The sequence below is a fragment of the Drosophila teissieri genome, unplaced genomic scaffold (genome assembly GCF_016746235.2).
Source record: "Drosophila teissieri strain GT53w unplaced genomic scaffold, Prin_Dtei_1.1 Segkk10_quiver_pilon_scaf, whole genome shotgun sequence".
Taxonomy (NCBI): domain Eukaryota; kingdom Metazoa; phylum Arthropoda; class Insecta; order Diptera; family Drosophilidae; genus Drosophila; species Drosophila teissieri.
Window position 1 is genome coordinate 168,712 of NW_025224980.1, and position 206,428 is coordinate 375,139.

The 206,428-nt window shown below is 41.5% G+C and overlaps 1 protein-coding gene across 2 annotated transcripts; it reads left to right on the forward strand.

The window, feature by feature from the left end:
• The first annotated feature begins 52,486 nt into the window (after positions 1-52,486).
• Positions 52,487-185,799, forward strand: LOC122625460 (G protein-coupled receptor kinase 1). Of its 2 annotated transcripts, XM_043805544.1 has the most exons (15): positions 52,487-52,773; positions 78,789-78,865; positions 78,923-78,996; positions 79,051-79,152; positions 79,209-79,283; positions 107,823-107,884; positions 127,263-127,314; positions 144,808-144,999; positions 145,053-145,208; positions 145,261-145,587; positions 149,768-149,868; positions 150,239-150,457; positions 166,877-167,083; positions 185,300-185,462; positions 185,519-185,799. In XM_043805544.1, exons 1-15 carry the CDS (start codon positions 52,661-52,663, stop codon positions 185,699-185,701), a joined length of 2,103 nt encoding a protein of 700 aa, XP_043661479.1. In that variant the 5' UTR covers positions 52,487-52,660; the 3' UTR covers positions 185,702-185,799. The 2 variants fall into 2 exon arrangements, with proteins under 2 accessions (XP_043661479.1, XP_043661478.1); XM_043805543.1 differs by lacking the exons at positions 52,487-52,773; positions 78,789-78,865; positions 78,923-78,996; positions 107,823-107,884.
• The last annotated feature ends 20,629 nt before the right edge of the window (positions 185,800-206,428 follow it).

Consider the following 206,428-nt stretch of genomic DNA (forward strand, 5'->3'; position numbering starts at 1 on the left):
TATTTTTGGCCATATTTGGCGTGTTAGTCGACAATGTGTGGTATTTTCCCATATTGTCTGCTTGTTTCGGTTTGGGTCTTCTCCAATTAGTAGTTTACCATACATGTGGCTAAAGGCATACTCATGCCCTCCATCTCTTGTATGAGTGGCGCGGTATTGCCTTCTCGAGCTAGTTCATCTGCGATGGAGTTGCCTTCTATGTTCCTATGTCCGGGTACCCATATAAGGCTGATTACGAATTGTTGTGTCATCTCGTGTAAAGATGATCGGCAATTCGATACTGTTTTTGAGTGGCTTGAGATTGAGACAAACGATTTGATAGCTGCTTGGCTATCACTGAAGATGTTTACGTATAAGCCTTCCGGTTTTAGTGCTTTTAAATGCTGGGATAATAGTGTTGAACGGTGTTTGTACGTATTCCGTTGGAGTACAGTAGTCCGTCCTGGAGGGGACTATTTGGGTGTGTTTTAGGATACATGAGTGACCCGCTTCTTGTGGGTTCCACTATTTGGTATCTCTAAGCCTGATTGCCGCTACTGTGGCCTGTTCCATGCCAGCTAGTTCTGGGCTTGGGAGGTTGAGTATGGCGTTTAGGGCTTCGTTTGGGGTGGTGCGTAAAGCACTACTGATGCAAAGTGCCGCGGCTCTTTGCATCTTTGCTAGCATTTTTATGCTGGATTTCTTTTTCAGGGCCGGCCACCATACGATCTTATACAGTAGTATTGGTCTGACGATGGCCGTATATATCCAGTTTACTATATAGGGCGTCATGCCCCATTTAAGCCCTATTGCTTTCTTGCACGTGAAGAGTGCTATTGAAGCTTTTCTGTATCTGTCTGTGAGGTTCAGATTCCAGTTTAGTTTCCTGTCAAGTATTACGCCCAGGTACCTTGCGCTGCTACTGAAGGAAAGTCTTTGATTGCTGAGGATAGATGGGACTAATTCTGGTATATTATACTTCCTAGTGAAGAGAACCAGCTCGGTCTTTCAGGGGTTAATTCCTAATCTGTTATTTTTGGTCCAGTTGGACAAAACACTGAGCTTTTCGCTCATGAGATCGCATAGCGTTTGAGGGTACTTGCATGTGAAGATGATAGCAACGTCGTCCGCATAGGTAATTATCCTACAGCCCCCCCTTCCATGTCGCATAGTATCGAGTTGACTGCTATGTTCCATAGAAGTGGGGAGAGGACGCCTCCTTGCGGAGTGCCTCTGCTGACGTGCCTAGTGAGGGTTGACGCGCCTAGTGAAGACATAACCTTCCTGCATGTGAGCAGTTGGTTTATGAGTCCCACCAAGTGGCGGTCCACCCTAAGATCAGTCAGAGCTCCGGTAATATCTGTTGGGATGACGTTGTTAAAAGCTCCTTCTATATCCAGGAAAGCGCATATTCCTTTTGGGACAATGCTTTTTCTATCTTGGAGACGAGAGAGTGTAGTGCTGTCTCTGTCGATTTCCCTTTCTTGTAGGCGTGTTGCGTGTCTGTGATGAGACTTGGATTGAGAGTTGATCTCAGATGAAGGCCGATGATTCTTTCAAGGATCTTTAGTAGGAAGGATGACAGACTAATTGGTCTGAAATCCTTGGGGGTCGTGTGTGATGGTTTCCCTGCTTTGGGGATGAAGACAATTCGGGACCTTTTAAAAATGTCAGTTAAGGGCTATGTTTCCCGCATGCTGGATTTGTGCGGGTATGATTTTGTCTGGACCTGTAGATTTGTATGGTTTAAAACTGTGTATGGCCCAATGGCGGACCTTTGGGTCCAAACACAGTTTGATGCTTGCCAGTGTGGCGTTTGTATGTTGGGAGGTGAATGCGTTTTGGCTGTTTCCTGGGAAGTGAGTGTCTAGAAGTATCTCCAGAGATTCCTCACTCGAGCTGGTCCAGGAGCCGTCTGCTCTTTTAAGGTAGCCTAGGGTTGTGGCCGATTGGGAGAGGATTTTTCTAAGCTTGGCTGCTTCAGTTGTATTTTCCATTTCTGAGCAGAAAGAATGCCACGAGGATCGCTTTGCTTTCCTGATGGCTTTTTTGTAATTAGCCTGCCTTGGCCCTGTTAAAAAGGGTTCTGCAGTCCATTCGGAGGGGAGATAGTTCTGCTGACCACCAGGGAGGTTTTCTTTTTCTTTTGGGCTTGCTATTGGGGCAGGCCTTTTTTAGTGCATAGTTGCAGGCTTCGTTTAGACTAGAACTAGACTAGAAAACTGCTGGTCTTGGGGGGCTGGTTGTGAGGGTTGTTTCTATATACCTGTGGTCCGAGAAAGAGTGCTTATCTAGCACCATCCAGTGAGTTACTGTCTCTAATAGTGGTTTAGAGACGAGAGTTAGGTCTATTACCTCTTTACGGTTCTTAATGATAAAGGTGGGGTCATTACCATTATTGCATATGAAGAGATTTGAACTAAAGATAAAGTTAAAAAGAGACTCACCGCGGTCGTTTGTATCTGTACTTTCCCATTGTGTATGGTGGGCGTTAGCATCACAGCCTATTAGTAGGCCTATGTTTTGCTTTTCGCTGTCTTCTGCCAGTCTCCTTACCAGCTCATCTGGCGGTTCTTGCCTTTCGTAGGCTATGTACGATGACAGCACTCGGAAAGGAGATGGCTGACTCTCCACGGTGGCTGCCGCGTTATCTGCATCGCTGTAATTGTGGAGCAGAAAAATGCTAAGGTGCTTTTTGGCTAAGATGCAGGCCCTTACTTTCCTTTGCTGGGAGCTGTTAGAAGCTTATATTCCTTAGTCCCTAATCCTGAAACCTTTCCTCCCACTATCCAAGGTTCCTGGATCAGGACTATGTCGACTCCGTCCTCAGCCAGATGGAGTTGAAGAGCAGCGGAAGCTGCCTTACTGTGGTGGAGGTTTATCTGCAGAATCCTCACGAACATCTGCTGTGGGCATCTCCACCACGGTTGTGTCGGCTCCCTCCTCGTCCGATGTATCTAGGTCCGTCATTGGACCCATGTTCGCAAGGCTGCGGAGGATTGAGGCATCTGTCGAGTAGCCGTCCTCGGTTTCAGATGCCTCGATCTCGGATGCAATCTCCGCGATCACTCCTCCACCGCCTTCCTGATCCTCCTTGGCGGAGTCTGATTTATAGACCTTTATGGTCACTGAGCTGAAGCCGAAGTTAAGCTTCCCGAGAGCGGCCTTCATGGGAGCTAGGGACTCCTTGTTGAGGATGTGGATGGCCTGGTTTGTTGGCCCCTCAATCTCGTCGACCTTCACCACTCGCCAGTCAGAGGTGGGAAGGTGCGGGCTGCATCGCTGCACCTCACCATGCATCCTCACCATGCGGATCTGGTCCGGCGCCTTGATGGATGCCGGGATCCAGATCCTTGCACGGGGTCGGCAAGGTACGTCGGACCAGCTCAGCGCAACAAGTCCGGCGCCCTCATACACCTCCCCCAGCTCCCTTACTGCGGCTTTGTACAGCTCCGCAGAGCGTTCGTCGTCGCAGGCGATCACCTTGACGCTACCTTGAAACTATCCAACGCCTTTGCAGACGGGAGGGGGGCCAGGTTCTTTGGATAGGATTTCAAAACAGTTGGTGGCTACGGCTGCTTCCACCCATTTCCACTTGTTTCGTGGAATCCTGCTGCTCGGGTCGTTTCTGTCGACTACGCCCAGGAGAAAGCGGTTTTTCGCTTTGCCGAGGGGTCGGAGGGAACGTCCTGGACGCGCTCCCTCTTAGGTGGAGGTCGCTTTTTGACCTCTGTAGGCTTGGATGGCTTGGGGGCTTCCTTGCCGAAGTTTGGCAGTACGGATCTTTTTCAACCATTCCGCAGAAGGAGCCGTCTCCGATCTCTCATGGCTGCGTAGGATTTGCCCCGCAGATCGTTTCTCTGCGTAGGTGTGTTTGCCGTTGCAACCGGTGCCACTGAGTGCTTGCCGTTCTTGGCTGCGCCTGAAGGGGGCATCATGGCACTGGGGCCTGGAGATGTTCCAACGGCGACGGCGTTGGGCGGCTTACACTCAGTCGCCTCAGATTTGAGGCGGGGTTCACCCGAACCCGATCCTGTGGTGGTGGCCAGGCAGGTAGGCTCATTCGCCAGCTTCGCTGCCTTGAAATTAGTACGGCCAGACTCCGTCGTCACAGCCGTTTGAGTAGGTTTTTTGGGAGATCCTGACTCCTTTTTGTTTGTATTTTTGGACTCCATGTAGTTTCCACGAGTTGCGGAGAAAAAGAGGGTCCACCCGGGCGGAGATCCGCGACGCCCGGGTAAGGCTTCTTAGAACAGGGGGTCGCCAGGTGCCCTGAGCTCTCCGTTTGAGACTGACCTATTTTGTGACCCGGGCCCTCAGTCAGACTGACTCTCGGCACGGGTCGAGTGACACCTTAGTCCGGCCCGGGACGCCCGACTACCATTTGCCAGCATCCTCTGGCAGGGACATAACCTTGCCCGGGGACCTGTTTCCAGCCGCCCTCGCGTAGAGAGTATAGTCGCACTTCCGGGTGTATAGACAATTACGGCGCGTTTTTCTAGCAAGCTTGAAACTACACGTTAGACCCCTTGTCCATCACCCGACTGACGGCCGACCACCTCTGTAGCTATTAGCTATTTATTTTTATATTTGTTCCCATTCAATTCAATTCATTTTGGCGTATTTATTTATTTATTCATACTTAGTTATTCACATCTATTTATTTACTTATATATATTGCATAGGCAAATCTTTTTATTGACACTAGTTATTAAACATTTAATTAGTAAAAATAATGTCAACGAATGAGCGATTGGGGGCTAGGCACGACCACCATTTGAGGTTAAAGGGTCCTCCAATTGTCGACGAAGACGAAGTCTGGTCAACAGATATGGAGGGGGCGGCCGGATTATCGCGAATGTCGCTGACTGGGGGTCTTCCCAGAACGCCGGTAATTGGTGGCCAAGTTGCTCGGATTAGGGATAAACCGGCTCCTTGTCAGGATCACCGCTCGCCAAGGAATTTGGATCTTAAAACCATCTTCGAGGAAATGGTTTCGCCGCAGGTTCAGGACCAGTAGAGATAGAGTTCCGTACGGGACACCGCAGCGGAGTAGGCGGCAAACGCTGCGCTTGCGCAAGCGGCGAACACATACCGCGCATCGCAGGAGTCCGGAGTTGGCCAGTTGCTGAGTGAGTATATCCGAATCGTTTTTGTTGATTATAAAGTGGATTGCTTTATTTTAATTAGATTATTTATTAAGAGATTTATTTAGCTTTTGCTCCGTGCACTTCCATTCAATTTAACATTCTTAGAGCAAGTGGCATAATTATGTTTTTTAACATTACATTATTCGCGAACAGCTGATTCAATCTTATGCTAATTAACATTTCATATCAAGGCATAAACATTTATTCCAACACGCCTCTTAAATTTGATGTCTTGATTTTCTTTCATTACTTTAACTTTACAGCATCTCTATTTCTTAAAAATGTTTGTTTGTCTAACGGTTTGGTTAACATGTCTGCCATATTAGGTCTAGATTCTATCTTTTCAATGTCTATAATACCTTTTTCATAATTTTCGTTAACATAATGATACTGCACTTCAATTTGCTTCCAATTTTTTGTAAAGTTACCAAATTTAGCAATCGCTACTGCGCCTGACTTATCTTCATAAATCTTTATCGCTTTTTCGTTATTAATATTAAATATTTCACTTGTTTTTGACAAATAATATTTCTGTAACTGCTTCTGACATGCCAATGTACTCTGCAAACGTTGAACATTTTGTTACTCCGTGTTGTTTGTGTGTTTTCCAATATACTATATTTCCATACATTCTAATTGTAAATCGTGGATTTTTTATCAACAATACCTCCTGCATAATCTGAGTCTACCATACAATCTAGTAATTCATTATTTGTATTCTCTTCAAAAGTTCAATTCAGATCTCTTGTCTTATATAAATATTTTAATACTCTTATTGCGTATTTATACTGTGATGAATTGTAACAACTTTGATATCTGCTTAAGTAATTTACGGAATATCTGGTCTTGTACCTGCGCTTATATATAATAATTCACCTATCAAATTTCTGTATTTAATTTTCTCATCACATTCAGTTGCTTGATCTAATTATACCCGTTATTCGTAGAGTAAAAGGGTATACTAGATTCGTTGAAAAGTATGTAACAGGCATAAGGAAGCGTTTCCGACCATATAAAGTATATATATTCTTGATCAGGATCAGTAGCCGAGTCGATCTGGCCATGTCCGTCTGTCCGTATGATCGTCGAGATCTCAGGAACTACATAAGCTAGAAAGTTTAGATTAAGCATACAGACTCCAGGGACATAGACGCAGCGCAAGTTTGTCGATTTATGTTGCCACGCCCATAATTTTTGTATTAGTCTTGTAAATTTCTATCGATTTGCCAAAAAACTTTTTGCCACGCCCACTCTAACGCCCACAAACCGCCCAAAACTGCCACGCCCACACTTTTGAAAATTGTTTTAATATTTTTTAATTTTTGTATTAGACATGTAAATTTCTATCGATTTGCCAAAAAACTTTTTGCCACGCCCTGTTGCGTACACCCTTTTCGGGAGATCGTAAGACTTTAAAGATTCAAAACCGGAATCTAAAAGCAGGGGAAGGGGTACCATCCCCCGTTGACTCAGTTGGATTGCGACAAAGAAAATGCAAGTCGACAATAAACGAGTCTCCGATGACGCGGTCAGCTGCCGCAATAGATTGCAGAAAGTAAGGAAAGTCAGCACCAGTTCCGTGCACACTTCACCGAAGGGGGTATTGACTCCCCAAAATAGGGGAAAGTGAGACATATGATTCCTAGGTGGGAACACTAGATCAATAGATCAGAAAAAAGCTCTATGCCGGTATAAAAAGAACATGGCTCACCGATGAAAGGTCAGAGAGGTCCCCGGGTAAACATCCGTAGTCCGTCGGTACCCGGGGAAAGCATCCGTAGTCAATACCCAGAGGTAGTCATCCGTACATCAAATACCCGGGCAATTATCCTTCTGTCCATCAAGGGGAAGACACAGGGATAACTCCAGTCTCGAAGAAAAACGTCAAGGAGCAAGGACACTAGCATCCTTTAAAGGAAATAACAGGACTAACAAGGAACACACTTTGAAGGAAGACCATAGTTTCACGAAACTCTCAGGATGGGCGGCAAGGAGTCTAAGGCCTCCGACAACACAGCAAATGTGATAAACACCATGGAGGTTGTCGACCACAAACAGGAAATAGAAGGAGTACAACATACTCTGGAATTCATCGCTGCTATACTGATCTTCCTGGCTCTGTTAAAGATCGTAAAAATGTACAAGAGATCCGTACAGCGGAGGAGGGACCATCACCATGTCCTGGACAGGATTGCATCCGGTGTCATCGTATACTTTATTTTCATCGCTTAGAACTTCTTTGATGGCTCTTATCTTCTCGTCGCGTGCTTGCGCATCCTTCAAAGCAGTACTTATGCTATCTTCTTTTATGAGCATCACTGGATACCGGCTGAGAGCATCGACATGCTTCATTCTCACGCCAGATCGATGTTCAACTGTATAGTTATATTCTTGTAGAAAAAGAATCCAGCGAGCCACCCTGGTGCATAAGCTTTGTTTTTCTAAAGTTTTCGTAAAAGCGTTGCAGTCTGTTACTAGTTTAAAATGAATGCCTAACAAATACACCCTAAACTTAGTCAAAGCTTCCAACTCATAGCTGCTGTATTTACGCTGTGCATCTGTGGTCTTTTTTGACATAAAATACACAGGATGCAGTTGACCATCGTCGACGTTCATCTGTAATAAAACTGCTCCGAATCCATCAATAGACGCATCTGTATGCACTTCCGTCTCGTAAGTCTGATTATAAATACTTAAAACAGGGTTCTCAGTTAGTAACTTTTTCAAAATATTAACTGCATTCTCTTCGTCCAAATCAAATCTGAATCTAGTGTTTTTCTTTGTCAACTCAGTTAAAGGTCTAGCTATTCCTGCGTAATTTGGTATAAACTTTCTGAAATAGCCCGTCAGGCCCAAAAAACTTTCTAATTGCTTAATAGTTTGTGGCATCTTGAATTTGGATACAGCTTCGATTTTCTATGGTGAGGGGTAAATTTTGCGATTTTCTATAACATGGCCCAGAAATTGAATGCGCGTCTTCAGAAAATTGCATTTTTTCAAATTAAGCTGCAGACCATAATCTTTGCACGTTGCAATAACTTCCTTCAAGTTTTGTACAGCGTCTTGTTCCGTCTTAGCGGGGATAATAATATCATCTACATAGGGCAATGCGATTCCTCTGCGTGACAGATCCCGAAATATCGCATTAACGTGGCGCTGAAAAACGCCTGGCGAATTTGAAAATCCAAAGGGTACTTTCAAAAACTGATATTGTCCTCGGTGTGTCACAAATGACGTATATTTTCTGCTGGGTTCAGCAACTGGTACGTGGAAAAATCCGTTTTTCAAATCGATTGTACTGGATATTTTTGCCTCTTGCAGACGATCCAACTGGTCCTCAATGAGCGGTAATGGGAAATGGTCTTTAACAATTACTTTGTTAATTCTGCGATAATCTACACACAGCCTTACAGAACCGTCGTGCTTTTTTACAAGTACTATGGGACTTGTAAACTCGGATGTTGACTCTTCAATTATGTCATTCTCAAGCCACTCTTTAATCTGTTCGTCAACAATATGCATTTCCGAATAAAGCTAGTCTGCGTGGACGTGAGAAAATTGGCGCTTCATCATTTAGCACAATACGCATTTCTACATTTGTTGTTTTTGTTTTGACCGGTTCATAATTCGCAATTAGCTCACGCACCTCTTGCTTGGCATATTCGCTCGCAGCCTCGTTAATGTCAAACAACTCATTGTCCACTTCAACACAAATGTTTAGAAAATGTTGTTCATTATTTCTTTTATTTTTTCGCACTTGTAAGCCGTTACAGTTAAAACCAATCTCTGCTTGTAAACATAGCTGTTCTCCGATAATTAATTGCATATCAAGAAATTTGATTGGAACGACGTAAAAATCTAACAAATAATCCTCTTTATCAATCAGAATTCGTTGTTAAAATTGTCCAATTGGTTTTATTTTATTGGAGTCGCGGTCACTCCCGAATCCAATTAGAACGACATTGCAGCTTTCTAGCTTCTGCTTTCCAATATCACAATAAAAATCTTCCCGTATGATATTGAATTTACTACCCGCATCGAATAACGCCGAACACTTTTTATTTGGAATATAAACTTCTTTGCTGGTCAAATCGTTTTTTGAAATCAAACTGCAAGTGTTCGTGTTTAAAACATTTTTGTCAATATTTGCGCACTCTTTAGAAATATGTCCGTACTGATTACATTTGTAACACTTTCTGCCTTTTTCTTTATTCTGGCAGTTATTCAACACATGTCCTTTTTCACCACAGTTGTAGCATTTCAGCTCTTTTTTCGCGTCTTTGTTTACATTCTGATTTTTTCTGTCTTTCTCTTTCACAATGTTCTCATTGCGCTTCGATCTGTCTTTCTCACTCTGATTTTCCTTTGCTATCATTGTTCCGAAACACTTTAGTTTGTCTTTAAATTGACTCATATTTTTGGCACCATATAATATTGTTTTGTTTACACTTTTTTCGTCGATGCCGTCAATTAAATACTGTATGAAAGCGTCATCTGCAATTTTACCTCTAGAAGCAATATTTTTCATTCTATAAAAGTACTCGAAAACACACTCGTTGTTGCCACGTTTCGTTTGCGCGAGTTGCTCGTGAACTAGCTTGCTGCTGACACTTGACTTAAATTCGGATAGCAATGCTGCTTTGAGATAATTCCACGAATTTAGACCTCTCTCGCTCAACACAAACAATTTTGCAATTCCTTTAAGTGATTTTTTTGCAAACAGAAACTTCTGGAAGTCATTCCAATACATAAGCGTCGCTTGCTCTTCGTACTCTTCTATCCATACTTCGATTGGAATAGTGTTAGTGCCATCATAACTGCGTATGCTCTCTTCAACGTCGCGAAAACTGATCGCAAAGCGTGGCGTCGACATACTGTCGTTTTCAGTAAATACGTTGCGCCTGGTATTCATCTCGTCTACTCCTTGTACATTTTCATCACTTCTTTCGGCGTTCGTTGCTCTGTTCGGCGTCTGGAATACAACGTTTTGTGCTTCACTGTCTGTTTCATCATCTGTTTCATCGTCTGTTTCGTCGGCTTCGGTTGACGCCAGTAAACTGTTCTTCTTCAAGTTGCGGAAAATGTGTATATGCAAATCTTCGTCTCTGTACCCTATGCCTAGCACGTTACATATTGCCACAAGGTCAGCCTGCGTCAAATTATCTTCTGCGTATTCCTTCTTTGCACCATATCTCTGGTCATTTTCGGCAAAATCGAAACCAGTAAATTCCCGTAGTCTTTGGCGATTCTTTCTGTTTCCTTCACTCTCGAACACAAACTTATGCAGTGCAGCAATGCTCTCCTTCTTACTTGAGCGTAAACTAGCACTTATGAAATTATTTAAACACGCCATTATGGTAAAAAAAAATTGCGACTGTACTTTTTTGTTTTACACGTTCAACTTTTGTTTAATATCATTAATTTTGTTCACATTTGTTCATTCCCGTTCACATTTGCTCAATTCCGTTCACATTTGCTCAATCCCGGTCGAGCGCCCAAAATGTGGGGTTTTATTATTATAATATAAGTTTTATTTGAATTTTGTAACAAATTATATAGGACATTGAAATTAATCGTCACCGTCGTTGTATTGTTGTCGATCTCGTAGCCACACAGGCAAAACGCACAACTTCCTTCTTCTCCGAGCAAAAAACAACTCTCTCTCTACCACTGTCGTAAAGCACTTCGCCCTCGTTGATCGTCGTGCTTGCGAATTCGCCACCTCGCTAATTCGCCATCATCTTCATCTCGTCGTTGTTATCGTCGTTGTCGTTGTCGTTGTCTAGGGATCAGCTGTTTCATACTAGTGGGATTAGGGTAAACAGCCAAAAACCAATCCCACATATATGCATACTCCACTTAGTGTATTTTGTTTATTTTGTGTTTGTGTATATCTTATTATTGTTCGGTTATAATTAATTGGTGCACGGAAGTATATGTATAACTCCATCACTATATATATAGCAACACCCAGGTTCCAACGCGTCGAAATCTCATCGCTCCGGATAAAAATTGGGGTAAGTTTGACGGAACCCTGTTCCCAAGTTTTTTTATATTCATATATATACATATATTCTCGTGCTCATTTTATTTTTACACCATTAGCAAATATAAGTATATTTGTGTCAGGTTTAAAGAAAAATATCTTATTGTTAGCCTCTTCCAGGCAATTTATTTCATTAATAGGAGTTAAATATTTTGTGTTCCATATTGTTTTAAATTAATAAAAATTACTTTTTAGCGACGAGTATCCGCCTTGTTTTTGTTATGCAAAAACAAGAGCCCTCAGAGCGACGTTTGTAGTCGTGAATAGCCAACAATTTTTGTTGACGTGCGCACCTTTGCTTAGTGATGAATTCGATACTCCTCGCTAACAACAGTTATAGTACTTACTTATCATAAATTTTGTATGCTAGCTTTTTAATTCTTGTTTGTATTACATGGCACTAGCCAACAATCTATTACTCAATAAAATTATGCTATTATTGTAACTACAACAACATCGGATGCTCCTCCCTCGGTCTGAGTCCTTTCCCAGGACATAGGCACGAATACACCGACGTAACAGCCCTCTCTAACGCCCACAAGCCGCCAAAAAATGTCAGTGTTAAAGACTCTCCTTCGCACTTCACTAGCTGAGTAACGGGTATCAGATAGTCGGGGAACTCGACTATAGCGCTCTCTCTTGTTTTAAGTTTGTTTCCATTGGAGTTTCGTATAGCTTAGCATTTTCGAGATTATACTTAATTGCTAGTGATTCAATATGTGTATCTTTTTTGATTTAACGTAATTTTCTAACTTTCAGTACTATAATTAATTTCTATTCCAATATAACTGCCGATTTTTCCTAAATCTTTCATTGTAAATTTGTTCATTAAACAGTCTTTTATTTCAGTTATTATACCCGTTACTCGTAGAGTAAAAGGGTATACTAGATTCGTTGAAAAGTATGTAACAGGCAGAAGGAAGCGTTTCCGACCATATAAAGTATATATATTCTTGATCAGGATCAGTAGCCGAGTCGATCTGGCCATGTCCGTCTGTCCGTCCGTCTGTCCGTCTGTTCGTCCGTCTGTCCGTATGAACGTCGAGATCTTAGGAACTAAAAAAGCTAGAAAGTTGAGATTAAAGATACGGACTCCAGTGACATAGACGCAGCGCAAGTTTGTTGATTCATGTTGCCACACTTTTGAAAAATGTTCTGATATTTTTTCATTTTTGTATTAGTCTTCTAAATTTCTATCGATTTGCCAAAAATCTTTTTGCCACGCCCACTCTAACGCCCTCAAACCGAAAAAAACTGTCAGTGTTGAAGATTCTCCTTCGCACTTCCACTAGCTGAGTAACGGGTATCAGATAGTCGGGGAACTCGGCTATAGCTTTCTCTTTTGTTTTTGTTTTGTTCTCACTGCATATCAAAATGTCATCTACAAATACTACAATATATATTTCATCTTTATCCTTTCTTTTTACATATAACAATAATCGTAATTGCTTCTTATACAATTTATTTTGTCGAAATATTTATGCAAACACTCGTACCATGCTCTTGGGCTTTCTCTCAATTCATATAATGCCTTAATTAATTTATAAACTTTGTTTTCTCCTGTTTCGTAACCTTTCGGTTCATTTACATAAAATTCTGATTTTACATAGACATTGAAAAAGGCTGTTTCGACATCCATCTGATTTATATTTGATTTTTAATGTTTGCATTTTTCCTACTGGTGAATACGAGGGTCGTTTGATAAGTCCGTGACTTTTTGTATTTGCCGCGCACCTGCTCTAAATACAACACTGCTCCTGTCAGCAGTTATCGATTAACAGCTGACTGTAAAATTTTGAGAAAGCTGCGTTTTTTGGTTTGCGTTTTATAGGCATTGAAAGCAGACGATCTCGTGAATTTTTTTGTCCATCAGGACAATGCACGGGTGCACACGTGTGTAGTCAGCATGGAAAAATTTCATAAATTGGGCTACGAACTGCTACCCCATCCAGCATATTCTCCAGATTTAGCCCCCTGTGACTATTTTTTGTTTCCAAACATGAAGAAATGGCTCGGCGGTAAGAGATTCGGGTCAAATGAAGAGGTCATCACAGAAACAAACGACTATTTTGAGGGCCTTGAGAAAACCTATTATTTGGAAGGAATAAAAAAATTGGAAAAACGCTGGACTAAATGTATAGAGCTAAAAGGAGATTATGTTGAGAAATAAAACGCTTCTTTGACGAAAAAAATATATTTTATTCAAAAAGTCACGGACTTATCAAACGACCCTCGTATACATTTTGTAATCGTTCTCTTTGTTGGAAACCTCTTATTACTTGTCTAGCTTTGTATGTCCCATCACTTTTCTTTTTGTACACCCATTTAACATCTAAAATCTGTTTGTTTATCGGTTTTTCTACAATTTGGCATGAATTATTATAACCGTTACTCGTAGAGTAAAAGGGTATACTAGATTCGTTGAAAAGTATGTAACAGGCAGAAGGAAGCGTTTCCGACCATATAAAGTATATATATTCTTGATCAGGATCAATAGCCGAGTCGATCTGGCCATGTCTGTCTGTCTGTCCGTCCGTATGAACGTCGAGATCTCAGGAACTACAAAAGGTAGAAAGTTGAGATTAAGCATACTGACTCCTGAGACATAGACGCAGCGCAAGTTTGTCGATTCATGTTGCCACGCCCACTCTAACGCCCACAAACCGCGCAAAACTGCCACGCCCACACTTTTGAAAAATGTTTTGATATTTTTTCATTTTTGTATTAGTCTTATAAATTTCTAACGATTTGCCAAACAACTTTTTGCCACGCCCACTCTAACGCCCACAAACCGCCCAAAGCTGCTACGCCCACACTTTTGAAAAATGTTTTGATATTTTTTCATTTTTGTATTAGTCTTCTAAATTTCTATCGATTTGCCAAAAAACTTTTTGCCACGCCCACTCTAGCGCCCACAAACCGCCAAAAACTGTCAGTGCTAAAGACTCCTTTGCACTTTCACTAGCTGAGTAACGGGTATCAGATAGTCGGGGAACTCGACTATAGCGTTCTCTCTTGTTTTTATTTAAGCATTGTATTTCTGTGTTCATTGCTTTGAGCCATTCTGTTTTTTCATTTCTATTTATCTCCTCTTCGTACGTGTTTTGTACAATTGCATTTACATAATTGATATAAATAAAGTGTGTTACTGGGTTACCGTATAGATTGATTGGTCTTTTATTTCTATTTGATGTTCTCTGCACTGATAAATGTTCTTTGTTCTCCTGACCCTCGCTTTCATCGCTAGTTTTTGAATTAACTTCGGCCGTGTCATTTAATTCGTCTGTCTTAGCGTTATCTTTATCATCTTCTTCATTTTCATCTATTTCACTTTCATTATCATTCTGCTTGTTTTTCTCTAGGCAAATTAATTTTGTTTTCTCTTCCACAACTTGAAAATGTCTTGCGTTTATTACTCTATTTTTTAGTAAACTTTATATCCGTTTGTATTATATCCAACTAAAACTCCTAATTCTGATTTGTTACCCCATTTACTCTTTCTGCGTACTTCTGGAACTCTAACAAATACTCTACTTCCGTATATTTTTAAATTTTCTACAATTGGTTTTATACCAAATAAATATTTCGTATGGGCTTTTATTTACTGTTGTGTTTGCAATTGTTCGATTTTTTTAAATAAGGTACGGTGTTTATCACTTCTGGCTAATATCGCCTATGTATGTTTGCCTCTTTCATCAAGCACCTACCAATATCCATTGCCGATATGTTATATCTTTATGCTTCGCCGTTTAATTCGTGTACATACGGTGGACATGTAGTTAACTGAATTCCCTTATATTTTACAAAGTTTAATATTTCTCTATTGAAATATTCTTTACCGTTATCGCATTGAATTTGCTTTACTATTTTACTGAACTGATTTTCAACAAAATTTACATATTCTTTTAAGCAGCTCGCAGTTTCAGATTTAAATTTAATACAATATATTCTCGCGCAATTACTAAAACCTCAACGAATGTCAAAAAATATTTTTCCCCACAATAACCTGTTGTGCTGTGTGGTATGTTTAAGTCTGTATGTATTATCTCTAATGTTTCTTTAGTTTTCTTTCTATTGTTCTCGAATGGTTCGTTTAACATTTTACTTTGTATACAATTCGCACATTTCATTTCGGTATTCTCGATTTTATCTGGCAGACCATCTAGCATTTTATTCTTAATAATTCTATTCAAATATTGAAAATTTACGTGGCCTAGTGCCCTGTGCCATTTTTCTTTTTTAGTTAATGTAGTTACATTTCATTTGTTGTATTTTTTAGCATGAAGCTTTTTACATTATATAAACTATCAATTTTATTCGCAACTGTCAACAATTCTCTTTTTTCGTTATAGATTTTTGTATCATTATTTCTGGCTACATTTGACTGACTGTTCATTTATTTTCAGTTATCTTAGATATGCTTAGCAAATTTTGTTTTATGCCATTTACAAAGTATACATTTGTAATATCGATCAACTTTTCATTGTTGTATGTTCTAAAATATGTTTATTAATTTCCAATCTTTGTCGCTTGCAATTGATTGCCATCGGCTACTTTAACATCAATCGGATTTTTCAAATTAATACAGTTCTTAAAAAGTCTACAATCGTTTATAATGTGATCAGTGCATCCGCTATCTAATAACCAATTTACTGTAGTTTCGTTGCTACTTTCGCTGTTATTACAATTTATTATTTTTATACCCGTTACTCGTAGAGTAAAAGGGTATACTAGGTTCGTTGAAAAGTATGTAACAGGCAGAAGGAAGCGTTTCCGACCATATAAAGTATATATATTCTTGATCAGGATCAATAGCCGAGTCGATCTGGCCATGTCCGTCTGTCCGTCCGTCTGTCCCTCTGTCTGTCCGTATGAACGTTGAGATCTCAGGAACTACAAAAGGTAGAAAGTTGAGATTAAGCATACTGACTCCTGAGACATAGACGCAGCGCAAGTTTATCGATTCATGTTGCCACGCCCACTCTAACGCCCACAAACCGCGCCACGCCCACACTTTTGAAAAATGTTTTGATATTTTTTCATTTTTGTATTAGTCTACTAAATTTCTATCGATTTGCCACGCCCACTCTAGCGCCCACAAACCGCCAAAAACTGTCAGTGCTAAAGACTCCTTCGCACTTTCACTAGCTGAGTAACGGGTATCAGATAGTCGGGAACTCGACTATAGCGTTCTCTCTTGTTTCGTTTCTTATCATTCTTATTGTCCATGACTGTACGCCATTGTTGTTTTCTTGTTGTCTTCCTTGGTTCACGTCTCCTGAGTAATGTCCACGTCCAGTTCCAGGTCCTCGACCGTTTCTAGCCATTTGAAAGTTTCGGCCGTACGTGGAAGGAATGCCGTTCACTTGCATCACCAATCATGCTAGCCAGAAGTGGTAGATGACAATGAAAGATTTGTCGGGACGACTTGCCAGATGGTCGCTTCAGCTACAATGGTACCATTTTAGCATCGAACATCGCAAGGGAAGCGGGAACATTGTCGCCGATACCCTGTCACGATGCGTCGAGGAAGTCCTGGCAGCTCCAACAAAGTTATTGGGATTCGAAACGATCGAAATATCCGAGGTCCAAGAGTGGTCACTCATAAATATTCATCGTAGATGCGACGGCGGCGAACGTAGTAGATTTTCTGGTGAACGAAGTTTTTTACAAGTTCGGTTCCCTGACACGGTATATTCGGACAATGGTAAACAGTTGACATCTTAGACGTTTAAGGAGATGGTCGATGGGTGCCAATATACTCACCCCAAAACAACGCAGCCGAGAGGGTAAATCGGAATGTGCTGTCGGCAATCCGGAGCTTCTTGGACAAGGATCACAGCGAGTGGGATGCGCATCTGCCGGAGATCGAGGTGGCCATAAGGAATACTCAGCCACAGGAGAAGCACCATTCTTCATTCGGCCATCATATGTTTTTGAACGGAGCCAGTTACAAGCTAAGCAGACAGCTGAGATCTCTGTGCGACCAAAAAATGGCATGGTGAAGGGTAAACTTCGGATCATTGAAGCCAAAGTCCAGAAACATCTCGTAGGCGCCTATGAGATGAGTCGTCAGCGCTACGACAAACAAGCCCGCACACTGCATGCCACGCCAGGAGAGGAAGTCTTCCGTAGGAACTTCGTGCTAAGTGATTTCAGCTAAGCCTTCAACGCCGTGGTCGCCCGTAAGTTCTGAAAAGCGATGGTGGTCAGAGCCGTTGGGAATAATACGTACTTGCTGGAGGACCTACACGGACGCATGCTGTCCTCTGGACGCAAAGGACATCAGGTTGGGATCTGTAGAAGGAAATAACAAAGTATTACATGCCAAGGAACCGTAGAAATATACTTCACGTAAAGCGTGGGCGCCGCGTAAGGCACCGTTTGAACTCCTTGACTCTCTATTCTGATTCCGAATTGGGATATGGAATTAAAACAGATTATATTAAAAAGAAAAGTAAGACTAATTGAACTATAAATTTCTTCGCCAGGACTGCGGCTGTCTTTATTAATGCCCAGTAATTCTACTGGTTGCTTGGTAATGTTGGGCAAGCTTATCTAATATTGTCCAATTCCTATGCCCAAGGGCTATGGCGGATCCAGATTTCAATTGCCCTCAGCGCATAGATTTATTGATTGGCGCCAGTCTATTTTACGATCTGCTGCGCGTCGGTCAAGTCAGTCTCCTGCCGGGATTGCATAGACTCATTTAGGCTGGCTGAAAAAACCCAACTGGATCGTCTTGAGGTGCTGGTTTGGCGGTTTCGGGAGGTGGAGGAAAAAACAAAAGAAAAGCTTGAGATAAATTTGTAAAGCATTGCCTATGGGGAAATATTCTGTTCGAAGGGCAGCCCAGTTCAATTTAGATTTTTCGGGGGGTCTTACCAGCAAGTTTTGCAAAGATTCTTTTCACTTGAGAGAAAACTAGAGCATTGTCCAACCGTTTAGGCCCATTAAGGAGTACTTGCATATGGGACATATGTTAGCAGTTCTTGCAAGATTACAGTTCCTTTCCGCATTTTTTGCCTCATTAGTGCATCATCACTAAGCTTCGCGTCGTTTTTGATGGATCAGCGTCAATTTCTTCAGGGTACTTCTTAAACGATGTTCTGATGGCTGGTCCAGTAATTCAGCCAAAACTATTCCAGATTCTTCTTCGTTTTTGCTCGCATCTATTTGCAATCACAGGAGACAGCTAAATAATGTACTCGTCTGTGCATGTTCAAGCTGTAAACTGTAACGTATTTCTAGTGGGTGCTGATATTATTCGTAGTGACTTGGCGCCAGCTCCAAAGAAGAAGCCATCAACATAATTCATCAGACGTCCGCACTCTAAGGAAGTGGTGTTCAAATGCACCAGCCGTTTAAGAAGGACTTTCGGAAGATGTTAAGAACTCCTTTGAAGTTTGACGATGGCGGCGATTTTACAAAACCGCTAGGCCTCGTCTGGGATCCGGTGTCTGATCAGCTGTTGTTATTTTCAATCCTTAAATCAAGAGCAAGATCTGCCGACGTTCAGTTTCATCCGCAATCGCTTGATTATATTATCCTCTTGTCCTGGGACGAAAGACTTTCTTTGGCGTGAGATTTTGAATGGCAAGATATTTGCAGTAGTTTTGCACAAATTCGGCATGCTTCATTCCCACGATTGACCCTTTGACCAAGAATTACAGATTAAAGGTTTTTGCGATGAGAGTATTGAAGCTCATAGAGCATGTACGTCGTTCCTAGGGGTCAACTGCGCAGCAGACTGTTCCTTTGTTCAAAGTCTCGACTAGCTTCTTTGAATCCCCTAACCGTGACAAAACTTGAGCTTTGAGAGCTGAGGAAAATTCGACTGCTGGTACGACTCAACTGTAGTGCTTTCTTGAGTCTTGCTTGTCTTGCTTGTACAAAATTCGTACACTAATAGATTGAATGTTTCAAATATGTGTTCGACATTCCGGGCTACCTGTCACTGACATTCAAAGTGGGACTTCTCTGTTGCTGCGTCTGGTTCAGCGGGCTCATTTGTGGAATGACATTAAATCCTTGCAGACCAAAGGAGTAGTGCAGCCGTCTACTTCACTTGTCTCGCTGTCATCCTTCATTGACCTGTTGGACTTTTTGAGTAGATGGTCGAGTAGATGGTCTTTGTTGAATTTCAATAGCCGCCACCCCATCATCGTACAAAAGGATCACCCAGTTACTATGGGCATAATAAATCACGCTCACGCAACTGGTCCTCGCGCTCTTTTTAGCATAATACTTTAAATCGTAAAAAAATAGTAAAACAAAAGACCAAAAACAAAACAAGAGAGAACGCTACAGTCGAGTTCCCCGACTATCTGATACCCGTTACTCAGCTAGTGGAAGTGCGAAGGAGAAATTTCAGCACTGACTGTTGTTGGCGGTTTGTGGGCGTTAGAGTGGGCGTGGCAAAAAGTTTTTTGGCAAATCAATAAAAATTTTCAAGACTAATTGATAAATGAAAAAATATCAAAACATTTTTTAAAAATGTGGGCGTGGCAGCTTTGTGCGGTTTGTGGGCGCTAAAGTGGGCGTGGCAAAAAGTTGTTTGGCAAATCGATAGAAATTTACAAGACTAATACAAAAATGAAAAAATGTCAACACATTTTTCAATAGTGTGGGCGTGGCAGTTTTGGGCGGTTTGTGGGCGTTAGAGTGGGCGTGGCAACATGAATCGACAAACCTGCGCTGCTTCTATGTCCCTGGAGTCTGTATGCTTAATCTGAACTTTCTAGCTTTTGTAGTTCCTGAGATCTCGACGTTCATACGGACGGACAGACGGACATGGCCAGATCGATTCGGCTATTGATCCTGATCAAGAATATATATACTTTATATGGTCGGAAACGCTTCCTTCTGCCTGTTACATACTTTTCAACGAATCTAGTATACCCTTTTACTCTACGAGTAACGGGTATAAAAAGCAAATAAAAAGAATCACTATGAGAGCACGACACTCGCGCTTAGCGTCAACGCAAGCAAGACGATTTTACCTTTGCCTCCTCCGAAATACATTCGCGAAAAAAGGTTAAGTGCATTAGTGAAAAAAATAGCGACATTAATAGGAACATAGAAAAGGGAACATAATTGAAACAAAAGTTCAAACTCACACCGAGGCTAGCCATCGTCTTCTAACAAAATTCCTTTTATACATACCAGCTAAAAAGCACAAGGGGCCTACAGATTGTGCTCAAAGAGATGGTTTCCACCACTGAAATTGTAGAAGCACTCAAGGAAAATAACTTTATTGCATAACTTTATGTCATGAACATACTTAACAAAAATAAGGAACCACAACCAATGTTCAAAATCGAGTTGGAGCCAGAGAGAAAAAAAATGAAGTTAACCAAACTACAAGTGGCAGCTCCTACTGCATCGGCGTATCACAGCAATCGCCCAGTGCAGTGCCAAGAATATGGCCACACTAAGGCTTACTGCACACTAAAATCTAAGAACAAGGAAGACAGCTCTGTAAAATTGTGCAGCAACTGCGGTGGAAGTCACACAGCGAATTGGAGTGGCTGTGTAGTATATAAGGAACTAAAGAACCGTCTTGACAAACATGGGGAATCAACACGAGCTCAGGCCACTAACATCAGTCACACTCCGCCAAACTTGGGCCCCTCTTACACGGCACCCCTTCCTACACATCGTACCAATCCTACCGTTTCTTTCGCTAGGGCCTTAAAATTGGGAACCAAAGAAATTAACACAAAAGTCAACTACTACGCGGGAAGGACAGGAAATAACAAATTCGAACGAACAAACGCAGCATATATCAACTGGCATTGAAACGATGATGATCTCACCCCAGCCAACCCTATAAGAATTTATGATATTCTTGCAAACCACTTAGAGAGCTTATGCGAAACCAAAATATGATGACACGGCTTCTCGTGTCATTAAAATCCACATAATGTCTCTACTTACAATATCTAAAAATACAATATAAAAAAAAATATTGACGTCATGCTTCTCTCCGAAACAAATCTAACAGACAAGCACAACTTCCATATTCCAGGATACCTATTATCTAAAGATGTGTTTAGACATGATAAGTAGACAAACTATAAATATGTTCTATTTATGGGCTACAATAAACATGTCACGGGACAACATAGGTGGCAACTACAGAGAAGTACGATTGCAGTGGTCTATTGCCGAAGTGTTAAGAGATATGATCACGCGGGAGGTGATTAGCGCGGTCATAGGTCACAAATATAGATTTAAGATAAATCTCAGCTGCATCGACCAACGCAGACTGCAGCGTCTTACAAGCGCTGCATTATATAATTAGATGATAAGAACCTATGTATGAATGAATAAAAGGCGATGCCCTCGCAGTAGCGAGTCAGTTAGATTCAAACACCCGAATTGAACTCATTAAGTGTACGCATTAGTTTATAGTGTGAACATTTTGGTCCTTCGAGAAATTCTGTTGTTTTCCCCCACCAGTGGTAAGAAACACAGAAGAAAAAACCAGCGCCTTAAAGTAAAAAGAGCAAGGTCCTTCGAGAAATTCTGTTGTTTTTCCCCACCAGTGGTAAGAAACACAGAAGAAGAAACCAGCGCCTTAAAGTAAAAAGAGCAAGGTTTTTCGAGTGATTCTGTTGTTTCCCCCACCAGTGGTAAGAAACACAGAATAAAAGACCACGCCTTAAAGTACTAGGACTATAAGGTGAAACATTGTGTTCTTGCTTTTCTTTGGCTGATCAATCAGCTGTGAGTCGAGGCACAGCTAGGTCAACTGGGCGACCAATCAAAAAATCCTCCAACGGATCACGCCAAAGAATACAAGCAGAAAGTACAAGTCACAGTGATTGTTTTCCCAAGATGTTGTCGGAAAGATCTGTGAAATTGATGCAAGACCAAGGAGTGCTGCAGAACAAAATACTGCAAGCCATCAAGGACAAGGCATCTATACCAGCAATAGAAGCATTGGTAGACCAATTTACTACTAACAACAATGCACTGGTAAAATTGGGAGTTGGCGATCATCAATATTTTAATGATAAAATATTTATTAAAACTATGGATGCTGTCAAGGCCTACAAGGAGTCGCAATTAAAGGTAGAAACACTTGAAGAGATAAATATACCAAGTGGATCAAAATTATCAGATTCCGCATCAGCTCGGAGCTCCAGTCCAGTTGATAATCTGGTTCAACTGGTGGACAGAAGAGCGGACAGGGTGAGGCAACAGATAAGCCTAATATACGAAACCCTGGATAGTTCAAGTGAGATTGAACTAGTCAAGCAGCTGGCAATGATGAGAAGTCATTGGTCCAACGTGACGGACACACTGAAACTGCTTGAAAACAAGTATGACAGAACTGCCTTTGATCAAGATGAGGCAGACATTCTGCAATCTGATGTTTCCGCACTAGAGATGGTACTTCAGAGGAAGTTGGAACAGTTCAAAAGTTCCAACTACGACGTGCCAGAACTCCCAAAAGTGGACCTTCCAACGTTCAATGGAAATGCGAAGGAATGGTCAGCATTTTACGAGCTGTTCTCTGAACTAATAGACAGCAACGAGGAAGGCAGATTTGTGGAGTCAATTCCATTCCGCCAAGAGGCAAAGCTGGGGGACTCTCGCAAACAGGCAATGGCAAGGCTCATGCAAATGGAAAAGAAGTTTCAAAGAAACCCAAAGAACTGGGCTGCATACAACGAATTCATGAAAGAATACCTTAAGATGGGACATATGGAATCTGTAAAGACAACGGGCCAAGGTAAATACTATTTACCCCATCAAGCAATCATCAGGCTTGGAAGCTTAACTACGAAGCTACGAGTAGTTTTTGACGCATCCGCAAAAACGACAAATGGACTAAGCCTAAATGACGTTATTATAGCTGGTCCTAAGATTCAAAAGGATATATTCGATATTCTAATTAAATGGCGCAAGTGGCAATATGTTATGGTAGCTGACATTGAAAAAATGTATCGCCAAATAAAGGTTGCTAAGAAAGACCAAGAATACCAATATATCCTATGGAGAGATGATCTAAAATTGCCGATCAGTGAGTTTAAGTTAACAACCGTAACTTATGGCAGCACCTTTCTTAGCAGTCCGATGTCTACGAGAGCTGGCAGATCGGTTTTGCCAAGAGGATAGCGTCTTAGCAGAAACAATAAGAGACGACTTTTATATGGATACCTCATAACTGGTGGAGACACAGTCAACGAGTGCTATGAACGTCAAAGGAAATTGAGACAAGTGATGGAGAAGGCCGGCATGCATCTGCGAAAATGGGTTGCAAATGACGAACGTATTTTAGCCGACATTCAGGACGACGGTGCTACGGAGAAAATCTGCATTGAGGAGAATGAATCGATCAAAACCTTAGGACTTCAATGGGATCCGAAGAAGGATACATTTACGTTTTCGGCAGAAAACCCAATGCTAACACGCATAACAAAGCGGTTAGTGTTATCACAGTTGTCCAGAATTTTCGACCCACTAGGATGGTTGGCAGCGGTAACGATTCAAGGCAAATGTTTCATTCAGGAACTTTGGAAGTTACCGATGACTTGGGAATCCAACTTAGCAAACTGGTGGATGGAATATGCTAAAGGTCTATCAGATTTTGAAGAAATTAGCATTTCACGCTGGACTGGATGCTCCAAAGGTATTATGGAGCTACATGGATTCTGCGATGCATCAGAGAAAGCATATGCAGCGGCTGTGTATACAAAAGTAGGCGGCAGAGTTACCTTGCTAGCAGCAAAAAGCAAAGTAAATCCTATAAAAAACAGGAAAACAATTCCAAAGTTGGAATTATGTGCTGCGCATTTACTAGCAAAGTTATTAGAGAAAGTGCAGGCTATATGGAGCAACAAGACTACAACGCATGCATGGAGTGATTCGCAAATTACTATTGCTTGGATACAAAACAAGCGCAGCAAAGATAAGTTCGTCAGAACTAGAGTGGAAGATATCAATAAACTAATTCCCAATGTCAAATGGAATTACGTTAAATCGGAAGAAAATCCAGCAGACGTGGCTTCAAGAGGGATATCACCACAAAACCATCTTTTATCAAAGTATTCATCGATCGACAAACTTCTTAGAGTAATGGCGTATGTATTACGCTTCATAACAAAGCTGAGAGGAAAATCGCAACAGCCGTCACATCTTACGGTGGAGGAATTAAAGCTAGCGAAGATTGCTGTGATAAAGATACAACAACAGCTAGATTTTGGACACGAAGTCAGACTACTCAAAAACAAAAGACCTTTAGAACCAAAGAGTAAGTTGCAGGCGCTAAATCCGTTTTTGGATAGTGATGGCGTACTTCGAGTTGGTGGACGACTACAAAACGCAATGATACCGTATAATGTAAAACATCCAATTATACTGGATAAGTCACATTTGACTTGGTTAATTGTAAAGGATTCTCATAAAGAAACTCTGCATGGCGGAATTAACATTATGAGAACTTATATTCAGAGGGAGTTCTGGATATTTGGCATACAAAATTCCTTAAAGAAATATTTAAGGGAATGTATTGTATGCATACGATACAAGCAAGAGATGTCCAGTCAACTGATGGGAAATTTACCAGTTTATCGAGTAACAGCTGATTACTCGTTTCAAAATACTGGAATAGACTACGCCGGACCGTTCCAGATTCGCTGCTCAAAGGGAAGAGGTCAAAAAACGTATAAAGGATACATTTGTGTATTTGTTTGTATGGCAACAAAAGCAATACATTTGGAAGCTGTTAGCGACCTTTCGTCAGACAAATTCCTGGAGGCTCTTCGACGGTTCTTTGCAAGACGAGGCAAGAGTGAGAACATATACTCAGATAATGGAACAAACTTCGTAGGAGCTTCAAGAGTATTGGACAAAGAATTTGTAGCTGCCATTAAAAACAATAATGAGTTAGCACCTACACTAGAAAAAGAAGGCATCAAGTGGCACTTTATCCCCCCGGGAAGCCCCCACATGGGAGGTTTATGGGAAGCCGGTGTAAAATCAGTAAAGTATCACCTTAAACGAGTTATTGGTGAAAACAGCTTTACATATGAAGAATTTGCATCACTGCTATGTCAAATCGAAGCAGTACTAAACTCTCGCCCATTAGTCACTGTAAGGAGCGAAAACGAAGGTGAGGAAATATTAACGCCGGGTCATTTTCTGGTGGGAAGACCTCTAATTGGAGCTCCTGAACATCAGCTCTTTGGATAGATGGAAGCTTATTCAACGCATCAGAGGTGATTTTTGGAAGAAATGGAAAGAGGAGTATCTGGTGTCATTGCAACAGCGAACCAAATGGCGCCAGGTAAAGCCAAATCTGAAGGAGGGACAGTTGGTTCTTATAAAACATGAGAACACTCACCCTGCAAGATGGCCAATGGGAAGAATCATTAGTACGACTAAAGGACAAGATGATAAAGTCCGGGTAGTCACGGTTAAAACAAGCGATGGGGAAGTAAAAAGATCGCTAAACAAGATCTGTCAACTTCCTGTTAGCGAAGCAAAACCAGCTGGAGCTGCAACGCCATCTAGAACGGAGTCAATGCAGCTACGCAAGGACAAGAAGCTTAGGCAGCGAGTTCCAAAAGGCAAAAGGAATGGCACTGGAAGCATAGCTACTGTGCTATGCTGTTTATTGATGTTGCAAGCTACCACTGCGACAAAAAATTCGGAAGAAATTCCCAAAGAACTTGGGAAAATTTACGACATCGACGCAAAAGCTGCAGTTATGGTAAACAAAATTGGTAAAATTGAAGTCGCTACATCCAGTTGGCAATTATTGTTTTATTATGACATGCAAGCCTATTTTGATGTCATAAAACAATCAGAGGACTTCCTGGAAAAATCCCGCCTGGTTTGCAAAAAAATGGGAGACTTCAAGACGCGGCCGCGCACAATAATAAATAATAGATAATAAATAACAAACAATAAATAAAACATAATAAATAATTCATAATAAATACTAAATAATTCAATACAATAACATAATTCATAATAAACAAGTCATAATAAATAATACATAATAAATAATACCGAATACATAATACATAATAAATAATAAATAATACCGAATACATAATACATAATAAATAATAAATAATACCGAATACATGAGACATAATAAATAAAACATAATAAATAAGGCATAATACATAATAGATAAAAACATTACATAATGATCATCATAAACAAGGCCAGATTCAAACAAGGCGCGCAAGCGCGCCCAAATAACTAGAGGGGCACACTAATCCCGAAACCCGGCCACACTAAGTCGGGCAATTCGAGCATACGGACATACGGGCACACTAAGCCACGGGCTATATAAAGCGGGCGGCTGGCCTCAGAATAGTCAGTCAGTGGTCGGAGTCGACCAAGGTGGAAGTCAACAGCGAGCGGGAAAGCAGCAGGATCAGGACAGGATCGACGAGTGGTAACTATTGGAGAGTAAGATCAACCCCCTACGTATAATTCTCTGTGCTGACTTAAGGGTCCGAATTACGTATCTACGCTGACTTAAGGGTCCGTATAATTCTCTGTGCTGACTTAAGGGTCCGAATTACGTATCTACGCTGACTTAAGGGTCCGTATAATTCTCTGTGCTGACTTAAGGGTCCAAATTACGTATCTACGCTGACTTAAGGGTCCGTATAATTCTCTGTGCTGACTTAAGGGTCCAAATTACGTATCTACGCTGACTTAAGGGTCCGTATAATTCTCTGTGCTGACTTAAGGGTCCAAATTACGTATCTACGCTGACTTAAGGGTCCGTATAATTCTCTGTGCTGACTTAAGGGTCCGAATTACGTATCTACGCTGACTTAAGGGTCCGTATAATTCTCTACGCTGACTTAAGGGTCCAAATTACGTATCTACGCTGACTTAAGGGTCCGTATAATTCTCTGTGCTGACTTAAGGGTCCAAATTACGTATCTACGCTGACTTAAGGGTCCGTATAATTCTCTGTGCTGACTTAAGGGTCCAAATTACGTATCTACGCTGACTTAAGGGTCCGTATAATTCTCTGTGCTGACTTAAGGGTCCGAATTACGTATCTACGCTGACTTAAGGGTCCGTATAATTCTCTACGCTGACTTCAGGGTCCGTATAATTCTCTATGCTGACTTAAGGGTGTTACATATAATTCTCCACGCTGACTTAAGGGTCCGTATAATTCTCTACGCTGACTTCAGGGTCCGTATAATTCTCTATGCTAACGTAAGGGTCCTACATATAATTCTCTACGCTGACTTCAGGGTCCGTATAATTCTCTATGCTGACTTAAGGGTCCTACATATAATTCTCTACGCTGACTTAAGGGTCCTACTTATAATTCTCTACGCTGACTTAAGGGTCCGTACCCTTCTCTACGCTGACTTCAGGGTCCGTATAATTCTCTACGCTGACTTCAGGGTCCTACGTATAATTCTCTACGCTGACTTCAGGGTCCAACAACCTAGGCTTACGTTGATTCAAGGGTACTCGACTAAATTCGGAGCGGCCGCGTATGAAAGACCGCGTCCCCGGACGAAGACGCGAGGTACGAAGAGCCTCGCTGTGGAAGCCGGAACCTAGGCCGAGGGAGCCCGTACAGTTTTATATATAATTATTGTAACCTAGAAATTGAATGAATAAACTCTGCGTCTATATTTAAGCCTAGTTAAGGTTAACTCTGCGCATTATCACTGGGACTCGGGTCGGGAATTCCTCTCTAGCACCACTGTCCTGAAAGAAAGAAATTTCCTGGACGTCCCTGGCCAGCCCTGACTACCCGAGGCACGGCTGAACGTCACAGGTGGCGCCCGAACAGGCTAAAGTGGTGATTAGAGGAAACCGACGCCGGGAGAGTGATGTCTAGTTGGGTGTATATGGCAACAAAACCCGAACTAGCAGAATACGCGAGTGAATTCGGATTGGATCCGTCAGGGAAAAGCGAGGAGTTACGGAGAACATTGGCTGCTTTTTCGAAGAGGACAGACCACACAGAAGCGACAAAAAAGAAGCTGACACTGCTGGCGGAAAAGTATAAGAAGGAGAAAAGCCCCACCCGACATCCAGAGATCGTGATAACAGAGACAAACACAAGGATGGACGACGGGAAGGAAACAAAGATGGAAGGAAAAATGGAAACGGGAACAATCGATAGAGTGCGGAATTGGGGGATCAGATACCAGGGGACGACAAACCCGTTGGAATTCCTCGAGAAAATGGAGCAGTGGGCCACCGGATACGGACTACGGCACGATCAGCTGGTCCAAACAATGCCGTTTATACTGGAGGGAAGCGCCATAGATTGGTGGAACACGACACCAACAAAGATCGACTCATGGGTTCAATTGAGAACGGAACTGTTAGAGTACTTCTTACCACCGAGGCACGAGGAGCAGTTGCAAACCCAAATAGCACAGTTGAGACAGAGGGAGAACGAGCCAGTAAGAGAATACGCGATGAACCTGAGGAAGCTCATGAGGTTCACGAAACTGTCAGAAGCTGAAAAGCTGGATTGGGTATACAAGAACTGCAGGACCAAGCTAAAACTGTACACAAGGAGGAACGGATTCACAACGCTAACGGAGTTCCTTAAGCTAGCCGAGGAGGTGGAGGAAATTGAACAAACGGGAGCACAGACCGAACAAACAGGACCACAAGCACTAAGACCAGAGGTATGCATGAGATGCGGAGGAACCGGTCATACGGCCCGCACATGCGGCGACCCACCAAGGCTGTTCTGCTGGGCGTGCGGACGAAACGGAGTCAGGACAACGGAGTGTTGCCGAGCTAATGCGGGAAACGGAGGAGGCCTGGGCCAGTAAAGCTGGCAGCTCAGGCAAGAAGAATAGGTCCAGCAACAGGCGAGATGAGATGCGACGGCTACCAAATAGTAGCACAATTCGGAATAGGGTGTAGGAGTGCCAAGGAGCACCGGAGCAACGAGAAGCGCGATCAGTAGGAACATGTTTTAGGATCTAAGAGGAGAGGGACAGTGGATCAGGATAAACGCGGAAATATCGCTGGCGGACGGATCACGGCGGAAGGCGATCGGAGGATTTGGAGCAAGAGTGGAGTTCGGGGGTCGGAGATTTGAATTAACATTCATGATCCTACCGAACGTCGATGGCGGAATCCTACTAGGGATGGACTTTCTGGCAGGAGCAGGAAGTACACTGAGATGTGGCGGATTAGAATTGGAGATACGAGGGGTCGAAGACGAGAGGAGGAAGGAGGGGCGAAACAAAGGAGAGGCGACGACGCTACGAGAGCCGTCCGAAGAGGAAATCGACACATTCCTGGAGGAGAATAAGCGCATATTTGAAATCATGGAGGGAGTCAGCAACGCAGCAGTGCACAGGATATACCTCAAGGACGACAAACCTATTAAACAGAGGTGTTATCCACGAAATCCGAAACAACAGGCCATAATTGATGAGCAGGTAGACGAATTACTCAGCCTGGGCCTAATAGAACGATCACGAAGTCCATACAGCGCACCGGTGGTATTAGTAAGAAAAAAGAATAACGAATGGAGAATGTGCATCGACTACAGGCTGTTGAACGATAGGACAGAGAAGGATGCATACCCTGTGCCACGTATGAACTTTATCCTCGACCAACTGAGGGAGGCCAAATTTATAAGCACCATCGACTTGAAGTCAGGCTATTGGCAAATCCCAGTGGAAGAGAAAAGTAGACAATATACGGCGTTTACGGTACCAGGGCGAGGATTGTTCCAATGGACAGTAATGCCATTTGGACTAACCACAGCGCCAGCAACGTTCCAGAGAGCACTGGATAACATCATCGGACCAGAGATGGAGCCATTCGCCTTCGCGTACTTGGATGATATAATCGTGATAGGACGAACCAAGGAAGAGCATCTAGCAAAACTGAAAGAAGTATTCAGAAGATTGCAACGAGCGAACCTACGGATCAACCCAGACAAGTGCAAATTTTTCCAAAAGGAATTAAAATATCTGGGATACGTAGTAAGCGACCAGGGCATACGAACGGACCCCGAAAAGGTGGAAGCAATCAGGGATCTACCAGCCCCTAAGACCACTAAAGAGGTACACAGCTTTCTCGGGATGGCATCATGGTATAGGAGATTTATACCAAAATTTACGGAGCAAGCAGGACCGCTAAAGGAATTAATCCGAAAAGGGAGAAAATTCGAGTGGAACGAACGCCACCAGGAATCCTTCGACAGCCTAAAGGAGAGCCTGACAAAAGCACCGGTATTGGTATGCCCGGACTTCAGCAGGCAGTTCAAGTTGCAGACAGACGCCAGCGACGTGGGGATCGGAGCCGTACTGACCCAGGAAACAGAGGACGGTGAACACGTCATATCATTTGCCAGCCGGAAACTGAGTAAGGCAGAGCAAAACTACAGCGCAACGGAAAAGGAATGCTTGGCAATCCATTGGGGCATCGGAAAGTTTAAGATGTACCTGGAAGGATACCACTTCATAGTAGTTACGGACCATATGGCGCTTAGATGGCTAAACTCGATCAAGAGTCCGGCAGGAAGAATAGCACGATGGGCACTGGGACTCCAGCCATACCAGTTCGAGGTGCAATATCGGAAAGAGAAACTAAATGTAGTAGCAGACACACTGTCTAGAGCCCCACCGGCGGAACTAAAGGCGATCAGAAACACGGAAAGCTGGATAGACCGGAAGAATAGGGAGCTACAGGAGGACCCAGGAAACACAGAATACCGGAGAGAAGGAAAACGTCTGTATAAACTGAGCAAAGATAGATGGGACCAACACCCATGGAAACTGTGCGTGCCTGAAGAGGAGATACAACAGATCCTCGCAGAGAACCACTGCCAGGCGGAAGCAGGGCACATGGGAATGTTCAAAACGGCAAGAAGAATAAGAAACAAGTACTTCTGGCCCCAGTTAACAAAAGACGTGCGGAAGTTCGTGCGGAGCTGCGAGAGTTGCCAGCAGTACAAAGTGGAGCAACAAAAAGCAGCAGGGAAAATGCTGACCAGGGTCGCAGAAGCCCCCTGGGAAACAGTATGTGTCGACTTTGTAGGACCGTTACCACGGTCAAAACATGGGAACACGACACTACTCGTCATGGTGGATAAGTTCTCAAAATGGGTGGAGCTGGCAGCCATCAAACAGGCGACGGCAGACTCATTCCTACGGGTCTTTCGAGAAAGAATAGTGACACGGTATGGAGCTCCGAAAATACTGATATCAGACAATGGAGTTCAATTCACCGGACGCAAAACAAAGAAAGAGATGGAGAGATGGGGAATAAGACAGCAATTCACGGCCCCTTACACTCCGCAGGAGAACCCTACGGAAAGAACCAATAGGACCATAAAAACAATGATCGCCCAAATAACAGGCGAGGACCAGACAAACTGGGATGATAAAATACCAGAACTAATGCTGGCTTTCAATAGCAGCACGTCATAGTCCACAAAATACAGCCCGGCACAGATAGTGCTGGGAAAGGAACTACGAATACCCAACACAGTGTTCGACAAAGAAACGGAAGGGTCCGGGTTGAAAGAGGAAAGCATGGAGGAAAGGTGGAAACGGTTAGGAAACGTGAGGAAGGAAGCGGCAGGCCACATGGAAAAAGCAGCAGAACAGCAGAGACGGCACTACGACTTAAGAAAAAGGGAATGGAAACCATCGAGAGGAGAACTTGTGTGGTGCAGAACACACCACTTATCCAACGCAGCGGAAAAATTCAACGCAAAGCTAGCCCCAAAATACGACGGACCATGGAAAGTGGTAGGGTTTGTGTCCCCGGTAATACTGTCAGTCAAGGACCCGAAAACACGAAAGACAAAACGAGTATATATCGGAGACACCAAACCACACATAAGCACGGACAACCATCATAGAGGGTTCGAACAGGAGAACGATATATCAGATCAGGAAAGCGGGAAAAAGGAACTCAAAACGGCCCACCAACGGGCACACTAAAAAAGAGGGAAAAAGGAGAAGTGAAGGCAGGCACACTAAGGCAACTCCGGTGGCCTATATAAGCGGAGCCAGGATCGGACGAAGGCACAGAAGGCGATCGGCTGAGCAATGGATAAGTTCTAGACCAGCATCAAAAGGTATAAGGATAACCTCACCAAGGCAGCAGCAGCAACAAGCAGGACCAAGTTGATCGAGCCACCTGCCTGCGGTACAGTCCGGAAAAGGACGGCGCCACCAAAATTGGCACCTCCTCGGCGACCGACGAGGCACGACGCGGCGACTCCCAAGCAGACGGATACCGTCCAGGGAGGCCGAAGCGGCGCAGGCGATCACTCAGGACCCAAGGGACCACCAGCCCGGAGGGGGGCGAATCATCCCGCAAAGGCACCGACGCAGACGGAGATCGTCCAACCGGGCCTGAGCGGGGTGACCAACCACCCAACGGGAACCACTGGCGGAGCAGACCCGAGGGAGATGAGCCAGGAAGGAAGGGCCTAGGCGATGACGGGAAACGTCCGAATGGGCCGGACCAGAGTGGCGCACCTCCCGAGGGCTGGAGGGGAACACCCGAGGAGAAGCCGGGAGCCAGGCGAACGGCGGGCGCTGAATCAGCAAGCACAGGCCCGTACACCGACGACAGGCATGAGCAGGGTAGAAGCGGGCACTCCGCCAACCCGGAGGCCCGAAAAGACGAGAGCCGTGGAATCAGCGTCGCCAGACAGAGATATCCTAGAGCTCCACACAGAGACCACCAACGAGTTGGGGTGGACAGTGCCAACCGGAGCCGGGATATCGGAGGAAATACTGGCGAAGATAAGGGCGAACCAGGCGAACAAACCAAAAAGGACCCAACGGCGATGGATACAAAAAGACGGAGAAAGGTGGTGGCGCATCACATCCAACCGCGGAAATTATGTGACGGTGAAGCGTCACTTCCCAAAGGAGGGGGGAGTGTGACGCGGCCGCGCACAATAATAAATAATAGATAATAAATAACAAACAATAAATAAAACATAATAAATAATTCATAATAAATACTAAATAATACAATACAATAACATAATTCATAATAAACAAGTCATAATAAATAATACATAATAAATAATACCGAATACATAATACATAATAAATAATAAATAATACCGAATACATGAGACATAATAAATAAAACATAATAAATAAGGCATAATACATAATAGATAAAACCATAACATAATGATCATCATAAACAAGGCCAGATTCAAACAAGGCGCGCAAGCGCGCCCAAATAACTAGAGGGGCACACTAATCCCGAAACCCGGCCACACTAAGTCGGGCAATTCGAGCATACGGACATACGGGCACACTAAGCCACGGGCTATATAAAGCGGGCGGATGGCCTCAGAATAGTCAGTCAGTGGTCGGAGTCGACCAAGATGGAAGTCAACAGCGAGCGGGAAAGCAGCAGGATCAGGACAGGATCGACGAGTGGTAACTATTGGAGATTAAGATCAACCCCCTACGTATAATTCTCTGTGCTGACTTAAGGGTCCGAATTACGTATCTACGCTGACTTAAGGGTCCGTATAATTCTCTGTGCTGACTTAAGGGTCCGAATTACGTATCTACGCTGACTTAAGGGTCCGAATTACGTATCTACGCTGACTTAAGGGTCCGAATTACGTATCTACGCTGACTTAAGGGTCCGTATAATTCTCTGTGCTGACTTAAGGGTCCAAATTACGTATCTACGCTGACTTAAGGGTCCGTATAATTCTCTGTGCTGACTTAAGGGTCCAAATTACGTATCTACGCTGACTTAAGGGTCTGTATAATTCTCTGTGCTGACTTAAGGTTCCGAATTACGTATCTACGCTGACTTAAGGGTCCGTATAATTCTCTACGCTGACTTCAGGGTCCGTATAATTCTCTATGCTGACTTAAGGGTCCTACATATAATTCTCCACGCTGACTTAAGGGTCCGTATAATTCTCTACGCTGACTTCAGGGTCCGTATAATTCTCTATGCTGACGTAAGGGTCCTACATATAATTCTCTACGCTGACTTCAGGGTCCGTATAATTCTCTATGCTGACTTAAGGGTCCTACATATAATTCTCTACGCTGACTTAAGAGTCCTACATATAATTCTCTACGCTGACTTAAGGGTCCGTATACTTCTCTACGCTGACTTCAGGGTCCGTATAATTCTCTACGCTGACTTCAGGGTCCTACGTATAATTCTCTACGCTGACTTCAGGGTCCAACAACCTAGGCTTACGTTGATTCAAGGGTACTCGACTAAATTCGGAGCGGCCGCGTATGAAAGACCGCGTCCCCGGACGAAGACGCGAGGTACGAAGAGCCTCGCTGTGGAAGCCGGAACCTAGGCCGAGGGAGCCCGTACAGTTTTATATATAATTATTGTAACCTAGAAATTGAATGAATAAACTCTGCGTCTATATTTAAGCCTAGTTAAGGTTAACTCTGCGCATTATCACTGGGACTCGGGTCGGGAACTCCTCTCTAGCACCACTGTCCTGAAAGAAAGAAATTTCCTGGACGTCCCTGGCCAGCCCTGACTACCCGAGGCACGGCTGAACGTCACAGGTGGCGCCCGAACAGGCTAAAGTGGTGATTAGAGGAAACCGACGCAAGGAGAGTGATGTCTAGTTGGGTGTATATGGCAACAAAACCCGAACTAGCAGAATACGCGAGTGAATTCGGATTGGATCCGTCAGGGAAAAGCGAGGAGTTACGGAGAACATTGGCTGCTTTTTCGAAGAGGACAGACCACACAGAAGCGACAAAAAAGAAGCTGACACTGCTGGCGGAAAAGTATAAGAAGGAGAAAAGCCCCACCCGACATCCAGAGATCATGATAACAGAGACAATCACAAGGATGGACGACGGGAAGGAAACAAAGATGGAAGGAAAAATGGAAACGGGAACAATCGATAGAGTGCGGAATTGGGGGATCAGATACCAGGGGACGACAAACCCGCTGGAATTCCTCGAGAAAATGGAGCAGTGGGCCACCGGATACGGACTACGGCACGATCAGCTGGTCCAAACAATGCCGTTTATACTGGAGGGAAGCGCCATAGATTGGTGGAACACGACACCAACAAAGATCGACTCATGGGTTCAATTGAGAACGGAACTGTTAGAGTACTTCTTACCACCGAGGCACGAGGAGCAGTTGCAAACCCAAATAGCACAGTTGAGACAGAGGGATAACGAGCCAGTAAGAGAATACGCGATGAACCTGAGGAAGCTCATGAGGTTCACGAAACTGTCAGAAGCTGAAAAGCTGGATTGGGTATACAAGAACTGCAGGACCAAGCTAAAACTGTACACAAGGAGGAACGGATTCACAACGCTAACGGAGTTCCTTAAGCTAGCCGAGGAGGTGGAGGAAATTGAACAAACGGGAGCACAGACCGAACAAACAGGACCACAAGCACTAAGACCAGAGGTATGCATGAGATGCGGAGGAACCGGTCATACGGCCCGCACATGCGGCGACCCACCAAGGCTGTTCTGCTGGGCGTGCGGACGAAACGGAGTCAGGACAACGGAGTGTTGCCGAGCTAATGCGGGAAACGGAGGAGGCCTGGGCCAGTAAAGCTGGCAGCTCAGGCAAGAAGAATAGGTCCAGCAACAGGCGAGATGAGATGCGACGGCTACCAAATAGTAGCACAATTCGGAATAGGGTGTAGGAGTGCCAAGGAGCACCGGAGCAACGAGAAGCGCGATCAGTAGGAACATGTTTTAGGATCTAAGAGGAGAGGGACAGTGGATCAGGATAAACGCGGAAATATCGCTGGCGGACGGATCACGGCGGAAGGCGATCGGAGGATTTGGAGCAAGAGTGGAGTTCGGGGGTCGGAGATTTGAATTAACATTCATGATCCTACCGAACGTCGATGGCGGAATCCTACTAGGGATGGACTTTCTGGCAGGAGCAGGAAGTACACTGAGATGTGGCGGATTAGAATTGGAGATACGAGGGGTCGAAGACGAGAGGAGGAAGGAGGGGCGAAACAAAGGAGAGGCGACGACGCTACGAGAGCCGTCCGAAGAGGAAATCGACACATTCCTGGAGGAGAATAAGCGCATATTTGAAATCATGGAGGGAGTCAGCAACGCAGCAGTGCACAGGATATACCTCAAGGACGACAAACCTATTAAACAGAGGTGTTATCCACGAAATCCGAAACAACAGGCCATAATTGATGAGCAGGTAGACGAATTACTCAGCCTGGGCCTAATAGAACGATCACGAAGTCCATACAGCGCACCGGTGGTATTAGTAAGAAAAAAGAATAACGAATGGAGAATGTGCATCGACTACAGGCTGTTGAACGATAGGACAGAGAAGGATGCATACCCTGTGCCACGTATGAACTTTATCCTCGACCAACTGAGGGAGGCCAAATTTATAAGCACCATCGACTTGAAGTCAGGCTATTGGCAAATCCCAGTGGAAGAGAAAAGTAGACAATATACGGCGTTTACGGTACCAGGGCGAGGATTGTTCCAATGGACAGTAATGCCATTTGGACTAACCACAGCGCCAGCAACGTTCCAGAGAGCACTGGATAACATCATCGGACCAGAGATGGAGCCATTCGCCTTCGCGTACTTGGATGATATAATCGTGATAGGACGAACCAAGGAAGAGCATCTAGCAAAACTGAAAGAAGTATTCAGAAGATTGCAACGAGCGAACCTACGGATCAACCCAGACAAGTGCAAATTTTTCCAAAAGGAATTAAAATATCTGGGACACGTAGTAAGCGACCAGGGCATACGAACGGACCCCGAAAAGGTGGAAGCAATCAGGGATCTACCAGCCCCTAAGACCACTAAAGAGGTACACAGCTTTCTCGGGATGGCATCATGGTATAGGAGATTTATACCAAAATTTACGGAGCAAGCAGGACCGCTACAGGAATTAATCCGAAAAGGGAGAAAATTCGAGTGGAACGAACGCCACCAGGAATCCTTCGACAGCCTAAAGGAGAGCCTGACAAAAGCACCGGTATTGGTATGCCCGGATTTCAGCAGGCAGTTCAAGTTGCAGACAGACGCCAGCGACGTGGGGATCGGAGCCGTACTGACCCAGGAAACAGAGGACGGTGAACACGTCATATCATTTGCCAGCCGGAAACTGAGTAAGGCAGAGCAAAACTACAGCGCAACGGAAAAGGAATGCTTGGCAATCCATTGGGGCATCGGAAAGTTTAAGATGTACCTGGAAGGATACCACTTCATAGTAGTTACGGACCATATGGCGCTTAGATGGCTAAACTCTATCAAGAGTCCGGCAGGAAGAATAGCACGATGGGCACTGGGACTCCAGCCATACCAGTTCGAGGTGCAATATCGGAAAGGGAAACTAAATGTAGTAGCAGACACACTGTCTAGAGCCCCACCGGCGGAACTAAAGGCGATCAGAAACACGGAAAGCTGGATAGACCGGAAGAATAGGGAGCTACAGGAGGACCCAGGAAACACAGAATACCGGAGAGAAGGAAAACGTCTGTATAAACTGAGCAAAGATAGATGGGACCAACACCCATGGAAACTGTGCGTGCCTGAAGAGGAGATACAACAGATCCTCGCAGAGAACCACTGCCAGGCGGAAGCAGGGCACATGAGAATGTTCAAAACGGCAAGAAGAATAAGAAACAAGTACTTCTGGCCCCAGTTAACAAAAGACGTGCGGAAGTTCGTGCGGAGCTGCGAGAGTTGCCAGCAGTACAAAGTGGAGCAACAAAAAGCAGCAGGGAAAATGCTGACCAGGGTCGCAGAAGCCCCCTGGGAAACAGTATGTGTCGACTTTGTAGGACCGTTACCACGGTCAAAACATGGGAACACGACACTACTCGTCATGGTGGATAAGTTCTCAAAATGGGTGGAGCTGGCAGCCATCAAACAGGCGACGGCAGACTCATTCCTACGGGTCTTTCGAGAAAGAATAGTGACACGGTATGGAGCTCCGAAAATACTGATATCAGACAATGGAGTTCAATTCACCGGACGCAAAACAAAGAAAGAGATGGAGAGATGGGGAATAAGACAGCAATTCACGGCCCCTTACACTCCGCAGGAGAACCCTACGGAAAGAACCAATAGGACCATAAAAACAATGATCGCCCAAATAACAGGCGAGGACCAGACAAACTGGGATGATAAAATACCAGAACTAATGCTGGCTTTCAATAGCAGCACGTCATAGTCCACAAAATACAGCCCGGCACAGATAGTGCTGGGAAAGGAACTACGAATACCCAACACAGTGTTCGACAAAGAAACGGAAGGGTCCGGGTTGAAAGAGGAAAGCATGGAGGAAAGGTGGAAACGGTTAGGAAACGTGAGGAAGGAAGCGGCAGGCCACATGGAAAAAGCAGCAGAACAGCAGAGACGGCACTACGACTTAAGAAAAAGGGAATGGAAACCATCGAGAGGAGAACTTGTGTGGTGCAGAACACACCACTTATCCAACGCAGCGGAAAAATTCAACGCAAAGCTAGCCCCAAAATACGACGGACCATGGAAAGTGGTAGGGTTTGTGTCCCCGGTAATACTGTCAGTCAAGGACCCGAAAACACGAAAGACAAAACGAGTATATATCGGAGACACCAAACCACACATAAGCACGGACAACCATCATAGAGGGTTCGAACAGGAGAACGATATATCAGATCAGGAAAGCGGGAAAAAGGAACTCAAAACGGCCCACCAACGGGCACACTAAAAAAGAGGGAAAAAGGAGAAGTGAAGGCAGGCACACTAAGGCAACTCCGGTGGCCTATATAAGCGGAGCCAGGATCGTACGAAGGCACAGAAGGCGATCGGCTGAGCAATGGATAAGTTCTAGACCAGCATCAAAAGGTATAAGGATAACCTCACCAAGGCAGCAGCAGCAACAAGCAGGACCAAGTTGATCGAGCCACCTGCCTGCGGTACAGTCCGGAAAAGGACGGCGCCACCAAAATTGGCACCTCCTCGGCGACCGACGAGGCACGACGCGGCGACTCCCAAGCAGACGGATACCGTCCAGGGAGGCCGAAGCGGCGCAGGCGATCACTCAGGACCCAAGGGACCACCAGCCCGGAGGGGGGCGAATCATCCCGCAAAGGCACCGACGCAGACGGAGATCGTCCAACCGGGCCTGAGCGGGGTGACCAACCACCCAACGGGAACCACTGGCGGAGCAGACCCGAGGGAGATGAGCCAGGAAGGAAGGGCCTAGGCGATGACGGGAAACGTCCGAATGGGCCGGACCAGAGTGGCGCACCTCCCGAGGGCTGGAGGGGGACACCCGAGGAGAAGCCGGGAGCCAGGCGAACGGCGGGCGCTGAATCAGCAAGCACAGGCCCGGACACCGACGACAGGCATGAGCAGGGTAGAAGCGGGCACTCCGCCAACCCGGAGGCCCGAAAAGACGAGAGCCGTGGAATCAGCGTCGCCAGACAGAGATATCCTAGAGCTCCACACAGAGACCACCAATGAGTTGGGGTGGACAGTGCCAACCGGAGCCGGGATATCGGAGGAAATACTGGCGAAGATAAGGGCGAACCTGGCGAACAAACCAAAAAGGACCCAACGGCGATGGATACAAAAAGACGGAGAAAGGTGGTGGCGCATCACATCCAACCGCGGAAATTATGTGACGGTGAAGCGTCACTTCCCAAAGGAGGGGGGAGTGTGACGCGGCCGCGCACAATAATAAATAATAGATAATAAATAACAAACAATAAATAAAACATAATAAATAATTCATAATAAATACTAAATAATTCAATACAATAACATAATTCATAATAAACAAGTCATAATAAATAATACATAATAAATAATACCGAATACATAATACATAATAAATAATAAATAATACCGAATACATGAGACATAATAAATAAAACATAATAAATAAGGCATAATACATAATAGATAAAACCATAACATAATGATCATCATAAACAAGGCCAGATTCAAAAAAGGCGCGCAAGCGCGCCCAAATAACTAGAGGGGCACACTAATCCCGAAACCCGGCCACACTAAGTCGGGCAATTCGAGCATACGGACATACGGGCACACTAAGCCACGGGCTATATAAAGCGGGCGGATGGCCTCAGAATAGTCAGTCAGTGGTCGGAGTCGACCAAGATGGAAGTCAACAGCGAGCGGGAAAGCAGCAGGATCAGGACAGGATCGACGAGTGGTAACTATTGGAGATTAAGATCAACCCCATAGTATAATTCTCTGTGCTGACTTAAGGGTCCGAATTACGTATCTACGCTGACTTAAGGGTCCGTATAATTCTCTGTGCTGACTTAAGGGTCCGAATTACGTATCTACGCTGACTTAAGGGTCCGAATTACGTATCTACGCTGACTTAAGGGTCCGAATTACGTATCTACGCTGACTTAAGGGTCCGTATAATTCTCTGTGCTGACTTAAGGGTCCAAATTACGTATCTACGCTGACTTAAGGGTCCGTATAATTCTCTGTGCTGACTTAAGGGTCCAAATTACGTATCTACGCTGACTTAAGGGTCTGTATAATTCTCTGTGCTGACTTAAGGTTCCGAATTACGTATCTACGCTGACTTAAGGGTCCGTATAATTCTCTACGCTGACTTCAGGGTCCGTATAATTCTCTATGCTGACTTAAGGGTCCTACATATAATTCTCCACGCTGACTTAAGGGTCCGTATAATTCTCTACGCTGACTTCAGGGTCCGTATAATTCTCTATGCTGACGTAAGGGTCCTACATATAATTCTCTACGCTGACTTCAGGGTCCGTATAATTCTCTATGCTGACTTAAGGGTCCGTATAATTCTCTATGCTGACTTAAGGGTCCTACATATAATCCTCTACGCTGACTTAAGAGTCCTACATATAATTCTCTACGCTGACTTAAGGGTCCGTATACTTCTCTACGCTGACTTCAGGGTCCGTATAATTCTCTACGCTGACTTCAGGGTCCTACGTATAATTCTCTACGCTGACTTCAGGGTCCAACAACCTAGGCTTACGTTGATTCAAGGGTACTCGACTAAATTCGGAGCGGCCGCGTATGAAAGACCGCGTCCCCGGACGAAGACGCGAGGTACGAAGAGCCTCGCTGTGGAAGCCGGAACCTAGGCCGAGGGAGCCCGTACAGTTTTATATATAATTATTGTAACCTAGAAATTGAATGAATAAACTCTGCGTCTATATTTAAGCCTAGTTAAGGTTAACTCTGCGCATTATCACTGGGACTCGGGTCGGGAATTCCTCTCTAGCACCACTGTCCTGAAAGAAAGAAATTTCCTGGACGTCCCTGGCCAGCCCTGACTACCCGAGGCACGGCTGAACGTCACAACTACTGCGATTTCTTCGGCACGACAATAAGGACAAAAATTGACAACATAAAAGAAAAAGACAAAATACTACGGCACCGTACCAACCGAAAGAAAAGGTTTATACTGTTCTTTGATATCAGAAATGCAAATAGAATACAGGAAAATATGCAAACGATCATAAAAAACGAAAAACATCTAATAGAATATGTTGACAATCAGACCTCGGTCATCAATGCCACGGAAGAATTAGTAAGAGCAACTACGATAGAAGCAAACCGGAATTTGGGAAAACTGACCCAACAAGTCAATATTATTGCAGAAACCATGAAGGAGCACTTTATGGTATATAAGGTGTCAATTAAATTCCTTATGTTATCAAATCAAGTGCGAAACTGGATTGAAGAGGCAGAAAGCCTACAAGCAACAGCGATCTCAATGGTAACGGACATTGGTGAAGGAAGAATTCATCCTACACTAATTGCGCCTAACAAAATGCTGGAGGAGCTCGAAAAAGTTAAGCAAAAATTAGGACGAAAACAAATGCTACCGGGTGGAATTCAGTTATACAATTACCACTGATCTATAAACTGATGAAGGCACAAGCTATGTTGAAGGATAATGTCCTATTCATTGAAGCAAAATTGCCGATATACAACAATCAGGAAACGGATCTCTTTGAAGTAATCCCAATACCACTGTGGACAAACGGAACAAAGCTTATTCCGAAATTGAATTCTAAATATTTTGCGTTCAATACAGACATAAACGCGTATCACCTAATGTCTGAAATGGAAATTAACCAATGCAGACAAGAGGATTCGACAACATGGCTTTGCGAAAATAATTGGGCATGGAAAAACGCGGATGATCACTCTTGCGAAATATCTCCATTGAAACCAAGCAAGGCACACTCATGCGAAATGATGGAATTCCAAGGCAATTCGTTCATCAAAGAGATAAGTGGATCCAACCGTTGGCTATTTAGACTGTTTCGGAATACAACAGCTAATATAAGATGCAACGAACAGCATCAAGTTATAAGACTGCCCAATCAAGGCATTATACAACTACCTGCAGGATGCACAGCAATATTAGGGGATACAACAATTATTACTCCTCAAAAAGTAATTTCGACAGCGTCTGAAATGTCTATCTTTCCCAGTTTACGAATTATAGATGACAAAGAAACATGGAACGTGGTCCCGCTGAAGCACTTGATTGTCAACAACACTAATGAACTACAAAATCTTCAAATGCGCATCAAGACTCTGAAAAATAACAAAGTACACATTGATGACTTGATTTTCCACACGGCAAGCGGACACTCGGCTCTAGCGTTGACAACGATTATCATAATTATAATGGTCATTTATATCCGGAGGCAACGCATAAATGAGAGACAACTACTGGCCGTACACTTTCCCCCCCCGGAGAATGTCTAAAGATGTGTTTAGACATGATAAGTAGACAAACTATAAATATGTTCTATTTATGGGCTGCAATAAACATGTCACCGGACAACATAAGTGGCAACTACAAAGAAGTACGATTGCAGTGGTCTATCGCCGAAGTGTTAAGAGATATGATCACGCGGGAGGTGATTAGCGCGGTCATAGGTCACAAATATAGATTTAAGATAAGTCTCAGCTGCATCGACCAACGCAGACTGCAGCGTCTTACAAGCGCTGCATTATATAATTAGATGATAAGAACCTATGTAAGAATGAATAAAAGGCGATGCCCTCGCAGAAGCGAGTCAGTTAGATTCAAACAACAGAATTGAACTCATTAAGTGTACGCATTAGTTTATAGTGTGAACACCTATTCTACGCCACAAACCATCCAGACGGCAAAGCCCATAGCGGCACTAGCATACTTATCAGAGGTCGCATCAAACACCACCTTCATAACAGAACTGAAATGGACTACGTGCAATCCACTTCCATAAGCATGCAATCTAGCAACGGCCCCGTCACTCTAGCTGCAGTCTACTGCCCACCTCGTTTTGTAGTTTCTGAGGACCAATTCTTGGAATTTCAACGCACTCGGTAAACGATTTATAGCGGCGGGTGAACACAATGCCATGCACACGCACTGGGGATCACGCCTTTTGGCCCCAAAGGGCAAACAACTTTACAACGCGTTCATTAAGCCACGAAATAAGCTCGATTATGTGACTCCGGGTAGACCTACATACTGGCCAGCTGATCCAAATAAGTTTCCGGATCTCATAGACTTCTCATTAAAAAGAAAGATCCCAAGAAATAATATTACGGCCGGGTCACTTGCAGAACTATCATCTCCTATCGTGTCTCTTGAAACTGTTTGAAAAGGCATTTTTAAAACACATAGCTCCCTACTTAAGAAGGCGAAACACAATACCATCGCATCGATTTGGTTTTCGCAAATATCCGTCATCTTAGATGACGCACAAGCATTTGACCGAGTCTGGCTGGAAGGACTAATGTATAAGATAACAAAACTGCTTCGAATCTTATCTCTTAAAAAAAAAGAGTGTTCTCAATCAGGTGTAACAGTTCGACTTCACACGACCGCGTTATCAATGCTCCAGTCCCCCAAGGTGGTGTGCTGGGCCCCGTTCTTTACACCCTTTACACAGCAGACATGCCTACAAACTATCAGCTCACTTTACGTTTGCTGACAATACCGCAATACTCAGCGATCTCAAATGTCCAGCAAAGGCAACAGAAAAACATGACTGTCATCTTAAAACAGTGGAAAGATGGTTTGCCGACTGCCGCATTAAGATAAACGAGACCAAAAGCAGAAAGTAGACAAACCTGCCCACCATGTACCCTAAACAATACATTCATCCCACAATCAGTCATAGTAACATATCTTGGCGTTCACCTAGATACACGCCTCACCTGGCGGCGACATATAGAATCTAAGAGGACTTATATGAAGCTTAAAGCAGGCAATCTTCACTGGCTTATTAATTGCAACTCTCCGCTTAGTCTGGAAAACAAAGTACTTCTCTACAATACCGTGCTGAAACCCATCTGGACATACGGCTGTGAAATATGGGGAACAGCGTCAAAAACCAACATTGAAATTATTATAGCTCAGTCAGCGATTCTGCGAACTATCAGTGGGGCAGTCATAGCAGACTGAAGCGCAAAGATTCTCCAGCCCAGCAAAGAAATCCTAGGGCCGTCTCTAACTACTACAACTATTTAAAATTTTTTTATAAGAATTAGGTGCGCAATAAGGCTCCTGTAAAATGCCAATAAATCTGCGGTAGTTAATCCTTGACCTTTAGTATCAATTTCAGAAATTTTAATATTTAATGTTGGCCCGAGTATTCAATCTTACTGCAGCAGCGGTCGAATTGGCGCACTCCCACGCCTGGGGTAGTTGTGGATGACATGGTCCTCGTTAAGGATGAAAGGCCTTTAGCGATAGTCGTTGAGATGCTGCCTGGAAGAGAAGGTGTCGGCCGCTGTACTGAGGACAGCAACAGGATTGAACAAGAGGGCAGTGAATAAGTTTTGTCCCTTAAGGATGCTGTTGAAAGCAACGCTTCCAACAGCTAGCGTCAGCATGCAGGGTGTTTTAAAAATATACGATAAAATATATATAAATAAACGACAAATATATTATTATTTAATTTTGCTGAATTCAAATCTTGGATGTCAAAAATGACTCATTAATTAATTACAGAACTCCATTTCCATCCACTAAACACAATAATACAAAGAGTTCGGCATTTCAAATAAACACATTTTATATATATTGTTATATTAATTGATAAGCTATAACACTAGATTAAGAACACAGCGATTTATCACACAAACAACACATACACTTGAGATAGGTTTGTCATTGCAAAGGGATAGGCAGGAGACAGGACAAGGAGACAAGATATCAGAACAGGACTTGATAATGGAATTAACAGACACATGGGCAGAGAAGCTAGGGGTAGGGGCTCTGTATACCAAAGTTATGACGTTAACGAAGGCGCTGGTGAGTTTAAGTCGAGCGAAAACAATATACTGGTGAAAGAAGAAAAAATTAAATGGTATGAGGAGATGGTACTAAACGCCTTTGTTTCGGCTTTAAAGCGCTCGAATCGCAGGACAAGAGCACTAAGGAAATTCAAAAACAAGGTCAAGAGAAGGAAGAGCCCCAGAAGTTAGAAACCCCCAGGGAAACAGGTTTTTGGGCGCAATACCAGTGTGGTGAAAATAAACAACCTTCGTTTTCAATGCCGTTTACCATGCCGAATATGAATGGATGGCTGACGATTTATTGATTTCCATTGTTTTTAGAGAACATTTCTTGAGTTCGCTTGTTTTATCCGCAAAGCAAGACGAGTTTTCCGTTATGACGCGTTCTATGATTTTGTTATCAACCGGTGAACTGCATTGTGAAGTTTCAATTTTTTTTTTTTCGACAATACATTCATTTTTCTGAATTATGAATTTTCTGTCCTCGCGACACAGAATATCTCTTCTTAAAAGTACATTTTCGCTAAGCAAATTGTCTTCCACCATCAGCTTTTCAGTTTCGTACACAATTCCGCCAATTGAGATTTTTGCAAGAAGTTTCTGGGTGCAAACGAATTTTCCGTCATCAAAACCGTTTAATGTGACAGCACAACATTGTGATATGCCTACATCTTCAGCAAATGATTGCCGATTAAGCGTACGTGTACTTCCATGATCCACAAATGGATCCGTTGACTGATATTATTTTGCAAATGTCCGAATGGGTATTAGTATGGATTTTATTAATGTTTGGTTCCGCCTTTGGTTTTTCGGGACAACTGGCTGAGTTGCGTGTGGTACGATTGCAACGGGGCTTGCCCTGAGGTTCAGGACATTTCGAGGAATAATGTCCTACCTTTTGACAGTTATAGCACTTTACTGCAATTTCTATTTTGCGCTGGCAACACGATGCTCAAACACCAGTACATCTCCATCTATGACGGGAATGTATTTGGCGTGAGAAAAGTCGGTAATCCGTGCACTTGCTACTGCCAGGGCGATGAGCGTTATGAAGGCGAACCTGCAATCCAAACGTAGAATGAGACCACGGCGTATTTACTTAAATCTGGCTCCCTATTAAAGAATATGCTACCATATAGAATATGGTAGAATCTTATTTGTGGTTGTCCTTATGGACCACCCTCCCCTTAATAAGAACAGGCGTTCCCAGGTGTGCCTGCACTTTTTGTTCTGTGCACAATGGAGTTAGTTTGTTTCCTAACCTTTTATAGTGTGGAGGATCTCGACCGGTTTCTCCTGAGTGACAGAATTATTATATTCTATCGTTGCCCTCAAGACTAGTTCTGTCGTACCGCTGTTTTTTTTTTGGCTAACTTAAGACACCTGGCTATTTCTGTCAAGGTGCTGTGGAATCGTTCCACTTGACCGTTTGACAAGCTATGCAGCGGGGCCGCGTTCACAATGTCAATGTGGTAGCTGTTTTTAAGTAACGATGTGATAGTTTCCGAATTGAAGGCGGCTTCATTGTCGCAATATATTCTTTTTATTTTGGGGAACAAATTTACGAGTTGAAGCAGGGGCCCTGTGACGTCCACAATTGTTCTGGACAGCACTGGTTGCACTATTGCAAACTTCGAGAACTTGTCAACGCATGTTAAGAATTGCCTCTTATCATCAATGTGGAGCATTTCGCCGGTATAGCTTGGTATGTGTGTTTCGAGCTCCTTTTTCTTTGGGTGCCTGTCATATTTGGCTTTGGTACATATTTTGCAATTTGCAACCACTTCTTTTGTTAGGCTGCTCATTTTGGGGAATAGTAATAGTCTTGCTTGGTATTTTCCTGAGCCGCCCTGTGTGTTCTGTCGTGATAAATTCCAACTGCTATATTGATAACGTCTATCACAATATTCTTACAGTATCGAAACTGCGTAGCCGGGAAATGAGCAATTAAATCATGTTGAAAACCTGCCAGGGTGGGCAGATCGCAGTGTATCGCTTTTACGACTTCGGGGTTCACGACCTCCTTCAGTATTTCCAAAATGGTGCTTTTGTCGGCGAAATTGATTAAGTGACGAGTTTTACTGCGAAACAACACCAAGCTTCGCTTTAGTCGGAAACGTTCTTCTTCTATAAAAATTTGATTTCAGAAGCAGTTTACTGGTTGGTCTGTCGCTTCGACCGTGTTGGTCAGTGACAGTTCTCTGTGAATAGTCGCAACGTCTGACTGAGGTTCATTTTGTAGGGCAATAATGTTCTGCCTGGAAAGAGCGTCAGCCACATGGTTGTCTTTACCCGGATTTTTGCGTTATGATCATCCATAAACGCTTTCCACCTTTTTATCTGCGGATTTGGATTAGGTAGTATTGTAACTTGCCTAAAGCCCACACTATGGCCCACAATTTTCTTTCATTCATGACGTAGTGTGACTCGCTCTCTTTTAGGGTCCTAGAGATCATAGTGATGGGTCTTTTATCTTGTGATAGAACCGCACCAATACCGTTCGCGGAAGCATCCGTCGTTAGATCGAATGGCTTCTGCATCTCTCTGCAAATCACCGAACTCAATAGGAGTTTTCTTGGACATGTGCTTGCTGATAGAGACATTTTCTCTTTTCAACAAGCTTGTCAAAGGCCTCGCGATCGCCGCAAAGTCTTTAACGAAGCAACGGTAATAACTGGATAGGCCCAAAAATGACCTTAGCTCATACAAATTTGTAGGCTCTGGGTATTCCTTTATGGCCTTTACCTTTTCTCGGTCGGTTTTTGCACCTCCATTGGTGACAATAAATCCCAGATATTCAACGCTTTGCTTAAAAAAGGGCGTCTTCTCGTTGGATACCTTCATGTTGGCAACGCACAGGTTTTTAAAAACCCAATATATATGCCTAGCATGGTCGTCTTGATTTTCAGAAAAAATAATGACGTCATCTACATAAACATAGCACGATTTGCCAATTTGTTCCCGTAAGACGTCGTTGATCGCTCTTTGGAAGATGCTTCCCGCATTCTTCAACCCGAACGGTAATCGACAAACGAGATCTTCTCACGGTCATGCTCGGCCAAGTATATCTGGTGGTAGCTGGACTTCAAATCTAACGTTGTAAAGTACTTGGCTTTTTCTAAGTTTGCCAGTATCATGGGGATGTTTGGCATTGGGTACTTATCAGCAATGGTTTTTTCGTTAAGCTTCCTAAAGTCTATAACCAAACACTTATTTTTGTTCCCCAGCTCATCATGGCCTTTTTTGTCCACAACCCATGTTGGGTTGTTGTACGGTGACCTTGAGGTTTTAATAATGCCTTTCTGCAGTAAGTCTGCGATTTCTCGCTTAACAAACTCAGATACACCCATTGGGTGCGGGTTTAATTTGGAATATACCGGCTTATTATGCGAATTGTGGCAAACAGAAGTGTTAAACGGCAGTGCCTCGTTAGAGGCAGAAAATGCCTTAGATCTGTTTGCGATCATTTTTCGGAATTGAACTTTTACAGGTTCCGGTACGGCGATGTCATTTACGTTAGTAAGATTTACATTGTCGCAATAATGATGCCGCGCCCTCATATTCGCTGTCATTTTTATCGTCAGCCTGTTGCATAGTGTTCTGCAACCTCTGACGCCTTTGACCGGTCATACGTGCGGAGCCAAATCTTTTAGGGCCCCGAACACTTTCGGACTTGGTATTTGTAGGCTGACCGCTTCCAAAGGAAGTCAGCTGCCTATGTTGAGTCACGGTAGAGCCTATTTTCATAGGCTCAGGTAGCTGCCCGAGTTCAGGGCAGAACTATTTTGTTGGGGCCTATTCTGTTTTTTGTAAAAATGGGGGTTCTTCCCTTGGCCATCTTCGGCCCTGCTATGTTTTCCCTGCGGCTCCCTTGAGCGGTTTTGGTTCTTTCGGTGCTCATAGGTGAGTGCCTTGTCCTCCAAAGCCTTTGCATATGTAGCAGCAAAGGTAGTGCGCTCTATGGTAGCCTCGGATTCCCTAGCTAAAGCCAAAGCTGAGGACAAATCCTTGGCAAGACTATGGCCCTCAAGGGTTTCCTAAGGCCAGCAATAAATGCATGGAGAGCATCCTCTCTAACTTTATTATAAAACAGAATGGCACTGTCCGGTTCGTGTGTCATAACGATCTTATTCGTTATTAACGTCAACCGCTTTTCTACGTCGTCGAAGTATTGCATTAGGCTAAGTTCTCCATGCCTAACTGTTTCAAGTCCCTGTCTAAGGACACGCATCGACGTTAAGACCGTGTTATGCGCAACCAATAGCCCTCTTGCCGATCCCCTGATTTTATTTCTGATGATCGACACTGCCTGGTAGAGTGCCTCGCTACCGTGATATGGTTTGAAAATCTCGTATGCCGCCTGACACATAGTCATCTTGTTCTCCCGTAAAATCTGGCATGGTCTTAACGATGTCAAGCTTGACTTCACACCGAATGTTTGGCTCTACGGTTATTCTCTAGTTAACTTCTACATGTGGTGCTTCCACGCGCAAGTTTTGCATTTGTTGTTTCATCTCGTCCAATTGTGACTGGAACGCCTGCTTCAATCTAGCTTCCTGCTGGGCTAAAGCCTGGCTAACAGATCCAGATATAATTGCCTGTAACTGGGCAGCGTCTATGTCTGTACTGCTATCTATCGTAGTAGGACGAAAGCCTTCCGATTCTAAATCCCACTCGTCGTCACTATTACACTCGACCTTGATATCTCTATATGCACCTGCCCAACTCATTGACCATTGGTTGGCACCGCACACTTAATTCTTTCCGAGCACAGTTGATCGGTTTTCGCTATTTACGTGCGCGAGAAATAGAAGTCGACGAAAAAACTCTTCCCTCAAAAGAAAAGGTTTGCGCAAAGGAATAATTTTTTCTTGTTTATTATTTATTCCTTTGGGCAGCAATAGCTCACAATAACTTGGGGTATGATGTACAATTTACCCTTGGTATAAGTATGCAATGGAAAATGCCGAATTGAACTCACTTATCAAACTTACATGGTATGGTAGTTAAGAAGTAACTACCCTAGATACTAGGTTCTAAATAATCGTCGGGCGCCTATTAGCTTTTTCCTCCCGTCCGGATGTCTTCTGCGACTCCAGACGCTGGTGGTTCTCCTTCCAGAGTCCTCGGTGTCCGGCTGTTAAGCCAGAGAGTGGTGACTTCTTACGAAGATTGGGATGGAGGGCGTGACTTTGCCCCCTTGGTCGATCGTTGGCCTTTTGGCTCAGCGAGAATGTTCGTGCAGTAGCTGGAGTAGCTGTTCTTTATTGTTAAAGTACTAGCTTTAAACTGAATACGAAGAATCGAGAAAATATGTATTTACCCTAGCTCCAATGCTTCACGCCATAAACCCATGGTCGACAAGTCGACTCAGCATTTATGCAGCGCAATTCGGTACCCCGGATACTGGGGAACTCAGTTGGGGCGCATCAGCATTATTTGTATGAAGCTATTTAGTTACTAGGGCATTATAAACGTAAACTATGTGGCTGCTGACTCAAATATATTGAGCGCTCTATTAGTTGTTAACTTATATTTTGTTTTTCAACGTTGGGATCACGTTTGCTAGACATATTAAAATGATTATGCTTTATTTCGTTATGCGCTGGATAGGCAAGAATATCTCTTAACAGGTCGTTACAAAAATCGTAATTATTAATGCCGTTGATGCCGTGTGTTGATATTTCCGAATCGGTTAACTCACCCTTTTCACCAATAGCTAGCATTCTATAGAAACTGCAAATATTAGCCTTCGATCATCCCAACGATATGCGGTTGGAAAGGAGTTAACGCGTCTAATGAATTGCTGCGAGTCTAAGGACTTGATGGATGATGGGTTGAATTGCGGGAGAAGGGATATTTCCGTACGAACTATTCATGTTTTCAGATACCGTTGGGCCGCGGTTGTATAAGTAGTTTGGCGGAATCGGGGTATATGGATTTTCGTTATATATTTGACGTTGTTGCGAATGTGTATTGTATTGATTTAAGTCATAGTGTGGCTGTGAATATGTGCCGAAAGGTGCCGTTGTTGCGTTACAGTGTCCCAAATGAGCGTGAGGAATCGGAAAATTTATTTTTGGCTATGACATATTACAAATTATGACGAATTAACGAGATATGAACATGTTGCGGAAAAATCGAATGTTGCGAAAAGACTGCGACATTATCGTGTTACTGTGACGTGATTACGTTAACGTGCTGCTGAGACGTAGCAACATTATCGTGTTGCTGTGACGTAACGATATCATTCTGTTGCTGAGACGTAGTAACATTAGCGTGTGACGCACTCGATCGCGAAAAGACTTTGTTGAGACGTGTTAGGCATACGAATGTAACCATGTGCACTACACTCCATAATTTCGTTTGCGTTTTGAGCGTTTTCGATTGGTGATCGTTGGTTCACTCTCGCCTCCCTCGGCGCATTCCCTTTTTATATTTTCCAACACCGAATGTGTACATATGGAACTTATAAGGATGCCACCAGGTTGAGTTTTAATTGGAGTGTGACACACTTTTGAATAAACCCGATAGTTAAGCGGGAAACAGCTGTACATATATAGCAAAATACAATAATATAAAAACTAAAAAACATTGTTAATTAATAATTTCAAATATCACTCAAACACACCTGTGAACGAGGTAAAAACTAGTGATGAATGCAGCAAAACAAACAGAAAAATAACAACTTTTGTAACAATAATATATGTAAAAATATTTGCAACTAAGAAAATTCAATAAATTATATTTACTTATTCGACACTTATAATAATCGGTAGCTTAAGATATATAATATTCAGTATTTAAAGAAAAGTATTCAGTATTTCTTTGTTTATTGCGAATTCCGCCGCCCAAAGACCTCGAACAAAATTTGTACACTACAAAGGTTGTGTTTTTTTTAAAAGATTTTTTTATTTGTATGGAATTTAACAATACGGTTTAACAATAGGCCTTAAAACTATTAATTTCAAATGAAATTAACTTTTTGTGAGAAGAGGCTATAATTTAGCAGTGCTTACGGGGTGCACTTTATTTAAGTTCATTTATACGGTCACACTAGATATGACCGAAAAGTTCTTGAATATACATACTATTTATTTTTGTTGACAATAATGAAATTAATATAATCAATTTAAAAATGAGTCGTTTTAAAATCAGTATGTGGGAAAACGATCTATAAACAACTGTATATGATATTACACACGAAAGATAACCAATAAGCAAAGGCAATGGCTGATTTGGAAGCAGTTTTGGCTGATGTCAGCTATTTAATGGCAATGGAAAAGTCAAAATGTACTCCAGCTGCAAGGGCAAGCAAGAAATTAAATTTACCAGACCCGAGGTATTAATTTTGTATAATAAAGTAACAATTACATTTATATATACATTATACATACATTAACTTTAATGTATTCGTTTTATGTAGTTCGTTTTACCAATTGTTATTTGTTATAGATCGTATATATTTTCTATAGTTTTTTTAAAATATTATTTTTCCGAAATTGTTCAAATAAATCTTATCATTTAATTTTTATACGCTTGGTATTGCAAGTTACTTTAATATTTTTCTCACTTGGAAGTGAACAGTTTATACTTTGGGTCAAAGCCGAGTCAGATAGTGTCAGCTCAAACAAAATAAAGAAAAAACGCAAATTATTCTTAAACTGGACCATGAACGGTGAAACTAGAACTGATCGATGACCTTCAAAAAACATTTAGGAAAATTCTCAGCACAGTCGATGAACTTGTATTTGAATTAATTTGATTGAAAAATTTGAGGATATTCTCACTTCTAAATCTTTAGTTTGGGGGGAGATTTACGCGCCTCAAAAATGCATTCCTACTTAACCCTTGCTAAAGGAATTTATCTATTTAATTGCAGCCATCAGCAGCACCGTCAAAATTCTCTGGCTAAGTCAATTAATTAGATATTTATTTAGTATGTTTAATACGACATAGATCGTAGACCTGACCCCACAAAATAGAAAAGCTATGTAACTGAATTGGAAACCGTTCGCTCACTGAAAATTTCCGATAGCAACTATACCTTTTAATTTTTACAAAACAGATAATCGACTCACATTACTGATTTACTAAATTGCATTAAGGAGGGGAATAACTGAGACAGTGCAACGCTGCACAGTGGCGCATTAGGTACATATACTGAATTTTAAGCAAATTGTTGATGATAACGGATGTTGTCGTGGGATATTCGCCAGGTAATAGTTCAAAAAGGTTGAATACAAACAATAATTCAAATCGGTTCAGTATTTTAGAAGTTACACGTGTTCAAAGTTGAACCTTTTTTGGGTTGCAAAAAAATCAGGTATTTTTTGTAGAAAATTCGGACTTTGCGGTCGATTTTTAGGTAAAATATATAACCGACCGGCTTGGTTATGGTATCTATGGAAAGGGTCATCAAATCTCGGTTAAACCAAGGTTGAATAAATGTATAATATTCTTTGCACGTGCAGGAATACCTGTTTTACCGAAGTACTAATTTTCACCTATTTTTCAACTTTGATGGAAAACAAAGAATGGGATTCTACCGGATACTGGGTTTGGCGTATGAGGTGTTGTTCTTGAATATGTTCTTTATCATAATCAAAAGAGATCGGGTCCCACCCCGAATTTCCCAGGCAAAAGATACTTTCAACTCTGCGTAAAAAACGCTCGGCTTAGTGCAAGCGCAGTTGCTGCGCAGTACGAAATTGTATGGCGGGCATACATTTTTTCCTGTATTGGCGGCTTGTTTTTCAATCCCTGACTTTGTATTGATTTTAAATGAATGTATAATGATTAATTATTCTTCAAAAATATTAAATGAACTAACATTCAATGATTATTTTGAACAAAAAGGTAAAAATAGATGAAAAAATTTACAACATAAAAATTTTGTTCTTTAAAATTTATTTAATTCTTTGTTTTTAAAACATTAAATATGTACCATATTAGCATTTTCAGAGAAAACAAATGTAAAGTATTTGTCGAAATTGGATAAAAATTGAGAAAACTGCCTCCAAAAACATTAATTTTTGAGTATAAAATCTACTATTTATCACACCATATTGTATGACCCATTATTCGAAAGGTACTAATTACCTTTCATTTAAAAATAAAGTTATAAAAATATCTCAACTGGTTCAAGAGTTATGATTGTTATTCACCTAAAGTATCTAATGCGCCACTGTGCGCTGGTGTGGATGTCGATGAAAACGAACTTGATGAAATGATGAAAAAAAACGTTTTCAATTTCGAAAAATAAATCAGATAACGGTTAACCACCTTAAATATTTTCTGGGTCTCTGCAACTATTATAGATCTTTAATAAAAAACTGTGTCACAATAGGAACCTCTGTTACGAGATTTTTAAAGGCGAAAACGGAAGTCAAGGCAAATCAATAGAAAACAAGGGAGAATGATATAGTCGATTTCCCCGATTATCTGATACCCGTTACTCAGCTAGTGAAGGAACTGCGAAGGAGAAATTTAAGCACTGACAGTTTTTGGCAACAAGATTTTTGGCAAATCTAGAAAAATTTACAAGCGTAACAAATATGTGAAAAAATATCAAAACATTTTCAAAAGTGTGTGCGTGGTAACATGCATTAACAAACTTACGCTTTCGAACAGTCTCTGGAAACTGTATGCTTAATTTCAACTCTAGCTTTTGTAGTCTCTGAGATCTCGACGTTCATACGGACAGACGGACATGGCCAGATAGACTCGGCTATTGATCCTGATCAAGAATATACATACATATATATAAATTATATGGTCGGAAACGCTTTCCTAGTATACTCTTTTACTCTACGAGTAACGAGTATAAAAATCCAGCTGTAGTTCAACTTATCCCAATCATTTAATACACTAAACAAGATTTTAGCATCAGAGGACATAGTTCATGCAGACTGATTTTTTGTACTGTAAAATACGACAGTCGACCACAGTATTTTTGCACACGTATGCATTGTAAATTTGACAAAATTACCCTTTTTTTACGAGTTTATAGACTTTAAATCTATTATATTTTTGATCACCATGTAAAAAACTCTAATGTTCCATTTTCTAAACATGATAATAATTCGAGTACAGCATACAAATACTAATAGCTGAATATATGTAAATAATAATACATACAAAATTTCATAAATTACTTTATACAAGAATGGTTGTCGTTAGAGTATTCAGCTTGCGACGTGGGAAAAATATTCTAAGGCAGTGATTCTTAGGTGTGTATGTCGGCACGTCGTGCCTCAAGAAATCAATTTTGCAATAAACAGGTTGCATATTTGTATTTATTTTATAAATATGAATTTTTAAATATGTATTATTTTTTTATAGTATAAATATATTGTTTTTTATATGTATATATGTATTCCATTACCATAATAATTTGTTTTATAATTTTTTATTGCCTTTTAATTATTTAGTATATGTATTAGTACAAATTATTAGTATAAAAGAAAAAACATCGTAAGTATATTATCATGTAAACTTTTGAGTAGATATTATGTTGGATATATTGGTAAGGGATCCCGTTGCGATTAAAGCTAATCGTTGATTTTATAAGAAACCGAGCATATACAGAGGTGGTCAAAAGTATTTACACAACGAGCTTTATTTTCAATTGAAAATCATGTATTTCACAAAAGTATTTGTATTTCGTTGTGTAAATACTTTTGACCACCCCTGTAATCTTTATTTTCAATTGAAAATAAAGATCGATGTGTAAATACTTTTGACCACCCCTGTAAGCTCCATCAGAGCTTTCCATACATGAGAAAAACTACTCGATAGAATCGGACTTGGAAAAACTAAGGGCACTATCTGATATCATTTTTAATATCGGCAAAATACACATTTAAGTTTCTAAAAATATTTTTTAAAGTACTACAAATCAACTGTGCACATAAGAAATTTTATTGTAGAGAAATGCATTAAATGCACTAATGAAAATAGAGATTTCTCATTAAGTGCTTACTCAAATAATGATAATAATTTTGTGCATAAAATTAATTAATTATAAACGTTTTATTGACGACTGAAAATTAATCTATATATAAAAAAATATATAATATAATTATTAAAAAAGAAGAAAAATATATTTTGATATATATTACCCATATATACGACCCAATTACAATTTTAATGGCCTTCCTTTACATCAATCCCATTAGATCAAAACTGTTTTCTGTTCCAAAACCGTCTTCTCTACGCACACATCCACACATCCACACTTTCTCGCTTATTGTTTTTACCCACACAAGCAAGTGATTTCTTTTTATAGATTTATGTGAGCGATGACAGAAAAAGTGTCTGTATAGTGAAAACCAATGTATGGCCTTTACGCATTTTTTTATTCTAATGTCTTTGGTTTGATCGTACCCCGATTATAACAATCCATTTTATAGACTCTTCCGAACATGGCTATTGGCAGCTTTAAGAAGCTGATATAGGAAAAAATTAATTTTTAAATTTTGAAAACTAGAATCGGTTTTTTCGTTCCTCTTAAAACTAAATTTGTATTTTCAGTTTTGGGATCAGCGGAAGTAGGCATGCCTGCAAGTATAAATACATACATAATTACATACATATGTACATATGAACACATAGACCGCAATATCTTATATTTCTTTATTAATATATACATAGGGTTAATCATTCGATTAAAATTTATCAACTTTACTTAAATATTGATTAATTTTATGTAAAAATTTCAGAATATTCTTGACCTTGCGAGGGGTGTTGTGTTTCTGTAGCCAGATCCTAAGACTTGTGAATTGGAGGCACAACTTACTGAAAATACTTACATATATATGTTGGGTTAACGTTGTCGTTTTCGTTATTGTTCATTGTTTTCTCGATTTTAAGGACTAGCGTTGAAAAACCTCTATGACTGTAGATGGCAAATATTCACGTTTGCACTGCTCAGCCGTTCGTCTCAGACTCCCCGTTTGTAAGTCTTTTTGAAAGGCATTCGGCTTTCCTTTTACTTTCTCGCAGTGCGCACGAGTACACGCACGACATTCGTAACTTTATAACTGTAACTTTTACCCCATAGGCAACTCTACATATTAATGAGGGTTGTCGTAACGATTGTGTAACGATTGTGTATTTGGGTATTTCAAATAAACCATTTAATCTCCGACATATACAATTCCAGCTTTTAAATTTTAAAACTCGATTTTTCCGAACCCAACTCTTAGGGACTTTGCTGTCGCAGTAAAATTGCCCAATAACTTGCGTCTTCAGGTCAATCCGGGATGATGTATGGGCACCTAAAAATCTGAGAATTAAACATTCCACCGTATCCAATGTAATGAAGTGTTCCCAATTCCGAGTGATTTGGTTTTTGTTTAGCCAGGAAATCGTGGAACTGGTCATGGGCATGGACACATGTTCTTCGTTTAAGTGATTTTTATTCAATATTCTTAGAGTTACATATTTGGGACTTAACAGCTAGTGGTTTGCGGCTGCGCTGCTTGCAAAGCGTTGGCAGCAGGCGGCTTATACATAAGTATATATGCTCATACATAAGAGAGCGCGAGAGACTGTGGAATCTGCTGCCACTTGCACTATCAAATGCTCAGCTCTTAGAGCTGTACGTAACCACACTTACGTATTACTATGTTCAAATAGGTATTCGTTAAAACGATATATGCATACGTCACCAATAAAAATATGAATGCTCTAATAAAACGATGAAGGTCTTTAATTGATGACCATAGCGCAAATCGTTTTCTACAAACCAAGCATTACATTGTCGCCATCAAACGAAGTGCACAACTTTTAATTTGAAGATTCTCTAACGTAACAGGTCAATTGAATAGTCCCCGGCCTATGTTTCATCCATTATCACTAATCGACAAAAAAAACTTGGGTTTATTACGCTTGAATATCTTCAAACACTCCGATTATTGAATAAGTATATATATATATATAAATTAATTTGAGTTCGGGTGGCCACAGGGGGATCCCTCGCTGCAGTCTCCGATGATGTGCCGGTTGGCTGATGGTGTCCCTCGCACAGGGGAAGAGGGTGATAAATCCACTTGGAGATTTATGACGATTACGTTGGGAAGATGACTGTCTTCCTTAATGCAACTGGCCTAGGGACTCAGATTGCTATGATCAATATATAAAATTAACGACAGAATGCCGGAGTTGTTGGTTCATGAGCGATGGCTCTTTATTCTATGAATGTCCAAAACGAACTGACTTAAGGCTAACAAAATATGAAACTCATAGCGGCCACTCCAACGGGTAGTGTTTGCTGGCTATGCACGGGCTTCCGGTCAGACGCTGTGTCAGCAGTTTGGCCGGAGCGAGTCTTCGGACGATCGGTCATAGGCTTAACTTTAGTTAACTTGCACGGGCTTCCGGCCAGACGCTGTGTCAGCAGTTTGGCCGGAGCGAGTCTTCGGACGATCGGTCGTAGCCGTCGCCCGGTTAACTTTAGTTAACTACTCCCCCTCGGAATTAAGGCCGCCCTCGGCCGTCTGTAGTTCAGCGATAATCTGCCTAATTTGGCCTGAAGATTTTTTTGCCTCGGTGAAACGCCTAAAAATGAGCCCAATACAGATGAGTGCGCAGCATATTGCTCCTGCAATAGTTGCTACGAGACGTGTTCGATGGTTGTCAATCTCTTCCCTGAACTCCTTGATGAACTCCAAGTTTCGTTCACTCAGACGGTGAAGATACGGGAGGCTGAGGACATCTTGGGTGGCGGTGATGTTCAATAAGGGAAGACTTGCTGTCCCTGGAGCTCTCTTCTGGGTGTTATTGTGGTTGATGAAGAGTGTGTCATTTATAGTGGCCTGTTTGTCAAAGGTTATGAGGTGTGTGCCATGAGTCCAGATTTCTGTGCCGTTGTCCACTCGCACTTTGGCAGACCTATCGTTGATGATAATGATTCCTTCATCTACGTAGGTTATCGGATGCAGGTCACTTTCTTGTACTCGGCAGTGTGCTACCCCACCGGCGTGCAGTTCTTTGGCGCACGAATTCTCTGAAGCTAGGCGGCAGAATGTGGCTCTCGGTGATTCGGAGCAGTTTTTGATGGCGTAAACTTCTCCGCTGCATTCGGCTATGACATTGTCTATGATCTGCAACATCGTTCTACCATGGGCAACTGGGAAAATAGTGATCTTCTTGCAGGCTAATTTAATTTTGGGGAATTTAATGATAAAGTGTAAAATGTTATGGGACAAAAGATCTCCTATAGGTGTGTCGGTGGGTTCCTCAAGCCAAACTGTTTTTAAGTCTTCGTGATCTAAAATGTTCGGACTAACAATGTTAATCCTGGCTATTTATCGGGTATTTATCGGGCACTGTTCTTTCGTTGATCTTGCGGAAGTCGATAACTAGTCTCATTTTCCGGTTGCCATGGTCATCGGTCCCTTTTTTATCTGCAACCCATATCGGGTTGTTGTAAGGGGATACCGACTTCTGAATTATCCCGTTTTTAAGCAGATCTTCAATCTCTTTGTTGACGAAGTCCGCCGCCCCCATTGGGTACAGGTATAATTTTGCGTATATGGGCTCCTCACTAACTGTTCGGATGGTAGCTACCACCGATGTGTTATAGGTCAAAGCCTCGTTAGGGTTTGCAAGAGCCTTCTTCCTAGTCTTCAGCATTTCTAAGAACGCGTTTCTGACTAAGGGTGGCGCATCTGGGCAGTCCACTTCGGTAAAATTGACGTTGGGGCATGGGTGGAATTCAATTTTCTGTTCTCCATTGCCCCATCTGAGGTGGCCGGAGGCCAGACAAAGCGATGCCCCTGCCTGTTTAAGTAGGTCGAGGCCAATGATCGCGTCGAAGGAAGACAAATCAGGTAAAATGAAGAACGTGGCCTTCAAATCAAAAAGTGACACGAAGCATTTTTTCGTGATCGTGGTAACACCATGGAGTGAATGGATGGTGAATGGGGAATCGACGGGGCGAACGCCTTTTAAGCCTTTGTGAGGCCGGATCAAATTTTTTGACGCACCCGTGTCGATGAGGAACTTAATCTCTTTCCCCGCTACTCTTCGTCTGATGACGGGCAGCAGGGATTTTCCCCTAAAAAATTAATCACTTCTAAATCATATTCAGAAATGGTGTCGTCGTCGACTTTGTCCGCCGCGCTGGAGGCTGTGGTTCGTGCCCTCGGCCTGATCTACGCTCTGAGCGATGTGATTAACCCTCTGTCTCTTGTGAGGGCGTGAACGACCGGAGTGGGCGGGCTTCCCGTTTTGGTAGGCCTGTGCCTGAATGAGTTGTCTGAGGCTGAGGCTGAGGACATCTTGGGTGGCGGTGATGTTCAATAAGGGAAGACTTGCTGTCCCTGGAGCTCTCTTCTGGGTGTTATTGTGGTTGATGAAGAGTGTGTCATTTATAGTGGCCTGTTTGTCAAAGGTTATGAGGTGTGTGCCATGAGTCCAGATTTCTGTGCCGTTGTCCACTCGCACTTTGGCAGACCTATCGTTGATGATAATGATTCCTTCATCTACGTAGGTTATCGGATGCAGGTCACTTTCTTGTACTCGGCAGTGTGCTACCCCACCGGCGTGCAGTTCTTTGGCGCACGAATTCTCTGAAGCTAGGCGGCAGAATGTGGCTCTCGGTGATTCGGAGCAGTTTTTGATGGCGTAAACTTCTCCGCGGCATTCGGCTATGACATTGTCTATGATCTGCAACATCGTTCTACCATGGGCAACTGGGAAAATAGTGATCTTCTTGCAGGCTAATTTAATTTTGGGGAATTTAATGATAAAGTGTAAAATGTTATGGGACAAAAGATCTCCTATAGGTGTGTCGGTGGGTTCCTCAAGCCAAACTGTTTTTAAGTCTTCGTGATCTAAAATGTTCGGACTAACAATGTTAATCCTGGCTAGGGTTATTGCAAGCATTAAATTTTGAAATTCCGCCATCAACATGCGGTTTCTAGCAAGCAGTGTTTCATATAGGTGTCCAGTAAGTTGATTAATTTGATTTTGGGTTTTGGTGTTAATTTGGATCTGTCTATTGCTAGACTCGACTAATTTCATTTCGGAAAACCTGATTTTCTCTAAGTCGCTGGCATCTGGTGTCCCTGCTACAACCTTTAGCATAGATCCTAAGAAATCCAAGCTCCTAGCTACTCTGTGATGAACGCCCAACGACTCTAACAAGTCCTGGAGGTGGGCGGTATCCACGCTCAGAAGCTTCTTCATATGGGATAGCGGAAACATGTCTATCATGCTGGTTGTCTCCTCTATTACGCGCCCATATTCTGAGAGGTTTGTTGTGTGCGTGACGTAAGCAAACTCCTCCCATACTAGGATTTCGCCATCTACAACGGGGATGTACCTGGCCTGTGAATAATCGGTAACGTGGGCCGACGCCAAGGACAGGAGTATGCAAAATGTTGCTCCGATCCTGTGAAATTAAACTTTAGCTATTTTTATGCTTATAGAGGGTTTTCCCACCACCGATAAAATGAACCTAAAACAACTATGCCAGTGGCTATGAACCTATAGTAAAAAACAAAGTGCGCCAAGCGGCTTGAAGGTGTAATAACTAATGAATATAAAAAATAAAGTGCGCCAGATGGCTGGAAGGTGTGATAAAAAAAATAATATAAAAAATGAATATAAAAAAAATGAATAATAAAAAAACCATAAAGGACATTGTCGGTTATATCATTTAAGATTGTCCTTGTGGACCACCCTCCCCTTAATGAGGACCGTGGTCCCCAGGTCCGCTTCTACGGCTCTCTCCTCGCACAAGGGTGTGAGTTTATTTCCCAGCCTTCTATTGGATTTAACCAATACCTTCTCGCCGACTTCGAATACTCTGTGTTGTCGGGAGGCGTTTTCCCTGGTCCTGAGCGTGTTTTGTGCCTTAATGATTCTGTTCCGGACTTCCGTCTGTGGGTCATCTGGGTGCTCCTGCACGATGTCAACTGGTCGTTTGTCAACGACAGAGTGAATTGACTTATTATATTTGGCGGTTGCCAACAAAATAATTTCCACAGTATCGGTTATGCCCTTGTCGATTTTTAGGCAACGAGCAAGCTCCAAAAGGGTGCTATGAAAGCGCTCCACTTGCCCATTTGACACGCTATGGAGTGGCGGTGCATGGTCGAGATAGTATGCGAATTTAATGAAGGTTCATTATCGCAGTAAACTACTCTAGCCCTAGGGAAAAAATTCATAATCTGTAGTATGGCCGGTTTAAGGTCTTCGATTGTCCTAGAGTGGACATGTTGCACAATTGCGAACTTCGAAAACTTGTCAATGCAAGTGAGAAAATACTTTTTATCCGTAGAAAAAATGTCGATGTGCAGTAGTTCTCCCACATGAGAGGGGATCGGAGTCTCGCCTAGCTCATGTTTTTTTGGGTGCCTATCGTATTTGGCTTTCGCGCATGTTTTGCAGTTTGCTACGATTTCGGTAGCCAACTTGGTCATCTTCGGAAAGTAGTACTCGGAGAGTACCTGCTTAACGTTTTCTTGGGCCGACCTGTGGGCCCTATTGTGTTCTACGGTAAGAATTTCCCGTATGCAGGTCACAATGAATGGCGTTTACGCCCTTCGGAACGATTACATCTGCGAGTTTATCAATCAATGACTCTTTGCAGGGGAAGTTAATCGCATGCCGTATCTTGTTTCCAAAGAGGACGAAGCTGCGCTTTAACGGAAAGCGTGCCTCCTCCAGAGTTATCTGGTTCTGAAAGCAGTTTAGGGGCTTATCCGTCGTTTCGATAGTGTGCGTCAAGGAGAGCTCGCTGTGAATAGTGGCCACGCACGATTGAGCTTCTTGCTCCTCCATGACGTTAATTTGTTGCCGTGACAATGCATCGGCGACCAAGTTTTCATTGCCGGGTTTGTAGAAAATACGCGCCCCTGATTCATCAATGCGCGCATTCCACCTTTTAATCTTTGCATTCGGATTGGATTCCGATACTGCAAAGGTTAGCGGCTGGTGGTCGGTAAAGATGTTGATATCTTTAACCGCATATAGATAATGCCGTAGCTTGGCCAAAGCCCAGACTATGGCTAAGAGTTCCCTCTCGTTGCTGGCGTAGTTAACCTCCCTGTCTTTCAATGTCCTTGAGATCATTGTTATTGGGCGTCCCTCTTGGGACAATTCTGCGCCAATGCCATAGGCCGAGGCATCTGTCGTTAGATCAAATGCCTTTTTGTAGTCGGGGTACCTTAGCATCACGTCGTCGGATGCCAAGATGTTTCGTAGTTTCTGGAACGCTTGTTGCTGCGTCTCCGAGAACTGAACCGGAATGTTTCGTGACATCTGTCTACTAACTGTTCCGTTTTCCCCTTTTAGGATGTCTGATACAGGCCTTGCTATTGCCGCGAAGTCCTTAATAAAACATCTGTAGTAACTGGCTAGGCCTAGAAATGACCGTACCTCAAAAACACTTTTGGGTTCCGGAAATTCTTTTATAGCCTTAACCTTTTCTGGGTCTGTTGTAGCACCGTTACAAGTGACTATAAACCCAAGAAAGCTCACACTTTTCTTAGAAAAGCTGGACTTTTCTACCGATACCCTCATGTTCGCATCGTGCAGGTTCTTTAGAACCCAATCTACGTGCTTGATGTGAGAGTTTTCGTCTTCGGAGTAGATAATTACGTCGTCAACGTAAACATAGCAGAACTTGCCGATTTGTTCCCGTAGGATGTCGTCGATTGTCCTCTGAAAAATGCTGCCTGCATTTCTGAGGCCAAACGGTAGTCTGCGAAATTCGTATTTTCCCCCGTTCACAGAGAAAGAGGTTTTTTCCCTGTCGCGTTCTGCAAGAATGACTTGATGATAGCCAGACTTGAGGTCCAGCGTGGAGAAATACTTCGCATTGCCTAGGTTGCTCAATATCATGTTGATATTTGGCATGGGGTATTTATCGGGCACTGTTCTTTCGTTGATCTTGCGGAAGTCGATAACTAGTCTCATTTTCCGGTTGCCATGGTCATCGGTCCCTTTTTTATCTACAACCCATATCGGGTTGTTGTAAGGGGATACCGACTTCTGAATTATCCCGTTTTTAAGCAGATCTTCAATCTCTTTGTTGACGAAGTCCGCCGCCCCCATTGGGTACAGGTATAATTTTGCGTATATGGGCTCCTCACTAACTGTTCGGATGGTAGCTACCACCGATGTGTTATAGGTCAAAGCCTCGTTAGGGTTTGCAAAAGCCTTCTTCCTAGTCTTCAGCATTTCTAAGAACGCGTTTCTGACTAAGGGTGGCGCATCTGGGCAGTCCACTTCGGTAAAATTGACGTTGGGGCATGGGTGGAATTCAATTTTCTCTTCTCCATTGCCCCATCTGAGGTGGCCGGAGGCCAGACAAAGCGATGCCCCTGCCTGTTTAAGTAGGTCGAGGCCAATGATCGCGTCGAAGGAAGACAAATCAGGTAAAATGAAGAACGTGGCCTTCAAATCAAAAAGTGACACGAAGCATTTTTTCGTGATCGTGGTAACACCATGGAGTGAATGGATGGTGAATGGGGAATCGACGGGGCGAACGCCTTTTAAGCCTTTGTGAGGCCGGATCAAATTTTTTGACGCACCCGTGTCGATGAGGAACTTAATCTCTTTCCCCGCTACTCTTCGTCTGATGACGGGCAGCAGGGATTTTCCCCTAAAAATTCGGGCAAGCATTTTACGGCATCCAGATATATATCCAGATGATATCAATGGGTTGGTATACCTTGATTATAGGGGCTGCCGCTTGTATGGGTGCGATTTGCACCGCTGCAATTTGGTAGCCAACTGTTGTATAGTTTGGCGCATTTCTTCTTCTCTGCGCATGGCTTCACCGGCCGCTTCTGCCAAGGCATGATTAACGGCGGCCTGAATCACAACCCTAAGCTGATCTGGGTCCATGGTTCTAACTGAAGGGGGGTCAGCGGGTGCCCGTATTGGGGTGGAAGCGCGCGGGGGCCCTTCAATGTCGGAATCTGAGCCGCTAGTGTACCGTTTATTTTCCCTATATTGTGTAAACGGGGAGCTCATATGTGCTTAAGTTAAACTGCACTGGTATGCAATGCCAGCTGGCAATGCAAGAAGTACGCGGGGACGGGGCCGCCGCCTTAACAACTATGTATGAAGCTGTTCGAACCAAGCCGTCGCCTCGCGGAGCAGCGGCAAGGTAGGGGGTATGCGGGAGCTGAGCTTCCGCCACTATAAACAAAGAAGCGAAGAATAAATAATTGAAATACAAATGCATGCGCGGCCGTATCGGGTTCACAGCGGTGGAGTGGGGACAATAAAAGATACAAAGTGGACTGCGAAGCTAATACCAAGAATTTTTACTCGAGCGATGTGATATACAAAACCGAATTAAATGTCAAATAAAAATTCAAATCTGGTATATTAAATTGTGAGAGCCTTGGCTCTGATATTTAGCCCTCGCAATATGTTAATTGTCTCACCAAAAATATTTGCAGTGTAACAGCATATAATGTCTGTTGGGTGCACAATGCGAAAAAAATTTAACTGCTCGGCGAAATAGCAATGCGCCGTAACACAAACTGTGAGCGAATTAAATTAAATTAATTTTTTATACGCCGTATTTGCAACGGATTATGATGTTAATTAAATTTTTTTCGCAGTGAAAATATGTGATAATATTATAATATTTATTTATTAAACAATGGGGTTTCGGGTAAATCTCCTCCACCGGATAAAAAATTGGAATTAAACACCAAACACCTATTAGTCATCACATTCAATATTGAGATTTTTGAAAAACACTCTTCAGACTGGTTTATTTTAATATTTTAATGCTTGTCTGAACTATGGAATATGTATCGAAGACGTAAAGAGTTTGACCAGCGGGCCCACTTACATGTTTTGTAATTATTTTGTTTATTATGTATGATATGGGCGGGTGCGTGTTTCCCGCTAGTTGAGCGCCAATTAATTTGAGTTCGGGTGGCCACAGGGGGATCCCTCGCTGCAGTCTCCGATGATGTGCCGGTTGGCTGATGGTGTCCCTCGCACAGGGGAAGAGGGTGATAAATCCACTTGGAGATTTATGACGATTACGTTGGGAATATGACTGTCTTCCTTAATGCAACTGGCCTAGGGACTCAGATTGCTATGATCAATATATAAAATTAACGACAGAATGCCGGAGTTGTTGGTTCATGAGCGATAAAGAGCTTTATTCTATGAATGTCCAAAACGAACTGACTTAAGGCTAACAAAATATGAAACTCATAGCGGCCACTCCAACGGGTAGTGTTTGCCGGCTATGCACGGGCTTCCGGCCAGACGCTGTGTCAGCAGTTTGGCCGGAGCGAGTCTTCGGACGATCGGTCATAGGCGTCGCCCGGTTAACTTTAGTTAACTTGCACGGGCTTCCGGCCAGACGCTGTGTCAGCAGTTTGGCCGGAGCGAGTCTTCGGACGATCGGTCGTAGCCGTCGCCCGGTTAACTTTAGTTAACTTATATATGAAAGGACGCTTTTAGTAATGATAAATTGCTGAACTATATTTTCTTGTGTGTGGAAACGTAAAAAAAAAACAAGTAAAGAACGAACAAAACGGACAACGCAATTTGCTCTTTTCCAGCGGAACAATGCAAACGGCAACTGCAGACACAACCAAAATTAAAAGATTAAAGATTAAATGAAACAAAATGTTAAATGTTTCAAGGTGTGGGCGTGGTGTATGTTCTAGAGTGGGCGCGGCAAAATGTATTTTGGCCAATCGATAGAAAGTTACAAGACTAATAATAAAATTAAAAAAGTTTTAACGAACTTTTCAAAACAGTGGGCGTGGCAGTTTTGGGCTGTTTGTGAGTGTTAGAGTGTACGTGGGAACAAATTTTTGGCATATCGAAAGAAATTAACAAAGCTAATACAAAACTTGAAAAATATAAAAACAGTTCTCAAAAGTGTGGGTGCAGCAGTTTTTGACGATTTGTGGGCGTTAAAGTGGGCGTGGCCAAACAAGATAAAATAGCGATCACCCTTGCAGACGGGCATACAGCGGTGCTCGTGGGTGCAAGATTGTGCATGCAAACGATTGTGGTTGTGAGTACATAGGAAGGTAAACAGTCAAAGTTTTCGGAGAGGAGCGATCATTTTTGGAGAAGATAGTCAAGATAGCGGAGCGGGGAGGTTCAATACAAATAAGTAAGAGTTCTTACCCAAATCCAGTACTTTTGAGGTAAAGCTGGAAAATGAGATGAAGCAAATAAAGCCAAGAGAAGCTAGAGCATACTATAATTGGGGAGATATGGGACATTTTGCTAATTCACAGAAAAAGACGCGTTGCTCCAAATGCAATAAGTTTCATGCCACCGATGTAATGCTCTTGGGCGCATCCAATCAGGACAAGCTTTTCACACGTTTAATCCACATCAACGAGAAAGGCTATAACGCTTTCATTGATACTGGCAGCCGAGTCAGTATAATTCGCAAATTAATTGCGGACGAGATCGACGCAGATCGACAGGAGTGCTTTATGAAAATTGTGGGCATATGTCGAGGCTCACGTATCCTTACCGAAGCTATGGTAGTGGATATCGAAACCGCTGGAAAAATTATGACAGCCAAAGTTTACGTCGCCAACGAAAATCTGTTGCAGGAGGATTTGTTGATGGGACAAGATGTCATTACATGCGCTGAATTTTTGTGGAAATTCGAGCTAAGCGAGATAGAAGTCAAGAGAGCAGTTCATCAGCCGGTAACACGTTCAAACCTTCTTGTTAATTTTTAGAAAGAAGAAGAAGGAAACAAAGTATGCAGTTTGCAGACGTTTTTTCCACAGGTTTGGAAGGCATATGCTAGGCAAATCGTCCAGGCACAAATTGATGTTGAGGGTGGCCAAGTAGTTTCTCAAGCACCATACCGAGTCTCCGTACCGAATATTGTGGATAAGTTGCAGAAAGCGAAGCGTTTGGCATATTTTAGACTAGACCTGAATAGCGGATATTATTAGATTGAAATGGAACCAGAGAGCAGAAAATTCATCACCACGGATGGAGTATTTAAGTTTAAACGCCTTCCGTTTGGGGTAAAGAATGCACCTGCTGCATTCAACTCGCTGCATGCGACACTGCGAATTGACGTTGAATCTAGGCAAGTGTGAGCTGTATAAGCAGTCAATCACATTTCTAGGACATCAAATACACCCAGATGGAATCAGCCCCGGAGAAGCCAAAACTGATGCCATCGCAGACTTTGAAAATCCAAATAAGTCTCACTGGATATTTCCGGAAATTCGTACCCGGATATGCAATAATTGCATTGCAAATCCTCTTACGCAAAGACCAAAAGTGGGAGCAGCCACAGCCGATGTTTTTGAAAAATTGAAGATATGCCTCCCGTCAAAGCCTGTTGTAACTATCTATCGCAAGATGCTTAACATAAAGTACATAACAGTTATAAAGTTATTAGCCTGAGTTATAATGCAAAAATGACGAGCCACATCCAAGCCAGAGAAAAACCACAGAAAACGCTATAGCCGAGTTCCCCGACTATCTGATACACGTACTCAGCTATTGGAAGTGCGCCGGAGAGTCTTCATCACTGACAGTTTTTGGCGGTTTGTGGGCGTGGCAAAAAGTTTTTTGGAAAATCGATAGAAATTTACGAGACTAATACAAAAATGAAAAAATATCAAAACATTTTTCAAAGGTGTGGGCGTTAGAGTGGGCGTGGCAACAAGAATCAACAAACTCGCGCTGCGTCCATGTCTCTGGAGTCTGTATGTTTAATCTCAACTTTTTAGCTTTTGTAGTTCCTGAGATCTCGACGTTTATACGGACAGACGAATAGACAGACATGGCCAGATCGATTCGGCTACTGATTCTGATCAAGAATATATATACTTTATATGGTCGGAAACGCTTCCACTTTTCAGCGAATCTAGTATACCCTTTTAATCTACAAGTAACGGGTATAATTACCACAGTTACGAGCTAGAAGCCTTAGCCGTCGTAGAGTCGTTGGAACGATTTAAATACGCTTTATACGCGTTCATAGAGCAGGAACTCAGATGTGCCACGTTGACGCGTTAAGTAGAGAAGAATCACATGAGATGGAGATAGCATCCCTGAAGATTTTAAAAACTATCATAGATGAAGCTGACTGGTTGTTTGCCATACAACTACAAGATGAGAAAATCCAGAAAATAGTTGCTGATATGAAAGCCGAGAAGAATTTTAAAAATGACGAGTATGTGATCGAGCAAGATCGCCTGTCTCGCAATTATGACATCAAGATGCTTTGAGTTGTGCCGAAGCAGTCGAGATTCCATATCCTCCACGAATGCCACGATAAAGCCGGACACATGAGCACAGTTGGATTTTGAATCTGTTTTGGTTTCCCCGAATGCGTAATTTTGTAGAAAGCTATATAAAGTCCTGTGTCGGCTACGCAATGTATAAAATACCAGATGGACGCCAGGAAGGTCAGAACCACTACGATAACATCAAGCCGATTCCATTTTCCACCGTCCACATGGATCACCTGGGACCGTTTCCGAAAAGTTTAAAGCGAAATGAACATATTTTTGTCCTTGTCGACGCCTTCGCCAAAGTTCGAGCAGTAAAAAGTACCTACAAGAAGTCACCAGCTACGTTGGAATGCCAGATAGTATTATTACCGATCGAGTTACCGCATTCACATCCAAAGATTTTGAGCCAATGGTCATGCAGAAAGGACAAATCGAATTATTTTGTCAATGATTTTGCCTTCAAATGAAAGCAAGAAACGTCGGGACGAAATGCTGCGATCAATCCAGTGGAGCATCAATACCATGGTAAATAGCACTACTAAATGTTCCCCATTCCAGCTTCTATATGGTTATGAGCCCCGAGATGTCCTTAAAAACACGCTGACGATCGTGATCCAGAATCAATACCAAGATGACTGATGCCGAAATAGAGATGCTTCGAGCTGACGCTGCGACTACTGTTAGCGACCACAGAGCAGTTGCCAAGAAGAGATTCGATGCCATCTATTGCAAGCCCTGGAGACATTATCTTGGTCGAGAACGAGCCGTTTAGCACGGGCACGTCGCGTAAATTAGATCCGCGATACAAAGGACCTATTATTGTATCTAAAGTGCTGTCCAACGACCGATATCTAGTTAAAGTTATGCCACATGCACAACGAAAGCTAAGACACTGTATTCATCAGACAAGATGAAACGCTGAAGCGAAATTCCCCCCGATGAGCCAGATGAAGACGACGAAGAGGAAAACGACCTAGATCAATAATTACGCTAGGACGCTGTGAACGTCAGGAGAGGCCGAATGTAACAAGCGGGTTGTTGTCCAGGAATAATTTAAGCAAAACCCGATAGAGGGGAAAGAAGTGGTGCGTAGAAATGGAAAGTCTTTTTGGTTTGGTCTTGTTTCTCTATTCATATTGAAAGCAGCGAAGGCGCTACCAACTGAACGTTGAATCTGATCTGAAAATTCTTCCTTAGGTTCTAAGTAAGCCTGAGTCTCATTGATGCGCTGTTCACAGTTGGGCAGCGGAGAGGGAATATTACTTATGTATTACTTTCTTATGTATTACTCTGTTAAGAAAAAGAATGTTATGTGCGCTCACAAGTGGTCAGCATAAATGCTGATCCTGCATTTATGACGTATGTGCATAAATGGGTGATCAAATATCACATGCACTTGAAGTGGAATGCTTACATAAGCATTGCAACAAAGTGTTACAGTGTGTATATGTACTATTGGCTAGTACAGTGGGTATTCTATATGTTCGCATACTACAGGAGATTGAAAAGAAGCGCACACAGTGTTGTAAAAGGGAATGCCAATTTAGTGAATGTTACCCTCTTAGCCAACAATAAACACTCCACCAATCGAAAAGCCAGCCATCCTGTTATTCTACACATTTTATTTTTCAAACCATTCGGATGGAAAGGACTAAGAAGTCACCGGCATACTAATTCAATTCTACCTCTATATGCTCTCAATGCTAAAACGGTGCTTATATAATATTAATAATAAGCATATACATATATAATATGTATATATGTATATGTATATATATAACATAAATTTGTTAATAAAAAAAAAAATATTCAACATTTCACGTTTTCACGTTTTTGGGAGTTGAGAGAGAGCAATTATTACCGCAATATAGTGCCAAACCAATGTACGCAAAACCTTAACCCATCATGTTATTCTAATGTCTTTGGTTCAGTCGTACCCCGATTATAAAAATCTATTTGATAGACGCTTAGTGGCTGCTTAAAGAAGCTGATTTCGGAACAAACGGTTTTTTTATTACATTTTGAAAACTAGAATCGTTAATTTCGGTTCTCTTAAAACTAAATTTGTATTTTCAGTTTTAGGATCTGCAGACGTAGGCACGCCGTCGTTGCTCTTCTCGATCTCATTGTCGTCATTGTCGTTCTCTAGGGATCAGCTTTTTTATACTAGTGGGGTTTGGGTAAATAGGGAAAAAACAAATGTACACATAGACCGCGCTCTGTTATAAAGCTTTATCAATTTATACATAAGGTTAATCATTTGCTTAAAACTTATCAGCTTTACTTAATTGTTGTTTAATTAAATGTAAAAAAAATGTATTTCAGAATATACTTATGAGGGGTGTCGTGTTTCTGTTGCAAGAATTGAATTGGCAGCACAATTTACTGAAAATAAAACTTGAATTTTCCGAACTCAGCTCTTATGGACTTCGCTGTCGCAGTTTGTCGCGGATTGGCACTTAAAATAATAAGCATTTATACTGACTATCATTAGCGAAGATTACATTGTGGCCAATGCCCTCCTACGAACGAACTGCACAACTTTTAATTTGATGCTTCTCTAATGCACACTGTAGAGTTAGTAAATAAACCTGTTAATTGTTTAAGTAAACAGATATTCATCGAGGACACACACTTCCCATCTACGAAACCAGTATTACGCGAAATGCTGGCGATTGCAGTCGTGTTTTGATTGTGATCACATGCAACAACCAAAACAAGTGCACTCATTCCGAAACTTTAAAGCAAAAGCGGACAAGAACTAAAACAAAACAAAAAAAAGAGCTAAACATCGATATATCCATTAAGCGAAATCTAAGTCCTCCACGCTGACGCTGCTAACAGAAGTTCTAAAAGGCTTGCTATATGTGCGAACTGCTTCCAATCAAGGCACAGGAGCCAATAAAGACTAATCTGCCACCAATATTTGTACGTCAAAAACCTCAAGTTCTCTGGATAACAAACTAGCTGAAATCATTGGAGGAAGCAAATTCCGCGTTACACCAATTACTAAAGGCAACATACCTGAAAGGAAAGTGCAGGCCCAGAATGAGTATAGCCACCGACCAAGTACCTACACAAAGTTGGGAAGATTTATTATACCTATTAGTTGAAAAATGCCAAAGGATAGCGTGTTGTCATTAAAGAAAAAAAAACCTCAGTGACCTCATCCAAAATTATTGAGACACGAAAGGAAAACCTCAAAGCGAAACGGGGATCAACATTCTTAACAGGAAGATAGAGCCGTAGCCGCTCTTTAAAGTCAAACTGGAACCAACTGGTAAAAAAAATATCAAAAATGAAGTACATCCTATTTATAAACAACAGTCGTTACTGTACCGGAAAATAACCGTCGAAGAGCCACACTATCGCCGGCAGCCTACGTAGTGCACAAATTGTCAAGAATATAGAAACGCCAAATCGTACTGCTCCTTCAATTCATACAGACAAAATAAAACAATAAAATAATCAAAAATATAATAAATTAATAATATAACAAGAGAGACAGTCAAGTTTTATATAAGATACCCATTACTCAGAAAGTGGAAGTACCAACGAGATATTTTAACATTTTCTAGAATATTGGTAGAAATCGGAAAAAAAAAAATAAAATGAACAAAAAAAATTCGGCGTATTAGTTTTGGGTGCGTTAAGTAGCGGGCGTGGCAAGTAGTTGTTTGGCAAATCTAAAATTTTTACAAGACAAGACAATAAAATATACAAATATTACAACATTTTTCCAAAGTGTGGGCGTGACAGTTTAAACGGCTTGTGGGCGTTGGAGTGGGCAGAAAGCTTTTTGACAAATCGATAAAAATGTATACTTGTACGCTGTACGCTGTTAGATGCAGTTCAAGAGTTTGCACAATAGAAGCTGGATTGCCCCAAGGAAAGTGATATGGGCTCAATCCGATACACGGCCACGCTATACATGTATATACAATGTCTTGCAAATTGGCGCATACGAGTACTGGAAAAAAACGTTTTCTCTAAATATGCAAAGCCGTGAGCAACTCACAAGCTGATTAAGTAACGTACGTAGATATTAATCTGGACAAATGGCTCTCGTGGCCTAAACGATGCACCTGAAACTAAAAGAGAGAATATACTGGCTTGAAAACGTTTACTCTTCCCCACTTTACTTTACTTTTGTATATTCCTAACACCCAAATGAACTTTTGGAACCGAAAATTTGTTTGAAATGATGGTTATGCAAACGCTCAAAACTGATTAACAATATCCACAGACTCTTTTTAAAAATGGTTTTATTTTTATACATGCCATTATTTGTTTTGCCAATTTCTATCGTTATGTCAAAAACATTGTGGTCACCCCCGCCTAAAATGAAATGATTATCCAGCTTAGTAATAATTATTATAACCCATCAATTTGTTCGCGTCAACATAAATGATAAATAAGTTTAACTTTAAGATTTTATACAATTATTCCTTAAAGAGAAAATACTATAAATAAGAGTAAGTTAGGTTTTTTTTCTTTTGGGCCTCCCGGTACGTAATTTCTGGGACGATTTAAAGCATTAACACTTCAGGATTATACTTCCACAAATGATTCTTGTAATCATATTTGTTTTTAACTTCGTTTTTTAACACTTTCAATAAATTGGGGAAACCTACTTAAATAATACCAATACCTAAGGTCAACAACGGGTTTAGACCTATAGTCATGACGTCATACATCTCGAAATCTTATGAGCACATAATAGCTTCTTACTTTATTTTAGCCGACATTAAAAAAAAAATTATTGGTCCAATATTTTCTATTGTTTGTTTGGCCGGCTGTTCATTCTTGGCTGTAATTATCTCAGTATAATTATCATTTAAGTTTAATTTGCTTTATATTGTTACTGCTGTTATGACCAGAAACACCAACAACATAGCGATGAAACTAAGGGTGTGCTGCACGCCTAGGATTTCGTCCGTGTGGTCTATTACTTCCAAGTTGTTGATCACAAAATCTCTATGTCCCGAGACGCATCTCCCCGGAGAATGTCTTCTCTATTACATGCATGAGGTCTTTCATACTGGACTATTTTACTATTTCCTATTTTGGGAGTCAATGCCCTGAACTTTTCCATTTACTGGAGTAGAATTTGCCTGTGAACTATTATGGCCGCTGGATTGGCTATTTGAATCTAGTTTATTGTTGAACTGTATTAGTGAAAGTGCGAAGGAGAGACATCAGCACTAACAGTTTTTGGTGGTTTGTGGGCGTGGCAAATCGAAAAAAATTTACATGACTAAGAAAAATGTGAAAAAATATCAAAATATTTTTCAAAAGTGTGAGTGTGGCAGTTTTGGGCGGTTTGTGGGCGTTAGGGTGGGCGTGGCCAACCAACTTCACTGCGTCTATGTCTCTGGAGTCTGCATGTTTAATCTCAACTTTCTATCTTTTATAGTTCCTGAGATCTCGACGTTCATACACACGAACAGACGGACATGTTACATCCTGTTACATACATTTCAACGAATCTAGTATACCTTTTTACTCTACGAGTAACGGGTATAATTATGACATAACTTTTGACAGCACAAGGGCACTAATATGCCTACGTAATAAGTTAAACAGAATACTGTTACCATGAGAAGTCAAGCGTAAGGAGCAGCAGTGTATGCAAGTAGTACAAAATCAATTAAATTTCCGTCTGGTTGCTTTGTTCTAATTCACGAGCACTGAACTAACGCAAAGAGTGGGGAAGGATTTACGTTTGCCAAACGAAAGGGCAACAGGATATTTTTGGACGAATTCAATGGTAAAAAGCTGTCCTGGATAAATACATTAACAGCTTCAACATATATATTTCTTGTAAACCGAATAAAAAAAATTGAAGCAGTTTCAGACCGATCTCAATGGCGCCATGTATCATCAGAATGCAATCCAGCGGATGTTCTATCAAAATGACTTGCAGACATAATTAGTTGGCGAAAATTGGTAGAAAAAACGCTAAAGTAGGCGTCCAATCACGCATTCTGTAAGCAGTGGTCCATTAAAAATCTTCATGAGCTGCAAATGCGAAACAAATGGAAAAATATATCGCAAAAAGTTAAAAAATGACAACGAGTACCACTAAAAAAAGACTACTTGAAGGTGATGAATTAAGCAACATTATGGAGTGGTAAGGAAGACCCCGTACGAGTAGTAGATGTTAAAACTTCATTAGACATATTTAAACGACCAGTAACTAATTTAGCTAGCGCCGCTTTTAAAGAGAGCTATCCAGCTTACCGGTTACAAAAGGAATCCCAACACAAAAGAAGAAAGTTAAGTGTGCAATACTCCCAATTCGGTTGGCAAAAGGTCATAAAGGTCTGAAAGGTAAGCCATTCCCGGCAGCGTATATTACTACTTGACATAGTCGGAAATGAAAGGAACTCTATATTTGGCGAGCTTGATTCGAAATATGCGGCGGATATGATCAAGGTCATAATTTAATTCAGGTTGAATAAGAATAGTTAATGATGGTGTTTAAAAAACAATAATTTATTCTTAACTCTACTAAAAAAGCAAGTCAGCATGAGAAATCTAGAACAGCAGCCATACCTCTGCTATCAGCATTATACCCATTCATACGTGATCGACAAGAAGCTGTAATCGATTCATACTTAAGACCCCAATTATCGAAGTCAATTCCAATATGGATAAATTTAGTGGACTTACTAAGGACGAGTTTATGCAATGTGTAGTGCTACCCAATAATGAATACATATGTTTTAATCATCAAGCTGTAGGTTGGAACGTCGTTGTGAATTATAGTGCGAATATAGTTATTATTTGAAATTCCATGTGATGTTATACAATTGGCATACGATATAATATAAAGTTTGAGAGTAATAGATCCATTGTAATTGAAGCTGTGTGCAAATTTATACCGACTACAATACGCCTTGAGGAAACAGGTTTGTTATCACTCTTCGCAGTTTGCACTGCGCTCAACTTGAACATTAGTATCAGTACATTCACACTATCACTCGCACTATCCCTTAAGGCCACTTACATCCGTTTTGTAAAAACCTCTGCTGTGAAACAAATGAGAGAGATTACAACAAAATTGTCTGAATCGGACAAACTAAATCTTCTTCAAAAAAGGTTGGCGAAACTAAAGGAATCAGAGTGGTGAACTCAATAATAATATTTCACTATTTCCCTTATTTTGGGAGTCAATAGAATTTCCATGTGAACGTTTGGGGCGTATGACTGTCGAACTGCATTTTCTTCGTCCTTATAAAGAAGGGACATTAATCGATCCACGATGCGACTTGTGTTTTATGAAGTATGGCGAATTTCAAAAGTTTTCGAAGCAGATGGTATATGCTTTCCAGTGAATTTTCATGTAACGATGTGCTACAATCGACATAATTGTCAGGTCAAACAGAGTCGACGCATAGTGGCGCCTTAGATACTTTATAAACTTTACTAAATCATAACTCTTGAACCAGTTGAACAAGCCGCCAATACAGGAAAAAATGTATGCCCGCCATACAATTTCTTACTGCGCAGGGACAGGGACTGCGCTTGTAGCAGAATTTGCACTAAGCCGCGCGTTTTTTACGCTGAGTTGAACGTATCTTTTGCCTGGGAAATTCGGGGTGGGACGTCGAGGGACCCGATCTCTTGATTATGATAAAGAACATATTCAAGAACAACACCTCATACTCCAAACCTAGGGAATGGTAGGGAATCGATTTATTTTGTTCATCAAAGTTGAAAAATTTGTGAAAATTAGTACTTCGGTAAAACAGGTATTCCTGCACTTGCAAACAATATTATACATTTATTCTACCTTTTACCTAGATTTGATGACCCTTTCCATAGAGACAATAGCCAAGCCGGTCGGTTACATATTTTACCTAAAAATCAACCGCAAAGTCAAAATTTTCTATAAAAAACACCTGCTTCTTTTGCATCCCAGAAAAGGTTCAACTTTGAACACGTGTAACTTCTAAAATACTGAACCGATTTGAATCATTTTTTGGATTAATGACTTTTGATCTATTTCCTGTCGAATGTGACGATCCGTTGTCATCAAAATTTTTGTATAGCATCTTTATTATTTGCGCCATTGTGCGACGTCTACAAATAGAGAGTCCGTTGCGATATTCAATGGTATCTGCATTACTAAAATTATGGTGAAAAGATCTTTTCAAAACAAAATTACCTTGATTTATATCGACGTCCAAGACGATCGATATTCGAGAAACCAGTGCGGGAATGACAAAGAGCGAATAAATCATGCCGAGCTCGCTCGTCCCAGTGTGCTCCGCCGGTGGTGGTGGTATCAGAAGATTGTGTTGCAACTATCGCCAACTTATTTCATGATTTAAGTCGCACAATTCTACGTTGACTTTAACTAACGACGTTATGGATTTCAAGGTTAAAAACTCTCGACATGACGCACGGACTCATAATGGTACGAATTAACAAATGTGCCGTTTAGAATATAAAATTCTTCTGCAGTATTTGGCCGGTACGTCAATGCTACGTTAGAAGATCTCATCCAAAATGAATTTTTTTTTGAGGTCAAGTGGTAAATGAATTGGAATGCTAAAAAATACAGCCGCAACGTTATTTGAATTTAATCTTTTTTCGTCTCAAATTTATATGTAATTCATTTTATCTTTAAATTAGTTAAAGGTTTCAAAATCTTAAGTTAATGAAAATGGAATGAATCCTGAATTTATGAATACAGTAGAACAAACGCGGACCATGCTTGTTTAGAAAATGTTTCGCTTTAACTTTTGACTACCAGAAGTGAAAAGTTCTTGCGGTATTGAGCTAATCTGGTTCATTGGTCTGCTAAGTTCCAAGGCAATTAGTTATAAAAAGACTTCCCTCACCATAAATATTAACAGATATAGGTAGTAAACTGTAACTGGCGCAGCAGCTCGGCGGATCCCCTTTTCTATATAGCAGCGACGCGACGTGACAGTTTCGTTGTCGATAGCTTTGCGATTTCGAGAATACAGACATCGAAGCAGTAAACCTAACAAAGGCATTAATATATTACCCTATACTAAATAAAAATATACGAATTTTAAGTTGATATACTGTAGGCAATTTACTATTGTTTCTTCTAATTTGATTGTACTAATCAACCAATTTTTTATTTCAGTGTTAGAAGTGTTATGTATAAATATTTGGAAAAAGAAGGAGAACTGAATTTTCATAAAATATTTAATGAAGTTTTGGGTAAGTATGCATGTACATATGTAAAAATAATTTGTAACTATATAAAACTATTCGCAGGCTATTTATTGTTCAAAGACTTTTGTGAAAACGACTCGGATGAACCTATACAGCAACTTAAGTTTTTTGAACAGGTACGATACCTTTTTCTTATTGGAACTTGTATTAACTCTTTCATATTTATTTAGATAAAAATTTTTGAAAAAACAGAATGTTATGATGAGAGAAAAAAAATGGCAAGAGATATTTATGACAACTTTATAATGGAGGAAATGCTGTCGCACACCTATGCAAGTAACCAATAATAAAAATTGCTCAAATGTAATTTTTCAACTTATATTTATAGGAATACTCCAAACATGCTGTTGCGAGTGTCCAAAAATATTTATTAAAAAATGAGGTTCCGGTTGAGTTATTTGAAGTAAGCGTTTTATCAAAAAAAAAAAAACTTAATTACATCAAGCATATACAATAAAATAATTCCATGGGTGGTTTTTGTGTGACGTTCTTATGCTAACTTTTTTTTACTCTACGAGTAACGTGTATATTTACATTTTTGAATAATAATTATTTAACTAGTGGACACACCTCAATATATAACCATTACCATTTTTTTTCTAATTCTACTTGAATTTGGGTAAAATGGGCGAAGGCTGTGAGTAAACTGAAACCATATCGGATCCTGTTCTTTTAAATGGGGATCGGTTTAAGAAGAAATATAACTATCTGTTCCTGTTAATTTTGATAATTTTAAAGTACTAATTTTACAATATACATCCAGTTGTATGATAGTAGACATTCTTTCGTTTGACTGTGTACAGGCAAAGACATTAGAATAACAAGATGCGTAACGCCATACGATTTTTTTGCACACGATTTTTTTTGTGCTGGCTCTAGAGCTGGCTCCAGGCTCTCTCGAAATTTGATTCAAAAGCCAGAGAGCGAAGAGCTCTAGAGACAGCAGCTCTCTTGTACGCATACAGCGACAGCTGACCACTGTATTGGAGCACACGTATGAACATGCATTGTAAAAATGACAAAATATGCCCTTCTTTTTAGATGTTGTTAGACTTCAAATCAATATTATTTTTTATAAATTGCCACCTCGTAAAAACTATAGTTTTTCATGGCCTTAACATAACAATTATTCAAATTCAACATAGATATAATAATAGCGCTATCTATGCACATAATGATACATAATAATTTGCTAATATGACTTTTTATATTAAAATAATTGTCATTAGAGTATTTAGTGTGCGACGTGTGAGAAATATAAGAAGGCAATGATTCTTCGGTGATTATGTTCGCACTATGTGCTTCAAGAAATCCATTTTTCAATAAACAGTTTCCAGTTTTATAAATATTAATTTTTTTACTATGTATTATGAAATATTTATTTTTTAAAGTAATTTATTTTTTTGGAAATTCTTTATTTTAAATTACAGTAGTTATAATAATTTTCTTTGTATATGTTTTAATTATTTACTATAGTTATTTAGTCAAATTACTAGTATGAAAATTACCCATTTTCAGTATTTAAAATGCAAGTAAGATTCAGTTAAATTATTTTGTTATATTTTATTTTGATGTTTTTAAAAAGCGCGCCATTTTGGGTGGGAAAAAAAGGGCGTCAACTTTTTATACCCGTTAAGTTAGGTTAGTTTTTGCCGGGCGTCGTAGAGTAAAAGGGTATACTAGATTCGTTGAAAAGTATGTAACAGGCAGAAGGAAGCGTTTCCGACCATATAACTTGTAAATTTCTATCGATTTGCCAAAAAACTTTTTGCCACGCCCACTCTAACCAAAACTGTCAGTGCTGAAGACTCTCCTTCGCACTTCCACTAGCTGAGTAACGGGTATCAGATAGTCGGGGAACTCGACTATAGCGTTTTCTCTTGTTTGTTTTACTTTTTAATTTCTCTGAATCCGATTGCTTAAAGCTGACTATACTCTCTGACTATAGCTCCTAGATTTTTTTGACATTTTTGCTATATAAACGAAAACATTTTCAATTGAAGTATTTTTGTTGCATTAGTAAAGTACGAAAGTCTAAGCGCGAATAGTAATTGCGATAATTATTGATAATATAGGACCCCATTACAATTGTAACGGCCTCCCAGTGGTGTTCCCTGGGTACCGATTATTACATATTATTTATTATTAATTATCAACATAAATATAAGTATATAAACGGCAGCTGATTCGAGCGTCGATTTTAACCAATGAATAATCGAAATTGACCAATACATTATTCAAATTCGTTTCTTAGATCAAAATTGATTTCGGCCCGAAAATCTACTTCTAGCAAAAGCACGCACACATACACACTATCTCCTTTATTGTTTTTACTCACACAAGTAAGAAAATGCTATTTTTAGATTTTTACGCTCTCAATTTTAGGCGAGCGAAAAGAGAGCAATTTTGGTCGTTACCAAAATAGCGGCTGCATAGTGTAAAACCAATGTTTGGCCGTTACGCTTCTTTATATTATAATGCCTTTGGTACAGGTAATTGGAATTACCCTATTAACCACATAATGAACCATCCTTCTTCTTCCACAATCCGCCGTGACCGCAGTGCTGCCCATAGTCTGATATATCCATGGAAATCCCTTTCGATTTCTCTAATCGGCGTGGTTCCGGTGTAGAAGCCCGCCAAAGGTTAACCCTTGCGGTTCCGTGTGCAAATTCCGCCATTATGTTCACCTTTTCAGACTTTTTCTAACAGCACTTCCACAAGCTGCGTAACGGGTTTCAGATAGGCGGGGAACTCGATTTTCAAACGCCTTAGCCCTTAGAGCTCTTGCGACCCCACTCCGACCCATCTTCTGACGGTACCGTTTGCCGCCTTCGTCGGCGGCCACGTCCACGATATCGACTGCTAGTGACACCGCTGGCTACCGATCTCGATTGGCCGCGACTGTACAGTTGCACCTGATCGATCTCCCGTCTCTAAGGGGACTACCGTCTAACGTGTCCTCTAGCTCACTTCCCATATCCCGTCGGATAGCTCCACATCCGGGATCTCTATTCGGTCTCCTCCGGTTTTGCAGGAGATGGGAAGCGCATCGCCAAGGGTAATGCCAGTAGCTGGAGATAGGAATCCCTAATCCATTTCGCCCCTGGCTGTTCCCCGTCCGCGCACCCACATATTTTTTCCAAGGCTATTTTTGTATTTCAGCTGTCTTAGCTTTTTCAGAATATAAATTATCATAAGCATGGGTTATGCGTCCTTCACCATCTCGAATAGTGAGGCGAACGGTACATTTTTTGGAGTAGCTTGTTGATCGTGACGTTAATTTCGCCTTGAATAGCAGTGTTATTTGGATGGTGTCGTTGCTTAATTGGCGAATCAAGACTGCCACCAACAGTCCGTCGGGCGACATGCTTTGACTTGACTCCCTCGCACTTAGCACTGCGAAATCCATCCTCGTTCCTATATTTTTTTACACCACAGTACTATGGCGTCTATGATTTTGGGAAGGTACCGCCCGTTTGTTATTTGTACCTTCCTCATCGTCTTGGGCGCTCTTGTTCGATCCGCTTCCTTTGATTGTCAAACTTTTCAAACTCGTCGGCCAACGTCGACAGGGAATGAGGTCGGCAGCAATAGTACGGGTGACATTAGTTCATTATACGTTACAGAATCTCATTCTAGTTCTGCTCTGAGAACTCATCAGGGTTTGCTCTGAGAACTCATCGAATGCTGTTGGCTATGAATAATTTTTTAAGCATTTCTCTGGGTTTTATGTTATGACCGTATTTCATAGCTAATTACTTGACCTGATCCAGGAATTCTAAACGCTTCGCCGGCCAATAGCTGTGCGAACGTCATAACAGAAGTTCCATTATTTTTTGCGTATTCTGCCGGTGATGTCACGACTTTCACATCATACTTCTTGTTTCATTGTCCAGAAAAATCACGGTTGGAGCCCAGATGTAACTAACTGATTTCCTAAGCTCTATTCCAAGGATATTACAAAGTTAGAATATAACACTGTGTTACGAAATTATGCTCCTATTTAATTACATTGACGGGGAGCAAAAAATGTTTAAAATAGGATGCACATGCTACTTATGTCGTGTCACACCAAAATCTCTGGAGCAAGGATTTGGAGGTATAGTGCCTCCCAAATTTTTTACGCCAAGGACACGTAAACGAATCATTTGTTAGGCATATTTTCAAAAACGTCGGCAAGTGTAACACAATTGTTTCATTTAATTACGATTTCTTCCTTAATTACCTACTCCAACTATGTATTGAACTCCTTCATGTTACCATCATAATCAGGTATCTTCTTAATCTGTACAAGGAATTGTATTATGTGGTTTTCGGACAGCTGCAATTTTTGATGACTTCCAAATGGTTAAGCGTTTGTGGCTTATGCGCATAGACCAAGAACTTTACATAGTCCACAGAAAGTCGTCCATAGGTTTTAAATCACAAGATCTGGGAGGTCAATTCACAGGTCTAAAACGTGAAATTAGGCGATCATCAAACGTGTCTTTAAATAAATCGATTGTGGCTCGAGCTGTGTGACATGTTGCGGCGTCTTAATGGACATCATGGTTGTTAGCTCGGAGCACTTTTAATTCATTTAATAAAACCAATTGTGACGTTTTGAGAGAATGTTCAGTTTTATTTTAAAGTGGAATCGTTAATAAAAATAATAAATTCAACATTGAGTCAGTAACAGATGAAATATCGAAGGATCATTCCCTGAAACTAATACCACAATAAGGTAATCACAATCATGTAATCTGTGTCACCCTCGCGACGATTCATACTACGAACTGGCGCCCGAACAGTTCCATTTTCGCGAAAAGTGGGATTTTTAATTTTAAAAGTCGAATATAGTGGCCGAGGCACTTTCGCGAGTCGCAACATACGTCAATGCCTTCGAGTCCGGTTCCATAACCACCATACATAATGCCCTTCAGGACTTCCCACATTTAAGACCCCAATTATTGTCTTCCGTGACCAAATCATTTTTTCGGCAAATTCATTAGCTTAAACGGGATTCAAATTCCGGTATCAATCCTGCTGCCCACAAAATTTTAGACAATATAAGTTTCACATGAAGAAGAAATCTGCAATGTCATTGAAGAAAACATTGCAGAGCTCACAGTAACCCCGAAGAAGCTCGCATTGAACTCGTTGAGAAATAATTTTTCCCAAAGGATGGCATATATCATTCGTACTTAAACATCCTCCAGCCCTATCTTACAAGAGTTCGATAGATAACCCAAATAAACGTACGTTGCAGTCGACCCCTATTCCAAATTACCCCTTCGAAATATTTCTCTTCGGTGTTTTCACACTGGCAAAGCACTTAAGTTGCCTTGACAAATTTTTTAAATTTTCCAAACTTTTCCCCTTTAATCCACATCTGCAGTTTACCTTCGCGAGACATTACTGGACGTCGCACTCCACTACTTCACAGCTCCTAGATTGATAGTACAAGATAATGAAAGGGGCTTACTTAAAACCCTGAAAATTAAACACTTAGAAAAGTGAGGTCAACGGCCAGGTTGAAAAATTTCATTGTACTTTCATGAAAATTTACCGTTGTTTGAGAAGCGAATATTCCTCATCCAAAAACACAGAACATGTCCCGATTGTTGTCAAGAGATAAAACAACTCTATCTATTCGGTGACAAAGAAAGAACCTCCATATATTTTTTTGGCCCCACCTCTAGAATAAACTATCAGGGCTTGGCCAATTTAAGACAGAATACTCTAGAAGACATCCGAGGTCTGATCGAACACAAGCAAAACCCCACTAATGACAAGAGGAACAAAAATAGCAGCGATCCTATTTCCTACAAGCCAGGGGAAACCGTCAATAAACAGATATAAACAAAAGAAAACAAAGGTTGGAGAGGTTCAAAAGGACAGAAGTGTTACAGTTAAAACGAGATCGGGGAAAATCTTCCACAAGTCTCATTTAAAGCACTAGGCTGTTAAGTAATAAAAAGAAATAAAAACATTCAAGCAATTCTTGTGGTTCTCGCCTTGCAAGCCCACTTCAATCATCTACTGAGTCCTCGAGAAAAAGAACATAAAACAATAATCATAATTATAATAAACGAAGGCGCGTATGCTCTACGGTTAAATGTCACAACTCTTTAAAAAAAAGGCGAACCTCAAGCAAAGGGAAATGTGTCACAAACGTTCCACGATCTTCACAATTACAAAAACAAAACGACCCCAAAACACTTGTACTCCAAACAAAAAAAAACGCGACCTATAACACAAAATAGTAATTAAGACGAAAGTAATCTAAAAACAAAAAACACAACAACCTAAACACACAAAAATCTATAAAACACCAAAAACAAAATTTTTTATGTGGGCCCTTCTCATACTTTTTTAGTTTCAATGAGAATACAACAAACTAACGATCAAATAGCCAGCGAAGGAATAATAATCCCTGACACACGAATCATCGCCCTTATTGACCACTACCTGAGAATCGCTGCAGAGGGGGGATCACGCGCATGAATAGTGCAAGAAGATCACGGTCCATATATTGGCTAGGATCGGCATGGAAATGGCTTGCGGGATCGCCGGAAAAATCTGATTGGGATGCCATCTTAAATTCGGAAAACAACTTGGATGGAAACAACAAACAGATTTGAATTCAAAAAATTCAGTTTTATCAGCAAAGTTAACGCGATAAGTGGGGACTATCATGCAACAACGACTGTACCCTATAAGGCAAAAATAATAGCCGACCAAGTCAACGAGATCATGAGGGCCAACTAACAAAGACCGGCGTCATAAACCTGAATTTATTGGATCATGATGAAGTCTACACAATTCTGTCAGAAATTGACAGCCTTGCCTACCAAAATGTTGTTAAAGCTGCGTGCGGCTATCTTAGGACCAACGAGGAGGTAGTGGATCTCATCGAGGACATTACTATCTTCCTGACAAATCTTAACGGAACGGTTTCTACCTCGGCAAAAACCCAGAAAAAGCCTGAAAGGTTCCTACATCATCCAATTTGGCAACGAAACGGTCAGGACCGCTGACCCAAACTACAGCAGACATTCATCAACTCACCTAATGACGATGCCAGTCGTCTTAATTCACATTACTACCACCAGCTACGAATTATCATTAGAGTACATGCATAATTTTAGCTTGGAGAACATAAAGCAACAATCCAGCTTATCAGACAAAATGTTGGTATCCCTCTCTAAGGAAATAATCATAGCCCTGTTTATCATGAGCGCAAGGTACAGCATTTTAACCAAAGGCATCCCGAAACCCCCTGCAAATCCGGAACCGCAGTACATTCTCAAACTAATCCTACGGCCTAATGATTTGTGGCACACAGGCCTTGTGGTGGGGAGGGGTTTACACCGACCAAACACCCCCTTTGTGTTATTATACCCGTTACTCGTAGAGTATAAGGGTATACTAGATTCGTTGAAAAGTATGTAACAGGCATATAACCATATAAAGTATATATATATTCTTGATCAGAATCAGTAGCCGAGTCGATCTGGCCATGTCCGCCCGTCAGTCCGTATGAACGTCGATATCTACAAAAGCTAGAAAGTTGAGATTAAACATACAGACTCCAGAGACATAGACGCAGCGCAAGTTTGTTGATTCATGTTGCCACGCCCACTCTAACGCCCACAAACCGCCTAAAACTGCCACGCCCACACTTTTGAAAAATGTTTTGATATTTTTTCCTTTTTGTATTAGACTTGTAAATTTCTATCGATTTGCCAAAAATTTTTTGCCACGCCCACGCTAACGCCCACAGACCGTCCAGAACTGTCACGCCCACACTTTTGAAAATGTTGTTGATATATTTTCACATTTTTGTTGGTCTTGAAACTTTCTCTCGATTCCCAAAAAATCTTTTTGCCACGCCCACTCTAACGCCCACAAACCGCCAAAAACTGTCAGTGTGGAAATTTCTCCTTTGTACTTCCACCAGCTGAGTAACGGGTATCAGATAGTCGGCGAACTCGACTATAGCGTTCTCTCTTGTCTTAACGTAGAATCGTTAATAAAAATTATAAATTCAACATTGAATCTGCAAACGGAAGAAATCACCAACGATCTTTCCCTGAAACTAATAAAAAAATGAGGAATATCATGATCAGGTGAATATGTGTTGCTCTCGCGAAAATGCAATAAGTTTAACTTCTATATATATATGTATATGTCGCCAGTACGTTTCTCTGCACTTGGTTTGGGTGTTTTTTTGTCGAGTTCCCCGACTATCTGATACCCGTTACTGAGCTATTGGAAGTGCAAAAGAGAGACATCACGACTAAAAGTTTTTGGCGGTTTGTGGGCGTGGCAAAAGTCTTTCGCCCAATCGAGAGAAATTTATATGAAAAAAAAAAAGAAAAACTATCAAAACCTTCAAGTGTGGGCGTGACAGCTTTGAGTGGGCTGTGGGCGTGGCAAAAAAGATTTTCTACAGATCGATTGAAATGTACAATACTAATGAAAAAAGTGTGGTCGTGGCCGTTTGTGGGCGTTAGTGTGGGCGTGACCACATGGGTCAACGCACTTGCGCTGCGTCTTTGTCTCTTGAGTCCGTATGCTTAGTCTCAACTTTCTAGCTTTTGTAGTCTCAGCGATCTCGACGTTCATACGGACAGATGGACATGGCCAGATCGACTCGGCTATTGATCCTGATCAAGACTATATATACTTTATTATATGGTCGGAAACGATTTTTTCTGCCTATTACATACTTGTCAACGAATCTAGTATACCCTTTTACTCTACGAGTAACGGGTATAACTAGTTGTATTTGACTTAATTATACCCGTTACTCGTAGAGTAAAAAGTAAACTAGGTATCCCAATGCTGCCACAACCACACTTTTGAAAAATTTTTGTATATTTTTTATTTTTTTTATTAGTCTTGTAAATTTCTATCGCTTTGCCAAAAAAACCCGAACTAATTTGCAAAAAACCTTTTTGCCACGCCACTCTAACGCCCAATGCTGCCTCTGAAAAATGTTTTGATATTTTTTAATTTTTTATTAGTCTTGAAAATTTTTTCTCGATTTGCCAAAAAAACTTTTTGGCCCAAAGCTGCCACGCCCACACTTATGAAAAATGTTTTGATATTGTATTGTCTCGTCTAGGTCTTTCGGGTCACACAGGTCGAACGGCCGGAAGTTGCCTATTTGAAGTATTTAGCTTTGCTTTTTCCTTACTAGAGCAACACTATATACCTGCAGATCTTTTAACTGGTGACATCTTCTTCACTGGTCTTTTGAGGTATTTGGTGGCGTTCCAAAGATTATGTTCTTATGGCTCAAGATCGACCAGATATGCTTCCAGAGATTTACTTTTGAGGTTTAAAAGCATTCTGTTCAGGTCTTTGCATGCTCGATTGTGTGCAGTATTGTCTCTCCGGCTTCTGCTGATCTGCCAGATCCGCAGTCTTCTCCTCTCTCTTACAATAGTAGCTAAATCTGTTGACGAAAGGTAGTTATCTCTGCGGGCTATATGATTTGCCGCTCTAGTGACTTCAACCGTTGGTGCTGTAATGCTCGCTGCCAAATGGATCTTTCTGGTGAGACTCTCTACCGCATCATCAATTTTCTCCAGACTTTCGATTCCCGGCTGAGGATCTACATGTTTCTTATAAGCTTCACTGCGGATGAGGTCCTCATGTACGAACTTTTTAAGAGGATCTTGACTATGATATGATCCGAACACAGGTCGTAGCAGACAGAGGTGGAAATTTTGATAAGATCAATACCTTTGCTTACGGCAAATTCCAAAAGATCAGGAATCCTTGCGGGGGTCAGTTGGCCAGTAGCTGGGTTCTCTAGTTGAGTAGACACTGCAACCCATATCCCATTTTAAAAATATGCTTTCTTTGGGGTTAACAATCCTGAGTCCCACCATGTCTGCTTGGCGTTGAAGTGTTCGCCTATAATAAACTTGCGTCACAAGTTGTTCAGCTGCGGGGACAGATCGGGATAGTTTATTGTAAACCTTGGCGGCAAGTATGAGGCTGCTATACAAATTTGGCCTGACTCCGTCAACAAATGAATTCTGGCACTTTGAAACCAGTCCAGCTGCATAGGCTCCAGATCTTCATATTTTATACCACTCCTCACAAATACTGAGGCTCCTCCTCTAAGCCTGTCCGCGGGGAGCATTGCATTAATTACGTCATATCCAGGGAATTTTAAATGCGACCTGGTTTGTTTTGAGATAGTGCTCCATTTCGAGCTTGTTCCTCAAAAAGCCACTCGCATTCCAGATTACTAACGGAGTGTTTACGGACATTGTTTGTTTCTCTGGCAGGAAAGCATGGCCTTCATCATCTCCTTGAGCTGGCCGAATATGGTGCTCATCATCTGCTCTATGCACTTTATCAGCTTTTTTTTCCATTTGTCTCCCAAGCTCTAGGGGCTTGTTAATTGAACTGGTGGCTGTGGTTGCGTCAGCATAGCTGAAGCCAGTATGTGTGACGTTATGTATGATGCATTTTGTGGCTGGAATACTTCACTTTTATCTTTGGGCCAGCACTCTTATTGGCTTTTTGGCTTTAATGTAGACTCGACAGCCTTAATATGACACTGTGTGTGCACTGCACCAGGTCGTGAAACTTGCTGGGCTCTTCTACAGTGACCACAGCGTGGCACAGCCTGGTTACCTCGAACACCTTCTTGTTATTGGTAGCTGGTTTCAGATTAACAAAAAACAATGCCATTGCACAGTTGGTGGTTTTAGATACAGCATTCTTTAAGTCTCGGACAGTGTGTCCGAGAATTTTTAATTCCTCCGTTATGAGCCCAGCTGTCGTTGAGAACTGTAGTCCTTTAATTACAAAACGGAAGGCCCGATTCCCGTTAAGCTGGAACGTGCGGAAAGCCATATGGTTCTTTTCCATTTTTTCCACTATTTTGCGGTAGGTCAAACTATCTTTTGGCATGATACGGACACAACCTCCTCTAGTGTCCTTGCTTGGGAAGCTGTCAGCTGCGACTTCTTGGCGGACATCATTCAGCATCTTTACCCACGGAATTAAAATTGGGGAAGCTTTGGGGGCAGTCTTTTGTTCTTTAGATTCATCCATTTTCTCTTTGCCACGCTCAACAGGCAGTGTGGCAAATCGATTTGGTCCTAGGTCCTTGTTTCCTTGCAAGAGGAAAACAATGATTGATTTACGTTAAAATTAACTGTTACAACTGGTTTTATTTAATGCTGCCGGCTGCGTGGCCCTACATGCTCCCCCTGTTGGATGTCAGGCTTTCAACAGAGCCCTTAAGGGGCAGAACACACAGCTTGTTCTCTGCACGTCCTATCTCTCCTGATGATGTTTTCCTTTCGGCAACTCGGAAGACACCATCTCTGCAGGGTATCAGCTGAAGCACTCTGGCTAGGGGTAGATTTTCGTCCTTGACTGGAACAATATCGTTTACAGACAGACCAGGCTTTGGAGCTCGACACTTAGAACGCTGCTGAAGTAACGTTAGATACTCTTCCTTCGACTTAGACCAGAAGATTTGCTTCAATTAGGATACGCGCTGCCATGCATCCAAGTGGTTGTATTTGAGACTTTTTACGTCAGGTTAATCGAAGGAATTAGGAGGACCGTTTAAGAAATGTGCTGCGTTACGAATATCTAGATCAGCGGGGCTCTCTGAAAGTAAGGCTGCAGGTCTGGACATAATTACGGCTGATATATGACATAGAAGAGTCCTCAGTTCATCTTGTCAGGACTGAAGAACCCACAGCACGATAAAAATAGTGCTTGGCCGTTTTCGCCGCCGCTTCCCAAAGCCGAATTGCGAACGCAGGGGTATAAAATGCTAATCGATAGTTTCAGATAAAAAAAAATCAATCATCGACTTCTGGTGATCACTGCTAAGGAACAGCCGCTTTAGTTCCATTAATATTTTCGCCGACATTAGTGGCCACATTAGTGGCGTTGTCTGACCAAATGTTGGCCTCCACCTGGTGCATAACCTCCGACAAGTATTGAATATTTGAAAAAATCGATGGTGGTGCTTTTTTTTGTTTTCGCCTCATTTTAGACCTTGCCGCTCAAAAAAAATTATAAAAAATAAAGGTATGGACAATTCATTTTTTTATAATTTTCGGATGGGGAAAATAAATAGCAATATGCGAAAAATGGGTATTTCGTACTATCGGTAATGCAACCTTAATTTATTTGATCGAGAATAAAATACGTTATGGTGGTGCTATTATTTTTTTCGTAAGTGTAAAGCGCTTGAGACCGTAGAGAAATGCTACTGTGAAGAAATTTTTGAGTAGCTCCACATTCACAGCCTTGGTTGCGAAGCAAATAAATACATTTCCTGCCGCGCACTTGGGTCCTTGCTAGGATTGGGCCCTCCTGTTAAACGCTTCTGGACTCACCGGGCTAACGCCAGGGTCTGATCCTCACGCGGTAGCAATGTGTCTCAACCTAACCGTGCTTCGTCTTAACGGACCACAGCTACCTGTGTCTTAATTCACTTTCCTCGTCCAGAACGTCTCGACGTAGCGATCTTGCTAGCAAGGGGGCTAGCTGATTTCGTTGCTTCGCGTTTGTCACTTGACTGTTCTCCTTGACTGTTCAGCCACCTGCATTCAGCCTGCTTATATAGGCCTCATTTAACGGTTATTGCTTATTCCGACTCCCGGTTTCGCACTGCTGTTACTACGCGTTGATTCGTTGCGTAACAGGCAACAGGCAGGCCATCTTTGAGAAGTTGCCATCTACAATTGGTTGGAGTTTTAATTCCTCACATTCCTCCCTTTCTTCGGGAGACAATAAACTCGTTCTTGTCGTCTTTGTTGAATACTCCTAAGATCCTGTCGACGTTCTCAGCTCTGTCTTGGCCGATATCCTTTCAGCGCACTGTACCATTCCTTCTTTTGAATCTTGCCACTATCGAGTGCCGATCGACCGCCTTGTGTTCGAGGCGCCTCCGACCTATAAACATAATTTTTGCCGGTAAGTTTTATTATAAAAGAAAATGTTTCATCTTTGTTTATCTTTGTCTTTTTCATCCGTGCTCTTTCCTCGGGAGTATGTGGGTTCCTTGGGTTCGGTAAGTGCATTACTCCTCCGTACCCTGCTTACTGCTATCTGCTGTTGACTCTGGTGTGGCCAGACGAATAAAGACTCGTCTTGGGGCATGTTCGTGGGACGCAGTATTCCGGTTTGATCGCGGCGTCTCTCCTTTGACTCCGGCTTTAGCCTGACGCTGAAACGGTTGACTGGCTCCGTCCATTCTCGGGCTCCGTTATCGTACTGTTGGCTCTACTGCATACTCTCACGGTTTCCACCCGTCGGATCCGCATACTCGTTCTCGCCATCATCCTCCACCTGATCCTGTTGCTTTAGATCGCTGATGTGTACCGTGCGTTCCTTTCTGTCCTTCCGGTGGCGAATCTTACAGATCACTGGCGATCTGGCCGCTTTTGACAAATGGTGCCTTTTTGCTTACACTACGTCACCAATCCTTGGTTTCCATTGCCTTCTTCGCAGTTTGTAGTGTTTTGCCTGGTCTTGGGAAACGCTGTCCAGGCTTCTCCGCACTATTTGAAAGACCTCCTTCATCTCTGCGGTTCGCTCTGTCCGTCGGATTTTTCTTCGGGGTGTATGGTCCAAACTGCTGCTTTATCCCCATTTCGTTAAGGAACTTCTTGAGCGCCCGGCTCGTCAACTGCACGCCGTTGTCCGTAATCACCACCTTCGGTATTCCAAACCTCGCGACTATGCGTTCCCCAAACGCCTTCTGCAACGTTTCCGCCGTGGCTGTTTTCAAAACTCTGTCCATTTAGAAAACCTGTCGCTCAGCACCAACAACAGCGTGGAGGGTTGGAACCACACTTTCTTTTTTGCCCCTTTCATTTATGTATTGGGGTTTCTGTATTTAAGAATTGTTTTGGGTGTTCTGCTGGGTATGCAGCTAAATAGAAAACACGATCTACCGTGAACGTTGTTAAGTACAACTTGTTTAAAGCTGGGGTGCTGTTACGCCATTAATAAGTGTCTCCTCAGTCAAAAACTCGTCTGGTATTTAAGCCCCCCAAAAAAAAAAACAAATAATTAGCCGGAGCTGTTGGCCGTTGCCCAGACATGCTTACATCCGGCCAACATGCCTCCGTCTTCCACTGCTTAGGGAACTTTTACTGGGTTCCGTACGTGAACTGGACCACCTTTTCCTGGGGAGCTTTTACGTGGATCCGTACATGAACTGGCCTTCTTTTATCCTGGTGAACTTTTACGTGGTTCCATATGTTAACTGGCCCACCTTTTCCTGGGGAGCTTTTACGTGGTTCCATATGTGAACTGGCCCATCTTTTCCTAGGGAGCTTTTACTTGGTTCCATATGTAAACTGGTCCACCTAAGACAGTGTATGTCCGAAAAGCCACGCCCGCTAGTCGTCGGAAAATCAGTCTGTTTCACCGATATTTGCGGACTCCACAACCTGCTGCTATTTGACCGATACGTTCGGAATCCACAACAGTTTTCCTATTTCCCTGGCCACGTGCCTCACAAACGACATGGCTACTTGGTCTAGTACGCCGGCAGCGTGAACCAAAGAAACTAAAATCGTTCCCCACCAAAAATAAGTCATGGAAAGCCGTAAAGATTCAAGCCCCGCAAACGACCTGGCTCCTTAGCCTAGTACGTCGGCAGCGTCGATTTTACGTTTTCCGGGCAGTCCCCCCACCCCCTCTGTACTTGATCGTCAAATAAACGATATACCCGCACCGCTAAATGCGTTACCATTATATCTGCGCTTCTATCTTCTTTGGACTCAACCTTCTCGAACGACCTGGCTACTTGGGTTAATACGTTGGAAGCATGAGCCGCCCTCAAATTATATTTACGTTAATTACAAAAAACGACGATCGGCACTTAGTTGGTTGATATTATAACAAGGAAATCTCCCACATTTTTGATTTAAGGAATTTTTACAATTTAATTTTTCCAATGATAAAACAAAGGACTTACGATTTTAAAAGGATGATAAATAAAAATGATCTCAAAGTCATACCTCTATTCTGAACCATTTACTCGAGTTATCGGTTGCAGAAGTTGGGACCATTGGCACCAACTGCCAAGGATATGGCCCCACCAAAGCGTACTGCATCCTAAAATCGCTCTGCGTCGCTTGCAGCGATGCTTACGGTACAGCAAACAGTCCTAAGAACAAGAACGACAGTTTAATTAAATTATGCAACAACTGTAGCGAAAAACACACAGCCAATTGTCGAGGATGCATTGCCTACACGGAACTTGAGAGTCGTCTATACAAACGAGTGGCTTCGGTCGTGATCGTACCACACCAGCAATTCACAAATTATTGGAACCGACTACAACTAACATCCTTTCGTCTGTCAGATACCTAACAGTGCCAAATTTGTCCTTTGCAAGCGCACTAAAATCAGGGTCAAATCAGCAGACAACCCAATTCATCAAACAAACAATCACGAGAACTTTCAACAGCAGCCAATTGGCGTTGAACCGATTGTGCTTTCGATGCAGCAAAGCAGCATGAAAGCCTTTATGGCATTCATGCAAGCAACTATGCAAGAGCTTACGAGGAACCAAAACCTCCTTATTCAAATGCTCGTTTCTTCTAAAACAGGATAATCAGGCATGGTAATCGGTAATCGGTACCGGATGTAATCGTTATTTTTTTTCGAATTCGATGTGAGCAAATCTTTTAATTTCGTTTTTAGGTGCTCTGGTTTTCGCAAAATGTTCGGAATGTTTCGTTTCTTATCGCTTCTTTCTGCTCAAACAGCATAGTTTTTTAATTGCCTTTTATATTTGCCATTGTTTGTTTGGAAGTCAGGAGAAGGCTGAAATTGGAGGGCTTGAGAATATCTAGAGCTGCCACCTTTTTCACAGTTTTTATTCCGAAGGTCGCCATTCCTTTTTTACTGAACGTTGACCATTTAAGTAATTAAATTGAATAGCATTATTAACAAACAATACTTTTGGCCCTCCTTTAAACTAATTTATGAATTCTTTTATATTTTGTAAGTATATTTACCTGCCTTTTTCGTTTTACCAACAGTATGGCAACCTTCGCGATAGCATTTGGCGACGTACTTATTGACCTGTTGCCAAATCGAAAATTGTTGTTGGCGACGGCAACATTTTGTTTGTCGAATCTGAGGTAGGGTCAGAAATAAATTTTTCATAAAATAACTAAGAGGCAGAATGATCTTGTGGGGATGTGGAATTAAAATCAATAGACGGCTGAGTTGATTATTTTTTTTTAGTAAATAAGATCTGATTTGATATAAAAAAGGCATTTACTTTTCATTTCGGCCAGATAAAAGTGCCCGTTTTACAAATCAAAAAATTCTTACGAATTTACGAATCACCTCTATAAGCCTCCAACGCTATAACGGTGATCTCACTCTGGGTGTTGTCTATTGCCCACCCCGCTTCACAATATCTGAGGACGAATACACAACACTTTTCGACTCCCTCGGTGTTGCATCTGGCGATTTGAAAGCCAAGCACATGTACCGGGAATCTCGGATAGCGACCCCAAAATGAAAACAGCTGTAGATCGCAATCGCAAGCTTCCAGAGGATATCCCAATGAATGAATACAGCTGAGGCACTTCTAGAACTTTCATCTGATCACTGGTGCTCTTTCATCTTTTGTACCACCTGCAACACATCGAGCGGCCGTATAGGCTTACAAGCATCAGGACTAATTTGGAGAGGTACACAAAATATGTTTGTTTCCATACCGACTTTTCCAGCCCCTTGCTGCAAACGCAGCAAAAGCATCAACTTCACAAGGTGCACACTCATTCAGTATAAAGTTTACCATCACAAATCGAGATACTGAACTGCTTGTGATTGAAAAACGACGACTTCGATGGGAGGGGCTGGTGCAATGAGTAGACTAAAAGCAGCTTCTCGCAGACTTAAGAAAGAAGAAGCGGACGCACAACTACGTTACATAGAGAGTATTACGCCCACCAGCACAAAGAACTCATTGTTGAAAGCCCATAGGAATCTACAGGCACCAACAGAAACTGTTGTACTGGAGATCTGGAAGATTGTAATTTTCTACGTAAGCGTTGTTTTTCGTGAACGAGTTGCTCGATTTTTACGTTAGTCTTTTTCGAATTACGTTCGGTGTTTAGGTGTTGAAGTACGAGCTGCTGCCGTAAGAATCGATTCCAGTGTACCTGTGCAGCTCTCAATATCAGATTCAGTGTTGAGTTTTGGTTTTAGCTCAATGTGTGAACATATTTATTTTTATACCTGAGCCAGTTTATTTTATGTAAAGTCAATCTGTCAGGTGGGTTTACGTTTTCTTCGTACCGACAGAGGTGAAAAAATACAGGCGAGTGATCAGATGACAGGTCTGGCAGGCATTCCGCCCTAACCAGAGTGCCAGAAATATTTTTCGTAACTGCAAAGTCAGGCAGCTTATTGAGGTCCGATGGTCAGTATCTAGGACTCCCCGGAGAAATATGGTCAAGTTTGTTAGTGGCTTTTATTATAGTCTTGTAGAGCTGTTTTCCTTTTGGATTCACAAGGCGTGATGCCCAGCGAGTATGTTTAGCGCTGTAGTCGCCTGCTGCAATAAAGTGTAGCCCTAGTAGAAATGGAGCTAGCTCAAGTTTGCGCTGTGAGTCGCCATTGGCGTTCCACGTACCTTGCCGTAAGGTACCTTACGAATATTTTATATTTGATTAATTTATATTTTAGTAAAATGAAAACAAATTTTTTTCACAATAGTTGATATCAAAGGTTTGTTATGTCTACGATCCGGTTTCACTTATTTTTTACTTCAGAAAAAGATATTTTTACCTTATACTTAACATAATTATAAAAGTTACTCGTAAAGGAAAAAGGGATTTGTTGAAAAGTATGTAACAGGTAGACTGTTGTACTCTTCCGGAAACTGGGCTCGTAGTTACATGGATAGAGCCTTCGCTGATCATCTCAGAAAAGTATTTCACCAAATCCAGCCACTAATTCATTTACTCTCCCACACTTAACGGCATCTGACTTAGCGCCACAAGATCCCATAGAATTTCGGCGAAGCGAAATAACGAAAGTCATTAAAGAGCAACTAAAGACTGGAAAATCGCCTGGCTTCGACTTATTAACCCCAAAAATGACCATCGAGCTCCCAATGTGTGCAGTATTACAAATCTGCTTGCTCTTCAACGCAATTACCACAATTTTATACTTCCCTCAAAAGTGGAAGAAATTAGCCATAGTTATGATCCCTAAGCCCGGGAAAGACAAATCACAGCCATCATCATACAGGCCAATAAGCTTACTTACTTGTCTCTCCAAGTTATTTGAAAAAGTGCAGCTACTACGAATCATTCCCCACCTCAAAACACACAACACACTCCCATCGCACCAATTTGGTTTTCGGGCAAAACATGGAGCTATTGAGCAGGTTAAGGGCAAAATAATCAAACTACTGCCCCAAAACTTACATAAGCTTATAAAGTCTTATCTATACCAATGAGTGTTCGCGGTTAGATGCAGTTCAATCACTTCAAGCGATTGTACTATAGAAGCTGGAGTTCACCAAGGAAGTGTTCTGGGTACAATTCTATACTCCCTATACACAGCGGACATCCCAATAGAATACCAGCTAACAATATCCACATTCGCTGACGACACCGCAATTCATCTGCACAAGCGGCTCACCTGGCGGAAACACATAGAGGCCAAAACGACGCATCTGAGACTGAAACAAAGGATATACGCTGGCTTATAAAAGTTCGTTCTCCCCTACGCCTGAAGTACAAAGTCCTTTTGTATAACTCCGTTTTAAAACCCTTATGCACCTATGGCTCCGAACTATGGGGCAATGCATCGAGAAGCAACTTCAAAATATGGTATGGTATAGTATGTACCATACCCATATCGGTATGGGAACAAACCAATTTTTTTTGTAATCAGAAAGGGTTGTTTTTTCATTTGTAGTGCTTATAGACGTTACTCGTTGAGTAAAAGACTCGTTGAGTAAAAGACTCGTTGAGTAAAAGACTCGTTGACTAGATTTGATATTTTTACAGTTTTGTATTGGTCTTGTAAATTTCTATAGATTTGCCAAAAAATGTTTGCCACGTATACTTTAACGCCCACAAACCGCCCAAAACTACCACATCCACAGTTCTAAAAAAGGTGTTGAGATTTTTTCATTTTATTATTTGTTTTTCCAGTTGTTATCGATATGTTAAGAATTGTTTGCCACGCCCGTTTCTTATTCAATTGGTGTGATCGTTGAATCGACGTAGCTTGATTTATCACCAAGTTTATTGCGTTGTTGTGATTTCAGAGTATGATATATAGCGTCTTTTCTGACATGTAATATAGTCTTAATTACTTGCCTTAATGTGGCAGGCATCATTAGTTCTCCCGTACAGCTTCCTTCCTTCCTTCGCACTTTCACTAGCTGAGTACGGGTATCAGATAGTCGGGGAACTCGACTATAGTGTTCTCTCTTGTTTTACCTGGGACTCGCATTCATAATAAGTATGTCTCGAAATTTCTCCATATATGGCTTCCGCAAAGACCAGCGTGTTTGCCACACCCTCTCGGCACCATATTTTTTTGTTTTTTATATTACTTTGCTTTTCTTTTGGCAAAGAAAGCTTTATATGGTATTTTCTTTTGAGTTCCGTAATTGCAATGATGACAGGTGGAATATTTAAGTCTCTTTGGATGGTTTCAGTATGATGTCAATATTGCTGTTGCTCCATAGCTGTGAGCCATAACTACATATAGGTTTCAAAACGGAATTGCAGAGTAGTAGGAGTTGTAGTGGCCTAGGCTGAGGGGAGATCCAGCTTTGATGAGCCAGTGTAAGTTCTTGGCTTTAAGTAGAGTATGACCTTGTGGTCTAGGCTGAGGAGAGAGCCAGCGTTGATGAGCCAGTGTAAGTTGTTGGCTTGAAAGTTTAAGTTGAATTTTTTTGGCTTTAATGTGCTTGCGCCATGTGAGTCTTCTGTCGAGATGTACTCCCAGGTACGTTACCTCATTTGCTCTCGGGAGTGTTGTTCAGCAAAAGTGGTGGGCAATCTTGTCTGCTTAGCGTAAACGTTACGTGCTTGCATTTTTGCTCGTTTACTATTATTTGCTAGTCAGAGAGCCACTTTTTAATGTCTATGAGGTGCAATGCCAGCTGTGCTGTAGCTTGGATTGGGGACCTAGAACGGCTTAGGATAGCTGTGTCGTCGGCAAACGTGGATACCGTAAGGCGTCTATTTGTAGGAATGTCGGCTGTGGAACTAAGAATGCTGCCTTGGGGGACTCCATCCTCGATTCAGCGGAAATAAAAGTGTTGCACCGCACTGCAAAATTTAGAATTTTAGAAGTTTGTCAGTGCTTTCGGGTAGGGTTGTTTAACTTTAAACATTAGACTCTGTCGAATGCTTGGAATACGGCTGTACAGTGTTCTCGATTTTCAAAAGCAGTTCTTATTTTCGCTGTTATTAGATTCATCTGCTCAATGGTTCCGTGGCTTTCATGAAACCAAATTGATGAGCTGTGATTTTGTTGTGGGCGCTCAGATCAAGTTTATGCCGGATTAGCAGGCATTTTTCGACTAGTTTCGAATTGGTTGAGTTCGAGTTGGTCTGTAATATGAACAGACTGGAATCAGGCTTTGGAATCATTATGATGAGCGATCTCTTCCATCGTTGTGAGATTGTGGGATGGCATTGAAGAGCTGGGTTATGTATTGAAGTGCAGAATGTGGCAGCTCGATGATCATTGCCGGTGTTAAAAGGTCGCAGCCAGCGAATTTTTTCGGGCTGAGATTGTCTTTAATAATTTTGGTTATTTTTTTTCGACGAAATACAATTCAGGTGTGTTGCTGGTGGGAGTTAATGGGTGAGGATGGTAGCGCGAAAGTGCACTACGTGCCCAGCTGCCTGAGGGATTCCTTATCGGCAAAACGGTTTTAGTCGGTGGACGAAAAGTAGAGTGGGCTCTCCACAGCGACTTATGTTTTGTGCCTTTTGGAGAAAGTTGCTCTATGTATCGGCGCCGAACGTGTTTCTCCTCGTGTTTCAGAGCGTTGGCAAGTTTCCGTGTGGCTATTTTTAGCTTTTGTTTTGCAAATGGAGATCTGGAAGATTGTAATTTTCTACGTAAGCGTTGTTTTTCGTGAACGAGTTGCTCGATTTTTACGTTAGTCTTTTTCGAATTACGTTCGGTGTTTAGGTGTTGAAGTACGAGCTGCTGCCGTAAGAATCGATTCCAGTGTACCTGTGCAGCTCTCAATATCAGATTCAGTGTTGAGTTTTGGTTTTAGCTCAATGTGTGAACATATTTATTTTTATACCTGAGCCAGTTTATTTTATGTAAAGTCAATCTGTCAGGTGGGTTTACGTTTTCTTCGTACCGACAGAGGTGAAAAAATACAGGCGAGTGATCAGATGACAGGTCTGGCAGGCATTCCGCCCTAACCAGAGTGCCAGAAATATTTTTCGTAACTGCAAAGTCAGGCAGCTTATTGAGGTCCGATGGTCAGTATCTAGGACTCCCCGGAGAAATATGGTCAAGTTTGTTAGTGGCTTTTATTATAGTCTTGTAGAGCCGTTTTCCTTTTGGATTCACAAGGCGTGATGCCCAGCGAGTATGTTTAGCGCTGTAGTCGCCTGCTGCAATAAAGTGTAGCCCTAGTAGAAATGGAGCTAGCTCAAGTTTGCGCTGTGAGTCGCCATTGGCGTTCCACGTACCTTGCCGTAAGGTACCTTACGAATATTTTATATTTGATTAATTTATATTTTAGTAAAATGAAAACAAATTTTTTTCACAATAGTTGATATCAAAGGTTTGTTATGACTACGATCCGGTTTCACTTAATTTTTACTTCAGAAAAAGATATTTTTACCTTATACTTAACATAATTATAAAAGTTACTCGTAAAGGAAAAAGGGATTTGTTGAAAAGTATGTAACAGGTAGAAGGAAGCGTTTCCATGTCCGTCCGTCTGTCCTTATGAACGTCGAGAACTCAGGATCTAGAAGGTGATCTAGAAGGTTGAGATTAAGCATACAGATTCTAGAGACATAGACGCAGCGCAAGTTTGTTGACCCATGTTGTTACGCGCACTCTGACGCCCATAAACTACCTGTAGCAAGCAGCCACACTATCGTATACATACACACAGTCATTGTACATACAGTCCTAAATATACATACACTTAGTTTAAGCACAATAGGCGCGTCTCGCGTACTCGAATGTGTTAATCGTGCTTACGGACACTACTGTGTGTGTCCCGTTCGCACGATCAGCAACCGACACACTAATACATACCTGTAATAGGCTAAGAAGGAACGGATCGAGAGTATAAAGAACACTTCGTTTGTGACAAGAATAGAGAACGGACGCCTTTTATTAGCCTCCTACATACCCAAAACAGGAGTATGCATTTCGCAGTGCTAAGTGTGACGATCGAGTCAAAGCTTGTCGCGCGACAGACTGTCGGTGGCAGTCTTGAAAAGCCAATTAAGCAACGCCACCATCCAAATAACACTGCGATTCAAGGCCAAATCAACGTCCCGTTCGCCTCACTAATCGTGATGGTGATAAAAAAAGAGGTGACGCATAACCAATGCATATGATAAATTATATCCTGAAAAAGCTAAGGAAGGCGAAATACAACAATAGCCTGGAACAGCCAGGGGCGAAAGTTTTAGGCGTTTTGTGGGCGTTAAGTGACAACATGAATCGACTAACTTGCGCTGCGTCTATGTCTCTGGAGTCTGTATGCCTAATCTCAACTGTCTTGCTTTTATAGTTCACTAGGTTCGCTAGGACACGGTACAAATCCAATTTTGAGCAAAACTGCATTTAACTGCTCATTCCATTCTCGGCCGCTTTGCTTCAATCCGTACAGAGATTTGTGTAGCTTCAGCACTCGTTTCGGATATGGCTCATCGATAAATCCCTCTGGTTGACGCATGTAAACAGTATCATGTACATAGATCACTGTAGGCAGGCGCCACTGCCAGAGCGATGACAAGTTTGATAGACGAATAACGTGCCACAGAAGAGCACGTGTCCGTAAAATTAACGCCATATCGCTGAGCGCATCCCTTAGCAACTAGTCGAGATTTCAGTCGCTCTACCTGGCCCGTCTACCTGCCACGCTTTACTGCAAACCTCCATTTCGATCCGATGGCTTTCTGACCTTCTGGGAGGTCCACCAAAGTCCAGGTCGCATTGGCTTGAAGACTGTCTATCTCCTTCTGCATAGAAGCCTTCCATTCATCAGAATTATCCATTCCTATTGCCTCGTTTACACTCGTAGGAACGTGGACTTCTTCAGCATACATTGCAGTGACATAATTGTACTGCTTACGTGGCCGCCCAGGCAGGCCGGTGTACACTTTCTTTGGTCGCCCAGGACCTCTGCGTTCAGCTGGTTCAGGTTCATCAGGAGAAAGCTCTGCTCCTTCTTCAGCATAATTCTCGCCGACAGGTTCATCATTGTCTTGATTATTAGACAGGTTCTGGATTTCATCAAACACTTCCACTGAATTGGCTTTCTGCTTGTCAAGTTGAACGTTCGAAATACCTGAATCTTCATCGGTCCGAGCACAGTCACCATGGTCATTCTCACATGACTTCCCGAGCCACACATATGTTTCGCTTGCTAGGATTATACAGACGATTAGCTTTCGAAGTTTCAGAGTATCCTAACTAAGCATGTTCCTTTTAGAACGAACTTCTTTTACTGGGTTTTGTTCAGCACGACAGTCCTAGACCAAAAACCCTCAAGTGCGATACAGTTGGAGTCATTCCTGGTAAAGTAGACGTCTCGGCGCGATTGCGTAGATAGGCAGCAGTGTTAATAGCCTCTGCCCATAGCCAATCACCCACACCAGCTTGCAGCATCATACTTCTGGCCATTTCTACCAGAGTTCGGTTAGCACGTTCCGCCACACCATTTTGCTAAGGGTCGCTTGATACCATTTTCTGTCAAGAAAGACTGAAATGCATTACTTAAATACTCACTCCCGTTGTCGCTTCTCACGGCTTTAATCTTCTTGTTAGTCTGATTCTCTGCAAATGCTTTAAATTCTTTAAATTTTGCTAGAACTTCATCCCTCGTCTTCAGGAAACAGACAGACACATATCGAGACTTGTCATCTATGAATGTAGTAAAATAGTGTGCACCTCCCGTGGAAACAGCTTGCATAGGACCACATATATCGGACCACAATATCACATATATATCCAATTCAAGCACTTCGGTGGCACGACTTTCACTTGCTCTTAAACACTTCTTCACGCATATTTTGCTCTTTGCACACGTGATACATTGCAGTTCTTTTGTACCACTAAATTTTTGTTCTTTCAAACCATATATCATATCTTTATTGGTCATTTTACTCAAACAGTAGCAGTAAAACATGATTGTTTAGCACCATCTGTTTTGTGCTGTCTGTTTAGCATTTTCCCATGTGATGTTTATTTGGGTAAGTTCTTGTTGAGCGGTTCTTCTCCATGTTGCTCTTGGCCTTCCTATCCTCCTGCTTCCTTGGGGGTTCCAGTCCAGTGCCATCCTTACTATGCTACTAGGGTTTCTCCTGAGAGAGTGTCCTATCCACATCCATTTCTTCTTCCTTATTTGGGTGTGTATCGGGGGCTCGCCCGTAACGCGCCACATCTCTGTGTTGGCTATTCTGTTTGGCCAGAGAACCCCACATATGATTCTCAGGCATTTATTGCTGAATACCTGCAGCTTCTGCGTTATTTTCTTCGTTGCGAGCCATGTCTCACTTCCGTATAGTAGTATGGATAACACACACGCATTGTTTTTGCTACGTTTATCTCGAGTCCTACGCTGCTGGCTATCTTGACGAGGTTGTCACTTTTCCTCTGTATGTCGCCGAGTCTGTGAGAGATAAGACAGATGTCGTCTGCATAGTCCAAGTCCTCAAGGTGTCTAGTGAGGCTCCACGTTATTCCGAGCTTGGAGGAGCATATTTCGCTCATTAACTCGTCGACCACGTTGTTGAAGAGTAGAGGTGATAGCGGGTATCCTTGCCGAAATCCGGTCTTCGTCTGGAAAGGTGCACTTGTTTTCCCGTTGTGCAGTACCGCCAGGTTGGCATCGTCATATATCGATTTGATGATAGCGATGAGATTAGCAGGTACTCCTTTCCGTGCAAGTGATCGCCATATAGCTGCCCTTTCAACTGAGTCGAATGCCTTCTTGAAGTCGATGAACAGGAGGTAAAGCGGGGCTCTCCATTCCACGGTAATTATGCGTAGTGTGTTTGCCTGGTCTACGCAACTCCTGTGTGGTCTGAAGCCTGCCTGTTCGTCTCAGATTGTTGGCTCAATTTTTTCCTGGAGGCGATCGTTCAGTAGTGTAGCTAGGATTTTATAGCTAGTGTTGAGCAGTGTTATCCCTCTCCAGTTGTTGCAGTTGTCGCTAAGGTCGCCTTTTTTGGGGAGCTTCACGATGATTCCGCTTTTCCAGGAGTCAGGCACAGTCTCGCCTTCCCATATGCGTGCGAAATGTGGATGCAGCGTATCAGCCATCAGCCATCAGCTGAGGGTCAAACTTTATGCAGTTCGGCTGGTATGTTGTCCTCTCCTGCTGCCCTGTTGTGCTTCAGCTTCTTTATTGCATTCACAATCTATCTCTCTTACTTTTGGGGGTACAGAGGGTATCATGGTATTCCCACTTGGTGGCGCAATGCTTCTGTAGTCCGTGGCCACGTTTGGTGATGTGGTGTGGCTAATTCCCATGAAGTGTTGGCGCCACCACCGGATCTGTGCATCATCATTGGATAAGAGGTTGCGGCTGGTTCCGTCTGTGGTGGGTTCCGGCAATCCGTGCAATCTGCTGGTATAACGAGCGCATGTTGTTCTCGCCGGCTGTTCGTTCTGCGTCTGTCGCAAGTCTATCCAGTAGCGCACGCTTGTCCTTTCTGGCTGCGATATTCATCACGGTTCTGTGTGAGCTGGTCCGCCAGAGGCTTCAGATTGTTCCTCCTTCTAATCAGGTCCCAGGTCCTTTCAGATATCCAGTCTGCTCTTCGCGTTGTTGCAGCCCAATTATTTGCTCAGCTGTGGCCCTTAGCTGTCTGCAGGTGTGCTCCCATGGATGGTCTTCTTGGGGTTCCCGCAATGTGGACGTCATTCTCGTCTTCATAGTGGAGTCGCTGAGGAGGTGCAGATTCAGGGGGGGCGCTCGTCGGTGCTGGCTGTAATAAGTGTTCCTTGAGTAGTTGCGGTTCAACTTTATGTCAAGTTCTCCAATGACTAACTCATGATCACTGTCTCTACGTCCTTTTGTTCCGTACGTCCAGTAGTGAGTGTCTCCATTTCCTGCTAATGCAAATGTGGTCGATCTCGTTGCGCGTGTTTCCACTAGGAGATGTCCAGGAGTATTTGTGGACATATTTGTGTGGGAATATTGTGCCGCCGATTACCAGTTGTAATAGCTGGCAGAGTTCCACTAATCTCTCCCCGTTGTCATTGCGAGTCCCAGTTCCATGTTGGCCCATAACAGATCTTATTTCGGTGTTGTTGGGGTCTACTTTCGCATTAAAGTCACCCATGAGGATGTTGATGTCACCTTGCCTCGTCTTGTTGAGGGTTGCTGTGAGCGCAGTGTAGAAGTCGTCCTTGGTGTCATCGTTGGCGTCTTCCGTCGGGGCATAGCATTGTATGATATTTATATGTCTAGCTCTACATCTTAATCTGGCTGTCACGAGTCTATCAGAAATGGGTTCCCAGGAGTGCAGAGTCTTTTTTATGCGTTTGGACACGTAAAACCCCACTCCGTATCTGCTGCCTTTACTGTTGCCACTATGTAGGACGAGATTGCTATTTGATGTTGTTGTTTCCCCACTGCCACCCCACCTCATCTCGCTGATTCCGCCTATTGCAATGTGGAGTCTCTCCATCTCAGCCTCGAACTGTGCTAATCTAGATGGTTCTCTCAGAGTTCTAACGTTCCATTGTCCAATTCGTGTCCGTTTTGATATGCCTATGGTCGTCATCGAATTTGGGGGGCCGTATATGTTTAATTTTCTCGTATTTGTTTCGGTAATCGATTACGTTTTTCGACCGATCTGGTGATTGACCAGATGCGGCTTATCCCAGTGTTGGGGCTGCCACCTAACGTCATCGGGGAGTGGCGTCTACGGTGATGTTGCTAGTCGTAGAAAAGCGAACAGTCTGGTAACGCGTCAGGACCTGCTGGGTGTTGTTGCTGTTCGCAGAACACAGGGTGCACTTGGTAACTATGTGGGGGGACCCCGCTTTACTCCATATAGCGTGGAGAGGGGGTGAGGCGGTGGGGCAAGAGGAAGTTGCCGAAGATTGTTGCATTAGGCACTTGGATGGAATAATGCTTTCTAAAAATTAGAAAAGTAATTTTTGAGGGAAAAGATTGTGAGGCCATGCTCCCGTCATGGGTGGGGTTTGAACCCACGACCTCGTGTTTGACAGGTAGTTGCGCTATCCACTACACTACGAGACCTCCCGTGCGTTCTTTATGTTTTCTCATATTTTTAAAAAATGCCCTCTCAGAGCACATATGAGCAGTGGCTCCCGGGTCCAAACACCACATCTTTTTTTGGCATTTGTCTAGCTGAGCGAGAGATGATTTCGCGTTTGCGCTCGCACTCTCTTGCGATTTCTTCTTTGCCCAATAAGCAAATACGACGCGCTGGTCCCGTAGGTGTGTGTATTTCTCCCAGTTTTTACTATGCTTCCTTAGTGGTTTCACCATGCTTTATGTGGTTAATTTGCGATGTCTTAACACACAACATTATACTCGCAACGGTTTTTTTATCCTTTTAAATAGAGCCTTTTTCTCGGCACTATCATTTTCCTCTTTGACGACTCGATTACACGTGACTTTTCATAAGTCCGAATATATTAACACACTTCTCATGTGTACAGCCCACGACAACTCATTTTGTCAATCACAAATATTCACAATGACAATATCAAAAAGTCCAGAATATTCTACAAACTCAGAAATATTCACTTTTAAAGTTTTGCAGTTTATTTTATTCTCGATGGCCTGGGCCCATAACTTGTTTAATTTGAGTACTTTATTAGAACTAAGTAAAGTGGAAAACAATATGACTGCACACAGGCAGTTGAGAGTATACGAGTTAATATAAGAGAGCCTTGCTTCAGTACGACTCGAAGTTACAGAGTTGATCTTGTGCTAAGGGTCTCTTCGTTGTTTAACGATAGAAAGAGGTTGCGTTGCTCTTACAAATATAATATAGAAATTAAACGGGAATAGATAGTTACATTTTTCCTTGAACCGATCCCCATTTAAAAGAATAGGATCCGATATGGTTTCATTTTACTCACAGCCCTCGCCCATTCTACCCAAATCCGAATAGAAATTTTTAAAAATTTAAATGGTTATATATTGAGGCGTGTCCACTAGTTAATCAATTATATTTAAAAATGTAGAGTAAAATTGCAATAGGTAGAAAGAAGCGTTTCCAACTCTATAAAGTATGTTATATACGTTCTTCATTAGGATCACTGGACGTCGATCCTTCAATTTCTACTCTAACGCCCACTAACCGCCCAAAACTGCCACGCCCACACTTTGGAAATTTTTTTTGATATTTTTTATTAGTCTTGTAAATTTCTCTTGATTTGCCAAAGAACTTTTCGCCACGCGCACTCTAACGACCACAAATCGTAAAAAACTGTCAATGTGGAGTAACGGGTATCAGATAGTCGGGGAACTCGACTAAAGCGTTCTCTCTTGTTTTTAATTTCTAAAAAAGTTTGTTTATTTCTAAAAACTTGCGACCTATTTCATATTTTAAATATTTGTATAAAGGATATACATATAGGATTTTGTGCTGGGGCATTAACAAAATAATAAATTGCTTATATACATTATTAGGAATGAAAAAAATATATTTTCTTCTCGCTTATACCCGAAATGAATTGTTTATTATTACAGCCATATTTGGAAGAAATATTTACACAACTTAAAGGAAGGCCATTTAAAAAATTTTTAGAAAGGTAAGTTTTTAACGCATATGCCCAAATTTGTACTCTTGCTATGTGTATTTAGATTTTAGAAGTTTAAGCAAAAGTAAATCGACCGTTATAAATAAAAAGGAATGCCAATTTTCTCACCATTTGAATGCATAGGCGTCTTTATTAAATATTCATAAATATTTCCCAAATTTCTTCAGCTTATTTCATATATTTCTGTCACTATTGGAGTAGAGCCCGTTGGCTAATACGTCTGGGTCACCAATTGAGTCGCCTGACCGTGGTCTTGGTGGGGATCGTTAGCATCGATTGGCCGGTTGGCCGTAGTGCGCCTGTTCTGAAATATATAATATATTATATTATTTATATTTATTCTGCAAGTCCGAGTTTATCTCTTAAAGTTAGGAACCTTGCCGTTGGTAGAGGTTTCGTCAATATATCTGCCAGTTGTGAGTCTGTGAAAATATATTTTACAGAAATAAGTTTCTTTTCAATTTGTTCTCGGAAAAAATGATATTTAATATCTATGTGCTTTGTTCTCTTATGACATGTTGGATTATTGGCAATGCTAATACAACCCTGATTATCTTCATAAATGTGTATTGGTAAATCCAAGTCTATCTTCATTTCATTCATTAATGACTTAAGCCATAATGTTTCTCTAACGACTTCAAATAAGGCTATATATTGTGCTCCGGTAGATGAAGCAGCGACTGAATTTTGTTTCATGCTACACCAGGATATCAAACATGTTTCAAACATTTTATTAACTTCTTCTATCAGTCTCGCAGCCAATCTGAATCAACATATCCAACAAGTATGCAATCATAATTGATATTAATGTTAAGTTAGCAGTACCTTTCAAATACTTTAAAACTCTTTTCAGGCATTCCTGAATTTATTATTATTACTGTATCGACTCAAAATACTTATTGAAGTACTTAAGTCCGGTCGAGTACATAGCATGATGTACATTAAACATTTAATTAAATTTCAACATGCTGCATCATATGTTTCTTTGGACTGCATAACTTCATAATTCAGTGTGTTTGGTAGGGCTGTATTTACTGGATTACAGTTTTCCATATTGAATTTTTTATTTAAGATGACTGATTTAGACATAGTTGATCGTTATTTCTATCGATTTTAAAACCAATGAAATATCGGATTTCAAATAAATCCGTCATTCTAAATTTATTCTTTAAAACCTAAACTCTGACATTGTACTAGAGCAATTTGTAGCAATTATTATATCATCTACATATAACAATAAGTATATCTTTTTAGAAATTTATCCTTTATTTAAAATATATGTCGGGTTAACTTTGTCGTTTTCGTTATTGTTCATTATTTTCTCGATCTTAACTACTAGCGTTGAAAAACCTCTATGATTGTAAATGGCGAATATTCACGTTTGCACTGCTCAGCCGTTCGTCTCAGACTCCCCGTTCGTAAGTCTATTTAACAGGCATTCGGCTTTTCCTTTCACTTTCTCGAACACGCACGACAATCGTAAATTCTAGAACTCTAACTTTTACCGCTTAGACAACTCTACCTATTAACGACAACCCAATTAACTATTATGCGGGTATTTCAAATAAACCATTTAATCTCCGACATATACATACAAAAATCAACTCCTAGATTGTCTAAACCAACTTCCTTGAGTACATTTTCGAAAACTTCGAGCCAACACCTAGCAGTTTGTTTCAGACCATAAATAGCTATATTAAGCTTACAAACTGTGTTCTTATCATGTGTCAAACCCTGTGGAACTGTCATGTAACTTTCATCTTTTAAGATTCCATTTAAAAATGCTAATGTTTCATCATAATCAGTCAAATATTCTTGGGTGAATCCACGCGCAAGAAGCCTGGCTTTATATTTTACCAAATTACCAAATTCATTTTGTTTTATTGTAAGTGGGTATTTGCAATCTACTACGTTTTTGTTTTCAGGCCTTTGCACCAAGTTTCATTTTCAAAATGAGATCTTAACTCATCTTGCATGGCTTCTTCCCAAAGAGCCTTATCTCTATGAAATTTAATTTCTTCAAAACAATTGGGAATATCATTTAAATATGTTGGGGCATTCATTAAACATTTTTCTAACAACCTATAAAACCTTCTCTTTAATTCTATCACGGCGTCTGAGTTTTTCAATATTTTCACCAATTTTCAAAATTGAATCGGCATTCTCTAGATTTGTGGAGTTTTCATTACTCTGAACATCTAATTTTAAACCATCTATGTATCTATCAGATACATCATCAATTGAATATTTTGCATTTCAACCATTGGAAAAACAGACTCTTTACCATCTTTATTTATTTTTTCATATTCTTTTTCAGAATTGGAATCACTTTTCTCAACACCATCAAGTTGTGACACAGAGTCAGTTTTATGTTCAGATTTTTCTTTAACCATATTTATTTTATCCACCACAACATTTTTCTATTTTTAATCGAACTTGCGATTTCTTACTCTATTAGTTACGTATACTGTCGAACCGAATACCTTAAGATATTTCAAAACTGTCTTTTTATTATGCCTCATTTCATATGGATGGTGTTTTCTTTATATTTCCTAGCGCTCTACTTGGGCATCTGTTTATCAGATATGTTGCTGTTAAAACAGCGTCACCCCAAAAACTTTTACTAAGTTTAGCACCATTACCCACCGACCGAGCTTTTTCAGTTATGGTTCTTATCATGCGCTCTGAAACACCATTTAACTGTGGCGTGTGAGGAACCGTTAAATGAAAGCTGATTCCGTTTTCTGTACAAAACTCACGCATCTCATTAGATAGATATTCCCTGTCATTGTCAAAATATAGATTTACAACTTTAGAGTTGAAATGAGCTTCGCTCTTAGCAATGAAGTCCTTAAAAACAAAGAATACGTCAGACTTGAATGTTATCAAATATGTCACACAGAAATGTGTAAATTGGTCAATAAAAACTACATAATAATTTTTATTATCTATTGTAGAAGGTGTGATAGGACACACATCAGAATGAATTAAAAAAAAGGACACCTTGAGCGATGTCTTTTATAAGGTGATCTGAAGCCCCTGAATCTAGGATAAATACTACCTCGTTTTCTTTCAAGTGAGTTTTCTTTGAACTCAGCATAAAAGCAAACCCATGATCTTGCTTTGATGTTGTTGCTATTTGAGCATTTTTTTTCCAGGATTCTCATTGGTTTTATTTCCAGTCTGCCTTTTAAACAGAAAACAGTCCCTTTTTACATGGCCTAATTTACCACATTGAAAACATTTCTGTTTCACTTTAAACTGATTCTTAAAGGGTTTCTTAGAATTTTTAAAAACAAATTTTTTGTATTTTCTTTATAATCTTTATTTTTTATAGCCTGCAAAACGTTATGACTTGTGTCTTTGCTCATGCCCTTTATATTGATTTCTTAATCCAGAAGTGTTAAATTATTTTCAGACAAAGTCTCAATGGCCGTAATGATCCCATCATAAATATTTGGGAGAGTTAAAAGCAAATGTGAAATTTTATCCATCTCATGCTTAGGATAGCATGAGCTCCTGCTTAGCTCCAGCAGCTACTAGCTCTGTTATAAGATCGTCAAATAAGTTAAAGTGATCTACCACTATAGTGTCCTCTTTTAGTTTTAATGCAAATAACTGCTTTCTCAAAGAAAGCTGTGATGCCAAACTTTTACGCTCAAATTCTGAAAAAACTGAATTGCAGTATTTTCACCATTAGCAAACACAAGGAACCCATCATTTAAATAATCCATCCAAATTATTTTTAGCATTTCTTTGCTTCTTTTTCAACCCTTCTGTTATTTTAACTGGTTCAATGACTTTTAACAAGTCATTCTTTTCTAAAAGTGCCCTAACACGAAACTTCCAGATTGAATACTTCTCTTCATCAAAGGGTTTAATATTTCTTTTTAATTTTTCCATTTTAATTATTTTACCACTAATAAAAACTATTTATCACTTCTCACTTAAAGACGCTTATATGTATATTCCGCTAGTATCTGTGAATTTCCAGGGAATTTTGCACACTTCTACATTACTGGTCGAATTTTATATATTTTTATACCCGTTACTCGTAGAGTAAAAGGGTATACTAGATTCGTTGAAAAGTATGTAACAGGCAGAAAGAAGCGTTTCCGACCACATAAAGTATATATATTCTTGATCAGGATCAATAGCCTAGTCGATTTGGCCATGTCCGTCCGTCTGTCCGTCCGTATGAACGTCGAGATCTCAGGAACTATAAAAGCTAGAACTATAAAAGCTAACGCCTACAAACCGCCTAAAACTGCCACGCCCACACTTTTGAAAAAGGTTTTGATATTTTTTAATTTTTGTATTTGTCTTGTAAATTTCTATCGATTTGCCAAAAAACTTTTTGCCACGCCCACTCTAACGCCCACAAACCGCCCAAAGCTGCCACGCCCACACTTTTGAAAAATGTTTTGATATTTTTTCATTTTTATATTAGTCTAGTAAATTTCTATCGATTTGTCAAAAAACTTTTTGCCACGCCCACTCTAACGCCCACAAACCGCCAAAAACTGTCAGTGTTGAAGACTCTCCTGCGCACTTTCACCATCTGAGTAACGGGTATCAGATAGTCGGGGAACTCGACTATAGCGTTCTCTCTTGTTTTTTCTATAGATACCGTTCGTTTGGTTGTGAAATTGTTTTATATTTAAATGTTTTTATTATTTTACATCCAATAATTTTCAGATATTGTATGTTTTTCCAATTTTGTTCAATTGTACGAGGGTCGTTTGATAAGTCCGTGACTTTTTGTATTTGCCGCGCACCTGCTCTAAATACAACACTGCTCCTGTCAGCAGTTATCGATTAACAGCTGACTGTAAAATTTTGAGAAAGCTGCGTTTTTTGGTTTGCGTTTTATAGGCATTGAAAGCAGACGATCTCGTGAATTTTTTGTTCCATCAGGACAATGCACGGGTGCACACGTGTGTAGTCAGCATGGCAAAATTTCATAAATTGGGCTACGAACTGCTACCCCATCCAGCATATTCTCCAGATTTAGCCCCCTGTGACTATTTTTTGTTTCCAAACATGAAGAAATGGCTCGGCGGTAAGAGATTCGGGTCAAATGAAGAGGTCATCACAGAAACAAACGACTATTTTGAGGGCCTTGAGAAAACCTATTATTTGGAAGGAATAAAAAAATTGGAAAAACGCTGGACTAAATGTATAGAGCTAAAAGGAGATTATGTTGAGAAATAAAACGCTTCTTTGACGAAAAAAATATATTTTATTCAAAAAGTCACGGACTTATCAAACGACCCTCGTATTAATAAATGTAATTTGCAACAATTTCCAAGAATTTATTTCACCAGAGCGTTCAATTATTGAATGATATGTGTCTGGGCCCATAACCTATTGAAAATATAATAAAAAGGCAGCAGTCATGGAAGCCTACACCATTCAATAATTCAAAACACTTAATTTAGTTTAGTTTCAAATAATAATATCTTTTATTCTCTGTTTCCTTATATTTTTGTTCTGCACGCAGTTTGTATGCTTAGTCTCAACGTTCTAGCTTTTGTAGTTCATGAGAGCTCGACGTTCATACAGACGGACATGGCCAAATCGACTCGGCTACTGATCCTGATCAAGAATATATATACTTTATGTGGTCGGAAAGGCTTCCTTCTGCCTGTTACATACTTTTCAACGAATCTTGTATACTCTTTTACTCTACTAGTAACGGGTATAATAAAAACCCGAAATACGCCCAAAATTCATTTCAGTTTCCGTTCTTTTTTTACTTAAGATTTTCCAATCACTTTGCATCGATCAATCCTTCCTCAGTTACCAATTTTTCCTTTGAGCTGAACTGCTTGATTTTACTGCACTACTGCTTGCATATAGATTACATATCTACGTGTGTATAAGCTGAAGGCGAGTTTTCTGCGCAGATCACGGTACAAATCCAACAGGGCTCCTCCAAATTATCATATTTAACAGCTGCTCCGTTTCAATCCTATGCTTCCACCTCTTCATCGTCGCTGGTCGACTGTCTGGAAACTTTTCACGGTCTCTTAGGGTACAACAGTTGTTTTATTTAATTGCCACAAATAAAGAACAGACCCACGCCAAAAAAAATTGATGATTGCAGGTCAAAAATATTGTTCAATATGCATTCCATCAAACAAGAGTCCGGGTCAGCCTTGAAGAATCTTAAAAATAACATTCAAGGTTGTTTAACTGGCTTACAGCTCTTCGGCATTACGAATGAAAAGTGGGACCTAATTCTAGTTAACAAGGACAAGGGGTGATCCCTGATGTGGGATCCTGTATCCGGATACATATTTTGTGTTTAAAATAGTATAAGCAAGTAGTTTTACATCTTCAAACAAGAGACCAAAGACAAAAAAAAACTAATAAAAAGTCAGAACGACACTCGCGCTCAGCTTCAACGCAAGCAAAACGATCCCCGGCTCTCATACGTCTCCGCGACTTCTGCAAACAGCGAGCGGTCAATGACCACTAACCCGCTGAATTTGCCTGAGCCAACAGTGCAAGAAAGAGCGCGTTCTTGCTCTCCCTCACTACTAGCTTCGTCACAAATCCGCAATCTCTCCAAACACTTGCGAAATCTCTCTACGCTTACCTACGGTGACGAGTAATGTGACAACAACAACCACTGCAACTGCAATCACAACAACAACTGTATCGGTATCGTCGGCTCGCTCAAATTTGTCGACGCAAGCACTTGCTCGCCCTGAGTTAGTGTTCAAAACAAAAACACAACTTAACGGTTCTGCTGTGCTATCAGCAAACCAAAACATAAAGAAGAACGGCGGGTCGACAATACAGACTGGAATGGACCGCTACATAACCATAAAAAAAAACGCAGCCCTCAAAATAATAAAAATCAACAAACAGAAAATAAGTCTTAAATTACACGCAACAATGTTACTAATAAAACGCCAGCAAACACCAACAGATTTGAGCTTCTTGCAAATTCTACTGATGAATGTGTACAAACGGCAAAGTCATCCAAAGAGGACCAAAGAAGAAGGCTAAGCCTATTCCAATATGCATTCGCGAAAAAAGCTCTAGTGCATTAGTGAACATAATAGCCACATTAATAGAAAACTCATTATACGTAATGCCCCTTAAGAAAAGGGAACATAAATGAAACAAACCATATTCCTAGACGATGCGAAAAAAAATGTAATACATACCAGCTAAAAAGCGCAAGGGCCCTACAGGTTGATCTCAAAAGGATTGAGGCAACTGTTTCGACCACTGACGTTGTAGAAGCGCTCAAGGAAAACAACTTTAATGCAAAAATGGTCACGAACATACTTAACGAAAATAAGGAACCACAATCAATGCTGAAAATCGATTTGCAGCCAGATACTGAAAAAGAACTCCTACTGCATCGGCGTATCACAGTAGAAGAGCCACACATGCGCAATCGCCCAGTGCAGTGCACTAACTGCCAAGAATATGGCCACACTAAGGCTTACTGCACACTGAAATCTATTTGCGTAGTTTGTAGTGAAGCCCATATCACAGCGAACTGTCATAAGAACAAGGAAGACAGCGCTGAAAAAATGTGCAGCAACTGCGCTGGAAGTCACACAGCGAATTGGCGTTGCTGTGTAGTATAAGGAACTAAAGAACCGTCTTAGCAAATATGGAGAATCAACAAGAGCTCAGGCCACACACATCAGTCACACTCCGCCACAATCGGGCCCTTCTTACACTGCACCACCTTTTAAACATCGTACCAATCCTAGCGTTTCTTTCGCTAGTGCCTTAAAATCGGGAATTAAATCATTTTTCAACTCAGTCGGTAAGCGATTTATAGCGGCCGGTGATTACAATGCCAAGCACACGCACTGGGGACCAACTGGGCAAGGTATACGAAATATGTTTGTACTCACATGGAACCAACTCCAACAGTGTTTACCGATGAGGATGTAGAGCGCCTGACCGAATCTATGGAGGAAACACTTGTTTCTGCAGCCAAGGCCTCTACCCCCCCCAGACACACACAAAATGACAGATCATATCAAGACAACTCGCGAAATCGAACAGCTAGTACTTGAAAAACGAAGACTAAGAAGAGAATGGCAGAACCACAGATCCCCAAAGGCTAAGAAACAGCTAGAAATAGCAACACGTAGCACTTAAGCTTGAGGAAGCAAACGCTCAGCATCTATACATTGAACAACTATCGCCCACCAGCAAGAAGAACCCTTTGTGGAAAGCACACACAAATATTCAGCCACCAGCAGAAACAGTCGTTCCACTGCGAGGCCCCTCTGGAAGCTGGATACGCAGCGAAGAAGATAGAGCAAATGCATTCGCCGATCACATTCAGAACGTATTCCAACCAAATTCAGCTAGCAACCCATTTGTTCTGCCTGCAGTAATTAAAATCTTGCTACCAATAAATCCAATAACATTTAGCCAAAGTGAGATAGCATCTATCATAAAACTCTATCTCATCTATCGAAACTGTTTGAAAAGGCATTTTTAAAACACCTAGCTCCCTACTTATGAAGGCAAAACCCAATACCATCGCATCAATTTGGTGTTCGCAAAAATCATGGTTAATCGCATCACAAACAAAATTCGTACTGCCAAAAGCACACGAAAATCCTCTGGCGAAGTCGCTTACGCGTGTGTGTAGTCAGAGCGGACTGAAGCGCAAAGATTCTCCAGCCCAGCTAAGAAATTCAAGCGCCGTCTCTAACTAATACAATTATATGAAATTGTAATTAATCTAAGCTATATAATAAGATTTAAATAAATATGGTTAGTCTTACAATAAGAAAAGATCCAATAAATAGCGTTATTTATAAGTTACAAAAAAAAAAAAATTGAATTTCTTCTCATAGCTTGGTATCGGTTTCAGGAAATTTTACAATATAGATTAACATGCTGTTATGTGTATGGCTTCCTCAAAATTTTTGAAAAGGTATTTGATTCTGATATAATATTCTTTTAACTTCATTAATCTCGTGGTTATTTAAGGGTTGCTAATGTACTGCTAGTATCCCTTTGAGCGTCTCCTTCATATTTAAGGATGTTTATTAAATTTCTATTGGCCAGAGAGATTTCATGTATTTTGTTAGTGATAAGCCTATTAAGAATAACCTGGTTATTGTTGTTAGGTGACGCTGAATCTATTTATTCTTGAATTGTTTAAAAATCTCTGCTATCTGGGAATCCAGCCATCCATTGCCAAGCACTACCTATTAGATCTATATGCCTTTTCCTTATACTCCTGATTTTCAAGCTATTTAGTAGGCTTTTAGAAATATAAAGGGTAGACGTAAGTTTTTAATTTTATTGAGGCTGTGTGGTTACTTTACCTGCCAATGCTAGGCATTTAAACGGTCAGGCTGACTTTCGTATGGCACATCTTGCTACAACTTCGGTCGGTTACCCATAGAAGCGTTGGATAATTGGGCCAATGACTTTCCAGTTCCATGCTTTCGCCCAAGAGAGCTTAGGATATTGTGCACTTGCAGAGCTTCAATTGCCGCCTGACTGTATTATTTCCCATACTGACAGATTGCACAGATCAGGAAGACGCTACACCAGTTCGGTAGTCTATAGAAATGTTCGGTGTGAACGGTTGCAACTGCGTTCTGTGCACAGAGCCAAATTTCGGAGAACATTATTTCCCTGAAACCGTAACGAGTGGCTCTTTTCCGATCCGCCCACATATGTCTTTGATGTTTCGCAAGCCGTTACGCATAGTGGCATGGGCATGTAAAAATTCCTCTTCTGATGTGACACAACTGTTAATATCCAGTTCTATCGACGCAGAATCTAGATCTAGAACCCGTTACCAGCCACCATGGGTTACCAGGAGGACGGTCTTTGGTGGTTTCACGAGTAGGTTGCACCGCTTGGGCTGTTGCAGGGCCCCGCGCGTGGATACGTGCCGGACGGTCGAACGAAGCAGCCGCGAGAACTCTCCTGCGGAATCCAGCCGCTGGAGGTCATTGGAGACCTGTTTTCCTCAATCCTTCCGAGCTGGCGCCAGTGCTGGCGGAGAAAGTGGTGCTCTCACCACACATGACTTTCTGCTGTATCGTTGTCTCTTTGGCCCCCGCTGCCCCGCCACCAGGACCTATCAGCTGAAGCTGGGCCTCCTCAACACACAAGTGGCGCTTTTGTCGCTGCGCCAACGCGTGCGGCATACGGCTATGAGCTATATATGCGATCGCCGTGAGCAGGACGTAGCATACATCTCAGGGCTAGTGCCCTAAATTCTTGGCAGAAGGTAACGGAATCTGGGTGAATGTCACACCCACGGGGTAGAAAAATGTGTCGAGGGTCAAGGATCTGACCATCAGCCAGCCCCTCCGCCCACGTGGTACACCGATAATCGGGGCTCTGGCGACCGCGATGAAGAATTCCCAATTAAACACCCACCTGACGAAACCAGCCTGTCCTGAAATGGGAGGCCAAGACACACAGTTGGGCTGCAGAAACAAAAAAAAAACCCGCGTCTGTGCCTACAAGGCCGGCGTAATAGTCTGAGTCTGACCCGTAACGGCCGGCAGCATTACTTAACCTGACGGGAGGTATAAGTCCAAAGCGGTTGATGACAGCGGGACCACAGCGCACACCCGGCGTTCCGCACAATGCCACTTCAGCGGGAAAAAAGTCTCAGGCTAGGCATCAACAGCGATCGGCCGAGTCACGCAGGAAGAGACCGGCGAGGGAGAGGCCTGATGCGCTGGGCCACCAGCTGGGCTACCGTACAGCGAGGTGCTCTCACTGGTGACTAGAGGAGAGAATGACTGGCATCGGACGCTAGAGGCCGCACCCAGGTCCTTATAGCGAGCGACTTCAACGCATGGTCACAGAGCTGGGGCAGTGCACTCACCAACTCGAGTGGTACAGCGAGGTGCTCTCACTGGTCACTAGAGGAGAGAATGACTGGCATCGGACGCTAGAGGCTGCACCCAGGTCCTTATAGCGAGCGACTTCAACGTATGGTCACAGAGCTGGGGCAGTGCACTCACCAACTCAAGAGGTAGGATGGTGTTAGAGGCGTTCGCGTCGTTCAGGCACACGAAGTGGAGACTTTGCGAGGAATACACTGACAGTGACCACCTACCCATTACCAGCGGTCCAAGCCAGGAAGAAGTACTAAGAGAGCAGTTCCTACCCTCGGTGAGGGGAGAAGGCGCTGAACTGACGGCAGACGCACTGATGAGTCTGTGACGATCTGTCGGTGCTCGGATGGCTCAAGGATGGTCAGAAGTCGATATTTATCAGATTCAGGTGGGGTTGCTGGAAGAGAATCTGACCCGGGTCCCAGAGGAGAAGACGAGAGAATGATACAATAATTGGGTTTTTATTCGTAGGTAAGCAAAGTGTTCACATTCGCTTCAGGGTAGCTACAGTCCTCGCGGCGAGATCGGCGGCTGGTTGGCTCGGGCGCGTCTCGTCCCTGGGGGGCTGTACAGCTCAGCGATGGATACGGGTGGATGCCGGACTTCCGAGATGGCCCCTTAATAGTCGTCGGGTCACGTAGCCGCTAATCCTGCACTGCCTGTGAACGGGAGATAATTGGGAGCGACCGTCCGGACAAAGACATTATAATAACAAGATGCGTAACGGCCATACATTGGTTTTGCACTATGCAGCCACTTTTATGGTGACGACCAAAATTGCTCTCTTTTCGCTCGCCTAAAATTGAGAGCGTAAAAATCTAAAAATAGAAGTTTTTTTAATATTCGTTTGATAAAATCGCCGCTCGAATTAGATACCGTTTACATATTTATATTTATATTTATATTGATAATTATTAATATGTAATATATATAATATATTTCCGTACTTTACCAATGCAACAGAACGACTTTAATTGATTATAAATACAATTATACAGCAAAATTTAAAAAAATCGAGGAGCTCTACGTATAGTAAGCTTTAAGCAAACGTTTTATGAGAAAAAGAAAATGAATTAAAAGAAAAACCAAAACAAATTGGCGCCCTTTTCTTCCTACTCATAACTGCGCGCTTTTTTCAAAACAACAAAATAAAATATAAGAAAATAATTTAACTGAATCTTATTTGCATTTTAAATACTGAAAATGGATAATTTTCATACTAGTTAATTAGTCAAATTAGATAACTACAATAAATAATTAAAACGAATACAAAGTAAATTATTATAACTACTGTAATTTAAAACAAAGAATTTCCAAGAAAAGAAATTAGATTTCGAAAATAAATATTTCATACAAAAATTGCATTTAAAAAAATTAATATATATAAAATAAATAAAAAGATGGAATCTGTTTATTGAAAAATTGATTGAAGCACAAAGTGCGGACATAAGCTCCGAAGAATCATTGTCTTCTTATATGCACGCTGAATACTCTAATGACAATTATTCTAATATAAAGTCATATTTTAAAATTATTATGCATTATTTTGTACATAGATTGTGCTATTATTATTTCTGTTTTGAATTGGAATAATTGTTATGTTAAGGCAATTCAAGACTAGAGTTTTTAAGTGGTGTCAATTTATAAAAAATAATATAGATTTAAAGTCTAAGAACTTCTAAGATGAAGGGCATATTTGCATGTGCATACGTGTGCACCTATACAGTGGTCAGCTGTCGCTGTATGCGTACAAGAGAGCTGCTGGCTCTAGAGCTCTCCGCTCTCTGGCTTTTCGAGAGAGCCTGGAGCCAGCGCTAGAGCCAGCACCAAAAAATCGTGTGCAAAAAAATCGTATGGCGTTACGCATCTTGTTATTCTAATGTCTTTGGTCCGGGTCTACCAGTTTGAGACCGGTTAGGTCTGCTAAGGGTGAGAACAGTTTAGAGGCCGATTAGGGGTGCTATTGATGAGAAGAGTTTAGAGGCCGATTAGGTCTGCTATTGGTGAGAAGAGTTTAGAGGCCGATTAGGTCTGCTAATGGTGAGAAGAGTTTAGATGCCGATGAGGTCTGCTAAGTACGAGAAGAGATTACAGACCGTCTGCTAAGGACGAGAAGAGTGTAGAGGCCGATCAGATCTGCTAATGATGAGAACAGTTTAGAGGCCGATTAGGCCTGCTAAGTGTGAGAACATTTTAGAGGCCGATGAGGTCTGCTAATGATGAGAAGAGTTTAGAGGCCGATTAGGTCTTCTAGGTGTGGGAAGAGTTTAGAGGCTGATTAGGTCTGCTAATGATACACGCGGGCCGGTGAACCGAGCCGGAGAATGAGACGTAATACGCAAAGACTACTATAGTTAGTTAGTTACCACGTCGTTGCTCGCCTCCTATGGCTCTGTCGACTCCTTACCGCTTATCTTGCTCCGTTCCTGGTAGCTTCTCCTGGAGGTCTTGTCGCCGATCGCCGGCCGAACTGAATGCCTTCCAGAAGGCTGGGATGTGCCTTATATAGCGGTTTGAGCGGAGGGTAGTGTGCCCGCATATCCCAACTGATTTTAGGCTTCATTAGTGTGGCCCATCTATTCCGGGCCAGTGTGACCCTTTGCGCATGATCTCGACGCGCGCCCGCATTGTGTTTGAATTTAAATGCGGGTTGTGTTTTTTACTGCACTTTATTTCATTAACTTCATGTTTTTCTCTGCTTAAATACTACGTGCGCGATTCGGCGCGTCACAAGTCATCTGAAGACCGATTGTGACGCCAGCATGCAAACAAGCAGAACCCAAAGCCGGCAAAGGGCCCCAGTCTACTTGGTGGAACCAGGAGATAGAGACGGTTCGTCGGGAATGTCTTTCAGCCAGACGTCGCTACCAACGTTCCAGAGGTGCGGAGTCATTCGCTAAACGCCAACCTGAATCAGAGTATGCAGGAAAACACTCAAAATAGCCATAGAACAAGCGGAAATGCTTCCTCGACCTATGCGATGCAGCTGACAGAGACCCATGGGGAATTGCCTACAAAGTGGTGGTCAAGAAGGCGGCATTCCCAACAGGGCGACTGGACTAGCTCTCTGTCTTCAGCCAGCCATCTTTGCGAAGGCGTTCACCAAGTGCCTGAACGAAGGCGTCTTCCCAAATCAGTGGAAGATCCAGAAACTGCTGCTCCTCCCTAAGCCAGGGAAGCCACTCGAGAAGCCTTCATCGATGCGGCCGATATCCTCATCGACGGAGCCGGCCAACTCTTGGAGAAACTGGTATGCGCTCGGCTGGAGAGGCCTATCTCAGAAGCGGGTGACCTCCCACCGTGCCAGTGCTACAGGGACTGTGGCGTAGCTGGTCGATAGCGCGGTGCCTCGGTAGGAACTGAACAGGCGTCCGGCGGACCGGCCGGGACAGAGCAAGGGACAAGAGGTTGTGGCTAGCGAGGCGTATGCCTTTGAGAGCCCGCCAATTGTTCACCCTAGTCTGGGAACCGGATACGACGGCAGGTTAGGTTGGCAGATGGAAGGTGCGGCGAAATCAACGCAAAGCTCGAAATAGGAGTGGAGTTCGGCAACAGGCGACTCAGCATGAGCCTGCTGATATTACCAGGAATAGTGGATCAGGTGCGCCGGTCATGAAATCCGGATACCGGCCAGAGGCAGACACAACGGGTGGCTCGAGGAAAAGTTGTCGGTCGCAGTAGTCAACAAGGATGGCGAAGAAGATGACATGAATAAATTCCTGGAAATAGAGCTGGCGGAGTTTCACCCCCTTAACGGAACATTTAATATAGCCGAGCACACGATAACCATGAAGGATGATAAACCAATTAAGCAGAGATACTACCCCAAGAATCCAAAGGTTCAAGGGGAGATCAAGGCAAAGGTAGACGAACTTCTGGAGATGGGAATGATAGAGCATTCAAGGAGCCCGTACAGCTCAACCATAGTCATGGTGAAGAAGAAAACGGGAAAATGGAGACTATTCGTGGACTTCAGACAGATAAACGCGAAATCCATAAAGGATGCCTACCCGATGCCACGGATAAACTACATCCTCGACCAACTAAGGGAAGCGCGTTTTATAAGCAGCCTGGACCTCAAGGATGGGTATTGGCAAATACCGTTGGAGGAGTCAAGCCGGGGCTTCACGGCTTTCACGGTCCCAGGAAAAGGGCTGTTCCAATAAAGAGTGATGCCGTTTGGATTACACTCCGCGTCGGTCACATTTCAACGGGCCCTGGATCAGTTGAATGGCCCGGAAATGTCGCCACATGCATTTGCGTATCAAGACGACATCATCGTGATTGGCCGCACCCTAGAGGAACGCAAAAGACACCTCAGGGAAGTGTTCCGTCGGTTGAAGAGCGCGAACCTAAGAATAAACCCGGAGAAATGCCAGTTCTTCAAGCAAGAACTACTGTACCTAGGGCACCGCCAAGCCAAGGGATAGGCACGGACCCAGAGAAGGTAGCGGCCATAGCCCAGCTAGAACCACCGTCATAGGTCCGCGAGCTGAGGCAATACCTTGGAGTCGCATCTTAGTACCGACGTTTCGTGCCGGACGCGCGCATCGTAAGGCCACTCAACGACCTTCTCCGCAAGGGTACCAAGTGGACATGGTCACAGGACCACCAGCAAGCCTTCGAGGAGGTAAAAGCCAGACTAGTTACCGACCCAGTCTTGGCGTGCCCTGATTTCGGGAAAATGTTTATCCTGCAAACGGACGCCAGTGACTACGGGATTGGCGCGATCCTCACACTGGACACAGAAGAAGGCGAAAAGGTTATTTCATACTCAAGCCGGACCCTAAACGGAGCCGAGAAGAACTACTCAACAACAGAGAAAGAGTGCTTGGCAATCCGGAAGCTGAAGCCGTACCTGGAGGGCTACCACTTTAAGATAGTTACGGATCACATGGCACTGAAGTGGTTGGTTCTTTCTTCGGGAAGAATTGACAGATGGGCGTTGGAGTTACAGCAGTATGACTTCGAGGTCGCATATAAGAAAGGCCAGCTGAACGTGGTAGCAGATGCGTTGTCTAGGCAGCCACGGTCAGAATCTCAGTAGAACCCGAAATGCTGAGAAGAACGCAGGATACAGAGGCCGAATCAGAATGCAGCTGGATCACGGAAATGCAAGATAAGATAAAAGCGCATCCACAAAAGTTCCTAGACTACGTATGGGAGGGCAGCACCCTTTACAGGCAAATTCCGTATAGAGCAGGGAACGAAGATGTAGTGACCTGGAAGCTATGTTTGCCGCGGCATCTGAGTGAAAGTGTCCCGAAATCATGCTGGCTGTGAATTCCAGTGTGTCAGATTCCACAGGCTACTCACCGCCATTTTTGACACAGGGCCGCGAGCCAAGATTACCGAATGCACTCTATGGCAGAGAAACGCTAGGTACAGGAAGGCAACCAGAGTCACCGGAAGGAAACGCTGAGAAGGACCAAGCGAGGCATTACAACCTGCGGAGAAGACAGTGGAAGCCGAGGATTGGTGAAGTGGTGTGGGCCAAAGAGCACCATTTATCAAAAGCGGCTTAAGGGTTTGAGGCCAAACTTGCTCCGAGGTTTGATGGGCCGTACCAAATTGTGGATTTCATATCGCCAGTGATATGTAAGATTCGCCACCGGAAGAACAAAAAGGAACGCACGGTACACGTCAGCGACCTAAAGCAGCAGGATCGGGAGGACAATGATGACGAGAACGCGGATGCGGGTCCATCGGCAGAAAACAGGGAAGGCAGGAGAACGACAACACCTGAGAACGGACGAGGTTCGGCAGCCGTTCTAGCGTCAGGCCGAGGCGAGAGTCGACGGATGCAGACTGCGAGTCCGACAACCATTACAGCGTCAGGCCAAGGCGAGAGTCAACGGGTGCGTACCGCGAGCAGACCAGAATGTTGCCTCGACAACCACCACCAGGGATGAGTAAATTCACAAACGGCGGGACGTTGAGAATGGCAGCCCCTGAGAACGGAAGGCGTTGGGCAACCGTTCTAGCGTCAGGCCAGGGCGAGAGTCAACGGGCGCAGATTACGAATCCAACAACCGTTCTAGCATCAGGCCAAGGCGAGAGTGTAACGGAAACGAACCACGAGCGAACCAGAATCCTGCCTCAACAACTACCTCCAAGGAAGCCACATACTCCCGTGGAAAGGGGAGGGGCGGTACAGCAGTACCGCAAGGCACGCCAAATGAGGCTGCAGGGAAGAAAGTCAAGGATTAACAATGATGAAACGGTTTTACATTCCAACTTACCGCCAGAATTTTGTTTATAGTCATCAAAGCTTAGGGAAGGGGGCGCCTTGTTCACAAGGCGGTCGATCGAAACTCTGTGTCAATCGATGGGCAAAATATCGGAATTAGCAGCACATGCGCTGTGGACATCGAGACGGAGCTGTGAGCGTCGACGGGATCTCAGGAATGTTCCGCGGTAACCGTCAGGCCGGATTTTAAATTTTCCCGAAGAAAGGGGGAGATGTGAGGAGTTAAAACTCCGCACAAATGATAGTGATCGCATGAGGAGGGCCTGCCGTTGCCAGTTAAGAAATCAACGCTTAGAAACGGGCCCGGAGCCCGAACTCTGAGCCTGAAGTCAGAAGGTTTGAAGGAGAGTAACGGTACAAGCTGGACTTTGGACCCTGCCAACGGTAAAACCGTGGACTTTGGATCCGGAGACTGGAGACCAGAGGGATGAAACGTTAGAGAAGGCCAATATAAGCGGGCCGAACGCTGGAAGCTCGGCAGTCGAAGAGAACAAGTATACCATCTGACCATCTGCTTAATTTATTTAACATTTATTTGTCTTCTTTATATTATGTCGTAATCGATTACGATTCTAAACGATTTTATGGGGCCCTGTTACCTCGATAACGCGTCGACGAACGGGATTATACTTTTGCACCACATCACGGATACCTTGAGATCTCGATAACACGTGTAAGGGGATTGGGCAGAATAAAAACAGTGTCCCGTCCTATCTACAGACACTCACATTCCGACGGTAAATCAAGGAACATCGTTAGGAAGCTACCAAAATGCGTCGCATTTCGAGGAATGTTCTGGTGGATATTCTTGGTAAAAGAGGGAGCTCGGCCACGCGCTTAGAGCGAGACAGTCATCGAGAATCAGTGAACAAGGAGATCTTCGGGTTATGTCGAGATCATGCAAGTTTCCTTATTATTGGTAGGTATATGAGGTCCTTAAAGGCAGACCGCGGCTAGTTTAAGACTCCTTGATACAACACTAATTGAGATAAGACCCGGAAACGGAGGGGCAGAACAGGGGAAGGCGGTTGCGGAGAGTTATTTAGAGTCTAGCACCTGTTCACCCTAGTCTGACAACGCTGTCCCTTTCTAAGCCTCAACAGCCAAATTCCTTGACACCAGTTACGATGTAAGTGAAATTAACGTGAAAAAACCAAGCAAAACCGGGTGCCACAGCAAACAAAATATCCTAATTGTATCAAGAGCAAAAATAAGGACCATTAAAACTAATTTAACTGGTTACCAGAGGTTAACTTACTTGGTAAAACCATGTAGACATAGCGATTTAGGCGACCGTTATTTTCATGCAATTGACAAGGGATTGAATAAAGCAAGCAGAAGAGGGTGCCACATCAAACAAGATATCCTAATTGTATTAAGAGCCAGAATAAGGACCATTAAAACTAATTTTACTGTTTACCAGAAGATTACTTTTTGGAAGGGACACTGAAAGTCTACTAAGCTATCTGCGGTTATTTCGTAGTGAGAGTTTTCTGTTCTATAAAGAAAGGACTCGGAGAAATATGACTTCAAAGAAGGGAAAACGACTTTTTCGCTATTTTTATACCCGTTACTCGTAGAATATACTAGATTCGTTGAAAAGATTCAAGGCAAAAGTTCAAGGAAGCGTTTCCGACCATGTAAAGTATATATGTATGTATATATATTCTTAATAAGGATCAATAGCCGAGTCGATCTGACCTTGTTCGTCTGGCTGCCCATATGAACGTCGAGATCTCAGGAACTATAGAAGCTAGAAAGTTGAGATTCAGCATGCAGTCTCCAGACCCATAGACGCAGCGCAAGTTTGTTGACCCATGTTGCCACGCCCACTCTAACGCCCACAAACTGACCAAAACTGCAACGCCCACACTTGCAAAATATCATGATATTTTTTCACATTCTTGTTAGTCTTGTAAATATCTCTCGATTTGCAAAAAAAAACTTTTTTCCACTCCCATTCTAACGCCCACAAACCACCACCCTTCCATTAGCTGAGTAAGGGGTATCAGATAGTCGTGGAACTCGACTATAGCGTTCTCTCTTGTTAATTGCCGATAACAGGCTAGCGGGCACAGTATTTTTTAAATCCATGGGCTTATGTGAATTTAACGCTTTCAAATGCGAATTTCGAAATTATTTGTTGAGTTTTTTAAACCGAAATATAATCAAACGAATGGAATATTCATATCTCATATTATTACCGTATTTTTACAAGTATAATTAATCTTCTTGTCATTTTATTTTCTAGCGATAAATTTACTAGGTTTTGCCAGTGGAAAAATTTAGAACTGAACATACAAGTAAGTATTTAAGACATTGCTGAATTCATATTAATCCAAACCTTGCAGAGGTTTTACTAATCGAAGACCCTGTAAAATAATTACATTCTTGATATGCAACTACACACGAGTATATCTAGCCTGTTTGTTTGCCTGTCCGTGTTTGCTGCCTGTCAGTGCTTACGCAATTTAGCTTCTTATTGCAAACAAGAAAACTGAAAATATTTTGAAACTATAGTTATAAGATGGATCATGATAAAGCTTAAATATGAATATACATTAAATCAACAGGAAAAAAAACTCCCAGCTCTTTGAATTTGTATGAAGCTGCCTTCCTAAGACCCTGATTAGAGTGCTGTAATGCGTTAAAATCTATTCGAACTCAGAGTTCCTTAGTGTGATCTTTTTTGATCAATATTATACACACTATTCACACATTGTTTGATGAGTACCGCCAATTAAACTGATTACACATACATTTTGTCTAAAAATATATTGATATATAATGACTGCCAACGTCGGATCTTCTGCCCGCTCTCTTAAAGAATACATACGTTAGTTGTTTACTTCTTCCAAACCCATTGTCCGCTAGTTGTTATCCCCGGCAGATATGGACCGACGTAGATGGATTGCTGCCCGGACCATGAAATGCTGACTGCAGGGAGGAATCTTAGCAATAAATAGATGCCCAACATATCAGAATAGTCGCAAAGTATCGCAAGTTTCCACTGACACTGTTTATTTGTAAGATATTTGTTAAAAATGTCTTTATTTTTTTTTTTTTTATTTGCGGGAAAACTTTTTGCCACAACCATTTTATAGCCAGCAAACCATCCAAAACTGCAACGTCCACACCTTTGAATAATTCTTTATTTGTTTTTTATTTATATCAACATGCCAGAAGAATTAAAAAATTTCTCGTTTGCAGTAAAGAGTATCTGATAGTCGGGGAACTCAACTATAGCATTCTCTTGTTTAATAACTAATCTATGGTTTACCGATAATCAGTCTGGTATTTGCTAAAAAAAAAATTATTATTTACTATTGAGGTTAACTCACTTGGTAAAAACATGTAGACATAGCGACTTCGGCGACCGTAATTGTGCTGCAATTGACAAAGGATTAATTTTTTTAATTGTTTCGGAATAGCACTGTGCTAAGCAATACCACGAAAATATCGAGCCTACTTTCTTTTTAGAGAAGCGGAACATTCATTGACATATAAATAGCCATTGTTATAAACGGGACTAGGCGAGGTGGTGGAGTAATGGGTTGCAGGTGCAGTTGCCTTACATGAAACGAATCTCAAGCAGGAAGCTGGTGACCCAAAAAACTCGTCTCGACGCTCTCTAAATTACCTTGCTGGATACTCGACTAGAACCTAGAGTTCACTCATAATTAACACGTCAGCCAAGCGGAGTGTAGGTAGCGCAAGTGTGTTTTAAAGCAGTAGTAGTTTAAACTTAGTGTAGAAGCTATATACCGACTGTGGACGTTAAGAACATTATGCAGCTTTTGTACCATTTTGGGCTATACGGCTCTTGTCATGATAGGTTGATTCCAAATGGTGATCTCTGGAATACTAAGAAGCACGGAGCCAAGTCGACTTCTACCTTTCCGAGATTCTGAGCGCACACGATTCAGAAATACCTTAAGCGTTTCGGATACGTGTCTTATATAAACGGCTGTTTAGAATGTGAATGTCTCAGCATTAATATTGGCTCCATTAATGCTGAGACTCTGATGCACTCATCAACCCTCACAAAAAAAAAATTACATCGGCTACGACTTGTTCCTTAAGTCTTTATACACTAAAACAGAATGAAATTCGTTGAATAACTGTAAGTACAAGCAAAACTCAATGTCCTATTAAATTGAGTAATAAACGTCTAGCGGCTAAACGCAGTGCAGATCTGTATGCACTGGGAATGTATGTCAGGGAATGCGATTATTGGTTTCCGAAATTTGGATGGAATATGGAGCTTAAAACCTTAACTAGAATCTTCATAGATCAACACTTTGAAGTCTCCTATAGACTATCTATCTTTTAGGCTGAGGTCCAGGCGCTCTTGATAGCTGATCTTGGATTGGAAACTCCCTCTAACAGTCAATAATTTATGTGACTTTACGCTCTGCAAGAGCACACCAACTGGAGCGCACTGGATATTAAACTGTGCGTTGTTTATATATCTAGAATATATTGTTTTGTATAAGGGCAAACGGCCAATCTTCGAGATACACCGTTCATAACTTCCCATCGCAGCGGAGAGGTCATTGGCCGTGAAGGAATTAATTGTTAGGCGAAAAATCTTTTGAATTTAAGCATGCTTCAATCGGTTGAGATCCTCCAAAGAATTAAAATTCCTCTGAATATGTTAACGAACTCACTTAAGAATAACTATGTCATAAATTTCTGATTAAAATCATAATTTCAGCAGTTTCATTACTGCTATAAATCACTGTATTTTTGTTGACGTCCGATAAATCACTGCTGGGTAATTTTTCCGTCATTCTAGCTATACATACTAAAACTGCTATATAGGCACCAGGTGTGACACCGGAACTTTGATGCCATGGTCTCAATGGCTTCCGGGTATTTTACTTCTGTTACTTAGGTTGTCCTTATTGCGTCGTTCGCAAAGTGCACTGGTAATGTTCAACCAATACAATTTGTTAATCTTGTCGAAAACCATACTCCAGCTATCAAGGTTGTGTCTTCTATCAGCAGACTGAAAGTCGACGCCAAAGTGCCTCATCCCATCGCAGAAGCGTTCGCCTTTCAGCTTCAGCAAGTATTCGACCAAGCTTGGTGGCTCTGAGCTCATACGCTTACGCCGTTTGTGTTTCCAACAATGATCAAGTCCCCAGTACCAACAACTTCCTGTGCCTTTACGGCAGAGTCAATAGGAAGAAAAGTCAGCTGCGTCAACAAAAAGTACCGCCTCAGCAGTAGCTAACGCCATCCGTGTTTCCAACAATACTTAAGTTAGTTGTCCCCAGTACCAACAACATACTGTGCCTTTCCCGCGGAGTCAATAGGAAGCTAAGTTGCGTCAAAAAGAAGTACCGCCTCAACAGCCTTATCAGCAGCAGCAGTCATCCCAAAAGCAACGCAACTAGCAGCAATTGTTTAATGGCCAGCAATGGCGCCGTCTAGAGCAAATATGTGTTCAATCCTACGAAAGGCTGTCGGTCCTTGTTACTCAGATTGACAAGCTATTCCAGATAATAGTGTCGATGATTATGCCTTGTGTAAATACGGTTGCCCCAAAATTCTTCTGGCACTGCTCAAGCATTCGTTACACTTCTCCCAGCTAACGTAGCCCAACCATAAATCAAATCGGCCTGAAAATTGGTGTGGACCGCCGACGGACTTGCCAACAAAGCCCTTGATCTGGAGCTCTGTGTGTTAAGTCATAATATTGACATCTTTTTGCTCCACAAGTGACAGACTCGGTTCACAGCTTAAATGTCCGGGTCTTTGCTATTGACGCATTATCCATACTGCCAAAGAACACCAACAGCTACTGACTAAAATCTCTCACAAGCTCAACATGCTTCATAAAGGCGCGAGCCTTCCACACTTCCAAGCAGCGGTTAACCAGCTTGTCAACCTTAATATAGGGGTTAAGCTTTCCGATGAATATTATAATATTATATTATAATATAAGGGAATATTATTCCTTTTTTTTCCAACTTAATACTATGTGATAACGATAATATCAAAGCTTGGAAAGAACCGGAGAACCTTGTCGAATCATACCTAGTATTTATACCCGCTACCCGTAGAGTAAAAGGTTATACTAGATTCGTTGAAAAGTATGTCACAGGCAGAAGGAACCGTTTCCGACCATATAACGTATATATATTCTTGATCAGGATCAATAGCCGAGTCGATCTGGTTATGTCCGTCTGTCCGTCCGTCTGTCCGTCCGTCTGTCCGTCCGTCTGTCCGTCTGTCTGTCCGTTCGTATGAACGTCGAGATCTCAGGAACTATAAAAGCTAGAAAGTTGAGAATAAGCATACAGACTCCAGAGAAATAGACGCAGCGCAAGTTTGTCGATTCATGTTGCCACGCCCCCTCTAACGCCCACAAACCGCCCAAAACTGCCACGCCCACACTTTTGAAAAATGTTTTAATATTTTTTCATTTTTGTATTAGTCTTGTTAATTTCTATCGATTTGCCAAAAAACTTTTTGCCACGCCCACTCTAACGCCCACAAACCGCATAAAACTGCCACGCCCACACTTTAAAAAAATGTTTTAATATTTTTTCATTTTTGTATTAGCCTTGTAAATTTTTATCGATTTGCTAAAAAACTTTTTGCCACGCCCACTCTAACGCCCACAAACCGCCAAAAACTGTCAGTGATGAAGACTCTTCTTCACACTTCCACTAGCTGAGTAACGGGTATCAGATAGTCGGGGAACTCGACTATAGCTTTCTCTCTTGTTTTTGTTTCATTTTATCGGTATACCAAGAACACAAACCGACCAAAACTGTCTTCTGAAACAATTATTAATTTTTTTTATTGTTTTTCACAATATTTATGCCAGAAAAAGGTTGCAAATTCTTGTTCGCGCCTGCACTACCTATATAACGGATATCTGATAGTCGGGGAAATCAAATATAGCGTTTCGTTTGATTATATGTATATCTAAAGTTTGTTGGGTACATTGTTTTTTGGTTTTCGTCCAAGTGTTGTGACCTTTTAAGTATGATATTTACTGCCTCGTATGTTTTCTTGTATATGAGTGAGCGAGGCTCACATTTTTAGTTTTTGTCATTTTATTATTTGATTTCTCAATTTCTATCTATACGTCAGAAAATATTGGAAATTTCTAGTTCGCACTTCCACTACCTGTGTAACACGTAACACGTATCTGATAGTCGAGGAACTCGACTACAACGTTCTCTCGTCAGAAAATATTGGAAATTTCTCGTTCGCACTTCCACTACCTGTGTAACACGTAAATCGTATCTGATAGTCGAGGAACTCGACTACAACGTTCTCCATTATTTATGCTTTACTGGATTGATCGCATATTTTCATCCCAACACCTTCGTTAGAAGAGTACATCATTGAAACAACAATTTTGTTCTGTTCGCTCTGCATGATCATTTGAGCATTTAGTATGTTAATTACGTTGTTGGGCTTGCAGTATTTTTCGAAATCTTTCCAGTTAAACGCTATACCAAGATCGATCACATATTGTGCTTCTTGTGCGTTCCTACACAACTGGTTATTTGTTAATATATATCAAGGACATGTTTGATAACTGTGCTCGTAAATGTTGAATTTGGGGAAAGAGTCGACAATCACACTGACAATTGTGTAATATGTGGAATCTTAATTGATTTGGCAAAACCCATAACATTTTTTCATTATGCATTCGAAATAGCCGATCTCTTACTGTGACAATTTTGGCAGCTGTATAGTCATATCTGGGGCTCGACTTAAATCGTATACGTGATTTATCTGTGACCCAGCTCGATGAACATTATCTACGTCAAATCCTTAAATACGCAACTACCATCTAGCGACTAGGAGTAGTAGTCATACCTTCTCCTTTTTCTTTCAATAAACGTAGTGCTTAAATAGGTCAATAGACTTCACGACGGAAAAAGCCTTGAGATAGTAGCTGTAATTTGTAATAATCAAACCGTTGTGTTAATTTTGGTAATATGTTCATTAATACCCTTCATTGATCATACTTCGGAATACACAGTAATACTTGACACGCGCCACCGCACCGCTCGACAGTCCGCACTAGAGTGAGTAGCTTCTGCCCTCACCTTGTATCGGGATTATTAGTATCGGTTCTTTCGTTGATGTTGAGTTCTCTTGCAACCGGGGATGTTGGAAGCCTCGGGACTTCCGTTTGTGGGCTGGAATGTAGCACCCTCCCGAGAAGGTGTTGGGTCAAGACAACCGGTATCTGACTGAAGCACTGAGCATGAAGCATAACCCGTCCAATTGTCTAGAATTTTCTTGAGGTGCGAGATATATCTCGTTAGTTTTCTACCACCTTCAATTTTCACAATGTGAAAACGAAGTATATTCAGTCTTACCGATGTTGGATTTCAGTTTGTTTAAAAGACTATGTTTTTCAAAAGTACTGTGTTGTCTACTTCGATATCAGTTTCCTTTGCCAATTCTCTTTTGTCAACTGTCTGGCTCCCCCTGTGTTTTTCTATCAGGGGTTATCTCTTTCCGCTGTTTGGTATGTTGTCCCGGGTAACTCGGTTGAACATCAGCTTAGTTGGCGCTGCACCTGTTATACCATGTTGGGTTACATTGTTCATAAGAACAATTCTTGATTTTTCTCATTGTAGTTCCTATGTTTGAGTATGCAATTTTTAGACAGTGACCGAAAGAGAGGCGAGCTTAGATTCTCCCGCTGCTTCTATGTAAAGATAACGCTCGACTGAGGTGGCATAGAGATTAAAATTAAATAAATTTAGGAACTGCTGTCGGCTGCGATACCCGACACAGTGTAATTGGAGAGTTTTTCAACAAGATTCTCTAATTGTGTTTTTTGGTTTTCGGCCAAGTGTTGTGACCTTTTTAGTATGATATTTACTGTCTCGTATATCTTTTCTTTTATATCAGTAAGCCACTCCCTAGAGCTGCCAAAATTATTTTATCTGACTCTACGTCGATGATAAGTTAATTAATTAAATGAATTAAAAATAACTGGATAACTAGGTTTAAGGAGTTGAGTTCTCTTGCAACCTAAAATGTTGGAAGCCTTGGGACTTCCATTTGTGGGCTGGAATGCAGCACCCTCTAATCTGGATAATGCCGCACGCTTTGCAGTAGTGGTTACTCAATAATATATTATTGCCCACTGTCGGTCCTTAAGAACTTAAAATGCCCCAGTCAACAAAAGATCTCCAACATTGCTTCTACCAACGTTGCGGAAGATATGGTTTTGAGGAATAAATGCTCCATATATCGCGAGATGTAGTCAATAAGCCCCAGTACGTACTCAATATTGGTTACGGGGTCCAAAAATCTGAGGCAACCTATATCCGCGGGGCAGTGGGGAATGGCTATATATTTATGGAGGCAGGACGGATTTCTTGGGATACCAGACAACAATCTGCAAGCTTTAACAAACTTTTCTGCCTCCCTATCTATGTGTGGCCGCCACATTATAGACCTCAGGCGGCTTTTTATTGCCGTCTCCGCCGAAGTGCCCTTCTTGGGTTAACTCTAGTAATATTGCTCTTAAAAAAGTAATCCAATCGCAGAGAGCTCATTACAAAACGGGTTATAGTTTGCAACCGGGTCGGGATTTCAGGAGTCTTCCTCCAGGCAACTGATTGCGTCCATAATTTCTTCGTGCCTAGGACTCCACCATTATGGGTACCCATTACCGTGGGTAGTTGACAGATTCAGTAAATTTCGCCTCCGCCAAAACCAAGGTCAAGCTCTTTTTTGCTTTTTGAGAATACCGTTTCTCTATTGTAATAAAACCGCCCCGAGAGCCACAGGGCTTTAGTATTGGCATTGGTATTGGAATTGGTATTTGGTATAAGTTGGTTCTTTAGAATCATGAAGGCATTTCTCTCGGCTTCACCCCAGGTATAGTGGTTCTTGGTTTTCAGAAGCCTTCCCAGGGTTTCCCGTGTGGGATGAACTTCCAGACCAAAAAAACTCCGTATTTCCGCTTTGTTCTTTGGATTCCTAAAATACCGTATACGTTTCTCAGGGTCGACAGAATGTGCCCCAGGAACTTTAGCTTGCTTGTCTTTCATGTGCACTTCATTAGTTTCCATGAAAATTCTACGTAGAGACGATTGGAGATATCTACGCAATATTATCAATTATATCACGACTCAGGCCTTCCTTGAGTTTGTTAAATACCTTGTCTGTATCGTATAGGTTGCAGTATCGGTGTTACGCCATAGTCGATGGAGAGCTGTTCTTTAATACTTTTCCATTTTCGTATGGTGTCGATTCTTCTACCCGGCTATCCTTGCCGGAGGACGTTTAGTCATGTCATGTCTCGGCCCAATAGAGATTGTTTTCATTCTTAATTACGTAAAATGCGGTAATCTCCTTAGCTCCCGGCTCTACCGATATTGGCGCTTCAAAGACGAAAACTACGTGCAGTAATTTACTAGATGCATACTCTCGGAATTTTATTTCCGAATGGAATCTTACGTTAAAAACTGTTGCTTTTTCTTTCATTAGCTGGGACCAATCTGCGCGACTAATGTGATTAAATTTGAAATCCTTAGCCTTTTAAGGTTATTTCTTCGGGATTAAAAAAATGGCCGTTAAGGTTTGTACGACACTTCTTAAAAAGCTGACCAGTCTTTGACCATTTGTTGCAAGTTGCTTTTCTAGCCGGACATGATAGGTCATTGCATGCGTGGCCTAATAATTAAGCCGCGACTATCAGCAGCAATCGACGGAGGAGGAGGTCTTTCCCCGACGCAGCATGGCTTTAGACCAGGCAGGTCGACCATTGCACAGTGGTTTTTGTTTGCCTTTTTTTGGCAGAAATTCGAAATGTTGGCCTATCTTCACCAAATTTGGTTTGTGTTACTCTTTACTTCCCCCAAGATGACCCACAAAGTTCCCATTGATTTGGTAAACTTTTTCATATAGCTGCCATATAAACGATCGTGCCGATATGCCATAAAAGTATTTACCTTACCAAAGAAAAAGATTTTTTATCTATATTTAAGTATTTACCAATGAAATACAACATTCATTTAAATTATTCTGACCAAATGTTTTAAATATATGCTGCCTAACTGCATCCTCAGAGGGACTATTGTTGCTCCAAATGTCTTGCAGCTCTGTATTCCCAAACAAATATTCAACTACAAAAACGGGTTTTTTCAAAAAGGAACAAAAAGGATCTTATGAGACTAGTTGTATAATATTATACACATGTTAGTTAATAACTTGCCGTTAAAATTCTTTTGAAGTGGTTTGCCATACAAAAGTTATATTCCACAAAACACAGCTACATTTGTTAAGTTGACTGTAAAAACGGCACATAAACAAAACACGATATAACTACACAAAAATTTTAGTGAACTACAAATCTACATACCTGTGCTACTGTTTTTCATGACCACACTTTAAACTTTTTTAATTCTCTGACGAAATATAAACCACAAATGTGGCAAAATGATTTGCCGCCAATTTTGTCTTACGCATGTTATCGAAAATCAGCTATCTTTGAGAGGTTGGCGATAAGCCTGGATACCTAATGCGGATAATACAAAACAAGATAGAACGCTATAGTCGGGTTCCCCGACTATCTGATACCCGTTACTCAGCTGTTAAAAGTGCGAAGGGAAATTACAACACTGACCGTTTTTGGCGGTTTGTGGGCGTTAGAGTGGGCGTGGCAAAAAGATTTTTGGTATATAGAGTTAAATTTACAAGACGAATTAAAATTTCACAACATTTTTCAAAAGTGTGGGCGTGGCAGTTTTGGCCGGTTTGTGGGCGTTAGGGTAGGCGTGGCAACAAGTTTTTCTGCAGATCGATAGAAATTTACAAAATATCAAAACATTTTTCAAAAGTGTAGGCGTGGCAGTTTTGGGCGGTTTGTGGGAATTAGAGTGGGCGTGGCAACATGAATCGACAAACTTGCGCTGCGTCTATGTCTCTGGAGGCTGTATGCTTACTCTCAACATTCTAGCTTCTATAGTTCCTGAGATCTCGACGTTCACACGGACGGACAGACAGACGGACAGACAGACGGACAGACAGACGGACAGACAGACGGACAGACAGACGGACAGACAGACGGACAGACAGACGGACAGACAGACGGACAGACAGACGGACAGACGGACAGACGGACGGACAGACGGACATGGCCAGATCGACTCGGCTATTGATCCTGGTCAAGAATATATATACTTTATATGGTCGGAAACGCTTCCTTCTGCCTGTTACATACTTTTCAACGAATCTAGTATACCCTTTTACTCTACGAGTAACGGGTATAAAAATCGTATATACTAAATCTCCCTCCTATTAAAACATAACGTAATAATATGAAGTTATTTTCAAGTATCTATATATATAAAATGTTTGTCCTCACTGACTGACTTACTGACTGATATATCACAGCCATGGCCAAACCACATGTCTTAGAGATTTAAAGTTTTTTTTAAAAAATCAGAAATATATTTCCAGTTTCGTATGGATATTTTAATTTTCTAATTCCACCTGCAACCTATTTTAAAAAATAAAAAACATAAATTTAAATTGCATTAAATGCAAGCTCGCTAAGCAAGCATTGAAAACGTTCAATGCGTGTGTACACATACATACACAATTTTAGCGTGGGCAACTGAAAGAGAGCCAGAAAAAAACAGTTAGACTCGACTGCAAAGAGAGCCATGGCATTTATTTTTGTGTTCGCTCCCGTGGGAGCAAAGTCGCGAATGTTGTTGTTGTTTTGTTCCCGTGAACGAGTTGTTTTCAGTTGTTTAGTTGTTTTCATGCTACACAGAGAAAACAAGAGAGAATGCTATAGTCGAGTTCCCCGACTATCTGATACCCGTTACTCAGCTAGTGGAAGTGCGAAGGAGAGGCTTCAGCACTGACAGTTTTTGGCGGTTTGTGGGCGCAAGAGTGGGCGTGGCAAAAAGTTTTTTGGCAAATCGTTAGAAATTTACAAGACTAATACAAAAATGAAAAAATATCAAAACATTTTTCAAAAGTGTGGGCGTGGCAATTTTGGGCGGTTTGTGGGCGTAAGAGTGGGCGTGGCAAAAAGTTTTTTGGCAAATCGTTAGAAATTTACAAGACTAATACAAAAATGAAAAAATATCAAAACATTTTTCAAAAGTGTGGGCGTGGCAGTTTTGGGCGGTTTGTGGGCGTTAGAGTGGTCGTGGCAAAAAGTTGTTTGGCAAATCGATAGAAATTTACAAAACTAATACTAATAGATATTTCGTTATCTAGTGAATGTATGATAGGAAAGTTTATGTTCCTGAAATTTTTGGGCCTCAAAGTAAACCAATCTTCTTGGTCGTGGAATTCTAAAATACAATTGTATTTCTTAATGAAATCCAAGCCATTCCCTGGTATTGGAAAATTGCCAGGTACGATATGGAATTCATATGGTATTGCTGCATTAGCAATACACATTTCTAAATTTAGTGTACCAAGAGACTGAATTGTCCCTTGCCCTATTCCTGATATATTTGTTGTGTTTTTTGGATTTAAATCGTTTATATTATTGTTTCTGCATTAGCAGGGAAATTTCTGCGCCTGTATCTATTAAAAGAGTTACCCATGAATTGGTACTCATATTCTTTAATTGTATAAAAATGCTTAAATTGAGATTAATTTTGTACAGTTTTACTGCTGATTGCCGCTCAAGGGGGCATGTTCGTTTTCCGATTGAATGTGTCGGACACTGTTGTTATAATTTGTGTTGTTGTTATGGTGTTGGTTACCTCTTGAGTAACCTCCACCTCTATTATAATTTGGGATACCGCCTCGTCCTCTGCTTCCACCATGGTAACCACCTCGGCCTCTATAATTGTTATTATAGGAATTATATTTTCCTCGGCCATTACCTCTGTTTTGGTAATTTCCTCGGTAATTATTTCCCCGATAGTGTCTTCTATTATTATAAAATAATACACTATTTGAATTTCCGGTAATTTCTGTACCGCAGTGTATGTACTTTTCAATCCCGCTATTCATTGTGTAGAAATTTCCAGCTTCCAATATCGTTTTGAGCGTATCGTGCTCACAATTCTTAGTCGTTGCAGAGATGGCTTCCTTTGTAGCGAATTTTTCTGCATTGTTTGAATCTAAACCACCATCTATATAGGCTGCCTGAAGCGACCTACGTAGGTTTTCTATTGCGCTGCAGTTTTGCCGCGCTGTTGTGTATTAAGCAGTTTCGCTTTAATGACAAGGCGATTCGCCTTTAACTGATGCCTTTAATACATTTATTATACCGATAATGGTCCTTTCCTTTTCAACTTTGGATGATAATGGACCAAGTATCTTTGTCTTCATTACCTCTACCGCTAGCATTTCCTGATCTCCTTTTGTCAGATCTGTTAGCCGGAGAGCCGTGAGGAATCGATTTAGGTTCTTCTGTGAGTAATTTGGGCCATTTTATTACCGCTGGAATTGAAAAATCGTGAAGATCCTCTTCTTTGATTTCTACTTCAGATTCTTCTAAACTTTCGATATCCTCACCGATTTCAGCGACTATAGGTGTGCTTACAATCGGTGGGATAGTTAGATTTAAATTATGTCTGGACTTAACGTTTACTAAGTTCTCACGGAACCTGTTAAGAAATTTTACTGATTGGCTTAAATGACTTTTTTTAGACTTTTTCTTTCTCTGTGTATTAATTGGCGTGCTTCATTAAAGCATCTTACCAATATCTGTGCATGTTTGTTGAGAGTTTCTTGTTGCACTTCTCTATTTTGCGTCATGCACTTATAAGACTTGTCGAAAGTCGTTTTAATTTATTTAAGCTCGTTTCTTATTTCCTGCCAGTCCATTTATATGTTAATATGGATTTATCTGTGCAAGCGAACTTTATAAATTTTGGCCTCTCCTAAAAATATATTATCTTCTATTACCTGTGTTGGCCTCTCCTAAAAATATATTATCTTCTATTACCTGTGTTATTTTCACATATGGTAAGATTGATAATACCTTTCCTTTTCTATTGTGGAGCAATGGAATAATGGACTTGCATACAAGTCGAAGGTTTCATAATATAAATCATAAATCATATACGCTTATAAACGTATGAAATTTACTTAAGATCTGTAAAGATCTTAGAATGAATAAAGGTTCCCTAATTAGAGTCTCTTCAATGACTTTTTCCATTCTCATTTGCTGTTAATCAATTTTTTTTTGAATGATTTTAATTCAAAATATATTTTATTTGTTTCTCTTCTTTAATTTTTTCTCTTCATATGTTCATATATTATATATATCTTTATTTGTATTTCTTTATTTATTCATTTTTTTCTTTTTGTGTTTCTTATTAAATTTTTTTCCAAATTATTCGCTCTGCTTATATAACGTTTCTTTATTATTTTATTATGCTTAACGTATAGCGTTATATAAGCTGAGCGACTGTTACAATTGTTAAAATTAAAAGAAGTAACCACAGCGACTGAATGTCTTCTGTATGGTCGACTATTTTTACATTATTGACCACATTGGCCGTATTATCTTTTGTCTGATAGTCAATACAATATTTTTTTTTTGGGTTTTTGGTTTATTTTTATGTTATATGTTTTTTCTTATTAAAAAAAAGTTTTGTTTTGTTTATTATTTTTATATTTCTATTTAGGTTTTCGAACCTCCTATTTCTGCCTTATTGTTTTCGAATATTATATGATTTACATTTTCCTACCTAGTGGTTTTGTGGACTATACAGGTCCGCAAGCTTATCGGGCAGTAAATGCTCAATATTACAATTTTATGAATATTATATTTTTATATCTTAAATATGTTATAAACGAGATGCCATATGCCGGTCTAACTCGATGTATTCCATGATTTGATTGGTATTTGTCATAGGTCTTCCGCCGGCTGGCTTATCCATGGTGTCGTTTTCACTGACTCTGAATCGTCGAAACCATTCCTCCGCGTTTCGAAGTGATAGAGTACCATCCCCCAAAACACCATTAATCCCACGGAACGTTTCTTTAGCGGATTTGCCTTTAACGAAGGAAAACTTTAAAATAGCGCGAATTTCGGAGTTAGTGAACTCCATGTTTACACGTTTATAACTGTTGAACGCAATATCCAAACTAATCATGCATATCGTTGTTTTGTAGGTCAAGACCTTTCAAATTATGTATAGTGATGCCAGATACTAGCGCTTTGTACATAGCCGCGAAATTCAAAAGACAAAGAAGCGGAAGTGGGACATTTGATACCGTTGGATTCGATCAGTGCACCCGGCAGCGAATTCATAAACAATACATAGTGGAAATCATACCAAGTTGTTTAAATTTATATCGCTATTGTTGGGTGCGTTGTCGAACAACAATATTTGTCTACAAAATGCAGAAAAGATTAAAGGCAGTGCCCAAAAATCGAAATTCCGTTGGTTGCTCAAAACTGCAAATAAATAAGAAGTTAAATTGCGCGTGCATATGCGTACGTATGCGCAAGGCGGCTGTAATTTATAATAGACTAGAACGTTTAGCTCTGCATTCATTTCGTTAAACGAGTCATGTGTGGCTGGAGATGATCGATGAGCTTCAGCAATCATTTAGAAAAATTCTCAACGAGCTCGAAGAACTGGATTTTGACGAAATTTAAAGTAATTTATGTAATAAATTAATTAATAAATTATTATGTAATGGTCGGGACTCTTAAATCCTCAGTTTGGGGTGAGATATCAAAGCGCGCCTCGCAAATGCATCTGCACTCAACCTTTGCTAACGGAATTTCTCCATAATTATGGCCACCAGCAGCGCCCATTCAGGCATGGGGAACCGACGATGCCCCCGATGTGACGATGCTTTGTGAACTGTCTGATAAATTCAACGCTCATATTCGTGCTCTAAGTGGAATTGGCTCAACGAAACAAATCCCTGGATGCATCATCGTGCAAGTACTTCTTCAAAAGCTGGATCCGGCTAGTCAGGCGAAATGGATGAAGAATTTGGAGGACCCAGACTTCAAGAATTCAATTCCAACGTGGAAATCTCTGGCATCGTTAATCTGACTTTATCGAAAGTCAGCCCTGCTTAAAAATTGTTTCTGGAGGTTGCAGTCGCTCGAATGGCACGGTCCCCATAACAGGTTGGCCACCTACGGCAATAACGAAGAAGCCAGTAATGGAATTTCGACGAAGAGTATCTCCATAGACTAAAGACTTAGTACAGCCACCTAGCTCTTTTGCCTCGCTTTCACCCTTTGTTGACCACGATGGACTTCGTCAGGTATATGGTCAGCTCGAGAAGTCTTCGTTGAATTCAATGATCTGATCGTTGCCCAATTATCATACCGAAGGATTGTATAGCAGCAGTATCGGCGAAGCGACCAGTGAATGAGCTTCGTCTGCTGGTATTCCGTTCAAAGCTAATGTATGTTTTTCCAACATTGGAGACACAAGTTATCTCTACGGCACCTCATTTGTGCGATATAACTACACAGTAACCCGTCTTTTTATTTTTGGAAAATAGCTAATAAAAAGCTTATTAGCTCAACATTTTTTTGTATACCACTACTTAGCATCTCTCTTTAAGCATTATAGTGCATTTGCAGCTTTTGGCTCTTGATATCTAAAAATTTTTTTCTCAGCTTGTACCACTACTCAGCATCTCTCTAAAGGGCTTTTAGTGTATTCTCAGCCTTTGAATCTCTTGTCCGATTCCTTTATGTCAAACTCGTAAAACGTAAGCTCCTTAGTCAACTTATATGCATGTGTTTCCAATATCAAATCATTTTTTGTCCAATTGCATAGTTTTGTATTGTATGTGTGGAGAGAGAAGGAGAGATAGAGAGAGTTAAGGTGTTTTCGTACTTGGAATCGTCAAGTTATTTTTGGCATTATATTCACTCACTCCGCTCACTGGTATTCCTTTCTCTCTTTTTTCTCTTCAATTCTTTCGTGTTGTAGTCCGTCAGTGCCGGTCGCCACAGTAGCTATTTTAACTTTTCTTCGGTTTCGGTGTAGCTCTTTATAGTAATAATCCTACTAAACCAATGAATCTGACAGCCGTGTATTGTTCGAGCTAGGTATCTAGGCCTCTGGGGAAAACAGGATCAGATATAAAGCCTTCCTCCAGTCTAATGCATCTTTTTTTTGTGAATCCCAAGTGTATAGGTTTTTTTGTCTGTCTCTCAATTTGGACTTATGGATATGTCATAAACCTACAAGTACAGAGGTAACCTGAATGTTAAGCTGGGCCTTCTTTGTAACTGTCACGAGCATAACTACTCACAATTGCTGCTTAGATATATTAAGTTTTAAAATTTTAAGATTACGAAGTTTAGTCGTGTAAATCTTGAAAATACACAGACAGAACACCGATTGTTTTAAATTAGGTAGAACTACACACTGTGTTGAAGAATACAACACTGTCTTAATCTTCAAAAACATTTGCCGTGAATCATATAATAGTATTAGATGAGAGACATTCTCTGAGCTTAGAGCTTGGAGATTTTTGGCAAATCGGTTAAAATTTACAAGACTAACAACAATAAGAAAAAATGTAAAAACATTTTTAAAAAGTGGGGGCGTGGCAGTTATGGGCGGCAAATCGATAGAAATTTTCCAGACTAATACAAAAATTACAAAATATCAAAACATTTTTCAAAAGTGTGGACGTTTTTTTCTGGCATTTAAATCTGCTGGTTCATAATCGGCCGTAATTAGGCGAGTTTAATTTCCTGATTCTCATTGTCACTGCACTGCTCATATATGGAAAAGGGACTCCGCCTTTCATGATGTAAATTATTGAGGCTGCGGGATGCTGAATACAATCTTTTCCAATGTATAGTGATGGTCACGACGCCGCTGCACTGACCGCTTGTAGGTCTATACTAATCTTAATATTCCCTGATACACCAACAACACCGCGATAAAATCAAGGGGCGTACAGCACGCCTAGGATCTCCTAGGACTCCTTCAGGATATCGGAAAAGTCGCCTCTCTAGAAAGTCTCCTCCTGAGAATGAATTTTCCCTAGACTATCTCCTCCCGAGACTGACTTTTCTTTTAGGGAATCATTGCCCTACAGATGAACTTTGCCAATTACTGGAGTTTAATTTCCATGTGAACGATTGCGGCCGCTGGACTGGTCATCAGACACTCGTTTGTTGTAGAACTGCATTTTTTTTCTTGCATTCCGTCTGACTCAACGAGATAGTTGTACTCCTTCCACTGCTTTAGATTCTTGCTGGTTTTATGTGTGAATCTTCAAAGTCCTATGATCTTACAAATAGGGTGTACGTAACACTGGATGTCCTTTAGATAATCGTCTAAACAATGTTAAACTCGCAAAGTTGACCAGCTGATTTTACAATTGACAAATCGTAGGTGATACTTAAAACATTGCTTGTAGTGCATTCACTTCAATATTTTAAAAGTAACAAATCACAAAAAAAAAAAACTTATTTGCAAATGAATTAAAGGAAACAAATCATTAATTATACATTACATATATCAAAAAAGTAGCACAATAGTTGTCACTGAATTGATTGGACGGTTTCAGTTGTCTTTGTTGGGAGTAGGAGGTCGTCTGTTAATTGTACCTATCGATTATAATTCACTGTTCCAAAACAATAGGTGTGTAATCTCAAAATATTTAACGGGTAAATTAGTTACAAAATCACGTTATTAAAATGTATATGAAGTAAATCTTTAAAATGATGATACGTTTAAACAATAGAATTATAAAATTGTAAGCCTTATGTAATCTTTTCAGTGTACATATGTTCTGTTATATAGATATTAAACAGTATTTGTAAGTATTCTTTTTCTACTTTTTTACAAAGCCATTTTCATATATTTCAGCTAACTATGAACGATTTCAGCGTTCATCGAATTATTGGACGAGGGGGTTTTGGAGAAGTATATGGATGCCGAAAAGCTGACACTGGAAAAATGTATGCAATGAAATGCTTAGACAAAAAACGGATTAAAATGAAACAAGGAGAAATGTTAGCACTTAATGAAAGAAATATGTTGCAAGCAGTCAGCACTGGAGTAAGATCGTTTATAAATTGTATTTTACTTTAGTAATTAAAAAATTTTCATAGATTGATTGTCCGTTTATAGTGTGTATGACTTATGCCTTTCATACACCAGATAAACTGTGTTTTATATTAGACCTAATGAACGGTGGTGACCTACATTACCATTTATCGCAGCATGGTATTTTTAGTGAGGACGAAATGAAATTTTATGCAGCTGAAGTAAGTAATGCCATTAAATATTTTATTTTAACTCAAACCTCTAACATATCAGGTGATTTTGGGATTGGAACACATGCATAAACGCTGTATTGTGTACCGAGACTTAAAACCCGCCAACATATTGCTCGATGAAAACGGACACATACGAATATCTGATTTGGGATTGGCTTGCGACTTTTCAAAAAAGAAACCGCATGCATCAGTGGGAACTCATGGATATATGGCTCCGGAAGTGCTATCCAAAGGAACGTCATACGATTCGTGTGCTGATTGGTTCAGCTTGGGATGCATGTTGTATAAATTGCTTAAAGGTCATTCTCCATTTCGACAACATAAAACAAAGGATAAGCTTGAAATTGACAAAATGACATTAACTATGGTATGTTTATAAATCTTTCAATTATATGAATTTAATACCTTGATACATTTTTTATGAACCACTAGAAATTTGGGATTATATTTTGAATTTTGCTTTTTATACCCGTTACTCGTAGAGTAAAAAAGTATACTAGATTCGTTGAAAAGTATGTAACAGGCAGAAGAAAGCGTTTCCGACCATATAAAGTATATATATTCGTGATCAGGATCAGTAGCCGAGTCGATTTGGCCATGTCCGTCTGTCCGTCCGTCTGTCCGTCTGTCCGTCCGTCTGTCCGTCCGTATGAACGTCGAGATCTCAGGAACTACAAAAGCTAGATAGTTGAGATTAAGCATACAGACTCCAGGGACATAGACGCAGCGCAAGTTTGTCGATTCATGTTGCCACGCCCACTCTAACGCCCACAAACCGCCCAAAACTGCCACGTCCACACTTTTGAAAAATGTTTCGATATTTTTTCATTTTTGTATTAGTCTGGTAAATTTCTAACGATTTGCTAAAAAAGTTTTTGCCACGCCCACAAAACCGCCAAAAACTGTATGTGCTGAAGACCCTCCTTCGCACTTCGAATAGCTGAGTAACGGGTATCAGATAGTCGGGGAACTCGACTATAGCGTTCTCTCTTGTTTTTCATAAAATTCTTACCATTGCAAAAATTAAATTGATTTGAGTCAAAAGTTTTCATCACAGTAAAAAAGACATTTCTTTATTCTTATTTATTTCTTTATTATATAGTCTTGATCAGTTTCATTGATGCATACTTTTCAACGAATCTAGAATTTTACTTTACCGGTAACGGCTTTATCAAGAGATAACGCTTTAGTTGATTTCCTCGACTTTTAGATACCTGTTAGTGGGTTGGCATAGCGATAGGAACTGGCAAGAAATGTATGAAATCAAAAATATTTCGAGCATTTTTCAATATTCTGGCCTTAACTGCTTTTCGCGATTTGTCGACGTATCCCTAAATGTGCAAAACAAATAATAACACGAGGTGAAAGAAAAAATGTTGTGAAAACTGTAGGCGTGGCAGTTTTGAGCGGTTTGTCAGCGTTAGAGTGGCCGTGTAGATTTTTTGAAACAAATTTTCACTGAGTCTTTGTCTATGCATTCTTAATCTTAACTTACTAGATTTTATTATCTACATCACAGCATTCATAACCACAGACTTAAAAGCTCGTCAATAAATTATATTCTTCTGGGGTCGGAAACACTTCGTTGTTACACAAATTTATTTGCTAGTTTATTGCCATGCCCACTCTCACATCCACAAAAAAATGTTCCGACCATTTCGTTTGAAAATTTTTTTTTACTGATGTGCAGAAAAAAGCTTTTCGGCTTACAATTTAAAAAAGAATTGTTTAATTAAATTAAATCCCCATTCGAATTGTCATTTCCTCCTTTGTTTATTGCTTTGGTTATTGCTTTCTAATTATTGTATTATTATACAAACTGAGCAAAAAAGTCTTGATTATTTATATACCAAATAGCACGTTTCAAAGCTTTACTCTTTATACCTGTTACCCGTAGAGTAAAAGGGTATACTAGATTCGTTGAAAAGTATGTAACAGGAAGAAGGAATCGTTTCCGACCATATAGAGTATATATATTCTTGATCAGGATCAATAGCCGAGTCGATCTGGCCATGTCCGTCTGTCCGTATAAACATCGAGATCTCAGGAACTACAAGAGCTAGAAAGTTGAGATTAAGCATACAGACTCCAGAGACAAGACGCCCACAAACCGCCCAAAGTTGCCACACCCACACTTTTTAAAAATGTTTTGATATATTTTCCTATTTTTATTAGAATTGTAAATTTCTATTAACTTTCTAAACTTTTTGACACGCCCACAAACCGCCAAAAACTGCGGCACCAACACTTTTGAAAAATGTTTGGATATTTTTTTGTACATATTTGTTAGTCTTGTAAATTGCTCGCACCAAAAACTGTTATTGTTAAAATTTATCTTTCGCACTTCCACTAGATGAGTAACGGGTATCAGATAGTCGGGGAACTCGACTATATCATTCTCTCTTGCTTTTTATATAAAAACAAACAGATGGAAAAAGAAAGGGGCAAACGCTTTCATTTCTAAAATATCGTTTATATATTATATATTTATATATATATATTTATCTATATATATAAAATGCTTTGTCCTCACTGACTCACTGACTGACTGACTGATATATCACAGCCATGGCCAAACCACATGTCTTAGAGACTTAAAGTTTTTTTTAAAAAATCAGAAATAAATTTCCAGTTTCGTATGGATATTTTAATTTTCTAATTCCACCTGCAACCTATTTTAAAAAATAAAAAACATAAATTTAAATTGCATTAAATGCAAGCTCGCTAAGCAAGCATTGAAAACGTTCAATGCGTGTGTACGCATACATACACAATTTTAGCGTGGGCAACTGAAAGAGAGCCAGAAAAAAACAATTAGACTCGACTGCAAAGAGAGCCATGGCATTTATTTTTGTGTTCGCTCCCGTGCGAGCAAAGTCGCGAATGTTGTTGTTGTTTTGTTCCCGTGAACGAAGCAGTAATTTATATTGCGTTCTTTGTCATACATACATAATAACGCTCTGGAAATTGAAAAATTTTAAAAATAATTGGTTTTTTTGGTAAAATTTGTTTCTTGAATTTTTCAATATTAAAATATTATAGGGAGTTTTCATTAGTTGTTTTCATGCTACACAGAGAAAAAACTTGTTTATGTTTATTTAGCCTGAATTGAATCACGGGTAGGTGGGACGAAGTCCACCGGGTCAGTCTAGTATATAAATATATTTTATATATTTATATTTTATCAAAAAACTTGCTAGCCAGAAAGATATTGAAATATTTTTTTCCTAATGCAAACAATTCAACAGAACCACGGATGGCAGCAACGTTGCTTGTGTCGCAGTTCAGAGGCATGCGCATGATGAAAACCAACTACCCCTTTTATAAGCGTTAGTTCGAATCATTAACCCTTAGTTTATCTCTTCTTTGACGAGATAGTCGAGTATACTCGACTATCAATATCCGTTCATCAACTAGTGGAAGTGGGAAGTATAAATTTAAAAATTTGTTTGGCTTATCGATAAAAATGGGTAAAGGCAAATGAAAACAAGAAAGAACGCTATAGTCGAGCTCCCCGACTATCTGATACCCGTTACTCAGCTAGTAAACGTGCGAAAGAGTCATCAGCACTGACCGTTTTTGGCGGTTTATGGGAGCTAGAGTGGGCGTGGCAAAAAGTTTTTAGGCAAACCGATAGAAATTTACAAGACTAATACAAAAATGAAAAAATATCAAAACATTTTTCAAAAGTGAGGGCGTAGCAGCTTTGGGCGGTTTGTGAGCGTTAGAGTGGGCGTGGCAAAAAGTTTTTTGGCAAATCGTTAGAAATTTACAAGACTAAAACAAAAATGAAAAAATATCAAAACATTTTTCAAAAGTGTGGGCGTGGCAGTTTTGGGCGGTTTGTGGGCGTTAGAGTGGGCGTGGCAACATGAATCGACAAACTTGCGCTGCGTCTATGTCTCTGGAGTCTGTATGCTTAATCTCAACTTTCTACCTGACTTTCTATCTCAACTTTCTAGTTCCTGAGATCTCGACGTTGATACGGACAGACAGACGGACAGTCGGACGGACAGACGGACGGACAGACGGACATGGCCAGATCGACTCGGCTATTGATCCTGATCAAGAATATATATACTTTATATGGTCGGAAATGCTTCCTTCTGCCTGTTACATACTTTTCAACGAATCTAGTATACCCTCTTACTCTACGAATAACGGGTATAAAAATCCAAAAAGGATTTTAAAGACGTGGGCGTGATAGCTTTTATGCGGTTTGTGGGTGTTAGACTGAGTGTGGCCAAAAGACACATAATAAAATTAAAATCTACTGCTTAATTCCAACTTTCTAGCTTTTATAGTTTCCGAAGTCTTGACGTTCATACGGACGACTCGGCTAGTGATCCTGATCATGAATATGTAGACTGTTACGGGAAGGGTATATAAACTTCAAATTTTCGAGTATATACATACATTTTTTAAATTAACTTTTTTCGAAAATTTTGTATAAGGATATTACCAAAAAGAACAAAAAACCAAAAGATTTTAAGCACCTGTATACTTTAAATTTTTTTATAAAAATAGATAAACTCTTTTTTTTGCAGAACGTAGAACTTCCGGAATCGTTTTCTTTGGAACTTAAGAATTTGTTGGAAATGTTACTTCAAAGGGACGTCTCTAAACGGCTTGGGTGCATGGGAAACGGGTGAGATAACACTGTGTAACAGGATAAACTTACATTGTCGTAACCCAAAAAGATTGCTGATACAATGCGCAATACATTACATTACCAATATAGGCACGAAAATTGGTCCTCAAGCAATTCTTACTAGATATTGGACCTAAAATTGAAAAAAAATTAGTTTTATCTAATTCAAAAATTTTGTACTTACCCACCGTTTTGGAATTTTTGATTAGAATCCATTATTATGACCACATTTGGAGTAAGCGTATTGTAGTCCACCAATTTCGTATGGGTTCCATCAAAATTACATTATTATTCAATAAAAGTTAAATTTTCCAACGCAGTGTACTAATATATATTCTCTTTTGTGCCCTAATTTTCGCTCTTTTAGCGCGGATGAAGTAAAAATGCACAATTTTTTCTGTGGAATTGATTGGCACCAAGTTTACTTACAAAAATATACTCCACCTTTAGTACCCCCTAGGGGAGAAGTAAATGCCGCAGATGCCTTTGATATTGGATCGTTTGATGAGGAAGATACCAAGGGCATAAAACTAAATGACGCCGATCAAGATCTTTATAAAATGTTTTCGTTGACCATATCTGAAAGGTAAGATTTTAATCGATAGTTTATGTATATTGAATGACCTTTTTATTGAAAGAGTGCTGAAGTAGCGCCAGGAAGTAGTGTTTGGATAAGTTTGCGGGAAGGTAGATAAGTAATAATAAAACACATATGGGTAAATCTCTGATGTCGCACGCGACATTTGTACGCATTCAAACGAAAATAAACATATACCAAGACTTAATTTTAATTTTAAATCATTTAAAACGTATAGCTCTTGGTAAAAAACATTCCAAGCTTCAAAGCGAACGGTCGTGTTTTTTTTTCTGCGCTCCGAATTTATTTTTGTTTTGCTAAATCCAGCGGTGGAATTTAACAAATTATTTTATAATTCAATTTCATAATCTGTACTAGTTAAAGTGCCGTTCGTTTCGCGAGTGAATCTTTTGTGATATGTGCATTATTTTAATAAATTAATTCGATCTGTTCTCTTTCTGTCTTTGCGTTTTGTTTACTCTCTTTTTCGTGCGTTGTCCGTAGTGCTGTTGTTTTTGTACTTAACTGCACGGTGCACCCGCTCTCTCGCTCTCCCACACAAAATCTTAAAGTGCACACTGCGCTCTTGCGGTACATTTTCTGATTTTGTCTTTTGGTACAGTGGTCAAAACCCAATTAAACATGGAAACCAATGTTGTCTGCTTCCATAACAAATGCCGTCAGGTAATAAAGCCTGATCAGTCAAAAATGACCTGTTGGCTATGTGATAGAATGGTGCACACTAAGTGCGCTGGTTTTAACGGCCGAACAAGTGATGACCTAGCTAAAGGCCCTAATCTAAAATACTGTTGTGATACTTGCCTAGGAGTTGCGAATGAAATGCAACTCTTTATGCGCCAAACTAAAGGTGGCTTGAAAGGACTGATCAGCAGTTTTGGCGTGGCTAGAGATAGTTTTCGTCGAGCTGATGATCTTCTTTCTGCGCTTGATTCACAATTTAATAGCCTCAAACTATTAGAAGAATCTCCAAAGCGCAAGAAAGCCGCTGGTGGTAGGCTGCCTAAGGGGAATGCCCCGCAACCTTCGGCGAGTGATCAACAGGACTCCACAGCTGATCAGTTGACGATCGCAGCAAACCCTCAAATGTTGCTTAGATCGGCAGCTAAAAAAGATTCGGTGCAATCCGATCAATCGGTTGTGGAGGGAGTCCAGCCTGGGATTGCTACAGATTCCGCTATGTCCGCACTGGTTTCTCAACCGGTGATTCCACCCGTCCCGAATTGTTTACCACCACAAAGGAATATTGAGTCCGGACTACCGGCACAAGTTGGCACTTCAGAAATACAACCTGCAGTGCCAAAACCCCTCTCGGTGGTTCCACTAAAGAAACAAATTTTTGTTTCTCGGCTTTCCCCTGATCAAACATCATCTGATGTACTGTCTTATATACAAGACAAAACAAAAGCCGACAACATAAAAGTGGAAAAATTTAACTTTTCTTATGCTAGGGACATCTCATCTTTCAAGATAACTGTCCCAAATGAGCTATTCTCAACCATATTTCTGTGATTTTTGGCCGAAAAGTATGATTGTGAAAGAGTTTGAAGCTAAGATTAAAAATAGGATAAAAAGGCCCGTGGGAATTAAACTTCCCACAAGTGGCCAGATCACTGCCCCATCCTCCTCTACTACTTCTACTTCTTTATCTTCAAAAAACTAAAATCTAGTCTCACTATCTGTTATCCAAATGTAAGAGGCTTGTGTAGTAAGCTAACTAATTTGTATTCTAATAGTCTTTCCTTTGCATCCCATGTTATTGTGTTTACAGAGACTTGGTTAAAACCGGAGATACTTAACTCCGAAGTTCTCCCAGGTATGTACACAGTATACAGGCATGATCGTCCCTCCAGGCGGGGAGGTGGAGTCCTAATTGCTGTTAGGTCTACCCTCACGTCAGAGGAGGTACTTTTTGACGAGAACATAGAATTCTTATGCGTAAAGCTGTCATTTTCTGATAGCTATGTTTATATTACGTGCTCGTACATTCCGCCGTCTTCTGAATTTCCTGAATATATTAACCATTTGTCCGCTATCCAATCCGTTACAAACAGACTGTCCGATAGGGACCAACTAGTTGTCCTAGGTGACTTTAATATACCAGGCACTAAGTGGTCCACAGAGGAACAGTCAAATATTCTCCTGCCTATAGCACAGCATGACTTTATTGACGGCTTGCTTGACATATCGTTGTCGCAAGTTAATTATATTCAAAATTCTCTTGGTCGTTTATTGGATCTATGTTTTGTTTCAAGTCCTGAAAGTGTGTTTCTGACTAGAGTAGCACCTCTTAGTCAACCAGAAGATCCATACCATCCAACTTTCGAGGTGACAATTGACACAGGTACCGTAATAAAAGAGAGGCCAGAAAAGTCAACCAAACGAATTCATTGTTTTCGTAAGGCAAACTTTCAGAGGTTAAATCTTTTTATATCTGGCTTTAATTGGTCCGATCTATATTCTTGCAACATAATGGCCGATGCCATAGATATTTTTTATACTGCAATTAAATCATTTTTCAACTCTTGTGTTCCGATGTACTATCCGTCTACTTCTAACAAACCACCTTGGTTTAATAAAGAGTTGACACACCTAAGAAATGTTAAGTCCAGACTTTATATAAAATTTAAAAATACCGGTTCTCAATCTATATTTTCTAAATATGTAAGTGCTCGGTTAAATTTTACCGTGCTTAATGCTCAGTGTTATAAGAATTATTTAAACCGTTGTAAGTTCCAGTTCGCACAGGATCCCAAACAGTTTTATAATTTCGTTAACACTAAGCGTAAAACAACTAGTTACCCTTCCTCGCTATTTTTTGAAAATACTTCGGTAACATCGGATCGGGCAATAGCCGATCTATTTGCCAAGTTTTTTCAAACCACATATTCTACGTTACCTCATTCCGAACGACCTTACTCTTACGCGGTATCAAAGTCAAATTTAATATTCTGTCCCACTTTAAACGAAAGCTCACTGCTTTATGATCTTCTGCGAGTTAAGCCTGTCTATTCGCCAGGTCCCGACGGAATTCCTGGCTGTGTGCTTAGATTCTGTGCGGAAGCCTTGTGCAAACCTCTACTAAAACTGTTTAACTTATCTCTAGAATCTACACAGTTTCCCCAAATATGGAAGGAGTCCTTTGTGATCCCTCTCCATAAAAAAGGTAGCAAATCGGATGCAAGCAATTACAGAGGAATCTCCAAATTGTCTGCTATCCCTAAGCTTTTTGAAAACGTTATCACTCCTCATTTGCAGCACCTTTGTAGGTCAATTATTTCACCATGTCAGCATGGTTTCATGAAACGCAGATCAACAACTACTAACCTTCTGGAGCTAACCTCCTTCGTAGTACAGGGTTTCAAAAATAATCTTCAAACAGATGTCATTTATACGGATTTTAGTAAAGCATTCGACTCTGTTAATCATTCACATTTAATAAAAAAAACTTGATTTATTAGGTTTCCCTGTTGATCTCCTAAATTGGATTCTAAGTTATCTGAATGGCAGGACGCAACGGGTCCTCTTTAAAAATTCTCTTTCTTGTATTCTCCGAGTCACATCCGGCGTCCCACAAGGGAGCCACCTAGGTCCGCTCCTTTTTACCTTATTTATTAACGACCTTCCCTTAATAATAAATCATTCGCGTGTACTAATGTACGCTGATGATGTAAAATTATGCTTGCAATATAAGGACATTTCTCGCCATTTGGACTTACAATCCGATCTAGATTGCTTTCAAACATGGTGCCGTGATAACGTATTAAACTTAAATGGCTCTAAGTGTAAAGTTATGACCTTTTGTCGTGCCAACTCAATGCACGCAACTTACACTTTAAGTGGGTGCTCTTTGGACAGAATAACACATGTTGATGCTCTTGGAGTTGTTCTGGACCCTAATCTTAAATTTTCAGACCATATTTCGTCTATTGTCAATAAGGCCAGGGGTGTGCTTGGTTTTATAAAACGGTGGTCAAAGGAATTTGATGATCCTTACATGACCAAAACCTTATTTATTTCTCTAGTCCGTCCGATCCTCGAGTATGGATCACCTGTTTGGAGTCCACAATATGAAGTTTACTCGGACCGCATTGAATCGGTTCAAAAGAACTTCTTACTTTTTGCTTTACGGCGCCTTAATTGGGGTGCAAACCGTAGATTACCTCCTTATTCGAGTAGATTAATGTTAATTAACTTACCCTCCTTAGCTAACCGTAGAACGATGCTTGGAACAGTTTTTATTTTTAACCTTATTTGTGGTGAAGTGGATAGTCCCGACTTGGTTAGTCGGCTAAACTTCACTGTTCCAAGCAGATTTACTAGAAATTACGTACCTTTAATTTTAAATCAGTGTAGATCTAACTATGAGTTGCATGATCCCTACAGAGTATTATGTTCTGACTATAATAGATTCTATCCTATTATCTCTAATTCTGACTCTCTGCCGTTTTTAAAGCGATCAATACTAACATACTTAACGAATTCTTAGATATTACTACTAGCATACATATATTTCCTCGTCCTTTACTGTCTTCTATATCGCGTCTATCTTCCCGCGATTCGAGCCGTACGATACACGGCAGCGCCCCTCGGTCGGTTGGGCGGGAGGTGTGGCCGTGGGATTCGCGCGTTGAAAAAAAAAAAAAAAAAAGCACTATAATTGGTGTTAAGGTCGATTTCGGACAATTGTTCGTTTTCAAGATAATTACAAAAATGTAAGATGTAACTAGTTCAAGCACTGATTTCAGCGAAACTTGATGAAAGATTAATTCAATTAATTTTAATGTATTATATATAAATTCATCATAATAAAAGAATTGAGTTGACTTAAATATATTAAGTAGTTTTTTTTTTATTGAATTTTTATCACTGTCGCACGCGACATTTTCTTCCATCATATTTATAACCGTTACTCGTAGAGTAAAAGGGTGTACTAGATTCGTTGAAAAGTATGTAACCGGCAGAAGGAAGCGTTTCCGACCATATAAAGTATATATATTCTTGATCAGGATCAATAGTCGAGACGATCTGGCCATGTCCGTCTGTCCGTCCGTCTGTCCGTCCGTATGAACGTCGAGATCTCAGGAACTACAAAAGGTAGAAAGTTCAGATAGCTCTTGGTAAGCACTATAATTGGTGTTAAGGTCGATTTCGGACAATTGTTCGTTCTCAAGATAATTACAAAAATGTAAGATGTAACTAGTTCAAGCACTGATTTCAGCGAAACTTAATGAAAGATTAATTCAATTAATTTTAATGTATTATATATCAATTCATCCTAATAAAAGAATTGAGTTGACTTAAATATATTAAGTAGTTTTTTTTTTTTATTGAATTTTTATCACTGTCGCACGCGACATTTTCTTCCATCATATTTATAACCGTTACACGTAGAGTAAAAGGGTGTACTAGATTCGTTGAAAAGTATGTAACAGGCAGAAGGAAGCGTTTCCGACCATATAAAGTATATATATTCTTGATCAGGATCAATAGCTGAGACGATCTGGCCATGTCCGTCTGTCCGTCCGTATGAACGTCGAGATCTCAGGAACTACAAAAGGTAGAAAGTTCAGATTAAGCATTCACACTCCAGAGACATAGAAGCAGCGCAAGTTTTGTCGATTCATGTTGCCACCGCCCACAAACCGACCAAAACTGCCGCGCCCACATTTTTTAAAAAGGTTTTGATATATTCTCTTTTTTGTATTAGTCTTGTAAATTTCTATCGATTTGCTAAAAAACGTTTTGCCACGCCCACTCTAACGCCCACAAACCGCCCAAAGCTGCCACTCCCACATTTTTATACCCGTTACTCATAGAGAAAAAGGGTATACTAGATTCGTTGAAAAGTATGTAACAGGCAGAAAGAAGCGTTTCCGACCACTTAAAGTATATATATTCTTGATCAGGATTAATAGCCGAGTCGATTTGGCCATGTCCGTCTGTCCGTCCGTCTGTCTGTCCGTCTGTCTGTCCGTCTGTCCGTCTGTCTGTCCATCCGTATGAACGTCGAGATCTCAGGAACTATAAAAGCTAGAAAGTTGAGAATATGCATACAAACTCCAGAGACATAGACGCAGCGCAAGTTTGTCGATTCATGTTGCCACGCCCACTCTAACGCCCACAAACCGCCTAAAACTACCACGCCCACACTTTTGAAAAAGGTTTTGATATTTTTTAATTTTTGTATTTGTCTTGTAAATTTCTATCGATTTGCCAAAAAACTTTTTGCCACGCCCACTCTAACGCCCACAAACCGCCAAAAACTGTCAGTGTTGAAGACTCTCCTGCGCACTTTCACCATCTGAGTAACGGGTATCAGATAGTCGGGGAACTCGACTATAGCGTTCTCTCTTGTTAAAAAATGTTTTGATATTTATACCCGTTACTCGTAGAGTAAAAGGGTATACTAGATTCGTTGAAAAGTATGTAACAGGCAGAAGGAAGCGTTTCCGACCATATAAAGTATATATATTCTTGATCAGGATCAGTAGCCGAGTCGATCTGGCCATGTCCGTCTGTCCGTCCGTCTGTCCGTATGAACGTCGAGATCTCAGGAACTACAAAAGCTAGAAAGTTGAGATTAAACATACGGACTCCAGAGACATAGACGCAGCGCAAGTTTGTTGATTCATGTTGCCACGCCCACTCTAACGCCCACAAACCGCATAAAACTGCCACGCCCACACTTTTGAAAAATATGTTGATATTTTTTCATTTTTGTATTAGACTTGTAAATTTCTATCGATTTGCCAAAAAACTTTTTGCGACGCCCACTCTAACGCCCACAAACCGAAAAAAACTGTCAGTGTTGAAGACTCCTTCGCACTTTCACTAGCTGAGTAACGGGTATCAGATAGTCGGGGAACTCGACTATAGCGTTCTCTCTTGTTAAAAAATGTTTTGATATTTATACCCGTTACTCGTAGAGTAAAAGGGTATACTAGATTCGTTGAAAAGTATGTAACAGGCAGAAGAAAGTGTTTCCGACCATATAAAGTATATATATTCTTGATCAGGATCAATAGCCGAGTTGATCTGGCCATGTCCGTCCGTCTGTCCGTCCGTATGGACGTCGAGATCTCAGGAACTACAAAAGTTAGAATGTTGAGATAAAGCATACAGACTCCAGAGACATAGACGCAGCGCAAGTTTGTCGATTCATGTTGCCACGCCCACTCTAACGCCCACAAACCGCCTAAAACTACCACGCCCACACTTTTGAAAAATGTTTCGATATTTTTTCATTTTTGTATTTGTCTGGTAAATTTCTAACGATTTGCTAAAAAAGTTTTTGCCACGCCCACAAAACCGCCAAAAACTGTATGTGCTGAAGACTCGCCTTCGCACTTCCACTAGCTGAGTAACGGGTATCAGATAGTCGGGGAACTCGACTATAGCGTTCTCTCTTGTTTTGTATTAATCTTGTAAATTTAACTCTATTTGCAAAAAATTTTTTTGCAACGCCTACTCTAACGCCCACAAAAACGGTCAGTGTGGAAATTTCTCTTAGCACTTTCACTAGCTGAGTAACGGGTATTAGATAGTCGGGGAACTCGACTTTAGCGATCTCTCTTGCTTTTAATATAAACGGGAGTTCTCTCTGCTAATCTCAATGTTAGTTTATAAAAATTTTTACTCCGTTACTTTCGTCTCTAAGCCAAATACGTCACTGTATTTGGCGCATAGTTAGGTAAGCATTACTTTGAATTGCTCAGAAAATTGACGTGTTTTTGTTTCGCCCGGCGGGTGCCTGGAGGACTCAGTCGTTAGTTATTTGAGTAAGTGTACGACAGCAATTCATAGCCCAAGTGTCTAAGTCCCAGAACAACGAAAGGATAGCGGAAACGAGGCCGTCGAGCAAACCCATCTAGGTACGTCCGCACCAGCTTGAGGAAAGGTATTTTTCACTGCGTTAGTGGAAACTCAATAGGCGTCTGGCGGGACCGGCCGGAAAAGAGCAAGGGTCAGAAAGTTGCGGCTAGCACGTATTTCGCCTTGAGAGTCCACCACCCGTGCACCCTAGTCTGGAAACAGTAACGTTTTCCTAGCTCAACGGGCCACCTCCTCGGCACCAAGTCGCATGGCAGCGGTAGTACCTGGGGAAGCAAGCACCACCCAAGCGGACCAATAAAATCAGTTCGTTACAACTTTATTATACTATTGTTCATAATTTTCTAACACATCGCTTGACTAAGTAAAGATACTTATAAATTTTAACTTAAATTTGCAAAATAAATTTTCTTCAAATGTTAGTTTGGCGGGATAATCCTTCACAATCTTTTTTAGAGTACACTTTCTTCTGACTAAACCCAACAATTTTGATATCGACTATACATTTTGTCAGACATATGCTTAGTAGAATATCCTTTAATGCCTGTTGTCCCTGTTTTTTTTTTATTAAAATTAGGATTGCCCAACTCCCTGTTCTTCAAAACATGTGGGTAGGGAGAAAGAAAAAATTTAGTATATGTTACACAAATATTATGAAAACCTTATTCTTTCTTCTTCTGGCTGCTAGTTCGTTACAAATTTGCTATGCACTTGACACGTCAATTATATAATATGTTGGAGAATAAGGGCCATGTTGATCCGCCATTATTTCTTTCTTTCTTATTTTCCTTTACAGGGCAGCGAGTCGCATTGATATTTGTTTCAAATAGTTCTGCTGTTCTCGACGGAGGTCAACTACGTTTCCTTTGTTATTTCTTTATCTTTGATCTTCCTTTATTTTCATAATCGATTATACTGAGAAACTTACTATTGATAATTAAATCTAGTAATACAAAATAATTCTCCGACATGACCTTTCTGACTAGGTAAGAACACGACCTCGTGTTGCTTAATTTCATAATTAATTTGGCGGGATAATCGTTTATAATCTTCTCTGGAGCACACGCTCTTTTCCGCACAGCCCCAACAATTTGAATATCGACCATACCTTTCTTCAGACATTGGCTTAGTAGGCTATCCTTGAACATAACATTTGGAGTACGGGCTGTTTTCTACTTAAGCTCAATCCTCTGACTACCAAATGCCAAGTCATCAAATGTCAGCTTAGCAGGCTGTCCACATAGATGTTGTAATACAATGCACCTTTTTGCATAAAGTCGACCATTTGGATACCAATTCGCTCATATTACAGTATAGGATTCTTTTTCCACATTTTAACCTCTCTTGCCCCTGTCAAGTTCTTCTATTAGCTTACAAGTTTATTTCTCATTGGGCAAACTGGTACACTATCATGTGGATATTTATAACATATATTCGCTTAGTAGTTAAGTATTTTAAAATCTAACGATCTCTATCTAGGAATTTTAATATGGTGCTTTATAACTGAGTCTAGTTATACCCGTTACTCGTAGAGTAAAAGGGTATACTAGATTCGTTGAAAAGTATGTAACAGGCAGAAGAAAGTGTTTCCGACCATATAAAGTATATATATTCTTGATCAGGATCAATAGCCGAGTTGATCTGGCCATGTCCGTCCGTCTGTCCGTCCGTATGGACGTCGAGATCTCAGGAACTACAAAAGTTAGAATGTTGAGATAAAGCATACAGACTCCAGAGACATAGACGCAGCGCAAGTTTGTCGATTCATGTTGCCACGCCCACTCTAACGCCCACAAACCGCCCAAAACTGCCACGCCCACACGATAGTTTGCCATTTGCCACGTAGGTAAACTTCTGTTCCGTTGTCCACCGTGACCCTGGCTGGCCGGTCATTGATGATGATGATTCCCTCGTCCACGCGGGTAAGCGGGTGTAGGTCGCTTGGTTGCGACTCGCAATGCGCTATGACGCCTGTGTGAGCTTTCCGTTGATAGTTGGCAAAAGGTAGCCCCCGGTGTTGGGGTGCAGTTTTTGATTTTATGGACTTCTTCTCCACACTTTGCTACCATGTTGTCGGTTATCCGCAGCATAACTCCTTTGCAAGCTACTGGGAAAATAGTGACCTTCTTACAAGATAATTTTATTTTGGGGAATTTGATAATAAAGTGTATCATGTTAGAGGATTGTAGTATTTTTACAGACGATGCGGACATAAGATCCCCTATGGGGGTATCTGTGCGTTCTTTCAACCAAACTGATTTTAAGTCTGCATGATCTAGGATATTTGGACTGACAATATTGTTTTTCGCCAGTGTTACAGCCAACATTAAATTCTGTAACTCCATCATTAGTATTCTATTCCTAGCCAGCAGTGTCTCATATAAATGGCCGGTGTCAATTTGTGTATTTTTATGTGTTTGCAAGATTTGATTTACAGTTATTGTTAATTGGTTGATTCGACTTTGTATTCTAGTATTAATTTTGATTTGCCTATTGTTTGACTGTGTCAACTGCCACTCTGTGAATCTAATTCTTTCTAGATCGCCGGCATCCGGCGTCCCCGCTACTACCTTTAGCATTGAGCCCAGAAAATCTAAACTCCTTGCGATTCTGTGGTGGACTTTTAACGAATCCAGCGTGTCCCGAAGGTGCGAGGTATCCACTTCTAGCAATTTCCTCATATGAGACTGTGGAAACATCTCGTTCATGCTGCTTGTTTCTTCTATTACGCGCATGTATTCCGAAAGATTTGCCGAGTGGGTCACATACGCGAGCTCCTCCCACACCAGGATCTCTCCATCTATGATGGGGATATACCTTGCTTGTGAATAGTTAGTGATGTGCGCTGACACCAATGACAGTGAAAGGAGGATGAAAATTCTGCACCTGTGGAAATGTATTCTTTTAGTCGCTTTTTCTTGTTCGCTGAGGTTTATCCCATCACCAATTAATTTTATAATAAACTAAAACATCGTGCCTTTGGCAACGGACTTAATGTCTACTAAATGGAAGTTTGCCAAACGGCTGATGATAGGTAGTAATAATAAAAAATTTAAAATTAAGCGAGAGAGTCATTTTAAGTTGTCTTTGTGGACCACCCTCCCTTCAATGAGGACCGTGGTCCCCAGGTCTGCCTGTATGGCTTTTTCCTCACACAAGGGAGTGAGTTTATTGCCGAGCCTTCTATTAGTTTTGACCAAAACCTTTTCGCCCACTTCGAAGACTCTGTTTTGTCGAGAAGCATTCTCTCGAGACCTTAGCGCGTCTTGGGCATTCTTAATTTTGTCAGCAATCCGTTCTTGTGTGTCGTCCGTGCATTCTTGTATTGCGTCGACTGGCCTCTTATCGATGACCGAATGGATTGACTTGTTATATCTGGTAGTGGCTAACAAGATTATTTCCACAGTATCACTTATGCCCTTGTCGATTTTTAGGCACCTGGCGAGCTCTAGTAGAGTGCTGTGAAAACGTTCCACTTGCCCGTTTGAGACACTGTGAAGGGGTGGCGCATTCGTGATGCTGACGCCAAATTTCGATGCGAATTTCGAAAACTTGTCGATGCAAGTGAGGAAATACTTTTTATCCGTTGAGAAAATGTCTATGTGTAGCATTTCTCCTACATGAGAGGGAATCGGTGACTCGCCAATCTCTTGTTTCTTCGGATGCCTATCATATTTAGCTTTCGCGCACGTTTTGCAGTTTTGGACAATTTCATTGGCCAGTTTGGCCATTTTTGGGAAGTAGTACTCTGTGAGAACCTGCTTCACATTTTCTTGGGCCGACCGGTGGGCCCTATTGTGTTCTGCTAATATGACTTCCCTTCTTTCTTCGACCCCAAAAATGTCTGTAACACGGTTTTTGCAGTGCCAGAATTTTGTAGTCGGGAATCTCCGGACTAAGTCGTCCTGCACCGTTGCTAGCGTGTGCAAATCGCAATGGAGGGCGTTTACGCCCTTGGGGACTATTGCATCCGCAAGGTCATCGAGTAATGACTTCTTGTCGGTGAAGTTGATCGAATGTCGTTTCTTATTTTTAAAGAGAACGAAAGAGCGTTTTAGCGGAAAGCGGGCCTCTTCTAGAATTAGTTGGTTCTGGAAGCAATTTAGGGGCTTATCCGTTGTTTCTATGGTGTGAGTGAGGGAAATCTCACTGTGAATGGTCGCAACGCATGATTCTGCATCCTGTTCTTCTATGGCGTTAATTTGCTGCCTAGACAGGGCATCAGCAACCAAATTTTCTTTTCCCGGTTTATAGACTACCTTCGCACCCGTTTCCTCGATGCGACCCTTCCACCTTTTAATTTTCGCGTTAGGGTTAGAATCTGATACCGAGAATGACAATGGCTGATGGTCAGTGAAGATAGTTATATCTTTCACCGCATATAAATAGTGTCGCAGCTTGGCCAACGCCCAAACGATGGCTAATAATTCCCTTTCATTTGTGGCGTAGTTTATTTCCCTATCCTTTAATGTCCTCGAGATCATTGTAATAGGACGGTTCTCTTGTGAAAGCACTGCTCCAATACCGTAGGCTGAAGCATCCGTCGTTAGATGGAATGGCTTCTTGTAATCCGGGTATCTGAGCATAACATCTTCGGATGCCAAAATGTTGCGCAGTTTTTCGAAAGAATTTTTTTGCGCCTCATTGAATTGTACTTGGATGTGTCGCGATCTATGTCTGCTTACACTTCCATTTTCGCCCTTTAAGATGTCCGAAATAGGCCTTGCTATGGCTGCAAAGTCCTTAATAAAGCATCTGTAATAGCTCGCGAGACCTAGGAATGATCTAACCTCAAATATTGTTTTTGGTTCGGGGAACTCTTTTATGGCCCTGACCTTTTCTGGATCGGTGGTAGTGCCATCACTGGTGACTATAAAGCCAAGAAAGTTTACGCTTTTTTTAAAAAAACTTGACTTTTTTACTGAGACCCTCATATTTGCATCGCTTATGGTTTTTAAAACCCAATCCACGTGCTTGACATGAGCATTCTCATTTTCTGAGAAGATTATTACATCATCGACGTAGACATAGCAAGTCTTGCCGATTTGCTCTCTGAGAATGTCATCAATGGCTCTCTGGAAGATGCTGGCAGCATTTCTCAAGCCAAAGGGAAGCCTCTTGAATTCGTACTTCCCTCCGCTTACGGAGAAGGAAGTTTTTTCGCGGTCATTTTCCGCTAAGACGATCTGGTGATACCCGGACTTGAGGTCCAGTGTCGTAAAGAATTTGGCCTTGCCCAAGTTGCCCAGTATCATGGAGATATCTGGCATCGGGTATTTGTCTGGGATAGTTCTTTCGTTTAGCTTACGAAAGTCTATGACTAATCGTCTATTTTGATTGCCGGCCTCGTCGGTTCCTTTTTTATCAACCACCCATATTGGGTTGTTATAAGGAGACACCGACCTTTGAATTATACCATTTTTAAGCAGGTCTTGGATTTCGTTGTTGACGAAATCTGCTGCCCCCATGGGGTATGGATATAATTTGGCGTAAATGGGCTCTTCGCTAGTCGTCCTAATCGTGGCCACTACCGATGTGTTATATGGCAGGGCCTCGTTGGGATCTGCGAAGGCGTTTTTTCGGCTCTTTATCATTCCCAGAAATGCCTTCTTCACCAAAGGTGGTGCATCTGCGCACTCCACGTTAGTGAAGTTGACGTCAGTGCATTTATGGAATGAAATCTTCTCAACTTCGTTACCCCATTTGAGCTGGGCGGAAGCGAGGCAAAGTGATGTGCCGGCCTGTGTTAACAGATCGGCCCCGATTATCCCGTCGAATATTGTAAAATCTGGTAGAATGAAAAAAGTCGCTTTCAGATTAAAAATCGAGACGAAGCATTTTTTTGTAACAGTGGTGGTGCCGTGAATTGAGTGAATTTCGAAAGGAGAGTCCACCGGGCGGATACCCTTTAGCTCTTTGCGAGGTCGGATGAAATTTTTTGACGCGCCGGTGTCTAAAAGGAAATTCATTGGTACCCCTGCTACTTTTCGTCTGATGACGGGTAACAGGGATTTTCCCCTAAAAAATTGACGTAGTCAGAATCATACGCGGCGATGGCATCGTCGTCTATTTTTGATTCCGCTTTGGAGGCGGCGGCGGCATACGCTCCTGTCTTTTCTTCCGTATTCTGCGTAATGAAGTTAATTTTTTGTTGTTTCCTCACGGCGCCTGTGCGCTCAGAGGTGGCTGGTCTTCTGTTCTGGTAGGCGTTTGCCTGGGTCGGCTGCAGCACTCTAGAAAATGAGGGATCGACCTCCATAGGTTCTGGTGTGCCGTTGTTCTTGTAATTTTTGGTACTTTGCGGTTCGGCGTGAACCTGTGCCTTATGCTGCCTATTAAAATATGGGTTTTTGGTATTATTAGGTTGTGGGTCATGGTGGTCGTGCTTGTCAAGTTGACGACCCTGCGCTTTTGCAGTAGGTTTGCGATCTTTATCTTCTTGACTTCTTGCAAAACTGGCTGCAAAAACATATCTCTCGTGGTTAGATTCCACTTCTTGCGCTAAGGCCAGAGCTGACGGCATGTCTTTCGGCTTTGCCGCGAAAAGCACATCAGTGAGGCTGCGTTTAAGTCCCGAGATGAAAATACGCAAGGCGTCCTCTCGGAATTTTTCGCACAATATTTTTGCCGTCGATGGCTCGTGAGACATATGAGCTTTATTTGTGAGTAAGGTGAGTTTTTTCTCGACCTCATCATAATACTGTAGCAGGGTCATGTTGTATCCCTGTCTTAAAGTGCTCATGTCCTGTTCAATGACATGCATTGGACGCTTGTCACTGTAAGTGAAATCGAGCCGATTTATAATAGCATCGAAATTCAGTACAGTGCCAAACGGGGATAAAACGTTATCGGCCGCGCCCCTAACTTTGTTTCTAATAATTGTCACTGCCTCATAATGGCGAGAGGTGCCGTTGAAATTTTTAAATATGCGATACGCAGCAATCGCCGCTTGTCGCCACGAAACATATGATTCCTGTGACCCCGAGAATTCAGGCAAATATTTAACGGCGTCTAAAGTCACGCCACATTGAGAATTATTAGTTATGTCTATGGGCTCGTAGGCTTTAATTACGGGGGCCACAGCTGAGGTGGGCGCGACATGTGTTGCTGCCAACTGGCTGGCCAGTCCCTGAATTGTCTGACGCAGTTCATTTTGTACGAGTTGGTTTTTGGCGGCCTCGTCCGCTAAAGCGTTGGTCACAATTGCCTGTATTATAGCTTTGAGTTGTTCTGGATCTATCGACATTTCGGGGGGATTCGCGGTTACACGTCTTAGAGAAGAAGCTAGATTTTCGCTGTCGGACTCTGAGTCGCTGGAGTATGGTTTTTTATTCCTATATTGTGAGAATCCGGGCTGCATGAGCGGTTCAATTCGCCTAGGCATGCAGAGACTGCCTGTGTGGGTAGCAGTTGACCACAGACAAACAAACAATAAATAAAGACAAAGGCTGCAGCGTCAAGTGTCACGCTTGAATCGAATGGAAACATAAAACAACAATAAAAAATGAAAAGCTAACGTATGCGCTGTTGTAAAAAATAATTATATGATTTTTGTTTTTATTCACACTGATATGAGACCACGTTTTAGTGTATCTGCTGGATTAATAATTTGTTTTTGTTCATAATAATTTTTGCTGAAAATATATTTTTTTGTTTAAATTATTTTCTGTTGAAAATAATTTTTTGTTCAAAATAATTTCTGTTGAAAATAATTTCTTTTTATTAACTTTTGTTGGAAATAATTTTTTTGTTTAAAATAATTTCTGCTGAAAATAATTTTTTTTTCGCTGTAACATTGGCGTTGATTAACAATTGCTTTATTAAAAAAAAAAAAAAAAACGCTTCTGTGCAGCGGTTTGTGGTACATAAAAATATTAACAGACTTAAAATGCGTTTAGCATCGGTTCCCACTCACATGATTTTTTTCGGTGTGTGTGTTATTTTGTCACTAATTCCCTTCACTTTTCCCGCGCCGCTGTCTTTTGCATTGCCGCAAATTTAGAAGCTGTGTGGGCGGTGTTGGTGATGGTGGTGGTGGTGGGTGGTGGTTTTTACCACTAGTTGGGCGCCAATTATTCGAGGATGGGTCGCACCGTCTTGCGATGTTGTCATCCGTCAGGTTTCCTTCAGAGGTGAAGGGCTTCCGGGGGATCCGGGGAGCAGGAGAAGATTACTATTTACGTTGAGAGGAACTTTCCTCTTTTAACTGCCAGCCTTGTGGTCTGGCAGAGTAAGTAATAAGAATGTGTTTTACGACGCTTAGTCGGAGTATAAAATTGACGAGCTGCCGCTCTTTATTCTGGTAAATACAAATTCAAACTGATTCTTAAAGCTAACAAAGACTCGCAGCGGCCACGCAAATATGCTGTGTTTGCCGGCTGCGCACGGGTTTCCGGCCCAATGCTGGGTCAGCACTTTGACATTTTGATATTATGTTTCGTACACTGAGCCAACTGTTCTAGTTCGTTGGCTTGTGTTAACTTATAAATTCATAATTGAATCTAATTCATATATTGTTTTATAATAATTGTCAAAAATATTGATTTTATTTCTTGTTCTCTTCCTTATCTTTCGTAGGTGGCAACAGGAAGTTTCTGAAACAGTATTTGATACGGTCAACACTGAGACCGATAAACTAGAACAAAAAAAAAAATTAAAGCAAAAGCAGCACTTCGATGCAGATGAAAAGGAATCGGATTGTATATTACATGGATACATAAAAAAGCTTGGGGGCTCTTTTGCATCTTTATGGCAAACAAAATACGCCAAGTTATATCCAAATAGGTATGTGTCAATTCCATAAATGGCGAACGAGAAATTTCAACATTATTTTACAATATTGATAGAAAATGGAAAAACTATAATAAACGGAATAAAATAAAAAAAAAGGTTCAAAATTGTAGGTGTGACGAGCAGGCGTAGCACATTTTTTTTTGGAAAATCGATAAAAAATTTACAAACCTAATAAATATATAAAATAATATCAAAACAATGGCAGTTTTGGTCGGTTTGTGTTCGTTTGAGTGGGCGTGGAATCATTTGTAAACAAAATTGCGCTGCGTCCATGTCTCTAGAATCTGTATGCTTAATTTCAACCCTCTAGTTTTTATAGTTCCCGAAATCTCGACGTTTACTTTATACTTGGAGCTTTACACTTGGAGCCATTTAAGTTTAAGTTCCCGAGATCTCGACGTTTACTTTATACTTGGAGCTTTACACTTGGAGCCATTTAAGTTTAATACGTTATCACGCGATCGGATTGTAAGTCCATATGACACGAAATGTCCTTTTACTGCAGGCATACACGCGAATGCTTTATTATTAAGAGAAGGTCGTTAATGAAAATGGTAAAATGGAGTGGACTGGGTGGTTCCCTTGGATGCGACCGGATGCGACTCGGAGAATACAAGAAAACAATTTTTTAAAGAGGACCCGTTGCATCCTGCCAACCTAACCTAAAATTCAATTTACAAGATCAACAGGGAAACCTAATAAATCAAGTTTCTTACTAGAAAAGAATGATTAACAAAGTCAGTGTAGATTACATATGTTTAAAGATTATTTTTGAAGTCCTGTATTACCAGGAAAGTTTTCTCCAAAAGGTTAGTGGTTGTTGATCTGCGTTTCAAAAAACCATGCTGACATGGTGATATAATTAACCTACAAATGTGCTGCAAATAAGGAGTGATAACATTTTCAAACAGCTTAGGGATACCCGACAATTTAGAGATTCCTTTGTAATAGCTTTCATCCATTTTGTTACCTATTTTAACGGGGAGGGATCACAAAAGACTCCTTCCGTATATGCGAAGTCCGAAATTTACAGAGATAAGGTAAACAATTTCAGCCCAGGGATTCTGCACATAATCTAAGCACACATCCAGGGATTCCTTCGGGGCCTGGCGAATCGAAAGGCTTAATACGCTGAAGATCATAAAGCAGTGAGATTTTGTTTAGAGTGGGACCAAATATTAAATTCGTCTTTGATACCGTGTAAGAGTAAGGCTGCTTGGAAAAAACTTGGTAAATAGATCGACTATTGTCTGTAGTATTTTTAAAAAATAGCGAGGATGGGTATGAAATTGTTTGGCGCTTAGTGTTAACGAAATTATAAAAGTGTTTTGGATCCTGCGCTAACTGGAACTTGCAATGGCATAAATCATTTTTTAGTACTGAGCAGTAAGCATATTTAGAAACGATAGACTGAGAACCGGTATTTTTAAATGTTACATTTCTTAGGTGTGTCAACTCTTTGTTAAACTAATGGGGTTTATTAGAGATTGACGGATAGTACATCGGAATTCAAGAGCTAAATAAAGATTTATTTGCGGTATAAAAAATATTTATGGCATCCGCTAATTTGTTCCACTAGTAAAGATCGGACCAATTAAAGCAAATTTATCCTCAGAAAGTTTGCCTTGCGAAAATAATGAATTTGTTTGATTGACTTCTTTGATCTCTCCTTTTTTACGGAACCTATGTCGATTGTCACCCCGAAAGTAGGATGATATGGATCTTTAGGTTAGGTAAGAGGTGCTACTCTGGACAGAAACACACTTTCAGGACTTGTTACAAAACATAGATCGATTAATCGACCAAGAGAGTTTCGAATATAATTAACTTGCGACAACTTGCGATATTGGAATATGACAGCTTTACGCATATGAACCTATGACCTAACCACAATTAGGACTCCACCTCCCCGTCTGGAGGGACGATCATGCCTGTATATTGTATAAAAACATGGGAAAACTGCAGTGTTAAGTATATCCGGTATTAACCAAGTCGCTGTAAACACTAGAAAAGTAAATTCTCACGGGCCCATTGATCTTATTATATCCGTTACTCGTTGAGTAAAAGGGTATACTAGATTCATTGAAAAGTATGTTGCAGGCAAAAGGAAGCGTTCCGACCATATCGAGTATTTATATTCTTGAACAGGATCAATAGCGGAGTCGATCTGGCTATGTCCGTCTTTCCGTCCGCATGAATCTCAGGAAGTATAAAACTTTAACGGCTACAAGGCGCCCAAAACTGCCACACCCACACTTTTTAAAATAATTAGATATTATTTAAGTTTTGTATTTGTCTTGTAGAACTCTACCAGTATGACGAAAATTTGTGTGCCACGCCCACTCTACGCAAATCTGCCACGCCCACAGTTTTAAAAAAAGGTCTTAACAATTTTTCCTTTTATTATTAGTCTTGTAAATTAGAGGGCTGCATAACACCATTCAAACCGGCAAATGAGACATTCGTGTTGAAACGAACGAAGTGAATTCGGCGCGTTTGCAAATGAACGAAGTGAAGTCGGCAACACGCGTCGACTTCAATTCATTCAATTCAAACGGCACATTCTGAAACGAATGAAGTGAAGACCGAGTAAAGTGAATGGGTGATTCGAATGTCTTGTCTGCGTATGTGTGTGTGTGTGTGAGTTTCAATAAAAGATGCTAAATTCGTGTTTTAATATTATTACATAACTGATAATACATTATATTCTTATCTTATAAATATATATATATATATTTTTTTAATTTTCAATGTTATTGTGTAAAAACATAATTTTATTAATATTTTCCGAGTTAAGCGAAATGGCAGAACGTTTGTCTGTTATTAAATAATACACAAACACAGAAAACTTAGACTTACCTCCGCGCTGTCCGAACTCATTTTACACAATGACAACATAAAGAATTCAGAGTACTCTGAATTTCTATTGAACATTCATTGGCTTCATTTAGTCTTTGCGCGCATTCATTGACTTCGTTTCGTTCGGGTGCCCAAAACTCCGAACCCATACGAAGTGAACGCAAAGAGATCGCGACAACTGAATGGTATGTATTCTGAATACTTACTAAAACGAATGAGTACTCTAAATGCAAACAAAGAGAATGGTGTTATGCAGCCCTCTATTGTAAATTCCTTTCGATTTGCCCACAAACAGTCTTCAACACTGAGGGTGTGTAGTTTGGAGGAAAATAATACATCCGTTCCAGTTGAGTTTGAAATTTCGAATGATCTTTATGTTTCTTTCATAGTTCTTTATATCTGGGTTAGTTACATATGTCCTTATACTAATGCGATTCTGTAAGTAAAGAGGTTTTGGGTGGCTGGTGATTCAGCATCTCAAGTTCTAGTTGATACAAAGACTCAGCGTTTTAAGTGTTATCCGATACATCATTTCGAGTTTTAGTTAATACTAAAACTCAGCGTTTCAAGTGAGACGACACAAAGCATTTCTGGGTGCCCTCTAGACTTCTGGTTGTCGAGGAAGTTTGGACGGGGCACCGCCGAGGGTAAATGCTGGTTGCTGTTAACGTAGCAGATGGAGCGATGGTGGGTGTAAAGGTGCCACGTGGTGTGGTATTCGGTGCGAAAATAGGTGTCTTTTTGAGGAAGCAGGCCACGGCTCGTACCAGTATCAGTAGTACTCGAACGAAAAAGAAATGCGTGTGCTGGGGGTGAATTCAATTTTCGACATGACCTTCTATTTAAGATATATGTTCTTAGGCTTAGCTTAACAGTGGTTGGCGAAGGCGGGGCGAATTCGCAAAGAGCGAGAGAGAGCTTTATTATGCTCCCGCCTTTGCCCTAAACTAACTTACAATAAGCTTCAACTTTTTTCCTTCTTCATATGCCAACAATAAACAATGGCCGACAATATGGGTTCAGCCAACACCGGCCCCGTTGAACACCTCCACGGCTTCAACAAATCGGCAGCGGCGCCAGCTTGTGGATCGCCCTCCGGAAGATGGCTCCATCACTCCTCCTAAGGTCGACGACCCTGACCTTGCCGTCCTCTCCTGCGTGCGTCGCGACGATCCTTTCCAGTAGCCACTGTTGAGGAAGCAGGTTGTCCTCTGCCACGACGGCGAGTTGGCCCTCCTCGACGTTGGCCTTCTCCTCGTGCCACTTGCCGCGAACCTGAAAGCCCAGGACATATTCCCGGGACCATCGCCGCCAGAACGTTTGCCTGACTGACGAGACAAGCCGCCATTACCGCAAGCAACTGAGAGCCGCCTGGTCCGGGGTCCGGAGTGCTGGTGCTGCGAAGTAACGACTCGCTCCGACGAAGTTCGTCGCACCGTCTGCGGACATCCTCGTCGACCAATGAATCTTTGAAAAGCCAATAGAAAAAAATCAGTACTTAGATCTGAGACAATCTCTAAGTGAACCGCCTTGGACGCAAACTAAAAAAATAAGGCAACGTAGGACTTATACGGGGGCATTCCTCGAATTTTTAATGTCGTATAGACAGGGCCAGAAAAATCAACGCCACATATCGCAAATGGGCGGAGAGCACGGAGTCTATCTGCGGATAGTTTTCCTATAATTTATGTCATCAGTCGAGGCTTGCATTTGAAGCAGCGCACACATGATCGAACTGTCTGACTGCAGAGTTCCTGAGCGTTTACGGCCCAAATACGCTGTCGTAGGATGCTCACAAGTGCTTGAGGGCCGACCTGAATATTGGAATGGTGCAAATGCCGGACGTAGCTGTGCACAAACTGCAAGAGTTTCGTCAACAGCAAGCCTTTACGAACCTTTTCAATTTCTACTTGATACTCGTGCTTTTGTACTATTTCGATAATCTTATGAAACGCTTCATTGTATTCAGTCGGTGACAGAGTTTCTTCGAAAACTATACCCTTGTCTTTGCATTTTCTTATAAAGCGGAACATATAAGCAAACACCCTCGATGACATCCAGCAAATCGGAAGTTTGCACAGCAGCGGTCAGTCCGACCACAGTCTTCCTAGCTTCCTGACGCAAGACTTCCTCATCCGGCTCGAAATGCGCATTTTTGGGCCAGTTTTCTTCTTCGTCCTTCAGAAATGTTGGGCCAGTGAACCAGATCGACTGTCCTATCTCGTCGACGTCACAACCTCTCGAAACGATATCTGCTGGGTTCTGCTTTGTGGGAACATGCCGCCATGTAGCTTCTCCTGACCATTCTTGAATCTCCGCTACCCTGTTCGAAACGAATGTCGACAACGAAGATGGATGAGATCGAATCCAGTGAAGAGTAACTTCAGAGTCCGACGAGTATACAATTCGTTCGATAGGGGCATTTAAAAAGGGTTTGATTCTATGGCAGAGATCTGCGAGAAGGTGAGCGGCACATAACTCAAGCCTTGGGAGCGTTTTGGTCTGGAGCGGCGCTACTTTTGACTTTGAAGTCAACAACGATATTTTAAAACCTTCGGCAGTTTTGCTACGAATATAGACGCAAGCTCCATAAGCTCTCATGGAGGCGTCGGCAAAGGCATGTAGCTGTACCGGTGACAATGGGTCTGTATGCACGAACCGAGGAATCGATATCTCATCCAGTTGAGACAGAGTGCTTTTTAGCATATCCCAAGCTGTTTCCAAATGCATCGGAATTGACTCATCCCAATCTAACTTATTAAGCCAGAGATCCTGCAATAGGATCTTTCCTTTAATCACAATGGGACTTAACAATCCGAGGGGTTCAAACAGCTTCGATGTCACCGATAGCATGTTCCGTTTTGTCGCTCGGAGACCCATGACAGAAGTGTCAATTTTGAACTTGAAGGCCTTAACTTAACGCCTTAGTTGCCTCTGAATCCGAGATAGGTATCGACTTAACTGTGCTCTCAGATGCAGTGACCTCAGGTGAGTTTGAAAACCACTTTGTCAATTCAAAACCTGCTGTTTGAAGAACCTGAGACACTTCAGACTTAATTGTCTTTAGCTCCTCTACGCATGCAGCACCAGTTAACATGTCATCGACGTAAAAATCGGATCCAATTACGTCGGCAGCTGTAGGGAATGAAAATTTAGCAGATTCACTCAACCTCTTTAAACACCGAATAGCCAGAAATGGGGCTGGTCCAGTACCATATGTGACGGTGTTGAGCTTGTATAATCTCAAGGATTCAGAGGGGTCTCTCCTCCACACTATGAGTTGAAACTTCCTATCCGCTTCATTAACCATTACTTGGCGATACATCTTTTTTCTCTTTTGTCTGTAGGCGACATATGACCTAGGCCGAGATATTCTTCCATGAATTCCAAGTACATGGTCTTCATGTTAGTATCTCGAGACAACCTTCCCTCAAGCGACAAAAACCGCCGCTTTGCAACCTCGAAGGAGTTGCCTAATCCATTTGGATCAGATTTAAACGGCAGCCTTACTTCAAACCGACCTGATGGCAGTACCTGAGTAGTCGGAATAATGGTCTTATGGTCTTATGGTCTTATGGAATAATGGTCTTCACATAACTTGTGCTCAAGCGACAGAATTTTCTTTGGATTTGGCATTTCCTCCAGCGACCAAAATTTCTGTAGTGTGCTGTCAATCGATACTAAAGGTTCTTCACTACAACTGAAACTATTCACAACTTGTTTCGGGACTGCAGATCGGACCAATTAAAGCAAATTTATCCTCAGAAAGTTTGCCTTGCGAAAATAATGAATTTGTTTGATTGACTTCTTTGATCTCTCCTTTTTTACGGAACCTATGTCGATTGTCACCCCGAAAGTAGGATGATATGGATCTTTAGGTTAGGTAAGAGGTGCTACTCTGGACAGAAACACACTTTCAGGACTTGTTACAAAACATAGATCGATTAATCGACCAAGAGAGTTTCGAATATAATTAACTTGCGACAACTTGCGATATTGGAATATGACAGCTTTACGCATATGAACCTATGACCTAACCACAATTAGGACTCCACCTCCCCGTCTGGAGGGACGATCATGCCTGTATATTGTATAAAAACATGGGAAAACTGCAGTGTTAAGTATATCCGGTATTAACCAAGTCGCTGTAAACACTAGAAAAGTAAATTCTCACGGGCCCATTGATCTTATTATATCCGTTACTCGTTGAGTAAAAGGGTATACTAGATTCATTGAAAAGTATGTTGCAGGCAAAAGGAAGCGTTCCGACCATATCGAGTATTTATATTCTTGAACAGGATCAATAGCGGAGTCGATCTGGCTATGTCCGTCTTTCCGTCCGCATGAATCTCAGGAAGTATAAAACTTTAACGGCTACAAGGCGCCCAAAACTGCCACACCCACACTTTTTAAAATAATTAGATATTATTTAAGTTTTGTATTTGTCTTGTAGAACTCTACCAGTATGACGAAAATTTGTGTGCCACGCCCACTCTAACGCCCACCAACTACGCAAATCTGCCACGCCCACAGTTTTAAAAAAAGGTCTTAACAATTTTTCCTTTTATTATTAGTCTTGTAAATTAGAGGGCTGCATAACACCATTCAAACCGGCAAATGAGACATTCGTGTTGAAACGAACGAAGTGAATTCGGCGCGTTTGCAAATGAACGAAGTGAAGTCGGCAACACGCGTCGACTTCAATTCATTCAATTCAAACGGCACATTCTGAAACGAATGAAGTGAAGACCGAGTAAAGTGAATGGGTGATTCGAATGTCTTGTCTGCGTATGTGTGTGTGTGTGTGAGTTTCAATAAAAGATGCTAAATTCGTGTTTTAATATTATTACATAACTGATAATACATTATATTCTTATCTTATAAATATATATATATATATTTTTTTAATTTTCAATGTTATTGTGTAAAAACATAATTTTATTAATATTTTCCGAGTTAAGCGAAATGGCAGAACGTTTGTCTGTTATTAAATAATACACAAACACAGAAAACTTAGACTTACCTCCGCGCTGTCCGAACTCATTTTACACAATGACAACATAAAGAATTCAGAGTACTCTGAATTTCTATTGAACATTCATTGGCTTCATTTAGTCTTTGCGCGCATTCATTGACTTCGTTTCGTTCGGGTGCCCAAAACTCCGAACCCATACGAAGTGAACGCAAAGAGATCGCGACAACTGAATGGTATGTATTCTGAATACTTACTAAAACGAATGAGTACTCTAAATGCAAACAAAGAGAATGGTGTTATGCAGCCCTCTATTGTAAATTCCTTTCGATTTGCCCACAAACAGTCTTCAACACTGAGGGTGTGTAGTTTGGAGGAAAATAATACATCCGTTCCAGTTGAGTTTGAAATTTCGAATGATCTTTATGTTTCTTTCATAGTTCTTTACATCTGGGTTAGTTACATATGTCCTTATACTAATGCGATTCTGTAAGTAAAGAGGTTTTGGGTGGCTGGTGATTCAGCATCTCAAGTTCTAGTTGATACAAAGACTCAGCGTTTTAAGTGTTATCCGATACATCATTTCGAGTTTTAGTTAATACTAAAACTCAGCGTTTCAAGTGAGACGACACAAAGCATTTCTGGGTGCCCTCTAGACTTCTGGTTGTCGAGGAAGTTTGGACGGGGCACCGCCGAGGGTAAATGCTGGTTGCTGTTAACGTAGCAGATGGAGCGATGGTGGGTGTAAAGGTGCCACGTGGTGTGGTATTCGGTGCGAAAATAGGTGTCTTTTTGAGGAAGCAGGCCACGGCTCGTACCAGTATCAGTAGTACTCGAACGAAAAAGAAATGCGTGTGCTGGGGGTGAATTCAATTTTCGACATGACCTTCTATTTAAGATATATGTTCTTAGGCTTAGCTTAACAGTGGTTGGCGAAGGCGGGGCGAATTCGCAAAGAGCGAGAGAGAGCTTTATTATGCTCCCGCCTTTGCCCTAAACTAACTTACAATAAGCTTCAACTTTTTTCCTTCTTCATATGCCAACAATAAACAATGGCCGACAATATGGGTTCAGCCAACACCGGCCCCGTTGAACACCTCCACGGCTTCAACAAATCGGCAGCGGCGCCAGCTTGTGGATCGCCCTCCGGAAGATGGCTCCATCACTCCTCCTAAGGTCGACGACCCTGACCTTGCCGTCCTCTCCTGCGTGCGTCGCGACGATCCTTTCCAGTAGCCACTGTTGAGGAAGCAGGTTGTCCTCTGCCACGACGGCGAGTTGGCCCTCCTCGACGTTGGCCTTCTCCTCGTGCCACTTGCCGCGAACCTGAAAGCCCAGGACATATTCCCGGGACCATCGCCGCCAGAACGTTTGCCTGACTGACGAGACAAGCCGCCATTACCGCAAGCAACTGAGAGCCGCCTGGTCCGGGGTCCGGAGTGCTGGTGCTGCGAAGTAACGACTCGCTCCGACGAAGTTCGTCGCACCGTCTGCGGACATCCTCGTCGACCAATGAATCTTTGAAAAGCCAATAGAAAAAAATCAGTACTTAGATCTGAGACAATCTCTAAGTGAACCGCCTTGGACGCAAACTAAAAAAATAAGGCAACGTAGGACTTATACGGGGGCATTCCTCGAATTTTTAATGTCGTATAGACAGGGCCAGAAAAATCAACGCCACATATCGCAAATGGGCGGAGAGCACGGAGTCTATCTGCGGATAGTTTTCCTATAATTTATGTCATCAGTCGAGGCTTGCATTTGAAGCAGCGCACACATGATCGAACTGTCTGACTGCAGAGTTCCTGAGCGTTTACGGCCCAAATACGCTGTCGTAGGATGCTCACAAGTGCTTGAGGGCCGACCTGAATATTGGAATGGTGCAAATGCCGGACGTAGCTGTGCACAAACTGCAAGAGTTTCGTCAACAGCAAGCCTTTACGAACCTTTTCAATTTCTACTTGATACTCGTGCTTTTGTACTATTTCGATAATCTTATGAAACGCTTCATTGTATTCAGTCGGTGACAGAGTTTCTTCGAAAACTATACCCTTGTCTTTGCATTTTCTTATAAAGCGGAACATATAAGCAAACACCCTCGATGACATCCAGCAAATCGGAAGTTTGCACAGCAGCGGTCAGTCCGACCACAGTCTTCCTAGCTTCCTGACGCAAGACTTCCTCATCCGGCTCGAAATGCGCATTTTTGGGCCAGTTTTCTTCTTCGTCCTTCAGAAATGTTGGGCCAGTGAACCAGATCGACTGTCCTATCTCGTCGACGTCACAACCTCTCGAAACGATATCTGCTGGGTTCTGCTTTGTGGGAACATGCCGCCATGTAGCTTCTCCTGACCATTCTTGAATCTCCGCTACCCTGTTCGAAACGAATGTCGACAACGAAGATGGATGAGATCGAATCCAGTGAAGAGTAACTTCAGAGTCCGACGAGTATACAATTCGTTCGATAGGGGCATTTAAAAAGGGTTTGATTCTATGGCAGAGATCTGCGAGAAGGTGAGCGGCACATAACTCAAGCCTTGGGAGCGTTTTGGTCTGGAGCGGCGCTACTTTTGACTTTGAAGTCAACAACGATATTTTAAAACCTTCGGCAGTTTTGCTACGAATATAGACGCAAGCTCCATAAGCTCTCATGGAGGCGTCGGCAAAGGCATGTAGCTGTACCGGTGACAATGGGTCTGTATGCACGAACCGAGGAATCGATATCTCATCCAGTTGAGACAGAGTGCTTTTTAGCATATCCCAAGCTGTTTCCAAATGCATCGGAATTGACTCATCCCAATCTAACTTATTAAGCCAGAGATCCTGCAATAGGATCTTTCCTTTAATCACAATGGGACTTAACAATCCGAGGGGTTCAAACAGCTTCGATGTCACCGATAGCATGTTCCGTTTTGTCGCTCGGAGACCCATGACAGAAGTGTCAATTTTGAACTTGAAGGCCTTAACTTAACGCCTTAGTTGCCTCTGAATCCGAGATAGGTATCGACTTAACTGTGCTCTCAGATGCAGTGACCTCAGGTGAGTTTGAAAACCACTTTGTCAATTCAAAACCTGCTGTTTGAAGAACCTGAGACACTTCAGACTTAATTGTCTTTAGCTCCTCTACGCATGCAGCACCAGTTAACATGTCATCGACGTAAAAATCGGATCCAATTACGTCGGCAGCTGTAGGGAATGAAAATTTAGCAGATTCACTCAACCTCTTTAAACACCGAATAGCCAGAAATGGGGCTGGTCCAGTACCATATGTGACGGTGTTGAGCTTGTATAATCTCAAGGATTCAGAGGGGTCTCTCCTCCACACTATGAGTTGAAACTTCCTATCCGCTTCATTAACCATTACTTGGCGATACATCTTTTTTCTCTTTTGTCTGTAGGCGACATATGACCTAGGCCGAGATATTCTTCCATGAATTCCAAGTACATGGTCTTCATGTTAGTATCTCGAGACAACCTTCCCTCAAGCGACAAAAACCGCCGCTTTGCAACCTCGAAGGAGTTGCCTAATCCATTTGGATCAGATTTAAACGGCAGCCTTACTTCAAACCGACCTGATGGCAGTACCTGAGTAGTCGGAATAATGGTCTTATGGTCTTATGGTCTTATGGAATAATGGTCTTCACATAACTTGTGCTCAAGCGACAGAATTTTCTTTGGATTTGGCATTTCCTCCAGCGACCAAAATTTCTGTAGTGTGCTGTCAATCGATACTAAAGGTTCTTCACTACAACTGAAACTATTCACAACTTGTTTCGGGACTGCAGACTTGTATCTGCCCGAAACAACCCAACCAAGAAGGGTCTTTTGTAGAGTTGGATAGTCAGGACCTTGTCTAATTTGACCAACAGCTCGCAATTGGAAAAATGATTCTGCTCCTATCAACACATCAATTTTTGTGACTTGTTGAAATATGGGTCTGCTAATGGTAGGTTCTTCTGAATCTTCCAATCACTGACGTTCACCGACTGATCAGGATGGTAACCGGAGATCGATTTTAAGATCCAGAAATCGAAGGAGAACTCACTACCATTTATTCGCGACTTCACCACTATGTGTACCTTTTTTTTGACTTGAGAATTGGACTCGCCAATACCAAGTAAGTTGATACACGACTCCTCTCTACGAATCTGTAAGCGGTTCGCCAGTTCTTCTGTGATAAAATTCGTTTGAGACCCAGAGTCCAGCAGAGCTCGGGCTAACACGTATTCTCCGTTTTTCATACGGACGCTTATGATTGACGTAGCCAAAATCACCCTGCCCAATGACGTGGCATGCATAACATGTGACGTGGAAGGCTGATCTTGGTTAAAAGTAGGAGACATGGTCTCTGGCGGGGGTGGCAATGCTAAACTGTTCTCAGGCACTGTATATCTATGAAGCAGAATATGGTGTGAGCGGTCACAAACTCGACACTTTTTGCCTTTGCATTTTGAAACAGTATGGCCTTTTCGCAGACAATTGATACATAAGGAGGCAGACTTAACAAACTCGAACCTTTGCATTACAAAGAGACGCCCAAACGGGCTACAATTCTGTAGCAAATGATCTGCTGCATTGCAATAGCTACAAGTTTGCTGAGGCTTGCTGTTGGAGAAGGAACACGAGAATGAGCTACGATTATGTGGCTTGCTCGACACAATTTTATCTTGCTTCGGCTTTGTCGACTTTGCGCCCAAAGCGGCAAAGTCTCATAATCGAGCTGTTCCTCCCATTTTTGTTTGGTCACTGGGTCGACTCTATTCAATACCAAATATATCAACATTGCATTCGAAATTTTGTATCATCTCCTATCTATAACAGAGAACCCTAAATCGACGAAACAGTATCGATAAGGTTTCTCAAGGAGGAAGCGGACTGATGCAATATTTTAGGAAGACTAAACAATGTTGATATATTATTCATAAAGATGAGGCATTCGTTATCGTTATACCAGAGCTACAGCAGCTGGTCCCGGAGCTTCGCTGACGCTTGCTACCTTCAAGGCAGGCAACAGGGACGTTATTTTTGCCTTGGTCACTATACAATGTTCTTCCAACTCGTCCCAAAATTAATCGCCACAATCTATGCCTTCTATCTGTTCTTGTAATTGATTTGCCTTACTAATTGAAGCATTTAAGTTTTCTAGTCGACATTTCAATTCTTCCTCTAATAGCGGAATCGATCCCGTTTCTAATCGCTCATTTAATCGGCGAATTGTTCTGACCCGACTTTGGAGCTTGCTTTTCAGCTCTTCCAGAATCGATTTTTTTTTGGTTTCTAGGCTCATTATACCTGTTACTCGTAGAGTAAAAGGGTATACTAGATTCGTTGAAAAGTATGTTACAGGCAGAAGGAAGCGTTTCCGACCATATAAAGTATATATATTCTTGATCAGGATCAATAGCCGAGTCGATATGGCCATGTCCGTCTGTCCGTATGAACGTCGAGATCTCAGGAACTACAAAAGGTAGAAAGTTGAGACTAAGCATACAGACTCCAGAGACATAGACGCAGCGCAAGTTTGTCGATTCATGTTGCCACGCCCACTCTAACGCCCACAAACCGCCCAAAACTGCCACGCCCACACTTTTAAAAAAAGTTTCGATATTTTTATACCCGTTACTCGTAGAGTAAAAGGGTATACTAGATTCGTTGAAAAGTATGTAACAGGCAGAAGGAAGTGTTTCCGACCATATAAAGTATATATATTCTTGATCAGGATCAGTAGCCGAGTCGATCTGGCCATGTCCGTCTGTCCGTCCGTCTGTCTGTCCGTCTGTCCGTCTGTCCGTATGAACGTCGAGATCTCAGGAACAACAAAAGGTAGAAAGTTGAGATTAAGAATACAGACTCCAGGGACATAGACGCGGCGCAAGTTTGTCGATTCATGTTGCCACGCCCACTCTAACGCCCACAAACCGCCAAAAACTGCCACGCCCACACTTTTAAAAAAGGTTTTGATATTTTTTCATTTTTGTATTAGTCTTGTAAATTTCTATCGATTTGCCAAAAAACTTTTTGCCACGCCCACTCCAACGCCCACAGACCGCCAAAAACTGCCACGCCCACACTTTTGAAAAAGGTTTTAATATTTTTTCATTTTTGTATTAGTCTTGTAAATTTCTATCGATTTGCCAAAAAACTTTTTGCCACGCCCACTCTAACGCCCACAGACCGCCAAAAACTGCCACGCCCACACTTTTGAAAAAGGTTTTAATATTTTTTCATTTTTGTATTAGTCTTGTAAATTTCTAACGATTTGCCAAAAAACTTTTTGCCACGCCCACTCTTGCGCCCACAAACCGCCAAAAACTGTCAGTGCTGAAGACTCTCCTTCGCACTTCCACTAGCTGAGTAACGGGTATCAGATAGTCGGGGAACTCGACTATAGCATTCTCTCTTGTTTCATTTATGTATTAGTCTTGTAAATTTCTAACGATTTCCAAAAAAACTTTTTGCCACGCCCACTCTAACGCCCACAAACTGCCCAAAGCTGCCACGCCCACACTTTTGATGAATGTTTTGATATTTTTTGTATTTTTGTATTAGTCTTGTTAATTTCTATCGATTTGCCAAAAAACTTTTTGCCACGCCCACTCTAACGCCCACAAACCGCCAAAAACTGTCAGTGTTAAAGACTCTCCTTCGCAATTCCACTAGCTAAGTAACGGGTATCAGATAGTCGGGGAACTCGACTATAGCGTTCTCTCTTGTTTTAAATTGAATATTTAAATTAATTAAATATTATTTCCAAATTAAAGAAATAAATGGCCGAAACAAATTATCTCAAATCAGACCGACAATATAATTTAATAACCTTCGAATCAATAATTAGAAATTTATTAAACCAAACAAATAGGTTATTTTTAATTTCATAAATTATTAATTTATTGTTTGAAACGTATATTAAATATTTTTCTGATGAGAACAACGAAAACAAATTATTTAAATTGAAATTCAAGTCACGCAGTATCAATTATTAGTGGGTGCGAAAAGACGCCGAAAAGGGTATACCCGCAGAATACAGGGTAGCGCGTCACTTGGCGGTCCTCTAATCTAAGCGCGCTAACGAAAAGGGCCAAACATCAACATCGCAGGTAGCGGTGCAAAAGCGAAGCGAAAACGAAAAGTTCACCGCTGCAGCTGCTAGTATATAAGGCTGTATGTGTATTAGTGCGCAAGCTTGGATTAACTTCCCAACTATTAATGCAAGTTTCATCGAACGAGAGGGGGAAGGGGCGACAGTGATTGCAATAATACAGTACAAAATAATAAATAACTGTTGTGTCCAAAAGCGGTTTAATATATTTATTTGTATGTATTTTATCAAAAAATAAATTGGATAATTTGCATGCAATCTAGCTCTACTATATTGATACGTACATATGTGCCAAGAACTGAAAGCGAGGTGCAATATTCCAGCACAAGACAATAAACATTAAATTTGTCTATAACTCTAGCTTTCAATTTTTTGCAAAAATACCTCTGATTTCCGAATGCTAATTTTGGCATTTCCTTACGGCCACTTTCCTTAGAAGCTCCCTCGGTGGTGGTGGCAATTCCGGAAGCAGGGTATTTCGCGACCGACACGGAATACGTTTAATATATATTTATTATTTAAACACAATAGCGCGTCGCGGGCAACAATATATTTATTTATTTGCACTCAAAAAAACAAAGAACAATTTTTTATATGGCACTTTTATGGTTATGTATAAATATATGTGTATGTATATTACTTATGTATGTGTCACTGTCACTTTAATTGAATGTTGCCTTTTGTTTAAACTTTTATTATCTTGTCCACCCGGGGGCGCCATGAATTTTTTAATTAGTTTATTAAAAAATATTAACCGAACTTTGGTGGCAAGAATAATTAATTTTTACTTTCGCAACGACGAGAACGAAATATAAATGCGTGTGCTCGGGGTGAATTTAATTTTCGACATGACCTTCTATTTTACATATATGTTCTTAGGCCTAGCTTAACAGAGGTTGGCGAAGGCGGGCGAATTCGCAAAAAGGGAGAGAGAGCTTTATTATGCTCCCGCCTTCGCCCTAAACTAACTTACACTAGACTTCAAGTTTTTTCCTTCTTCAAATGCCAACAATAAACAACAAACAATAAACAATGACCGACAATATGGGTTCAGCCAACACCGTCTGTAGTTTGACGCCATTGCAATTTGCGACATTTCTCCTCCTTTCCACTAATCAGTCTTGTAATATATAATATTTTGCATTTGTTTGAGTTACATTTTAGTCGTTCTTACATATCTAAATGTTTCTTATAAACTTACATGTTTCCTTATAGTACTGTATTTCATTCCCATAAATCACTACATAATTTGGAGTTATCACAAATTCTGTGTCATTCATGGGGAGTGCAATTATTCTTCGTAAGGAAAAAGTTTTTTTTTTAAATATAGGCAATCGAATTAAAAATAATGTCTGTATTGTTAATGATAGTGCTTAACTCTAAAAATTCGAACATATGCTCATCAGATAATTACTGTAGGCCTTGGTTTTCAAATTCGAGAACACATCTATCCGTTTTTGGTCTGTCAAATGGAAATCAGAAATTTTCTCCTAACGTGGTCAACAACAGGCTCGCGACAACGTCATTCATTTTTAGACCTAACATGTCTATAGTAAGTGCAATTCTACCAATATATTCTAACCTCCATTATGCCGTTATTATAATTGTTAACAAGAGAGAACGATATAGTCGAGTTCTCCGACTATATGATACCCGTTACTCAGCTATTGGAAGTGCGCAGGAGAGTCTTCAACACTGACAGTTTTTGCCGGTTGTAGGCGTTAGAATGGGCGTGGCCAAAAGTTTTTTGACAAATCGATAGAAATTTACAAGACTAATGCAAAAATGAAAATATATCCAAACATTTTTTAAAAGTGTGGGCGTGGCAGCTTTGGGCGGTTTGTGGGCGTTAGAGTGGGCGTGGCAAGATGATTCGATAAACTTGCGCTGCGTCTATGTCTCTGGAGTTTGTATGCTTAATCTGAATCTTTCTAGCTTTTGCAGTTCCTGAGATCTCAGCGTTCATACGGACGGACACGCAGACGGACGGACAGACAGACGGACATGGTCAGATCGACTGGGCTATTGATCCTGATCAAGAATATATATACTTTATATGGTCGGAAACGCTTCCTTCTGCCTGTTACATACTTTTCAACGAATCTATAATACCCTCTTACTCTACGAGTAACGGGTATAATAATTTGTATGTCAGCGGCGATATGACTTATAAAAATTATTTGTTGAAGTATAATTTTCTCTTAAAAAAAAATGTATTTTTTCGGCTTCAAAAGGTAGTTTTCCGTCCGATTTTCTCTTCTCGGCCAAACGCACCAAAAGTTAACACATATTAACCGTATAGTACACACAATAGCTTAAGTTTGCAACTTTTTTACAGGATTACAGGTATTTTACTAATATAATATAAAAAACCAAGTTGTCCGAATTCTATAAAAAAATCGCACATGCTAAAGTTGTTAGATGTCGACACTTTCGTAATATCTTATGCAACCAACTTTGCAACGATGAAATATTAGAGTCACAACCAAATTAAATATTATGCAGCTGTTCATTAACATCGGGATACAGAAGCAAATCATGCACAATTAAGATCGAGCTGGTTGACCCCTTTTTAGGGCGTCAGTAACCAAAATCCATAACTTAATGCTCACGGTCACACTGGTTAGATCTAATATTGTCAACCCGGCCACTTTCATTCCCAAAGGCTTAAGTTCTGTATTAATTAATCACCCGACAGAAGTCTTTTTTAAGCCTAATTATTATCTATGGAAATCGTGGATTTCATAAGAAAACAGTTTTCTACAATTTTTCCCGTGTCTTGTGAATAACGTATTAAACTCCCAGCGGCAAGCAGTGGAAGACTGATGTGAGAGAACTCATTGTCAGCTGTTAACCTTCTAATCATTAAGTGCCAAACCAATCTGATCATAAAGCACTCGATAGATGTCAGCTGACATCAAAGATGGCCAAACTGAACTCTATTGAAAAAATCCTAAAAAAAACACCCCATATTTTCACAATAGTGTATGTTAAACTTAATTAAATTTTAATTTTAATAAAACAGTTTTATCTGCAATGTTGAAAACACTTCGCTTGCAAAGTTATTATTTAAAAAATATATATACAAATATTAAAATATTGTTAGTAACTTGTTATTGTTAGTAATTAAAACTTAAACAGTTACAATTATTTTCTTCAGAGGCATTTGATAAAGCGTCAGTACTTTAAATCTGTTAAAATTTTAACTATGAAAACAAGCATTATAGAAAATTTTTAATGCACAAAATCTCTTTATGTAAATTATTTTTCCTTTAAGGCTTGAGCTACATTCGGAAAGTGGAAATAATAAGCCAGAATTAATTTTTATGGACCAAGTAGAAGATATATCATCGGATTTTATTCTGCACAAAAACGAGAATTGCATTCAAATTCGCATTAATGATGGAACCCGAGATGGCAGAATTATTTTGACAAACTCAGTAAGCTAAATACCTACTTTTCTTACCATTTAAGCACAAACTATTTTTTATTTCAGGATGAAATAGGATTAAAAGAATGGGTATCTTCTCTAAGATCCGCACACAAAATTTCTCAAGACCTCTTGGGATCGATGGCTAAAAAAGCTGGAAAAATATATGGCAGTGAAAGAGATGTCAACAAATCCATGTATATTTTTGGTGCGAACTGTTCAACGAAAACTTCTAACGGGTCTAATTAATATATTTATATTGAGTTCATTAGCTTAAAGATTTATAACATGTAATATGTAGAGGTACAGCTTATATAAATAAATGTGAAACTCCTTAAAGATTAAAATTTTTGGGGTGTTTCCCCCCGGGCCCGTATTCCCTGTCGCCGGGCCTGTTTCCCCCCGGGCCCGTATTCCCTGTCGCCGGGCCTGAATAAATTACATTTTTTAACAAAGTGATCTTTATTATAAATTACAGTGCTGTAATGTTTGCAATAATCAAAGACATAAATTTAGGAGCTCCTGGCGACAGCGAGAGCCGACTTACACCCCCAAGGGAAGCAATGGTTTCAACAGCTTCCTTAAGGGGTAGCAGACACAGCTAATTCACTGCTCGGGCGACTCCATCTCTTCCAGGCAGCAGCTCAACGACTTTCACTTAAGGTTACTTAATGGGCGGCAAGTTTAAATCCACAACTAATCCAGGCTTGGGAGTGCGCCACTTCGACCGCTGCTACAGTAAGGTTAAATACTCAGGCCACCATTAAAAAAAATCCGTTGGAGTTAAAACATCAAGATCGGCAGGGCTAATACTAAAACGGGCTGATACTAAACATCGAGAATGAACTACCTCAGATATGTGGCAAAGAAGGGTTTTCAGCTCATCGAAGTTCAGAATGGAAAAGCCCGCAGCACGGTTAAAGTGATACTTTGCTATCTTCACTGCAGTCTTCCAAATACCACCAAAGTGAGGTGATCGAGTATGAATGAACCGCTACTCGCTTTCCTCCGAAAGGCAAAATTCCAGCAATGCTTTAGTGCGGTCCTCCTTTGTCGGACCGAATTTCTCGTGGCCCCTTATTATGCATACCTTTTTGGGCCGTTCAAGAAAGCAAATGTAAAAAAATTTTTGAAGAGCTCCAAATGTATCGCCTAGGTTGCAAAGCCAATGAAAACACACACTTAGCATTTTACAGGAGCCTTATGGTGCCATTATGTGCTCAATAAGGCTAAGTTTCGTTCGAAAACATCTGACGCATTTGCTTACTGCCCTGTTCATGGTTTTCCTCCTGCAATAGGTAGGTTGCGCTCATAAGCGTGATTTATAATGGCCATAGTAACTGGTTGATCCTTTGGTAGGATGGAGTGGCGGGCATTGAAATCCAACGAAGAGTTCTTCAGCCGAAAATCTACTCAAAGTCCAACTTGGTCAATAAAGGGTGACAGCGATTTAAGTGAACTCTGTAGTACTGAGCACAAATTCGTAGCTGGTAAAATAAGTACTTACGAACAGACCACCTATACTTACTTTACTAACCCTAACTATTGTGTTTTATTATTTCGTGTTTTGTATGAATCGTTTACCAGTAAGTAGTTAATTGGCTACTCATGACTAGAGTTCATACATAGGTGCCCATCTAAGGGCTAGTGAAAAGGGTACCCATAATAAGAGTACTTACATAGGTACCCATGTAAGGGCTATTGAATTGGCCACCCATGACTAAAGCACTTACATAAGGGCTAGTGAAAAGAGAACCCAGAGGACGGAGTGCCTACATACATAGTTACCCATGCAAGATGAAATTTGCAATCAAAACTTTGAATAATTATAATTTTATTTTGAAATTAATGTCTTCATTGACTTAATCTTAATACTATACTTAATATATGTAAGTTAACGCCAGTGACTTTGCTGGCGGTCATCGTTGAACGTATATTTTTACCTGTAGCAGGTTTTCATGTTACTCTCGTCCGTTGACAATAAGAGAACGCAAGTTGCTATCCACAATGCATGAGAACCTAAGATGTTGATCCCTTCACAAGAAGAACAAAAGTTGGTTGGTCGATTGCTATAATTTGATTTATTGAGTTTTTTATTAGGGTTGGACTTTTGCTTGTCGTCGTCGCCAAATCGGTTCTGCATCCATCGACTGGCCAACCCGCCTGGGTAACTGGTAAAAGTGCTTACGCTGCACACGCGCTCATGCCGCTCGTCGGAGCGCTTTCGCAAGAGCGCTCGCATTGCAGTTCTGCATGAGAACGTTTACGTCTCACAAACTCGCCGTCGATGTGCCGGCGTGAAAACGCTTACGCAGCATATGATCGCTGGCACTGTGCTCCAATTGCCGCTTTCGTTGTTTGTGCTGTGGTTGCCATCATGTTAATCGCATGGGCGAGGGGCGTCTGCGGGGCTCGGCTAAGACAGGTTGTTTACCTTAACCAGAACGGGACATTGGCTCCGGGTGAGAGCAAGTCGTTAACTCCTCCCCATCACAAGATCTGTGTCCCACGGTTCAGAGAGCCTTAGGCGGCCCGGGGGTGGGGAGAGCCTCCAAGCCAATTGACGCGTTGTCGATCTTCGGGATTCCTTTGGTCGAAGTTAACTTCCTCCATAAGAAGTATATAAGTAAGAGTATAAGCAGTGCCATAATTCCTTCCGAGATTGAAGAGTAAACCAGCTTGCCCGTCATCAGAGACAACCTCCGAAGGTTCTGGTTGCTCGCTTTGTGCACGTATTCCAGTGACAGTTGGTAGTTAGTGGCTGTCAGTCGGCTTAGGACAGCCGGCATTGCCATTAGATGGTTGGAGGTATAGCTCGTGTAGGTCCGATTGCCGACCGTAACCGTTTCATTCGAGTATTGTACCACAAAAGAACCGACGAGTTGATGTTCTTTTGCCTCGAAGATTACCGAGCCATTGAAATTGGTCAATAGAAGTGTTCCATCGTCAATAAGATTAACCACCTCTTGGTCGTTTCTCAAGTATGTACAGGCGGCGTGTCCGCCCTTCAATAATCGAGGTATGCAGTCATTTTCCATTAATTTGAGGAGGTCCTTTTCCTGGCAAACGGTCGTGTTGCCGATAGATAGGCAATTCCCAAGTACTGCGTAGGTCTCATCGGGACTCACGGCTAACTTGTTGTGTTCCAGTACCACTTGCCTTCCCTCGGAGATGGTCAAGTACAGGTGCATGAACTTGTATGATTCTTTCGTAACCTTCGGGAACGCCAGAATGTACAATGTCATTGTACCATTTGTCATTAACGACGGACGGGAGAACTCGATGACCTCGATCGCGTTCTGGTAAGGGAGGGACTGACTTCGTTCAAGATCGTCTCCACCTCCTCATGGTCCAGGAGGTTCGAGTTGAACGTCCCCGTTTTAGCAAACTGACATGTCTTGATAATTTCGCCGACTTGATTAGCCAACCCTGTGTAGGGTTAATGCTGTGGCCTGCAAGTCTCCGTCGATCGCGTTGACTCTTTGGACCACCTTGTTGATTAGCAGCGCTGATTCATGCGCTGAGTCGAAAAGCTTCGAGTTGAATCTGCTGATCCGTATTCGTCACAACTTCGATTTGGGCTTTCAATATAGTGCTCCAGTCTGTTGCGTCTGGAGACCCTGCGATCCATTTTTAGGCGGATCCTAGCCATTCTATAGCCCGTGTTCTGCGCACTCTCGATAGTCGACGCATTCCCTTTGACGCATCTTTTAAATACTGTGTTACTAGGGCGGCTATTCGTCCATCCGTCATTCCGGCTGCCTCTTCGTCCAGTTCACCGTGAAGCTGTTGCATTCTGCCCAGGTCGATAACGTGTGCCAGTTTAAAGACACCGTTTATCCGCCAAATTGTCCCCTGTTGTAAAGGGACTACTGGGGAGTCGTACTGGAAAGTACAAACGGCATGAGCTAGCAAAGGGCTTCTAACATTAGGGAAGGAAAAGAAAGGAAGAAGGAAGTAGAGTGTTACATGTGCTCTTAAAATATTATACTCTAAACATTACGGAATCGTTACTTAAGTGCTGTTATCCTAATGTCTGTAATGATATTTTAAGTGGTTTTGTATTTCGTAATCATGATATTCGGGTTCAGTGTGAGTGTTTTTTTTTTATTTAAGCATTTTGTGTTTCTGTGTGTCTCTTTTTTTGCAGAATTTCGTGTCTTTGTGTTTTTTTTTTTTTAATATTTTTTGGTTTTTATTACTTAAGTTACATAACCAAATTTTTTTTTTTTTTAGTGGTTTATATTCTAAGCGGATGAAAAATCTTTGCCAATTTGTATTCTTTTTATTAGAAATAGTGAAATAGAAGTAAGAAGATTGAGGGCTTTCCCTCGCTACTTCCTAACATCTGACTTGTAGAAAATCTTTCCAGATTTTGTCCTAAGTGTCATGTCCTATCCTCCTGAACCACCTCGGCCTTGAACTTGGGCTTTCCCTTTGTCTTAATCTGTTTGTTTTTGATAAAGACTTTCTCACCTTCGTCATACTCGAGGGGTCGATGCCTTTTTGTATTACGGCCGCTAATGACCAAGGCCTGTTTATGCTCAATAAGAAAAGACCTTTTTCATTATCAGAAGCTATAACCCTAGGTACAGTGAAATAATGAATGGCCCCCAATAACTTTTCTCGCAGATGGATAGCCGATTTGGATTCCAGCGGGAAGAGTTTAGCGAATTTAGTAAATTTATCGATACAGCTCAAATAAATTTTTTTCTCTTCTTTCTTTATTATAAATTACAGTGCTGTAATGTTTGCAATAATCAAAGACATAAATTTAGGAGCTCCTGGCGACAGCGAGAGCCGACTTACACCCCCAAGGGAAGCAATGGTTTCAACAGCTTCCTTAAGGGGTAGCAGACACAGCTAATTCACTGCTCGGGCGACTCCATCTCTTCCAGGCAGCAGCTCAACGACTTTCACTTAAGGTTACTTAATGGGCGGCAAGTTTAAATCCACAACTAATCCAGGCTTGGGAGTGCGCCACTTCGACCGCTGCTACAGTAAGGTTAAATACTCAGGCCACCATTAAAAAAAATCCGTTGGAGTTAAAACATCAAGATCGGCAGGGCTAATACTAAAACGGGCTGATACTAAACATCAAGAATGAACTACCTCAGATATGTGGCAAAGAAGGGTTTTCAGCTCATCGAAGTTCAGAATGGATAAGCCCGCAGCACGGTAAAAGTGATACTTTGCTATCTTCACTGCAGTCTTCCAAATACCACCAAAGTGAGGTGATCGAGTATGAATGAACCGCTACTCGCTTTCCTCCGAAAGGCAAAAATCCAGCAATGCTTTAGTGCGGTCCTCCTTTGTCGGACCGAATTTCTCGTGGCCCCTTATTATGCATACCTTTTTAGGCCGTTCAAGAAAGCAAATGTAAAAAAATTTTTGAAGAGCTCCAAATGTATCGCCTAGGTTGCAAAGCCAATGAAAACACACACTTAGCATTTTACAGGAGCCTTATGGTGCCATTATGTGCTCAATAAGGCTAAGTTTCGTTCGAAAACATCTGACGCATTTGCTTACTGCCCTGTTCATGGTTTTCCTCCTGCAATAGGTAGGTTGCGCTCATAAGCGTGATTTATAATGGCCATAGTAACTGGGTGATCCTTTGGTAGGATGGAGTGGCGGGCATTGAAATCCAACGAAGAGTTCTTCAGCCGAAAATCTACTCAAAGTCCAACTTGGTCAATAAAGGGTGACAGCTATTTAAGTGAACCCTGTAGTACTGAGCACAAATTCGTAGCTGGTAAAATAAGTACTTACGAACAGACCACCTATACTTACTTTACGAACCCTAACTATTGTGTTTTATTATTTCGTGTTTTGTATGAATCGTTTACCAGTAAGTAGTTAATTGGCTACTCATGACTAGAGTTCATACATAGGTGCCCATCTAAGGGCTAGTGAAAAGGGTACCCATAATAAGAGTACTTACATAGGTACCCATGTAAGGGCTATTGAATTGGCCACCCATGACTAAAGCACTTACATAAGGGCTAGTGAAAAGAGAACCCAGAGGACGGAGTGCCTACATACATAGTTACCCATGCAAGATGAAATATGCAATCAAAACTTTGAATAATTATAATTTTATTTTGAAATTAATGTCTTCATTGACTTAATCTTAATACTATACTTAATATATGTAAGTTAACGCCAGTGACTTTGCTGGCGGTCATCGTTGAACGTATATTTTTACCTGTAGCAGGTTTTCATGTTACTCTCGTCCGTTGACAATAAGAGAACGCAAGTTGCTATCCACAATGCATGAGAACCTAAGATGTTGATCCCTTCACAAGAAGAACAAAAGTTGGTTGGTCGATTGCTATAATTTGATTTATTGAGTTTTTTATTAGGGTTGGACTTCTGCTTGTCGTCGTCGCCAAATCGGTTCTGCCTCCATCGAGTGGCCAACCCGCCTGGGTAACTGGTAAAAGTGCTTACGCTGCATACGCGCTCATGCCGCTCGTCGGAGCGCTTTCGCAAGAGCGCTCGCATTGCAGTTCTGCATGAGAACGTTTACGTCTCACAAACTCGCCGTCGATGTGCCGGCGTGAAAACGCTTACGCAGCATATGATCGCTGGCACTGTGCTCCAATTGCCGCTTTCGTTGTTTGTGCTGTGGTTGCCATCATGTTAATCGCATGGGCGAGGGGCGTCTGCGGGGCTCGGCTAAGACAGGTTGTTTACCTTAACCAGAACGGGACATTGGCTCCGGGTGAGAGCAAGTCGTTAACTCCTCCCCATCACAAGATCTGTGTCCCACGGTTCAGAGAGCCTTAGGCGGCCCGGGGGTGGGGAGAGCCTCCAAGCCAATTGACGCGTTGTCGATCTTCGGGATTCCTTTGGTCGAAGTTAACTTCCTCCATAAGAAGTATATAAGTAAGAGGATAAACAGTGCCATAATTCCTTCGGAGATTGAAGAGTAAACCAGCTTGCCCGTCATCAGAGACAACCTCCGAAGGTTCTGGTTGCTCGCTTTGTGCACGTATTCCAGTGACAGTTGGTAGTTAGTGGCTGTCAGTCGGCTTAGGACAGCCGGCATTGCCATTAGATGGTTGGAGGTATAGCTCGTGTAGGTCCGATTACCGACCGTAACCGTTTCATTCGAGTATTGTACCACAAAAGAACCGACGAGTTGATGTTCTTTTGCCTCGAAGATTACCGAGCCATTGAAATTGGTCAATAGAAGTGTTCCATCGTCAATAAGATTAACCACCTCTTGGTCGTTTCTCAAGTATGTACAGGCGGCGTGTCCGCCCTTCAATAATCGAGGTATGCAGTCATTTTCCATTAATTTGAGGAGGTCCTTTTCCAGGCAAACGGTCGTGTTGCCGATAGATAGGCAATTCCCAAGTACTGCGTAGGTCTCATCGGGACTCACGGCTAACTTGTTGTGTTCCAGTACCACTTGCCTTCCCTCGGAGATGGTCAAGTACAGGTGCATGAACTTGTATGATTCTTTCGTAACCTTCGGGAACGCCAGAATGTACAATGTCATTGTACCATTTGTCATTAACGACGGACGGGAGAACTCGATGACCTCGATCGCGTTCTGGTAAGGGAGGGACTGACTTCGTTCAAGATCGTCTCCACCTCCTCATGGTCCAGGAGGTTCGAGTTGAACGTCCCCGTTTTAGCAAACTGACATGTCTTGATAATTTCGCCGACTTGATTAGCCAACCCTGTGTAGGGTTAATGCTGTGGCCTGCAAGTCTCCGTCGATCGCGTTGACTCTTTGGACCACCTTGTTGATTAGCAGCGCTGATTCATGCGCTGAGTCGAAAAGCTTCGAGTTGAATCTGCTGATCCGTATTCGTCACAACTTCGATTTGGGCTTTCAATATAGTGCTCCAGTCTGTTGCGTCTGGAGACCCTGCGATCCATTTTTAGGCGGATCCTAGCCATTCTATAGCCCGTGTTCTGCGTACTCTCGATAGTCGACGCATTCCCTTTGACGCATCTTTTAAACACTGTGTTACTAGGGCGGCTATTCGTCCATCCGTCATTCCGGCTGCCTCTTCGTCCAGTTCACCGTGAAGCTGTTGCATTCTGCCCAGGTCGATAACGTGTGCCAGTTTAAAGACACCGTTTATCCGCCAAATTGTCCCCTGTTGTAAAGGGACTACTGGGGAGTCGTACTGGAAAGTACAAACGGCATGAGCTAGCAAAAGGCTTCTAACATTAGGGAAGGAAAAGAAAGGAAGAAGGAAGTAGAGTGTTACATGTGCTCTTAAAATATTATACTCTAAACATTACGGAATCGTTACTTAAGTGCTGTTATCCTAATGTCTGTAATGATATTTTAAGTGGTTTTGTATTTCGTAATCATGATATTCGGGTTCAGTGTAAGTGTTTTTTTTTTATTTAAGCATTTTGTGTTTCTGTGTGTCTCTTTTTTTGCAGAATTTCGTGTCTTTGTGTTTCTTTTTTTTAATATTTTTTGGTTTTTATTACTTAAGTTACATAACCAAATTTTTTTTTTTTTTAGTGGTTTATATTCTAACCGGGTGAAAAATCTTTGCCAATTTTTATTCTTTTTATTAGAAATAGTGAAATAGAAGTAAGAAGATTGAGGGCTTTCCCTCGCTACTTCCTAACATCTGACTTGTAGAAAATCTTTCCAGATTTTGTCCTAAGTGTCATTGTCCTATCCTCCTGAACCACCTCGGCCTTGAACTTGGGCTTTCCCTTTGTCTTAATCTGTTTGTTTTTGATAAAGACTTTCTCACCTTCGTCATACTCGAGGGGTCGATGCCTTTTTTTATTACGGCCGCTAATGACCAAGGCCTGTTTATGCTCAATAAGAAAAGACCTTTTTCATTATCAGAAGCTATAACCCTAGGTACAGTGAAATAATGAATGGCCCCCAATAACTTTTCTCGCAGATGGATAGCCGATTTGGATTCCAGCGGGAAGAGTTTAGCGAATTTAGTAAATTTATCGATACAGCTCAAATAAATTTTTTTCTCTTCTTTCTTTATTATAAATTACAGTGCTGTAATGTTTGCAATAATCAAAGACATAAATTTAGGAGCTCCTGGCGACAGCGAGAGCCGACTTACACCCCCAAGGGAAGCAATGGTTTCAACAGCTTCCTTAAGGGGTAGCAGACACAGCTAATTCACTGCTCGGGCGACTCCATCTCTTCCAGGCAGCAGCTCAACGACTTTCACTTAAGGTTACTTAATGGGCGGCAAGTTTAAATCCACAACTAATCCAGGCTTGGGAGTGCGCCACTTCGACCGCTGCTACAGTAAGGTTAAATACTCAGGCCACCATTAAAAAAAATCCGTTGGAGTTAAAACATCAAGATCGGCAGGGCTAATACTAAAACGGGCTGATACTAAACATCAAGAATGAACTACCTCAGATATGTGGCAAAGAAGGGTTTTCAGCTCATCGAAGTTCAGAATGGATAAGCCCGCAGCACGGTAAAAGTGATACTTTGCTATCTTCACTGCAGTCTTCCAAATACCACCAAAGTGAGGTGATCGAGTATGAATGAACCGCTACTCGCTTTCCTCCGAAAGGCAAAAATCCAGCAATGCTTTAGTGCGGTCCTCCTTTGTCGGACCGAATTTCTCGTGGCCCCTTATTATGCATACCTTTTTGGGCCGTTCAAGAAAGCAAATGTAAAAAAATTTTTGAAGAGCTCCAAATGTATCGCCTAGGTTGCAAAGCCAATGAAAACACACACTTAGCATTTTACAGGAGCCTTATGGTGCCATTATGTGCTCAATAAGGCTAAGTTTCGTTCGAAAACATCTGACGCATTTGCTTACTGCCCTGTTCATGGTTTTCCTCCTGCAATAGGTAGGTTGCGCTCATAAGCGTGATTTATAATGGCCATAGTAACTGGGTGATCCTTTGGTAGGATGGAGTGGCGGGCATTGAAATCCAACGAAGAGTTCTTCAGCCGAAAATCTACTCAAAGTCCAACTTGGTCAATAAAGGGTGACAGCGATTTAAGTGAACTCTGTAGTACTGAGCACAAATTCGTAGCTGGTAAAATAAGTACTTACGAACAGACCACCTATACTTACTTTACGAACCCTAACTATTGTGTTTTATTATTTCGTGTTTTGTATGAATCGTTTACCAGTAAGTAGTTAATTGGCTACTCATGACTAGAGTTCATACATAGGTGCCCATCTAAGGGCTAGTGAAAAGGGTACCCATAATAAGAGTACTTACATAGGTACCCATGTAAGGGCTATTGAATTGGCCACCCATGACTAAAGCACTTACATAAGGGCTAGTGAAAAGAGAACCCAGAGGACGGAGTGCCTACATACATAGTTACCCATGCAAGATGAAATATGCAATCAAAACTTTGAATAATTATAATTTTATTTTGAAATTAATGTCTTCATTGACTTAATCTTAATACTATACTTAATATATGTAAGTTAACGCCAGTGACTTTGCTGGCGGTCATCGTTGAACGTATATTTTTACCTGTAGCAGGTTTTCATGTTACTCTCGTCCGTTGACAATAAGAGAACGCAAGTTGCTATCCACAATGCATGAGAACCTAAGATGTTGATCCCTTCACAAGAAGAACAAAAGTTGGTTGGTCGATTGCTATAATTTGATTTATTGAGTTTTTTATTAGGGTTGGACTTTTGCTTGTCGTCGTCGCCAAATCGGTTCTGCATCCATCGACTGGCCAACCCGCCTGGGTAACTGGTAAAAGTGCTTACGCTGCACACGCGCTCATGCCGCTCGTCGGAGCGCTTTCGCAAGAGCGCTCGCATTGCAGTTCTGCATGAGAACGTTTACGTCTCACAAACTCGCCGTCGATGTGCCGGCGTGAAAACGCTTACGCAGCATATGATCGCTGGCACTGTGCTCCAATTGCCGCTTTCGTTGTTTGTGCTGTGGTTGCCATCATGTTAATCGCATGGGCGAGGGGCGTCTGCGGGGCTCGGCTAAGACAGGTTGTTTACCTTAACCAGAACGGGACATTGGCTCCGGGTGAGAGCAAGTCGTTAACTCCTCCCCATCACAAGATCTGTGTCCCACGGTTCAGAGAGCCTTAGGCGGCCCGGGGGTGGGGAGAGCCTCCAAGCCAATTGACGCGTTGTCGATCTTCGGGATTCCTTTGGTCGAAGTTAACTTCCTCCATAAGAAGTATATAAGTAAGAGTATAAGCAGTGCCATAATTCCTTCCGAGATTGAAGAGTAAACCAGCTTGCCCGTCATCAGAGACAACCTCCGAAGGTTCTGGTTGCTCGCTTTGTGCACGTATTCCAGTGACAGTTGGTAGTTAGTGGCTGTCAGTCGGCTTAGGACAGCCGGCATTGCCATTAGATGGTTGGAGGTATAGCTCGTGTAGGTCCGATTACCGACCGTAACCGTTTCATTCGAGTATTGTACCACAAAAGAACCGACGAGTTGATGTTCTTTTGCCTCGAAGATTACCGAGCCATTGAAATTGGTCAATAGAAGTGTTCCATCGTCAATAAGATTAACCACCTCTTGGTCGTTTCTCAAGTATGTACAGGCGGCGTGTCCGCCCTTTAATAATCGAGGTATGCAGTCATTTTCCATTAATTTGAGGAGGTCCTTTTCCAGGCAAACGGTCGTGTTGCCGATAGATAGGCAATTCCCAAGTACTGCGTAGGTCTCATCGGGACTCACGGCTAACTTGTTGTGTTCCAGTACCACTTGCCTTCCCTCGGAGATGGTCAAGTACAGGTGCATGAACTTGTATGATTCTTTCGTAACCTTCGGGAACGCCAGAATGTACAATGTCATTGTACCATTTGTCATTAACGACGGACGGGAGAACTCGATGACCTCGATCGCGTTCTGGTAAGGGAGGGACTGACTTCGTTCAAGATCGTCTCCACCTCCTCATGGTCCAGGAGGTTCGAGTTGAACGTCCCCGTTTTAGCAAACTGACATGTCTTGATAATTTCGCCGACTTGATTAGCCAACCCTGTGTAGGGTTAATGCTGTGGCCTGCAAGTCTCCGTCGATCGCGTTGACTCTTTGGACCACCTTGTTGATTAGCAGCGCTGATTCATGCGCTGAGTCGAAAAGCTTCGAGTTGAATCTGCTGATCCGTATTCGTCACAACTTCGATTTGGGCTTTCAATATAGTGCTCCAGTCTGTTGCGTCTGGAGACCCTGCGATCCATTTTTAGGCGGATCCTAGCCATTCTATAGCCCGTGTTCTGCGCACTCTCGATAGTCGACGCATTCCCTTTGACGCATCTTTTAAATACTGTGTTACTAGGGCGGCTATTCGTCCATCCGTCATTCCGGCTGCCTCTTCGTCCAGTTCACCGTGAAGCTGTTGCATTCTGCCCAGGTCGATAACGTGTGCCAGTTTAAAGACACCGTTTATCCGCCAAATTGTCCCCTGTTGTAAAGGGACTACTGGGGAGTCGTACTGGAAAGTACAAACGGCATGAGCTAGCAAAAGGCTTCTAACATTAGGGAAGGAAAAGAAAGGGAGAAGGAAGTAGAGTGTTACATGTGCTCTTAAAATATTATACTCTAAACATTACGGAATCGTTACTTAAGTGCTGTTATCCTAATGTCTGTAATGATATTTTAAGTGGTTTTGTATTTCGTAATCATGATATTCGGGTTCAGTGTGTGTGTTTTTTTTTTATTTAAGCATTTTGTGTTTCTGTGTGTCTCTTTTTTTGCAGAATTTCGTGTCTTTGTGTTTTTTTTTTTGTAATATTTTTTGGTTTTTTATACTTAAGTTACATAATCAAATTTTTTTTTTTTTTAGTGGTTTATATTCTAAGCGGGTGAAAAATCTTTGCCAATTTTTATTCTTTTTATTAGAAATAGTGAAATAGAAGTAAGAAGATTGAGGGCTTTCCCTTGCTACTTCCTAACATCTGACTTGTAGAAAATCTTTCCAGATTTCGTCCTAAGTGTCACTGTCCTATCCTCCTGAACCACCTCGGCCTTGAACTTGGGCTTTCCCTTTGTCTTAATCTGTTTGTTTTTGATAAAGACTTTCTCACCTTCGTCATACTCGAGGGGTCGATGCCTTTTTTTATTACGGCCGCTAATGACCAAGGCCTGTTTATGCTCAATAAGAAAAGACCTTTTTCATTATCAGAAGCTATAACCCTAGGTACAGTGAAATAATGAATGGCCCCCAATAACTTTTCTCGCAGATGGATAGCCGATTTGGATTCCAGCGGGAAGAGTTTAGCGAATTTAGTAAATTTATCGATACAGCTCAAATAAATTTTTTTCTCTAGGGCGAATACTTCAATGTGCAGTATGCACACTATCCATGCAGTTTCATAGTTCGGGATGGGGGTTACTTTTAGTATACTCAGGGTCGTCAGTGGTAGTACGAATTTCGGCTCTTAAACTCGTGTGGACTTCTTCACCCGCTGAAAGTGGGTCAAAAAGAGTCTAGTATGAGCTTAACAGAGAGTTAAGGGTACGTTTTATATCTTCTGGATGTTCTCTGCCTAACAGGGAATGGGCATTTAGGGATTTTTTCGCGAGGAGAGGTATTTTAATACCCGGGGATACAATAAGACAGTCGTTCTTCCTATCAACCAAAGCTTTAATTTCCTTTAAAGTGTCGTCCCCCATAATTCCGTAAGGAATGCAAGCCGGGGAGAACAAGAAAGGTAGTTGGGGTGTTATGGCCGATTGGTTCAAAGAATTTGCCTACTAAGTGATGTGTGATTTTCACATTACCTGCAGCGGATTGGACTTGGAAAGGGGTAGGAATGGGGGTACTGATGATGGGACTGATGAAATTCTTATTCGCGCCGGTGTCTATAAGGAAGTGTAACTTAGCCCCATCCTTGGTTCCATACTCTAGGTATTGGACGCTGGAGAGACGTTCGTCATAAAATTCGAACCCCCTTGGATAACGTCTTCCGACTCTACATTTGAGTTCCCGTTGTCTAATTCGTTTGGTTGATGCCCGGTTTCCTCTTGGTGTTGCCTCTATATGATAAAGTCGCTGTGCTTTTTGGAAGGGGTTAGCGAAGCCAGTTGCTGATCTTTTATGGCCGGTGGAATCATTGTGATGCGATTGGCCCGATCGGTTAGACTCCATTTTTATGGCGGCGGGTTGCCGTGTCCACCTTGGTGAAGGCTGAGTACCTCTAGGTCCATGCTGGTTCGAGTGAACGTAGGGACTGTCTATCGGAGGTCTATTATAGCCCTGATAGGCACCGGGGAATCTAGGCTGATAGTGTTGCGAATGTTGTTGTTTAGCTATTGAGCTTTTTCAATAGCTGTTGCGAATAATAAATAGCCGAAGAAAGTTTGTTTATTTTCCGATACTGTTTATTTTGCGAATTGTTTACGGCAGCTAGGGCCGACAAGAGCTATATCGAATACACAAGTTGAGTCTTTGCCGAAAAACGAAGAAGTGACAATTGGCGGGACAGACAGGCGAAATGCAGCGCCCAAGCTTAACGTAGGTAGATAACAAAGAGAACAAGGAATGAGCGCCGTACAGATAAATGCGTGCGAGAACAGCGGTTTGCACTATGGGCATCGCAATTGCTACCACTGACTATTTCGGCTTACAATATTAAGAGTATGAGATTAGTCTACTGCACAGTTTTGGCGGCTGCATGACCCAACATCCTCCCCCCGTTGGAAGCTTGGCTTCCAACAGAGTCCTCAAGGGGAAGCAGACACAGCTTGTTCACTGCCCGCCTTATTACTCCAGACGCGGTCCTCAATTCTGCAACTCGAGCGACGCCGTCTCTGTCAGGAATCAACTGCATGACTCTCGCCAAAGGCCATCTCATTGGTAGATTCTCATCCTTAACAAGAACGACGTTGTCCACGGCTACGCCAGGCTTTGGGGTGCGCCACTTGGAACGCTGCTGGAGCAACGTCAAGTTCCTTCCATCGCGACCAAAAGATTTGCTGAAGAAAGGAGATGCGCTGCCAAGAGTCAAGCCGATTGTAGTTTAGGCCCGTTATATCTGGCTCGTCAAACGACGAAGGCGGACCACCATTGAGAAAATGCGCCGGAGTGAGGACGTCCAGATCGGCAGGGTTCTCTGAAATGGGAACTAAAGGTCTGGAGTTAATAACTGCCGAGATGTGGCACACTAGCGTCCTCAGCTCGTCGAAGGTCAGAACCGCCGTACCCACAGCGCGGTAGAAATGATGTTTGGCCGTTTTCACCGCCGCTTCCCAAAGTCCACCGAAATGGGGCGACCGTGGAGGGATGAACCGCCAGTCAATCGTCTCCGAAAGGCAAAAATTCTGAACGGAGCCTTAATGCTCGCTGCTGAGAAATAACCTTCGAAGTTCCAGAAGTTCATTCTTGGCGCCGACAAAGTTGGTGGCGTTGTCTGACCAAATTTGCTTCGGCTTCCGCCGGGTGCATATGAACCTCTTGAGTCCGCACAGAAACGCAACTGTCGAGAGATCCTTGATCAGCTCCAGGTGCACTGCCTTGGTTGCAAAGCATATAAATACGCAGACGTAGCATTTAACCGCGGGCTTGTTGCGAGTGAATGTGTGCGACGGTGAGCCCAGGATGACGAAATCCATTACAAAATTTGTAAATGTATGCAAACACTCGTTGCAGTGAGGGGTACGAATTTGCAAATTTGGAGCTAGCGTGAACGACGCTTGAAGCGTGAAGCAATTAAGGCGCTACCACAAGGGCGCGCGCAGCCTCCAGACACAACCCAGCCCAGACGAGTTTTTTGAAGCAATGGCAGTCCTGGCAACAACTTTATCTGACCTACGCACAGCAGCTCATAGAAAAGGCTAACTCCTATTAACAGGTCAACACGCTGAGCTTTATGAAATTCCGGGTCGGCAAGCTGCAGGTTTTCTGGAATCTTCCAGTCCCCAATGTCCACATTAAAACTTGGCTGCCGATCCGTGATATTGGGAGCGATAACTGCTGTTATGCTCGTTGAGAAATCCGAAGTGACAGACCGCATCGCAATTCCTACCGAAAATCCATCAGTCGCGAAATTGGAATCCCCGATTCCAGTGATGGAGCCGGACGACCTCGACCTCTTAAGTTGCAGTTGATTTGCAAACCGAGAGGTGATCAAGTGCAGTTGAGAGCCAGAATCTAACAAGGCACTGCAGGGAACGAACAGTCCCGACCGATTCTGCACTAGAACGGTTGCAGTGGCTAGCAGCACAAGGTCACTACCGAGATCCTGGGCAATTAGAGTAGAAGAAGTCAAAAGCGGGGCAGAAGGCTCAGTGTGGGAGCTTGAAGACACCGGAACATGTGGCTGCGAGGAAGGCGGACCATCTAGATGGAGCAGCGTATGATGATTCCACAGGTGCGGCAGCGGCTCGAGCTGCACTGGCGTAGCTGATGACCTGCCTTTAGGCAATTTAGGCAAAGTGCTAGTCTCTTTGCCTCGCGCAGACGATCTACTGGCGCAAAGTCTCTAAACTGCGGGCAATAATATATGGCATGCTCTGCACTATGGCAAAGCATGCAACCAAGAGAATTTTGGGTGGTAGCAACTAGCGTCGAACGATTTCTGCCCACCTGAACGCCTGGCGCATAGGTTGCCATGGCGCAATCCACGGCCTCCAAAGTCCTACATCGCTGCTCCAGGAATGCAGCCATCGATTCCCACGACGGAATAAGATTGACAAAGACCGGATCCTCCAAGCGCTCCTCCCACTTAGCTTGGCTCGCCGCATCCAGCTTTTGCGGCAGCACTTGCACTATGATGCAGCCAGCGATTTGCTCAGTGGTGCCCAAACCCTTCAACGCACGAATGTGAGCGTTAAACTTGTCCGACAATTCACGAAGCGATGCCACTGAACCATTCCGTACTACCTTTAAACCCAGTATCTCGGTGATGTGCGCCTGAAAAACGAGACGCCGATTATCAAACCTTTTTTGAAGCAACTCTAAAGCCGCTTCGTAATTGCCGTTTGAGATCTCCAATGATCGGATAGTTTTCAGCGCTGAATCCCTCAAACATGACCGCAGATGTTGAAATTTCTCAATGTTGGAGAGGTCCGGATGGCTGTCGATTATGCTCGTGAACACGGAGTAAAAATCCGCCCAGTTTGCGTAGCCTCCGCCAAACGTTGGCAGCTGCAAAGGCTGCAACGGCATCGGCCTCGGCCGCAGCTGCGTCTTATGACCACTACACTGGTGGGGCACAACACCTTCCGCAAGCGTTGAGTGCGGCGCGAAATGCACATTGCGTTTGGCTATTTCCGCGCGCACACTAGCCTTGAATTCAACGATGAATTCATCGAAACTGTCGCTCATTTCACTGCCAATTTCGTCGAAATCCAATTCCTCCAGTTCTGTATGCAGAACATTGAAGGCACTTTGCAGCTCATCAATTTGCTCCAGCCTCACCGTAAGAGTGGGTTCGTCGTATCCGCTCAGCGTCTCATTAGACAGCGACGTTTGTAGCCTCTGCAACCTGCTGAACAGCGCATTGGCTTTGCGCTTTAAAAAGGTCACCCTGTTTTTGTCACTTTCAGCGGGCATAGCAACAAATCGCTTTTAATTCGGTTCAGCGGGAAGATGAGCACAAAACAAATGCCGAAAATGCAAGCGGAGTCAATGCACGTAACGATATATGTAGCAATGTATGTATGTACATATATATGTAATGCTAGCCGAAGAAAGTTTGTTTATTTTCCGATACTGTTTATTTTGCGAATTGTTTACGGCAGCTAGGGCCGACAAAGAGCTATATCGAATACACAAGTTGAGTCTTTGCCGAAAAACGAAGAAGTGACAATTGGCGGGACAGACAGCCGAAATGCAGCGCCCAAGCTTAACGTAGGTAGATAACAAAGAGAACAAGGAATGAGCGCCGTACAGATAAATGCGTGCGAGAACAGCGGTTTGCACTATGGGCATCGCAACGGCTACCACTGACTATTTCGGCTTACAATATTAAGAGTATGAGATTAGTCTACTGCACAGTTTTGGCGGCTGCATGACCCAACAGTTGTGTAAATCTATTATTCCCCTGTGAGGGACCGGTACAACATTTTTTAATTCAAGGCAGAAAGAATAGGCTTCTGGTAAAGTCCTTGGATTACGGACCAACAACCACCTTGAGCAATCGCCGCTGACGCCTCTCATGAAGACGTCCAGCGCCTTGTCCCTATAAGTTTCGATAATAGCACTCACGACGACAGGCTCTCTATTGCCACTCCTCAAGTTATTCAAAATCAAAGAGAATTGGATATTTCTAGGGTCTGGGTACCCTGATTTAGTTGGCATAATTGGTGTTCTAGGGTACGAAGGTCCTTCTTATCGGCGTAGTTGAGGGAAAGGACGCGTTTGATTTCTTCCCTCAATTCGTACTCGTTGCGGGCCCTAGTTAACGGTACCGCCTGAGTACCAACAGGATTCCTGTTCTCGAAATCCCCCTCTAGGGTAACTAACCTAGCGCTCAACTTCTTATTGTCTTCTGTAACTAAGTTAACCGCGGTAATCAAATTGTTCAACGTATCGTTGAATTTGGCAAGGGTTTCTTTAATCTCTTCCATTCTAGAAATTCGTAGGAAGGTGATACAAAAAGTAAGCAAGGACGTGAAACCCGGATCAGTAAGAGCTAATGCGGGACTTTTTAAACGGTGGTCAAGTTGTCACCAATGTTTGAAAACAGGGAAGCAGCGAAGAGTTTTTAGCTTAAGAGTCTAAATGAGCTTCCTCAATACTCGAGTTTATATTTCGTTTTTATTAATTCTGACCTATTGGCAAAGTTTTTCACTCACCGTTGTATATGATTGCCTTTCTTGTTTGTTCTTCGAACTTGTACTCTTACGTTTGAATTGATCTGTTAATGAAAGGAAAATTTATTAGTAAGGTCGCATAAATTGCATATTTTGTATAATTTTTTCTTAATAAGTCTTTCTCTTGTTTAATGATGTTATCGTTAAATCGGTTGATATAATTTTTAACAGTGCAGTATGCCGTGATAGAGGTGCTGTTTGTTTAGGATTATTGATTGGATTCCCGTATACTTATTGGGGCACCGGGCGCGAAGGTCCGTAGATATCCCTTTTGGCACACAGCCTACTAAGGTACGGTTGCCTTACAGACTACTGGGCAGCTTTTTCGGACGCACTGCGCGCCTCTTAGCCTTTCCAGTAAACCACTTTATACTTGAATATCAAGAGATTGTTATGAAATGGGGCCGCTCGCAAATAAATTACCGCCGCGGTTTTCGTTTACTGTTTTATATTGGTGTATAGCCACGATATTTTAACTCTCGCGAATCAGCGAAATGCTATACCGCCGCAGTGCGTAGTGGTTTTTCATTACGCGGAATCACTACAACTTGTGTGCCCCGGGGAAGATGATGTTCGCATATTGTCGCGCAGTTAATCGCATGGGCGAGGGGCGTCTGCGGGGCTCGGCAAAGGCAGGTTGATTACCTTAACCAGAACGGGTTATTGGCTCCGGGTGAGAGCAAGTCGTTAACTTGTATATACATATGTGAATGGTACACTATCGTCTTTGTCAGCCATAATGTTAGCGCAGTGAGTTTCGATCGCATTGAAATTCTACGCACAGCTGGCGTGTGTCGCACACCTCTTATACGTGCTTACCAAACGTGCATCGAACCACACTCGGCGTCAGCGACAACACGCTGGCGCCGCGCCTTAACGGTTCTTCCCAAAACTACAAAATACACGCTGGCCCCGCGCTATAACGGTTCTACCCAAAACTACAAATGCACTCTGGCGCTGCGCTATAACGGTTCTTCCCAAAACTACAAAATACAGGCGACCAATAACTGCGATAATAGAGGCTGATGCAATATTTCCATTACGTTGAAATACACTAAAAGCATACCCATACACTAACACATGCAAAAGTATGCTCCGACACGGCCATCCTGACCATTACACGACCTCGTGAATTATTACCAACAATGCTTTGTTCTTTATAACTTTAATGCAACAAAACCATTTTCAAATCACACTTACATTAACAAATTAAATTTCACATTTCAATATCATTCTTAGAGTAATACAAACTTTTTAACATAATTCAATCATTACAATATCTAATGCGCCATACGCCATGATCAAAACAATTGTTTCGCACTTTTGCTTACATTATTATTATAAATTTCTGTAGTGTCACTTGCTGAAGCTTATATTTTAATCATTTCATTAGTCTCTTTCAACAGCTTCCTTTTCCATTTCCTTATCACTGTCTCTTTTAACAGTTTCATTTTCCATCTCTTCATTTAAATTCCTTTTACATTTTTCTAATTCTTGTACTTGCCAATCTGGCATTTTTTCTATGTCATCGTGAGCATATTTATATTTTCTATTGTTCGTCAACGACCTGAGCATATATCTATCCCCATCCAACAATTCAGTTATTTCAAAGGGCCCTCTAAACTTCGGGCTCAACTTTGTTTGATGCCTTTCTTCATTTTTTAACAACACGAAATCTCAGACTTGACATCCAACAACTTTGGCTTTTCCTTTATTAAATTGCGCCTTGTTATATGCTGCTGCAGCTGAAATATTGCGAACTATCTGTGATCTTACTTCTGCCAAATCAATCTCATCTACCGTATCGCAAGGTGGAAGCAACCCCAACGGGCAAGCGACTTTGCCAATAAACAGTTCTAAGGGACTTGTCTTGGTTGCTCTACTAACCGTACAATTTAACGCTAATTGAACCTCTCCCAATGCATCTTGCCAAGAGCGGCTGCTAGTCTCAACTGCAGTCAATAAGTTTTTTAAGGTGCTCATAATGCGTTCGACTTGCCCATTAGCTCTACTTGCACCAGTCGCAATCAAATGTAAATTTATTTTCTGTTGATCACAAAACTCACTCCAAACAAAGATATAGCCGACGACACAGCCTTTATGCAATTCTCAACGTCAATCTTAATAGTGTAGGTTAGATAAACAAATTTAGTAAAGGCACTTACTCGGACGATTATATACTCTTTCTGATCAGCTTTGCCACTCAACTTTCCAGTTATGTATATATGAACGGTGTGCCAAGGG

Excerpts from the sequence above, each read along its gene's own strand:
- LOC122625460 (XM_043805544.1), top strand. The coding sequence starts at position 52,661 with ATGGCTGATTTGGAAGCAGTTTTGGCTGATGTCAGCTATTTAATGGCA. Across the intron at positions 107,885-127,262 it reads TTTAAAAAATTTTTAGAAAG|CGATAAATTTACTAGGTTTT; the intron begins GTAAGTTTTTAA and ends TTTATTTTCTAG. Across the intron at positions 145,209-145,260 it reads TGAAATTTTATGCAGCTGAA|GTGATTTTGGGATTGGAACA; the intron begins GTAAGTAATGCC and ends CTAACATATCAG.